The sequence below is a fragment of the Elgaria multicarinata genome, chromosome 6 (genome assembly GCF_023053635.1).
Source record: "Elgaria multicarinata webbii isolate HBS135686 ecotype San Diego chromosome 6, rElgMul1.1.pri, whole genome shotgun sequence".
NCBI classification, from domain to species: Eukaryota; Metazoa; Chordata; class Lepidosauria; order Squamata; family Anguidae; genus Elgaria; species Elgaria multicarinata.
Genome location: NC_086176.1, coordinates 6,911,870 through 7,200,227, shown reverse-complemented (window position 1 = coordinate 7,200,227; position 288,358 = coordinate 6,911,870). Strand labels below are relative to the sequence as shown.

General features: G+C 43.0%; 3 protein-coding genes across 5 annotated transcripts; 2 read left to right on the top strand and 1 right to left on the bottom strand.

The window, feature by feature from the left end:
- The first annotated feature begins 96,126 nt into the window (after positions 1 to 96,126).
- On the top strand, positions 96,127 to 221,756 carry SPAG17 (sperm associated antigen 17). The gene is made up of 48 exons (XM_063128923.1): positions 96,127 to 96,240; positions 101,760 to 101,900; positions 105,353 to 105,418; positions 116,594 to 116,725; positions 118,581 to 118,794; positions 119,589 to 119,783; positions 122,381 to 122,562; positions 124,820 to 124,966; positions 126,171 to 126,249; positions 127,158 to 127,249; positions 128,868 to 129,005; positions 129,088 to 129,198; positions 131,255 to 131,405; positions 132,147 to 132,377; positions 133,785 to 133,837; positions 140,550 to 140,651; positions 144,004 to 144,158; positions 149,594 to 149,784; positions 153,938 to 154,023; positions 155,962 to 156,246; positions 159,555 to 159,666; positions 161,226 to 161,366; positions 163,072 to 163,185; positions 164,194 to 164,417; positions 166,039 to 166,156; positions 166,861 to 167,300; positions 170,953 to 171,079; positions 172,728 to 172,942; positions 174,714 to 174,855; positions 178,220 to 178,374; positions 178,739 to 178,930; positions 181,236 to 181,348; positions 181,493 to 181,623; positions 184,040 to 184,167; positions 185,578 to 185,760; positions 186,611 to 186,724; positions 189,415 to 189,457; positions 192,557 to 192,659; positions 196,181 to 196,234; positions 198,236 to 198,338; positions 201,681 to 201,801; positions 205,085 to 205,192; positions 209,112 to 209,263; positions 210,450 to 210,619; positions 212,983 to 213,043; positions 214,147 to 214,291; positions 217,458 to 217,595; positions 221,676 to 221,756. Exons 1-47 carry the CDS (start codon positions 96,127 to 96,129, stop codon positions 217,592 to 217,594), a joined length of 6,711 nt encoding a protein of 2,236 aa, XP_062984993.1. The 3' UTR covers position 217,595; positions 221,676 to 221,756.
- Positions 221,757 to 222,789: 1,033 nt separating this feature from the next.
- WDR3 (WD repeat domain 3) lies at positions 222,790 to 259,130 on the bottom strand. 2 transcript variants are annotated; one of them, XM_063128921.1, is made up of 27 exons: positions 259,037 to 259,130; positions 257,551 to 257,752; positions 255,095 to 255,304; positions 253,482 to 253,600; positions 251,809 to 251,887; positions 249,478 to 249,573; positions 248,675 to 248,788; positions 246,900 to 247,001; positions 246,619 to 246,716; positions 245,112 to 245,216; positions 244,529 to 244,759; positions 243,221 to 243,314; positions 239,994 to 240,095; positions 238,960 to 239,045; positions 237,092 to 237,227; positions 234,885 to 234,941; positions 234,284 to 234,384; positions 233,192 to 233,303; positions 232,946 to 233,080; positions 231,137 to 231,187; positions 229,903 to 229,968; positions 228,957 to 229,049; positions 227,652 to 227,699; positions 225,997 to 226,040; positions 225,450 to 225,578; positions 224,426 to 224,519; positions 222,790 to 223,503 (listed from the first exon to the last, which is right to left on the bottom strand). In XM_063128921.1, the coding sequence occupies exons 2-27, from the start codon at positions 257,719 to 257,721 to the stop codon at positions 223,348 to 223,350; spliced, it is 2,829 nt and encodes a 942-aa protein (XP_062984991.1). In that variant the 5' UTR covers positions 257,722 to 257,752; positions 259,037 to 259,130; the 3' UTR covers positions 222,790 to 223,347. The 2 variants fall into 2 exon arrangements, with proteins under 2 accessions (XP_062984991.1, XP_062984992.1); XM_063128922.1 differs by having other exon boundaries at positions 248,675 to 248,785.
- Positions 259,131 to 259,264: 134 nt separating this feature from the next.
- On the top strand, positions 259,265 to 284,239 carry GDAP2 (ganglioside induced differentiation associated protein 2). Of its 2 annotated transcripts, none has more exons than XM_063128920.1 (14): positions 259,265 to 259,410; positions 263,570 to 263,807; positions 264,540 to 264,679; positions 265,769 to 265,922; positions 267,845 to 267,933; positions 270,396 to 270,472; positions 272,658 to 272,817; positions 273,824 to 273,974; positions 274,630 to 274,706; positions 275,329 to 275,405; positions 278,448 to 278,587; positions 279,240 to 279,294; positions 280,405 to 280,548; positions 283,606 to 284,239. In XM_063128920.1, exons 2-14 carry the CDS (start codon positions 263,632 to 263,634, stop codon positions 283,648 to 283,650), a joined length of 1,485 nt encoding a protein of 494 aa, XP_062984990.1. In that variant the 5' UTR covers positions 259,265 to 259,410; positions 263,570 to 263,631; the 3' UTR covers positions 283,651 to 284,239. The 2 variants fall into 2 exon arrangements, with proteins under 2 accessions (XP_062984990.1, XP_062984989.1); XM_063128919.1 differs by having other exon boundaries at positions 263,566 to 263,807.
- The last annotated feature ends 4,119 nt before the right edge of the window (positions 284,240 to 288,358 follow it).

The window sequence follows — 288,358 nt, the reverse complement described above, 5'->3', positions numbered from 1 at the left end:
CAATGTTGGCACCAATTGGGCCTCCAAGGGGAGGGCATTCCACAGTCGGGGTGCCACCACAGAGAAAGCTCTCTCCTTTGTCTCATCATAGCGTATATAGTTGCATTGGTGGGATGTGGAGAAGGCAATAGCATTTGTTCCCACATGGATGAGAAGAAAGGGGTATGTGTCACTGGGCTTTATGAGCTTTGGCAACCCTTCGGTAACTTCTCCAATCCTGGCGAGACCATGGGTCTTTGCGGCCTACTTTGCTTTCAATCCCATGCAGCAGGGAGTCTCCCACAAGAACTACTCTTCTCTTCTTGTTGTCATGCCAACTTGAATGTTGCTTGTAGTTCAGTATCTGGTGAGGTGTCTAATACACCATTTGGTTCAACTGCATGGGATCTGCTCCAGTTTTTAAGGCTTGAGGATGTACACAAGATGCTTATAGCTGTTCAGCGTATAACCTGCTCTCTTGACCTTTGCCCATCCTGGCTTCTTCCAGCTAACCAGGAGGGGTTGGCTGAGTAGATCAGATTTCTTAAATCAATCCTAGCACTCTGCAGGAGCATGACTGCAGATGGTGGTTAGCTGCCACTCCAGAACTGCAAGAATCCATTATTACCGACTGAAAAGGATATTAAAAGGATATTGGCCCTTCCAGCCCAGACACTAGTAAGGGTGGCATACATATGCTAGTATGCAGCCAAAGGAAATACGATTGCAAGTGGTTAACCCCCTGAAAGCCCTTTGGAATTGGTGTGTGTGTGAACCAGGGCTGTGTCTTGACAACAGCGCATCAGCACTACAAACCCTCGATCCCTCGCATTTACGTTCCTACCCACTGTCTGCACAGGAAGAAGCACACGTGCGGGGTTTGCTGGAAGGAAACGGTCTCTTTCGCCTGCCTGCTTGCCTGCCCTTCCCAGGGCATTCCTGTGCGAGGGATGCCCTGGGAAGGCTTCGCAATGACAGCTGCATCATATAACTGACCTGCTGCCACTGCAGATCCACCCAGGGGCTACCCCAGGTGAGCAAGGGGAGTATCAGCCAAGGGATATTTGCTTGGGATGCTCTTCCTGATGTTAGAACAGCTCAAATCTTACATACCATGAAATGGCTCCCTCACCTTAGACGGGCCAGTGATAAAGCCAACTATTTAGATAATCTGACTCTCCCAGCACAAAGGCACATCCACTTACTGAATTGCATTTCTATGTGGCGCCTTCAGCTGTGGTGGAAGGACACTATAGTAAAGGTGCTCTGCAAAATGCCCCTATCAAATCGAGGGCTTGGTTGTGCATTACCTTCTGAAAGGTCCCCTGATTAGTGGCATTAGAGTTAAATTTATAGCTGGTATCCTAGGATCTCTTGAATTCACTCCAGATGCAAGTCTATTAATTTCTGTCAGACCTAGGCCACAGCTAGACCTAAGGTTTATCCTGGGATCATCCAGGGTTCGCCCCTGCCTGAGCACTGGATCCCCTGTGTGTCACCTAGAGGAACAGGTTTGACCCCCTAGACAATCCAGGGATAAACCTTAGGTCTAGCTATGGCCCTAGATGCAGCCATTACTTGTAGAGAACCAATGTTTTCACTATCAGCAAAGAAAATAAGAGCGAACTTTGTTGGTATGTTGGAGGAACCTGAAACCTAGGGGTCCAACACTGTACTGTACACATGTTTCTCTTACTCTCTTTTTTAAAAGTTATTGGCATTTTTATGTGAATATCCCTTGTGTCAATAGCCTTTAGCTTGTACAATAGAATCACAGAATCATAAAACCATAGAATAGTAGAGTTGGAAGGTGCCTATAAGGCCATCGAGTCCAATAAATGTAATGATGCGTGGATGTAGTGAATGCGTAATCGAATAAAATCTATTCCAACCTTAAACAGGGCTCATAAAATCTGTATTAATAGTCATGGGCTGTTTTATCTGACCATTCTACTATATCTCTGACATACAGCACAATCTCTTAGAAACATTTCTAGATCTCTATTCAGATCTGACTAATAAACAATAGCTCAGGCCCTGCGTTTACATTTTTCAATGCTTGAGTGTCCCTCATCACTCTAACATGTTACATCTCAAAGAGTGGGGAATTGCTGTTCTAAGGTTCTTCAAAAGTATTCCTTCAATAACAGATAAATCTGGCATAAATCTGTTGCATGGACTTGATACTTTCTCTAAGTTTTGCTCACCTTGCACTGATTTCATAATAATCTGCAAGGGCTTTTGCTGCCTGAACTATTTGCTCCCACAGCTGATCTGAAAGAGGAACTAATTTCCTTAAGCCCTGATAGGAACTTGAGCCAAACCTTCATCTACTTCCAGTTTGTTCCCATTAAATGACTGTGACAGTGCATCAGTTCCAGGCTAATAATGCAGTTGAAATTTATATATTTTTTGCAATTGAAAGAATAGCCCCTGCAAACATGGGAGCTTTTCTGCTAAAGTACTTTTCTTCATACTAACTTTTGATCTGTTTCTGCCACAAATTGCTGCCCACACACATACACATGGCATTTTTTGCAAGCATAAACCAAAGACAATGAGCTCCATCACACCTGGGGGGAAATGCTGGCTACCGTCACTTCTCCACTCCTGATTTCGTCGCTCAGTTACTTCCTGTTTGAAAACAGGAAGTAAACAATGAGCACGAGGCCCATTCAGTTGGGTGTTGTAATCATGCTGCTTCTCCCACACACAGCAGGAGAGAGCAGCAACTTCTGATTTTAAAAATATTTCGTACTTTTTCTGGTTTTTCTTGCAGCGCAAGGGAGACCAGAATGGGCAGAAGGCGTGTGGGAGGCAGATGATGTCATGTGAGGGACCTGCAATAAATCTGTGAGTGCCCAATACCTTCCCAAACTTGAAAAAGTATATTCAAAGTGCACAATAATTGCCTATCCGAATCCAATGGTATTTGCCAAAACCCATTTGAAGCATCAAAAGTTGCGGAAGGGGGGATGCATTTGCTCCTGCCATTCATGCAAAGATTTTTTTTCTTTTGTTAGACTTCTGAAATGTTCTCTTTTTACATATTTATCTTTTGGAACTAAGCACAGCTGCAACTATCCATTTTTCTTCTCCATTATGAGCAGTGAATTCACCTAATCTGTTGCATTAATCCACTTTAGCTATAATATTGGATTTTACCAACCTCTCTAGTCCATTCTTCAGTCTCAGACATAAGGCAAATGGCACTCTTCTACAGGCATGGACCACAGGGAAATTTGGTATTTGCAACAACTTTCCAATACCTTGAGAAAGTTTTGAAAATCCCTCATCTATGTTTTCCCCCTGAACAGTACTTACAGCATAAACTCTTTGAATCAAATTTAACTCTATGCATGGGGGAAAATATGCACTAAAAGGACTTTCGGAAACGGTGCCTTTTCCAGGGGGAAGCAGTGGTGCGGCTGTGGGTTCGTGGTGACGACATGTGTTGCAAGCAACATGCTCAACCTAGGTGTGATCTGCACTAATGGTTTATCACATTAAGGAAGGGTTGCCATAACTTATTGGGGCACATGACACTATGTTTCTTACATTTTATCGTCGTCGTATTCTCCTTCCTTCTTTTGTTGTATTTCTTCTGTTGCAATGTTTAAATAGTGTTGCAAGTGTTCATATTTTCCCCCTTACGTCGTAATTGTTGTATCTGACTGACTTTTGAATCGTCGAATGTCAGCCAATCGCTTTCAAGGGGGCGTGGACACAGTGTGTCCTGGCTTAATGAATTAATAACGGGAAGGAGAAAGGTAAGTAGCGTTATAATGTCTGAGTGTGCCCCGTGACGTTTTAAACCGGCAGAATATATAACATTATCAGAGGAACTAAAAAACATGATAAACACTGGTGTAGACCTTCCCCCAGGCAGTTCCATAGCATAGACCATGTTTCCAAAGGGAGGGAAACCCCAGATGTGCCACCTTGAGCTCCTTGGGATACAAATATAACATAATATTATGTCAAGGTGCTATCTGTTTATCTCCTTCTTCTACACTACTGTATTGAGTTAAGAGGAGAACTATTCTCAGAAAGATAAGATGGTGAAGGAACCTGTAGCATTTCACATGGGAGGAGGAGACTCACACACATACACAAATTCCTTAGTGGGAACTACATAGGGGAATAGAACTGCTTTATGGAGCCACCAGCAGCAACTCTTAGACCAATACCCACCCTCATCACACACCCTAGCAATCAACACACCTTACACTATCGAAGGAGTTTTTCTTGGGCCTTGCAATTTTACTGAATATTTGCAAGGGAAGTTATTAGGGCTTGTTAGCATAGTACAGGGAAAGAAGCTTTGTGGGGCATGGAAGGAGTTTGAGGGATGTACAAGTAGTGGGGTAACACTTTAAGATTAAGGGGGCAAGTAGGGATACAAGCAAAACTTTGTATCAGGTTAGATGCTTTGTGGTATAAGTACAGGTAAGGCATGATATGATTTGATATCACTTGATGTATTAGGTCTAATTGTTCTGCACTTGTTCCAACTGTCTTGTTCCTTATAAGGGAACTGGGTGACTGGTCAGGGGTTATAGAAACTTAGAATTGTGGTTTAGAAATCCCCATGTCTGGAAGAAAAGAGAAGTAAACCAAACAGTTGCCCGTGTGAAAAGCAGAAGTGATGTCCATTTTAGGAATAAACAATACATATCACAATGATGAGACATTCTGGGAAGAGGATGCTATAAACTGATGAAGTGGACCAGCAGACTTAAATATTTTAAAATAAATTAATATGTATTAGGAGGGAGGTCACTGACTTTGAGAAGGTTTTTTAAGTCTGAACACAGAGGAGGAAGATGTCTGTCTTTTTCCTCAGGCATGAGATCCAAGATGTTGCTCTGAGCCTAGCATTTAGGCATCAGTAGGGTGACCATATTTTGGAAAACAAAAAGCAGGACAACATGGCCACCCTCAAGGGGTGTGCGCACCCAAACATGGCCTTGGTCACAGGTCTGATTTCACAGCACACAATTAAGACAAACCTGTTCTACATAACATCTTAATGTTAAAATCACTGGAATAAAGAACAAGTGAGACATTCAATGTATCTGGAATTATCTTCACTCATTCCTACTTTTGTAGCTTTTGCTGTACTTTGACGCTTCTGCTATACTCTGTGTGATACAGGCCTTAGCTAGACCTAAGGTTTATCCTGGGATCATCCTGGGGTTGTCCCTGCCTGCTCCCGGGATCCCCTGTGTGTCATTTAGATGCACAGGGATGACCCCGGGACGATCCCGGGATAAATCTTAGGTCTAGCTAAGGCCACAGTCTCCCCTTCCCTCAAATATCTTTTCTGACTACAAATCCTTCACTGGATGACCATAGTCTCACCTTTCCTAACATTTCACAGTCTTTCCACATCACCTTTCTCATATCCATACTCACAAATTCAGTATACAAGTACAGAAAAATCTAGTACAACAAACAAGCAAACAAGCATTCAGAAAGAGTATAAAATACTATTACCCTGCAAACATTAGCTATGGAACAAAATGGACTAAAGGCCCTTAGCTTGTTTCAGCTTCAACCAGACATAACAGTCAAAAACAACCAAGAAAAACACACCTTCCTCATTGACATAGCAATACCTAATGACAAAAATGTTGCAGAAAAGGAAGAGGACAAGAGAGAAAAATATGCACCACTGGCTATGGAAGTTTAAGAATTATAGCAACAGGAAAAGTTACAATTATTCCGTTACTCACATCAGTCACCAATATCACATCAATTTAATTTTTTTTTACAGAAAACCTTCAGAAATTAGGCCTACCAAAATACATGCAAGCCAACATCCAGAAAGCAGTCATACTTAAAACATGTTCAATAATCAGGAAATTTCTGAATCAGTAAGACGGCATGACTTGGCAAAGCCCATCATGTTCATCTAGAAAAACCACCATTAGCAAGAAAAGAGAGATAAATAATGATGGTGGTGGTGGTGGTGGTGGTGGTGGAAACCCTGATGATTTTTTAAAAAGATTTTTAAGAAGGATGAACAATTATCAGCAATTGTTACAAAATATATGTCATGCCAATTATATCAAACAAATTGGCGAGGAAGGTCTATGGGTCAAAATGCATTATTTAATAGGTATATCACCTCCAAATAAGAATATCACCCCCAAATCATCCCCCTAACTCACACACAGAAAACTACAGCCCTCTCCGCCAACACACTGCAAACACGCACATGCATCCATCCATAGTCAAACAACCAGGATCCCCATTCAGACCTCATCACATCAATACACGCAGCCACTGCCAGTACGCACACACACACACAATTACCCACTCCAAAACACACAAACACAGACACATCCATTTAGTCAAACAACCAGGCACCCCATTTAGACATCATCACTTCAATACACTCACACTCTGCCAGCACACACACACACACAGGATCACCCTCTCCAAAACACACACACACACATCCATTCACTCAAACAACCAGACACCCCATGCACCCATTCTCTCTCTCTCTCTCTCTCTCTCTCTCACACACACACACACACACACCCCTCTTACTCACTTCTTCTTCTCTGGGAGAAGCGATGGGAGGGGAGGCTTGGGAACACATCCTTCTAGGCCCTCTTCTCCCCGACAATCCGGGCCTTCTTGGCTGGTGCAATCCCGGCAGCCAAGGAGAAGGCCAGATTGGCGCTGGGCGGGGCTGGAGGACACATTCCCGGAAGTCCGGGAACACATTGTTCTAGGGCCTCCCAGCGCCGATCTGGGCCTTCTCCTTGGCTGGTGCAATCATGGCAGCCAAGGAGGAGGCCAGATTGGCACAGAAGGGACTGGGGGATTTGTTCCCAGAAGTACGGGAATGCATCCTTTCTGGGCCTTTTCCCCTGAAAATGGGGTCCCAGCCTCGGTTGCCCTGGAGAAGCCCTATTTTTCCAGAGGTCTCCAGTGTTTTCCTGGTCATCTGGTCACCCTAGGCCTCAGTGACTGCTTGTTTTTGCCTGAGAGAAATTGAAGTTCTTCTGCAGAGAAGGAGTCCCTTTGCAGAGTCAGGCCAGATTTACACCTTGTGTCAAATCATTGAGAATGTGGAATAAAAAGCTGAATATAACACTATGGAAGTGGTATGTGGTATGTGGATTGTACCCCAACAGTTATCAGTGCACTTCAACAATGCTATAAAGCAGTAGTGTAAATCTAGCCTCAGTATGAGTGGTGCAGCATTTGTGAGCATACAGCTGCAAGATTCAGGAGTATATCACTTTGCTTTGCTTTGGGTAGAAGTTTTGTGATTGTGTTAAATTTTCTCTTTTCTTTAATAAAACGCATTTAACTTTATAGTTTGAGTAGATTTTTTAAATTCTAAGTGTAATCTAGATGAATGCATACATTCTGTCTTGAATCTTCCAGCACACCTCTCCCTACAACACTTGGGCCAAACCAAGGCTATTTGAGATGGGTGTGCTTGAGTATCTAATACCAGAGACCCTGGAATTTTAGCCTTTTAGTTTTCCCCCTACACTGTGGAAAGAAACCAAGACTTTGATGCTTTACTGGTCTGGAAACACAATATCAAGAATGAATATGAGTATATTGGCGAGCAACAACCAGTAGTTCTGCATTCACTCAGCTATAGCCATATTTCCATACACATTCCCACCATTGGTTCATCGTCATCATCATCATCATCGTCATCATCATCATCATCATCATCAAAAACAACAATACACACAACAACAACAACAACCACAACACTGTATATATCAGAAATACGCTGTAATAGTACTGCCTGCCAGTGCCGACAGGTTATGGTCTTCCAGTCATGCACCACAGAACTTTAGAGTAAACTACTGGGTGGACATTAGTGATCAGTGATGTTACCTCAGTGGAGGATAACTAATATTGTTATGCTCAGCACTGGCAGCTGCTAAAAGGGAAACTGCCTCAGACACCATGGGTTTATATTTGAAGTGTTCCATGTAGTCTGACAGCACTGCCATTTTCCAATAGCCACCTTTCCAGCTAAGCTGTTATTGGATAGAATGACTATACTGTATGAATGAAAGAGATCTCAAAGGTTATCTGCTTCACCCTCCTATAATGAGACAAAATGTTCTGGCCTTCTAAGTCCATAGAATTTAAAAGCTTTTTCTTCATGTTTCTCAGTAGCTATCCAGAGAAGTCTGCACTGAATTTGTATACTAGAGCAGCAGTTAGTCAGTATTATCAATGACAATTTTTTGATAATGACTGAGATACTGCTTGAGAAACTTTCGTACGTAAGCTGTACACAGGAAGCACCATCTTGAGGGGGCGGCTGTATCATCTGACAGGTCCCACCTGTCCTCCATAGTCAGCACAAATGTTAATGACTTTTCATATTCTTTTCCTAATATTGCTCACACTTCAGCACCTAATGCCAGGACTTCTGTTGCCAATTAGATGAGATTAGGTACCGGGAATGGCCTTGCACATACTGTACATGACATAAATCTATTCCTAGAGCTGTTGATCCCCCACCCTTAATTGGGCAATGCTGAACTCGGGGTGGAAATGAAAAGTAGTTCATGGGAGCCCTCTCCAGAGTTCTCAGTAGGGAGTGAGAAAGAGCCTGGCTGCACACTGTAGTCATCACATAAAAGGAAACCATGTATAAGCCAGACTCTGGTGTTGAGCATTTTGAGGGCTGGACGGGATCTTGTGGGGAGGCAGGAGCTTGCAATGACTGCCTGATCCTCTTCAATAAGCTAAAGAAGGTCTGCTGTATTAACACTAAGAGTTAATTGTTTGATATAAAAATCATAATTTCAGCTGGAACTTGTTCTTCACCTCATGGCTGTGGTGCCCTTGTGAAAATGATCACCCCTGTCCATCCGTAGCCAGTAACAGAATATTGTGTATATGTCAGCTGCTAATATTTTACTTTTGCTTTTGAGTGAGGCAGGCATTGGATACTCCTCTATGACCCAACTTGCACATTTACATTAAAGCCAAATTTGGCTCCATGGCAACATCTGTGTTGTGCTGAGTCCAGTATCTCTCTGTGTTTTCAGAACTAGACTCATCTATCATCGTAGACAGAAGGTTGGAACACAGAGACCACTGCTGTTGCTTTGGGTCCCAACTGAAGGGGGTGTGGAGCTCAAAACTTGACTGAGGGCCAAAAATATCCAAGAGATGTGGTTACCTTGCCCAGATGTAGCAGTTCTGCTCCCTGAACTCTGTGGTTGTTGCCGTGTAGGGTGGCAAGTCTCTGTGAAGGCAGCCTGGAACAAATGACACTCAATCATTCTACTTCCAGCCACTGAGTGAATGGTGGATTTACCCATAATGAGGGCCAATTCATACGTAACATTTTACTCCCTGGGAGAACTTTTTAAATTATTCCTCTGGACCAATATAAATAGAAAATATGAGTAGGAGCCAGCAGGAATCTAATATCCTGCTTACAAATCCTTCCTGGAAAATCAATGTGGATTTTCAGTACTGATGTAATGTTTCCCAAATGCAAACCTCTATAGGAATATTTCCAAAAACATTTCTGCAGAGAAAAACCTTATGTTGGAATCTGCTCATCTCCTGTGCATTTTTACCTTGGGGTAGGTTCAGTGCAGTTTAATGAGACTTACTCCCATTTAAATGTGCACAGAATTTCAGTCTTAGAGCCAGCGTGCTACCTGGCTTCTACTCTAACCCTGGTTGCAGAGGCATTTATCTCATAACTTCAAAACTAAAATAGCCATGGGTGTAATACAACCAGCATGCTGTTGTCAAAAACAAGAACTAGTATTGTAGCTAAGGTTTGGCAGTACTCCTGGAAGTCAAAGGTCACAAGACGGGCCCTGCAGGGAATTCTGGGATATACTCTTCAAGTACATACACCATGCTGCACACTGACTCACAATAGATCATATGTACAACCAGTCACAAGCCAGAAATAACACACTAAGCTGGATTTCTATATCAATCAACACAGTGCACACAACAGGCATATATATATATATATATATATATATATATATATATATATATATATATTCATTCTGGGCCAGAGACAGGAGTAAATTAAAGATGAAAAACAAGCAAGTATTCCATCCCTGAAAAAATGTGAATGTCCTGAGGATCAAAAACCAAGAAAAAACACTCTAAACTTACAAACAATGTAAAAGCTTAACACATGGTAGTCAAAGTAATAAATAACGGAACAATCAAACATATGCAATACATATGCTACATAAAACACACTGAATATTGAAATACAAAAGTAGGTAAATGTGATGCCAGGACGCTAAAAAGTCCTTGGTTGCATGTAATATTTCCCAATCCTACAATTAAATCCTGACAGGAAACCAGTCTTTTGGTCCATTTTGGATTGCTTTCATTCATAGCAAAAACATCAAAATATGGAAACAACATCCAAATTGTCCAGTTTTGATGGATGACAATTGCCCTATACAGGTGTTTGCCTACAACATGTGAAGGGTTACATTGGGGAGGGGCCATGGGCACACATGCAACCCCTATTAGCATTTACATGCAACCAATGAGATGAGGCCATCTGGATTGGGGATTTGGAGTGTAATGCCATCAATGTGCAGATGACTCTCAGCTCTGATTCTCCATTTCATCATATTCAAGTGACACTGCAAATGTGGTGAATCAGTGTGTGAGCTTAGTAAGGCACTGAATGAGGGCCAATGAACCAAAGACCCTGCGCAGCTCAGATAATATTTATTTATTTATTTATTTATTTATTTATTTATTTATTTATTTATTTATTACACTTATATACTGCTCCCATAGCCAGGGCTCTCTGGGCAGTTTGCCTGATCTGAAAGGTGATATTCAGCCTGTTCTGGAGGGTGTAGGGAATACCGTCAGATCCACTATTTCTCTCGGTACTTAAGTTGCCTCTTTAGCATAAAATGCTTTGCCAGCTGTAACCCCATCTGGACAGATATAGGCTAGCTACTGTTATCCATGCTCTGCTAACATCCAGATTAGACTACTGCAATATTAGGGTGACCATATGGAAAGGAGGACAGGGTGACCAGATCCAAAAAAGGACAGGGCTCTTGTAGCTTTAACTGTTGTGACGAAGAGGGAATTTCATCAGGTGCTGCATGCATACAAATGACACCTGCTGAAATTCCCTTTTCAATACAACTGTTAAAGATACAGGAGCCCTGTCCTCCTTGTAATATGGTCACCCTATATGTGGGTATGCCTTTGAGGACAGTTTAGAAACTACAATTGGTTCAAAATGCAGTTTCCAGACCAGGGGTGAGCAACCTCTTTTGGTCTGGGAGCTGATTAGATCCCCCTAGATCAAGCTGGTGGACCATACGATGTCATGGGGTGGGGGGCCAACCCTGAAAGCCCACCTTCAAAGGCAGCCCCACGTAGAGCACATTGCAGTAATCTAATTTGGTGGTTACCAGAGCATAGACAACTGAAGCTACGAGGAGGGCTTTCTCTGCTGTGGCACCCCGGCTGTGAGCTCCCCAGAGAGGTTCACTTGGCGCCTATAGTGTACTCCTTTCGTCACCAGCTGAAGACTTTTTTATTTTCTCAGCATTTTAACACTTAATTTAACTTAAATTTAAACTTTGCTGTTTTAATTCTATATTTTGACCTGTATCAATTTTTGCTGTGTGGTTTTAATCCTGGTTGTGCTTTTTATATTGTATTTTGTATTCAAGTTTTTAAATTGTTGGTTGTTTTTATGCTTTTCATGGTTTTAATTTTTGTGAACCGTCCAGACAGCTTCGGCTTTTGGGTGGTATAAAAATGTAATAAATAAATAAATAAATAAATAAGTTATCCCTGTCCAGATAGGCGTGTAGCTGGGCCACCAGCCGAAGCTGGTAGAAGGCACTCGGAGCCACTGAGTAGAACCCCCAAGCTACGAACCTGCTCCTTCAGGGGGAGTGCAACCCCATCCAGAACAGGTTGAACACCCACTATCTGGTCAGAAGAGCCACCCACTAGCAGCATCTCAGTCTTGTCTGGATTGAGTTTAAGTTTGTTAGCCCTCATCCAGTCCATTGTCGCAGCCAATGGACTACACATCCACAGCCTCACCTGATGAAGATGAGAAGGAGAAGTAGAGCTGCATGTCATCAGCGTACTAATGACAACACACTCCTAAACTCCGAATGACCGCACCCAACAGTTTCATGTAAATGTTAAACAGAATGGGGAACAAAACTGAGCCCTGCGAAACCCCATACTGGAGAATACACAGGGCCACCTTCTGGAGCCAACCAGCCAGTAGGAGCAGAACCACTATAATACAGTACCTCCCACTCCTAATTCAGTCAGTTGCTCCAGAAGGATACCATGGTCGGTGGTATCGAAAGGGGAATCAACAGAGTCACACTCCCCCTGTCTTTCTCCCAACATAGGTCATCATACCTATGGAAACCAAGGCTGTTTCCATGCCAGAACCAGGCCTGAAAACCGACTGAAATGGATCCAGATAATCAGTCTCATCCAAGAGTGTCTGGAGCTGGCCCACAACCACCCGCTCATGGACCTTGCCCAGGAATGGAACATTTGTCACCAGCCTGTAGTTATTAAGATTTTCCGGGTCCAGGGAAGATTTCTTCAGGAGTGGTCTCACTACCACCTCTTTCAGATGGCCTGGGACCACTCCCTCTCGCAGAAAGTCATTAATCACTTCCTTGGCCCAGCTGGCTGTTCCATCCCTGCTAGCTTTAACTAGCCAAGAGGGGCAAAGATCCAACACAGAGGTGGTTGCACGAACCTGTTCAAGCACCTTGTCAACATCTTCGAGCTGTACCAACTGAAACTCATCCAAGAAAACTGGACAATGCTGTGCTCTGGATACCTCACTACATTCACCAGTTACAACACTGGAGTCTAAGTCCTGGCAGATGCCAAAGATTTTTTCTGGAAGTGCCTAGCAAATTCATTACAGTGGGCCTCAGATGGTTCTACGATCTCCTTGGGGTTGGCATATAATAGCCCCTGGACAACTCTGAAAAGCTCTGCTGGGCAGCAGATAGATGATTTGATAGTGGCAGCAAGGTAATTTTTTTTTGCTGCCCTCACTGCCCCTGAGTATTTAAGTGTAGAACCATAAAGCAGGTGGACCTAACCTCTATTTATTTTATTTATTTATTACATTTTTATACCGCCCAATAGCCGAAGCTCTCTGGGCGGTTCACAAAAATTAAAACCACTAAATAATGTTCAGATTGCCTAGGTATACCACTGACATCAGAAATGGATCCCATCACCCCACTGGGTAAAACAACAGTCCATTTCCAGTAAGGCGATGGCTTTTACTGATCTCAGATTCCCATACTATGTGAGACTTTGCTCTCCATTTGAATCTTTCTGGCACCATCTAATCAGGAGGTCAAAGATGCTCTCTTGTGGATCATCGTCTCTGCAAGAAACTCTGAATATGCTCTGAAACCTAAGACTCAAGTAGGTAACATATAACTAGTGATCTTAGATGAATTTATTGATTATATATGAAATTGTATGTGTGACTTTTGCTTTCCCTTATTACTCCCTCATCATCCTCTTTTCCCCAAATAAACTTTCTAAATATAATTAGAACATCTGGCTGCATTATTTTAAAAAGATAATTTCTCAGTAACACCTTCCCCATATGCAAGACTGCATGGTTTCTATACTACTCTTTCTGTGTTCAGGATATTCACAAGGCTTTGTTAAGTGTGTTTTCTGGACTTTGGGCCAAAACATCCAAAGCACCTGCCATGTTACTATATTTATTTTTATAGAGATAAGCTGAAGTGAGAGGTAAGGCTTAGAATCTCCTTACACAGGTGAGCAGCCTAGTGTGTTCAGGCAATGATTAGTCTATGTTGGCAACCTAGCAGTGATTTTTGGGAACACATACTATTAAGGTGTCCCCCAACAGGGAAAGGCACCCCCTGTACCAGATCAGTAACATCAATGACATTCTATTGCCAATTTTGCATTGTGTGGAACGGGTAGTGAAGTTGGGAGAGGCTCTTCAGGGCCTCTTCACACATAACAGCAGCAAATCATGGGTTAATTAATTAACCCACAATTTGCTAGTTTATGTTTCCAGTTTGTGCCACCACTATTTTGAATATGTAACCTCTGATCGACCCAATTAGAGGTTATTTCATGATGTGTGAAACCAGATGCCATGGGTTAAACAACCCACAGTTAACCTAATCATAAGTTAAATGTGGGTTGTTTAGCCCAGAATTAACCCATAGTGTCCAGGTTTGCACATCACAAAGTAACCTCAGATCAGGTCAATTAGAGATTGCATATTTAAAATGGTGGGGACATGTGATCCTGGCAAACCCATGATTTGCTGCCATTACATCCAAACTGGGTCTGAGAGGAGTAAAACAAAATGGGGAAAGTTGGATGAAGAGGTTTAATTTATAGATGGCTGATTAAAAACAAACAGGGATGGGGCGGGGCAGGGGAACGAATATGCCTTACTGCGGCTGATAATGTTTTCTGAATTCTAAACAGCAGCATGAATGCAAGTCAATTTGCCTCATTTATAAACTAATTTCACCACCGTAGTGATTGATCATTCTCCGCATAGGTAGATTGTGTGCTTTGGCCAGTGTGGTTTATTTGCTGCCCCTTGCTCTAATCACATAAACCCAGGGGCCTTCGGACAAACATAGAAAGCAATGATGCACTTATACATCAGGCAGCGTTCCAGAATATTGGACTGATGGATACTTAAAACCGAATGAAGGAATACTCAGGGTCTAAATGATCATTTCTCAACTCTATTTTATTACGCGGGACACCTGGAGCTTAATTAGCAGAAACTGAGCAAAGACCGAGCTGACATAATTGCATGTTATGAATATTTACATGCAAATACAACGATGTGTGTATGGCCTTAGCTAGACCTATCTTTTACCAAGCAATGGAGGAGTGAAGATCTTGCGTTGTGATTAACGTGAGATCCCTCCTCCATTTACACGTAAGGCGCAATGACCTCAGGAAGAGAGGTGTCGTGCCCGCCATTTTTAAAATTTTCTTAAAACAATGGCAGTGCACGAATGCTCATACGCTGAAGGCAAGTTTTTTTAAAATTTAACTTGGTTTCCTCACTCTCCCCACCCTAAACCCGATGGGCACAGCTCCCGGCTCCGCGCGAATAATCGCGCAGAACAGGATCAAGCCGCGGAAATGGGCCACACATTCCGTGGTCTCAGGCTCAGCCCGGGCTGTGGAAAAAGTGGGGCCAAAGGGTAGGGCTGTATCCCGGGAGCAAGGGAGGGATGATCCCGGGATCCCCTGTGCCTCATGTGGACGCACAGGGACGATCCCGGGGTTCACTCCAGTATATAGCCTTGTCTAGCTAAGGCCTGTGTGTGTGTTTAAATATAATTTCTTGAGAACACTGAGTTTTAGGTTTAGGTAAGCTGTCAGTATTTATTACTTATTATTTTAAGAAGAAATCTATTTCTCAGTCAGCAGCTAATAATTTGCACTTCAGATGATGTGCATACCTATAAAAATATAACACAGCAATTAAAATGTATAGAGTATATAGAGTAGAATGATATATATTATACACATTTTGTGAATAGTTATTACAGAAAACCATGGGCCTGATGGATTAATAGAGTGCAATGTACTGCATAATATGGGCTGCAGTTGACCTTAAAGGGGGGAAAGAGTGTGGGGTGGTGGTGGTGGTGGTGGGTTCTGGGCCAATCCCATTAAGCCTGAGGCAGCAAGCCTTGACCCTCCTTGTAGGAGAGGATGTGGGGAGGGAGCGTGAACAGGGAAGTGGATTATGGAGTATCTGCACAGATCAGCCAGCTGCAGCCTAACGCCAAAGCCAATGACAATTTTCTCAGTTCTTGAGGCCTTTTGTTAAGGGTTAGTTCCACTTCCCTGCAGCTCACTGAGCAATACAATATCCCACGCAGAGCTTGAGATGTACTTGAATCAAGGCAATGACATACAAGTCTCCAATTCATATTGGGCCACACTATTAAGTCATTATAGGTTTTCCTCTGTCTGTGAAATCCATTTAACACCACAGTGTGTCAACTCTATTAAAACCTCAAGTTGTAAAAAAGATATTCACATTTAGAACCTTTGGTATGTTTGCAACAACGCCCCCTTATTACATTTATCTATGCTAGTGTGTGTGTGTGTGTGTGTGCGTGTGCGTGTGTGTGTGTGTAAAGAATTTCCTCCTGAGTTCTGGTGCTCTCTTGAAATTGGCCATTTAAAATACAGTGTACCGATGGGTGCATGACCTCCCGTGCTATGGGTTCACAAGCAACCAATATTGGGGAGGTAGATAGTGCAATAAGTGAGATTTTTACAAGGTCATTATAAACAACACTGTCAGAGCCAAGCTGGAGCGGTGGGTGGCTGCGCTTGTATTTGGCAAGTCAGATATTGCCAATGAAGATGGCGTCTTTGTATCACTTCCACCCTTCATCTCCACAGTTTCTAGGGCTGGCATGTCAGCAGTCAACGTTCTTAGGCTTTTTATTTATGTATTTATTTATTTATTTATTTATTTATTTATTTATATCCCACCTTTTTATATCCCCCCAAAATGGTGTTCAAGGCCACTGCTGTGCTAGCTGCACACACAAATGAGCTTACTTTTATCTGTACGCAGCCCTGAGATCCTAACGATATAGGGCGGGATACAAATGTCATAAATCAATCAATCAATCAATAATACTCCCATGAAGGGCTTACAAAGGCAAAGCACTTCACCTGCAGCCACCATCAAATGTGTCTTAGTCCCCAGAGACCATCTGCCTGTATCAGACCCTGCTTTCTTTCTTCATGCATTTAATACACAAATTGAAAACGTTATTATCAAGGGAGGACCACTGCTTTGACAACAATGCCCCCAAAGCTTTGGAGAAACCTCCTGGCTGAGACTAGGGGTTACTTCTCTCTCAGCTTTCTGCAAACATTTTAAGCCCATTTTTTTTTCCTGGGGGCTGTCTGCATTTTTTTTTTTCCCCTGCAGCTTGGGTGCACTGTGAGGTCATTTGTGGCACATGATGTCATGGCTAGCATTCTCCCAACCAACCACTTCTGCCTGGAAAAACCACAGCATTGGAGAGTACTTTTACTCTGTTTTTTTTTTTTTTAGTTAAAGTGGCTCCCAGGCACTTGCTCTGCAGTGTGCCCCCCGTGCCTCTATATTAAATCCTGTGCGTGCCTGTGACATGGACCCACTTCCCCCATTCACTCCTTTTCCTTACATTCCCTAGCATTGAGAGACATCTATGTGCTTCTGTTTATTACGGCATTAATTTGCTTCTCTGATGTATAGTTAACTCCAGAGCTGCGCAGCTCCAGAGTTGGGAGCTGCGTTAATTCACTTCTCTGATGTAGTCTTAGGGCTGGTGTGATACTTTTTGGAGTGGGGCTTATTTGTATCGGTGGGGTACTCTCATGGGGAGCTATGAGAGTACCCCACCGATACAAAAACCCCCACTCCAAATTATGTGTTAATTAATTGTGTGTTAATTACTCCTCATTCACATTCATAATATTGTAGTGGCAGCTGAGCCTGTGGATGGGCAGGTAACAAGCCTCCCTTCTTGATGATGTTGATTCTACTCAACATCCCACCCCACCCCACCCCACCCTGCCCTGCCCCCACTGGAAGTATATATTTTCTGGAACTGAAAAGCTTGGTTTTAGGGACAACTGGCTCTGCTGCGTAACACTGATGGAACAGAGCCACTTTCAGCATTCTTCAGAGAACAACCACAATAACAGCCACAATGTGCGCCCCCCCCCATGTCCGTGAAGATGGGGGACTGTGTTAGAAACACCATTTGAAATGAAAATGCTTGGACAAAGTGGTGAAAGCTTAAACACTCTGTTTTATTGAGCAAACTTGCAAGTTTGGGTGTCTAGGCAGGTAGGCACACCTACCAGTTGGAGCAAAACCATTTTATCCTTTAGCTCGGCCGAAGCGGTCCCTCCCCTATCACTCCATTGGTTAGAGACTCAAGGGGTTACAGCCTATCCCAACACGCCTTGTAACTCCGCCTCTGTTTACTTCTAGGCTTCTCTCATTTGATATTCCACCCACTCTTATTTACTTATGTCCATATTTGGTTTTGATTCCTCTGAACATACCTTCTTAATCACTCTTTATTATCTCCCCCTCCCATCATGTAACCACAAGGTCATGAGTTTCGAACGTTAACAGATGTGTTCAAGTTCCTCTCTCTTTCTTCCAACCACAAAGCCATAAGTTCTGAAAATTGACAAGTATGTTTCAGCCTGTGCCTAGTTTATCTAACTCTTCTGACCACAAGCCTGACCACAACTTCTTACTATTTCAACTGAAGCCCTACACCTGCTATGTTTCCTGTTTTTCTTATAATGCTTCAGTTATAACATTGCTTTTAGCTGACCCTTTTCAGAAGCACTTATAATAATATTTTAATAATGCATTAGCCATTATATTTTCTCCTTATGTTAAACATTGTAATATGAAAAAGTAACATATCTATTCATTTCTAACAACTGGAAAATATGCTAGAAGCCTTTTCTGCTGTCATGATTGGTGTTGTTTTAGTTTTTATTGATTAAATGTTGATTTTTTTAAAAAAATGGCAGTAAATTGTCTTTTGTGGGAAGGGAGGAAACAGTAGATACTTGATTTAAATAAATAATTAAATAAGAATCCTTATTGCAACCCTAGGGATAAATCAGCCACTTGAGTTCTGCTTGTAATAGCCACTTCTGTTACTACACATTTTCCTCCCAAAAGACACACACACACACACACACACACACACACACGTTGAAAACAGTCCTGTGATGAAAATAGTAATACTGAAAGGAATTACATGAGGTTTTGCACAACCTGTAACTCTCCATGCCAAATACAACCCACTAGGTGCTTGGGAATTCCTCTCCCTTGTTTTTACAGCCCCAGGCAAGAACCAAAAAGGCCTGGTGGGCTGCCATACATTCCTGTTTCACAAACTGTGTCCTGGTTGCTGGGTCCCAAGTTGTCCACAACTGGCTTACATCTATAGCTGCTCAGAAGACACCTACAAAATACAATAAATATGTGCTGAGTAGGGTTACACTATCAGCTTTGGCTGATACGCCAGCTGCACCCCTTCCTAGAGTTGGTAGACCTAATGATGGTAGTCCATGTGCTGGTAACTTCAAGGCTTGACTTCTGCAATGTGCTGTACATAGGGCTACCTTTGTACCTAGTCCAGAAACTTCAACTAGTACAAAATATGGCAGCCAAGTTGGTCACCAGTATGTCTAGGGGTGACCATATTACCAGCTTTAAAATCACTACACTGGCTGCCAATTAGTTTCCAGGCAAACTATAAAGTGTTGGTTATTACTTTAAAGCCCTACATGGGTCCAAGTTACCTGTGGAATTGGCTTCTCCTGTACAATCCGCCCCGCACACTCCGAATTTACTCCAGTCAGCAAAAACTAGGCTGACAACCATCACCCAGAGGACCTTCTCTTCTGTGGCTCCCAGACTGTGGAATGGCCTGCCAGGAGAGATTCATCAACTTAATAGTCTTCCGATATTTAAAAAAGCTATAAAGATTGATCTCTTCTGGCAGACCTACCCAGTTGAATTTTAAGATGCCTTTTAATAATGTGCTGCCTTTTCATAATGTATTAGTTTTATATGTCTTTAATCAATTATATGTATTTTATGGTGTTTTGTATTTGTGTTGTACCCAGCCTCGACCCAGAGAGAGAGGTGGGTAAGAAATAAATAAATATATTATTATTATTATCATCATCATCATCATCATCATCATCATCATCATCATGTCTTTTGCTTTTCAGATAAAAAACTGCATATTTGTGACTATTGGAAAGGAAAAGGAAAGGAACCTCTCGTGCAAGCACTGAGTCTTTAAAGTGCCCCTAAATAGCAACAGATTTCCAAGGAGTTATCATATAAGTAAGGGGGAAATGGAGGAGCAAAGAAGGCAGGATCTACACCACTGCTTTAAAACAGTTTATAATGGTAGCGACAACTATTGGGGCCCAAGACACACTCCATAGACAGTTTTCAAACCATTTTCAAAGTGTTATATCCTGCTTGGTGTAGATCTGGCCCAAGTGATTTACTGTGCTACATCTTGCACAATCAGGTAAATTTAAACGTTTAGACAACTTTTTCCAATAGCAAGTTAGTGAGCAGAAATACCTTAAACAGGGAATTAGTGATCTACATCAAGCAGGATATTACACTTTGAAAACAGTTTGAAAACTGTTATATGGAGCATGTCCTGGGCCCCAACAGTTGTCCCTACTGTTATAAACTGTTTGAAAGCTGTAGTGTAGGTCCTTCCCTAGTGAAAAGAAAAAAAACCCAAGTGGGTTTTAAGAGAGACCAAAACAACTGGGCATGTTTAGCCTGGAGAAGAAAGATTGAGGGGAGACATAATAGCACTCTTCAAACACTCAAAAGGTTGTCACACAGAGGAGGGCCAGGATCTCTTCTCAATCATCCCAGAGTGCAGGAATAACGGGCGGAAGTTACAGGAAGCCAGATTCTGGCTGGACACCAGGAAAAACTTCCTGACTGTTAGAGCAGTACGACAACAGAACTAGTTACCTAGGGAGGTTGTGGGATCTCCCACACTAGAGGCCTTCAAGAGGCAGCTGGACAACCATCTGTCAGGGATGCTGTAGGGTGGATTCCTGCATTGAGCAGGGGGTTGGATTCCAACTCTACTATTCTATGATTCTATGAAACAGAAAGTAGCAGGATCTCCCTTCAATTCCAGGCCTTCTCCCAGGCAATTAATTCCTTCCCCCAGAGGAAACTGAAACCCCGAGATTGCAAGACAATTCTGAGAATTCTGGCAATGCTGTCGAGGCATCGAATCATTATAAGTATGGTGGACGCTTATTATATCTTTTACCACTGCAGTGATCTTACTTCACTGCAGGTTTTAAAGCACTCGTTAAGTGAAGCAAAAACAACTTTCCTTAAATAAATAGTTTCTTTCCCAGTCGCCAAGGCTGCATCTCCCCATGACCCAAAGGAGGGGCTACCTGTCCCCCTCCATCTGCCCCTAAGAAGGCTCCCTGTCTTTGCACCTCTCATCCCTACAAACCACCCAGAGTGTTTTTGGCTGATCACAAACTGAGTAAAAGTATTTCTGCATTTAAAAGTACACCGGACTACAGTCATTTTTATAAAAGAAAATGGCAGCATTTCTTTGTGGCATGGCAAAGGCAGAAGAAAAAGAGGTGTGATAGCAAAAAAAAAGTATTTTGTTGCCTTGAGGACTCAGAAAATGCTGGACTTTGGACAAGTGAGAAAAATACGAGTCTCCCCACCTAACAAGAAAAGACTATGCAAACATTTTTTCTTTTAGCGTTAAACACCTTGTTAATTTTTTTTAGCTATTAACAGTCATTTAGCACATGGAGGTGCAGTCAGTGTATTGCAGATAAAAAATAAATTACAACTTGGCATTTGTTCCAACATAAAAATTCAAAGCTGTCCATTTTCTTGGAAGGGCATCTATAAAGTAGGAGAGAGGAAATTGGTATCTCGTTAAAAATGGGAAAGAGTGGGGGAGCAAAAGAGGGGGAGAGGAAACCAAACCCTCGTTAAAACAGCTCTGAATTATACCATCCCTGTAGCTGAAAACTAATGAGCTCAGGATGCTTTTCATACATCAAAATAGCATGTTAATGGCATTAGGTGCAATGCACGATTACGTTCTTGCACCAGACCACCAGACCTGTTCATCTCAACAAGGCTTGTCCAGGACTTCTTCTTCTTTTGGGGATTCTGCCCATTACAGATATATTCCTTTGACCTGGTTGCAGTGACCACATTACTTTTCAAAATTAACAGTTTAATACTGAAGTTATTGAAGGCACATAAAGCAATGTTGGAGCATGCAGAAAAATCATGATCTATTATTATTGTTATTGTTATTGTTATTGTTATTATTTTATTTATTGCATTTTTATACCACCCAATAGCCGGAGCTCCCTGGGCAGTTCACAAAAACTAAAACAATTCAAAGTGTAAAACATGACATTTAATGACATTTATGTCCTGATCTGATTACCTGATTTCAGGGTTTGACTGATATTTTTGGCACTGAAGACCACATGAAGTGTCTCGTGGAGCTACACAGAAACACACATACACATCGTATACGTTCTGATATTTAACAATCTGGAAACAAAGCTTTATGAGGATAGATAGAAAGAACTGGGCATGTTTAGCCTGGAGAAGAGACGATTGAGGGGAGACATGATAGCACTCTTCAAATACTTAAAAGGTTGTCACACAGCGGATGGCCAGGATCTCTTCTCGATCCTCCCAGAGTGCAGGACACGGAATAACGGGCTCAAGTTAAAGGAAGCCAATTCCAGCTGGACTTCAGGAAAAACTTCCTGACTGTTAGAGCAGTACGACAATGGAACCAGTTACCTAGGGAGGGTGTGGGCTCTCCCACACTAGAGGACTTCAAGAAGCAGCTGGACAACCATCTGTCAGGGATGCTTTAAGGTGGATTCCTGCATTGAGCAGGGGGTTGGACTCGATGGCCTTGTAAGCCCCTTCCAACTCTACTATTCTACTGTGTTGCTGAAATGAGTATGTGGGAAATGCACCATGGCCAGGACTAGTGTAAAATCCATGGGACTATGGCATTGGATAGAAGGCAAACACACTGCAGCTTCAGTGTGCTCCTTCCTTGTGCCACCCACATTTCACCCATGACTCCACCCCATTTATTTATTTATTTTAAAAATGCCCTCCAATAGACAAAGCTCCCTGGGTGGTTCATAAAACCATAAAACACAATAACACAGTAAAACATAATATAAAAACCTTAAGTTCAAAACAGAATAAAATCAAAGTAAAAATAAATAAATACAAAAACCAAACCTTGGAGAAATTGTTTGCTTTAAATGGAATAAGTAAATACAGAGAGGTCTTGACCAAAATAAGTGTGTTACCAAAATAGCTACCATTTGATTCCTTTGCATGCCCTTCTGTAAATATATATGGTGCAGAGAATTGCACGGATAAAAAGAACTACAGACTTAGGCCTTAGCTAGACCTAAGATTTATCCCAGGATCATCCTGGGGTCGTTCCTGTGCATCTAAATGACACACAGGGGATCCCAGGAGCAGGCAGGGACGACCCCGGGACAATCCCGGGATAAACCTTAGGTCTAGCTAAGGCCTAAGATTCAGGAAGTGGAAGTACATGTTCCTCACGTAGGCTGCCACGTCTTCAAGGGATCAGTGCCAAACAATAAGGTATCTCCCTCAATCTTTTGGCTTGTTAACAATATCCCAGATACCTCTTAGCACATGAAATACATTGGCAGTTACTCCTCCATGTCTTCTCCAAAGGAGCAGCTCCACCAGTAGCTCCATCTGTAGTGCTACATCAGTACTGAGGGTGGAAAGTGTATCTCAGTCTCATCAATCTGACAGGAAGAGGAGGGGCACCGCCCTGTCCACACAGGGTGATGGGCCACCCCACAGAGTTTCAGCTATTGGGCTGAATAATTTGGTCATTAATTAATTAAACATAATTTGGTCAGCGTTAGAAAACAATGGAACAAAGAATCCTGGGCAAATGAATGTAAAAGTAAATGGAGCAAAGAAGAGAGATTTGTTCACGCGCTTAGCGAGGATTTCATAAAGGGGAATGTGCACCTGTAACCAGATCTGGCCTTCTAAGATCTCTGTCATCAAGACACTGTGTCTGTCACTGGCACAGGGTTTCAGCAGATAGCTCCTGATCTATAACCATTTGGTTTTTCTCATCTTTTAGATCCTCCGTACACACATATTTCACCAAGGGATTGGTGAAAAATTCATTGGTTACACATTCCAATATGAAAACATCCATTTTGCACCTCCCAAGATTGCCAGTAACATGGCACATATCTTGCCTTGGAAGTTCAGACATTTTTGGGAGTTGTGATGAACTTCAGAGACAAAAATTGTGCAGGAAACCATGTGTACATTTGGAAAATATACACAATTAAAAATGCATACATTTTTAAAAAATGCGCACAAAGGCGCTTTCATCAATGGAAAAAAGTGTGCTACAATGTGATCATGACCTGGTTCACACATAATGATGACCCATCAGTTTAAAAAACAATGGGCTGTCATGCATGAACGGGAGGAAGTGGACATGCTACCTGTAGAGCACCCACCTCTTCCACTTTTACTCCACAGCTCCTGAGCATGACATTCAAGAGGCCTTCAAGAGGCATCTGGACAACCATCTGTCGGGGATGCTTTAGGGTGGATTCCTGCATTGAGCAGGGGGTTGGACTCGATGGCCTTGTAGGCCCCTTCCATCTCTGCAATTCTGTGATTCTATGATCTGAACCCAGAGCACTGGGCTGTTTAGGGATTAAATAACACAACAGTTAACCCATGGTTTGTTGTTGGGGATTCTTGCTAGGGGATTCAAAAGGTCATAGAAAGAGGAACTTATGGGGGTGGAAGCTAGTTACTATGGGAACTAGAAATGTTACAAAAATGTATTGCTCTTCTGATTGGCTAAGAAGTTGGGAGAGGAAGTTGGAATAAGATACATAATAGTGGAACTGGCTGTAATTCAAAAGTTAAAGAAGCCAGTAAGGATTGCAGTGGTGGACCCTGCGGGGGGGATCTACACTACTGCTTTTAAAGCGCTTTAAAGCACTTTGAAAACGTTTTGAAAACTGTATATGCAGTGTGTCCTGGGCCCCAACAGTTGTCAAAACTGTTATAAAGCACTTTAAAGTGCTTTAAAGCAGTAGTGTAGATCCCCCTCCCCCCAGACTCCGGGGACAAAAGAAGCAGAGTTGAAGGCAGGAACGCTGGAAGCTACACTGCCAGAAGGACTAGCATAATAAGCTGGAAGAAAATGCTTTATTACTAGAACTTGGCTTAAGTAGGGAAACAGCCTAGATTAGATTAGATGGATGTATTTTTCCATGTTATTTTCATAGCCTAATTACTCTTGTGCTTAACTGCTAAAACTGTTTTACAATGTTTTCCCCCTGGAAAAATATTTCCAATAACTAATGGTAGCTTTTTAAAATGTTTAGTAAAAACTAAATTTCTTGGTGGTTTAACCTCACTCTGATGCTTTGGTTTTCACCCCTTGCCTAATCGCCTTCCCACTCCACCAAAGTTACAAAGGAGAAAGGGCTGTTTTAGAGAAGGCAGCCAGGAAAAATAAAGCTGTTCACTTGGGCTGGATCTACACTACTGCTTTAAAGCACTTTATTACAGTTTTGACAACTATATAATATAAGCAGTGTGTCCTGGGCCCCAACAGTTGTCAAAACTGTTATAAAGCGCTTTAAAGCAGTAGGGTAGATCCTGCCTTGGTAGCAGCAGTGAGGACCACGGGAGAAGGAAAGACAACAAAGGTGCTCAATATATGTTGGTTGCTCCCCTCCCTCATACGATGTAAGCTCCAGCCCGTGTTATAACACAGAGTAACAATGCCATCTTCTCCATGACTACCTGGAAGTAAGTCCCACTGAATTCAGTGGGGCTTACTCTCAGTGAAGTGGGTTTAAGAGTGCAGCCTATACCTTTCGCTTTCCCCTTCTGTACAAAATCCATGGAAATGGAAATTGCTCCTGAACTTGGAGGGGGCTTTTCTGCCTGTGTAATTTCCTGCATTTTATCGTCAGGTTCTGTGTTCCTTTCTGCTTTCAGATTCATGGCTTCCTCCATCTAGGCAACTTCACCTTTCATGAAAAAGCAAAGGTGTTGGTCAACGTGACTACCTTTGCTTTTTCATGAGACCCAGAGAAAAACATATCTAGTTGTTGTACAGCAGGACCCTACAATGGGGGACGAGGATTTTACACCACCAACAGCAGGGATTTTATTCTGTGGAGGTTCACCCCCTCAAACCATTAAGTAACACTACCCAAATTTGCTTCAATTGACTTTTATTACCTATAAAAGCGTCTAAAATTACCTCCTGCTTTGTTAATGTAAAGACTGCTTAATTTGTCTCTGTGATCCATCAGCAAGGTGTGCTTTGACCAGGATGAAAAACACTGGACTTTACATTCCACAAATTGAAAATCCCAACATCACCACCAACTTCTTCCCAGCATGGCCAATAGCAGCAGAGCCCTCCTGTAACCATCACATGACTTGCTGACGACTCCTCCTCCCACAGTACACCTGGGACTAACTAGTCTGGCTTTGCAGACAATGTGACTTCAACATCTCATCACCTTTTCCCCTCCCAGCCTTTTATAACATCTTTTCTGAAGAAGAAACAGGGCTGGTACCAGACTTCTGGGTGCCCCTGGGCATGTGCAACTGCAGGCCCCAGCCCACTTCCCCTCCCTGTTTTTACTGCCACTGTTCACCCTTTGCCCATCACAGCAAGTGGGTTTCCAATTGTAAAACCATACAACCACCCAAAAAAGAGCAAAAATTCAACAATGAATGTATCAAAACAATATTTAAGCATTAAAACTGTAAAATGTTAAAAATCATTGAAGAGTTGGCAGTAAAATCAATAAAGCAACAGATTAAAGATTAGATGGCTGCTTGAAAAGGAAGAGCTTAACCTGGTATCTAAATGTATACAGTGAATATGTCAGGAAGATCTCCCTGGGAAGAACATTCCATAGATGGGGCCCACTCCAGAGAAGGCCCTGGTAGCCACCCATTGCACTATTGTTGGTGGTGGCACCCCAAGAAGAGCCTCGAAAGGAGATCTTAGCAATCGGGCAGGAAAATATGGGAGAAGTCATGGCTTCAGGTAGACTAGTCCTGAGCCATTTCAAGCCCAAACCAAACATTTCCGGTACAGCTAAGTAAAAACTGCCATCCATTCACAGGATGCTTCCCTCTGGGAGCAGGAGAAAATCTAAACAGTTTGGGGACTGACACTATATACCAAGCTCTGTCTGCTCTAGAACGTAGCAAGGCCCTTTGGCTATTCCACTCTTTCAGAGAGTAGAATGTTTTATAATCAATCTTTAGTTCTTGCAACCACAGCCTTCATTATTTTGAAGGTATGTGTTCAGCAGTCTACATGTTTGCATAATTGATTCTAGATAATACTATATAACTAAACTCTGCATAATTCACATTTGCAACTCCATTTCTGGGATTTTAGTGCTGAAATTATTGCCTCTTAAAATAGATTCTGATACAGATGCAAAGTCTCTTAATGCAGCATTGGTCCTTTGGTCAAATATTTTGCAACCTTTTTCATCCAAGTCATCACATCCGAACTTCTCCAATTTTATGCAAGTTTTAAAATCTTTTTAAAAGCATAGGTTATTGCTTCCACTTAATTTCTACTTAAGATTGTTTTACAGTTTTATTTGCATGTATGTATTTCCCAATCCAGCAGAGAGTTCTTTTCAAGATTTTCACACCCATATGCATTCACGTGCACACTTGTCATTTTAAAAATTTGCACACTATAGAAAATATATTTGTTCCTTGCTAGAATATAAATCTGGCTAGACTTATATTTGGCATTATGACATTGGCTCCCAAACTGTAAAGAACAAAATTGCTATCAGGAGAGTAGAAAGCACATTTGTACTATAAACATGTTTGGATACATGAAGCTCACAACAGTATAATGTTCATGGGCAACACAGTAAGATGCAAGACATTGAGCATGGCAAGAACAAAACGTTGGTGCAACAGAAACACTATCTCCACTCTAGAGCGGAAACATGAAAAAGGGTTTAGGCCTGCTAGCAATGATGTTTAAGAAATCAATGAATGCTGGAACGGAGAGGAAGATGGCATAGAACAGTATGTGATCACTGGGGGATAGTCAATCTTACTTATACTCAAAAATATGACTGAGGTACATGACATGTGTAATTACAGTTATAGGTTAGTACTAAGCCTCTTGTATGGCCAGAAGTCAAGGAGGAAAGTGACCTCCACCAGTTATGTAGAAATGGGGATTTCAGTAGGTTCAGCTTTTTCTCACTCCTGAAGTTTCCTTCTGTACATTCCTCTTCTATACCTAAGTATTCACCTTATACTTAGAATACTTATTCTAAGTATTCACCTTATGCAGAAACCAGTGTTTCTGCATAAGGTGAAAATGGCAGGTTACAGGCATTATTTCCCATGAAATTTACACAAAAGTTTCTTTTGTCCCACTAACATCTTTGGTCAAACGGGTTTTATTTTATTTATTTGTTCACAAATATTTTAGGCTGCTTTTAAGGCTGGAACCCTTCTAATGTGGTGTACAAGTTAAAAACAATATGTGATTTTTAAAAAATACAAAACAATAACATTCAATAAAAACAGTATTTATATATAAAACCAGCAGCCCAGATATTAATAAAGACCCAGTGAAAATAGGTAGGTCTTCAGAGTTTTCCTGAATACTTGTAGAGAAAGAGCCTGATGAACCCATGATGAAAGCCAATTCCAGATATTGTGGGGGGGGGGGGCACCATTGAAAAGGGCCTTTTCCTTGTACTCACCAATCTAACTGGTCAAATGAGAAGGGTCTCCTCCATTGAAGACCTCAGAGAGCAGGAAAGCTGTTAGAGGAGAGGTTATTAACTTGGGCCAAAACCATTCTTAGCTTTAAAGGTTAAAACAAGCACTTTAAATTGGGCTCAGAAATGCACTGGCAACCGGTGCAGCTGGTGCAGTATCAGTGTTACACGAACCACCCAGCTTCCATCAATATCTGGTGCCAAACCAACTGAAGGGTTTTGGGAAATAAAACATTTAAAGAGACAAAAGTGCATGCCCATCACAGACAACAAAGCCACTATCAAGCCAGTTTTAACAGTCAATGGTGAAGGGGGTGGGGGACAGTCTCCAGTCTAGCCAGAAATTGAAGAGCCTTAAAATAAGGTTCAGGGTTGACTTTGGTTTCAAGAAGCTGGAAACCAGAGTCAGTTTCAGATATCTTTATCTGCTGCAGTGCCCATCATAGTCCTCAGTTCAGCATGATCAGGAGAAGTGGAGACAATAGCTCAAAGGACAATATGGAAGGCAAAACCTCAGAGAACTCATTCAGCAGGTCATTTCAGACCATTATTATTCATTGTCATTTCTCACTGTTTGGGAAGGCATTCCTTCCCTGATAATCCAGTGTGCTGGTAATACTAGCAATTCAAAAGTGTGTCTAAAACCTTGACGACAGTAATTAATGTACTCTATCAGCAGTTGTGTCTCATAGCCAGCTGTTTTGTTGTGAAAGCTTCCAAGTCCTACCATTGGAAAACTCTACTCTTATTTGCCCTCCCCCACTTCTTACACACACACACACACACACCATTGAGCAATGTCTGGTATAACTTTCACTTAACGATTAGTGGCTTTATTCAATCCATCAACATAGGGCAGAGGTTACGTTCGTCTCTTGGGGCATCCAGCAAAATCTGGTCTGATAGACAAGCCTCTTTTGGCAGACTGTTTGCTATCAGAACAGAAGAGAGTGGCTGCAGGTGGGAAAATGAGAGAGGAAAGTTGGAAAGCTCTGAAGGGAGAGAATTTCCCCCGCTTTTTATATTCTCCGCTCTCCTAGATTCCAACAGAAAATGATGGTCCTAGGACAGGTCAACAAGACACAAAGCATACATGTTGGGGCTATTCCTAGTCTCTTTTTCTATTTTACTGCAAAGGCCACTCCATACAATTGAATATTAATACCCATAGGTGAGAAAATCATGAACATGCCATGAAAAATAAATAAATAAATAAATAAAATAATGAAAGGCTCCTTTGAATCTGAAGAACCATACTGCTGCACTGCCTGTACCCAACCAGTTTTTACTGTGTGTGTGGGGGGGGGGTATTCTGTTTTGCATCTGCATCAGGTATGTCTGGATTATTTCATCTCTTCCAATGCAGCTCTCCCAACCCCACACCATCACCAAGATGGCCACCTATCCTAGTTTGGGAAGGATTAAAAAAAAAGCCCAGCAACTTCAAGCTCAGTTGCTGACAAATTTGGGCCTACTCAGTTAGATCGCCAAGCACTCCAGTTCCAGAAGGTACCCTTCCGTTCTAAACCTACCATATCTAGGGAAGTACCTTATTCCAAGACCTAGCCATGGTATTAAGACAACATACAGGACTCCCAAGTATCTGCTTCCCTGATATCCACATCCTAGGATGCTTCATAAATGAGATCCCAGTGGTTGTCAGCAAAATTCTGGAACAATGAAGAGGTGAGGGACTTCATCAATCTTTGAGTGAGTCTGAAGGCTCATCAATAGCTCCAGAGCGTTTCCAGATATCCTCATCTGGATGTCAAAGGAGATCGCTTGCAGGACTTCCATTGTACAACTGCCAAATGACTTAATTAATGCCTCGAAGGAAAAATCAAGGAGGTCACCAGTCACAACAAAAATCCAGGAATAAAACTCCGTATCATGCTCTTACATGACAGCCTGGCAGCCATCCTCCTAGAGAGGAGAGATATTCGACCTGGATGAAGATTCACTTGGCTGAGCAATGGAGATAATGGCAGCAACCCAAGCAGATGGCCAATTTGACACCCAGGAAGACATCTTCACCTCCTCCAAGCCACCAGTTTCCAGTACACTGACTAAAAGGTCCACACCAACAGCTACCCTATCCAAGCAGCAAACTTGGCAGATGTTTCCCCTATCTGATGGAGGACAGGGTTTATCCTGGAATATTTGTGGCAGGGAGATCCAGCACTTCACAGAAGTCCCTGCCATGCATCAGTACCCCCATGAATGTCCTAGCCATTGTAACACATGTAGCAGTGAAGAAGGACAGTCTGGGGAAGAGCAGCTGAGCACCACCAAGATCTCCACAGCATTCTTGAGATGTAGTCTAAAACATCTGGAGGGCACACAGCTGGGGAAATCTGTACTACATGGTACTGTCAAACATGAGAGAATGCATTCTGAGTACTCTCAAGCAAGCATGATTCCCCCAGCTTATGTGTTATAAAGTAGGGTAGATCATTTAAATAGGTCTTTAAAATTGGATGAGATCCTGAAAACAGACTACAAAGGTGGCACTTTTAGGAAAGGTGTAACAACCTGAAAGTTTACATGGAGTGCTGTGGGCAATCTTTAAATCTGAGGATTGGAACGGCATTCTTTAAAAAAAAGAAAAAAAGAGGTGTTTTTTCCAAAGTTGCCATCCATTACTAAATCTTTTTACAAAGCCATTTACAGGGCGGACCCATTAAAAGATGAGCTCAAAAACTTCAAAGTAAAATTTGGGGGACTGAGGTTCAGAAGGTATCCAGTAAAATATGTTTAAAATTAATGTTGTGGTTTTAAATGTAGGGGGGAAATCTGTTTTTAAAAATAGAGCATTGGTTTGAAATGTTAGATGGATCCCCCCCCCCCAAAAAAATAGGGTAATGGCATAACATTTATAGTATGGTATGGGTGTTCTAAAAAAAAAAAAAAAAAGGTTGTGAGTTAAAATGTGGGGGAAGATGCTTAAAATGTAAGGGAAATTCCTAGCCAAAAAATCTGTGTATTAGGCAAAATTCTGAACAAGACTGAAATGCGGGTATGAATATAAATGTTCATGTGGTTTGTTTTCAAAAATCTCAAATTTTGGGATGAACTAAATTTAAAATTGCGGGCAGGAGGGGGAGAGAGGAACTGAATAGAAAACAAAATTGACTGATTTGTCCATCCCAAGTGGATAGAGATAACTTTTTCTTCTTCTCCCATTATATTAAAACGTGGGTCATCCAAATGGGATTGATTGGCCATATAGTCATGACAGACAAAATAAAGTAGTCCTGCACACAATGCAGATTCAGACTAGCAAAATATTTCTTACATTCTTATCCCTTTTCTTTGTTTGTTTAACATGCCAATTCCTGAACAAAGGGATTCCAAAGACCAATGTCAAATTGCTTAAAGAACAATTTATCAAGAGATCCAACTTTATGGGCAGAATCCAATTCTGCCCTGCCAGTAGGGGAGCTGGCCGCCACTTCCAGTCCGCAAGCGGCCCCTCCTGCCTGTGGAACTGCCATGTAGCACTTCAAGAGGCAAGGCCCCAAATATTTCCACTCATTTTGGGGCTTCCTTCAGAACCACTGAATCACAGTTCCACAAGTGGTACAGAGAAGGGTGACCCCATGAAAAGGAGGGCAGGGCTCCTGTATCTTTAACAGTTGCATATAAAAGGGAATTTCAGCAGGTGTTATTTGCATGCATGTTGCACCTGGTGAAATTTCCTCTTCATCACAACGGTTAAAGCTGCAGGAGCTATACTGCAGCTATACTGTGACCAGATTTAAAAGAGGGCAGGGCACCTGCAGCTTTAACTGTTGTGATGAAGGAGGAATTTCATCAGGTTCCCCATATATACAAATGACACCTGCTGAAATTCCCTTTTCTATGCAACTGTTAAAGATACAGGAGCCCTGTCCTCCTTTTCACATGGTCACCCTAGTATTTATTTATTTATTTATTTATTTATTTATTATATATCTATACCACCCAATAGCCAGAGCTCTCTGGGCGATTCACAAAAATTAAAACCAAAGTATAAAACAACAGTATAAAACCATAATATAAAATACAATATAAAAGCTCAACCAGATAAAAAGAGCAGCAATGCAAAATTACACATTTAAAACACCACGTTAAAATTTATTTGTAGACCAGAAGTGGTGGAGCTAGCCCTGCACAGACCAGAATTGGTGGCCGGCTCCGTCAGTGATTGAGCAGCATGTATTCTGCCCTATTCCCCACAGTTTGACAAAATAAGGCCAAAAGTGGTTTGTTTGTTTTTTATCACACTAAACATGTTAATCATCTAACCATTACAATGCTAACAACAGTTTGGGAATGGCAACTGCGGCGTTACTCCACAATTGAGTATCTTGTGTACATCTAAATTAGTATGTCTGGTGAGTATGGGATGTTAGAACTGAGTGGGTGTGGTTTAGGGTGACCCTAGGAAAAGGAGGACAGGGCTCCTGTATCTTTCACAGTTGTATTGAAAGGGGAATTTCAGCAGGTGTCATTTGTATATATGGGGAACCTGGTGAAATTCCCTCTTCATCACACCAGTTAAAGCTGCAGGTGCCCTGCTCTCTTTTAAATCTGGTAATGAAGAGGGGAATTTCACCAGGCTCTCCATATATACCTACTGAAATTCCCTTTGCTATGCAACTGTTAAAGATACAGTAGCCCTGACCTCCTTTTCATATGGTCACCCTAGTGTGGTTTGTAATGTAATAGGTAGGGTGGAGGAAGGAGTATATAAAGAGTGACTGAGGGGAGGCGCGATGGTGGTTGTTAAGAGTGGAGATTGGAATTGTTTGTGGAGTGAGAGGAGATTAATTGCTAGGGATTTAGGATTGGTGTGTGGAGAGAGAGAGAGAGAGAGAGAAGTGGTTGGTTGGTGTATGGGGAGTTTGGATTAGGCAGGATTGGAAGCATTATATTTTCATTTAAAGCTTTTAACATGACAATAAACTTAATATTATTTTGTTAGCTACTAAATACCATGTGTCAGCTTGGCATTATTCACCTGCCTCACAGTTATCAAACACCCACACCAGAATATGCCCACAGTACATTTAAAAATAGATCCTATATTTAACCTGTTTCCCTCATAGCTAGGGGAAAGGTTTTATTTAACCCTCCCTCAGGTTTTCAGGTGGTGGAGCTTGGCCTGAGAAGAGTTTATTATGTGACGGGCCTAGTGTAAGGGTCGGTGACGTTGCAGCAACCATTAAGATAATCCTCATTGTCTGTACCTTTGCATTTCAATTCCACAGTTCACTTGCCAATTTGAGGTTAACACTTCATTCATCTGATGAAGTGGACAGTGTCCATGAAAGCTTATGCCAGAATATTTTTTTTAGTCTCTAACGATGCCATAGACATATATGCTCCTGTGCATTGATGATACACTACAGAAAAGGATTCAAGGTAATGAAAAATGCAATCATGTCAGCATTGGTTTTTTTGAGGTATTTTATAAATACAGAGAAGTACACATGCATACCAGAAGACCACTGCACAAAAAGTATCTTGACGCAATCTTACGTACAATCCTGAGGCTCCTTTCTGTAGCATTTCATCCATGTCAGTGAGTATAGTAGAGAGTGGAGAAAGATATGAAAGAGCTGAAGGAACTAGAAGGTGTGGAACCAATTTTGCATGTCCAATACTATGCACAAGTTCAAAAATAAAATGCAGAATAATGGAGAATTCTTAATAAATCAATTCCCAATTCAGTTGAGAAATAAGACCAAGTAATCTGAAACTTCAGAATTAGAGGAGACATTCCGATGAAGATATTTTGGGGAGGGAGCATCCCTGATCTCTGGTGCAGAATTGTCTCTTCCCACCTGTCTTCAAGATAGTTCTGTAAAACCTATCAGCAGAAAACAAGGACAACGAAAGGCCTTCTCATTTGGCAAAAGCCTCACTTACTGTACAAAGCTCAAACTACTGTGCTGGCCACTAAGGGCAAGAATGGTTCAGGTTTTTATTTCATTTTTTCTCAACATTTGAATTGTCTGGAAGTGTTCCTTTGTCCCTCCTTTTCAGCGTGTGTGTTTGTGTGTGTGTGCCTCCAATGAATTTCATTATTTATTGTTAGGTTCAAGGCAGACAATAGTGAAAATTCAATCCAAAGCATGCTATTAAATTAGTAGTCTTATCCTGCATGCACCCCATTTAAACATTCCTGTTTGTCAAACCCTTCCACAACTTTCTACCTCTAACATCATATACCTGATCCACTCGTTCTTCACCCCTGAGCTCCTTGGACACCTCCATTCATTTCAATGTGAACCGCCCAGAGAGCTCCGGCTATTGAGCGGTATAGAAATGTAATAAATAAATAAATAATGTTGTTTGTGCCCAAGAATTTCCAACTGAATTGTGCCCCTTGTTGCAAACTTGCCTTCTCCCATTACATTCTACTTATATCTCACATTTTTCTTTCTTTCATGTTTTATTCCTCTTTTCCTGACTGCTTCTAAGACTAGACTGGAATTTTCTGTAAAACCTTTCTCCAGTTTTTTAATCAGAAAAAAGAGAAACAAGTTCTCAGGATGCAAAGATTTTTATTACAAAGCCCAACGCGTTTCGGCCTGTGCTCTCTCAAAGGCCTTCTTCAGGGGGTTGTTAGAAGATGACTGTAGAATTGTCTCTAGCAAGATCATTGTCTTAATGCTCAATGGCGACAATGATCTTGCTAGAGAGAATTCTGCAGTCATCTTCCAACAACCCCCTGAAGAAGGCCTTTGAGAGAGCACAGGCTGAAACGCATTGGGCTTTGTAATAAAAATCTTTGCATCCTGAGAATTTGTTTCTCCTTTTTTCTGACCTGACTTGGATGCCTTCGTCCTTTTGGTTTCAATTTGTAATGACATGGATTCAGATGGAGAGACAGAGAGAAAAACTCCAATTTTAATCATATCCTTATCAAAACCATGGACTTAATAAGCCTGATTCCATTTTAACTAGGGCTGAGCGCGGAACCCCCAATCTGCTCCGGATCCCGATCCCCAATTTCCGGATCAGCTCCGCTCCGCCCCGCGTCGATCCGCCTATGGTCTGCTCCGCTGCGGAGTTCCAGATCCAAATTGGAGCTCTGTGGCGGCAGCACCAGGTAAGGCCCCCCTCCCACCTTACCTGGCTCCGTCATGGTCCGGCTGCGGCTTCAACTGAGGCCGAGGACTCAAACAGCAGCCTGGTCTTCCGGTTTGAATCCTCGGCCTCAGTTGAAGCTACCGCCGGACCGCGACGGAGCCAGGTAAGCCGCCCTCTACCCTGCCCCTTGCCTGGTTCTGCAGCCATCACCGCACGGACTGCGGCAGCGCTAGGTAAGCCCCCACTTACCTTTTTTCAGAGCTCCGGATCTAGGCGAAGGATCCACTTGGTCTCGATCTGCTTCATCTCAATCCACAGCTCCCCAGACCCGATCCGTCTCCGCCTTTGTCGGAGGCAAATCAGGCCACCTCGCTATTGCTTCTCCGATCCAAAGTGAAGCAGAGCACAGCCCTAATTTTAACCCAAAGCCTTTGTTTTGGACCAGCTATGAGCTTTGCTTTACCCTCATTCTCTAACAGCACAATCCTATGCATATTTACTCAGCCTAAGTCCCAATGAGTTCCATAGAACTTTATCCCCCTTGTGTGTATAAGATTTCAGCCTAAATAGCGGAAATGGAAGACTCATCTGCCGCAATTCTGTTCATTTTTACAGACACATAATTAAAATATAGGTAAAAGCTCCCTCTTGTGGAGCCCACATATTTATCAAGGACATCAAGTTTCAGTAGAAAATTGGAAATGACACTTCTACTTAAATTAATTATGAAGCCCCCAGTGAAATCTCACCTCAGCCATGAACACATTGGGAGACCTTAGAAAACACATAATTTTCTCTGTTCAATTTATAACATGGGGTAATATTCCTAGCCTACCTTACAGAGTTGTTGTAAATATCACTGACATTTTATGCTCCTTTGAGCATTCCCCCTAAGCATGCTTTTTTATTTAGTCAAAGGCTGACATTTTATCTGAATCACAACTAACAGTTGTCACCACAGTAAAACAAGGCTCCAAAATAGGGGGGAGCCCATATAAGTCCCTTGTATTAGTCTCCAGGAACATTTTAAGGACATTTTGTAGAGAGAATGTAATCCATAAAACTGAAATTCTCCATTTTATTCCAAAGCTTTTAACTCCAGGTTAGATATGCTCTTTGTTTCTTGATCTGTAGCTCAGGATGGAATAACGTCAGTTCTTGAACAAATAGTTTGGTCATACAATCTCCCCTGCTGGATCCAGCTGAAGGTTCATCTAGTCAAGCATCTTGGTCTGGATCCAAATGTGACCAGCTGGATGCTTCCAGGAAGCTTGCAAACAAAGCATGAAGGCAGCACACACACACACACACACACACACTGTTGTGGCCCTGTAACTGTTGTTCAGTGATGTGTTATCTGTTAAAACATAATGATGGGATTCATGTTCTGCCCTTATACTGGTATCTTAATTGGTTTACTAGCAGCACTCTTCTATACTTCTCTTTCACAATGCATTTAACGCAGGTCAAGGGGAAAGAGGGAAGCAGGAGGGTAGAGCCTGGGACCTCGCTGTACCTGAAAACAGTGGCCTAATCCACGCCAGCCGTTTATTCCAGAATAGTATCGAGGTTGTCGCTACTATGCCACGTGACGCACAGCTGATCCTGCAGTGATCTAGAGATGACCCCTTAGTTTCCCCAGGATATCGATGGCAGCTATTGTCCCGGTTTCTCCCCCGCTCTTGCAAAAATCCCAAGATGTGCGGCTGGTGTGCCCTCCCTTCGTGAAGTGGGGCTCAGCGAACAGGCAACCAGCTGTGTGGGGTGAGCCCATGGGTATTGGTGTGAGGGGAAGAACAGTGTTGACACATTCTGGATGGGTCTTAGGGTCTTCCAGTGCCGAGTGTGTGTGTGTGTGTGTGTGTGTGTTAAAACAACTCATCTTTCTACAGGGTCGCAATTCTGCTCTTCTGCCAAAGTCAGGTGTCATAAAAAAATGAAAATGCCCCGGAACAGGTCTCCTTAAATTGCGGGCAAACTCGCTGGCATGTGCCCCGTGAGGGACGACCGCTGAACCTGAAAACTTTGCAATCATCTCTCCCCCCTCTTATTTATTTATTTATTTATTTATTATTACATTTTTATACCGCCCAATACCCAAAGCTCTCTGGGCGGTTCACAAAAATTAAAACCATAATAAAACAACCGACAGGTTAAAAGCACAACCAGGATAAAACTAGGCATGTGCTCTGCTCCTATTAGAAGCGCAGAAGCAGGAGCGAATTGGCCTGCTCCGCCTTGCCCAGAGGCGGAGTAGAAGCGGACCGCGGACCCCTAGAAGCAAGGCGAAGAGAAGCGACCATTTTCTGAGCGCTTCTCTTTCCGCGGAGCGCTCCGATCGCCATCTTGAAACATTTCGCCCATAGATAACTGGGTTGTTTTTGAAGCTATCGTTCTGAAAATTCTTGTGCTTACACAGTCGTGGATGGGGGTCATTTTGAGACTACTCTCACCTCTCTGCGTCGTGCGGGTCGCGTGCTATATTTTTTAAAAAATTGGGTCAACAAACGGACAGCGGGTCAAAAGGCGGTTTTCGCCCATAGGATTGCATTGCGGAAAAGAATCAGGGATAACTGGGTTGTGTGTTTGGTTGGTTGGTTGTCCCCCCCCCTCTCTTAAAGCCTGACTGTGTTTTATCTTCCTTCCTTCTATATACCAAAAAAATACAAAAAAATACCAAAAAAAATATTCTCTATTTCTTCTCTCTGTTACTTGGACTCTGTGTGTGACTGTGTGATTGTGTGAGCGTGCTGTGTGTGCAGTGCACTGTTTGTGAAGTGCAACAGCCACTGATTGAGCATTTCAAATCCTGTTTGGGCAAAGCATACACACACTTCTTGTCCCATTTCCCTACATACATTAATTTTCTTATACATATTCTTATACATATATTCTTATACATACTATTATTAGTATTAATATTTTATTCTTATACATATTAGTAGTAGTATATTAGTATATTCTTATAGATATTATTATTAGTAATATCATCATGAGAAGAGGGAGCAGGCACATGTCTGTGGCGGGGCGTGCTGAAAGCAGTGGTCAAGGCAAGGGTCAGGCTGGCACCAGTAAGCAGGCTGCCTCTCCTGCTGTGAAAATAAACGGGCAACTCCTTGGCTGGCTGCTCCGCAACAGAAGCAGGAGAAGGAGCAGGCAGAGGCACTCTCTTCTGCAACTTGTGCCCGGCATTCTCTTTTTGAGGGTGGGAATGGGAAAAGTGCCCCTTTACAAGAGGCAGGTGGCATTAGAGGAGGAGGAGGAGTATCCCCAAGTCCTTCATTATCGTTTGAGCCCACGAGCCTGCTGCTGGACCTGTCCTCCTCCTCGGTGACCGACTCGCTGGGATGCTTTGCAATGCGTGACTAACTGTAGTGCTGGCTTAGAAACCAGCCATCACTTCCTTGTGCCCCCAGAAATGCCCGCAGCCTGCCTGCCTGCCCGCCTCCCCTGGGGTGCTGCTGTGGTGGGGCATCTGCCAGGACTGACTCCACGCCTGCTCTGCCTGCCTCTCTGCCCGCCTGGTGCCTGGGAGATGGGCTTTGCGGTTCGTGCCCAGCACCCTCCGGCACGCTTGCTCCCAGTCGTCCTCCTCTGTGCCCCTCAATGCGTAACTGCTGGCTTAGAAAGAAACAACCAGCCATCTTTGCCTCACTTGCTCCTTGCGCCCGCTTACGGGTTGGTTTGCTATGCGTTAGTGCTCAAGCCATCCTTGCGGCACTACAATGCATGCTGCCTGCCTGCCTGCCTGCCTTCCCTCCCTTCTCCCCTTCCCGCCTTGCAGGGATGGTGTATGTGTCTTGCTTTGACTCAGGGGAGACGTCCTTCCTGCGCTCACTTAGACTTTATCAAGTTCAATAATCCATTTTTCAAATGTGCAAGAAGATTTAGGGTTATCTCGTGGCATGTTGGGATTTCCTTGGAACTGGCCCCATTGAGCTGTCTGCATTGCAACTTTAAATCCCTGACATACTGGAGTGCCCGATTTTCAAAACTTCCCCTAACACCAGGGGATGATGGGATTGCCTTGAAACTTGGCGTCCATGTGGACACATGGGTAAGCTGTCATGGGACCAAAGGATAGGTTTCTGACATGCAAATTGACGTAGTTGTAGAATGGGACTTGATTTGGGGTGAGTTAAAAAGTTTAAGCCGCGCCAAAAATCAGGGGATGATGGGATTGCCTTGAGTCTGGGCGTCCATGTGGACACATGGATAAGCTTTCATGGTGCTGAGTTTGAGGTTTCTAACGTGCAAATTGACTTAGCTATGGAAAGGGATGTGAATGGGGTGCCCAATTTTCATAAATTCCCCAAAAATCAGGTGATGATGGGATTGCCTTGAAACTTGGCGTCCATGTGGACACGTGGATAAGCTATCATGGTGCCGAGTTTGAGGTTTCTAACATGCAAATTGACGTAGTTGTAGAATGGGACAATTTGGGGGAGTTAAGCCGCGCCAAAAATCAGGGGATGATGGGATTGCCTTGAGTCTGGGCGTCCATGTGGACACATGGATAAGCTATCATGGTGCCGAGTTTGTGGTTTCTAACGTGCAAATTGACGGAGCTATCCCAAGGGGTCTGAATGGGGTGCCTGATTTTCAAAAATTCCCCAAAAGTCAGGGGATGATGGGATTGCCTTGAAACTTGGCGTCCATGTGGACACGTGGATAAGCTATCATGGTGCCGAGTTTGAGGTTTCTAACGTGCAAATTGCCGGAGCTATCGAAAGGGGTGTGAATTAGGGTTATGGGTGGTGTGTTAGAAGTTAGAGCCGCACCAAAAATCAGGGGATGATGGGACTGCCTTGAGTCTGGGCGTGCGTGTGTGTCCCTGGATAAACTCTCATGGTGGCGAGTTTGAGATTTTTAGCGTGCAAATTGACGGAGCTATGGAAAGGGGTGTGAATGGGGTGCCCGATTTTCATAAATTCCCCAAAAATCAGGGGATGATGGGATTCCCTTGAAACTTGGCATGCATGTGTATACCCCCATGAGGTGTCATGGTGCCAAACATGAGGTTTCTAACTTGAACAGAAAAAAAGTTGTTTACTTTTTTAGCTTTCAATGCAAGCCTATGGGGGGGGAAACGGAGCTCCGATCCGGATCCGGAGCTCCAAGCGGAGCGGAGCGGACATGGGCGGAGCAGGGGCGGGGTGAAGTGGCCCGATCCAAAAATCACGGATCTGGAAGTGAAGCGGAGCGGGGGGTCTGTGCACACCCCTAGATAAAACCACGCAGCAAAATTAATGTAAGATTAAAATACAGAGTTAGAACAGTAAAATTTAAATTTAAGTTAAAATTAAGTGTTAAAATACTGAGAATAAAAAGGTCTTCAGCTGGCGACGAAAGGAGTACAGTGTAGGCACCAGGCGGACCTCTCTGGGGAGCTCATTCCACAGCCGGGGTGCCACAGCAGATAAGGCCCTGCTCCTGGTAGCCACCTGCCTCACTTTCTTTGGCAGGGGCTCACGGAGAAGGGCCCCTGTAGATGATCTTAAGGTCCGGGCAGGTACATATGGGAGGAGGTGTTCCTTCAAATAACCTGGCCCCAAACCGTTTAGGGTTTTAAATGTCAATACCAGCACTTGAATGAGCTCTAGGTGAAGATAAGCCCAATGTCTCTGATCTGCAAACAGAAAAGAGGTAGCATGTTGCTGGTGATGCCTGTGCTCACCCAGGCATCAGGACACATCTTCCAGCCGTCTTTAATCTGATGCCCGCTGTATGCTATGGACTACAACTCCCTTCACCTACAGCAACTATAAGCATTAGTCAGTGATAATGGCAGTTCTAGTCCAAAACATCAGGAGGGCACCAGGTTGGGGAAGGCTGCTTTAGCCCTATGCAGAAGAAACACTCACATATTACAGCAAGTCTGTGCCAACTAACACAGGCTGGCTGGCCTCAGCTCTGATGCGTACAGTGAGATGAGAGTGGGGAGCTGAATCGCTAGCTAAGGTGAGGCATCAAGAGAAGGGGCATTTAAGTGTAGCATTAAGGGTTACAGGGCATCACCTCTCAAAACTTCCTAACAAAAAAGCCATGAATCCAAAACGCCCTGAGCAAGTACGAAAATAATACAAAAGGAATGAAGAAAGAAACACAATCCCTCCCTCCCCTTCACAAGTGCAAATTGGCAACTAAACGTAAATACAAAGAATGGTTATGTAGAGATGGTGTAGAAATGGCCACTAGTTCAGCATCAAACCAGACCATTTGATGGCAAAAGGTTTTGTCTCCAGAACTGACTTGGGGAAAAAGCAGGAACACATTCAGGTACAGTGAGATGAACTTTTATATGCTTCTTTTCCTCTGTGACTATTGCTATTTTGTAACACTATGCTATGTCTTTTTAAAAGAACCATAATCAATTAGGATAGGAGTTTTAGTATTAAAGATGTTCAGTTTCCTCCACTTTAGTTTAGTTTTGATTAATTACATTTATGTATCGCTTCACACAACCCGAAGGTGTCCCGAAGTGATTTAAAAGAAACACTAACAACAAAAACGTTGTTGCCACTGCTGGGGTGTTGAGGAAGGGGCATCCAGTAGGCTGCTTCAAACAAGGGGAATATCAAGAAGCCCATAGAGGGAAGGTGGGTGGAAGATCCACTCTTGGGGTAGAATGAGGCTCTCCATAAATAGAGTTAACAATAGCAGAATTATAGGTGGTGGAAGGACACTTGAGGCTAGAAAACTTGGTTTCCAAACTCTGAAGGATGAAATTAAATACTTGCTTTCATAATAAATGTAGAGGCAGATCACTATTCCAGACTGTTTGAGAGAAACCTATGGATGTGATTGAGAGAGTTCAGATTTACACCTTGAGCATCATTTTTGTCTGTCTCTTCTGCCAAGACTCTTGTTCATGCATTGGTTATTTCTCGGTTGGACTACTGCAACCTTCTTCTCACTGGCCTTCCTCCTTCTCACATCAGTTCGTTGGTTTCTGTTCACCACTCTGCTGCTAAGATCATCTTCTTGGCTCGCCGCTCTGACCATGTTACTCCACTTCTGAAATCTCTTCATTGGCTTCCAATTCACCTCAGAATCCAATATAAACTTCTCCTGTTGACCTACAAAGCTTTTCACTGTCTAGCTCCTTCCTCTCTTTCCTCTCTCATCTCACACTATTGCCCCGCTCGTGCTCTTCGCTCCTCTGATGCCATGTTTCTCACCTGCCCAAGGGTCTCTGCTTCCCTTGCTCGGCTTCGTCCATTTTCTTCCGCTTCCCCTTACGCCTGGAACGCTCTTCCAGAACATTTTCGAACTACAAGTTCAATTGCAGTTTTTAAAGATCAGCTAAAAACTTTTCTTTTTTCTAAACTTTTAAAACTTGATTTTGATCTTACTTTTATATTGTTAGTTTTACTCTACCCTGTGCCTGTTTGGTGCATTTTCTTCCCCTTCTTATTGTTTTATTATGATTCTATTAGAATGTAAGCCTATGCGGCAGGGTTTTGCTATTTTATTGTTTTACTCTGTACAGCACCATGTACACTGATGGTGCTATAAAAATAAATAAATAAATAAATAAATAATGAGATGAGCATTTTATGGCACACTCACGACTGGCCACTCACGGATCTTTGCGGGACATTTTGATGACACTGCGATCCTCCCAGGTGTCTCCCACTCCTTCTGTCATTTTCCACGCTTCGAAGTACCACCAGGAAAATCCGATCCTTCTTGCTGTAACGCTAATTGGCACTATTTCTGACATGTTCAGGCGAGGTTGCACCTTAAAAACGTCGCATGCTCATTGCTTGCTTCCTCTTTCTTCCCTGTGTGGAGAAAGGGGAAGCTGCTCGTTCCTATTGTGGGATGGAAGCAGGAGGCAAGGCGACAGGAGGCATCCATCAGTGACCATTTGCACAGCAGGATTCCGCTTTTCATTGTAGGTGGAGGTGTCCCTGAACCTGCCCTGAGGACTTTCTACATTTTGCATAAGATGTACTGAAAGGAATACAATAATGGGAATCTCAAAAGCAAGAACTGATTTAAGAGTGTATGTGCCATCATACATTTATAAATATAAATAAGTTTACAACTGAGACTGACTGGAAACTATCATTTCCATACTCTGAAATTATGATATGTCCATGGTGCTATGTGAGACGGTGTCATGAATTTGGAATAATATTCAGAACAGCGGTTTTCAACGACCCACTAAGGAAGTTAATAACAATAAAATTCAGAACAGTAACAATTAATTGAATATTTATTCAAAATCCAATTACATTTTTTTAGTTTATTCAATTAAACTTGATCCAGTGATATCATCTTTTCAAAGTCTGATAGTCATTTAGCAAGAATATTAGATATCACATTTAGTAACTAGGGTAGAGTACCTCACTATTCTGTAAATTCCTAATGTGATGGATGGGCTTGATGAAGTGATACCAGCTTCCCAATGTCTGATTTAAAGTCACTTAACATGAGTCTTGAATCACCACAATTAGTAATCGGGAGTCGATTTCTTTGCTTGGAGAGAAGTAGGCAGGCCACACTAAAACTACATTCCACCAAATATATTGGAAATGCAACCAGGAGCTTCTGAACCACCCTCCATAGTACAGGATAGCGGGGTACACCAAGCAGGGTATGTCTCTTCATTAGCGTTTTGGTGCTTTTGAAACATTTCAATTCACTGTTAAAAGGACTCTTAAACGGTATTAATACATGTGTGGATTCTTCCCTTATATGTCTTGGGACCAAACTACCTTCTCCCATAAAAATGTCCCTGGGTTTTAAGACTTTCTGGAGAGGCGCTTCTTGGAAAAGACCACCTCGAGCGCCCCCCTGCTGCCCCTTTGCCTCTTAGTGCCCCCTATGCAATCCCACCGCCCCCAAGGGGGCAGTACCACCCACTTTGGTAACCACTGTTCTAGAAGAACAGCTGCAAGGGAAGCAGCGCTCCTGATTTTGAGTCTTTCTCTGTTTCTCTATTTCTGTTAATATCATAGGAGACTAAGGGCATATCTACACCTCCCAGCGTTCCAGAAGGGAGGGGGGAGGATCTCACAATATGCTGATCACGAGATTCTCCCCCTGCGTTCACATGCAGTGTGCGACATCCAGGAAGGAAGGAGGACGTCACGCCCACCATGGTGTTTTTTTTTAAAAAAGACAGGACCTGGAGTCCAACTGTGCTCCAGCACAAAAGTAAGTTTTTTGGGTTTTTTAAAGGCCCGAACCCGCTCCCCTCCCCACCCCCAATGGGCACGGAGTGCTTGAAGAGCTCCATGCCCTGTGCCTGATTCCTGGCTCCTCACTTTTATTCTCAAGGAGCTGGGATGAAACTGGGACGGCCGCCCACACCTCCCATGGTCTCAGGACAATCCTGAGACCACGGGAAAAGCTGGGGTAAAGGGGTATGGCAATATCCCAGGGAAATGCAGGGATCTTCCCTCCCTGCTCCCAGGATCCACTGTGCATCATGTGGACGCACAGGGACGATCCCGCGACGATCCCCGGGATATCGCCTGGTGTAGACATGCCCTAAGGCTGCCCACATCATATTTAGTTCCCAAATACCACAGGGAGGTCCAATGGCTTGAAAATGACCAGAAACCTCAGCATTAGGAAGACAGCATTTGTAACCTTACTCATTATTCACTTCAGATGGATAAGCACAATAAAGTGTGCATATAGTAGAAATAGGAGGAGCAGAGGGAAACTGATACCTTGCTGGACCTTGTGTGTGCTCACTGAGAAAATCTTTGGATGCTTTGCTAATTAACTCATTTCATCCCTAATTAAGTTGTAGTGTGTTCCTGCTTTCGATAATCGTATTTTCGATTGGTCTGTAATTAGATCTCTATCATGCATCTCAAAAATACAGGGAACATGTCAAAGCAAGAGCAGATGATCATCGCTCAGAGCTAAACTTGTCACCCTGTACTAGGAGGTGGACTGAATGTTGGAAAAGGTTTACCGCAGTTAAGCTGTCATGACCTGTGCCAATCTATATTGGGCATTGGGCAGAGTAATAAATCAAATGACATGGCTATTTTAAATAGAAAAGCTATGTACAGATGGCATTGGTGGGTTAAAAGTAGCCTCCCTCTTCAGATATCAAAACTCGTAAAATGATGCCTCAAGTAAACTGAGGTGGAGACAGTTTTAGTAAGACTTACAGCACCAAGCAGATTTTCTAATCATAGTGAGAATAGCAGAAGCATCCTAGAACTGGAGGTGGGAAACACACACAGGAGATGGACCATTGACATGGTGAAATACAACTATGGCTTTAAATTTAGAGCAGGGAATTATTAGGATATATTAGAAAAGGGGCAATAATTCTGATTGCCATTTCAGTTTGAAGAATTTTGGTAACAATCCTATTTTTCTAGGACTGTGTCAAATATTTTCCAGTTGTTATTTTTGGATAGTAACTTGTAGTTTTGATGGATTTCCCCAGAAAAACACATACATTGTATGTATAATAATTAAATTTTGCTCCTGTTTGACACCGCTATTTTTCAAGGATGCTGCTGCTTCACTGACCGGGTTTGGACCAGATGATAGTCAACTCAACTGTTGTTTAAATAGTCAACCATTGACTATTGTGTCATCTGCTGAGACTTTTCCCCAAAATAATAGAATCATAGAATCATACAATAGCAGAGTTGGAAGGGGCCTACAAGGCCATCGAGTCCAACCCCCTGCTCAATGCAGGAATCCACCCTAAATAATACAAACAGTCAGAGTTGACTATCTGCACAACTATTGGTTAGCATGTCATGTGGCGGGCACCATTGACATAGTGTTGAGTTAGCTATTTTTGCTGGCTACAGAGTCCCCTTGCAAGAGCGGCCCAAACAGCCCCTGCTGCTCTAGTACAGCTACAACAAAAGCTGGGGTGAACACCTTCCAACCACAAAAAAGAAAACCAAATTCACAAAAACTGTTGAAATAGATGTATGTATATCTCTTATTCTCAGTATATATATATATATATATATATATATATATATATATATTAGTATTGGGGGATTCCTGTTCCACCCCATGGCAATTAAGCTGTGGGGTGCCACAGGGTTCTATTCTATCCCCCATGCTGTTCAACATCTATGTGAAGCTGTTGGGTGAGGTCGTTACTCGTTAGGGGTTTTGGGGTTGGGCGTCAAAAGTATGCTGATGATACTCAGCTCTACTTCTCCTTGTCGTCGGAGTCAGCTGGGGCTGTGAAGGTGCTGGACCAGTGCCTGGAGCCTGTAATGGGCTGGATGAAAGCCAGTAAACTGAAGCTGAATCCTGATAAGACGGAAACTCTATGGATTGGTGGTTCCCGAGTCCAGAAATTGGGTAAATGAACTGTTCTGGATGAGGTGGCGCTCCCTCCGAAGGAGCAGGTACGTAGCTTGGGAGTACTCCTAGAGCCATCATTGTCACTGGAAGCTCAGGTGAACTCTGTGGCACGGAGTACTTGGGGATAGTTTTGGCTGATCCGCCAGCTACGGCTTTTCCTGGACAGGGACAACCTAGACACAGTAGTGCATGCACTAGTAACTTCCCGATTAGACTACTGCAATGCACTCTATGTGGGGCTGCCCTTGAAGACGACGCGGAAGTTGCAGCTAGTGCAAAATGCGGCAGCTAGACTGCTGGCGGATACATCTTACAGAGACCACATAACTCCGGTCTTAAAGGAACTGCACTGACTGCCTATACACTTCCGGTCGGAATTCAAGGTGTTGGTAATGACGTTTAAAGCCCTAAACGGCTTGGGACCTCGATACTTGAGAGAGCGCCTCTCCTTATATATGCCTGCCCGAGAACTTAGATCTGTTGGAGGAGCCCTTCTCCGCATCCCACCAATGCAACATATGCGCTATGTTGGGACAAGGGAGCGGGCTTTCTCTGTGGTGGCACCCCCACTGTGGAATGCCCTCCCCTTGGAGGCCCGATTGGCACCAACATTGATTGCATTTTGATGCCAAGTAAAAACATGGCTTTTTAACAAAGCTTTTGATGGTTAAACTCACTGGCACATTGTTTTAACTGTTTTAACTGCTTTTATTGCTTTTAAATTATATATTGTTTTAACTTGGATCATGGTTTAATTTGTTTTTAACTGTGCATATTTATTGTTTTATACTGTTTGTTTTTAATTGTACACCGCTCTGAGATCTTAATGATATAGGGCGGGATATAAATGTTGTAAATAAATAAATAAATATTAGTAGCATGTAACAGTACATCAATAGTGCTCATAGTAAAGTACATTAGAAACAATTATACAACATATGATAGCAATATTTGTAAAATAAAAACAATTTTACAGTGTGTAATAATTCAATAGCGAAAACAATATTGTAGCGTGAAATAATTCAACAACAACAGGAATTACATTCAACCTGTTTCATCAGGGACTGTCTCCTCAGAACCACGCTATATAGAACATGAAAACATACTATATAAGTAATGGTTATTCCATATGTTTTTATGTTCTATATAGTGTTGTCTTGAGGAAGCAGTCCCTGGCGAAACAGGTTGAATGTACTGGACTCCTGTTGTTGTTGAATTATTTCACGCTACAATATTGTTTTCGCTGTTGAATTATTAGACACTGTAAAATTGTTTTTATTATATGAATATTGCTATCATATGTTGTATAATTGTATAATCTTGCGAGAATCGCCTGCAAGATATGTGTGTGCAGCCGCTCCGTTGTGTCTCAGGGGAAAGCCACTTTTTACAAACAGATTGAGCAGGACGTCGGCACCGCCTACAGAATAGCCTCCCGGGTCATGGTGGACAACCTTGCCCTCAAGGATGGTCAGGAAGGGATCGAGGCCTTCATCTCTAAACGCAAGCCTGCCTGGTCTCATACCTGAAATGGAGTTTCCCGAAGGACACCCTTGACCTTTGAAGAACCATATTATGGAGGAAGCAGCAGCCAGACACCTCTCCATCGTGCCTGGGTCCAGCTCCAGCTGAGAGCCCCCTCCCTCCTGATGCCAACTGTCAACTTTGACTGCTGAACTTTGCAACTAAGATTGTAGTGCCTGAATTTGCTTTCCTTCCTCCCCACCTCCTCCCTCCCAATCCCCTTTCCTTTTATGTCATGTCTTTTAGATTGTAAGCCTGTGGGCAGGGACTGGCAAGAAATACTTTTGTAAGCCGCCATGGGAGCCTTTTTTGGCTGAATGGCGGCATAAAAATGCTTAAATAAATAAATAAATAAATATAATTGTTTCCAATGTACAATTATACGATTGATGTACATGTTACACGCTACTAATATATATATATATATATATATAGAGAGAGAGAGAGAGAGAGAGAGAGAGAGAGAGAGAGAGAGAATAAGAGATATACATATATTTATTTAAACAGTTTTTGTGAATTTGGTTTTCTTTTTTTGTGGTTGGAGGGTGTTCACCCCAGCTTTTGTTGTAGTATTTCCAACCACCGCCTCCTTTTATTTAGGTAGCTCTAGTACAGCTGCCACTGCTTGCTTCCAAAATCAACCTAGCAACAGATTGTGAACACAACCCTGTTGCACCCTGACCCCACCCATGAAATGCTGTGTGACGGTCAGATGCCCGTGCCTTTCCATGCCGTGGGCAGTGCGGCCTTGTCCAGTGCAGTTCTGAGGGGCGCTGGGAGGGATTCAACTTCTCCTAATGTTTCACCATAAATGGGGGGATACATGGTCCTTGAAATTCCATGCCCAAGATGCACCCTGACTACTGCTGCTTTTCCCTTTCTGAACTAGTCACATGTGATCCTACACATAGCACCCAGGAATAATGCAGAGAACTAGATAACAACATAACACTATGTAGCCAATAATATTTGTTAAGTGGTGATGTCACTGAGGGAAAGTGTGAGTGATGTGTTTGGAGCAGGGGGGATGAACAACATACCCCCAAATGGAATACTTTTATGGCACTGTGGAAAATATTATCAATACCTATGGTACATACCCTGGTTTCAACTCGTACCCAAGTTGACACTTTGGAAAATGGCCTGCTTCTGCTCGGACCAATTTGGAGCCAGTCTGCTTTGACTCAGTACAGAGCTGGAGTCAAGACTTGGAAAACTGAGGTTTTGCACTACCATGGGAATTTAAAAAAAACAACAACAACACTATGACATTTTTCTCTTGGGGCTTTTAGTCCGGTTCTACTCCACCCACAAGTCAATCATTTTGCCCTAAATCAGTGCGTGTGCGTGCGTGTTTTAAAAAAACAAAACCCCATTTTTGTGAACCGCCCAGAGAGCTCCAGCTATTGGGTGGTATAGAAATGTAATAAATAAATAAATAAATAAATAAATAAATAAATAAATTTGTAATGGGGTTTCCAGTCACAATGGCTTCAATGCAGTTTGGGAGTCCAGATGACCTCAGCTGGTGGAAGTGATGCTGACTTGTGGAAGGGAAGAGTTGCATGGGGTGGGGGAAAGGTTGTGTCTACCTGGAAGTAACTCCTTGCCTTGGGTATGGGAGTCCGCTCTGCTGCTCTGAAAGGATGCTGTTTTCAACCTGCGCTCAATTGCTGCCTGCCCCTTTAAATATTCACTGAGCGCAGGAGTGGGGAGGGGAGCGCAAGGAGCCTCTTACCTGTGGAAGTGCAAAGATACGCAGAGCCTTGCTGGTTTTAAAAGCTTCACTGAGCGTGGGAGGGAGGAGAAGGGGGAGCAGCCCCTCCTCGCTTCCCTGAACCTACCCATGTGATAAAGTTCAGTTCTACTCATTTGCCCCATGCAAACCATTTTTAATATATACGCCGCATTACCAGCTAGTGTTTGTCCCAGGAGGAGCTAAACCAATTACATGAAAATCCATATTTAAATGGAGCCACTCAAAAAACATTTCCTTGTAGATTGGCTCCAAGTCAGAATTGGATGAGAGTTGCAGACCCAGTAGCCCCTTCAGAAGGAAGTAGGCCTACCCAATATCAGAAAAATAAGTGCAGTAAATTTTGTACTATGTGTATGTATGTATATATATATATATATATATATATATATATATGGGAACTGCCATTAACTTTTATATTTCTTGGTAGAATTATATCAATGTTGCAGGATAGTTGCACCTTCTGAGAGGATCAAGTCTGCCAAATTTCAGAATGACACCCATAGGGTCATTATGCAAGAGCAGCCTTGAAATTTTGAAGGTCTCCAAATGAAGACGAGCTCATCTTCCTATGTTTCTTGTGGAAAATTTGAAAATTACAGGCAGCCCAGAGACGTCCCTAAGTAAGAAACCTGCAAAGTTCAGACAGATAGGTGCAACCTTTCATGTGGAAGGGGAGTTATCCAATTTGGAGTGGGTGGGTTGAGTTACACTTCCCCTTCCCTCTCCCTGCTGGGGTTTTTTTGTTTTTGTTTTTGTGTGGGGGAGTCAGTTTGGGTAAAAATGGCACTTATCATAGAGTATCCCCAGGCAAGGAACCTGCAAAGTTTCAGAAGGAAAGGTGTATGGGCTAGAGAGTTATGAGGCTCGAAAAATAGTTTAAGGCTTTTTACTAGTGACTTGTGCTGGCATTGGAAGAATGCTCATCTCACGGTCCCATCTGTGCCCTCACACAAAGTTCAGTGATTGGAGCCCATGGTAAAATGTGCCCTAGGATTAGAAGGTGGTCCTGCCAGTCGCTCAACCACACTCACTCACTCCCACTCCCCCTGCAGCATTTAGAGAAATACATGCAAAAGACACTATTTGGAGACTCAAAATCTGCAGTCACATCTCTTATCCAAAACATTAGTCCGTAACAAACCATTGTTCTGGAGTAGTTTGGAGTCTCTTGACTTTGGAGGGACACCTGCTTTATTTTGGGTCCCAACGGAACCTGACCAAAGTAATGTGGTTCTGCTTGGGCTTCAGGCTTTGTCCCAATCATCTTTCCATATGGGTGTCCTTTGGAAAATCACGAAAGAGGCTAGGAATCTGATCATAAATTTGATGGAGATTTTTTTCTCCTGTCCTCAGCAGTGGAAACTGCAGCAGCAAAAAAACTGAAACATGTGCAGCAGTGAGCTCTTTTATCTACCTTAATGGGTTTGTTTCTAAAGTTGCTCTTGATCTGATCTGGCGACCTATGCAATGGTAGAAATTGCTCAGAGGATCTGGAATCTGGCCCCGGCACAATCAGTAACCATGCTGCCCCTTTCCAGCATGTAACTCCTCTGCTGAGGGAACTGCACTGGCTGCCTATTCGCTACCGGGCCAGGTTGAAGGTTCTTGTACTTGTGTACAAAGCCCTAAACAACTTGGGACCAGGATACCTGAGAGAGCGCCTTCTCCCTTACCAACCTGCCCGGTCACTGAGGTCATCCGAGGGCCTGCTCCTGGTGGTTCCACATAGATCCATCCTCCGATTGGAATCCACCAGGGGAAGAGCCTTCAGCGTGGTGGCGCCCCTCCTGTGGAATTCCCTGCCTCTGGAGGTCAGGCAGGCTCCAACCTTGTACTCCTTTCGGCGCCTCCTGAAAACATATTTATTCCAAGAAGCCTTTCTTTAACATGCAGCCTTGGATTTCTGTTTTTGCTTCTTTTTAAATTTTGTTTTAATTGTTTTATTCTGTTTTTATTTTCATTTTACCTTGTACACTGCTCTGAAATTTTTCAATGGGGAGCGGTATATAAATATTCTAAATAAATAAATAAATAAATAAATAATAACCATGCCTCCCTCTATTCCTACCCATGCTTCTCCCTATTCCTACACAGACCAGCTGAGGACTTCCTCAGCGTATATTAGGACAGGTGTGACTGTGTATGGCTGCTACATGTAGTGTTTCAGACAGAGCCCTAAAAGAATTCCGAAAGAAAGGCCCCGCTCTCTAGACTTTGTGTTGGGGACAGTTAGCAAATGGGTGTGCTTAAGCTAAGGGGCAGAGCTGTAGCAGGCTGAACGGAGTAAGCACTGGCTGATCTGGAGTATGAGCCAACTCATCTTCTGTCTGCTCCCGCCTCTTCACACATATGCTTCTGGCGGATTGTTGGAGATATGTAGCTATGATAACAGTCTTCTGGAAGGAGGAATGGAAAGAGCCCTGGGTTCTGGGTGTGAGTCTCACACTTCGTTTTTTGTGCTACTACTCAACTCTTTAATGGATGGAGGATTGAACTTTCACAACACGCTAACACATCAGGTTTGTGGTTAAACCCCAGGTAGTATTAGACCACTAAGAAAAGTACAAAGTGCAAAGAAGCTTCTACAGTACCAAAACTCAAGTGAAAACTGAGAACACTCCTATTCCACTGTCCTATCCAAAGGGAAGAACTGTTTACGATGCATCACCTCTGAAGACTACAAACTCAGGTACCATTTCAGACAGGGATACTACTTTTGCTTTTAAAGCTCAGGCTATATTTGACTGCTTTTAGATCAGTTTAATAGATCAGTTTAATGGAACTGCTGCACTAGGCAAGGCAACAACATTGCAGCAGTGGAAGGCAATGTTTGGTTGAAATTGTGCCAAATGTATGCATGGGCCATTCATCTGAGCCTAGAGTGAGACAGAGTTTACTTGCTCACAACCTTTTATAGCCATCTGAAGCTCAAATTACCTCCTGGGGTGATAATCAAGGCTCAGCTTTATTGGAAAAGCAGAAGGGGAAAAGGCTAGAGATGAAACGTAATTTCAAGCTGACTCCATAAAAGTGATTCTTGTGGACGTGTGGGATGAATTAGACCCTTACCGACAGTGTGATACTGCCTTGTGCTTAGTGATAATTAGAACAATTCCAGAATAATCGTTTTAGGAAAGAACCCAGTTGCTATATGGATTATTTGCCCCAAATATATGATAAATTTATGGATAGTTTTAAGCATCCTATTCACTAGATTGTCTCTTTAATTAATTAGGGTTCTAAGTATTTGTCAATTTAATTCAGACTAATCAATTAAAGCTTTTTAAATTATTGGTGGGGGCAGTATTAATAGGTACAAGAGCTTCGGTTATTGGGCGGTATAAACATGTAATAAATAAATAAATACTTGGTAGAGCTGAGGGGTAATGGCATACTTGCTTACGTTTTGGGACTGTTTTGGTTCTGTTACTGTACTAGGGAAAGAAAAAAGTACTATTAAAGACTAAATTGTTGGTTGGTTGGTTAGTTTTCCTTCTAAAAATGTCTTGTTTATCTATACTGAAGTTTTTGTAATATGCAGATATATTTAAATTTGCTCAATTAATTGGTTAATAGTTAAATGGCAATTTAACTTGAGATTTTACATAGCACTCTAGCACACTGTGAATTACTTTTCCCCTTATCTTAAACTGTAAAGTTGTTATTTTCCCCCCCGGCAAACAAACAACCTTCTACATCAGTGAACCTACTTTTCTGATAGATGCCTAGATCATCCTAGTAAAAAGGAAAAGGGGGACAGGGCTCAAAATACCCAAACTCTCAGCCTATTTTAGCTTGAAGCTCTTAATGCCAGCAACTAAAGGAGAGGAATTTTAACCCTTTAGAATGAGAAAACACACACACACACCATGAAACCACAAATTGATCCATGGATGAGGAAACTTTCGTTGAAGGAGCTTGTCCCATCCAGAAGCTACAAGATTTGTCAGCACAGTTCTGTATTCCTTGAATGGGCCTTATTTCTCCACAGCTCTAGAGGTGCTTCCACGGCTGATTGCTTAGAGAGAAGGCTCTTTGCCATGTGGGGTTATAATATGAGTGCCAGCTCTTGCAACACGTTTATCTAAAGTGGAAGGTGCTGGCCCTCTTTGAATTGTACTTTGATTTTATGTGCACCCCCATAACACTTCTAAAGCTTGCTAAATCTAGTCCTTCCCTTCTCGTTGTAAATAGCAATAAATTCCTTTAATGGCAATTGGGACTGAAGAACACTTTTCATCCCTAAAAAATAATCTGATAGGTCAACTGTGTGTGTGTGTGTGTGTGTGTGCACTGAACCGGGGGGAGGGATTACAAATCAGACATGGAGCCAGAACAGAGATTGCCAAATTATGGGAGGTACCTGGTAGAATAACAAGAGCTAAAGTAGGAGAACAGGGAATAATAGAAGGTGGAATCAAGTCAGGCAGCATGTTGCAATGGTGTAGGAGAGAAGGAAGATTTGCTAAGCTTGTAGCCATGCTGGTTGAGACCCAGAAGGATGTGGAACAATATTTAAAGAGCAGCATGTCTTATGTTTCAGAAACTTAGAGATAATGGGGACAAAAGGAGCAAATGTATACAGCAGGAAGGGCGTGGAGGAGGAAGGAGTGAGAATAATAATAAACACATCTCTCTTTACCTTAAACATGATAATTGAACCTAGAAGTATTTTCTAAAGTGAAAAGGCCATCGTCTGCTTCGTGGACACATAAAATTGCTGGCAAGGTAACCAGCAAGCAAAAGAAGAGTTAACTCTGAGCCTAATCCCACATAGCTTGCTGTACAGCTGGTGAAATAGATCTGTCAACACAACTATTACTGTCAGCTCATGATCAGTGCAATGTCCTTGACCCTGAAGGTCAATTAGGAGACATTGGCTGTTCTATCATGTCAACTTTCTTCATAAGGAAGGAAAGAAAACTCAGAGAATTAGACCTTAAAATATCTGCTAATAAAGAACCAATCAGAAGTTTATAGAAATTAAGGATGAAATGGGAATACGCAGTTGTATCAGCACAGAACAAACAATGAAGTAAGACTTGCCTTGCCTTCATGACAATTCCAGCTATAGTTTGGCATACTTCATAGCTGCAGATCTTTAAATGGAGTGTCAGAAAGAAAGGAAATTCAAGGTGATGTGGGGCTCAGAAAAGCACAGGCAGTGGCTGTTCTTCCCCTGTTGTCAGCCACCAGTGTCTGAAAAGGACACCTTCTCCAAAGTCCCCTTAAACCTAGAGCCAGCTCTGGCACAGGAGCCACAAGTAAGGCATGAAGAGCCAGATGTTGGCTGTGGCTGTAACATGGAGTCAGGTCAATATGCCCACTTACTGCTCCAGCATTGTACCAGTGCCTGCTCCCCTCATAGCTTCCTAGTAAAAGCACTCAAGGCCCCAAGCTATAGAGTGCACCAAAATGCAGACTACATTTGCCAAAAAGATTGTCCATCATTAATCCACAGTTAAACCATACCAGTAGCCTCTCGCACATACCCAAAGGCATTTACTTTCTAAAATAAGGCTAAAAGCCTTTGGCTCTTAGCTGGAGAGAGAGAGTGTGACCAGCCTGGGGCCACACTGAGTCCCCACCTTATAGCTTTTATCTGGAGGGTTGAATTGTTCAAGGCCAGTCACAGCAAAGCTGGAAAGTTTCCATCTGTGCTGGTTTTTCAGAATGATAGAACCTTCATTGCCAATGGTTACATATTCATTTTCCTTAGCTCACTCTGGCTAAACAAACTTCAGTAACATTACGAACAGGGGCCCGGTACATCCAGAACAATTATGGGTCTGCCCTACCTGTTTAAACTCTTTGCTGGCAAGGGGACAGGAGCAATCTCTGGGGATGACAGTAAAACTTTCAACTTTCCTCTGAGTCTAGAAAGATTCAAGTCCCTTCCCTATAGGAGTACCACACCCCAGAGCTCTTATTCCCTTCCAAGATGTTCCCTGACTCAGTGTTTATCACAAACTGCAAAACCCTTCAGCCTATGCAAAAGTCTCTGCATTTCATGGTAATAAAATATCTGAGAAATGTCACAAATGCAAAGAAAACAATCTGAACAATTTTTGTATTCAGGTTGCAAAATTCCTGTTGTAGAATATGCAGTCCAATGCACAATTCAGTGGACACTATTTATATCTAACCTCAACCTTGGCTGACTGTGAAATCCTATGCTTGTTTTCTCCAAAGTAAGTCTCTCCGAATTCAAAGGGTCTTACTCCCTAGAAAATGCACGTCGTGTTGCAGCCTGAATCTATCATGGGCATTTTACTGAACTGATTGTGTTAACAAGTCTTAATTTTACAAGATATGTTTGTAATTTAGATGAATTATGTAAGTGAAATTGTAAATGTTACAAGAGAAAAGAAGAGCAAGTAATAGGACCACCAAGTCAGGTGTGTGAAAGGTGAAGCTGAGCAGCAAGTATCAGGTTATGTGCATCAGAAATTCACTCTAGTAATGTTACAGATCACTTTTCGATATAGTCTTCAGGTGCCATGAACAGTCTGACCATAATCCCCTTTCTGTGACTGCTCTTACTCCTTGATCCATGCATATTACTAACTTTCTTTTGAGCTCATTTCACTAAAGAGTGTTTTTGGATTCTTTAATTACTTTTGGTGCTGGCAGCTTTTACAGGATAAAAAGAGTTCCTGAATGACATTGCTGCTTATTTTTCACAAAATTTTGCAGTAGAATTCACTCTATTATTGATATTTCCCGGATATGACCCTGTCATGTAGCAAGGGAGACAGCAACCTCTGATAATCGATTTGGGGTGTTATTAAGTGAATGACTGGGTTCAAACAATATGATAACCAACAGTGGTTTAAATAGTCAATGGTTGGTTATTTAACCCACCGTGGGTTATTGTGCTGTGTGGTGGGAGTTTTTTAAACCAATGTTTAATAACCCACGCAAAGAACCAACGCTGTGCAGAGTTGGCTAGTTGAACCACCATTGGTTATCGTTTTATGTGGTGGGTACCCTTGGTTATTTCATTGGCAACCACTGGCTACATTGTCAGCACTGAGTTGTAAGGCAAGAGCAGTCAAAGCAGCGGCTGTTGTTCTAGCCCAGCCAGCAGGCTAGTTTTTTGGCAGCAGTGGTTGATGGGATACTAGCAGGAGGACTGAGGAGCAGAGAGAGAGTGGGGGATTAAGTGAATCAACTCAGCTTGGAGTGATAGTCAACTTAACGCTGATCGTAGTCCACCCCATGGTTGATTATTATTATTATTATTATTATTATTATTATTATTATTATTATTATTATTATATTGTATGGGGAGTACCCTCCCCCAGCAGACAGCATTGTGAGGCTCACAAATAGACTCTCCTTATGCTCTAGACCTAGCCCGCATGGACTTCTGAGAACCAGAATACTGGTGGTGCAGGAAGTAAGGCGTTGGCACTCGCTTGAGATCCTGCTTTAAGACCCATACCCCAATACCTTACAGTGAGGAAGGCTGGGCCACTTGGATTTACATAGTCTTTTCAGATTTGTATCATGTAATATTTTCCATTAGCCAAGTAAGCAACCATTCCTTCTACGGAAGCCACTTACGCATCCCCCCAAAAGAGGACATGAACCACCCAAAAAAGAGTCAAGATATTATACTAATTCACAGAGAATTTGCAAATGCTAATTTTTATGTGTGTGTGTGTGTGTATGTATACATGTTTAGAAGTAAATAATTACTAGAATTTAAATTTCAGAGAAGGCAAGCCATTACTTTCCCAATCAAATCACCCCAAGAAATTTGCACTCTACACCAGATAGCTGAAGGCTGTCCTTCTTGAATTAATTTACTCCCAGATTTATTTAATTTCACACCCAGATGATCCTGCTCCTGTTCCAAGGACCCTCCTAGACAACTGCTGTGAGACTGTCTAATTGATATCCATATTAATAGGAACATGCTCCAATGAAGTTCCCACCTATCACCAAACAGAAAAATGGTGAGAATTGACCAAATCTGCTTTCAGCATCAGTGACACAAATTGATACAAAATGTGGCATGGGGAAGGACAGGCTCCTCAAACCACTTTCCGTTAGGAGGAATTTGTGCACGGACTCATGAACTGATCCCCTGGGATCCAGACGTAATTCCCACTCCACCCCCGACAACAAAGCACCCTTGTTTCCCCTATATGTTTATTTCTATGGTGGGGTGGAGAAATTTGTTCAGCCCTGGCTTGGTGTTCCTACTAGGTGCTTTTCTTTTTTCTTGTATCATTTACAATTTTAATTTATCTAAATTACAAATGTATCTTAGAGGAGGCATTTCAAGCTTTTAGAATGGGGAAAAAACTGCACAAAAGCCAGGACACCACCAAACGATCAGGGGATGGCGGAAAGGGGGTGCCCCTCCCCGGGAACCCTGGAAAGCCAGATTGGGGCTACCTCAAGTTCCCCACCCATGTTCCATGAAGAACCACTTTGTGACTGAACTGTAACCCACCCACCCCTGATGCCGGGGTAAATGCATTACTAGATCTTTGTAGACTCTATCTAAGAACACATGGAGAACCGTGCTGAGACACACCAAATGCCTATCTAGTCCAGCATACTATTTATACCAGATGCAGTATTCCAAGTGTGGTCACTCCATAGATTTGGATAAGGGCAGTATTACATTGGCAGTTTTATTTTTTATTCCTTTTCTAATGTTCCCCAATATATAATTTATCTTTCACAGCAACTGCTCACTGTGGCTGTATCTACATTAAGGAAAAAACCCTGCATCCTTACCAGGTTCTTGTTCTGGAGTCTTTCCATGTTTACAACAGGCTCTTTTAGACAGTGACCATGTGATTTTGAATTGAAAACTTCCCCCCTTGGCAATGCTATTAACTTTAAGGAAACACTGCCATCTAGTGTAAAGCTACACCAGCTTTACACACCAAGGACATCCTGCAATTATTTTAAATACTGCATTATTAGGAGAAGTGTGAGAGACACCCTGGAGGTTGACAACAATGTGTAGAGGACCCACAAACGTCCTTGAGTGGCCAATCATGAGTGTGCAATAAATCGCTCAATCAATTTTTCTTTTGAGCTATCTACCAAAATACCAAGAACTCCTTCTTAGTCAGTGACTATCAACTCAGATTCCATTAATGTATATGAGAAGTTAGTATTTTACGGCCACAATGTGCATCTCTTTACCGCTGCTCACACTGAACCCCATTTGTCCTTTTAATGTGCACTTCCCTACTTGGGAGGGGTTCTTTAGGGACTCTTCACATTCTCTTTCTATTTTAACTACCCTAAATAATTTGATGTCATCAGCAAACTTGACCCCCTCACTGTTCTCCACTAACTCCAGTTAAAAAGCACCAGTCCCAATACAGATCCTTGTGGAAGCCATTCCTTACATTCCTCTATTTTGAGAGTTAACCATCATGGTGATGCGTATAACCCTCTTGAGCATTTATACCTTGTAGCGCACACACAATGACGTCTGTTGCAGTATTTTAGATAGCATAGAATAAAAAGTGGGAAATAATGCTAGAAAAGTGATATGTGTGATGTGTAATATGCCCCAACAGTTATCAGAGCACTTTAATACCAATTAAAAGCACTAGTGTAGATCTAGCCCTGCTCTCTGCTTTCTGTTCTTTAACCAGTTACTGATCCATAAGAGGACCTCTCCACTTACTCCATGCCCGCTAAGTTTGCTCAGAAGAGTTTGGTGAGGGACTTTATCAAAAACCTTTTGAAGTCCAGTAAACAATGTCATTGTTTACTGACTATATGATCACCCCTGACTATATGTTGACGTTCTCAAGTAAAGGTAACTCTGAAAGACTTACCTTTACAGAACCCATACTGATTCTTTTTCAGCAGGACCGGTCTTTCTATATGCTTGATAATTGTATTACTTCATCCCCTAGCTTGATGATTCTACCCAAACCAGAAGCTCCCCCCAGGGTTCAATGTAATAGCTGCTCTGCCACGTTTTTAATGTTAAACACCAGCAGTCTAGTTTAATTCTACATCCATTTATTCCTGCTCTTTTCTTCCTGTGCTTTCACCAGTTATCAGTCCATAAGACGACTTCTCCTCCTATGTCATGACTGCTAAATTTGCTCAGAAGTCTGGTGAGGGACTCTATCCATAACATTTTAGAAGTCCAAGTGAACAATATCTACCAGATCAGTCCAATCTACATGCATGTTAATCCTCTCAAAGAACTCCAAAAGGTTAAGGAGAAGTACTTATCTTTGAAGAAGGTGTGCTGACTCTTCTTCAGCAAGACTTGTTCTTCATGCTTGATAATTTTATCCTTAATAATACTTTCCTCCAATTTATATATTTTATATAGTACAGTTAGGAAAAAACTGTTTTCTAATTTAGAGTTTCTTATGCTGGAAGTGTTGCATGTTGAAGCAGGGCCTGTACTGACATCATTTCTGTGAGCACTGCCATCTCCCCCTTCTTCAATGCCAAGTAACTTACCTTAGTGGGACACAGGAAGGTAGATAGCAAGAGGAGGGCACTGCCCAGGCTCAAACAGAGCACATTTTCCTACCAGTGATAGGATAGTTCCAAAACCCTTGGCAGGGAACTGATACTCTTGGGGAACCTTGCCTCTGGCATAAATGACGTGCATAGCATTAGTTTCCCATTAGGGGTTCTTGGATTAGTAAAGGTCCATCCCACGAGCATTTTATTGCACTCTTGTTACTGGGCACTCACAGAGTTTGCTCAGGTCCCTCACATGACGTAGTCTGCCTCCGCGCCCCTTCTGCCCCTTCTGGCCTTTCTTGCATGACAAAAAAAAAAAAAAACCCTCTTTAAGTCCGATTTTTTTAAAACTCGGAATTGCTGCTCTCTCCTGCTGTGTGCAGGAGAAGCAGCGCCATTAGAGCAGCGGACTCAATGGGCCTCGTGCTCCTTGGGTACTTCCTCTTCTTGAAAAGAGGAAGTAACTGAGGAATGAAAACACGAAGCGAAGGTAGGGAGCGTATTAACCCCCGGTGTGATGGAGCTCGTAGTCTCTGTCCCATTCCTCCTGGGAAAAGATGCTCTGCTTAGGCCAGGACAGCATCTGTGCTACCTTCCCCTGCCCTGTCCCAATTTAGGGACCTTGAAGGGGGAGATAGTAACAGCAGGTGCTTTGCTAGGATGCCTCCCTAAGCCCTTTCAAGGAAACACTCACAAAATGCTCCACCTTTGAGTGTTCAGTCTCAGAAAGGCTCCAGCCCTTTTGGGGCAGCAGTCTTCTATAGTGTATCAAAATCTAATTACAACTGAGCTACAAATTGGAAACCAGTGAACCTGCTTATCTTGTTGCTGGTACCAAATAGCATTTAGGAAACAAACTTGACAAGTGTCTGCTCTAGAGTTAAAACATAACAAGAGAGAGATGAATAAGACAATACCAAAGGCAACATATCAGAAATAATAATAATAATAATAATAATGTAGGCCAAAGTCCTGTCTAAAGAGGAACGTTTTCACACAGCACCAAGAAGCCATCCATCAGAGGGTGAGACAAGCCTCTCAAGGAAGAGAATTTTACAGATGGTGTAATTTACATTGATGGTGCTATATAAATAATAATAATAATAATAATAATAATAATAATAATACAGAGAACTGATACATTAATAAAACAAATACTAAATAAATATATAAGTTGATGCACCCATTCTGGGTTGCTATAGTTGTTGGAGGTGTTTTTTTTGGTAATCTGTATCTGAAGATGTTACGTATTTTATGTGATGGGGTTTTTTATGTCTCATTGTCACTATGGGTGAATTTAGATCTGAATGAAGTGTGTGTGTTTTAACATCACATCTTGTTTTTGTCCTGCCAGACATTATACAATATGAGAAGGATAGAAACCTGCCTGAATTTGTAGTGATTGTCAGCTTTTTCTTTGCTGTCTCTGTTCAGCAAATTCTGGAATACACTGAAGAATTCACAGGTGGAAAGATATGTGCTTCGGAGAAAATCACACTAACTATTACCAGCAGTCTGCGGTAGAATATCTGATCAGCAAATCCAGTTTTGCGAGCCACGTGGGACATTTATGTCCTTCCTCCCCTTTGAGCCTTGCAACCATATATGTAAGCCATCACAGCCCGGCCCTTGACACATAGTGCGGCACCCGCTTGTTTTTCCAGTGCCAGAGCAGCTTGCTTAGCACTCACAGCGGGCGGCATCTCCCAAGACAATTCTGTGTCACCCCCTGATCGTCAGATCTCCATGTTTCGCCCACCAGCCTTTCTAGCCTCACTCTTTTTATGCTGAAAACTCTAACCTTGCAATGTGACCTACTTCTTCCTCTGTCCCACACACACCCTCACCCACTATCAGGTTCTACTTTCGGAATTCAGGATATGAGCGCTTCATGGTGTAAATGGGCCTGTAGCTCTCTGTCTTAGGAAACCCTCCACTACAGCAGGGATGATATTTTTGAATTGTGTTTATTTGTTGGCACCCTGGTGTGAAAGTGCTTCCCATCAACTGCATATTAATCTTGTTGGCAGTTTGTAGATGTTTTCATCTCTCTCTGCCCGGGTAATTTATGGCTTTTGTATCTTTTGCTTTCATCCATTGCTATCTCCCTTTGTGATTGAGGGAGGGGAAAAGCTGAGGGTGGGGTGGGGGACCATTGCTGTTTTCAAAGACAGGTTCTCAGTCCTGTGGAAATATAAATATATGACACTTTCAAAAACAGTGCTGTCCAAGTCCTTTGGCAACAAGGTCAATGTGGTGTCGAACTGTCCCAGATCTCTTCCATCTTCAGAAAACTGTGAAAACAAAATAAACACACCTCTTAGGGTTCCTTAATGTTTCTTATCGCTGACATGCAGTATAAGACCCACTTCCCAAGATGCAACTACATTAAGTGTCCATAGATTTTAGTGTAAGTCCAGCAATTGGCACACAATGTATTACCTCTTTGTTCCACACTACAGAAATGTTCACACGTTGCACCACCCCAACAATATCTGTGCGCTATAATGAATGATGCTGAGCTTAAGCACGTGGGGGCCCTGTTACTGTGATCTATCTCCCACCAGCAAGGGAAAAGATGAATCACTTGGCATAAGAAGCTGCCATACTGAATCAGACCTTTAGTCTATCCAGCCAAGTATTCTCTACTCTGACTACCAGAATTGCTATCTATTTCCCTATTTCTTCGATTCTAAGACACACTCTTCCCCCCATATAAACATCTCTAAAAACGGGGTGCATCTTAGAATCACGGGTGTGTCTTAGGGGTGTTTTTTTGTGTGTTGGTGGTACTGAAATTAGTGTGCGTCTTACTATCGATGGCGTCTCACAATTGAAGAAATACGGTAGTTCCTTTTTAAACAGAGAAGCCAGGGGGAAATGGGACTTTCTGCAGGAAAAGTGCCTCCTCTACCACTGAGCTATCAGCCCTCCCTTCATTTGCATCCCACAAAGTATAATTTTTTTGTATATTGTACATGTTTTAATTTGTAAAGCCACCTTGAGTCCCAGTGTTGGATATAAATAAATATAATAATATAGACCATATATTCAGTGGCCATATTTGAAGCAGGCTAGCTCAAAACTGCAGTAATGGCCTTCAGACATGTCTTCATGTAATAAGTATCACTGAAATAATTACAGCCACTAACCCTTAAGGAGATAAGCCAAAGGATCACAGCTAAATTGCATATTTTACAGAAGTAACATCATTTGAATCACTGTACCATATTGAATCACAATACCGTGTGTGTGTGTGTGTGTGTGTGTGTGTGTGTGTGTGTGTGTGTGTGAAATCTATAAATGGGATTAATATCACTCCACAGCTACTGGATATTTCCATCCAGTACATTATTAAGTCATCTGTGCAATTTTCAGTGAGCTTCACAATGCAATGCTCTACATGTCTACTCAGAAGTAATCCCTATTAGGTTCAATGGGACTTCTTTCCAGGTTACAAGTATACCGGACCACATCCTTAGGGAGAGGGGAGGGATTCTATGCTTAATGTACACCAACTGGAACACTTTAGGGCAACTTTCCCTAACCTGGTGCCCTCTATATGTTTTAGACTATAGCTGCCAGCATTCCAAGCCATTGGTCATGCTGACTGAAGCTGATGGGAGTTGAAGTCCAAGACATTTGGAGGGCATCAGGTTGGGAAGGCTGCCTTAGGTTTTGGCATAAACCTCTAACCCAGATTTTTGTTGCGAGTGTCAGGCAAAGAAAGGGAGCGACTTGGACAGGCAACAAAATAAAGCACAATGCTGCTCTCGCAGCAAGAGCCCCCAGGAGCTCAGGCACAGAACAAGGGGTTGGGAAACTGGAGATGTGAGTTCTCTCCATCATGGTGTGTGTGTACTAATAATGACTCCCTCCCTCACTCCCTCAGTGTTTGTTTGTCTGGTCATGTTAGAGGCTGAAGAGAAGGAACTCCCAGGACTTGAACCCACACTGCAAACTCCATAGGGAAACTCTCTACTCAGTCACCCAAAGCAGCAGACAGGAGTCAGAGACATCACGGGGCATTTGTCATCTGCCAGCCTGAAGTCCCATTCACATATGCCCAAACCACACTCCTTGCAGAAGGAGCATTGGCCCGGCATAACAGCTCAGGCTTCACATGCAACAGATCTCAGATTCCATCTCTGCGGACAAGGCTGGGAAGTCCCTCCACTCAGAGGCGTAGCTGTGAAAGTGGTGCCTGCATCAGTCAGAGGGAATGCTGAAGGGGTAAACAGCTCAGCCTCTGCATGGGCCCGCTAGCCCTTTCGCTCCATCCCTTCCCCTTGGCAACCCATGTGACCATTCCATACCTCCTTGCTATTATGAGCTTCATCCCACCAGCCTTATATTGTGCTGTTGCAGTGAAATCTACGCAAAAGACTCAAATGACGCTGACATTATAGTCTGTGTTAAGTGCGAAGGACTCGGATGACGTCGACTATGTCCTGCTGTGATTGTGGTTCTTCCCCTCTTTAAAGTGAAATATTGTGCTGTGGAGAAAATCTGGTTCTTTTAGTAATGCGCACAAACTTCAAAGTGTATTTTCAATCCGAGGTTTTGTGGGCATGTTTTCAAGGGGCAGTATTGATGAAGAAAGAGAGGGGCATTCCTTATCTCCAGTGGGAGTTTTAAAATTCCAATCGAAATCCTTTCCTCCTGCTTCCTGGTTGCAGGATTGAATGAAAGAAGGGTCTCTCTCGCACGTGCACATGCACATGTACACAATTGTCTCACTGGTGAACGGGGGCATTTGGAAACTTTAATTTCCAAGCACGGCTTGGATGTGGGCACAGCTACCCTCTGCCTTTCTCTTCTATGCTGCGCCTGATCTGCACAAGCAGAGTATGCAGGCGAGGAGAAGGTTTGTAGGAGCGCCCTTCCATTGCTCTGAGCGGGTTCTAGTCCCAGTCTCCGCAGGACAGCCCGCATACGTCCAGAAGCACCATCTCTGCCACCGCCGCTTCTTCCTTCTCTTCCTCCTTGGGTTCAGCAAAAGCGAAAGTAGCGGATGCGTTGCTGCGCCCGCCCACTGCCCCCTCCTCCCCTCTCTCTGTGCACCACTTCGGGGGCTTTGGAGAGGGGAGTGCACGGTTGGCTGGAGAGAGGCACAGCAGCCCAGGGCATGTGGAAGGGAGTCCCTCCGAGGAATCCCTTTTCTCTTGGAGGGGGCGGGGGGTATTCACACTCACCTTCTGGGGGGACGGGGCTGCCCTATTCCCCACTAGGAAGCAGGAAAGGAGTCAGGTGGCAAGAAGGGGGGCAAGAGGTATCCAAAGGAAGTATCTCTTCTGTATCCCACATGGATAGAGCATGGATAGAGCAGTGCCTGGAGGTCCTTCCTGCAGGCAACCCCCCTCCCCCAATTGGGTCACGACTACTCAGCATCGGAACAGCTATTCCTCAATCTGGATTAACCAAAGTAATTGCAGTAGACTGTAAATGATGATGATGATGGCGATTTCCCCCATTCCCTTCTCTCCTCCTCTGTTGGGGTCAGACAACCAATAAATTGTAGGGGGAGGTACAAAGGAGATCAGTGGGCGGAGACGATGGGGGAAACAACACCGGGGAAACAGGAGACACGTAAAGAGGCTTGAGACTTACAAGCGCACAGGTGTAAGTTTTCAAGTTTTCATAATCCTATATAAATGCTACTAAATAAACCAATTACACATAGCTCAACATAATCATGCATAGCTGGGTATAATTACAAAAACATTTAATCTAGCCCTGATGTGTGTGTGTGTGTGTGTGTGTGTGTGTGTGTGTGTGTGTGTGTGTGGCCTATTTACCCCATCGTGGCTGTACAGTGGTGCTGGGTTGTTTATATGCTGCAGCTGCTAACTCACAGCCACGTCGGGCTTTTACCCCTGAAACTGCGCTTTTCACGGTGTGGTTTTAGCACAATTGTCTTGGTTCCTCCAAGGTCACCATGTTGTTTCTCCATACAAGGGTGGTGGCCTCCATTTGTTAACCCCAGTGGGTGCTGCTGGGGGCAGATCCAAGCCCAAGTGTGGGTTTTTTTTTGTCTCCCTTCCAGGGTAAGTGTGGGAACGCAGGGCAGCGGCAGGCTTGATGAGCCAAATGGCTGCTGGCACAGCAGTTTCCCAGCTGGATCGCCAGCACTCCCTCCTGCCATCTATATTTATTGGTCCTGTCTCACAGCAGCCATGCTGCGGCATTTTGAGCAGGGCCAGCGCTGCCATAGAGGCAGCTCAGGTGACGGCTTAGAGCACCAAGCCACTTCCGGGTGCACCGCTTTGAAGCCTCCGCCCCGCCCCCCAACCCCAGCATCCTGGCTTTAAAGCCAAAAGTGGGCGCAGGGGGTGGAGTTTGGCTTCAGAACGGCGTGCCCAGAAGCCACTTTTGGGTGCGCCGCTTCGAAGCCACCACCCCAACCCCCAACCCCAGCATCAGAGCGGGTGCAGGGCGGCTTCAGTATGGCGCGCCTGCCTAGGGCGCAAAATAGTCTGGCACCAGCCCTGATTTTGAGGGAATCTGCTAAAAAGTTGGGTCATATAGACACCCCTTGGTCAATTCCAATGCACATCACCACTGGGGACTTCTGAGCCCTAGTTTTGATTTGGACATTTGATAAGTTGACAACCAGTTGATCAGAACATAGTGCCAACCTGGAGAGGAGGAATGTGATATGTATACGTGGGTATCTCTTCAAGAAGACTTAAAGTTCTAGTTTCTCTTTTCTGGAGGCCTGGGAGGGACATCTCTTTTTCCCTCTTAGTGCAGGCCTTAGAGTTGAAACTGTCTGCTGTGTGGCTCCTCAAGTGTTAGGCTTTTCTGAAATATATATATTAATAAAAGAACGCTGTTGCCTGAGTTCCTGGGTCTGTTGCCTAAAGAGCAGGGCCTATGGGTGGACTGCAAATTGAGAAAGTAAGCTCACCCCCCCACGTTAACCCTGCCCAAGGGCCATGATATAAGATCAGCCCTCCCTAACGAGGTGCCTTCCAGATGTTTTGGACTTCAGATCTCAGCTGACCCAGCCAGCAAGGTCAATGGTCAGGAATGCTGGGAGTTGTGGTCGAAAGGAAGAGAACCAGATTGGGGCAGGCTGCACTAGGTGTGCGTGAGGAAGTGAGTGGGACATAGGAAGCTGCCTTATCCTGAGTGAGACCACGGGTCCATCTAGCCCAGTATCGTCGCCACTGACTGGCAGCAGCTCTCCAGGGCTTCAGGCAGGATTCTTTCCTCGCCCTACCTGAAGAAGCCGGGAGTTGAACCTGGGACCTTCTGCGTGCAAAGTAGGTGCTCTATTACATTGAGTAAAGCCACCGAGGAGCTCTTGGCTCAGCCTCCTCCACTGCTGGGAAGAGATTGCAGTGACTTTTTAAAACCACCTGTCAACTGTGCAAGGCTGTCAAAACCGCCTCGCTCCAGTGTAGCCTTGACAATTGCAGCATACAAGGGAGCAGCCAAGGCAAGCCCCTATATTTGGATACCTGCAGTTGTACAAGTGTGCAACTGTGAATAACCAAAATTTTAAAATGAATAAAGGGGCCATTTACACACATAAAATGGGGTTTGGGAAATAACTGGAAACATTCCTGGGATTTGTGCAAAAAAAAATTAAAATGTAATTTTTTAAGAAAGCTCCAATCACAGTCAGGATCACAGACAAAGTAGGAATAGAGAGTCTGTTGGGTACTTTAAAGGGGCTGCAGCTGCCAGTGGAAAAGGGGGCACTGGCAGCCGCTTAGCCAGGATCGAGAAGAGCAGCAGCGTTTCTGCCACTCTTGCCAAGTGGCTTACTGCCCAAGACCCTTCACCCATAGTTGCCATGTCTGGGTTCAAATGACATACCATCTCATCATGAGTAAAACAACCCCTAGAACAGACCATGGGTTATCAGTGTGGCTTGTTTGGTAAAACTGGTCCAGCTTCGCACAACACGCTAACCCACCATAAATTTGTTCTTGCTAACAACCCATCATGGCCTAGCGTGTCATGACACAACAGTAACGTAATAGCAAAGCTACCCCTCTGGAAATTAATAGGAGTGGCTGTAACTCTCTTTCAAAATCAAGCAAAGACCACGTTTGCTCCCTTCTACACCAGATACCACCTTTAAAGCTCCCAAATTCCACCCCACCCCAATCGCCCAAGCCTCAGGATTCGACCTTCAAGAAACCTGACAATCCTAGTTAAAGATTCCTCCTCCCCCACCCACTCACAGAACTGCAGTTTCCAGGGCTCTTTGGGGAGAGAGAAAGAATAATATATCAATTTAACTTGGTGGGTAGGTTGGAGACTGTCTTGATAGCCTCGGGTCTGCACCCCGAGGCCCTGGGCTCCCGAATTGGTGATCCTTCCCAGCATCTGCTTTGGAAGGTGTGCCAATTCAGAGTTGCTGCTGCCTCCGCTGGCAGAACCAAAAAGAGGGGAGGAATGGGGCAGATGGCTCCCCTCCCTCTGAGCTCGTTCTGGCTGCCCCGTTCCTCTCCTCCCCCACATTTTTAAATTTTTTAATCTTTAGATGCAAAGGTTTGCATCTCTTGCCAAGTGGCTTACTGCCCAAGACCCTTCACCCATAGTTGGCATGTCTGGGTTCGAATGACATACCATTGCATTATGAATGAAACAACCCTGGGTTATCAGGGTGGCTTGTTTGGTAAAAGCAAGACACCCTAATAAAACCGGTCCAGCTTCGCACAACACGCTAACCCACCATAAACTAGTTCTTGCAAACAACCCATCGTGGCCTAGCGTGTCATGACACAACAGTTTATGCTTCACCCTCTCTCCATATTAGTACATTTTCCCTGTTCCTCCACCCAACTACAAAAGAAAGTTAGGAGATCAAGAAGGGATAAAGAAAGATGGGTTACATCTACCTATTTTTAACAAGATGATGGTAATATATAGCTGGGCTGCTGTTTTTGAACCTCTCCACTCAAAATGTTCCCTGTGAACAACAACAACAACAACAATTTTAAATTAAATGTTTCGGGGAGAAAATATACATCATCCCTCCCTGCTCCTGGGATCCCCTGTGCATCATGTGGACACACAGGGATGATCCTGGGACAATCCCCAGGATAAGGCATGGTGTAGACATGTCCTGAGTAGCCAATAGTAGCGATGGAGTGGAGTGCCTACCATTTGCCAACAGAGAGCTTACCTGCATGATTAGCTGTGTGCAATCTTTGTGGAGTACTGCCTTCATGCCCCCTGAACATTTATTCAGCCCGGAGGGGGGGGGGGCGCTCATCACATCCCCACCCCACCCCTCCCCTAAGAGCTGGGCCCATGGAAATCAGCAAAGGCAGTGAAAAGCTCAACTGTCAGCCTCCCACAAACTCAGTTGAAAGTATCATGAAAAGCGGTCTTAATTCTCTGAGACATGCCAATGACCAAACTGAACATGGTTCATCCAACTATGAAAAAAACATTTAAAGAAAGTGCTTAATACTGAGGTAGTATATTGAGATAGATGGTGAATGTGGGAGCCATTTGGATCAAAGCTAGCTCTGAACATCTAATCATGTTCACTATAATCACATAATTCTAATCTACCCTTATTTTTAAATTACCTCTGAAATTATGTCTTTCTGCATTAATTTGGTTCCTTCAAACCCCACATTCTGCTAACAAAGAAATATCTATCTCTTATTCCATTCAGCTCAGATTTTATCTTTATTATTTGCACACAGCGTCTCTCTTTCCAGAAAGAAAGGAAAAGGCTTGCGGGGGCTGCAGCTTCATGTGTTTCCTTACATTCTTGTTAATCAGTGATCTCTATGGCTATTTTTCTTTCAAGAGGACCTGAAAGTGTGATATCAGTGACATAATTATGATCAAACCTGTAGGGATAGTGCAAGGGAATGAGTGTATTATCAACAAATCAGGTTTTAAATATAGAACTGTTGAACTAGGAATGTTTTCAATTAATTTCTAATTAAATAAGGGAAGCAATTTAGTGAACTCTGAGAGATCTTCCCACACAAAGTTTATCTCATCAGTCTCAGTCTTGCATTCCTCCAGAACAGGATCATTGTTTAGATCTTAGACATGTTATGTGATCTGAAATTGAGGAGTAATTTAATAAAACATCAATATTTTCCTTCTATTAGTCCACAGCATTACAATGAATGGCAAAAGTTCTCTCTTACTTCCCATATGAAGTTGTCTGCTCCAATTCCTCTCACTTTCCATCAAGAACAGGGCAGATGTCTGTACTAAGGAGCCTGTGGCTCTTGGACAGAGAAAAAACATTGGCCTTTATACAGCTGATTTTGACAATTCATGAAGATGGAAGGGAAGAAACTGTGAGACAATCTATACTATACAAACTTATATTGATTTCTGTAACGATATAGCTTCCAAAGACCTCCTCCAAAGAATTGCAATTTTGTTGAATCAGTTGACAATTGTCTATTAGAGACTAGGGCCTCATCTACACTCAAGCAGGATATTGCGCTATGAAAGTGGTATATAAAAGGCAGGAGCCACACTACTGCTTTATAGTGGTATTGAAGTGCACTGACCACTGTTGGGGCCCATTGACACAAACCATAGACCGCTTTCATGCCACTATATCCTGCTTGGTGTGGTTCCTGCCTTTTATATACTGCTTTCATAGCGGAATATCCTGCTTGGTGTAGATGAGCCCTAGGCCTAGGTTTGACCCAAAGTTTCAGTGTCTGACCTTCCTATCAGGATGTTCAAGGCAGGAGTTAAATCTTAAGGTGGGGAGCCAGAACAAAGGAACTCCAAAGGACTTGATTCTCTTTTTCCATCATGTTCTTCAATGTCCTTTATCTCTGTGTATGAGAGAATGTGAGAGGCAGACAGAAACAAGGCATAAAAATATATGTTTTGGAAATACATAGGAAAGAAGGTAATAATCCTGCACTGCACATACATTAAAAGGAAAAGAAAAGGAGAGAGAGAGAGAGAGAGAGGGAATGAGAATCCTGCATTGAGCAGGAAGTTGGACTCAATGGCCTTGTAGGCCCCTTCTATTCTATGTAGGCCCCATACTATTCTATGATTCTATGGCATCTATGGTTGCAATCCTGTACCTATTTACTTGGAACTAAGACCCACTGAATTAAATGGGACGTACTTCTGAGAAGACATGGGTAGCATTGTGTTGTTAGTCATTTGTTACTATTGCTTTTGTTGAAACGTAATAGCAAAGCTACCCCTCTGGAAATTAATAGGAGTAGCTGTAACTCTCTTTCAAAATCAAGCAAAGACCATGTTTGCTCCCTTCTACACCAGATACCACCTTTAAAGCTCCCAAATTCCACCCCACCCCAATCGCCCAAGCCTCAGGATTCGACCTTCAAGAAACGTGACAATCCTAGTTAAAGATTCCTCCTCCCCCACCCCCTCACAGAACTGCAGTTTCCAGGGCTCTTTGGGGAGAGAGAATTTAACTTGGTGGGTAGGTTGGAGACTGTCTTGATGGCCTCGGGTCTACATTTTCCCTGTTCCTCCACCCAACTACAAAAGAAAGTTAGGAGATCAAGAAGGGATAAAGAAAGATGGTTTACATCTACCTACTTTAACAAGATGATGATAATATATAGCCAGGCTGCTGTTTTTGAACTTCTCCACTCAAAATGTTCAATAATAACAATAACAATAATAATAATAATTTAAATGGGTAACTACTGTTTGGGGGAGAAAATACACATCCTAAGGGGTTGAAATATTCTGCCTCTCCCAAAGTCACCTTGTTCACTATACTGTAACCTTGCTGCTTTAGTGCTGGGGGGTGGGGCTTCTTCCTCCAAATTGGGAATGATCACATCAGTAAATGTGATGTCACCAAGCCAAGCATATTAAGCTACATTATAACGTTATAAAGCTAAGTGAGAGGGAAAGTAATGATTCCTGTGCCCATTCTTAATGGACAATAACTTTGGTTCCATTTTGGGACGATTCCTGAAAAAATCATCAAGGAGGGGGGGCGTTGCTCCTGATGAAAGCTTCTGCAAAGAGAAACAGCCCCTTTTTCTCAGGGATGCTTCCACTGAATTTAGTTATGCAGGACAGATCTGTTCATTTTATTTGACAGATGATAAAAGATGAGAACATCATAAATGTGATACCATTGACCATCCTGTAACATTTTTTTCAAAGCTTTGTTTTTTCTGTTTAATTAGTACTTACCATGTTGACTTCTATTCAGTTAACTGAAGGATAGGCAGATGATAAAAGAATGCGATGAAAAATAACACTTTTAAGAGGTAAAGAAGCAACGCAAATAGCAACTTAGAAGCTTGATAAGTTACTTTCTCAGAATGGCACCTTAATTAAGAAGTGCAGGGTATATGTGATCAAATGGTTCATAGAAAAATCCGGAGATTTGTCCTAAGATGTATGTCCTGATGCAACAGATGGGAACTGTGACTGTTTATGCAAGGAGGAGTTTCCTAAGATGTTTGCTATAATTATTGATAATGCCAGTGAAGGCCGCTTTACAACGAGAGGACTAGAAATGTGAAACTTGATCATCAGAGATTTGCAGCAAAAATTGATTGATAGGTGACATCAAACAGCTGACAAGGAACGGAGGGCAGCCAGATGGACAACAGCTGCTCAGAGAGGATTGGGGAGGGTGGACCTGTGTGTGTGAGAGAGAGGGGGGGAGAAGGGGGCCCAGCTGTCTACAAGAAGGCTTGTGGGAGGAGTAAAACCAAGGAGATTAGCCATTTGAATGGCTTTGGTTTCCTCCCCACCTCCTTCCAAACATTCCATATCTGAATGCTACCAATCATTCAGGGCTTGTGGCTGCATCCTCTAGCAGTTGGTCAGTAAAACACTGGTGGGCAGCTGCTGATGGGTCCAAGCAGAAGGGATCATCCACAAGGCAAAGGAGCTGCATGCAGTCATGGGCCTGATCTACACCTGCCATTTATCCTGGGATAGTATCGAGGTCATCGCGATGGAGCCCCGCTGATCCTGGGGTGATGCAGGGATGATCATCACTCCGTTTTCCTGAGAGATCAGTGACTGGATTTGTCATGTCCCCCCCCCCCCATTTTGGGACAATCCCAAGGTCCGTGGGCAGTGTGGCCCCCCTCCTGAGGTCATCACTGGTTTTTGCGAGTACCGGGGCTCATTGAACAGGCAAGCAACTGTGCAGGGCAAGGAGCCCATAGGTATCGGGGGTGAGGGGGAATCATAGAATCATAGAATAGCAGAGTTGGAAGGGGCCTACAAGGCCATCGAGTCCAACCCCCTGCTCAATGCAGGAATCCACTCTACAGCATACTTGACAGATGGTTGTCCAGCTGAGAGCATTTTCACCATATTTTGGATGGGTCTCGGCATCTCCCAGTGCTGAGTGTGTTTGGTTTTTTTAAAAAAAATCACTGCTTTGCGTATGATCGCAAGTCTGCTCTTGCGCAAGCATCAGGAGTACTATAAAAGAAAAGAAGACACCTCACCCAAGAGGCTCTCCATTAATCTCGGGACAACTCACTGACGTGTGGCCTGTGAGGGACCATCGCAGATAGAGAAAACTCCGTGATCATCCCTACCCTCTCCCCAAAGGGCTGCAGGTGTAGATTAGGCCCAAATGGTTTTTCAAAAAAAGAATGATGAAGGTGGTTATCCACAGAAGCCACAGGATTATCTTAATGAAATGTGTGATAGTTTACACTTAATCTCTATTGTGGGATTGATCAGGTCCAGGGAGTGGGTACCTCCCTGTTTGTTTCTGTGCCAAACAACAGAAGTTTTGTTAGTGAGGAGTTGTACTGTCTTCCCAAGCAGTTCAAGCTCGAACGCTTTTAGTGCTCTTTGCATATCTAAGAGTTCGAGGACATTTATTTGTAGTTTTCTCTCTACTTTGGACCATTGCAAATCTTTGCAATGCCCCCCCCCCATCCTATGAGGGACATATCCATTGTGAGCACACAGCTTGGTAAATCTACACAAAATGGGATGCGTTAATAAAAAAATCTTTTTTATTATTATGATTTGGGAGAGACAAATATTACTGTCGTTTTTTTATATTTATATACAACATGATTCAGTCTCTTGTTCAACTTCAGTGGGATGTTGTTGAACAGTGTTCTTCTCTGGTAACATAGCAGTAGACTTAGCCTGTTGGCAGGTAAGTGAATGATACCATAAGTCATACTTTGGAGGCCATACTGGTATCGAAGGGTGCGCAGGCATCTGCATTGACATCGAAGTAGAAAGTAAGTTTCTATAATATGCCATGTTTGGTTGGTATCTAGTTCTCTCCAGGCATACTTCTGGACCTCGCTGCCAGCCACCGCAACATAGGGGCGATGCGAAGAAGGCATGTAGTCTGTGGATCTTTCTCGCCTTCTTAAAGGAGAGTGCAGCCTATCCTGATTTGATCAACCCCAGTATAGAGATCTCTTCAATTCTGGGGATCGGTAACGAGGGCTCCGCTCTCGATATCAAGAAGTTGGTTCTCTGTGCTCAATATGTTGTTTTCCTTGCTGCAGGTTTGGTTCCTTCGAAGGATGCCAAGGAGATGGCTCCCTAAATTGGTGTTGAGGCATTGGTTCTCTAGATCACTGTCGAGGCATTGGTTCCCTGGATCAGTGTAGAGACATGGGGTCGCAGAAGCAGTGCCAAGGAGTTGGTTCTCGGGACTGATACCTGGGACTGCAATCAAGCGACTGTACACATATAGCCCCCTGCCCAGCTGGTAAACAGGTTGGGGAAAACTGTCTGGATTGCCGATCCAATGATGGAGTATCATGGATTTCTGACATCGAGGAGGGTCCAACTCCTTCAAGGCCTAGAGAGAGCCTGATCAGTCATCCTAACTGGGGAATCCAACATAGGAGGAGGCGGTGGCAATTTTAATGAGGGAGGCAATTGTTTTCTCTTTCTCTCCTCCTCATTCTTTTTCTTCTTACTGTGAAGGTCGGTAGTAGTTTTTTTTTCTCCCTGGCCTTCTTTGACAATCTTTTTGCTACGTTAACTGTCAATGAGCAACCTGGCATAGTAAAAGTTGTTCCGGGGAGCTCACAGATGAAGAAGTCTGGGTGGTATTGTCTTCTTTGTCAGATCAGTCGGTCTCAGTGTGTGAGTCTGTTCAACCACCTCCAATGCTCTTTTCCGCAGGACGGTCTTAAGCCTGTCTGAGCAGTGTCGGGGGGGGGGTTGTTTCGAGAAACCCTGACAATGATGGCAGGATTCAACTCTGTGTGCCTTCCCTGGGGGGGGGGGGAAGGCAGAGGGAATTCCGTCAGCCGACGGGAGCTTGTCTCCGCACGTGACACACTTTTGAAAGGGTGCATTCAGTGCCATACACGCTCCCCTTCATGGACAGGGTCTGGTTTGTAAAAAAAAATACTGTCAATAACAAGAACGGTTTTCGGGTTTTTTTAGAACAAACTAATAAGAATAACTAACAGGGAAATACTAAGAACAACTTCAGCCGAAACGACTTCAGCTTTGGAAGGTTCCCAAATTGAGGCTCCACACAGGCCCATATGTGTGATGCACAGAGACCACGATGAAGAATCTTGTGTTCTCTCATAGTAACGGGTAAGGCCAACTGAGGAATGGGGTGGGGAAAGCTGTGGCTTCATCCCCTTTTCATTCGTAGGCCTATTACAGGATTGTTGACTGGGGCAGGATCTACACTACTGCTTTATTACAGTTTATAACGGTATTGAGATCTGTTGGGCCCCATGACAGATTCCATATACCATTTCCAAACTGCTTTCAAAGTGTTAAATCCTGCTTGGTGAAGATCTGGCCTCGGAAGCAGCATGGCTATGAAATTGCTCTGTCCCAGAAGCTTAGCAGCCTAATTTAAAAACAACAACAATAACAACTCCAAAAAGCCTGTAATACTGGAGTAGCTAGGACAGATTGGCTTAAATCAAAGTAGTTATTTGTTGACTGCAGACCTTTCAGCCTTCAGGTTTCTTTCATGTGGCTTCAGTCACTTTTCAGCCTCTCTCACACTGTTGCCTTATCCCACATGAACCTGCCCAAGATCTGCCTCAGAGGCCACATAGTCAGAGACTTCTAACTGAAGAAGTGAGGCAGATGGTGAGGCCTTTTCAATGGTGGCTCCTGCATTCTGGAAGAATCTCCTCCAGCAGGTTCACCTAACCTCAAACCTGATGAAAAACATTTTGTTTTGCCCAAGCCTAATGTATGTAAACAATTCTGAAAGACTACTGCCTGAGAGCAGCATTCCTATTCCCTAAATACATACATACAATCAGAGTGTCTGGTTGTAGAAGTAGAAGAGACAGCGGAGAGGCAGATATAATGTAAATGAGCATTCTCACTGATGTATTTGTAATTAATTTATATTTGCATTTAAAAATGACTGACGCAAGATCTGCTTTAAGCCTCACAGATTAAATTGTCCTTGGCCTCTAGCCTTTTCCTAGGGCCAGTGCAAGGAAGAGCCCCACAACCTCCCCCACCAGCAGACAGCTACTACTCACTTGGTGCTGCTAGCACCACAGTAAAGCTACCCTAAGCCTCACAAAACTTCCCAAGCCTGTGATGTAGAAGTCATTGTATCTTCAGAGACTTGGGGGAGGCACACACAGAGCTCTCCACACAAGGCCCAGCCTCAGACTGAGCAGTCAGGTACGCCAGCTCCCGGCCAGCTTAGCTGTATGCTGGTGGCCATGGAGTGCCTGGTCAAATGCAGCAGTGCAGCAATGGATGTTGCCCTCCAATCAGAAGAGAAAACAACCCACCAGTGGCCCTTCCCAGCCTGACAGGCAGGATGTCAGCAGCAGCAGGAGCTTGAGCAGTGAAGGAGTGGTGTTCCACAGGCCAGCAGAGAGCACCAGCCCTGGGGCACAAGCACCTGTGGCACCTAGTACAAGATCTTCTTCTCCCGGTTGCATCTTATCCAATTCTTTTTAATTTTTTTCTAAAAAATCTCTCGCTTTTTGAACTAAATTAAACTTAAATCTCTGATCTTTAAAGGTAAAAGTCATGCCATCCTGGATATCCCATCGAAAAACAATCTTTTCCTGTTTTAGAATTGCCGTCAGAAAAGTATGACCTTTCCTCTTACGTAAAATTCTGTTAGGTATTTCTTAAAGAACAATTATCTCCTTAACATCCACCTTCATTTTTGTAAAATAGTGTTGTTGGAGAACCTGATCTCTTATCTTCTTTCTAACAAAATGAACTACTACATCTCTGGAACACCTTTTGTTCAAACATATATGGAGTTTATTCTGTAAACCCTGTCAATTTCAGTCTCTATATCATCCTCTTCACATTCCAAAAACCTTGCCAAAATTTTGATAATTTCTTCTCTGATATCCCCATCAGATTCTGGAATAGCTCTAAGTCTCAAGCAATATTCTTTTTCTCTCAGTTCCAATAACACCGGATTATCTAATTCTCTCTCAAGCTCTGTATTCAAAACTACAGTTTTACTCTCTAAAATTTCTATCTTATCAGTGATACATTTGACCTCTCCAGCTATTTGTTTTATGGCATTGTCAATTTTTTTTATTTCTTGGCTCATCTCCTGCTTTATTTCAAAAAAAAATGCATCCATTCTTTTTCCAAAAGATTCCATCTTACTTCCAAGAACATCCATTTTATTACTCAAGTGGTCAAAAACTTACTGCAATTGATCAGATGCAGCCATTTTTTTCAGTGGAAAGAACCTTTCCTAAAGTCTTTTATATTTTCCTGGTATTTGTCATTATTCCAAATCATTCATATCCCCATAGTATCCACGTCTACTGTCCAATTCTTTGCTTAACAGTTGTTTTAATTCATCCTTCAAACCGAGACCCTCTGTTAACTTCAAGAAAAAGAAAAAGAAATCCCACAACTGACTGCGCTCTTTATCTGGCAGTTTTTGAGGCTTCATGGCACCTCACCAAACACACTTTAGTCAAAATTGACTAGACCAGAACTGTACACAGTATTCTAAGTGTGGTTGCAGCACAGATTTGTATAAAGGCAGTATGATACTGGCCATTTTATTCTCAAATTCCTTTTCTTATAATGTCTAACATGGAGTTTACCTTCTTTACAGCTGCTGCACATTGGATTGACATTTTCATTGAGCTGTCCATCACAACCCCAAGATCTCTTTCTTGTTCGGTCACCACTAGCTCAGATCCCACCAGGTTCTGCCCCAACGTGCATCACCTTACACTTGCTTACATTGAACCACTTCTGCCATTTGGATGCCCACTCTCCCAGCTTGGAGATATCCTGTTGGAGCTCTTCACAATCTCTTTGTGTTTTAACAACCTTAGATAATTTGGTGTCATTGGCAAACTTGGCCACTTCACAGCTCACTCCTAATTCCAGATCATTTATGAACAAGTTGAAAAGAATTAGTCCCAATACTGTTCCCTATTGGACCCCACTATTTACTTCCCTCTCTCAGGTGAATGGACCATTTATTCCTACTCTCTGCTTTCTGTTCTTTAACCAGTTAATGATCCAGAAGAGGACCTCTCCTCTTATTCTATGACTGCTTTGTTCAGGAGTCTTTGGTGAGGGAGTTTAGCAAAAGCCTTTTGGAAGTCCAAGTAAACAATGTCCACTGGATCACCCCTGTCTACATGTTTGTTGACACTCACAAAAAATTCTAGAAGATTAGTGTGACAGGACTTGCCTTTGGGGAAGCCGTGTTGATCCTTCTTCAGCAGGACATGCCCTTTTGTATGCTTACTAATTTTGTCTTTAATAATGCTTTCAACCAATTTACAGTACCTGGAACAGATGGTCAAGCTAACTGGCCTGTAATTTCCCGGATCCCCCCTGGATCCCTTTTTAAAAATTGATGTTACATTGGCCATCTTCCAGTCCTCTGATACAGAGGCTGAGCTTAGGGACACGTTACATATTTTTGTGAGAAGGTCCATAATTTCATATTTGAGTTCTTTGAGAACTCTAGGATGGATACCATCTGGACCTGGTGATTTATTTGCTTTCAATTTGTCAATAAGGTTGAGAACTTCATCTTTTGTCATCACTATTTGCCTCAGTTCCTCAGACTCCCTTCCAGAAAACATCAGTTCAGGTACAGGCTAAAGTGTCAGACTGAGAGTTGGGAGATCTAGGTTCTAGTCCCCACTCGGCCATGTAAGCTCACTGGATGACTGAGAGTCACAGACTCTCAGCCCAACCTACCTCACAGGGCTGTTGTTGTGAGGATAAAATAGAGAGGAGGAGGATTATGTGCACTGCATTTGGTTCCTTGGAAGAAAAACGGTGAGATATAAATGCAATAATAAATAAATAAATATTTTCTGCAGTGAGCACCAATGCAAAGAATTCATTCAGCTTCTCTGCAATCTCCTGTCCTCCCTTAACTCCATTGTCCAACTGCTTCCCTAGCTGGTTTCCTGCTTCTGATATATTTAAAGAATTCTTTGTTGTTGCTATTGATATTATTAGTGGTGTGCTCTTCAAAATGCTTTTTTGCATCTCTTATTGTTTGCTTGCATTGCCTTTGTGCAAACTTGTGCTCCCTTTTATTTTCCTCACTTGGGCAAGAGTTCCGTTTTTTGAAGGAAGCCCTCTTTTACAATAGCTTCCTTGACGCTGCTTGTTAACCATGATGGTGACCTCTTGGACTTGGTGCTACCTCACCTAACTTGTGGGATATATTTTAGTTGAGCTTCTATTGTTCTTTTGAGTAAGCTCCATGCATTTTGCAAGGATTTAACCATCTTGATTCCCCCTTTCAACTTTCTTTTCATCAGTTTTCTCATTTTAGAGAAGTTTCCTCTTTTGAAGTCAAATGTGACTGTGTTGGACTTCCTGGGCAATTTCCCACTTAAGTATATATTTAATCTGATAGCACTGTGGTCACTGTTACCAATTGGTTCAACAATATTTACATCTTGTATTAGGTCCTGGGCAACAACACTTAGGATTAAGTCCAGGGTCACCTCCCCTCTGGTCGGTTCCATGACCAACTGTTCTAGGGCACATTCATTTAGGACATCAAGAAATTTAACCTCTTTGTCATGACTGGAATATGCATTTATCCAGTCAATGTGAGGATAATTGAAGTCACCCATTATTACAAAATTTCCTTGTTTGGAGGCCTCCCTGATTTCCTTTTCCATCTCAAGGTCTCCCTGACCCTTTTGGTCTGGGGGATGATACCACGTTCCTAAAACTGCATTAGTTTTGGGACTCTGTATTGTCACCCATAGCACTTCTGTGGAAGAGTCTTCCCCGTTTAGGTGCTCTAGTCTACTTGACACAATGCCACCTTTTTTATGTTTAGCACCAGCAGTCGGGTTCCATTTCTCTTCCTCTTTCTTCACACTCTTTATCCTCTTTCACCATCACTGAGCTTTTGGCCCCACATCCTATGTCCTCCTTCTCCAATGACAATTAGCAGCACTAGTCATGCCAGGCCATCTGCCGTGTCCCTGTGCTCTGTTTCAATTGTCATGAACAATTTACAGGCAGGTGTTCATCCGGTATCAGCTCCCCACTATGTGAAGAATTCATTCCCAAACTGGATTGGCTAGTTATGGAAATAGCTCTCAGATGGGGGTCCACATTTGTAAACTAAGAAAATAGAGCAGGTTTTAGGAGTCTAACGGAACTATAAAATAACTCTCAGGAAATCTAGGGTTTCTATTGTGGAAATCTGGAATTTAAAAGTTCAGCCTCCCATAATCTTCCTAGGCATTCATGTGCCACCTCCTCTAATGCACAGAATTTCAGAGTGTTGCCAGGAACCACAGGACAGCTGCAGCCTAGTGGATATCTTTTTAAGTGTGTTTTTGTTCGTTGTTTCTAAAAAAAATACTCTTACTGGTTTTTCAGCATAAAATCAACAAACAGCATAACATCTTGGGGAGACAATGAGATCAGCCACTCATTGTTACTACATACAAGTTTAAATACATTCTGTTGTTTATTGCTTACATATGGATCTCTTCACAAGGTATTATTTTGACCCAATAAATCTTTCCATAAGAGTCTATGAGTTTGAGGTGATTAAATTATTTCTTTATGTTGTAATGTATCATTTATATATGCTTGCCATGTTGCATATAAATCATCATTGTAGAGAACATTTCTGGATGCCCTTTTTAATTTGATCAGTTTTTTCATTAGGGCAATTGACCACTGAGTCGCCACTGATGAATAGTTTGTTGTTGATTTTTCTTCCATTTGGTTGCTATTTACACCTTGGCTGCTACCCAGAAGAATGTCAAAAATTCTTTAATTTTTAGTTGAGCATTTCCTTTGTCATAAATTGACAGCAACCCCATAATCAGAGAGAGGTGAATGGGTTGTTTTGTGATCATGCTGGCTTCCTGAAATACCTCCTGCCAGAATTGTTTAATTACCACACGACCACCACATATGAAAGAAGGAACTTGCTTCATTACAATTCCTCTAACGCATGTTTTGTATATGCGACTTAAATTTTGAGGTATTAAATGCCACCTGTGAAGAATCTTACGTGTGTTTTCTTTAATTTGGGGTTTTCTTTCTTTCTCCTTCCCACTGCGCTGCCGCCACCTCTAATTTCCACCCGTCTCACACAGCCAGGGACCTCTCATGATATTTGGGCGAAGTCTGCCAGTAGGCCCCCAAAGCTGGCGAGTATGGAGGAAGAAAAGAAGGGAGGGGCAAGAGCTACTGCTGCTGCCTCCAGCACCTGCCCGCTCGCCCACCTCCATGCTGCTCCTCCTCCTCCTCCTCACTTGCCTGTCAGCTAGCTGATCACTTCTACCTTCTTCCCCAGCTGCACACAACTCCTTGGAAAGTCGACCAAAATATCACAAGGGGATCAGCTGGGACCTCTTGTAATATTTCAACTGACTCTGCCAGGAGGCCCCCATGACCAGTGAGTCAGGAGGGGAGTGCAGGAGCCGCTACCACCACCACCACTGCCCTCCACCAGAAGAAGCAGTGCAGTGGCACCAGGACCAGGCATGGCACTGCCTCCTTGCTTGAGGCGGCAGGATAACTTGTTCCAGGCCCGATTGCCTCAAGTGTCGATTCAGGGTTAGCCCTGCCAAGCCTCAGGGTGAAGCGACCTGCTTCAGGTAGCATCATGAGGAGGATGGATGGCAGGAAGTGATATTTGAATGAGCTAACACTTTTTTAAAAAATATAGGCCCAAGCAAGGAGGAGGCATTTTGCTTCAACTTTAGGCAGCAAAATGTTTAGGCCAAGCATTGTTCTGTATCCAGCCCTGGATGTCCGCGAGCAGAAGAGAAAACGTTGTCAGTACAGTTCTCCCCTCCTGCTGCAGCCCCTCCACACCCCTTCAAACCTGCTCCAGAGGGGATGCTCCAAAGCAGATGTGGAAGATGCACAGGAAGATGCAGTGGGGAGGGGAGCAAGGGAAAATTTCATTGTGTGAATGGAAGTCTGCTTGCGTGAAGTGGGATTTAGCCCAGGGCATCTATATCATAAGGAAGTGACACACAATTCAGCAAGAGAACAAGTCTTGGATTTACTTTTGCAACAGGCTGGCTCCATTTAAAATGAGCTAAAGCGTTAGAACTTGCAAGGAGAGCTCAGCTAGTCTGCAAGTCTGATGTTGATAAGTTTGAATATTTACATTACTGGTGTGTGTGTGTGTGTTTAGCCAAACGTACATCAGTTCAAAGATGCAAAGTTCAATGTTTTCCCCAACATGCCTGTATTGAGCAAATCCCAGTTAACTAATATTTTTTTCTGCCAATAATAGTGCAATTAATGCAAGGTATTAACAGCTGATCCTAGGCAGATGCTGCTGAAACTCAAAATTAGGTGGTTCGTTGGTAAAACCTATTATGTTTGTAATGCCTGTATGTCACTCAGCGAGTCAATTGCTTTTATTGCACATAAATTTTTCTAGAAAGAGACAACAGTCAAAGGAGAAAGAGAAAGTAAGAAACATAACCAATCAATCAAATCAATTCATCATGCTCACAGCTAACAATAACAGTTTTTAAGACCTTGGCTCTAATCTTTTAAGCAGCCACAATGAATAATGATTGCTTACATAAGGATCCATATCTACAAGTTTACACATTTTCTCAACCAAATTTTTGTCAAACACCCCAGCTCATATTTGTACCCAGCCTGGATGGCTATCTTCAGTATTTTCATCATTCAAACTGAGATTGATTGTGAGCACCTGTACGGTCTGCATGACAAAAGCATCTGCCATTTCATCCTTCACTTTCCTATGAAAATGAAAACATTTCATTTGCAAAGTTCATGCTTGTGCAATAATGTCACTTAACCCTATAGTTACTGTTTTCCAAATCAATATATAAGATTGGATTTCAAATCCTTCAACAAACCAATCACATTTGAAGAAACGGCTATATACGTTAGTACCAATCTCTTGTTCAATGTTTCTTTTTCATTTGTAGCTTGGTTCCCTTCCTGTATCCAGCTAGTCAACTAAAGGCCTTTCCTTTCTAGTATCAGGCAATTCTTTTCTCTTTAGACCTGGGTGACGGGATACCGGAAAAAGAATCCAAAGAGGAGAAGGTTGCAGGAAGCAATGCAGCCCAGGGTGACTGGCGGTTAAGGAGGAGATTTGGGCCTGGGCAGATGGCGATACCTCTCCGGCAGCTCCAGCAGCTCACACCTCAGCCGCTCCAGCAGCTCCATACTGACAGTAGGGTAAATGTTGACACAGCTAATCATGTCATGATGCATAGCATGATGCCATACTACCATTGCCCAGATGCACTTTGTTGATATGCACGCACAACACTTTTTATATACACAACATCTATATCTATATCTATATCTATATCTATATCTATATATGAAGAACTTCTTTTGAAGATTGGACAAAGAAACCTGTAACTTAACAAGCACATTATACACAAACATTAACACTATAGAAACATACATAAGCAATGACATTCCAGAAGAAGGTAAATCCTAATGTTGTTTCACAGTTGTCCCTTTAGCTAAAGGAATTTGGCTTTTCTAAATGTAACATATTTATTAATATAACTCAGTTAAAAAAGTGCAAGAGAGGCATTCTCCTCAACAGATCTGACCAAGGGAGGGTATACCTTATTCTAATATTGCAATAGGTATTACATTCAAGGACGAAATGAACGTCTTCAGTACATAAGGGCTTGCAAATACAGTATCTGCCCTCTTTAGGGATTCCTTTAAAATACCCTTCCCTATCTGCTAAGGGGAAGAGATTGATCTATGCCCGACAGAAGGCTGTTTTCATTATAGTATTAGATAAATCAACCAAGTGCTTTGGAAGTATTAGAAAAGAAAGAGTTGGGTGAACATGCAACTTATGAACTGCCATCTCAGCCATTTGAGACTTCATCTCAATATCCCTGAGCTGTTGCAACAAGGCGGACTTTGCTCTATCAGTATTCAGGGTAATTAGAATGTAGAAAATTCTATGTTCAGAATAATGAAGACAAACTTTTGCCTTCAAGAAACTGGGCCCATCTCCTCAACTATTTCAAGCATAAAATCAGATGCCTGATTAAGCTAGGCTAATTTCAGGCTATCAGCCTGACATACCTAATTCAGCACAAACTATCTGTTGTTTAATAGAAATTGGAACTGAGAGGTGTCTACTTAAAATTTTGTTCTGTGTCCTTTCTAGAGGGTCTAAGTTAGCCACTGCCCATAAGGAGGCTCCATAGAGTAATTGTATGTGTGACGACACACACCCCTTTATATGATAGAAGCACAACAGTCTTTTATGCCTTCATTCAGCTACTGAAGTACTCATTTTCACTTGGAAAGAACATGCACATGGAAAACAACCCTGAGATACTTAAATTGAGATATTCCAAAGCACTTTATAGATGTACCAGCAAGGGAAAATTTGTATAAGATCATATATTTGTGGTATTTAACATGTATAAGTTGATTTCAGGTTTGGGCTCTGAAATCTCAGGGCCTGGGGCCCTGGGATGTTCCAGATCTGGCTACCCTAACCATGGCCCCTTGAGAGGAAGGGCAGGATATAAATCAAATAAATAAAACATTTCAGTCAATTGCAAATGAGTAAGTTCAATAAATCCAATATAACAAGCTCAGCTTTATTTTATTTTTTAACTTTTCTTAGGACAGCCTTCTTCAACTTTGTGCCCTTCAGATGTTTTTGACTATAACTCCCAGCAGTCCCAGCTGTCACAGGGACTGGGAGTTATACTCCAAAGTATCTGGATGACACCAGGTTGGAGAAGGCTGTCTTAGGCTTTCCAGACTTACATCTAAGGGCAATCTCTGGTATGGACTTCCTGTAGTCTCTTCTAGCACTTCCCTGTCAGACCTCGCCAATTCAACAGGACAAGATCTGAACCCAGTTGGGGGAGGGGGGCTGGTGCATCTGGAGACGTTAGGGGTAGGGCCATCGTGCAGGGCCTGGACTTCCTACACACTCTAAGCCCTCACAAGTTCACCTGAACAGGGCTTAATACTGGTACTAAATGTTCGCCTGAACAGGGCTCAATACTGGTACAAATGCTAGTATTTACTAAATGCTATTGCATGGCAGCTGCTAAAAATCTGCTGACTGTTCTCACATTTCAGCTATCCTATATTGCCAAATGTATTTGCTACTGCATATCATCTGTCAAAAGCAATCAGATGTAGATTACTCCTAGTGTGTTGTATTTCAAATACTGTCAAATACCAACTGTCAATTAATTTCAAAAATTAAATATTCTTCATTCTGTCTTGGGTTTCTAATTTTTGCAAACCACCTTGAACTTCAATTTCATAGAAAGAGTAAAAGTCTTTTGAATAAGATAAATCAATGATTAAAATAAATACATAAAATATGGAATTCAAATATCATTCAGTGGCAAATACTGATAACTCCTATGAAATGGCCACTGAATATATATATATATATATATATATATATATATATATATATATCCCTGCCTATGCCCAGAAGGAAGAGGTATACATAGTGCTAGTTCATCTATATAAATTTCAAATCTGTAAGACTAGAAACACAATCCTATGTTCCAGATGCACTGGGTGGAAGCACTCTGCACTGGCATATCTTGAGATACACCTCCACTAGTGGCCCTATGCCTATGTAATGTCAGGGATATGCCAGAAGAATACAACTCTGAAAAATCCCTATTTCTGATGGAAGACCAAAACAGGGCATCATGGGGAGAGATTTCATGGGATAAAAGTTTCAGGCCTTTGGCGATTAATCTGGGCCTCCGTCTGTAAGGACCTTTCAAATTGTCATGTATTTTAAATGCTTAAATGTATTAATATTCGAATATATTTTAAACTTTTTTATGTTTCTATTCAGAGGTTTTAAAATGTATATGTTTTAACTTTTGTAAGGCCACCTTGAGGCCCAGGATTGGCAAAAGGCGGGATACAAATAAATATAACAGCAGCAGCAGCAACAATAACAACAAATGGATTTGTACCAAATCCTGTGGTCCCTCAGACCTGTCCTGGCCCTTATGCTGCTGTAACATTATGCCAACCAAAGAGATGGCATCAGTTATGTCTTCCATTAAACTCAATGGAGAGCAAAACAGAAACCAAAACCAAAAATAGTAACAAATAGGGTTGACCTCCCAATTCACACAGGCCAGCTATGAGCCTTTTCCAAGAAAGAATATAGTGATCTAAGCTTCCTTCCATTGTGTTAATTTATTTCTTTTGCAGTAGTCACAGGAAAATATTTTGTTCTTTGTTATCTCCAAACCAGGCCACCATACTGCGTGCTTGGCCCTCTCACAGATAAAGGCCTTGGTTAATAAGGTCTAAGATTTATTTCCTCATAGTCGATGGTACACTGTTTCCTTTCAAGTTGTGTGATTACTTGTCCTAAGAACTCTATTTCACCTTGATGAAAATATGTTTCTCTCCTTGTTTATCTTGTGTTCAGATTCATGGATTCTATTCAAGACAATAGCCAGTGTTTGGTTCTGGTCTTTCATAGGTGTAGCATGTATTAGTACATTGTCCATGAAGATAATGGCTTCACTTATGTCTCTGAGGAGTTCTGTCATCTTCCTTTGAAAAATCTCAGAATCACTTGTGCTTCCAAATGGCAAGTGTTGAAAACAGAATCCCTCAAAGTCTGCAATAAATATAGTCAATTTGGTATTCTGGTTTTTCAAAAGTATTTTCCAGAAACTGCTTGAGACATCTGATTTGGAAAAGACTGCCTGTCACTTTGGTAAAAGGTCTTAAGTGTTGGAAATATATAAATATGACTACAGCTTCATTAAGCCTTTTAACTTCTAAATATATTTTTCTTGATGAATGAGGCCACTGGTGCAAACCAGAATTTCAGATTGATTATTGCCTTAGTTATGCCATGTTTTCAGCTTCATTTCCATTCCCACCTTGTAGAATAAGGGGATGGAGTGTATATATACTGTATGGTTTGGCATCAGGTCTTAAAATAATGCCTACAAAATATTCTTTTCATAGACTATTTCTGCCACTGCTTTCAGTAGTCCCATTCTGGCAGCTACCTAACGACTAACGAGATGTTACTCTTTATTTATAGATATGAAAAATTTTATTGCACCCTTCTAATGCATATGCGTTATCCAGGTTATGACCTTCATTGCATATACCAGGGGTGCACAGCATGTGGTCCACATGTGGCCTTTGGCCACCCCCACCCCCCTCAATGCAGCCCATGGAGCCTTGGAGACCACATTCACTTCCCCACGCAAGCCTAGCTGATCACAAACTATGGAGCCTAAGAAAAACTGGCAACGTTTCTAATTGTTGTTACGTAAGCAAAATTCAGAGTGCTAGTAGTTAGCTTCAAAGCCCTGTGAGGTTTCTGCCTCTGGTATTTAAAGGGTCACCTGCCTTCTCACTAAACAGATCTTTGCCTTTCTCCAGGTGACCCTGCTTCCAGGTGACCCTACCAAGGAGAGGGCCTTCTCAGTTGTGGCTAGGATTTGACCTGCGGAGTCCACAGTGGAAAAAAAACCCCTTACCTGTGTGTCGTTCTGATTTCACATGGGTCAGCTCTCCGGTTTATAAATGGCGAGATAGAGTAATGGTAGTTGCCATTAGCCTATCGTGGAAAAATTACCACCATAACTGCCTTATTTTATGCCATTTGTGTCCATAAAGCACTTGTTTCTACGTAATCCTCACTTTTTATAAAGTCAGAGAGCCTGCCATGCAAAATCTGGCATCCCACCAGAACTCGGGGGGAATCTGCAAGGCCTCAAATGTCCTGGATTTCTCTGTAGCAGACACCCACCCATGCCAGACCAGCTGTTAGGGGATTCACCCATTCCTAGTTGTGGCACACTGCATCTAGAATGCTCTTTCCAAGGAAATTAACTGGTGCCTATACTCATGTATTTCTGCACTTTTTATTTTCTCAGGGCTTTTAAAATTCTGGCTGAATTGTTTTTACTTTGCATTTGTAATCTTATGTGTTTTAGCTTCATCCCACGTACCTGTTCCCCTCGAATTATCCTCTACAGCGCTAAGCTGTTGGCGTTGTTGTTGTTGTTGCTAAATCACACCCCAGGCAGCAGCGCTCCTAAGATCCTTTGCAAAGGGTTTACGGGGGGAAATGTTAAAACATCATAAAAAATTAACGGACGACCCAATCCGATTCAAATTTGGTATGCTTAAAGCTCTCCTTAATATCTATTTTGCTAGAAAACTTCGGAGTCCTTTGCACACAATTCACAGTGATTGCACAGTATAACGCTGGTGTGATAAAGCTCTTTAATGTACTTCTGTTTTAATTGTTTATGCATGATTATATATTTTGTTTTGTTTTACATGATTTGTTAGCTATCTTGGAACAGCAGTACTGATGAGAAGAATATGCCTTTTTAAAAATAAAATTTAAATTCACTTTTGGCCCTTTTGCAATGTTTATTTGTGGCAATTGTTTGTTAGTTATTTTTATTTGCCCTCTGCACTTCTTGAGTAGGGTGACAGTAGGGCAGAATTCCATTTCCTTTGGAAACTTATGGCATCTTTCTAGTATTTGATTTATTCATCCGTCTACATGTAGAGAGGCAAATGCAAATAGCACAACCTTTAATCTGGCATCAGGTTCCCAGAACACCACATATGAACCCACCCACACAACAGCACCCAGTTTCTCTTAACTGCAACTAGAAACTCAGCTCTGCTCTTTTTACACACAGGCTGACATAGGTGCTGAACCCTGTTGGTCAACTGCCCATTCAAGAAAGACATCTCCTAAGCAATAGCTACCATTTAGGGAATTTCAAACAATCATCTCTGGGCTCTTAGCAAGAAAAGTGTGTTATAAAGGATGGTGCCCAGCCTCCATGCCACCACTGTATTTTTCTTCACGTTTATTACAAAATGCTATTCTTTTCTTTATGTTCCCAGGAAGAGAGAGGATATCAACTTTGCATTCTACGTCATGAACAAGGAGTCTCTCATATATACATATTTGGCCACACTTTCCCATCCTACTGCTTATTTAGTAAGAATAATTGTCCTAGCTATTTTCCCTTTTTGTTTGCTCTGCACATATAAACCCCTCGCTCCTAATTTCTACCTGACTAAAACAATCTTGTGAATGATTTCTCATAAAAACACAAAATAGTATCCTCCCAGCATAAATTTCAGACTAAATCAATAATTCAGGAAAAAGCAACATTTGAAGTTTTACTTGAAATTTAAATAAAGATTCCTGGCTCTGAGCAGCCAGATGGGTATAATAGAGATGGGGTGGAGGTGGGGGTAAGCATGTGTTTTGGGATATTTTCACAGAATGTTAAATCACACAAAATATTTCACTTGTCTCCAGTGTAAGATCACAACATGACTCCCCTGTAATGAATTCTTTATCTTGGCAGCTCTCCTATTCTCTCCCAAGCAGCAACCCTCTCTCTTCCTTTCGTCCCAGTGTGGGAACATATGGTAGTATTTGGAATGTGATTTAGGCCAGAGGAGTGAGCCTAGCTGCCCACACCTGTGCAGACCTCCAAGTCATTGCGCAGTATGCATCCAGGCTGAGGTCATGCTCCAACACCATTGTGTGAGTTCAGTTTGCTCACACTTCTTCCAAGACATGCCAAGAGCTCCAGAATACTGGTTTCATGTAAATCCCATTTGGATTTGTAATTTGTTAGATACATTATAAGGCAAAACCTCCCAGCATTCTTCTCTGTAGACACTACAGCTTTCAAATGTAGACCTAACCTACTATTGATTTTGGAATAATGTCCTGCAGAAACAATCCAAGCATGACCAAGAAAAGATGGTAGACTCTCACTTCATGTGGTAGAAGGCAAGGCTGAAATTCTTCACTATTTCCAGCCTGGAAATGAGGGAACAATACTGAAGTCAAACTAAATGTGCCTATACAATGAAACAGTGAAATGCACAGGCTAAACTAGATGTGAAAGTGACATACACATTTGTTTAATCCTGTGTCTATCCTGTTTAAGAATAAAAGAAAGCCTGATGTTAACCTTACCTCTCCATGGCAAGTCAAGAATCATAGTCACTTGACACAAGTGACTGTGCTAAGTGGAAAGATTGAGCTAACGGTGTAATTAGGCTGCATCATGATTGAAAGCTGGCTAAAAAACTGCAATGGGTGCAACAGAGGATATGCAAGGCAACTGATCTCTTTGGGTATATGTTGGAATGAAAGGCGGGTTAGGTTAATATGTATTAGTATAGCCTAATGCATTAGAATTGTATTAGGAAAAGTCTACTGTGAAACCAGTAATGCTACTTTGTGTGTATACAACATATCAAGTTCCTTCCTTTCTTTCTTGCCTAATTTGATAGTTGCATTATAAAAAATATATAAATATTTTTATACTTTGTATTTTAAACTAGTTATTTTATTAAAGTGTTATTGTATCCTCTGTTACTTATAAGCTTCCTTAAACCTATTTTTCTTTTTCTTGAGTTTGGTTTAAGATAGGACCTTCATTGATAATTTTAATTAGGCTGTACCAAGAAGAAACCTAGGTACCCGAATTTAAAGAGTTATAGATCCCCACATTGGGAACACAAAGAGCTAATGACTTTTGGGTAGATCCAGGATGAGGTAGAACAAAGGGATCAATAGCTTGACACTGGGGAATGAAAGGTAACCCCAAGGGAATTTCCTGGGTACTTCAATGAATTAAACTGAACTGATTAAGCATTACAAAAGCCAGGCTTCTCTGAGACAGATAACAGGTGTACAGAACAAAAGAGATAGCATGAGAGCCTCCCAGATAATGTTAGCCTCTGATCTCTTTTGAACTAAGGACATGTCAGGATTGGACCATGTTTCTAACCAAGATGGGGCAATTTAAAGGTACTGGCTGAGGTGGCAACTTGCAGTCAGCATGGCATTTGTGTTTATCCAAAGTTTCCAAGCTTTGCATATTGCAGCAGGGCAACACATTACAGTGGAGGACACACTGTAACCTAGTATAATAATGTCAGAATTTTCTTGCTCCTAGCTGTCATGAGCCTCTTTCCCGGTCAGCCTTAACCAGAATCAAAAAAATATTAGAGAAGGTGTTAGGGTGATGCCAATCAAGATGTGTATTACTTACAGTCATAGGACATTGCAATACAAAAGTGGTTAAATTGTCTGAAACAAAGAAATAAAAACATGAAACATGAGCAGCTGAGCTTTCCAATTCTCATTGGACTTAAAAAAGCTTAACTAAAATAAAGCCTTCATAAAACCTCCCAGTAATTACCTTTTACTTAGCTTACTCAGATTAGAGAGTCAACCTTGCAACCCACTGGCACTTTCTTCAGGAAACTTGCTCGGATTTACTTAGCTATTACAAATTATGCAGCTTGATCAGATATACATTCATACACATCTGAAGGTAGTCTGCCCTTTTATCATTTATTCTAATACTATATTGAGACAAGAAATAAGATAGAAATTTTGTTCTGGGAGAGACCTATAATGGAGAAAACAATAAATAATGGGCAACTGCCTCCATAGATATATAATCTTCCCATTATAGCAGGGGCAAGCAACTTGTGACTTTCCAGGTGATTTGGCCCAAAGCATTGACTATGCTGACTAGATCTGGGGAGCTGGCCAAAACATCTGGAGGGGCATAAGTTGTCCACTCCTACCTCATAGGAATATGATGACATATGCCCACCAAATAAGCAACGGGCATCTGCTGGAACCTAAGTTCTGTGAAGGCTTTTCTCAATTGTGCAGAAGTGACACTCTGTAAATACTTTGAAATGTGATCTATTTTTATAATGGCAAACCACTGAAAAGAATGGCTATTATTAATAACTTTCCTCTCCATATGTATGTAGGAATAAGAAATCTGTTCACCAAGTCCAGATTGGAAGTGCCGAATATTGCTGTATTATATTGTGACAGATCTCAAACCCTGGTTTCATTTGCTCGTACCAACATCTTGTTGGGAAGAATGAATCAGCCATTTCATTTAGTTTGTACCGCTACTAATCATACTCTTATTAACTCTTTATTCAACAGAGGATAGGTCTGTCTCTGCTCTCAGCACAGCACCTTTTTAGAAACTTGGTTTGAACTTAATTGAAACCTGGAATATTTTGTGAACAATAGAAATTAAAACATTGAGTTGAACACTACATTTTTATTTTATTTTGCCTTCTGTTGTTTAGTTTATGATATATGTTGTAAAAGGTGTTTGTTGAGGAAATATGTAAATAGAAAGATATATACTGTTATATACAAAATTCAATTAAAAATGCAATACTTTCCCATTTGTACAGCCTGGGGTGAACAGGATATGGTGTAGCAAATTCTCTTTCCTTGGAGACAATGGGAAAGAAGGAAAAAAGGGGGGAACAACCCACTCCCACCCCCTGCCTTGAACAGGAGAGCTTAGGAAATGGTACTACAGATCTCCTCACCACCACTGGATGATGGGAGTTGTAGGCCAAAATATCTGGATGGCCACAAGTTGCCCATGCATGATTTAATGAAAATGGAAAGGATATAGCCAAATTAAAGACTAACTGCGAAATGAAAATAGGAAATATAATTTAAAATTCAGAGACCTCCAAGTTTCAACAGAATCATAAAAATTAATACTTTACAACAAGCATTAAGCACTTCTTTGGAATTAAACTGTGAACTAGCAGTTGGAACTGGTACAGCAAACACAGCAAAGCAAACAAAAAACGCTGAATAAGCCCAGATACTTTTGCCATATTTATCAGCCAGCATGAGATCTTGATATTGAAAGATATCCATCTAGATACTTTGTATAGGTGACATGGATTCAGTTCTTCGAACACCAGTTATCCTATGCAGGGTGGAAGGAATGGCAGAAGCATCCTAGTCGTGCCCTGTATTTTCACTAGACGGGCTTTTGTGCCCATCTATCTGGGGCGTCTCAGAGGGAGGGACCCTGGCAGATGCTCCATATAGCTTCTATCCTAGCCTCTCCAGTCTCCTCCCCTCAATGCCCATTCAAACATGCCATTCCCCCCCCCCCCCACGTCAGAGAGGCAGCCAGCCAGAGCAGGGTTTTTTGTGCTAGGGAGTGGGGTGTCAGAGTTCCAATTCCCAGCTCTGAGGTTTGAGTGCTGCCTCCGACCTCAAATCTGAGAATCCGAACTATCCCATGTAATGGACCTTCAGATGCTGTCTTGGGGCCATAGGATTATATTCCTTAAATTAAAATAGAGAAATATTTGATATAATTGCACTTCATTTAGACAGTGGCAATATTAATTCAGAATGAATTATTGTTTGGACACTGCAACAATAAAAACAATTGTTTGGTTTTGGAAGAAGCATATGATGTTTCATAACATTAACGTGTGTACTATGTCTCAAAGTAAATTGAAGTTCTTACTTCAATTATGTTGACATTTTATTTATTTATTAGGTTTTTATACCGCCCAAAAGCCGAAGCTCTCTGGACTGTTCACAAAAATTAAAACCATAATAAAACAACCAACAGGTTAAAAACACAAATACAAAATACAGTATAAAAAGCACAACCAGGATAAAACCACGCAGCAAAAATTGATATAAGATTAAAATACAGAGTTAGAACAATAAAATTTAAATTTAAATTAAAATTGTTAAAATACTGAGAGAATAAAAAGGTCTTCAGCTGGCGACCAAAGGAGTAGTGTAGGTGCCAGGCGATGCTTATTTGTATTTGTAGTATTGTGCTATGGTTCTTTTTAAATTTTTAACATGTTTTTAATTTTACTGTAGGTTTAATTCTATTTTTTAAAATTAAATTAAATTTTAACTTTTGTAATATGTTTTAATCTTGTAAACCGCCTTGAGTCCCAGTACTGGGGAAAGGGTGGTGTATAAATAAATATAATAATAATGTTTTAAAATGGATATTGTCTGTTTTTGTTTGTATTTTATGTTTTTTATGCTTTTAAATTTTGTATATTTGTTTTTAATGTTCACTGTTTTTAACTTTTCTAAACCGTCCAGAGAGCCTCGGCTATGGGTGGTATATAAATGTAATTAATAATAATAATAATAATAATAATAATAATAATAATAATAATAGGTTTTCTTCTGTTATACCGTATTTCTTTGATTCTCAGACACACTTTTTTCCCATATAAACATCTCTAAAAACAGGGTGCGTCTTAGAATCGCGGGTGCGTTTATTATTTCTTAGAATCAAAGCTTTTTTTTCTGTTGGTGGTTCTGAAATTAGTGTGCATCTTACAATCGATGGTGTCTTAGAATCGAAGAAATACGGTATTATGATTTCTGTGTTTGTGTATGTAAGTTGCTTTGAGGTTGCTTTTCACAGCGGGAAGCAACATATAAATTTAATAAACTATAATTCACTCTTAAATTGTATTGTTTAAACTTAGCAATACAAAGAAAACAAGTTTCATGGGTGCAACCAGCAGGGGCTACAGGATCTGTCCACAATAAAAAAAAGTTTTTTAAAAAATAATAATCACCACATACAAGTCTGGACACGCAAAATACTGAAATGCAACAGTTTGGCAGTAATATTCTTTGAAACCTCCTTTTAACTGATTGGACAAATTACATCAATTTCAGAGAAAATTACAAGTGTGGGAGAAGCCAAGATTGGGGGGCGGGGGGGAGAGAGATGTCTACACCAACAATCTGACTGTTCCGTTTAGCATCCTCAAAATGTTTCATTGAACGAAACGCCATATAAATATGTTGCATTCAGACGGCGTAATTTTGGACACCCGTGTTGTGAACGTCTGTCTGTCTCCCTCCCTCACGGCGCTCAGTACGTGATTGCCTCTCCCAACCCCCGGGCGGGCAGACAGGCAAACCCCTTCTTCTTCTTCTTATCCTTCTCCTCCTCCTCCTCCACCCCAAACCCTCTCCCAGCTTCTCCTTCAATAAGCGCGGGGAGGGCGGCTCCTTCCTGCCGGGCTGCAATAACTAGCAACGGGCAGCCGTCGGAGGAGGCGCTCGGGGCCTGGGCTAGGCCGCTCCGTTGCCCGGCAACAGCGCGCATGCGCAGAAAGCCGCGCGGGACCTCGGTTGCTAGGGCGACCGCTTGGCTTGCCTCTCCCACGCACAAGCGGGCCGCTCTCCTGCCAGGGCCCCAATGGCTCCGAAGCGGCCCAAGAGCGGCGGCGGCGGCGGAGGGTCGACCCCTGCGCCACCGGGGACGGGCTCCAAGAACTGGGATGTCGGGCTGGGGACTGCCCGCCTGGAAGAGGTGCGGTGGCGGTGGGCGGGCAGGGCGGTGGGCGCGCGTGTTTGCTACGTGGGAACGGGCGTGCGCCTCTTTTAGACGAAAAGCGAAGTCTCTTCTCCTCCTCCTCCTCCTCCTCCTCCTCCTCCTCCTCTCGAGGGGAAACCAAGGCCACGGCTAGACCTAAGGTTTGTCCTGGGATGGCACTTAGATGAACAGGTTTGACCCCAGGACAATCCTGGGATAAACCTTAGGTCTAGCTACGGCCCTAGAAGAGCAGGTTTGACCCCAGGACGATCCAGGGATAAAACTTAGGTTTAGCTATGGCCCCAGTGTTCCTCTGCTTCAGACTCAGCAGGTGCAGGCAAGCTTAAAATAATAATAATAATAATAATAATAATAATAATAATAATAATAATTTTATTTGTTACATATTTGTTGGATCGAGGCAGAGTACAACACAAATGCCATAAAATACATATAGATTAAAACATTTAAAACTAATACATTATTAAAAGCAGCACAGTATTAAAATTTGAGCTCAGGAAGGCTATTATGCCTAGAAGCAAGTTTCCCTCTTTGTACAATGGGTTTACTTTTGGGAAAACATGAGTAGGATTGGAGCCCAAGGCACCACTTACCCTGCGAGTTGTTGTTGTTGTTGTTATTATTATTATTATTATTATTATTATTATATTTATTTGTATCCCGCCTTTTGCCCAATGCTGGGCCTCAAGGCGGCCTTACAAAGTTTAAAACATACATGGGGGAGGGGGAGAAATGTATGTTTTAAAATGTTGAGCATAGTGGATCTTACTCTGCTGCAAATGTGCATCACATTGTGCTTTTAATCGTGGATGTTTCCATGTAACGATTCAGCCCCATGGCTGGCCGGAGCATCACATACCACTGTAAGTGAAAACCCCAGTTCAGAACTTGTCTCAACCATGAATTCATACCTGAGCAGCCTTCTGCTCTGCTGAGTTGAGCACATCCAGACTCAACTGTAGTCAATGTACTTAGATATGCCCAATTTTTGTGAACCGCCCAGAGACCTTCCGCTATTGGGTGGTATAAAAATGAAATAAATAAATCAATAAAATTCTTCTAATCAATGGGGTCTTTTGGCAAGTCACCATTCTTACAGCCTCACTCCCCATTGGTAAAATGGAGGTAATACAACTAGCCTATGTTATTGGGCCTTTGTAAAGGCTATTGCTCCAGCAAAGGAGATCGTTACCTTGTCAGAAGACGTTTACTTCTTGGGAGGAGAGCAATGACAAATCTTGATAAAATAGTTAAGAGCAGAGACACCACACTGACAACAAAGGTCCGCATAGTTAAAGCAATAGTATTCCCCGTAGTAACCTATGGCTGCGAGAGCTGGACCATAAGGAAAGCTGAGCGAAGGAAGATGGATGCTTTTGAACTGTGGTGTTGGAGGAAAATTCTGAGAGTGCCTTGGACTGCAAGAAGATCAAACCAGTCCATACTCCAGGAAATAAAGCCAGACTGCTCACTTGAGGGAATGGTATTAAAGGCAAAACTGAAGTACTTTGGCCACATAATGAGAAGACAGGATACCCTGGAGAAGATGCTGATGCTAGGAAAAGTGGAAGGCAAAACCAAGGGCAAGATGGATGGATGGATGATATTCTGGAGGTGACAGACTTGACCTTGGGTGAGCTAGGTGTGGCAACGGCCGACAGAAAGCTCTGGCGTGGGCTGGTCCATGAAGTCACGAAGAGTTGGAAGCGACTGAACGAATAAACAACAACAAAGGCTATTGACTATATCCAAATCCAAAGGACATTAGTCACAGTGTGACATTCTATTGAAATTAATGGGGCATAATTTAGTTTTAATGAGTTTTAACCAAAGCAAACTTTCCCAGCATTTGGGACAATTGTAAGTGAAGGATTTAGGAAAACTTCTGTATAACTTTTATACAGAAGTTATTATTAATGCTGTTCATGAATAATATAGGAATGTATGGATTATGCGAGCACAGTATGTAAGCAAGGCCTTTTCATTTCTTTTCCTAGGTAAGACCGCCTTGAGGCCCAGTATTAGGCAAAAGGCGTGATACAAATAATAATAATAATAATAATAATAATAATAATAATAACAACAACAGCAACTAGTAATTGTAGGCACATTATAGCAATAAATAAGTAAATGGCATCTAGATTAACATGTATCTAAAAGGTGCAATAGTCTTGGATATTTATGTATGTATTTATTTTATTTTATTATTTAATTGTATATATTGCTTACATTAAATACATTTCTAAGCAATATATAAAAAAAAGTCTTGATAAAGAAGACAAGGGTGCAATCCTGGGGATGCCGATGTTTTCAGCACGTGCTGAAAGCCCAGAAGGATCAGTGCCTGCCTCATTTGTAGAAGTGGGGAGTTCTACAGAGTGGGTGCTACGATGCTAAAGGCCCTGTTCCAAGCCATAATGGACCAGACTGCTAAAATCTTGGGTACCACTAGGAGGGTATCTTCATGTGCGGAGCAACCAAGCAGGCTGGTTGGCGATCAAGCAGTCTCAGCTATCCTGATCCTGAGTGGTTTAGGGCTTTGTAAATACGTACCGAAAGGGTAAACCTGGCCCAGCAGCATATGGACAAGTCAGTGCAGTTCCCTCAGCATAGGTGTATTTGCTGGTGATAAGAAGCTCCTGTTACTCATTTGACTGCAACATTCTGCACCTACTGCAGTCTTAAGCATATATTGTAGTAATCCAATTTTGAGGTTACCAATGCGTGAACCACAGTGGTCAACCTATCCCTTTGCAGGAATGGCCATAATTGCTTTACCTGCTGGAGCTCATAAAAGAAGCTCCTACCCATAGAAGACACCTCTCAAATTCCCAAGTGTGTCCATGATGCGTCCAAAAAGATTAGGACCTCTGAACTAGATGAAGGTCTTGGGGGCAGTTGTTTGGGGATTTGGAGCATGGTGCCTTCAGTACATTGATGACATCCCACTCTATTTCTCTCTAACATCTGAATCAAAGAAACCGTGCAAGCTTTGGGCTGGTGCCTGAATGCAACAGTGGGCTGGATGAGGGCTGATAAATTGAGTCTGAATCCTGGCATGGTGAAGACTCTGGGCATAAGTGGCCCTTATGTCCAGGAACTTGGTCAATTGCCTGATCTGGGTGGCCTCCTTCTGTGCCTTTAAGAGAGGTCTAATATCCAGAAATCAGCCGATAAAGCATGCGGATAAACATGATCACAGTGCTAATTCCTACAGATCAAACAGCAGTTAAAGGGAGAATTAGGAATTGTTCAAAGGTTGTTTAAAAGCTAGTTCAACGTTTGGCAGCACTGTGAAAAAATGAATGGGTGATGGACCTTAACCATATTGTCCCAAGGCCATTGTCTATTTCATTTATTGTTGTGTTTTAAATTGTGTTTTTGTGGATCAGTTCCTAATTAAGACTGGCCCTTATGACAGCCAAAAGACTGGTATGATGATGTTGAAAGGATGTTCATGAATAATATAGGAATGTATGGATTCATCTCCCATAATGCAATGGACTGAGGACCTAACAACACCATCAACATTTGAACGGGTGGTATAGGTGCAGCTCGCAAGTGGAGAAATATATGGATATTTGGTCTTCTGAAACCTATGCATAATCCCCCCCCCTTTTTTAAGAATGTTGTACTTGATGGAACATTAATATCGCTATGCATGTAATTTTTGTTCCTTTTTTCATTTTTCTTTTCATGATTTGTTTTTTGTTTTGTTTTGTTAAATTCACAATAAAAGAAAAATATTAATAACAAGATTTTGTTTTAAAACTGTATTTTATTGTTAGCCACCTTGAGCGCCAATTTTGACACAAAGGTGAGATATAAATTCAATTCAATAAATAAATAAACACATTTTTCTCCAGGTTGGAATGGAAGGGCTAATTAGTAGAAATAACTGTAGAGCAGTTTTCACTACTGATTCCAAGCTGGATATTGCCTAAAGAAAAAGGATTAGGTTTGGCTCCCAAGATGTTAAATTGTACTTCTTTCTGAATAACCGCAATAGTATTTGTGCTAAGCTGCCATTTATTATCTATTTAACGGTAAAGACACAGACGTCTAGGCAATGGAGCGGAGATATTGGACTGACGATCTGAATTTTCAACTGCAGCTGGAGTTTTTAATCAAAACTGATTCAACGTAATTATTATATGTAGGCAGCCCAACCATGCCTGTGAGATTTTAATGGGATTTATGTCTAACTCAGGGGTAGACAACCTTTTGGGGCTGTGGGTGCATTTGTCAGTTTTTGGTCCGGCCTGGGACACGTTTGCCATTTTGGGGGGGCAGGATTCTCTCATTTCTGCACCCCTTCCTCTTCCTCCTCTCTCCCCACGTGGGATTTCCTTCCCACACCACCTCTCTCCTTTCTTTTTCTTTCTCCCTGCTGCTGCTCCCCTTCCCCTCACCCACCCATCCATGTACTCCTTCCCTGCCCACGGTTTCCTTCCCCCTAACTGCTGCAGCTCTCATCTCTTCCTCTCCTGGCCCACCGGTGATTTCCTTTCCTCTCCCTGCCGCCATTTCATGTTGTCTTTCACCAGCTCCTGGTTTCCTTCGCTCTCCTGCCACTGGACTCACCACCGGAGGTAGGTGGCAGAAGCAGCTCTGGGGTTGGGGGAGGAGGAAGTGGGTGGTGGCGGTGGCGGGGGAGGAAATTGGCAGTGGTGGCAGCAGGGACCTGACAGGCATCCTCGGGGGGGGTGCTGGTGCCCCCATTGCACCTCCAGGTGCTGCATTGCTAACCCCTGGCCTAAGTGGATTTACGTTATTATTTTCTCTGTAGAAAAATAGGAAATAACCTAAACAATCCAATAATAATAATAATAATAATAATAATAATAATAATAATAGTTCATTAGTTAACATAGCAAACATTAATTGAAGTGGGTTAATTAAAAGAAGTCCTATTAACAGCATGGGTGATGGTATTCTGCTGTGTTTGGTGTCAGTATTTGGGGTAACCTTGGCAGAAGGGTTACAGAACTCAATTTATGCAAAGACATTTGCATACAAACATAGTTCTCAAGAGCTCAAAAGAAGAAGCTTACTATTTGCAGATTATTAGCATTTAACAGTTTATATTCTCATGGGAAATACATAAGCCTATTTAGTAAACTAATAAAGCATAATTTCTCATTGTCTACCGGATATTAATACAAAAATTTATTTGTTCTACAGGGTCTTGTGGTCTGCAGAATATTTAAATATTTCTTTATAGCCCTTTACTTCATTTTATTATTTTTCCAGGCAGTACAAATATGTCTACATCTTACCCAAATAACAAAACTGTCACTGAATTTTGTTAGTATCAGATATACCATGATGATGATAATTTTTTACTCTGTGGTATTACAGTGCCATCTGGTGGTAGAGAGCAGTTGCATATGAATAAATCTGTATTATGAGCATGAAAAATGTTATTAAAGCAGAGGAAAGGGATAATATACTTCTTGAATATAAATAAAATGTTTTTCTTTGTTTTGCAACAGGAAAATTGGAATCCCAGTATCGCCTTGGTTGTTGGGAACCGAGCCGAGGATGAACTTAACATAAAGGCTCTGTCCCTTGCTGTGCAGGTGCCTCAGCGAAAACTCTTCAGTGTGGTATCTTGGGAAGGAATACTAGCACAGGTATTTAGAATTGAGGGGTGGGTGTTGCTGAAACATAATAAAATGGTGGTGGTGGAGCTGAAACTGAGGGTAATGTCAGAGGAATGTTGGCCCTATTGTCATGCCTTTTCTGGGGGATATGGCTGCCACAAGGGGGTTGGGAAGGAAGCAGGAAATCGGCATTGACTGGGAGGCAGAATCTGAGGCTAGAGCTAACTCGGTTAGTGAGGCTTTTCTGAGTGGCTGGAAACTGAGTCTGGCAGCAGTGGGAGGAAAACTGGATGTGAGGTTAAATATCCTTCCTTCTGCCTGAGTGAAAATCCTGGGGCAAAATACTGTGCTGAGTACTCCTTATTGAGTCCTACCACAATATCTGAACAATAATAGCTTTACAGCTAGGTCATCTTGTTGTTTTAAGTCAATCTAGCTTTCTGTTACACAGATCTTCTGGATTCCATAAACGGCATGCCTGTTCCACAGCCACTTATTTCCTTACAGAAATATCCTTTTACGGCCTCCACATACATAATTCTATCCTTATAAAGTACAAATTCATCAACATGTACCCAACAGGCATGGCCTGTAGTGATGTACTGATAATACCTCTTACAGAATCATTCTTTTCTTGCCCCACTAATCCCCTGTGGAAGAATGCCTCCTGTGGGCGTTCTTTCTTATCTGCCTAGTTAAAAAAGCCAGGACTCTTTTTCTTCATCAGCTGGGACTGAAGCGTATGCATAGTTACAGTTTCTACTACTAGTATATTTCATTTCATTTATTACATTTCTATACTGCCCACTGGCTGAAGATCTCTGGGCAGTTTACAAAGATTAAAAATCATTTAAAAATACATTATAAAACAATTTATATACAAACATATAAACAAACAGCACAGAGACACACATATATCTAAAACAATTTAAAACAGTCAACAAAAAGAAATATCCAGGACCCGTTTAAAACCTCATCATATGCTGCCAAATGCCTGAGAGAAGAATGTCTTATCCCAGTGCTGAAAAGATAAAAGGAAGTATTAGGTAGTAGTTGGTGCCAGATAGGCCTTGTCAGGGAGATCATTCCATTATTGGGGTGGGGGGGCACCACCGAGAAGGTCCTCTCCCTTGTTGCTGCCTTGCACGCCTCCCTCGGAGGAAGCATCCAGAGGAGGGCCTTAGATGATGAGCGCAGAGTACGGGTTGCTCCACGCCGGGAGAGGCACTCCATCAGGTATTGTCGTCCTGAGCTGTGTGAGGCTTTATAGGTCAAAGCTAGCACCTTAAATGAGATTCAGAATCGTACAGGTAGCCCATGCAAGCGGGCCAGAATTGGTGTTATATGTTCTGACCTTCTTGTCCTTGTTATCAATCCGGCCACCGCGTTTTGCATGAGCTGCAACTTCTGAACCGTCTTCAAAGGCAGCCCCACATAGAGTGCATTGCAGTAATCTAACTTGGAGGTTATCAGAGCATAGCCAACTGAATCCAGATTCAGATAGGGGCATAGCTAGGCTACCAACTGAAATTGGTAGAAGGCACTCCGTACCACTAAGGCCACCTGAGCCTCAAGTGACAAACATGGCTCCAGGAGAATTCCCAGGCTATGAACCTGCTCCTTCGGGGGAATGCAATCCTATCCAGAACAGGTTGAGCACCCTCCACCGGGTCAGAAGAACCACCCACTAACAGCATCTCGGACTTGTCTGGATTGAGTTTCAGTTTATTAGACCTCATCCAGTCTATCAGGGCAACCAGGCACCAATCTAGTACATCCACAGTTTCATCTGAAGAAGATGAAAAGGAGAAATAGAGCTGCATGTCATCAGCATACTGATGACAATGCACTCCACAATTCTGGATGAATGCACTCAGTGGTTTCATGTAGATGTTGAATAGCATGGGGGACAAAACTGACGCCATACTGGAGTATCCACAGTGCCAAGCAATATTCCCCAAGCACCGCTTTCAACCATCCAGGTAGGAGCGAAACCAAGTGCAGGATACCAGGGTCAATGGTATTGAAAACCGCTGAGAGATCAAGGAGAATCAACAAGGTCACACTTCTCTTGTCTCTGTCCCAACATAGGTCATTATACAGGATGACCATGCCTAACCCCTGACTGATCTAGATAATCAGTCTCTTCCAAGAGCATCTGGAGCTGGTTGGCACCCACCCTCTCAAGACCTTGCTCAGGAAAGAACATTTGTCATTGGTCTAAAATTATTAAGGTTTTCTGGGTACAAGGAGGATTACTTCTGGAATGGTCTCATCACTACCCCTTTCATGCAGGCCTCCTCTCGCAAGGAGGCATTAATCACCTCTCTGGCCCAGCCAGCTGTTCCTTCCCTGCCACTTTTTATAAGCCATGAGGGGCATGAACCTGTCCAAGCACCTTGTTAATGTCCTTGAGCTCTGCCAGCTGAAACTAATCTAAGATAACCGGACAGATTCACCTGCTGTAACACTGGAGACTGCAAAAGATTTTGACCTGCAAGCGCCTAGCAAATATATTACTGCAGGCCTTGGATGGATCTGTCATTACAGCCAGCATGTAGTAAGCTCCAGACAATCCTGAAAAGCTTTGCTGGGTGGCACATAGAGAATTCAATAGCGGCAGCAAGATGTTGTTTCTTTGATGCCCTCACTGCCCCTGAATATACCTTTTGCACACCAGTGTTCGATTGCATCCACCGGGAGTTTTTCTCTACTTGTATTCAAACCATCTCGTATTTTGCTTCATTGCTCTCAAGTCTGGAGTATACCATGGAGAAATATGAACTCTGCTCTGAAGAGGGCACTCAGGAGCAATCATGACAACTACCTGGGTCATTTCTGCATTCCACAGATGAACCATAGTTTCTACAGGACAGCCAGCCGTATAAGCCAGAAACCTTCCCAGAACCCCCTGAAAAGTGTTTGGATCCAATAGCCTCTAGGTGTGGGCCATCCTAACAGGTTCCCCAGCGTTGCAGAGAGGGAAAAGCTGGCGAGGTGCAGATTAGGGCTTTGTTCAGAGTTGTTTTAAATATCTAACATGTAGTGTGATCCTGTTTATTTGACTGTAAGCCCCCCGGAGTTGAACTGGACTTATTTCTGGGTAAGTGTGCATAGGATTGCAGTCCTAATTTGTTTTTTAGCACTCTTTATAAAAGTTTATGAACGGGAGCCTAGGAATAACTCAGCTAGTTCTGTGTGCCCAACTACTTCTGTTATTAAAATGGTAGCTATTCCTGCCCTCTACCCTGTACATGGTAAACCACTTTTGAAACAGAGAGGTGTTTCAAAATCAGTTTGTAATTGGGAGCCTGCTGTTCAGAGGGAGGGGGTGGGTGGAGGATATATACCTCAGGATTTCCCCAAACCTTGGGGAACCAACATATCTCACATTAAATATATTTATTTAAAACCTAGATGAGTTTGAATAAACCCCAAATTAAATTATATTATATTTGTTCATCATCTTGTATTTCTTATAGATCATGGAAGCTGGAGATGTAAAAGCAAAGAAGATCAAAGAAAAAGAAACACCTCTATATTATGAAGTGAGTGAAAGCATATTTTATTAACATTGCTCAGATTAATTGTAGATCTCTCTAGAATTAGATACTTTTATTAGGACTTCATTTTCAAATGTCCTCTGGTTCCTAATTTATTGGGGCTGTTTTCTTTCCTGATGGTGCTAAAAACCATGGAGATGTTTTTACGATTAGCCCTTAGAGATCTGCATAGCTTGGGAGTGCTCCTGCATCCATCATTGTCATCAGAGGCTCAAGTGGCTTCTGTGACAGAGAGCACTTTTTATCAGTTTCAGTTGATATCGCAGCTACAACTCTATCTGGAGGTGGATAGCCTAACTGCAGCGAACTATGCCCTGGTAAACTTTCCATTTCTGTTAATGTAATGCATTGTATGAGGGCTAGCTTTGAAGGCTGTCTAGAAACTTCAGCTAGTACAAAATATGTTTGCAAGAGTTCTAACCAGGAAGCTGCATTATGATCACATTATGACATTTCCCAATTCAGTTCTAGGTCAAATTCAAGGTACTGTTTTTGACCTGGAAAGCACTATACCTCAGGTTTCTAATGTGGCTTCCATAGGTACCAGTACACCTATAAGGCCAGGCTGTGGCCACCAAGCTATTTTCCTTTGACTAGAGAGGAGAAAAGTACTAGAGAGGAGAAAAGTACTGTTGCCAAAAATTGGCTGGAGGGGGGCAAAGTCCACCCCCACCTCCCACCAAGAATGCTGTTGCCCCAAGAAAGAAGAGATAGAGGGAGGAAATTATAAAGAAAGAAAAGGATAGAGAATTTATGCAGGATGAATGACATGACTGCAAGTACTGGAAAAATAAGAATGGGACACAGTTCATTAGTAAGATGCATCTAGGATTCGCCAGCTTTTAAGCAGAGATTGCTGGGCTGAAAGGAGACTGACAGAAGATGTGATTGCAGTGAACAACTGCCATAGAGGAGAGGGTAGAAGGAGGCACGGGGGAAGCTCTTAAACCTAAGGCTCATAGGTACAACTAATGGCTATAACTGACCATTAACACATTTAGGATATCAGCCAAAAATTTTCTAACTTGCCTGGCTTGTGTAAGTCATCTGTAGGCTTTTATATCTTTAAACAGTTATCCTGCTCCAGTCGTTCTTGGCAGTATAGATCTAAAGTGGCTCTCTCTCCTTCACTGTGTCACTCCTAGCAATTATAGACCAGGAACCGCCCAGATTTTGTGAACCGCCCAGAGAGCTCCGGCTATTGGGCAGTATAAAAATGTAATAAATAAATTTTTAAAAATAAAATATAATAAAAAAACCAATGTGTTGTACAAGTTCTTCGCCCCAGGGACGGGATCCAATCAGCCCCTAAGCACGACTCCACACTTCAGCGACACAGGGTTCAAAAGCGCTTTTATTGATTAATCAAGGTCTAGTCTCTTGAAAGCGAGCAGTCAGACAGAGAAGCAAGGAATTCGGTAAAGCATTTGTAGCCTGCAAAGGGCAGTGCCTAGTAACAGCATGAACCAATCAGAACGTAACACTGGGGCATAACGGTTTTTCTAATCTTAGCTAAACAACCCCGTTGCTCAACTGTAAACTAACCTTCGTGCTGGAGCCAGAGGCTCTTGTTTTTGGTAGATAAGACAGACACAAGGAGACACTCTTGGAGACACCTTTGGGTACATGGCGCATCGCTTGCTACATAATGGCTGCTTCATAGTTTCCTTTTTAAAATGGAGTCACTTATGCTAACATTTCCCCCCTTTAAAGCAATTTAAAACTCAAGCTTGATTTGCCCTAGCTTCTTCTAGGTCATCTATGGCTTAGGTTTCATAATGTAAATACATTTGCTGATGGTTTACAGATTTTGCAAGATTTTTCACAAGAGACAAAATACAGGGAAGACAAAAAGCAAGGATAAGCAAAATCATTACAATAAGACATACTGCAATAAATCCCTCTTTTAACCACCCCATATTAGGTAACCAACTAGTGAGCCATCCAAATAGATCATTAGTGGGTGGTTGTCCTGTTTTATGAAAGACTTGTACTGCTTCTTTTATTTTCTTTACATCTGTTTCGATTTTACTCTGTTCATTTACATAAAAACAACAAGATTGGTTAATTACGGTGCACACACCATTTTGTTGCGCTAATAATAAATCTAAAGCCATTCAATTTTGCACAACAACATTGCTGAGAGAAGAAACTTCAGTTTGCAAGTTCTCTATAGCATCCAGTGTACTATTAAAAGCTTTTTCTAGTTCTAATGAAATGTTCTTAACAGCTTTTTCTATTTCAGCTACTCCTAACCAAGGGAATAACCATTGGATAGTAGAATGAAATCCGGTATTCCATCTAGCTAAAGGGTTATCAGATCTTTGTACAATTCTGTGTGCAAAGCTACCAAAATTAGTCATCTGATCAGAAGTGAGGTTCTTAACAATTTGTAAATGTGGCACAGCAAATGATACAGTGCATCTTCCTCTCCATTTTGGAGGGAGGACTTTGTACAGGTTTTCTCCACATAAAAAGTATACTACTTGCTCAATGAGAGTGAGAGAAAGGATATGTTATCTTTTGATGTAATCTTCATTCTAATATTTACACCGTCAATGTAGTGGTATGTGCATCTTTTGCGATGGTTAGTATTCTTGTGCCATTGTTTAGTCTGCTCTTCCCATCTTATGGTGTGTTTAAATCCACAAAAGATGGAAGTAGCCAAGACTTCTAAAAGGCTGTTTGGAATGAGGTCAGGTGAAACTTGACTGGTTTGGTTTGTTCTTGGGCAGGAATTATTAAGTAAAGCTTTGTCAATGGCTCCATTTTCACTGAAAAAGAACACAGAGTTGTTTAATAAGGCCACTGATTCATTTTTCCAAATGACATCTGTGAAATTTAAACCATAGAGTGTAGGATTGGTAAGACTATAGGAGGGCATATCACTAAAACTATATGTGCCACTGCATGTAGATTTTTCTTTGTTGTTTTTCTTTTCATCAATAACATAGGGCTCTAAAAGTCCTTGGATAGAATCAAACCATAACATGTGTGCACAATTTTGAGCCTTTAACCATCCCACATCTTGGCCAGTTGAATGCATATTGAGTGTTTTATCTCGTTAGGTATTACTTGGTAGGCTACGAGTCCGTTTGAACGTGGATCTCGCACCCATAGGCCTCGGGTAGCATAAGTGTAATTCATTTTTAAAACCCAGTCAGCTGCCCATCCTGTGTTTACTTTTGAGGTCCAATAGGTCAGGGGCACAGGGACTGGAAGTAATTTATTACCTACATCTTTCTTCCCTAGTTGTTCACAAATCCAACAGTTTTTGGCTTGTGTGGTTGTCACAAGCTTTTGCAGGGCAGGAAGATGAGGGTGATTATGAGGGTTTGCAAAGAACGTTTGGCAGTTGTGGAGTGAAGTTAAGTTACTTAAGAGTGGTAAAAGGCCCAAATATAGGCAAAATACTTTTTTAAAGACATTTGCCATGGCAATTAAAGAAGAACTTGGAACCACCAAAGTAAGAAACTTATGAGCAGGATAAGAATTATCAAAATTACAGCTACACAATCTTCACACAATTGTAAGGTCATTGGTTTTGCTTATAAAATTTAACTTTAGTGCCCCCTAAATGTTGGGCTGAGTACCTAGGTTGCTCCATGCTGGTTTCTTCGCCTGTGCTTCTGGCGGCTTCCGGTGTGCCAGAAGGCAGAGGGCTGTTGCTCTCAGCTTCGCCTGGGTCCTCTGAGTTTCTGGTACTCAGGGGAGGCAGAGGCTGATGAAAGGGCTTTATTCTAGAACAATATGTCCATTTATTTGTCCCTAATAACTTCACAGCAGAATGACTTACAAGTACAATGCAGTAAGGACCTTCCCACTTTTCTCCTAATTTCTCAGGATTCCACCTTTTGAGCAGGACTTTATCACCAGGCTGGAACGGGTGGATGGGTCCTTCAAGTAGCAATCTCTGGAAAGGTGCCGCGTAACGATGGAGCTATAAGATAGCAGACTGCAGGGCAATTACATATTCTCGGAGTAAATCATTCCCCAATTCCCACTTAATTTCTTCTCGCTCCCCCACTAAAACCCAAGGGGGAATACCAAACATTAGTTCAAAAGGAGACAATTTAAGACCTTTTCTGGGGGTCTTTCTGACTTTTGATAACACAATTGGAAGTGCATCCACCCATTTCAAGGAGGTTTCTAATTTAATTTTTGCTAGGGTTTCTTTCAGGGTCCTATTCATTCTCTCTACCGGTCCACTAGACTGGGGTCTCCATGGGGTATGGAGGTGCCAGTCTATTTGTAAGGCTTTTGCCATGTTCTGCACTACCTGAGAAGTAAAATGGCCGCCTTGATCTGATTCTATGGTCTTGGGCAGGGAAAAGCGGGGGACCACCTCTTGTAAGAGTTTTTGCACCACAGTTTTTGCTTGACAATTGCGACAGGGGAAAGCCTCCACCCAACCAGTCAACTGGTCAACAAGAACAAGTAGGTATTTAAAGCCTTTACATGGGGGCATTTCAGCAAAGTCAATCTGGATTCTTTGAAAAGGATAACAAGCCCATGGTCTCCCTCCCTTGGCTGCAGGTGCTTTTCTTGATGCATTTACTTTTTGACAAATGAGGCAAGTAGAAGCAATTCGTTGAGCATCCGTCCATATTCCTTGACTGATCATGGTTCTCAAAAGTCCTTCAACCATTGAAGAGACTGATGAATGTCCATCCTGGGAATGTAGGTCTTTAAGCAGGGTAGTCATGATGATTCTTGGCACTACAAACCGACCATCAGGGGTGACAAACCATCCTTCTGCGTTCTTGGAAGCTTTGAGTTCTTGAGCTAATTTCAAGTCTTCTTTTTCATAATGTGGATTCAAATGCTGAGAAATGGGCTGTACTATGTACATTCGACTAGCTCCAATCATGGCAGCTTGTTTAGCCAATTTGTCTACGTAGGCGTTCCCTTGTTGAAGGCGAAGGTCTGATTCTCCTCCATGTGCTCGAACATGGACGACTGCAACTTCTTTTGGCAACATCAGGGCTTCTAACAAATCAACTATTAATTTTCCATGGGCTACTGGCTGCCCACTGGCAGTCACAAATCCTCTTTCTTTCCAAATCTGTCCATGTGCATGAATTACAGAAAATGCATATTTTGAATCAGTAAATAAATTTAGTCTTTTGCCTGGAGCAAGTTTCAGGGCTTCTGTGCATGCTACGAGTTCAGCTGCTTGTGCAGAAAAATTGCTAGGAAGCTTTAATAGTAGCTGGATGCCATTTTCATATCCATCTGTTATTGCCATTCCTGTAGATCTTTTTCCATCTTGTACAAAGCTGGATCCATCTGTAAACAACTCGAGGTCTGCATCTGCTAAAGCTTTATCATACAGGTCTGGGCGAAGTTTGGTGTCAAATTGCAAGGCTTCAAGGCAATCATGCTCTGGAACGTCTTCTTTTTCTTGAGGTTCAGGCATCAATGTGGCAGGATTCAATGAGGCAATGGCTCTGAAGGTGAGCCTGGGGTCCAGGAGGAGGCTGATCTCATATCTGGACTGGTGGGCGGGGTTCAGGTGTCGGCTTCCTCCACCACTTCCTTATATCTGTGGAACTCCATGAGGTACCAGGACTTCCATGTCACCTCCCATCACTAATTTGTCTGTATCAGCGACTAAGAGTGCTGTTGCTGCCACAGCACATAAGCAAGCTGGCCAACCTTTGGCTACAGGGTCCAGGACTTTTGAGTAGTACCCCACTGGTCTCCAGGTGGGACCTGACTTTTGGCACAGCACACCTGAGGCTATTCCTTTCCTCTCATGGACGTACAGTCGGTAAGGTTTTCTTCCTTCAGGTAAGGCTAGTGCTGGTGGTGACTGTAGGGCAAGCTTGAGTTCTTCAAATGCTTTATTCATTTCGCGAGTCCATCTCCATTTTTGGAGCCCTTCATTTGTCAAGGAGTTATACAGGGGTTGAGCTTTTCCTCCATAGTCAGGAATCCAAAGCCTGCAGAAGCCAGTTAGGCCTAGGAAAGCTCGTAGGGCCCGTGGCCTGGATGGGGTAGGAAAGGTCTGGGTGGCAGTTACCCTTTCATTGCCCAGGCACCTTTTCCATTGTGACAGATGGTATCCAAGGAAGGTCACATCTTGCTTGACAATTTGGGCCTTCTTTCTTGATACTTTATATCCACAGGCTCCTAAGTGATGCAGGAGTGAGACAGTTGCTTCACGGCAGGCCTCTGCTGAAGATGCAGAAAGAATCAAGTCATCGCAATATTATAAGACTTTAACTTCAGAGTTACTTTCTTTCCAAGGTAGCAAATCTTGTTGCAGTTGCGCCTGGAAAACACAGGGGGCGCAAGTGAGGCCCTGAGGCATTACGACCCACGTGTACTGGCAGACTTCTTCTGTATGTGGGTTGGTCCAGGTGAAAGCAAACAATGGTTGAGTGTCTTCATGTAGAAGTATGGGGGAAAAGGCATCTTTCAGATCTAATACAGAAAAACATCTATGTGACCCTTCTAGTTGTGTTAGAAGGGTATGGGGGTTAGGAACCACTGGATGTGGAGGAATTATTTGACTGTTGACAGCCCTCAGGTCCTGAACAGCTCTCCACTGAGGATCATGGCCAGGTGGGTAGGTTTTGGTATCGTGATGAGGGGCGTGTTGTAGGGAGAGGTAGTCTTCTTGATCCATCCATTCTTTAAGAAGCGATCTATAAGTAGTTGTAGTCCTCTTCTGGCTTCTAACTTCAAAGGGTACTGACACAAGGACACAGGGGTGCTTCCAGGGTTCAATTGTAGTTGCAGAGGTTTAGCATTGAGGGCTCGGGCTGGCCCAGCATCGTCCCATACATCAGGATCCACTTCTGAGATCAGCATGTCTTCATTGCTTTCTCGCATTGGAGATTCATCTTGGAGCAGGGCAAAAAGGGCCATCTGGTAGTTGCTTCCTTGTTGTTTGGGCAAAAGCACTTCAAGTGTTCCATTAGGGCCAAAGAAAATTTGGGTCTGCAATTTAGTAAGAATGTCTCTACCCAATAAAGCCACAGGACAATTTTCAGAACACACGAAAGAATGTTGCAATTCAGTATTTCCAATTTTCGTCAGCAGAGGGCGCAAGATGTCAAGGTTTTGAACTTGTCCACCCACTCCAATTACTGTCTTCTTCCCTGCTTTGCCGCCAGGTGCTTTAGATGTCAGCAAAAGCGATAACGATGCTCCCGTGTCAATGAGAGCTGAATACACATAATCCCCTGCTTTGATCTTTACTATGGGGTCTGGGTGGGCGTTTTCTGCCTTGAAAGGGGGATACCCTCGCCCCTGACATCTTCAATCTTCTTCTGCATAAAAGGCGCTGCTGAGTTGGGGCACTGGCTATTGGGCTCTCTTTTTCCTGCCTTTGCTTTCTTTTGAGTGTTTCACATTCCGATTTCCAGTGACCTTTCTTCCGACAAAACGCACACTTACCTTGCCCCCCTTTTCCACTCTTCTGATCAAAAACCATGCCAATGAACTTAGCCTGTCTCTTCACCTCTTCTCTTTTTTCAACTTCATCACGTCTTTCAGACACATCCTGGGCTATTAAAACCAACTCGTCTAAACGTTTCCCAGCTGCACCTGGTTGCTTTTGAACTTTTCGCCTGATATCAATCTGAGAATTAGCAATAAACTGAAAAACCAATGCTCCCCGATTCTCAATCGCGTCTGGATCAAGATTCGACCACTTTCTATACGCATCTTTAAGGCGCTGTAGAAAGGCAGCAGGGGATTCATTTCTTTCTTACCTTATTTCCATAATTCTATTCATACTAGGAGGCTTCCGTGCTGCTTTGTGCATGCCTGCAAGCACCAAGCCAAAATAGGCTGCAGCCTTCTCTCTCCCCTCATCCTGCAGGTGATTCCAAGCAGGGGTTCCGGTTGGCAACACTTCTGCTATTTGTGCTTCTGTGACACTTGGATTCTGTATTAAGAAAGCTTGCCTAGCCCCTGCAAGGATTTGAGCTTTAACTTCAGGCAGCAAAGTGTTCAAAAGTATTTGAGTATCACTCCAGGTTGGCAGGTAGGTGTGAGCTAAGGAAGACATTAGACTGGTAAGCTTTGAGGGGTCTTCCATGAAAGTGGGGTTCTGCGTTTTCCAGTTATACAAATCTGAGGTTGTAAAAGGCGCATACACAAAAGTCACTCCATCTCCCTGGATTACTTCCCGCAAAGGCATTTGAAAACTTTTCTCATTCTTTCCCCACACAGACGGAAGGGTTACTCCCTTTTCTCAAGCCGTGGCGCGTGTTAAAGCAGGAGAAGCAGCAAGCACCGGGGAAGAAGGGCTAGGTCATTCAGAGCTCCCTTCTTCAGGTTTCTGATAGGGCGGAGGCAAAGGAATGGGAGGGTAAAGGGATTGCTCGGGAGACAGAACAGGAGGCTGGGACAGAGGGGAGGAAGGAGGGGGAGAAACCGGGCGCAGCAAAGGAAGGGGTGGAGTTGAAAGTGGAGAAGAAGGAGGAGGCGGAGGGGGAAGTCTAGCCACAGGTGGAGAAACAAAAGCATCAATTTCTTCACTTGGGCCGGGTGGAAACACAAACTGAAAATTCTTTTTCTTCCGTTTTTGCAATAACATTATCTTATTTTTCTGCGTCTTACATTTCAACACCCAAGGAGCCGGCAATCCTATGAGAGGTACATTGCTTAACCACGTGTCTATGTATGCAAATTGATTCCAGTGGCCATCCCTTGTAACTACAGCATGTACAGCTGAAATTAACTTTGGATCAAACGATCCACCAGGGGGCCATCCAACACCAAAAGACATCCATTCATACTCACAAAACATCTTTAACTCACTTTTACACAGTTTTACGCCATAATCTCCATTACCAATGAAAGCTTTCCAATTACGAAAACAGCAACCGAATGGGCTTGGGGACTCCTCCAATGCGGACTGTGAACTTCCCATTTCTGGGGCCTATAGAGTTACCACCCACTCCCTCCTTTCCCCGTCACTTGGGGTCCCTGGGTCTGGGGGTTTTACTCACCAAACAGCCGCAAGTCCGTTCGCCCTTTCTGTCACATCTGACTGCAATTTGTTGCTGCCTGGTTCCCTTCCGTCTGTCGGGTGGAGTCGATTTTCCAACCTTGGCTCGAACGGTCCCGTCAATTCGGTCTCCGTGGTCCGCACAGCGCACGATCCAGCCAGGCCAGAGGTGGAAGAAATCTCCTGGCGTACACTTCCTCTCAGTCAAGGCTCCCTACTCGGCAGACATGGGCCGACGCTAGGGCTTTCATCCGAGTCACGGCACCAATTGTTGTACAAGTTCTTCGCCCCAGGGACGGGATCCAATCAGCCCCTAAACACGACTCCACACTTCAGCGACAGAGGGTTCAAAAGCGCTTTTATTGATTAATCAAGGTCTGGTCTCTAGAAAGCGAGCAGTCAGACAGAGAAGCAAGGAATTCGGTAAAGCATTTGTAGCCTGCAAAGGGCAGTGCCTAGTAACAGCATGAACCAATCAGAACGTAACACTGGGGCATAACGGTCTTTCTAATCTTAGCTAAACAACTCCATTGCTCAACTGTAAACTAACCTTAGTGCTGGAGCCAGAGGCTCTTGTTTTTGGTAGATAAGACAGACACAAGGAGACACCCTTGGAGACACCCTTGGGTACATGGCGCATTGCTTGCTACATAATGGCTGCTTCATAGTTTCCTTTTTAAAATAGAGTCACTTATGCTAACAAATGAACATATTTCTGCACACTTGTATTTGTCAAGAGTGAAGACTTGCATGCTTGGCCATAAAGCCTGGAGTGCTTCCAGCTTCAGGCAAGATACAGACATGAAGTGTGAACATCCATTGTTCATGTCTTAGAAAGCAAAACTGATACCATATGCAGTCAAATGTCATTTCTCCAAAGGTGTGAGGGAATGAGAAGTTGTGGAACTGTGGAGCAATATCTCTTTCATCCCATACTATAAGTAGGTCCAGTTTGGTTAAAAACAAAATTAAGGAAATGTTATATAGCGAGTCTTGATGAACATTGTAAGAGAGACAATACAAATGCAAGATCTCTCTCCTCAGAAGAATTCTCGCGAAGGTATTTTTAAAAAAGGTATTAAAAAGAATGTATTCTTTTTAAGTGGTTTTGCAATTTAAGAGAAAGGTCCCAGTTGTTAGTAAGCTGTATGAAATTTGGTGGAAAGAAGCTGTAAACACACACACATAAAACAGCTTGTCAGTGCCACGTATTCATACGGCTGTCATCGCGGAAAGAAAATCCAATAATCTCATTCCACCCCAATTAGGCTACATACCAGAAGAATCACTATGGACAAGAAAGCGGGATATTAGAATGGAAATAGGATGGAAACTCCAGCACCCAAACGTATTTCTGAAACTGCCGTATCTGTGCGCTCTGCAAATATAAAGAATAGCAAGCTCCCCATTGGCTCTGTTGGGGCATTGGGATAAGGGACCACAGCCACAGCACCCCTGTACATGCCATCTCTACTTAGATCTGAAGAGATATTCTAAGTACATTTGGCTAAATACACTTAGAAGCCTCCTCGTGACTAAGGACACTGAGGCTTCTACGTCCATTCCGTGGAATGCACTTAGACTCTCTCTTCAAGCCTTCCTGTAGAACCTGAAAAGGTCAGAATGGAGGCAGTAGGCATAGGGGCATTGTGGATGGAGCTTGCACGTGTCCACCATTTCCTACTTCAAGTCCATATGTATTCTGTCTCAACACCTGAATAAGGCTATTGTTGACTTACTATCTACGCATTGCTACTTTAAATAGCCATGTTATAGCAATGCCACTGTCTGGTACATTCAGTGTGCGTAGCTCCGTCAGTTGTATATGAGCTGATCAATTCCCGTTGGAGTCTATCTAGAGCATCTTACCAATATGCTAATCCCCAACATGATCACAGTGTGTAAGTTTTTGATTCTTGTGTAAGCAATAAATCAACTTTTGGAGGAATAGAATGTGTGGGACAAATCTGCTAAGACACTCTACAGACAGGGTTAAAGAATTCCTTTCACAAGCATTGTCTCAGATCATGCCTATGCACACGTATGCATCTGGAGAGGAAGGTGGTTAACATAGAACACAAGCACCCCTGTTAGGAACTGGGGACACACTGCCAGTGTTGATGTAATGTATTGAAACTTGTCCTGAAACTGATACTTAAACTGTTGTCGTTGTCAACTTTTTATCTTTTAAGGTGATAGAGGTGGCAAAAAACATTATGGATACTGGGGAACCACTTCCTATTACTCTAATTGGAAAATTAATTAAATATGAGATGCTTCGAATCAAACAGAAGGATATACAGAGAAGGGCTGCTGAAAAGAAGGTATTGTAGGCTGCAATCCTATATACTCTTGCCTGAGACTAAGTTTTAAACATTTATGGAATTGTGTTGTTAGTCAAATATAAGACGAAATACCATTTGCATCAGAAGCATATTTCCTGGAATAATTTTTCTGTTGGTCATATAGAAATTTACAGGCTGATTATATTCTTTTTGCCTCAGTAGAAATATCTACATCTGTGTGGTATAGATTTAATACTGTGGCATGATGATGATGATGATGATGATGATGATGATGATATTTAATTATTTAGAGCTGAAGTATTATTCCCCCTCCCAAACACTCTACCGCTGAAGCAGGAAGGGTCATGTAGCCCTTTTAAAAATCAAAGCAAGTGTCAAGTATTAACAAGCCACAGCATTTGGAGAGGAATCATAGTTTAGTGGTAGGATACATGGCTTGTATGTCCCAGGTTCCATCCTCATCATCTCTGATACCAAAGCTGGGGAAAATATCTGTCTGAGACCTTGGACAGCTTCTGCCAGTCAGAACAAGCAATATTGGGCAAGAGGAAGCAGTGGCCTGACTCCGTACATGACAGCTCCATTTACCTCTTCCAGTGCCACAGCAACGTCTGCGCTGATTAAATAAAAATTAAAAATGGGGGTGGGGGTGCACGTACACTACTGTTAAAGGTACCCTTGGACTTGTTTAAAACTTGGCCATTCTTCCTTCAATTTTGTACCAAAATTTCTTAGACTGAAAATTAAAACATGCATCTTATTAGTCAAAATCTGTATTTTGAGGTTTGTACTAGTTTGTAATAGAAAACACTGTTTAATATTTGACCTTATATAAAATATATAATTGTGGGAGTGGGAGGAGAATCCTGAAAGTTTGAAAGGGAAAAAATTGTCAGAAGCTGTGGATGCTGGCTTGTGATGCAGCTGACTACTGTCCGTACAATGCTGTCTCCTCTGATCTTTATACTGTTTCCAACAGCCTCAGTGTTCCTTAGGCTTTGAGCTTCTTCCCAGTACCTGTTTCCCTCGAATTATCCCTACAGCACTAAGCTGTTAGTGTTGTTGTTGTTGTTGTTGCTACCGGGCGGCAAGATCCTTTGCATATCAGGAAATGGGTTTAAGGGGGGAAATGAAAAAAAAATTATAAAAATCAACGGATGACCCAATCTGATTCAAATTTGGTATGCTTAAAGCTCCCCTTAATATCTATTACTGTGCCAATTTTGAAGTCTTTACCTTTAAAGCTTACGCAGATGTAAGCATTTGTTTAATTTTTCTTCAAATCCTGCTCCTGCGCCCCAGTGGCCGCTCTGATGATATGCTCGAAAACTAGTATCAAAATACGACGGGTCTTTTGCTTTTATAGCACAATTAAAGCTGGATGCATGGGAGTACTTCGCAATAAAAGCAGATTATAAGCTGGAAAACTTCGGAGTCCTTTGCACGCAATTCGCAGTGATTGCACAGTATAACGCTGGTGTGATAAAGCTCTTTGTCTACAGATGGAAGGTTCACCTTCCATTACAATCAAGCAGCTGAGCTAATAGCCATGGAGGCTATTGGCTTACTTTGAGCTAGTAATAAGAGAGATTTCAAAAAATGCATTTATTTTAGTTCTATTTTCTTTCATTGTGTGTTCTTGATTTTTGAGCTAAAATTGTCAAGGTCTCATCACCCACCCACCCCGGTAAATCTCCATGTACTTTTAAAGTATTACATCATTAATTTCTCTGTAACTATAGGAAGACCTTGAAAAGATTATCCAAAGATGGCTTTGACTGCAAAAAATACATACATACATGCACCATAGCAACTAATCCCCTCCCCCCATAGCCTACATAAGATATGCAATGACATTTCTCTAATTTGGTAGGTTACTGAGGACCGGGAAAAGGAGAAAGAAGAAAAGGGGAAAGGAAAAGGGAAGCCTGCCAGCAAGAAGGAAAAGCCGGCCAGCGCCAAGTCTGCTGGGAAAGGAGGGAAAGGAAAGAAGACGGCGGATTCACCCAATGTGTCAACAAGCGCCATTAAAAAAGACACCAAACTTAAACGACGTGGAGAAGATGATGATCTTGATAAATACATTGGTGTGTAAAATACAACTTAGTGGTATACTCCTCAAAAATGTTGTCGCTCTTCTACCAGTTCACGATTTCAGATTGAATTATATTGGGCCATTCCACACATTCAGTCAAACCCAAATTTATGGGTTTGCTGCAACCGATGACTCCACGAGGAGTGCAAACATATAAAATCTCCAAATTATATGTGACATGTAATAAATTAAAATGCAGTAAACATAAAATATATCCAGTAGAATTTTAAGATACTTTTAGTATGCTTTTAGGATGGTTTTTTAACAGTGTATACTATGTTTTTAATCAGTATTTTATGCTTGCTGTTGTTTCCTGCCTCGATCCAATCTGAGAGGCGGGTAAGAAATGAATTATGATGATGATGATGACAGTAAATGTTATTAAACCAAGCACTTTTATCTTTGCATATCTGTTTCATATGACTAGAACCCCTATTCTAATATTATATTTGTAGACATAGGTCCTGTTGATCTTCAACATGCAAGAAAACATGTTCAAGATTGCAAGATAGGTTAAATTTTCTATTGAAGCTTTAACTAACTCTACTTCTATTCACTGGGGAGTTGTAGTGATGACCGCTCCAAATTCAATACGCTTCTAGGAGTATAGAGACAAATCCTGTAACAAGGGGTTTTTCTTATGATCTGAGCTAATGAAAGTGTAGAACTAAGGGGAAAAGTATACTCATTCCTCCTAAAATGTATAGGGCAACTAAAATTTCCTATTCAAATGACTTTTCAAATACTTCAATAAAATCAGTGGGCCCTATATGATGTTTTGAACAGATGACGAACCCGATGATGGTGCTCAGTATTATTTCATCATTTGTGGTTTTTACTACCCTCAACTTCTGCCTGTGCTATCCGATCTTGGGATCAATGTTGGATGTGTCATTAAGATTTTATCTGACAACTACGAGCCACTCCAGACTTACCTGGAAGCAGTTGCTCTACAGGAAGAACCACTTCTTCCAGCAGAAGGTGAGTTGATGAATAATAAAATGCATGAACATTTACTAGTATTGCTATTTTTTTCTTTTTATATAAGCTTTTGTTTCAGCATACTTAGAACATTGTATTAGTTTCAAGAAGAAATCCATAGTTCCTACTGATATTTTTATAGACTTGAAACTATGTCTTATTTCTGAGCTCAGTTAGTCCACTTGTAGATGACTGAGAACAGAAATTAGCAGGAGTAGTGAACCCAGGTATGAACCATGCAGAAAAATACTGGGAAGTCAAAATTGTCACTCCTATAACCCCACCACTAAACCACCACCCCAACTCTAATTATTCATAGTTAGCAAGTCTTTAGAGCCTTGTATCTTCCAAACCTGCACACATGCTAATGGGAAAGCTCAAACGTGCACACATGCTATTCAGAGGGCAGGTATTAAAGGATGGAATTGGGTATATTCAAGTAGGGGGAAGCAGGTGACCAGCCATCTACATGGCCTCAGATGTACAATTGCACTGGCATGCTGTGGGATTTCATGGGCTACAGCCGTGATCTGACAGCAGTAGCAACTGTTGTATCTTCCTGCTTAGTAGTTCCAATGAGAAAGATTATTCTAAGTTACTGCTATGGTCCAGGATCTCCCAAGGCACAGTTGCAGCAGCAGTAACAACTACCAAACATCAGGTAAGGAATAAGTGCAAAGGAGGACAATGGAAAATAACGAGAGAGAGAGAGAAGCAGGAGGGGTATCCTTTGTGTTTATGGAGGGGTGGGCCAATATAAGAGAAAGAGAAGAAGAGCATTAGAGATGGTGAGAGAACTGGAGAGCAGGGAAGATCCTTCTTCTACTCATAGGTTGGTAAGACAGAAAAGGGTTTCTTTACTCTCTCTCTCTCTCTCTGTGTGTGTGTGTGTGTGTGTGTGTGTGTGTGTGTTTGAGAGAGTGAGAAGGGGGAAGAGAAGTGGCCAGTGAAGAAGGAGAGCAGAAGTAGAGAATTTCCATTTGCCCAGCCCCCTCACCAATCCTCTGTGTGTGGAGGGGAGAGAGAGAAGGCGGGGTGGGGAGGGATGTTGGTAGAGGGGAATTGTAAAGGGAGGAAGTTGATCTGTCCCATCCACTCCAATAACTCTGGTGCAAGTGTGTGTGTAATCCATATGTTGGGCCAAAGTCACAGGTTGGGGATACTATTGGTGTACCGTCCAACAATACTATTGGATTCCATGGCTGAGGTGGTCTCAGATGTGGTTCTCTTGTTTCTGGGAGATTCAGCATTCAAGCTGAGGCTGCCTTAATAGGACCAGGGGGGCATGATTCTCATTTTCCCACTCAGTGGCAGCATCATTAGCAACTTTCTCCTTGCTCTCATCCTACCAGGTAATGAGCTTTGTGTTATATTATGTTGCCAATAAATAAATAAAAGAAGACTAGCTGTACCCAGTGTAACATACGCCGTTGTAGCATATCTTAAAGTTTATTAATTAAATATCATCGCGGGGGCGCGGGCTGCTTGGAGGCTGCCAATACAGCACCGTCTGGCAACCTGGGGGAGCAGGGAGGTTGTGGGGAGGGGGAGCAGGTTTCCCCCTCTCCCCGGGGTTTCTGTCAGCCTTGGGCCCACCCGCCCAGCTCGCATGAGATTAGGCTGGTGCCTCAGCTCACAGCAGGCGAGCGGCCTCCCATCCGGCCATGCCTCGCTCATGCTCTGGACTGTGGCGCTGCCCCCTTCGTGGGGGGGGGAGCGAAGAGGCAGAAAGGGGGGTAGGATTACCTTGGAAAGCCCGGAGGAGTCGGGCAAGGGGTTTAGCAACCTGTATCAGCTGATGTTACACGTTACTGTTGCTTAGCAACCTGTATCAGCTGATGCCAGACGGAAACATACCTAAGCGTTTTATATATATAGATGATACTTGTTTTAGATGGTTCTCATCCAATTTCCAATTATAGACTTGCTTAGATCTGCCAAATATCATTACTTTTTACTTTAGTCTTACTGTAAATAACAGAAAATTCCCTCAATAATCTTCATATTCTGATATGGGTACATAAAAATCAGAATAGTATCATCCATGTAAAGCAAGATTGTGATATTATGTCGTACCTACATTGTTTAGAAATAAATTAAAAAGAAGAGGTGCAAGTAATCATCTTTGCCTTAAATCTTTTATAACTGGTACAAAGTTAGGTAATTATCCTTCACAGCCTTTTCTAATTCTTTGAGGGCCACATGTAATAGATTAATAGTTCTTTTTTTTGCTGTAAGAAAGTTTTGCTCTTTAAATTTAAGGTTTAAGTTTAAGAAAGTTTTGCTCTTTAAAATATAGTTGTACTGCAAAGGCCACTGGGATATGTGCCAGGCACAGGTGGGAGGACCAAGAGGAAGGCAAACTGAGGAGCGTCTGATCATTTGTTGGCAGCAGCATGCGTTAGCGAGGGATTAAACAAGCCACCATGGTTTGTTTTCAGGGTGGTTGAACATCTTATGTGGACTCACCCAGTGACATGTAATACAGTGATCTGATCTTGGTCTTTACTTTCTGCCATAGTATTATGGGAGTATGGTTCATATTTGCCATGGGCATACAAAGATGCTAAAATGATCTCATGCTGGTGCAATTCTAGTTGTAGAAGCTGAAAACAAGAAGAAGGAAAAAGCAGTTAAAGACCTGGAAAACTTCTGGAAATACTTGGAACCAATTCTGAACAGTGGGAAGCCAGGATCAAAACTTTTTCAGATTGCTAGACTCCTTCACCTAGTCCATGAGTCTACCTTTCCTGCTGACTGGAGTAACAGTGACATGATGGTTAGTAGTCTCTTCTTTTACAAGAAGCACCTGTGTTAGGTAAGGGACAACAGTGCATTGTTTGGTATTTGATTATAATCCTAGAGTGCAGGAGATGCTAATTTGAGGTCTGAGAACCAGTCAGATTTAGCATAGTTCCACTCCACCCCAAGTTTAGTTCGTATCTCTAGGGTCTAGTTTATTAGCTGAAAGGCAATGGAGGGAAGCTTGGTTAAATTTCATCTAATAGTGAAATAGTGATCTACATCACCCAGGTGATGTAGCACTTTAAATGGAGATTTGTCTTGCAAGGTGGCAGTTGGATGGCTGAGAGTCGGGACGGGCGAATCAGCAAAACATGAGTTTTGCCAAAGGTGTCTGAATTCCATTTTGAAGCTCGTTCTGCTTGTGTTAGTTCTTTTCCCCGCATGAAAATCTGTGCATCATTTTGTGTGTCTTTTTCCAAACATATGCATCAATTATGTGCATCTCTGAAATGTACGCATTCTTCTCCCACTGATTAAAGTGAATTTGTGTGCATTTTCCAAAAGTATGCATTTTTGGTGCACATTTTAAATGTATGCATGCTGTCAGACACATTTCTTTTGGTCTGCAAACTATGTTGCAAACTCAGAAATCTATGGACTTCGACTGCAGATTGCATCTGAGTCCATGTTTGGTCTGGAGGGTGCGAACTGAATAAATGTTGATGAAAAATGAACTGAAACAAATTTCTTATACATCCCTAGCTGAGAGGAATAGAATTCCTGAATTCTCCTGCTCCTGATTTGGTTTCCAAAATCCAGTGAGCTTTCTCGAACCATAGAGCTAGGGGCATAATAAAACTGAGTTGCTCACAGCCTGAGCATATGCCTTAATGATGTCAACAGTGGCTTGAACATTGTATGCATCCTGGTCCTAGGTCTCTACCTCTTCTCTCCTTTGTTTTATGCTTACAAGGCAGAACGGGTTTTTGTTCCACATGGTAAATGTGCATTCCTTTTCCCTAGTGGGTTGGACGTTAGAGCATGCCATTGTATTTGTGTAGGGCTGTAATTTAATAGGAAGAGGAGTTTAAATTCTTGTTCCTGGGAAGCTTTTAACTGATTTGGATCAGTGTGGTATATAACTGACACAATACAATATGGTTATATATTGTAATCCTGATTGCAAGAGACCGTGGATATATTTTATTAAAAAGTGTAGTGTAAACCATGATGATAAATAAATTATAACTATAAAACTGTTTCCCATGTCAGCAGCATCTCAGTATGCTTAAATAGCTATTCTGACCAGGGAGTTGGCCATTCTGCCTGCCCCCACCATGGCATGCTGCCAAGTTCCATGATCAAACATCCTAATCATTCACACACACACCCCGTGGAGTTAGGAGGCAGATGATATCTTATGGGTGGGTGGGAGTGGTTTGGCTCAGGGTACACGGGTTGATGGCCCCTAATGCAGATTGTAATCTCTTTAAATCAAATCAATTAAGCTTGGAGATCATATGACATACACTGCACATGATGAACCACTCAATGTGAGCATGACATCAGGGGACATAACAGTGTCATGTAAGGATGGTTGTGGCCTCTGACAAGAGAACACATTGCAGATTTAGATAGCCAGAGTTTGTTATCCAAGTGAAACATTTTTTTAAAAATCCTACAAGGAAAGACTGGGGAAAACTGGATAGACATTTACAGCCAGAGATGTTCCAATAGTGTGGAACAGGGAGGGGATACCAATCACGTACAAAAAATGTGCAATTTTAATTCCCAAAGGTGTGGAATTGCAACACAGGCATGCTTCCTTTGCGAAACAGAAATCTTACATGCAGAAATCCCTACAATGGATGATGGTGCAGGGGGAGGCATTCACTTCAGCTGTCACTGATTTTGGAATTCTGGCCTTTGGTGACAGACACACGCTATTTAATATGGCAGTCTTTTTCAAACTGGTGCCCTAGAGATGTTTGGGCCTCAACTCCCATCAGCCTCAGCTAGCATGGTCCCTAGCCAGGAATGCTAGGAGATGTAGACCAAAACATCTGGAGGGCACCAGGTTGAGGAAGGTAGCAATATGAAGAACAAATGGAAGGGATTTATTAAAGCATAGAAACTTCTTTGTTTCATGCAGCTCTCCCGTTACGAAAATCTTTTGGGGGCTCATAATATTAAAATGCGTTAAAACAGAGTAGGACAAGATCTTGTTCCCTTCGCTTAGAAGCTTACTGAGTTTGTATCTGGTTTTTATACTTCTCTCTTCCTTTGTGTAGCTTGAATTTGGAACTGACCTCTTTGAAAGTGTGGCATGTTTAATGTATGACTGCCTGGATTGGAAAAGGCAGCATCAACACTACTTGAAATCCACCAGATTTATTAATGTTCCTGTAGTGGAAAAGAAGAGCAAGCTAGCAACTGAGGTTAGAGACGATCTTCATGTCAGACAGCAGTAAACATGATTTTGTAAATCTGTATAAGGAAGCACCTCTCTGCCTAAATTTTCAGCATTTTGTAGACAGTTAAGTGGCAATACCGTGACCAGGAACATACATCTTGGGACTTGGTGATGAATGAACTAGTCTTGGGCAAGTTGTTTGTTCTCTGATTGACTAGGCAATCCTATGATCCCACTATACCAGCAGGCCACTTACAGTCAACATAAATTAGTTGGTATCCTATACCTTCCCCAGCCATGAAGGATAGGTGAAAAACCACTCCCAAAAACAAAGAATGGACAAATGCTGCCAGCCTCATCCCTAGCAACACCACTGACTCTCACCACTCATAGCGTGGCATAGAATCATAGAATCACAGAATAGCAGAGTTGGAAGGGGCCTACAAGGCCATCGAGTCCAACCCCCTGCTCAATGCAGGAATCCACCCTAAAGCATCCCTGACAGATGGTTGTCCAGCTGCCTCTTGAAGGCCTCTAGTGTGGGAGAGCCCACCACCTTCCTAGGGAATGGGTTCCATTGTCATACTGCTCTAACAGTCATGCTGAAGGCATCACCACGAGATACATCCACAGATGGAGCCCATCTATTCACAACATTTCCCCATGGCATCTTCCCACCCCACGTATACAGCCCACCAGGCATGACTGTCGTCTTCTATATTTGCAACCATCACACAGTAAGGCCCACTGACAGTGTCCAGGAATCAACACACACAAGAGTTTGAATCGCCTTATCTCTTCCACAAAGCAAAATATTTCTTTGGTAGTTCCTTGTGTGGAACATCTGTGCATTCACACAGCCCACCTGCTCTCCCCTCTTTGGTGTCATACTCAGGTTTGATGCTGGGTTCTGAAGGTAATCATTTGCAACTTTCTTGCAATTACGAGTCTGCAATCTTGGTCTCAAGGAACTGATGGAATAAGTGGTACCCACTAGGGTCATGTGCACTGGGACAGTGGGGGAAGGGTGCCCACCAAAAATTCCTGAGCTATAGAATCAAGGCTCCACGCAGGCGCAGAGCTCATATGTGTGATGCATAGATGACCACTTGAAGAACTACAGTTACAGGTAGCAACCTGTCTTTTCCAATATATCAGCAATTCCTGGGTTGAAGATTAGGATCTAAGACAGTTCTATTGTTGTTTTTTACAGTGTTTTGTTTCATTAGGTACAGCTGACTGCTCCAACTACTCCTTCAAGGAAAAAACAAGTGGCAGAAGAGCCTGTTGCACCAGTTTTAACAACAGGTATGGGTGAAGTATCTTATTTATTTATATATTTAATTTATGCACCGCCCCATAGCCAAAGCTCTCTGGGCGGTTTACAAAAGTTAAAAACAGTGAACGTTAAAAAGTATACAAAATTTAAAACCATAAAAAAATATAAAAACAACAGTATAAAAGTTTTTTTCATAAACATTGCCAGTGGAAAGAGCTATTATTTTTCACTATTCTGGGAAAACAGACAAATACACGTGTAAACTTTCTGCTGATAGCAGCAAGAGGAGTTCTAGATGTGTGTGTGTTTTTTGGCTCAAACCGCCACCCAGAGCCTGAGAATCTAGATAGCACAACTGGATACCGTCTGAGGCAATTCTTTCCTATTTGCACTGCATCAAGACACAGGCTGGATGTCAAAGACTGGCTATTTATTTTGTTATGTGCAACATTGGGGGAAAGAATGTTAGCACTGAGTACATGATAACATGCACATGACACACACATAAGGTTGTGTTCGAATGCACTCCCAAAGTATCAAATAGCCATCCCTGTGGTTTACCCACAGTGCAATATTGGGCCTATTCAGACAATAGGTTAGGCCGCTAATGCTTTTGCAGCAAATGTAACCTGATGCTAAATCCTAACCTTTATGTGAAACTGAAACATCTCCCGTCCACACGTTTTACTTCAAGCAAGTCAGCAAACTGTCCTGTTAGACCGCTCAGCCTGTCTTGCCCAGGTAGGCTTTGCCGAGGCCCAGGTTTTTCCCACACAAAAAACATAAACATGAGGTTTATGTTTTCTGCCCAAATGTAGAAATGCATATGTACTTACTGACATTGCATTTATCAGTATATCTATTTCACCCTATGGTTTGAGCAAGTTATTTATGGTTTTATTTATTTTTTAAGGAATATGTTACTTTTTGATTACAGATGTGGACATGAGGTTTTACAATGATCTCTTAAGCCCAATCCCTGATGAAGTTATTTCTGTTGCCTTAATAATGAATTGCATGCTGCAACAGGTAAGTGCACTTTTCATTTTATTCAAGAATAGTAATGATAAAAAAACCAAAAACATTTCGTTGCAGCTAAAGGTCCTATAATTGTCATGCATGAGGCGGTTACCTTGGGGAGAGGTAACATTGCATTACTGAGATGTGGGTGGATGAGCTGAGAGGAGGGGACCTTTCTCAGCTGTATCTTCCTGAGTTCTTAGAGCACAGGTTTGTGGGGAGGCAGGATTGCTGGGGCCTATAGTGATTTCCTCTCCAGGGCTCCTGTCTTGGAGGACTCCAGTTTCAAGTGTTTGTACCATAATGCAAATGGAGGTCATACTGCGATCGTCCGAATGCACCCATGGTCTCTTAAGAATGTACACATCCCAGAGTTCCTAAGTTCATGCTGGCTTTTTTAATGCACTTGCAGAAATCAGTTGGTTCTAGGAGATGGAACAAACACTCTCTAACAGGTACATTGATTCCAGTAAGAAAGGGAGGGAGCCATTTCTGCTGTTAAATTTATAGGCCCCAGAAAATATGTGAATACATAGGCTGAATTACAAGTTTTTTAATAAAAAAATCTTTGAGAATTCTAGTAAATTACTAGAGTTCTAAAATATTTCTTATCAAAATATTTCCTGAAATAATAACCTCTACTTCATATCACAATTGTTTAATGTTTGAATAAATATATGCTAAAGTGCCTCTGTGTGAATTCCTAACATCTAAATGGTGTGGGATATCTTACTAATTGTGGTATTTCTTCCTTTCTTTTTCCATTGAGTTTCTCACTTTCAATTTTGTGTTTGCATGATCAGAGAGTTGGAGGCATAGCCTTATGAAAACATAATCAAATTCAATTAAGAAAGACTTTCAGTTTAACATGGTGACCCTGATCATATGTAATGGTGGTGCCTGGTGGCAAATCATGGGTTAATTAACCTATGAATTGCAAGGATGCACATTGAGCCCAAGCCACACATGAGCTTTTGCTGTTTCAATTGACACCACTCTAATGCTGCATTCAAGGGTTATTTCTGTGATGTCTGGACAGTGGCACTTGGGTTGTTCATGGTTTAAATTACTCCAAGTTAACAAAGAATAAACCATGGGTTTATTAACCCTCCAATACCTCCAAGTATAAGTGTTCGGACATCACGGAAACAACTGGCAAATGCAGCATTTGGGGATTGTTAATGAAAACAGGAAGTGGCTTGGCTTTGACATGTATCCTTGCAATTCATTACTTGATTAACCCACAATTTGCTGCTGGACACAGTTGTTACATCCAAATAGGGCCATTGAGTTAAGGGTTTTCCATATTCACTCTAGCTCCAAAATGCAGGGAAATTGTGGCTGTTAAGGGCCCATGCTCTTAACAGACACATTATTTAAGCAATCTGGATAAGGTATGGTATGGTATCCTATGCTGTGGCTAGTTCTAGCTTCACTGCTACCTTGGAGCTGGATGATGATGATGATGATGATGATGATGATGATGATGATCTAAAAGCATCCTAAAAGCATCCTGGGTGTCAGTGTCTTAGGTCCTAGATTTATCTGTTCTCGCACATTTCTTCATAAAACGTGCATTTACCCTTGAGCAATGGCAGTGTGAAATCCATGTGCTTTATTGTGGTAGGTTGTTGCATCAGAAGAGAACTTAACACCACCAAGTCTGGTGGTTCCAGAGCCACGTGAAGATGGGCTTGATCATACCATTGCAAGTCACATTGTTTCGATCCTGCCTTCTCTTGCCCTTCCTGAAACTGAAAAAAGGGTTTGTATCGCCTAGTATTATTATATTTCTTCAATAAGCAAATCTTTATTATTTTAAATATATGTTTCTTTTTATTTAACAGAATCTGTTCAATTCCTTTTATCCTGAAAAAGAAGAAAAGATGATGGCTCTCAGATGGCCTCTTATACTGAACTATCACGATACTTTGTCTGAGAAGTTGCACTTCCTAAAGGTATGATGCCATTTGGTTTGGGTTGGTGGTTTTCATCAGCAACATTATATATAGAAATAGTGGATTTTTGAACACTGGGGGAGAAAAGCAAGTAGTATAAAATTGGCAAGAGGCAAGGCATTGCCCAGATTGCACCCAATTTCAGTCTCTCTGAAAAAGTGAAATCCATGCTAATATAAATCTAATAGCGTAATTAACTATATAATCTGGTTGCAGATCAAATTCCCCAGTTCAGGCAAAAAGCCAAATCACGGTAACACCAAGCTGACATACAAACTGATATAAATATCTTAAGATGTTTCTTGTTGCTTATTTTTATATGGAAATGACCAAGTGTATTGACCCAATTTACACATCATGGTGGCAAATCATGAATTATTTAGGCCATGATTCACAGGGATGCATGCAGCCCATGAGCTGCTTTTGGTTTCTGTTAACAACCTCCAATCAGAGGTTGTGTGATGTGCAAATCCAACCCGATGCATTCTTTAGGGGGTTAAAAAACCAGCAGTTTGCCCATGGATTTTTGTTGGGTTAACCACTGGTTAACCACCATCAGCCCATCATTTATTTATTTATTTAAGCATTTTTATCCTGCCCTTCAGCCAAAAAGGCTCTCAAGGCGGCTTACAAAAGTATTTCATTGCGAGCTCACACATCATGCCGCTAACCTCTAATCAGGCTGATTGGAAGTTGTTTACAGAAAATGGAAGAGGCTTGCACGCAGCACATTTCCCACACTTTTTAGCCCTGATGTGCGAACAATTCACTAACTGGCCCTATTAAGAACATAAGTGCCTTGCTGGATCAGACCAAGGTTCATCTAGTCCAGCACTCTGTTCACACAGTGGCCAACCAGCTGCCAACCAGGGACCAACCAAGTTGGACATGGTGCAACAGCACCCTCCCACCCATGTTCCCCAGCAACTGGTGCACACAGCCTTACTGCCTTGAATACTGGAGATAGCGCATAGCTAGTAGCCATGGATAGCCTTCCCCTCCAGGAATTTATCCTTTTAAAGCCATCCAAATTGGTAGCCATCACTACATCTTGTGGTAGTGAGTTCCTATGCGTTGTGTGAAGAAGTCCTTCCTTTTATCTGTCCTGAATCTCCCACCAGTCAGCTTCATGGAATAACCCCAGGTTCTAATATTTTGAGAGAGGGAGAAAAATGTCTCCCGGTCCGCATTCTCCATAACTTGCATAATTTTGTACACCTCTATCATGTCTCCCCTTAGCCTCCTTTTTGCCAAGCTAAACAATCCCAGTTGTTGTAACCTTCCTTCATAGGGGAGATGCTCCAGCCTCTTAATCATTTTAGTTGCCCTTTTTTGCACTTTTTCCAGCTCTATGATATCCTTTTTTAGGGGTGGTGACCAGAACTGCACACAGTATTTTAAGTGTGGTCACACCATAGATTTGTATAAGGGCAGTAGGATAGTGGCCGTTTCATTCTCCATTCCTTTTCTTAAAATGCCTAATATGGAGTTTGCCTTCTTTACAGTGGCCGCACAGTGGGTGGACATTGTTGTTGAGCTGTCCACCGCCAGCTCAGATCCCATTAGGTTATACTTAAAGTTGTGGTTTTTGTCCCACCGTGCATCATGTTGTTTGTACTGAACAAAATGTATGAAAGCTAGTTCACACAAGAGAGAAATGCATCATTTTGAAGAAAGTAGTTACCACAGACGCTGAACTGTTTCTTCAGTATTTTTGTCTAAAAGGAAATACTTATTATGTGAAATCCATGCAAGTTTACAGCCTGCTGTAAAACCTGTGCCACCACATAATCACTTAGTAGAAGATATTACAAACAGTCACAAAACCAGGATTTCAACAGCCCCACAATGATTATTTTCATAACAATACAAGCAGAGAAGCTAGCAAGCATGTATAGGATTGCAGTATGAATCATAGCTATTAAAAATATTGGTGCCCCTGGCCAAAAGTTCAAAGATCTAGTTTTCAGTTAAATGTACGTTTTCCAAAGTATTTTTATATAAGATATTTTAGATAATGCCATTGGTGAAGTTGATATTTTTCTCTTCATTTTAGGTACAAGATTGTTTGGATCCAGCAAAAGTTGAAGATGAAATGATGGACAAGTTGCCTTTGATGGATCTTCTTAAATTTCCTTTTCCACCACCAGGAAACAATACTAAACGCCTTGCCAGGATCCATGAGCTCATGCACTATTGCACCAATGGTAATACTGTTCCCTTAGGCTGCAATCCTATACCCATTCACATCAAAGTAAGTTCCATTGAACTCAGTGGGACTTACTTCGGAGTAGACATTTATTTATTTATTTAAGCATTTTTATGCCGCCATTCAGCCAAAAAAGACTCTAATGGCGGTTTACAAAAGTATTTCTTGACAGTCCCTGCCCACAGGCTTACAATCTAAAAGACATGACACAAAAGGAAAGGGGATCGGGAGGGAGGAGGAGGGGAAAGCAAATTCAGGCACTACAATCTTAGTTGCAAAAATGTATAGGATTAGGCAGTTACTAGCTTCCCTTATAGACAATTTCTGAGGGTACAAAATCATTGTTATAAGAGATTGTTATAGGATCAGAGATGGGGTAGAGTTGTTGTCCTACCTCTTTGTTTGATATATGCAAGATGACCCTTTGATCGAAATATGCACTAACCAAAAATGATAATGAGAGATTTCCTGCCAAACAAGGTTGAATCAGCCTGTGCTGCTGCTGCTCTTTTACCCAATCCATAAGATGTGGGTGTAAGCAATAATTTTTTTAAATAAATAAATATACAAACAAACGTGTAACTAATATATTATTTCTATGAGAAGTGATCAATATCCACAAGAAAGGTCCTCATAACAGAAAACACTTTGCTGATATTTTTTTCCAGAGAAGACAGTATGCCAAAAACAAATTAAATTAGAAGGAGAATTCTCTTCTTATGCCTTCATTTTCCTACAGAACACATGAACTGGGCTGAAGTAGAACGAGCCTTTAAAGTGTTTACTTTTGAAAGTCTGAGGCTGACAAAAGTAGATAACTCTGGACAACTAGAAGGCTCTGGCATTACGCTTGGTGGAGATTATGAGGTGTCTTATATCCCATGGGATAATCCAGCTAGATTTGCTAAACAACTGAGACAAAAATTAAGTGGCAAAAAGATATCGGAAGAAAATAATCTTGACAGATCAGGTAAAGGACTTTTATATGTGGTACTATAAATGAATTAAAACATTGTGTATTGATGGGTGGTGGTGAGACTAGGGGAAGTAGAAAGCAGGAAACGGATCCATGTTGAGCATTTGGGATTTTGCAAAGGGATAGAATCATAGAATAGTAGAGTTGGAAGGGGCCTACAAGGCCATTGAGTCCAGCCCCCTGCTCATTGCAGGAATCCACCCTAAAGCATCCCTGACAGATGGTTGTCCAGCTGCCTCTTGAAGGCCTCTAGTGTGGGAGAGCCCACAACCTCCCTAGGTAACTGATTCCATTGTCGTACTGCTCTAACAGTCAGGAAATTTTTCCTGATGTGTAGCCGGAATCTGGCTTCTTGTAACTTGAGCCCAATGTTCAGCCAGTAATGACATAGGGGGTAGGAATGGTGTCTGGGGAGTTAGGATTCAGACTAAGCCCACTCCTTCCCCAACCTCCAAATATCTCCCATTCTCCAGTGGAGTAGGGTTTCCTTGTTTAGGTTATTCCTCCCACTTGCTCCAGTAAGATGGGCCATTTAAATTAGCTGTGCTCTGGTCCTCTTTAATGGAAAGAATCCCTCATTCTGCCAGCTCCCAGGCACTGGGCCTTTATCAGAGCTCTGCTCCTAGAGTTCTTCTAGTGCATCAGCCCAGTGCTTTGTCCTCTTTTCCTATACTAGATTAGACAGATATGATGAAAGGAATTGGCGTTTATAGCTCAAGGGTAGCCTGCTGTAGGCATTCAAAAAGAACATGAGAAGTGGGCAGTAGGCCGTGCCCCATGCTCACCCTCACTACCCTGTACCCAGTGGGAAGGGGGGCCGGGAAGCTTCAGACCTTTACCTAGAATCCCTTTTCAGACCTTTCCACTGAACTGATGCTCCGAGGGTGGGGGATGTTAGGGTGGGGTTGGCACAGGCAGCCTCTTTTCTCTTTACGGGTTCATTTTGAACTACTACTAGGGCAGTAATGCTGCGCTCCACACTAGGTGAAGAGCTTCCGTTCTTCTCGGACGACGAGCCCGTGAGTCAGGCTACTGTAAGGAGAGGGATCTCCCTTGGGCAACATGATTTTGAAGGGCAAAGTCCTCCTGATGCAGGGACTGAGCTCTCAACCAGGCTGGCAGTGACCTTGGCAGAGAAGGAAGGTCCCGGTCTGCCAAACAACCCTTCTGCTTAACCTACATGCTGGTGTAAAACCTTCATGTAGACCTGGCTAAATACACAGTGCCAAGAGAAAGGGAAAAGGCAATACTCTGAGTATGTGTAGAGACTATTCTAAAAGGTGAGACAGGATGGAGGATGTTCTACCAGCATCCACAACCAAAGCAAGTAATGTAGTCAGATAACAATACTTAAAGTACCTGAATTTTTAAAGCCTTTTAAAAAATGTGTCTATTTTCCAGATTACATTGCTGATAGTCATGAAGGTGGTCTGAGCAGTTCTCTTGAAAATAATGTAAGAAATACTGTGATCAGAAAGAAATATGCATTATAATGTGATGTGAAGCAGTCTATATATCTGAATTACCATTGCTGGTCATTCCCTGTGTGTTTTCAGTTTTAAAAATTACAGTACAATAGATGAACCTCTTAATTAGTTCAAAACCTGCTCTCTTGAGGATTCTTTCCTATATGCTAGGGGAAATAACATAGGATCTCCCCATTCCAAACTATTATACTTTGAAATAAAACGATCTAATTTTTAATGGGAATTGTCGTTTCCCCCCTCTACATTCTCACCCGTTATCATTTGGGATGCTGGAGAAATCCGCAGCAGGCTCCCGTGGCTCCCCCTTACCTGGGTATCCCCCAGATCTTGCACGGGGCGGTCTTCCGGCTTTAAAAAAGGCAAGATGGGCTCATGGCACCTGCCATTAGTTTATTTTGGGGAAATTACAGCTGTAAAGAACTTACTTCTACGTAAATTGCAGCTATAAGAGCTTTAAGTAATTTCCCCTAGATTAGGAAAAAGGGGAGCAACACAGAATTTAGGGATGGGCAAACCCCCCAAGTCTGGTCGGGGGAGGGGGGGCTGATGCAGGGAAATCTGAGTCACGGCTGCCATTAGCATATCTTGCTTCTTTTAAGTTGGAAAAACGTATCATGAAACCCGAAGGGTGCACCAGGGCTGTGGGGAAATCTGGTGAGCACCAAGACGCCTGGATTTTCTACTGGTGGTCCCCACCCCCTCAGATGAGACGTTGGGAGGAGTCGCCCATCCTTAGTTATTATTCTGTGTTGCTACCCTTTTTTCTAAGCTGTGCAGCTCAATACATTGTGACCTTCATTCATAGGGGAGTGGTTTCAGCCCCTTGATCATTGTAGTTGTCCTTTTCTGTACATTTCCCAGCTATACAGTACATAGTATGGTACACAGAATGGTACACAATATTCCAAATGTGGTTGCACCATAGATTTGAATAAAGGCAGAATTATATGATTTTAATTCTTTTCTAATTATTCCCAACATAGAATTTGCATTTTTCACAGCATCTGGACACTAGATCAACATTTTATTAGAATATCCACCACAACCACAAGGTCTCTAACTTGGTCAGTCGCTCTCGGGGTTCAGATGATCGTTGAGGGAAAGAAGCCATCATGGCATGTGCCTGTTGTTTGCATAATTACACGCACTGCAGAGCAGGTTGACATGCCATGTGAACCCTGGCGCATGGCATGGTGGGGGTGGCCACCCTACAACCCACAATGTGCAGTCGGGACTGTAGGATGGCTACAAAGCCCCCTCCCCCCCCCCTGCCATTTGCTGGGTTCGCATGATACGCCAACCTGCACTGCAGCGTGGGTAAATACATAAACAACAAATGCCCGACAGATACAGGGATGGGTGGAGAAGCCTCAATGGCTTCTTTCCCCCCTGTGATTGTCTGAGTATCCCCATTGCTAGAACAGATCCCATCAGTGTATCCTATGACTACTAAGTTTGCTTAGGAGTCTTTGGCAGGGGACTTTGTCAAAATCTTTTTATTTTATTTATTTATTTATTTATTAAATTTATATACCGCCCCATAGCTGAAGCTCTCTGGACAGTTTTAAAGTCCAAGGATTAGATCCTGTCAGGATGAGGCCCGCCCCCCCTGGTTTGGTCTCAGATTCTGAGTTGGACCTGGTGACTGAAGTAAAAGCCAGGGAGTGGGGGATGAAATTCTCCAACACTCTCCAGGAGTCAGGGAGGAAACTTCCCAGGAGCTTAGCGAACAGGAGGTCCAGGCTCAGTGATTGTCTCCCTCTCCCCACCCCCCGACCCCAGGAACTCCATCTTTGTCATGGAGGAAGCATCAGAATTGACAGATCCCAGACTCTGTTACAGGGTGAAGCGGGCAGAGGTGGGAGGCGGTCTGCCATACTAGCTGCACAACGGAGGTTAAATCATGAGAACATTCCCTGAAGGAGGAATCTGTGAAAAAGCCTGCCAGGCACAGTGGGAAACCATCCTTTTAGTTGATCACAGAATCATAGAATAGCAGAGCCTACAAGGCCATCGAGTCCAACGCCCTGCTCAATGCCCTGCTCCACCCTAAAGCATCCCTGACAAATGGTTGTCCAGCTGCCTCTTGAAGGCCTCTAGTGTGGGAGAGCCCACAACCTCCATAGGTAACTGATTCCATTGTCGCACTGCTCTAACAGTCAGGAAGTTTTTTCCTGATGTCCAGCTGGAATCTGGCTTCCTTTAACTTGAGCCTGTTATTCCGTGTCCTGCACTCTGGGAGGATTGAGAAGAGATAGGTAACTAAGCCTTGCTTAGATGAGAGCTCCTAGCATTCACACTTCCTTCAGGTGTGAAGAGATATTTTTTACTGAATAAAGGTTTTGTGGATTGCACAGTGAATCTCTTCATTGTCTCACATTTTGGTAGGAGGGCTTGGAAACACAACAGATCTGATGGGACCCTTGGCATGGGACCCCTTCCAGAAATGAGTTTTTCCACTCGTTTTTGGGTTTGCCCCGAGAAGTGTTATCATGCTCACCAGCAGAAGGGGCTGTGCCCCACCGCCAGCAGGCCTCGGGAGCTTGTGCAAGGGCCCCATTAGATTCAACTCTAAGTTAACAATGTCTACTGGATTACCCCTGCCCACATTTTTATTGACACTTCCAGAGAACTCTAAAAGATTAGTCAGACAGGACTTACCCTTGCAGAAGCCTTATTAATCCTTTTTCAGCAGGTCTTGTCCTTCTCCTTGTGCTTGATCATCTTATCTTTAATAGGCATTAAGTTAACTGGCCCGTAATTTCCCGGCTCCTCCCCTCCGCTCAGTCCTTTTTTATGTATATATTAAAAATGGTATTACATTGGCCACTGTCCAGTCCTGGTATAGAGGCTGATCTTAAGGACATGTTGCATATTTTTGGTACAACGTCAGCATTTTCACATTTGAGTTCATGTAGGAACTCTTGTATGGATACCATCAAGGCCCAGTGATTTATTTGTTTCCAATTTTTCCATTAGGTCATCACTATTTGCCTCAGTTCTTCAGACTCTGCCCAGCACCTTCTGAAGTGAAGACAAATATAAAGAATTCATCCTCTGCAATTTCCTTCTTTAGTACCGTATTTTCCAGCGTATAAGACGACTTTTTAACCCAGGAAAATCTTCTCAAAAGTTGGGGGTCGTCTTATACGCCGGGTGCCATCTTATAGGGCGGGTGCTGTAACTTCCAAACTTACTGTTTGGGTTCTGAGGGTGTCGGGGGTTGAGGCAGGCAAAGGGAGCGCGAGCTCTTGAGTTCTGTGTGTGTGTGTGTGTGTGTGTGTGTGTGTGTGTGTGTGTGCGCACGCGTGTGTGTGTGTGTGAGAGAGAGAGAAAGCGAGCGAGCGAGAGAGCGCAAGGGAGGGAAGGAAGGAGGAGAGCGAGGGGGGCGAGCAACTCCTGACGGAGGTCTATGTTCTGTGTGTGTGTGTGCGCGCGCTTGTGTGTGAGATCTGAGAGGCAGAGAAGGAGGTAATAGGATTGAAATCAAATCTGATGTTTTTTTAATTTTTATTTGCTGTACGTTGGAAGAGGGGTAGTCTTATACGGCGAGTATATCCCTGGAAAAGTTGGGGGTTGTCTTATACGCCCAGTCGTCTTATACGCCGGAAAATACGGTACTTTTTAATTCCACTGTCATCCAACAATCCAGTCAGCCTCCTATCTGGTTTCCTGCTTCTGATATATTTAAATAATGTTTCATTATTGACCTTAATACTATTGGTGTTAGGCTCCTCAGGATCCTTTCTTGCATCCCTTATTGTCTGCTGTCATTTCATTTGTAGATGTTTGTGGGGTTTTCTCTCTCTCTCTCTCTCTCTCTCTCTCTCTCTCTCTCTCTCTTTCTTCATTTGGGCAAAATTTCCATTTTTCATAGGAAACGTTCCCCCTCCCGCCATAATAGCTTCCCTTGACACTGGTGATCTCTTTGACTCTGTGCTACTTTTTTTGACATGAAGTTTACATTCTAGCTGTTGTTGGAACTTTGAGAAATCTCCAAACATTTTTGGAGAAATTTGACCCTCTTAACTATAGAGAGCTTCGGCTATTGGGCGGTATAGAAATGCAATGAATTAATAAAATAAATATAAATACTTTTGTACCAGTTCTCTCATTTTACCAAAGTTTCCTCTTTTAAAGTCAAATGGACTTCCACTTACATATTAATGAAATGTGATCGCACTGTGTTCAGTGTTTCCAATCATATCTCACACAATGTCCTGGGCTTCAGCATTTAGGATTACTTTCATGGTTACCTTTCCTTTGGTTCATTCTGTGACTAACTGTTCTAAGGCGTCATTTAGGGTATCAAGAAATATCACTTCTTTGTCATGACTGAGTAATTGAAGTCACCCTTTCTCCTTTGGATGCCTCCTTGATTTTGTTCTCCATAACAAGATCAGGCTGAGCATTTTGGTTGTGGGGACTCTAGCATGTCTTTGATACTAAATTACTTTGTGGGTTTGGTATTGTCACCCACAATGATTCTGTGGAAGTGTCTTCCCTTTTTAACATTTCCTCCAATATGTCCTTCTCTATCCTTGCACCACAAGCACTCTACCCTAGCACTATCTATCAGGCTATCTAGACTACTTGTGATATCTGTATTGCTTCCCTTTGGGTGCCCAAAGTTCTCATCCACAAACCTCTCTGTCTGTCAGCTTCTTCGGGCCAGCAGCCTTGACTTCAAAGAAACAAACTTGTTCTCAATTAGTCAAGAGCTCATTGAGCATACATCCACAACTTCTGTACATTAGGCAGACAGTCATACACATTACACTAGATGTAACAAACTGGATAGCTCCCAATCCCCTATGGGCTGTCTACATGGAACCGCTTTACTGCTGATCTCCCCCAAACCCCACAGCATCGCAGTTGTGAAGCGACAACCACCACGATACGAGGGCGTGATTAAACATGGAATATTCTGCCCCGAAACTTTGCAGGATTGGTTAGACGGCTGTAATGCACAGCAAATAGTGACTAATGATGGGGCTCTGGAAGTTATTTGTTTCTTCTGCTCATCTCTATAGCACTGAAAAGATGCGTCCACGCACCTACACAAGCACACCCTCTCTCAGCAGTACTCCTTCGTAGCTTCTAAGCTCTGAATCAAGAGGCTCTCCCCTCGCTAATCTGCTCATGAAGTGAAATGGAGGAGTTACTTCTGAGTAGTCATGCAAACATCCCCCTGCATGCCCCTCTCTCTCCCTGCAGTGGGAGGGGCACCCCTAAGCCTGATATTGTGAAAGAGCAGCAGCAGCAGCAATATCATCATCATCATCATCATCATCATCATCATCTCCTCAGACCCACGGCTGCTCTTACATTCTCCTTTCCTCTCCTTGCCCATGTAGATGTGGCTGTCTGAGAAAGGAGGGGCAGGAAAGGAAGAGGAGAGAGAGATATGTTTACAAAACACAGATCCTCCCTAATACTACTACTACTAATAGCAGACACTTACTGAATTGAGATCAGAAAGGGGGCAACTCATGAAAGGGCTAAACTGGTGCTTCACTTCCACAATCTTCAAAGCAACTAAATTGAGCTCTTAACTAGTAAACTTTATTTTAACCCACACATACAAGAGGTGGGCAACCTATGGCCCCCCAGATGTTTTGGCCTAAAACTCTTACGATTTCTCACCATTGGCTATGCTGGCTAGAGCTGATAAGAGTTGTAGGTCAAAACGTCTGTAGGTCCAAAACTTGCCCACCTCCTGCCCTAGATCGTAATTACTGTTCTCATGGGTCATGTCTAGTTTAGTTTTTACCTGCTATGACAATATGAGTTGAAGTTGCAAGTAGCTGCCTGTTGAATGGCTTCATCATTCTGTGTCTGCCTGAAACGTAAAATGTGTTTATTTGAATCATCATTAAAGCTTCCAAAAAGGCAAACGGTTGTGAGCTGTATTTCAAATTAGGAATGATGGTTGTGAGACAGCGTCAACTGGTGACTGCTGCAACATTGATCCGCTCAGCATACATCTCAGGCTGATCATGTGATTTGGGCTTTCATAGCGAATCTTATATTGAAAGGAGAGAGGCTTTATGAAGCAGTTTAATTTATTGCTGAAAACTGTGAAAGTATTAAGCTAATTCATCTTTAGAGGCATGACTTACCATTAGACTAACAAGGGTGTGGGAGGGAGCCTTGTTCCTGAAGCAGGAACAACTCCTTAGCGGCCAAAAATATATTTAATAATATAGTTCTTCTACAAAGGCTAAATGAACGTTGGTATCTAACTATGAGTTCATCCATTGAGATAGTCCTAGAATTCTATATGACTTCATTTTTAGAATTGTCAGCATACCCCCAACCAATTCAGCATATTGGATCCCAAGAGCACCATTTTTCTGGACGGATTCCGTGACATTGCTAGGAAGAGGCAAGTGGTTGCCTTCTCTTTGGAACTACTTTGCATAATTCCCAACCAAGCTGATAGAAGGAAAGGATTATTTGAGAGAGAATGAGAATGTATAGGACAGCATGGGTTGGATGGATATGTCAGTGTGGAAATATGTGTGGATGTCTTTTTAAAGTTGACCAATTTAAAATTAATATGGTGACTCCGAAGCAAAAATCAACACCACCGTATGGTGCCCCCTCGTATGTGACCTCCTATCTCAGACTTTTGTTAGATGTGGCTAATGTTATCTACCCTTTGGTGTTTCGTAAGATAATTTTGGATACAGAATTAGCAGCCATACAGAAGACCCAACAGCGGTGTTTGGAAGACTGGAGTTTTGCAGAACATTTCCAGGCACATCTCCTCTTCCAGGTATTTCTGAGCTTCTTATGCAATAGAGACAAAATAGTGGAAGATATTAAGCATTTCATTTCTCTCTCACTGGTTCAGATGTTCCATTTGTATTTCACTCCTGCTTTCAATCTAAATAATCTGTTTATCACCAAAGCAGGGGTCTGCCTTTTCCGTCCATCTTAGATATCACAAAAGTTACTTTTTGTAGGAAGGAATATAGGTTTCATTGACCTTTTCCCTCTTTAGTTCTTCTACTATCCCTCTTTGTATTTACTGTTGTTCCCCGCCTCAATCCAGAGGGAGAGGCAGGTAGGAATTGTTGTTGTTGTTGTTGTTGTTATTATTGATGCAGAATACATCAATAGGATATACAAGGCTTAGTAGAAAACAAGTTTTTTTAAAAAATAAACAAATCTTTGCATGGGAAAAAGGGGGTGGGGGGTTCACCTCTAATATTCAAGAGCCATTTTCCATTACAGCTCTTTTGTGATAAAATGCATTTTCACACATGATACAGTTAGCGAGTCACTGAGTCCACAAAATGCTTAATTGCACCTGATTTCTTAATTTTGTGACACAGGATAGCATACAGTTAGTTTCTCTCTTAACTTTAGATTGACAATGTAACTCTTCACGCTTTGGTTTCTATAGGCTGGATGCTTAACTGAACTTTTCCTAAACACACTCACATGGTTTCAGATACATTTCATGTCTTGCCAAACACCTAAATTGATCTAAGCACCTTTTAAACAAAGTCATGCTAGCCTTTATATCCTTTACATGAAGCTTGCCTTATAATGACTTGGTATTACTAAGCCAGACCATTGGTTCATTTAGCACAGTATTGTTTACTCTGACTGGCAGTGGTTTTGGGCAGGGTTTCAGACTAACCTTTCCTGGGCATGGATTGGATATTAGGCTTTTTGCATGCAAAGCATGTGCTGTGCTGAGTTATTGTGGTGAGTTGTGAGGAGCACAGTCTTTCCTGTTCCTGCCCATTTCAATGAATGCTTCCTTGTTTGACCAATACCTTGGAAGTGTCACAACATCCTTATCTGGGCAGCTAGAGTATCAGTGCCACCACTAGTAGCATTCGCTATCAACATTCTTGGACCTTGGCTTAGTCTTTTACCACACAGTTATTTATCTGTATCGGTAAGATAACTTAACACCTAAAGGCTGCGTTCGGACAACACAATAGTAAATGGTGGGTTAATATTGAACTCTATGGTTGATTATGGAAGGGGTATTGCCAACATGACATGATTATAACCAACCGTAGACTAAGGCAGCGTCGAGTTGACTATTAGTCAACTGTGTGTTTGATTGACACATCCCTGTCCTCTCTCCCCACCTCAGTCCTCCTGCTGGTATCCCATCAGCTATTGCAAGTTCTGCTGGCTGAACTAGAGCAGCCCCAACCACTTTGGTCACTCTTGCCAGGGGACTCTGTAGTTGGCGAAAATAACCAACTGTGTACGATGAAATAGTCAACGGTGCCCAACAGATGACACAATAACCAATGGTTGTTCAAATAATCAACTCTGCACAGTGTTGGTTATTAGCATTGGTTATTTTGGCTGATTAACCAACCATGGTATGAAAAAGTCCTGACAGATGACACAATAACCGACCATTGACTATTTAACTCACCGTTGACTGTTTAACCTACAGTCGGTTATCATGTTGTCCAAACCCAGTCAAAATATGGTATACTGGAAAATATTTTTTAAACTATAGTGTCCAATATTGCAAGTGAGTCACACCACAATGAATTTCTATTCTCAGGGCGTAGACTTACATAGGATATGCCTATTTTTTTCATTTTGAAGATTGCAAACAAATGGAGAGAAGACTTGCATTTCACGTTCCCACAATGTCTGTACCATTAAACACAACTGCCATCCAGCACAACTGCATAAAAACCTTTTAGAGCTCCATTAAAAAAGTCAATAGCTCATTTGCTCCCAAATTATTTTTTTAAAAGGTTTTGCTATAGTCCGCAATGTAATACTAAATTATTTCTTTTGAGTTAGACAAGTTGGTCAGATATTTTATACAGAATCTCATTTAGTTTAATTAAAGGATATGTTTACACTGTCATATACAGGTGTTATTCTATTGAACGTGCAAACTGAAGAGGTGATAAGGGTCATCTGTGCCTGTTACCCTCTTTGCATATTAACACTCTCTCAAAAACAATGGGACCCGCTGTCCTTTTCCCCATCATCTTTACAGACTGGCTTTTAACAAATGTTGAGTTATATTCATTGTTGTGCCTCTGTTTGGGACAGAGGAGGAAAGCTGAGCCTGAGAGTTTGGGAAGGGGCCCATCATCACAGGAACTAGTTGCAGTCCAACACAGCTGGCCTCACTCAGGCATCAGTAGCGCAATATAAGGAAAGCCTTAGATGCTGGGTGTTTGCTGGAAGCCATTGTCGTTCTGCGTTTTCTGTTCCAGTCACATACCTGCCAGCTTCTTGATCTTGTTTGGACTGTATCTGATCCTGGAAAGACATGGACTATTCCTCTGCACATTGCTGAAGCCAGTATTGTTTACCTTGGTTCCCGACGGATGCTTTTGACATACCGACCTTAGATTGCTTATTGACGATTCTAGCTGCCGCTTGTCGCTCAACTCCTATGATTTATTATTTATTTATTTATTTATTACATTTTTATACCGCCCAATAGCCAAAGTTCTCTGGGCGGTTCACAAAAACAGAAATGGAAGCTGATGAGGCAACGACATTCATGTAACTTGCACAATTTTACATACACAACTAAGCAACCATCTCTCTCTTACACTTAAACACACACATACCCTCCTCCTGGTGAAGCACCAAAGGACAACTGCAGAGTGAAGGAGAAGAGATAGTGGCTGAGTTCAGACGACACACTAATCAACGTGTGTGTGTGTGTGTGTGTAATAGGAACAGAATGGGAAACAACCGCTGATTAACTCAGCCAGTATGTTTTTCCTTATGGAGCATCTTGTTCAAGATAACCTGCTTTTGCAAGGGTGGGTTAACTAACTGCTGACTGCTGTTCAGGCCTTGCAAGCCCAACAGGCAGCTGCAGCCTCCACCCCTGCCCCACTGGTAAAGCAGAAATGCCCCCATAGCCCCACCAGAGAAGTTTGATGGCTCAGCTGATCGGTTGCTGGTATTTCTAGCTCAAAGCCAGCTTTTCGTGAGCGTCAAGGCTGAGGCATTCCCCAATGAAAAGACCAAGGTTGTTTTCCTTACCAGCCTGCTTACAGGCTCTGCGGCTACATGGGCCCCTCCCCAAACTCTCTCAGGCTCAGCTGTTCAGCCTTCCTCCTCTATCCCAAATGGAGGCACAACATTCATTTTCCTTTCATTTTCAGGTTCTCCACAATGCAACCCAGAATTACAGGTGCATTGATTCTTATTATCACACTCAGGACAACTCTTTGCTGATAGTTCTTCACAATCCCATGAACCAGCGTCATCAGTTTCACGAGTCCTGGAAAGTTGCATTGCATTCTGATGTTGGGTTCAGGTAAAAGAATCTTCAGGCAATACAGAAGTATAGATGTGAAGTACCACCACATGAAAATAGGTATTATGTAGGGCTGTGCAAACCCACCCCCTGATACACATTGGAGGCTGATTCAGAACTTCCAAATTGGCCCCAGTTCAACTCGGGGCACCTAGGAACTGCTCCGGCCCACTTTGGATTCGGAGGTTTCAGGTGAGTTCCACTGGCTATCTGGCCAAATCTGTCCTAAGTGCTTTGGCTGCTTTGGGCCAAGGTAGTCCAATCCGGTCCTGAACTTGGACTGCTTTGACTTGGATTCAGCCTGCTTTGACTCAGATTCGGGGTTTGGAACTGAGGCGGTGCACAGCTGTATTATTATGATGACAATGAAAAAATGATTTTCTGGTAGTGCTATTTAATAAGTGGCAATAGAAAAGTACTTGATATAACAATTTCCGCAACAATTTGCAGCATCCAATAGGATTCAACTCTAATAGCTGATTATAACCATTAATTTTTGAATAGTTCAAGTAAAGCAGGGAAATGTGGGTAATATTACCTACTCGCAGTGAATAGGAATATAAATGTCTGGTGGAGAATATCTATATCACATACTGTATTTTAGTTTTATGAATTTGGTTAAAACTCCAAACACATCTACATGTTTGGCTAATACGATTATAATTCTGTTGAATCAGACCAATCTAATCCAGTAGTCTTCAACCTTGCCATATCTTGGACCGACCCTTAGCCCAAAAATGCCTTTGAGGATCCAGTACTGCATATTATAGTGGTAAGGTGGCTGGTACTACCCAGCTTCGGTCAAGCTGTGACCCAGTAGTGCAGGGCATGGGTAACTTGTGCCCCACAGCAATCCTCAGTCTACCTTCAAACCCCTCTTCATGCTATCTGTTGAAATCTTTGGCCAGAGCAGGAGGAGAGATAGAGGGGGGGGGGGAGTGGCATAAAGAATGAAAAAAGGATCTGGCAGAAAGAGAAAAGGAGTGACCCAACTGCTTTTGGCTCTGGACCTGCCCACTACTGGCTTCAGAACTGTACACTGCTGTCATGTAGCTCCTAATAGATTTCCCGCAAGTAGGGTTGTGGCAAGTGCCCTACTGGGTCCAGGAGGCCAACAGACTCTTCTGTGTCCAGTCTCCAAACCCATTCAGGCATGACAGGCACGAGCATGGACCTGCCCTCTTGAGAGCTCATAAGGGCCTACGAGCGCTTGTCCACCCTGGGAGAGAGCGCTATTCCAGAGTCTCTGGGAAGTGTGCCATTCCCCTGGACGTGCTAATGGCAGGCCACCATAAGCGGTTCCAGGGAAATGGCGCACTTTCCTGAGTCTCTGGAAAGCGTGTTTCCCCCTCCTCACTTTCCTCCCACTGCTCCAGTCGGGGCCTTAAAGGCATTCTTAATGCAAGGCTACTTTGTGTTAAGAGGGCCTTTAAGGCCCCCGTTGGCACAGGAGGGAGGGAAACGCACAATTTCCGGAGTGTCCGCAAATTGCACAATTTCCCTTTCTATGCGAATGGCGGGTGTTTACCGAGGGCTCGGTGGGCTCGTGAGCCTCCTGAGCACTTGGCAGGGACTCACAAGCCCCGGCTCGTTGGATAGGTCCATGCAAGCGGGGGGTGGGGAGTGCTCATGGGTGGGCCCCAGCCACACTCACCCATCCCTACCCACAAGGGAATCTACCCAGGAAGGAATGTTATAAATAAATAAATTTACAGGAAAAGTGTTGCCCACTCATGCTGTCCATTTCATTGACACAGCAATGAAAGCTAGTGGTGAGCTAGATGTTCCCAAGGAGCTCAAAAATAACAGATGCTTCCAAGGAGCTCAGAAGTAGGGCACAAAGACCCCATTGTCTCTTGGAATATAGCTCTAGAAAATGTCATTTAGTGATCATGCCTAATAGTTGTTGATATTCTCTTCTATGTATTTTAGTCTAATCCTTACTGTGTGCAGATACACACACAGGATGGGGGGGGATGGGGGGCAGAATAAAGACTGAAGCGCATGAGAAAGGGAATTTTACATTTCCCCCCGCCATGATCTCAACAAATCATAGGATCGTAGTGGGGTGTTTAATATGGTATTTTAATGTGTTTTTAATATTGTATTTTAATATTGTAAACCGCTGAGAGATTTTACTATACTCTGTGGTATATAAATGCCACAAATAAATAAACTAATAAATAAAACAGATCATTTACTATTAGGCCCAGGAGGGAAGCTCTTATTGGCCCATGATGGCAGTGTTTTGCAGCAATGAATTCCATAAATTAATTATGTATTCTGCATAGAAGTATTTCTTAAAATCTATTCAGAATCTATTGGTTATCAATTTCACTGTGTGATTCCAAGCTCTACACATTGGAGAGTGAGGGGAAAAACTCTCTGTCCACCTTATCTACATAGTTTTAGATCATAGATAAATATTTGGGCATGACAGATCAGTGTTTGGCTAAGCATAACCTTTAAAAAGAAATGCGTTATTGAGCTGAAGAATAATCATTTTTAGGGATCTTTGTTGCAAAGTGGCATATTTCCATAGTTTAGGATCCTCAGGCTGGCTAACTCTCAGCCCCCTTGACTGGCAGGCCAGTGGAGTTTTCTGGTGGTCACATAAAGCTTGATTATTTTTTTGTTAAAGAGAGCAACTGTCTGGTTTTGCACCTGCTTATATCTGGTTTTCCAGCTCAGGAGGAGGGCAACTAGCATTGGGATAGGTCCCTTCTGAAAGGAAAGGCAGTGTCTTTTTCTGAGGAGGCAGTCCCCTTGATGGCTAGACTATTCCTTGACTTTTGTTTCAAGCTGGCAGGTTGCAGCAAGAGTCCCTTCATTTGTGGGCCAATGAGAGCAGTCCTTGTAGGGTCAACCACACGGAAGCCTCTTCCCCAGATGACTTAAGAAACAAAGGGGGAGGAACTTCCTCCCTCAGCTGCCCTTCTCCCACCTGGCTGGAGTCAGCAGGACTGGTTGAAGGGGAGTGTTTTAGCCTGACATCACACAGGCCCCTCTCCAATGCAGCTCAGAAGCACAATGATCTCATGGAAGGCGGTAAACGCTGCCTACTCTCCTCCTTAGGCACCTTACAAACCCCAATGGAGTTGTATAGGTCACAGTGGAAGCCATTCAGCCATGCTGACACAAACTGAAGTACCACTCTCAGAGCTGGAGGACACACATGCATGCCCAGAGGGTGCCATTCCTATTCTTTCTCATTTGGATGGGGTAGGAGAATGTGGAATTTAAGAGAATTCCTCCCTATTCCAGAGGGGGAGAGAACCCACCCAGCCTTTGTGGCCTGGATTAAGGTGAACTTCAACTATTACTTCTACACAATTCCTTCAGCCATGTTCTCCCCATTTACTCTAGGAGCCAATAGGAAAGGACTATGATAGGAGCTACTTCCTCCATCAGTAGTTCCTCCAATCCTGAGCAGTCACTCTAGAATTAGGGATAAAAGCCCCCAAAGCTACCACTCTCCCTCTCCCTGCTGAGGTAAATAAAGGGAAGACAATCCATGGGATTGCTGCAGAAACCCCAAGTCTTAGTTGTGCCCTCACAGGAGCAGGCCCCAGTGTAGACTCTCCAGTACTCCAGTACATCTGCTAAAGAGAGGGACAAGACACCACGCACAAGATCCGGGAATAAGCTCATTAGGGTGTCCCAAAAATGGGGGATGCCCCTAAGTCTATGATCAACTGAAGACAGATAAAATTCCAAGACACTTAGGGAATCCTCCCCTGAGCCTCTGTGCCTTTCACTATATGCCCTCAGATGGAAAGAAATCCAGAACAGTATTTACAGGAACAACCACTGTTACGGATTTCTTCCCCATAGTGCTCAAGATCTCAGGTAAATTTAAAACCCTTCCAGGTCTCCAGGTAGAGGAGCAAGCTTCCCAAAGAAAAATACTGGGAAAACCAGGCCCAGGTTAGTTTCTGACATGTCCTGTCTTACTTAGGAATCCCAGGAAAGGCTGGGATGTATCTGTGGCACTGGCAGGGCCAGATCACCTCCAGTGAAGTAAGATCACATCCAATGAGGCCAGCTCCTGCCCAATCGACAAGGCTTGACCTTACCTAAACAGGACCATGGACAGATCACTGTGGCAGATATGGACTGGAACTCATTCAAGAAAAGAAATCAGGTCTGAACCTGCTGTTAGCCCCACCCCTTTTGCGGAGCTGTCTGCTTCTTAAAGGGCAGTGCGGACTGCATCAGAGGGGTTCCCTCTGAGTCCATGGACTTGGGTAAAGCCATCTCCTCTAGCCTGGAAGGTCCTGGAGTAGCATATGATTTGTTAGTGGATGAAGCCTCCTCCTCCTCCTCCTCCTCTCAGTCGTCCTCTGAGCCAGAGGAGGGACTGAGGCTGGGGAATGTGACAACATCCCCACCTCAGATACTCCCACCCCCCACGGTTTATGGGATGGCATTTGTGAAACTGGTGGAGCAGCGGTGGGGAATGGTTGTGGGTATCTGGCTCTCATGAGTGGTCTTCTTAGCCCATAACCCTTCCAGTCAACAAGGTATTGTAGTTTTCCAAGACGTATTCTGGAATTTAGGATGACTTGTACCTCATTTTTTTTTCTTTCCCGTAAATCTGCACTGGACATGATGGAGCCTGATGTCTGTTTTTATCAGTAATGTAAGGAATCAGAAGTGATTGATGGAAGACAGGATGCTCTTTGAATTTGGGAGGTGAATGCAGCATGCCACGGGGCTCACCACATGAATGATGGGAAAAGGGGCTAAGTACAGATAATCCAGATGTGAGATAAACAGCTGGGGTAAGGATACTTGGTGGAAAGCCCCCCCAAGGTCTCCTTCCTCCTATACCAAGCCCTCTTCCAGGGTCTTCGTGCTGTGATGGCAGCAACAGCAGCCTATGTTCAAGCCTTGGGCCATAGCCCAGTGTTGGGGTGGTGAACACAATTTTATTCCACATAAATAATAACTAGCAACCACACTTTTTCCTGCTCCAGGTAAGGTTTGGGGCCCTTGGATGGGCAGGAGAAGGTGGAGGCAACGGTCCAGGCTGCAGTGGGCACTTTGTATGCCCGTGAGTGTTCTGCACATGCAAAACACGGATGATGATGTGTGCGTTTGTCCTTGGAGTGCATGTAAATAAAACATTCCTGCCCCCACTGCTGCCTCCAACTAGTTAAGCCTGAGCGTTCCTCTTTTCCTTCTGTCACTCCATAGCAACCAGCAGTTCTTAGTGTTAAAGCATTTCATCAGCCACTGCTGGTTATTTGGGCAAATTTGATTTGCATCCCTTTTATTTTTAGTATACTTTACAGGGTAAATGATGCAAAGATAATTTGCAATACAAAATGACACAGAGCCTAGTTAAAACATTGAATGTTTTGATATGAGAAAGAAAAGATTCTTTATCAATCTGTGTTCTTGTTGATTAAAGCAGATGTCTTTCCCCCCAGGAATTATCTGGAATTGATAGCCAGTTCCATTGATGAATGGATAATAAGAGAAGAAGCCAAATATCAGGAAGAAAAAATGGCTAAGGAACTCGAAGTACTTAGGTTAGCTAAAGAGATGGCAGAAAAACCACTTCCTGAAGTCAAGTCCCCACCTTCCGGCAAAAAAGGTGCTGCCGCAAAGAAATCTAAAAGTACGTTTCTTACATCCCCTCAAAAAAACAGTGTCTGTATGTGTCTGCTCAGACGTAAGTCCCACTGAGTTCATTGAGTTCCATGGAGCTTACTCCCAGGTAAGTAGTTCTAGGATTGCAGCTTTATTTACTTCTTCAACCCAGAAAACAACTCGTATTTCTCAGGCGTAAAAGTAGAAGTGCACTGAGTTATATAGATCAAGGAATAGTCTGGTCCATTTGTCTGTGTTTGAGTCCTGTGTACTTGTGACCAAGCAAACACTATTTATTTATTTATTTATTTATTTATTACATTTCTATACCGCCCAATAGCCGAAGCTCTCTGGGCGGTTCACAAAAATTAAAACCATGAAAAGCATAAAAACAACCAACAAATTTAGAACACAAATACAAAATACAATATAAAAAGCACAACCAGGATAAAACCACACAGCAAAAATTAATATCGGTTAAAATATGAGATTAAAACAGCAAAGTTTAAATTTAAGTTAAATTAGGTGTTAAAATACTGAGAAAATAAAAAGGTCTTCAGTTGGCAACGGAAAGAAAACAATGTAGGTGCCAAGTGAACCTCTCTGGGGAGCTCGTTCCACAACCGGGGTGCTACAGCAGAGAAGGCCCTCCTCCTGGTAGCCACCTGCCTCACTTCCTTTGGCAGGGGCTTGCGGAGAAGGACCCCTGAGGATGACCTCAGGGTCCGGGCAGGCACATATGGGAGGAGGCGTTCCTTCAGATAACCTGGCCCCAAACCGTTTAGGGCTTTAAATGTCAATACCAGCACTTTGAATCGGGCCCGGACCTGGACTGGCAGCCAATGAAGCTGGAAAAGGACTGGCGTAATGTGGTCTCGCCGGCCAGTCCCTGTTAGTAAACGGGCTGCCCTGTTTTGTACCAGCTGAAGCTTCCGGACCGTCAAAGGCAGCCCCACGTATAACGCATTGCAGTAATCCAAACAAGAGGTTATCAGAGCATGGATAACTGTAGCTAGGCTATCTCTAATACTGTACACTAATACTAATACACTTATGCTGTAACCAACACTTTTTCTTCCTACACAGAATTTTTACTCGTTTAAAGTATCTACATTGTCTTCTGAAATGTGAGATTATCTCATGTAAGAAAACTATCATGTATGATGAATTAGTTCTTGAAGATACTAGATCCCAGAAAACCGACAAAAGAACATCTCCCCCCTGCCCCCCCCCACCTCCCAGCCAACTATGCATGGGAAAGAATTTTTTCCTCAAGACACTCACAGCACTTCTGATTTGATCTAACCTCATGCCCAGCTGATGACAAATTCTGTTTTAACGCTAAAGCTCATCGATTTGAAAAAGTTCATGGTTTTTGTGCCAGATGTAGAAGTTTCTATAAAGCAGAAGCAGGCTGATGAGAGTGTCGTTGTCGTTGCTATTATTTCCCCCAGTACACAAGATACAGGGTGGAGCTCTCATTCTGTCAAAAATTCTGAGGGATTCTTTGATGACTGCAGCTGAGAACAGCTGTGAAGAGAAGCTTCTCTAGTGAGCTTCTGACAGGCATCCTTTTTGGTGTCCCTTTGGTAAGAAGCGGGTGAACTGAAATTCTTACTGTTTGTGTTTGTTTTGTGGTTTGCCTTTCTCAGTATCACTTGGAAAAGGCAACGTAGATCTATGACAAGTAAGTAGGTAATTTACTTTTAAACCACTCTTCTACCCATAAGGCACTCAGAGCAGCTTCACAATGTAGGAAATACAAATACCGTATTTCTTCAATTGTAAGACGCGATCAATTGTAAGACACACATTAATTTCAGTACCACCAACAGAAAAAAAGCTTTGATTCTAAGAATAATAATCGCACCCGCGATTCTAAGACGCACACCGTTTTTAGAGATGTTTATATGGGGGAAAAAGTACGTCTTAGAATCGAAGAAATACGGTACAAAACATACAATGTATAGCTAGAAGCAACCCCTACACCCACTAAAAGATAATATACAATGTAGTACAGCAATGAAACTTTTAGTATTAGAAAGATGTTTTCAAGTTGGAGGGGGAAAGGGCCAGAGAGGGAGCCTGGTGGATCTCCAGAGGGAGAGTCATCGAGAGCCACAGCTGGCTCAAAGGACACCCGCCCTCTCACTGAATCCCCATAACAGTAGAGAACCAGCTAAACTTGCTCAACCAGGTTGACTTGACCCATTCTGGCATCCTCTTTTTCACAACCACAGATTCACAAGTATGGGAGGGATCCTTGGAAGGTCATTTAGACCAGCCCAAAACCCATGACAATATAGTCAGCAACTGTGTGAACATTTTAAAATAAATGAATAACAGTGGGGGTGATCTGAATTGGAACCCTGGTGGAAGAATAGCTTGCAGAGCTTGAGGGTATGGACAGGGTTTTCTGGAGTGATGAGGGCCACTACATGTGTACTCAACTTTTGTGTGTCTTCATTGATTAAATCGGCCAAGAGGAGACTGATGCCATAGTTAAGGGAACTGATTAATGCCTATGAACGTAAGAAGAGCCATGCTGGATCAGAACAGGAGTCCATCTAGTCCAGCATTCTGTTCACTCAGTGGCCAACCAGCTGTTGATCAGGGACCCACAAGCAGGACGCGGTGCAACAGCACCCTCCCACCCATGTTCCCCAGCAACTTGTGCGTCTAGGCTTACTACATTATATTCTTTTAGACGCCAGGTGAAGACCTTTTTATTCTCCCAATATTTTAACAGTCTATAAATTAATTTTTAACTTTGCTGTTTTAAATTTGTATTTTAAATTTGTATTTTTGCATTGCTGCTGTTTTTATCTTGGTTGTGCTTTTATACTGTGTTCTTTATTATGGTTTTATACTGTCGTTTTATACTTTGAATTGTCTTAATTTTGTAAACTGCCCAGAAAGCTTCGGCTATTGGGCAGTATAGAAATGCAATAAATAAATAAATAAATAAATAAATAAATAAATAAATAAAACTGCCTTGGGTACTGGAAGTAGCATATTGCCATCAGGACTAGTAGCCATTGATAGCCTTCTCCTCCAGGAATTTATCCGAACCCCTTTTAAAGCCATCGAAATTGGTGGCCATCACCACATCTTGTGGCAGTGAATTCCATAGTTCAACTATGCACTGTGTGAATAAGTACTGCCTTTTATCTGTCCTGAATCTCCCACCAATTAACTTCTTGGGATGATTCCAGGACTTAGTATTATGAGAGAGGGAGAAAAATGTTTCCCTATTCACATTCTCCACACCATGCACAATTTTGTACACCTCGATCATATCTCTCCTTAGCCTCATTTTTTACGAAGCTAAACGCTCTCCGCTGTTGCAACCTTCCCTCATAGGGGAGGTGCTCCAGCTCCTTGATCATTTTCGTTGCCCTTTTCTGCACTTTTTCCAGCTCTACAATATATATATTTTTAGATGCGATGACCAGAACTGTACACAGTATTCTAAGTGTGGTTGCACCATAGATTTGTGCTGCACCATAGATTTAATACAACCCCTCCCACAAGTGCCTGTTTTGTGGGAGGGGTTCTAATAAGACCTTTATTAAAGAAATCTTCCATTGACTCAGGAAATCTGTCTAATTATAGGCCAGTCTCAAGGGTACGATTCTTGGCTGAAGTGATCAAGACGCTGATGGGATTGCAACTCCAGGTGCATTTTGGATGATATTGATTATGGACCCACTTCAATTGGGCTTTCAGCAAGGATATGGACCTGAGACTGCTTTGATTGTGTTGGTGGATGACTTACACCAGGAACTGGATAGGGGGGGTATATTAGTTCTTCTGAACTTCTCTGCAGTTTTTGATAACATTGACAATGGTATCATTCTGGACCACCTGGCAGGTCCATAGCTCGGGGGTGGTCCCTGATCCTATGCTGTCCCTGGATCCTCAGGTGGCAGTGGTGGCAAGGGATGTGTTTGCTCAAGTATGCTCAGTGCACCAGCTGCTGCCATAGCTCATGCTGAAACTATGGTTTGAAGTGGATTTGCAAATGATGTGATAATTATGAGTTATAGTTAAAGCCAGACTGTTTGCGTTGAATATAGGAACTTCAGCTCTTCATGTTTTTTGAGGTTTGGCAATCCATCCATTCCATGTTTTTGCAATATATTTATTTTTTATTCTTCTTCTTGTCCCAATTCTCAAAGGTCCTCCCAAAAGTAAAGTAGACGTTTCTCCAGAACCTCCGGTTGATAAGGAAAAAAATATGTTTGTCAGGGATGACTCTCTCAAGGTAAATGAACAAACAAAAACTCCAATTCACAGGTGATTGTTGGCAGTGCTCCTAGAGTTCAGAAAGTTTCCCCCTGTCAAGTATACATACTTCATACCTAACGGTATGTCCAGGTTCTCCACCACCACCAAAATGAGGACTCTCCTACCACACAAATGGTTGCACTTCTTGAAACTTCTGTAACTTTCTGAAACTTTGCAGATATTTTACTTAGGGGTACCTCTAGGTTGTCTGCCATTTTCAGAACATGCTACAACTTCCTAGGTCACACAGACTCCGCAAATACCCTTCTTATGTTCCTGGTCCTGGGAGACAGAACAAAGAGTACTCAACAATGAAATGGTCCTGTGATGAGCACTGGGATTGGAGAGTCCTGATAAAACTGTGATTAGAAGCTCAAACTAGCTGTCACAAAACTATGTCCGCTTTTCTTCCACTCTGATATTTTCCTTTTATGGAGAACTTAGAGGAAAATGTATCAATTTTTGCAGACACACTGATTCTCTGGGTCCTCCAAATGAAGCTTCAGGAGGGTTCAGGCTATATAGTCACACTTGCTTCCCAACATTCGGTCTGCTTCGGATTATATCTGCTTTGGAGGGTCAATTCAGACATATCCCAATTCTTTCTGAATCAGTCCAATTTGGTCTGGCAATCGGCTGAATCTGAAGCACACCCCTAATATGTATGCATCTGTGTATATCTATTTATTTAAAAGCATATGTATAGTGTGTGTGTGTGTGTGTGTGTTGCTAATAACTAAAGTCTGTAGTTACTCATGGTGTACCCAAAGCATGTATATGTTACAGTGTATACCCCCAAACATGTATATGTTACAGTGAATACCCCAAAACAGTGTATACCCCCAAACATGTATATGTTACAGTGTATACCCCAAAACAGTTATATCTCCCAACTTTTCAAATATACACCAGCGAATGATAGCAATCTCTGGTAACTAGTGCCGGGGTGGGGCCAACCGCTATTCTGGGATAGTTCCTCTTCTTTTTTGAAAGGTGCGGCATGCTACCTGCCCACAACTAAAAACATAATTGGTAGATGTTCTATATATTTTCTTGGGAAGCCTACACTTACTAATTAATGGCTTAGGGAGTTGAAGTTTAATGGGATTATCTTCTCTTCTATCCTTAATTTTTCTTTGTGTATCATAGGTTAGTTGTTATCATCAATTATGCTGTTAATGTTTCACAAAAAGTGAACATTTTGGTCATAAGAAGAATAAACCACATTTGAACAATATCTTCATTCTTTTACAGTTACTTGCCTATGGCTGCTTTTTGTAAAAGAAAAAATACATTGCAAAATCCAATCATGGGCTCAGTTCAGACAATACATTTCTCAACAGTGGTTTTAGAACTCCATGGTGGAGTTTTTACATCACTATTGAGAAATGTGTTGTCTGGCAGGAAAACGCCACACAACAGTGGAGAGGGTTTTTTGTTTTCCTTTTGGAAAACACACCATGCAGCATATCCACGCTGTGCAGAGGAGAGTTTCTGCACAACTTTTGCTTTGTGTATTGTGTGGTGGACTCCATGGAGTTTTCCATTGCGTTGAGTTTACTTTTCCCACTGGCTACAGAGTTCCCTGGCAAGAGTGATGAAAGGAGCAAGTGCCACTCTAGGAGAGCCACCAGGATTGGAGTGGTGTTTTTTAAAGCAACAATGGCTGATGGGACACCATCAGGAAGACCGTGGAGTAGAGAGGGCGGAAGAATGGTCAATCCAACCGCTCAACTCCACAGTAGCCCACAGTCACACAATGGTGGAGATACAACATGCTGTGTGGGGAGCACCCCCTCAAAACTCAACCGTTGAGTGCAGTTTTCACACTGCATTGACTAATGTGTTATCTGAATTGAGCCGTGGATCTCCCTCATCATGTTAAATTTGATTCTCAGCTTTCATTTTTATACAGGCTTGGAAGGAAGAGCAGGAACGGCTATTAGAGGAAGAGCGATTGAAAGAATTAAAAAAAGCTGAGAAGAAGGAAAAATCGAGTGGCAAAAAAAAAGGCCAGGGTAAGGAGACATCAGCCTCTGATGAAGGAAAAGTATCCAAGAAGAAATCTCCCAAGGATAAATTGAAATCCCCATCTAAATCACCAGAATCAGCTAAATCACCGGATTCTGAAGATCAAACAAAGCTACACAAACAAAGTAAACAGAATGTCCATCCTCTGCCCCCAGAGAAAGACCATGAGGTGAGACAAGTCATTACTGCCTGGATCCTGCTTGGAAGGGATTGTCTTGGTTGAAACCTAAATTTTCCCACAGAATGAAGCTAATTGTGCCCCATTATACAAGTGCTAGGTGGCACTGTGGTGGTATAGCGGAATTGCGCAAATGCAGTAGGTTTTTATGCTACCATTCATGGAAATACCAGATTTTCCTCATTAGAAAAAAACCTCACTAAAATGGCTGCAAAGAACGGGAGAGGCCTTGGAGGATAAGGACATTATATAAAGCACTTGCATACTACTGTGAGGGAGGAATCATGAGTATACACTAAATGCGTCATGTAGAAAGGCACTCTACTGTTACCTTGCGCCTCAGGGAGAGGCCGATGTAAATGGTCATGACGCCTGTTTCCCAGGCTTTGATAACTTGCCCAGTCCTCATTTTTGTCCCAAGAGTCACAGAACTCTGAAAACGTAATGAGTGAAGTGGGTTCCAGGTCTCCTCCTCCTCTGATCCAGGAGAAGAGCCTTTAGTGTAGTGGCAACTAGATGTGCTGTGCTGCAGAAACTGTTAGACATGTTTTTACCTTGAGTGTCTTATAGGAGTTAGTAAGACAGGGCAATTCATTCAAGGTCTTCTCATATCTGGAGTGAACTACAAACACCAGGGAATGTTTCAAAACTACAGGACGTTACAGGACTGGTAAAAATTCCAACTCCTCATTTAGCCTCTGAGGAGACAGGGTATTTAGTTTCAAATCCATTCCAATTCTTTTCTCAGCAGCTGTTTTTCCAGTGTCCAAAACTTAAAATCTGTTAAAATATGTTTCTTTTTGCCATAATGGAGCTCCTGGTCTATTGTTTTTTATATTACTCAGGTGTTCTCCTGTTCATTTCTCAAGGTGTCATGTTTTCCCAACCCCTTTTCTATCTTTTTATTTATTTATTTTTATTTATTTATTTATCATACTTATACTTATTTTGTCATAATAGAAGAAAATCTGTTGAGGAAAAGACAGAGTAATGCCTTTTGCTTTGTAGTGCTAGGAGCTCTCCTTATGGAAGCGCCCCAAACCTAAGCATTTTCTCCTTCTTTTGTAATTTGTGATGGCGCCCTAACATATTCTGTCAGGTAAATGTCTGCTCCTGTGACTTTTGGAGAGAAAGCTGTCTTGAGAGATATTTGTAGAGCGGCAACATGGGCCCATACAAGTCAAAATTAATGCCTTTGCTTCTGTTGAGGCCACTTTCAAGTACAGGGCCCTTTAGAGAGTCCTGAAGTCCTACTGAAGATGTGGGCCCTACCAAGGCATTTGGGTAATGTAGGGTGACCATATGAAAAGGAGGACAGGGCTCCTGTATCTTTAACAGTTGTATTGAAAAGGGAATTTCAGCAGGTGTCATTTGTATGCATGTCGCACCAGGTGAAATTTCCTCTTCATCTCAACAGTGAAAGCTGCAGGTGCTCTGCCCTCTTTTAAATCTGGCCTCAGTATAGCTGCAGTATAGCTCCTGCAGCTTTAACTGTTGTGATGAAGAGGAAATTTCACCAGGTGCGACATGCATACAAATGACACCTGCTGAAATTCCCTTTTCTATGCAACTGTTAAAATACAGGAGCCCGGCCCTCCTTTCCCTGTCACCCTAGGTAATGGAAGATTTGCCTTTCCTAGGATGTATTGCTTTTGAACATCTCCATGTTGACAAACATCCTATTTACAAGGGAAGAAAACTAATTTTTTACCTAATGAATTTCCGTTCTTGTAGATAGGGTGTCATTCTCAAGGCCCTCCATCACACTTTCTATATAGTGTTGCTTTTTGAAATGGTTTGGTTCCATCCCTTTTCTGCTGTTCAGAGGGGGGAAATCCATGGGGAAGGTCTTTCCTGTAAGGAAAATTCTTTATCCCTACCTTCTGTTCCCACCAGTCAGGAGATTAACCAATGTTAAAAACCCACTATAAAAGAAAGACAGAAAATTCATTAAATAAGAACTTTATTTTAATGGTTGCTAAAATTTAAGCCTGGCCCTTAAGGAAAACATCTTCGTTGCTCCACAAAGACAATGTAGGGTCCTAAAATTTTGGACTCTACATTGTGTTTGTGGAACAAAGAAGATATTTCCTTAAAATTTCTTTAATCATGAGAATATTCAGATTTCAATCCTGTTTGTTGCCATTGTTAGCCATTTCTGCTGCTGTTTGGAATCACTATTTTGCTTTTTCTTCCTGGAGCAGTACAAGCTGGTCTAGGATCACATAGTGAATTGAATGACATCACAGTGCTGCAAAGTCAGTGGGGGCAAAACTAAGTCAGCTGAGAGTGAGGGCAATATTTCCCAGATCCCAGCCATTTAGACGACAGGGAGCTGCTTTTGAAGACTTCTCAAGAAATTTTAGTTAGTCCAAAATGCAGCAGCTAGGTTACAAGCTCGTACTAGCTGAATGGAGCGTGCATCACCCCAGTTTGTAAACCACGATCCTCCCTGCTGATTGATTTCCAAATACAATTCTATGTGCTTAACTTTAAAGCCTGAAACACATGAGCTTAGCTAAATACTAAATTCATTGTTCAGGTCTTCCCCACATCTTCTGAAGAGAGGTGGATAATGACTGGGAGAGGGGCTTTTCAGTCATGCCATCCCATTTGTAGAATGTCCTAAGAGGCTTGCCTGACACCAAATTTTATATCTTAACAGCACCAAGCAAAGACACACACCCCTTTTTTTTTACTTAGCCAGATATTTCAGTATACTATCTAAAATGGTATTAACATGTTCAGTGTGCTGTATCGTATTTCTCTTTTAAGGTTTTTCCTTTTGTACTGTGTTAATTTATATGTGTGTTTTTTTAATTATCTATGATTGTTGTGTGCTGCCTTGGAAGTTTTGTTAAATTGAAACGTGCGTAGAACATGCATGAAGGCAAACAAAGTTAACATACAGATACAGGGAAATGTAACGAATAACATTTTCCAAGGCATTACTAAGAAAGAATAAAAAGGTGTGTTTCTAATACACAGTGTGTAGTATTAGCTTTGCCCTGGTTACTTCCTCTTTGCACCATGAAGGGATCAACAATAAAATATGCTGAGTATTCACGAAATGTCCCTTCTGGTTCTGATGATGCGTATAGGGACATGGTGACCTTGTTGTTCTGCCCTACTTTTTTTTGAATAAGGGAAGCTATATGACAGTTGGCACTTTAGCAGTGGGGGGGATGGGTCACAAAATAGTGTGACCATGGAAGTCTTGCTGATTCACTTTTCCAGTTTGATGTAACGGAATCTTTTTCTGTTTGATTATACCTTTTTCAATAACTGTTTCCTCCTAGTTTCTTGGGTACAATATGGGTGAGAATCCCATTCAAGTTGCAGGCACTATCCGATATCTGTTCCCTACTGACGGAGGGCAAATCCAGGCAGAAAAGATAACATTTGAAAAAGGTGATTCTTCTATGTCTTTCCTAACATTCATTTAAAATCAGTATTGATACACATGTCATGTGCTACCTTTTGTGGGTGGGGGGAAATGGTGAGGTGGTATAGCATAGTGGCTAAGAGACTAGTAGTGCGATCCTAAACATGTCTACTCATAGGTAATGGGACTGACTCTGTGCTAGATGTAGATATAGGATTGCAGCCTAAGCTATGAACAAGGAAATCTCAAGGTTAGGGTGACCCTATGAAAAGGAGGACAGGGCTCCTCTATCTTTAACAGTTGTATTGAAAAGAGAATTTCAGCAGGTGTCATTTCACCTGGTGAAATTTCCTCTTCATCACAACAGTTAAAGCTGCAGGTGCCCTGCCCTCTTTTAAATCTGGTCACTCTAGTATAGCTCCTGCACCTTTAACTGCTGTGATGAAGAAGTATATACAAAGGACACTTGCTGAAATTCCCTTTCTATGCAACTGTTAAAGATACAGGAGCCCTGTCCTCCTTTTCATATGGTCCCCCTACCTAGGTTGAATCTTGATACTGCTGTGAATTCACTAGGTCAGGGGTTTTGAACCTCAGGCCTGCTGGCCAGATCCAGTCCTCCGGAGTTCCCAAGACGCCTGTGGTCCCTTCCCCTGACCCAACCTCCTGTGTCCTGACAGCCAAACATTTGCTGTCAGAAAACCCAGCTTTTCTGCGTTTTCTCCCACCCTGAAAGGTCTCTCTTAAAGGCCTAGTTACTCGCAGCCAGAGCTTTAAGCCAAAATAGGCTGGCATTTTGATCCCGTCCCCTTTTGACTGCAGTCCTGTCCACCCTCCCACAACCGTTGGAGTGCAGCCCCCAAGAACTTCTCCAACATTGAATTTGGCCCTCAGACTGAAAGCAGTTCAACAACCCCTTCACTAGGTGTGAACCTTAGGTGAACCATGTTCTCTCAGCCCCAGTCTGTCCCTTCCCCCACCTGATGTGGAGGTAATAATACTGTGGTAAGTCTTATAGCTCAGCAGTAGATGTTTTCCATACAGGAGGCTCCAAGTTTGATCCCCGGCGTCTCCAGGTCGGGCTAGGAAAGAATCTTGCCTGAAACCAGACATGGTGGACAGTGCTGGGTTAGAGGGCCCAAGGCTCTGGCTGCTTCCTAGGTCCACGTCTTCCTATGTGTTTTTGTTTCAAACAGCTAATTATTACTATTTTGCCCATTTTCTGAACTAATATGCTGGACAGATTGGATTACTGTTTTTCAGTATCAGAATTCTAAGCATATGTTTATCTATAAACAAATACATTAAGAGTATTATTTTAAGGAAATTCTCCTTGCCTTTTACTTCTGCAAAAGTATACTGTGGATATTTTGGTATCATATTTTAAAAATTAAATTAAGAAGTTATGGTGGAAATGAAACAGGTAGCAGCATCTATCTCTGTGAGCCAGTGCAGACTTAGTCCCTCCGCCTATGTTCTAGAACCCTGAATTGTTTCATTTCTGTTTTATGCATTCTTTAACAGCAGAAGCATGCATCTTTGGTAGCCATTCTGTTACAGGTTATTTTTCTCTCCTTTTTCCCAGGGGCAACCTTAGTCAAAGTGAAGGTGATAAAGGACAACCACTGTTTCTTCATTCATATCATAGACCCCCTGGAAATTCCAAGGGAAGCTAAAAATAAGCAAGACAGTTTTGGCTCCCTGGAAGAACAAGAGACTGAGCCAGGTCAGTGAGTGATCATCAACTGTGCCAAAAACAAGAACCTAATATATTACGATTGGTCGCCTCGTCTGGTTCAGATGTCATGGCTGATCATGGTTTCGCTCAGGGATGCAGACCCTCTTTCAGCCTGAGGTCTGAATTCCATTTCGGAGAAGGTTTCAGGGACTGCATTCCAGTGGTGGCCAAAGGGGGCAGGGCCAAAAATATCAGCATACTTTGCATTAAAGCTCTACTGTGAGTAAAAGCTCTTACTGAGAGTAACAAAGCTGTTGTCTTTCTCAAAAACCTGCCTTCAGAGGAGACAATGACGAGGCTTGCTAAGTAATCCACAAATCTCTTCCCACCTGAAGAGAATCTAATCTCTTGGAACCTTCCTCCTGGGCAAAACTATGCAAACTAAGTGAAACAATTGTCCTTTCAAGGCGAATGGAAAGCTTTTTCTCAAAACGGGTTAACTTCAGAGAAACTGGTTCTGAGGCGGCTTCTGACGCAATGCTAGCCGGCCCAACTTTCTCTGGCCTTCCTTTCGCTCTGTCCGTTTTAGCCTACGGCGTACCCTAAGGTCAGCTAGCCTGTCGGCACTCTTTCCTTCAGGAGAATATTGGTTTCCCATTGAGTGTGTATGATTTGCCTGTGACGAAATAAGCTCTGGAGAAAAATCACCACCAGCTGGAGAAGAAACCATGAGAGCTGCCTCCCCCACTGGTACAAGCTGGCCTGTGTCTGGTGCCGACTCCTCTACTTCAGAGTCTGATTCTGGTTGATTACCTGAAACACCTTCTTTCAAAACTGGGAAAACAGGGCTAGACATGACAAAAGCATTAGGAGAGGCAACCTTTTATAATGGGAAAAATTGCACAAAACTTGGGAATGACGGAATGATTGATGGTTGGGGAAATGGGGGCATGGACATCTGGAGAACCCCAGGGGCTGGATTGGGACCCCACATCTGCATCCTTGGCTTAACTGTTGGGAATATGCATGTTCTCCTCTCCCTCTTCTCTCTCAGACCCAGCAGAGCAGGAGAAGGCAACCTTTGTGGGCTCCTGGACACATTTGGATTTTTGAGAAAATGTCAAGGGCAGCACCATAAAATGGGCTTCTCGTGTGTGTGTGTGTGTGTGTGTGTGTGTGTGTGTGTGGCATGGCATGCAGCGTGCACACCCACACACAATCACCTCACCACAGCACTTCCAGCACATTGATCTGAAGCGCAAATCCCTATGGATCCTCATGATTTTCACATGGGATCTCCCTGATAGCAGCACTAAATCACTGAATACACCTGTGGACACAGATGTGGGCTATGATTTGAACCTGGTTTAGGGGAAGCCCCTGGAAAAATAGTAAGGATCCACGAGCCATCGTAAGACTGATCTACCATGGGGGGTGTGGGAAGGCAGGCCAACAACAGGGGTCAGAAATTGCACACACGCGCACACGTACACACACACACACACACGTACACAGAAACGGAAGATGAGAAGCGGGTCCTGGACATCCTTGATAAAAGATCTTTTCATCAACTCATTTTGCCCCTCGAAGGGGGAGGGTGGAGAGGCGTCATCTTATCTGGTGTTATCTTTTCTATGGCAAGCCAAGGGTCAATATGCGCATGTGTGAATGAAGGATTGACGGATACAATAGTGATAAGTAAGCAATCCTTTAGAAATACTTAAATATAAAAAACATTCTTCTTTTTCTTTAGAGAAACCAATACATCAAGAGAAAACTGTGAGCAAATTTGGATCATTTTCAGCAACTTTAGAAAATAAAATACATCTTTCCTTCAGTTGCTATGGAGCTTCGGGAAAAGCAGCAGGTAGAACAAGTGAAAGGAAGGAAATATCCTGAGTCAGTTTGTAAGATCTTTGTCATAGCTGTTTAGTTCTATACTGCATTATTCTGAAATTCAGTTTTCACAATATGTGTTACCTCAGGTAGAAATCTTTTAGCAACTTGGATTGTTTTGTTAAATATAACTTAGAATTCAAATTTCAATATGCATATAGGTCTTCCTGAGAGATTTCTTCTCATTTTCCACATCTGGCTGGTCCTATATAACTGTTGCTCCCAGTTTGGCTCTTCAATCTGAGCAGCTCACCCCACTGCATAGCCACATAGATGCTCTGCCATCTTTGTCTGCTTAATCTGGAACCTAACTTCAAGCTTTTTTACATGAGCGATTTATTGCATGCTCATGATTGGCCACTCATGGAAGTTTGTAGGTCATTTAAATGACATTGTGAATGACCACATCTCCTGAGGAATCCTTTAGAAATTCCTGCATGAAAAGATCCACTTTTAAAGTGATAATAGCTAGGAAAAAGTGGGATCTTACACCACTAGATGGCGCTGTCTCAATGGAAGTGAAAGGAGGGGAAGTATTCAATTCAAACCATGTGGTCGCCCCTCTCCATCCATGTAATGCAGCCCATAACAATCATTCCAAAAAGTAGGAAGTACAAATGCCCCAGGTAAGCAACACAATTTCCCTTTCATGCAAAGATGCCCTTCATCTTCTGCCTCTGGCTGTTTGGACCTCTGTCAGCCTGCACCAGAACTGGATCCGCAGCTGCAACCAGCCTTGGAGGCTGGCCAAGGCCTGACACATACATCCAGATTGTAACTGGCAAGCTGGAACGTGAGCACAGCATCACCTTATTTACACAATTGCTGTATTTCAGATCTCCTATTTTGTCTTTGAACAAACAAAAGTAAACTTAGTTCTTGCAAGTTTTCCGAAAGACCCCCAAAATTTACCTGCCATATAACTGTATGTGGTGTTCTTCTCTTTCACCAATGTAAATCATGCCCCGTCCCTCTGCAGAAGAAAAGGATCCTGATTTAGCAACCATTTTGTGCATCCCTGCCATAAACGTGCCCACTTCTACTCTTGTTACCTCGGCTGCTTCTGCTGCTACCGTTTCTACTGCAGGAAAGGCCAAACCTGGCAAAGAAAAAACAGTCAAATCCATAACGTCTGCCAAAGTGAGCTCTCGTCTCACAATGACCGCATCACCAGAAGATTCTTCAAAGCCAGAAGAGAAAAAGGTGTGGGCATGTTTCCTAAGAAGTATGGTATCTCACCCCTAAGGGATTCTGTAGTTGTCATAGTATGTGGAATGATGGTCACTGAAGTGGCTGTACAGCTGCATCTTGTGCAAGGCAAGTGGTCTAATCCCAGAGGGGCTGCCGCAGGCAAGGGGGGCACTGGCAATAAAAAGGGTTCCAACTGCCATCAGGGTTGGGGTCAGAATGGGGAGAGGAGCTTCGTGTCAGACAACACGGGTTCTGCTGTCATGTCCCCTGGGATGCCAGATGGAGCTGGCTGGAGGAGTGAGGGGGAAGTGTGTGTGTGTGTGGGGGGGGAAACAAGCTACACACTGGTGATGGTGTACTTATTCATTAACACTCCCTTGAGACTCCAGCAAGTCCAGAAAGGGGAACTGTTGCCCCCCCCGCCCCGCTTTTGCAGCTCCTTTTCAGTCAACCCTGCCAATGGGTTGGCTCTGCCGGGTTCAGATGACATACCAACCCGTCATTGGTAATACAAGCCCTAAAACAAGCCACTGGTTGTAAGGGTGGCTTGTCAGTGAAACCCATCTGTGATAGAGATTCCCACAAGCAGGTGGAATACCTGACCTCACAAGGGAACTAGACGTAGAGCTCGCACTGTTTGAGGTTAGTCATGAATTATCAGGGGATAGCAAGCCTTTTAAAGGTGTCTCAAAGCACAGTATTGTTGCAGTCCCCGGATCTCAGAAAATAGTTACATATAAGTTAATTCCCGTCTGTTGGAAGGCACTCTTTGTAATAGATGGATTTGGAGGGTGGTGGTCTGGTATGTCAGTGGTGACCTACATCAAAAAGGAAAAAGACTAGGCAAAGCATGCTGCCAAAGACAGTCCGCAGTACCCTCCAGCAATACCAGTTTGGTCCCAGATCCAGGCACCAGTTGCAGTTCCATGAAACAAGCAGTGGGTAGTTCACCAGTACAGGAACCAGAATCATGAACCAAGAACCACAAAGACCAACTGAGGCAGTAGAGGCTCGTGTTGGGGGGTGAAGCCTGAGTTGAACTAGGGACACCCTCTGCTTCCCAGGTTAAGCAGCCATTCAAAACCACAGGGGGGGAGGGCACCATCTGGATGAGAAGAGTAGGATGGGTGTGTGAGCCAAACCTCCTGCTCTGGAGGGGAAGAGTTTTTCCTGGCACTGGGCAGTTGAGAAGGTGGAGTCCCAGGAAAGGAGTGTGGACACAGGTTTTTAATGAAGAAAGAAAATGTAGGATGTTGGCAGACAAAACTTCTGCCTAAGCATTGCCTGGAACAACACAGGAAGAAATTTACCTTTTGGAATTGTATAACATAACCAACTAACACAGGCTTTGTACCTAATTTGACAGGTGTTAAAAGAGGAGTGTCAAAAGGATCAAAACTATGAAAATGTGTTGTCTTTAAAATCGTTCAGTACCTCTGCTGACCACTTTAAAATTAATTTATCATGGGCAAAGGAAGATAGACAAAAAGGTCTTCAAAGAAAAAATTTGTTCAGTAAAATGATATGTGGATGTAGTTGTAACTGTCTGTTAAATAGTAGCTCCATGACTACATATTTTTTATTATAAATGCTTGCAAAGGCATGCAGTTTCTGCATCTCTTCCATTCTCTAGGTAGAAACTGACGAGCCTGTCCAAACCCAAGCTATTCCAGAAGCCCGCGTTTTCAATAGCTTGAATGTGTCCTGTCCCAATGGATTGGTACTGACCTTTCTTGGTCAAATGTTCACAGGTTGGTTCTGTGCATTATTATGTGATTGCAACGTTATTTTGCAGAAGTCATTGTGCTTTTGGAGGGTATAAAATTAGAATCCAGCTAGAACAGAGTTTAAAATTTCCCTTGATACATAATGGGATAAATGGGAATCCTTGATCATTCATATTTATCAGAGGATTTAGGCCAGAGAAAAGAAGAAAATTCACACACGCACCCCTCCATCTCACTTCCATGGTGAATTCTGCTAGTTGCCAATTTACAGAGTGGGAGAGAAGGACTCACTTGACATTTCCACTGCTACTTTCCAAATACTTTTTCTCAGCCAGACTCCATTGCTGGAAGTATACTTGGTTGGGGGCTGTGCAGAGGTAAACTCTGAGTGCAGGGGAGAAGTCTGCACTTCTTACCTGGTTGTCTCTTTTGCTTTTAAGATCAACCCCCCCTGCCCCACCCCACAAAAGACAGACAGACAGATGCGTGCACACACACTCACATCCCTTTTTATGTGATTTGTGCAGTTCCATGGTGTAAGCCAGAGGAACCACTGCCAACCATCAGGTGTGTGACCCTCATTCCAGGAAATTAAGAATAAATTTGGAACCATGTCTAAATTGATGTCGTTGATTTGCCATCACCCGTCTCAACATTTTTATGTACGGCTATTGTTCCAATAATTATAACCTACCTACTAATGGATGTCATGTTTTAATATGTGAAAGGTGAAGAAAAAAGATCTAAGGCCAAGAATTATGATGAAGAAAGTAAAATAGATGAGACTCAGTTGGATGAGGCCAAGGTGAATGAAATCAAAACACAAGAAGCCAAGATAGAACCACTCAAGGCCAATGAGACCTTAGCAAGTAAGGCCAAAGCAAATGGAGACAAAGCAGGTGAAGTTGAAGCCGCTGATGTATCTGCAGCAGACGGTGCCATAAGAAATGAAGCCGATGAAGGCAAGGCTGAGATTGAAACAGAGGAGGAGAACATGGACAAGGCCCAGGCATCTACTTTTGAAATACTTATTAGGCAGAACTATCCACAGAGTGTGAAACATTCACAGCTGCAGAAAACAGTGAAGAAACCAGTAGAACAGGAAGTGTCTAGAGTTATTACCAGACAAGGGACTGTTGTAAAGTACATGTTGGATGGATCCACCCAGGTATATTAGAAGAGTTAATTTGGCATTGACTTAACTAAGGTTTTGTTTTTATTTTATTTTTCCAGAGGTGCTGTTAGCCCTAACCTCAGTTAATGATACTGCTACCTAAACGTTTGAGCTGTGGTTGAGGAGAGGGGGAAATTCGCTACCAGGAGGGAAGAGGCTGATGAGAAGGAGCAAATAATCTGGCAGCCCCCCTCCCGGTCTCAGAACAGAACGACTGTGGTGCTCCTCTAATGTTTAGAGGGCATCATGGAAGGAATGATGCAAGAGGCAGCTGGACAACCATCTGTCAGGGATGCTTTAGGGTGGATTCCTGCATTGAGCAGGGGGTTGGACTCGATGGCCTTGTAGGCCCCTTCCAGCTCTGCTATTCTATGATCCCACCCCTTCCCATGTCCCTGCTGCTCTCCATACTTTGAAGAGGAAAGGTCTGAAGTGAAGAGCCTGCTCTCTGCATGCTAAGAAACCCTGTGAGACACATGTTGAGCAGGTTCATTACTTCAGACCTTTCCTCCCAACATGTGGAGGGTGGTGGGAAAGAGACAAAGGCAGTGGGGCCAGTGGGCACTCCTTCTTCATGTAATGAGGAATTCGTGAGTGTGGCTGGCGGCCCTCTGCCTGGTAACCACTAGCCTCACCTCAGAGGCACCAGCACAAGGCCTTCCAATGAATCTCTTCCAGCATGAGGCCTTCAGTTGAACAATATGTGGCCCATCATATATTCCAGTCCTAAGCCATGAAAGTTTAACTGTGGAAACAAATTAAGATTCAGTGCTGTTGGCAGAGCAGCACTGATAAGACCCTGTAAGTAATGTAGGGACTGTGTTCGGCACTAACTGCAGTTTCCAAAGGGCCTTCAAAGGCAGGCTCATGTCACCAGTTCTGAGGCTAAGTGCTGTCCAGGTATACTTTTTTTCTCTGCCACTATTGCGTCTGCAAAGAGCCTTCCAGCAGAGCTGTTTCGGGTGGTCAGGGGCCTTCTATACTCTGGCCCCCAAAAAGTGATTTCAGACCTTTCAACAGCCTGTTGTGACCAATTTGCCCAGCACTTTGCAGACAAAATCGCTCGGATCCGCTCTGACTTGGATGCTATTGTTGATGCAGATCCAGTGGATGTAACTTTGGCACCTGCTTGTCCAGTATTATTGGATACCTTTCAATTTGCACAGTCCGATGATGTGGACAGGGTCCTTGGATTGGTGAGAGCCACCACGTGTATACTAGATCCTTGCCCTTCCTGGCTTATAAAAGCTGCCAGAGGGGGACTGGCTGAGTGGGTAAGCGGAGTGGTCAATGCCTCCCTTCGCCAAGGAAGGGTCCCAGCCTGTTTGAAGGAGGCAGTGGTAAGACCCACACTGAAAAAGCCCTCCTTGGCCCCCACTGTATTGGATTACTACCGGCCAGTCTCCAACATCCCATTTTTGGGCAAGGTATTGGAGCGTGTGGTGGCCTCCCAACTCCAGGGATTCCTGGATGAGACGGATTATCTAGATCCATTTCAATCTGGCTTCAGGCTTGGTTATGGGACAGAAACAGCTTTGGTCGCCTTGGTGGATGATCTTCGCCGGGAACTGGACAGGGGGAGTGTGTCCCTGCTGGTTCTGCTGGACCTCTCAGCGGCGTTCGATACCATCGACCATGGTATCCTTCTGGGCCGCCTTGCTGGGATGGGTCTTGGAGGCACTGTTTTACAGTGCCTCCATTCCTTCCTGGATGGACGGACCCAGAAGGTGGTACTGGGGGACTCCTGTTCGACTCCTTGGCCGTTGGCCTGTGGAGTCCCTCAGGGCTCTGTTTTGTCCCCCATGCTATTTAACATATACATGAAACCGTTGGGAGAGGTTATCCGGAGTTGTGGGGTGCAGTGCCACCAGTACGCTGATGACACCCAACTCTACTACTCCTTTCCACCCAATTCCAAGGAAGCAGTTTCTGTGCTAAACCGCTGTTTGTTGGCAGTAATGGATTGGATGAGGGCGAACAAATTGAAGCTTAATCCAGATAAGACAGAGGTGCTCCTGGTCAGTCGAAAGGCAGATCAGGGAATAGGGATTCAGCTTGTGTTGGATGGGGTTACACTCCCCCTGAAGACGCAGGTCCGCAGCTTGGGTGTACTTCTGGATTCAGCCCTGAGCCTGGATGCCCAGGTTTCGGCGGTGGCCAGGAGTTCATTTGCACAGTTAAAGCTAGTGCGCCAGCTGCGCCCGTTCCTAGAGATGTCGGACCTGGCCACGGTGACACATGCCTTAGTTATATCCCGTTTGGATTACTGTAACGCGCTCTACGTGGGGCTGCCTTTGAAGAGTGTTCGGAAACTCCAGCTGGTTCAAAGAGCTGCAGCCAGATTGTTGACCGGGGCTGGTTACAGGGAGCACACAACTCCCCTGTTAAAACAGCTCCACTGGCTTCCAGTCTGTTTCTGGGCACAATTCAAAGTGCTGGTTATGACCTATAAAGCTCTATATGGTTCAGGTCCAGGTTATTTGAAAGAACGTATTGTCCCTTATGAGCCTACCCGTGCTTTGAGATCTTCTGGAGAAGCCCTTCTTTCAGTCCCACCATCTTCACAGGCGCGTTTGGTGGGAACATGGGAGAGGGCCTTCTTGGTGGCTGCTCCGATGCTCTGGAACTCTCTTCCTGGGGAAGCTAGGCTGGCTCCCTCCTTGATGGGCTTTCGGAAGCAGGCTAAAACTTTTTTGTTCAAGCAGGCCTTTGGAGAATAATCCAGCCCTCCATCTATATGTTAATGTCTTATAATTTAGTTGTGTATTTTTATAATTGTTTATGGTTTTGTTTCCCTCCCCCCCCATGTATATTTTAAACTTTGTAAGGCCGCCTTGAGGCCCAGCATTGGGCAAAAGGCGGGATACAAATAAATATAATAATAATAATAATAATAATAATAATAATAATAATAATAATAATAATATAGTTGTAGCTATCATACAAAGACAGATCAAGGTACATCTCCAAGTTATGAACCTGTCCCTTCAGGGGGAGTGCAACCCCTTCTAGTACAGGGATGTGGTAGAAATTTGTTCAGTCTCATCAAACTTACCTGATCTCTCACCTTGTGGACTAATGTGTAGATCAGAATATAGTCCACTCACAAAATCCACATTGCAACAAATTGTATGAAGTGGTCCAAAGGCTACATTGTATTTTTTTACTTTTCTTAAACAGTTCATTGTTGCTTTGAGCAATTAGGTCTGCATCCATTGAAAAGTGGAGTGCAAATGTCCCTGTTTTGCTACAGAAGCTGACAGTGGACCTGTTCAGACGACACACGCTAAGCCTTGGTTAGGCCGCTAACCCTTTTGCAATGAATGGTTAGTCACCATATTTAAACTATGGTTATGTAGCAACCACAGTTAGGAATGGATCACCACGGCTTGCTAACCCATAATGTTTAGCTCAAAACGCTTAATCAGCTGTGGTTTAGTGTGTCCTCTGAACAGGGTCAATGTGGTCTTGAAAAAACATGTATGGGGAAAAAATATGGCTGTTGCCATGATCCCATGAAGGCTTTCATGCATGTTTTCCATTTAATGTCCCTGATATCCCAGCATTTTTATATTTGCTGCACTGAATGTAGCTGGTAATTAATTTTGTGCGTTTTAACACAAACAATGTGTTTTGCTCTTCCTAGATACTGTTTTCTGATGGCACAGTGATCAGGAGTCCTGATTCTGGCCCTGTGATACCACCTCCACCTGCACCCAGTACACCTCATACAGAGATCTTGCCTTCTCCTGAAATAAGCACCAAGAAAAGCAGTAGGTAGCTTTCTTCTCCAGGGGCTGGCATAGAAACTGTAAGCAAAAATATTCTAAAGCTGTTCTTTTCTGATTCATTAATTTTGAATCCCACAGGCTTAGGAAAGTGGTGCTGTGATTCAAAATGCCCCTATTCTCAATGGTGCTAAAAATATTTTTTTCGCTCACTCCTGATGCTCATTTCTTGGGAAGTAATGATGATAGATTCTTGAAACAAATACTGAATTAAAGATCATGTCCACGGGAATATTTTAATGGCACAGAAATGGGATACATAGGTGTCATAGGGAAGAACTTCAGTTTTAGCAACATATTATTTTGCTAAATGATTTGAGCAACAGCTTCTTTTTGCAACCTTGTCTCATTTGCTTTCTGCATTAAGTATTTGCTGTCCTTCTGGCACAGGGCACATAAGCTGACATAGAGTGTCATCAGATGAACGTTTTATCGCACGCTCGTTACTGCCCTCTCTCACAGTTTCTTGTGGGTCCTTTTGATGATGACGTCTGCCTCCTGTGCATCTCCCGCTCCTTCTGCTCATTTTTTCCAAAACAAATAAGACTCCGGTAAATCCGTTGTGTTTTTAAAGTGAAACGTGCCGCCGTTTCCTGCTGTTGAAGGAAAAGCAGCATGATAAAAATGGCCACTGGATGGGCCACATGGTCTTTGTTTACTTCCACTTTCTTCCCCAATGTAAAGAAAGAGGAAGTATCATGGGACAGAAGTGGGGGGAAAGTGACAATAAGGAAATGCGATTGGTCTGATGACGCTCACAAAAGGCTTTCTAAAATCTTAATGAAATTGTTACTACACAGAAGCCATATTGTCCTGCTTCAGGGCTGAAATACAGAAGACAATAAGTCATTCAATGAACCACAACTTGGTTTAAAAAAGAAGCAGCTTCTCAAATCCACTCAGATGGTTCAAACAGGATAGCTGCAATGGAAAATGAAACATCTCACTCATCACCAGTCTTATTTATTTATTTATTTATTTATTACATTTTTATACCACCCAATAGCCGAAGCTCTCTGGGCGGTTCACAAAAATTAAAACCATCATAAAACAACCAACAAGTTAAAAAACACAAATACAAAATACAATATAAAAAGCACAACCAGTCTGTCATAATATGAATAAAATGGCTGGGTATTGATGCCTCTGGAAGAGAATGCCTCACACCCTGTGAAGAACCAAAGTGCATTGCTTTGCTACAGTTCATACTGAAAGGGGTAGGCAAAGTGTTAATCCTCTGCAATTGGAAGGTCAGGGAAACTTCCTTGAAGAACTACTTCATGTCCATAGTGTCTCTTGAACCTACAAGTTAAAGACCTCCTGATCAGATCAGCAACTGGAATCAGCGACTACCTGCATCCAGCCTTTTGACCTTAGGAATAGCTGGGGCTATTAGAAACCAGGTCCCTTGTTGGGCAAGACCAGCCCCAGAGTAGCAAGGAAGGAAAAAGGGTTTTCTAACTTCACAGCTCCTTCCTGTCATTGTGTGTGGGCTTCAGGATGGGTGGGGTTAGTGGAAGATGAAACTTCAGCTCTTCAACTGATGCACAGATGGTGAATGATGATAATAGTAGTAGTATTTAGACGGCTATCATTGTATGTGAGTAAATATTTTCTTTTTCTCATTCTCTAGGAAAAAACACCAAGGGTTCTCTTGCACCAAAAATTGAAGCAGCTGAAGCAGTTGCTCAAGATCACTTGTCTGATACAGATCAATCCCCAGATGCCCTGGCAGGCACCTGGATAACCACTACCCCATTAGGCATTCAAGTAGGCACCAAGGGATCAGAGAGGCTTGATCTGAAGCCATTGTTGGCCTACCAAGCCACTGATCCAGTTAATGGAACGGTAATATTGCATCATCTGTCAGATGTTTTCATATATATATATATATATATATGTGTGTGTGTGTGTGTGTGTGTGTGTGTGTGTGTGTGTGTGTGTGATAGAGAATGATGTCATGTTTATTTCCCTGTGGTCATCTTTCACAGTAAAACATGCAAAGACACTAGTTTCTTTTTGATGGGTGTGTGTGGGAACCAAACATGCACTTCCAGAATTAAAGGGGCACAGAAGTACCCCTTTAATTAAGGTGAGTTGCAAAAAAAAAAAAAAAGGTTCCACAATTATAATCCTCAAAATTCTGTAGCTTATAAAATTGACCCCTGTTGAGCTAATAATATGAATCTTGGCATCTGATCTAGCAATTGAGCCTACAGTTCTGCAAAATTTCAAACCAATCCATGAAAAATTTACCACAGGTACAGTTAGCTAAAAAGTGCTGAAAATTGACACGTTTGCCATTTTTACTCCAATTTGCAGAACTTACTAGCAAATATACCCGGGCTTCAAGAAAAAAGACCAGATATCCAAATAAGTATCCCTTTGAAGGTGGCATCTATGTGCCAGCCATTCAAATGTTGAAAGTGTTGTAAGGTCCTCAATTCATTGCATTAAAGGAGGTGAGCGTTTATCAGTCTTTTAGCTGACCAGAGGGTGCAGAGAATCCATTTATGCTGACCATTTGTTAATTTCCATCAAGCAAGTAAATAATTTAAGGAATGTGTTCATCAGCAAATGTTAAAGAGTGTTCCAGTACAAAATTGATCTGCTTAATAATTTCCTACCACCACCCCAAAAAGCAACTACTGGGGATTGCAAAACATCACCAGCAATTAGCTTAATTAGACAATCCCTTATTAAAGAGACATTGCAGTGTACTATAGACACAAAACAATAGTTTTTTTTCTGGATAAGATGCAGCCTAAAATCCATAGAAATGGTAAGTATAGGCAGAATGACACACTTCAATTCATTATTCCATTCCTGCTTCCAAATGGACCAAGGTGGAAGATCCAATGCAGACTGGAAACTCCAAAATTCAGTTCGAGTCAGCAGATCTACTTAAAGCAAGATCTGTAAAAGCAAATCCACCTTCTTTAATTGGAAGTTGCATCCCTTACAGAGATAATCTTTAAGGAAAGGACCCTGCATGACATTTACAAAACAAAGCATTGATTTTTCTGAAAACAATCCAGGGTACAGTATTTATTGTTGTTGTTATTATTATTTATTGCATTTGTATGCCGAAGCTATGTGGGCGGTTCACATAAGATAAAACACTTAAAAACAATATACAAAGATTAAAAACCACAAAAACAAGCAAAATACACATACATTTAAAACCACTATAACAACTTTAAAAACAATGTGCCAGAAAACAGACCCAGGGTCATTACATATTGCTAAATGCCTGGGAGAAGAGAACAGTCATCGTAAGTGTGTTTTCCTTACCCCACAAATTCAGCTTTCAAGATTCTCATCTATCTAAATCCTGAGATATCTCAATTTATTAAAAAAAATAAGGGTAATTTTAAGCAAGCACAATTTGTGAAATTGCACAACTTCATTACTGATGACAGGGCGTGTCTGTTAAGGCATTAGCATCTGCTTCCAATTTTCTGGCTTTGTGGAGCTTCAGCCAACATAAAACAGCCTTAAATCTATTCTTAAACCGATAGGGTTTTTTTTATAATTGGATATATATTAAAACAGTCTGACTTGATGTTCAAAATGAATCCATCCGTAAAACTTCATCAGTAATCTTTTCCTATTCCAGGTAATGATAATGAGAGAAGATAGGGTAGTTGTGGTGGAGAAAAGAGATGGTTCCAGAATTGTAGATCATGCTGATGGCACCAGAATAACCACCTTTTTCCAAGAATGTGTTGAAATTGTGCCTAATGACAATGAAGAGACAGGTATGAATACAATTCCTATGGATGGTGTTGAATTAACCCATCTGGCCAATAGAACAACTTGTGTCAGTGGAACAGGGAAGAGTGATTACGTGCGAACACACACACCTGCGACCCTCTGACATCCTCAAAATCTTCTCTGGAGGGTAGGGGGACCCTCTGGAAACATTTTTAGGCAGGCATAGGGGAAGAGAGAGATTACACCCAATATAACAATGTTTCATCATAAACAATTGCTCGTATGTTAATTACTTTAACATGCTTTCATATGTTAATTGTTCAATTAGTTGTATGTTAATTGTTCATTACTTTATCACGTTTTCTTCTCAAAGACAAGTTCACACCTGTTAAATCTCTTGCATAATTAGATACAGCTAATTTTGGTTATTGAACTTAATCTTGGTGATGGAGTTCTAATTTGCTAAAAATCAAACTTTTTTGTCCATTGATGGTGTAAATTGACAAGGTACATACATACTTTTCTTAGGCTGATTCTAAAAGTACTTGTTCGCACTATTTCACCATCCAAAATGCCCAGCCCAACCATGACATCAGGAAAAGAAAAATGCCTCATAGGAGTTTGTTTCCAGAGCCCTGATCATCCTCGTTGCCCTCCTTTGAACCTCCTTCATCTTGTCTGCATCCTTCTTGAAGTGTGGTGCTCAGAACTGGACGTAATACTCAAGATGAGGCCTAACCAGGGCCGAATAGAGGGGAACCAGTACCTCGCACGATTTGGAAGCTATACTAATATATTAATGCAGCCCCAAATCAATGATATAGAAATGATACTAAGGTTTAGTTTTCCTTTTCATCAAATTTTAGAGAAAAAGTGGAGAACCTTAACTGGTATCTGAGATCAGTGAAGGACTGGATGCAGGCAAACAAACTGACACTTGAGCCAGACAAGCAGAATATGTTTTGTAGTTTGTAGAATTGATAAGAATTTATTGTATCGTGTAGGTGTGACTAGTTCTGTATGTGCGTGTTGTGAGACAACTATGAGTAATGGAATATATTCTTGGAAATGGAGAGAGGTTGCCACGAACAGGTTGGTCAAGTGCTGGAAGAAGCACATAGCTTAACATAGCAGGGAGACCTCCATCTGGGTGTTACTGGTATCAGTGCCTGACCTGGTTACATTGAGAACAATGGGAACGGTGTGGTATGGCCAGGTCCGAAACTAAGGATGAGATCATTGGCATCATGAGGTTATAGAAGACCAGGGTTTGATCAGTTTGGGAGAGAGATCCTGGGAGAACAAGAAGCCCACCATATGTGCTTAGGCTGGCTGTGCCCACCATGCCTTCCATTTAGAAAAATACGAACCTTTGATATTGACTGTTAGTTTGAGAGGAACCTGGATTTTACTGTGTTATCAATATGCTTGCTACTATCTTCGTTGTGCTTTTAATCCTTATAACGTGTGTGTATTTAGGAATGTTTGTGATCTGCTACATCTTAGCTAAAGCTTGTTATTCCCTTAGACTGAGCAATACAAATGTATACTTTAATACCATAATGGTGTTGTCTGGCTTGAGAAAATTTTAAAGGACCACTACCCATATACATTAATTCTTGAAGCCCAAAGCATTCAGTAAAGGTTTGTAAATCTATCACTGAATGGGGTCTATCTTTTAAAGCTGTTGTATTTATTCTCTCTTGATCTGGTGAATCTCAGATGCACTCATCAAGTTTGGGATGGATCAAGAAGCAGTTACTCTTCTCACAACCTGTTTTACTCAGGGTAGGCTATCCCCTTGAAAACCAAGTTTGCAGCATGAGGATGTTTCTAAATCTGCTGTGCTCCTATACGATGTTTATGGACAGGGGTGCTTCTGCTCAGTTGTGCTGTTTCCTGAAAATTGCAAATCTGGTCGCTGTCACACATGTGAAAGCAAAATAAGTTTAAGGACACTGATAAAAACAACATATCAAATTTTGGTATAACTATGCTTATTACAATAAAACCATATTGTTAGTAGAAAATATTTTTAATCTTAAAACGAATACGTACATTTAAGATTTAAACAGAATGGCCCACGTACAACAAACTTCAAACAAGAATCCCAAACGCGTTTCAACCATAAAAGGTCTTCATCTGTGGGGATAAAATGACATGTGGATTTTTAGAACGTATTATACAAATGTTTAAAACAACTTTTTGTGCCCCAGATATAGGGAGTTCCTATTGGACCCAAAGTTGGCTCCTATAAATCTTCAAGAATGTGACAAAAAAGACGGGGGACTAGGCACTCCCTCCTGTCTCCAAGAGGCTTCACTCCCAAGTCATATCTGGTTGCATAAGTAATATCTCAAATTTATGTAGACAGGGATATGCAGGATAAGCTGAAGACCCACAGCAGAAAAGTCGACTTTTCTTGGCCAAGCAAGATCAGCGTGGCTCTTCCCTCTGTCCTCATTGGAGCATTGCACCAGGGGGCATTCCCGGGCAGAAGGTGACCTCTCATTGGTCGCTGGGGGCGGGGGCAGGCCCAGAAAGCCTAATGGCCACTGAAAAGCCTATACTGCCTCCCTCCATGTAAATAACTTGATGTCACCCCATAGCAGTGATACTGTGGGGTTTGGTGCCCAACTTGGTGCTGTGAAGACAGCCCCCTAGTTACATCCAGATCTGAATTTTGAAAAGTGAAAACATGCTCTGTGCCTTTGAAAAGTGTAACTGCAGCTGGTGCACAATGTGAAAGGGACTTTTTTAAGGCCAGTAATAATCACATGACTTCATTGGTTCCCAATTTGCTTCTGAGCCCAGTTCAAAGTTCCAACTATTTCCTTCAAAACCCTAAATGATTTAGGGCCAGGACTGGCTCCTCCAATATTATTCCACCAAAACATTCAGTTCTTCAGTGGAGGCTCTGTTTCATATCCCACCACTGTCAGAATGTCAGATGACGGGCATGGGACATGGCCTTCTCTGTGGTAGTGCCATGACTGTAGAATGATGTGCCTGGAGAAGTCTAACAGGCACTGCTCTTGTTGACATCTTTTGAAAACCATCTTATTCCATTATGCAATTACTCTCAAGACTTGAACCTGTTTGCCCTTACTATCTTGAAATTATTTTTGCTCTGCTGTTTTGTGTTTATTTTTATGGTAAAATGCTTTCATTGAATAGTTTTTATTTTATGTTGTAAGCTACATTGCAGGACCTATGTCTGGGACGCAAAGTGTGGGGTAGAAACATTTTGGGGAATAAGAAGAGGTTGCATCCCGCTTTTCCAGTACAAGACAAGGGCTCAAAAGTCACCCTTATGAGAAATAACCTCGTTCTACTGCTCAATGTAATCTTTCTCACAGCTCCGTATGAGTGCTCTTCTGAAGTCTGTTGGTTTGATTTCGTTTCTAGACGCTAACCCCCAAATCATCACAAGGAAGGTGAAGTGTATGCGTGTAGAAAATCCAGACTTTGCAACTGTCATAACAAACTGTGAGGACAGCACCTGTTGTGCTATTTTTGCTGATGGAACCTCAATTATATCAAAGCCACAAGGGACATACCAAGTAAGTCTAAAATTAATAATACATGCAGAAATATTCGATTTCTTCTGTCTCGGTGTTTTGTTTGTGTCCCATTGCTTCCCAAACCCCAATTTTCCGGTTACCCAAAGTTAATAAATGTCACTATTTCACATACAACTCCTAAAATTGATTCTTGAGGAATGTTATTCTAGAATGTGAAACGATTAATAGATAGTAGGGAGAAAGGGATGCTCAAAAGTAATTGGTTGCATTGAGAGAGCCCAAGTGTAAATAAATGAGTGCCCTGCAATCAGTTTCCATACCAACTCATTCTCCATTTCCATATCACATATCAGGATTAGTATATTTACTGGTACCTGACTCTCCTCCTTTGTCATTATGGTAGATATTGCCCATGAACAAAGGCTGCCTCTTCATCGATGAAAATTGTTCTGCAGTTTACTCCCCTGAGGCATTTGACAAGAATGAATGTGAACTTCTGTCTACTTTGGAGGACCAGCAGACAGGGAAATACATTATGAAACACAACTCTAGCATTGCCTGTGAGATTACAGACCCTGCAGGGAACCTTTTCAAGGTAAAACCGCCTAAGCTTTATTCTTGAGGTAATTGTATGGTTTTGTTTTACATAGATTGGTTTTAAAACTAGTCTGTAATTATTTAAACAATTTTAAACTTTTAAAGCTTTAAATTGATTGAAATACATTTAAATAAATCTGCATATTACAAAAATCTATATAGGGAGTTTTTGAGGATATTGAAGAAGGCCATAGTTTTTCTTCAGAATGTGGTAAGTTACCCCTGAATAATAAAAAAAACCCTAGTTTTAAGAAAGAAAGGCAATTTTTGATATTTCTTTTTATTTTATTTTATTTATTTATTTATTACATTTCTATACCGCCCAATAGCCGAAGCTCTCTGGGCGGTTCACAAAAATTAAAATCATAGCAAGACAATCAACAGGTTAAAACCACAAATACACAATACAATATAAAAAGCACAACCAGAATAAAAACCACGCAGCAAAATTGATATAAAATTAAAATACAGAGTTAAAACAGTAAAATTTAAATTTAAGTTAAAATTAAGTGTTAAAATACTGGGAGAATAAAAAGGTCTTCAGCTGGCAACGAAAGGAGTACAGTGTAGGCACCAGGCGGACCTCTCTGGGGAGCTCATTCCACAACCGGGGTGCCACAGTGGAGAAAGCCCTCCTCCTAGTAGCCACCTGCCTCACTTCCTTCGGCAGGGGCTCATGGAGAAGGGCCCCTGAAGATGATCTTAAGGTCCGGGCAGGTACATATCATTGATTTCAGAATGTGGAATATAAACTCTTAGAACAGCTTTAAAATTAATGAGTACAAATGACCCCATTAATCTTATAGAAGACCTAGATTTCATAAATCTTCAGTTGCCCATTGTTTTTATTGCTCAAAGGAAAAGTATGGTAGTTATACCCTGAAATGTAGATTATGAGCATCATCATATGGGGGGAAATCGCATTTCCTTACCATTGCTTCTCCACCTACGCGTTTATCCCTCATTACTTCCTCTTCCAAAAGAGGAAGTAAACAACTTGCACGTGGCCCATTCAGTGGGCCATTTTGATAGCGCTGCTTCTCCTGCACACAGCAGCAGATAGCGGCAACTTCCATCTTTAAAAATAAGTCAGACTTACTGAGTGTGATTTTGTTGTGCGAAGAAGGGGCGGGAGGTATTCAGGAGGCAGACAACGTCGTGAGAGGGACCCGTGAAAATCTGTGAGTGCTCAGCAATGAGTGTGCAATAAAATGCTCGTCTGATGACGCCCTTTATGTTAGCTTTGAATACACACTGGAAGAAAAGTTGCCCTTAGGATTCTTTTTCTGCAAATATGGGCACCACACTTCAAGAAGAATTTAGACAAGCTGGAGGGAGTTCAGAGGAGGGCAAGGAAGATGATCGGGGGTCTGGAAACAAACTCCTATGAGGAGAGACTGAAAGAACTGGGCATGTTTAGCCTGGAGAAGAGAAGACTGAGGGGAGACATGATAGCACTCTTCAAATACTTGAAAGGTTGTCCCACAGAGGAGGGCCAAGATCTCTTCTTGATCATCCCAGAGTGCAGGACACGGAATAATGGGTTCAAGTTACGGGAAGCCAGATTCCGGCTGGACATCAGGAAAAACTTCCTGACTGTTAGAGCAGTACGACAATGGAATCAGTTACCTAGGGAGGTCGTGGGCTCTCCCACACTGGAGGCATTCAGGAGGTAGCTGGACAGCCTTCTGTCGGGGATGCTCTAAGGTGGATTCCTGCACTGAGTGGGGGTTGGACTCGATGGTCTTGTAGGCCCCTTCAAATTCTGCTATTCTATGATTCTATGTAACACAGAGCGGTAAGTTACTGGTTGTGTTTGCAAGTAACCCTAAACCACAATTCAACATTACATGCATGAGCCTCCAGGACAGCCACGAGGAGATCGGAAGTATGGGCAGAACGCGCCCCCCCCCCCCCGCTTTGGAACTTGTTTCTCCCAGCAGGTTGCTTCCATTTGGTGCTTTAGAACACTACTTCAGTTCTGATCTGAAGCACAGCCTTGCTACATTTTATTTATTATTTATTATTTTGCATGTGAAAAAAATGACACTCCTTCAACTCAGCCTACTTTAAATTAAAAGGTCTTTGCCCTTTTAATCTATAGCTGATTGCAGCAGGTGAGGATTGTGTGGAAACCGTGAGATTGATGCACTAGAAGCTGCCTCCAGTTGAAACTGTAGGGAGAAGCTCCCTACAGTTTCAACTGGAGGCAGCTTCTGCATCAATACTACTAAGAATATGAGTGTCCAGAAGGTACTTGGAGAACAACAGTTATAAATAAGCAACTCTGCTTTTTATTGCAGGTCATGGCTGATGGCAGCACATTTGAATTCATTGATAGTATTGATTCTGATGGAAAGGAATCAGAACCCACAGAAATTCAGACTCCAGTCTTATATGGAGAACATGCACCCAGGTATGCAAACAATTTTTTTTTCCTCTTAAGGGAACTTCATTCCATAGCCCAGTTTTGAAGCTCCAGCAATTCTTCTGGAATTCTACTTTCTCATTTTATGTTTTGCATGCTTGAACTGATCAGATTTGTGGGTTGGTCATTTAGGTTCTTCATTGTCTATGCTGATGGTTCAGGGACTGAACTCCTCCGAACTAGGGACACAGAAGAATACCTGGCTATGGCATATGGTGATCCAGTTACAGCAGTTCTGCAAGAGCCAATAGAAGAATGCCCAGGTAGGAGTGTGGTGTTTCAGTCCTATTCCAGACTCAAAGTTGCATTTCTATCTTTTAGGGTTCAAAGTGTTTCCTATCATATATTACGTGTAATACTGACAACAACCCCGTAAAGTAGTCACTATTATTATCCTCATATTGCAGATGGAGAGATTGAGGCCATTTCTACATGAGGCTTTTATTGCATGTTCGTGACTAGTTTGCAGGTCCTTTACACAACATCGTCAGCCTCCAAGATGTCTCCCATGCTTTCTGACCTTTATCCCAGTTTTAAAAAGATTAGAGATAATGTGTTAATTGATGTTAATCCATTTTAATAGCCATGTGTAATTGCACAGTTCCACTATACCAGAGTACCAACTAGTGGTGGTATAATGAAAAATGTAGAACTTGCAGACAAAGGAAGTCCCCAGATAAAAAGCCCATGTCCGCCTGTGTAGGGAGCTGATCTTAATCCCACAAAGAATCTGGAAGCGTAAATCCCATAAATTGCAGGATTAAAAAAAAGTGGTGTGGAGAATCCCTACGGCTGATAATAACTTGCTTAAGGCAAGTTCATGCCAGAAGCATGGTTCAAACTCGGGACTTCCTGATTCGTAGCTCAGTCACGTTACCATTCTGCTGTAGCTTTTCAAATATTCAAAGAATAATATTCTGTTCTTGGGAAAATACTGTATTTCCCACAGAAGTATCTGCTATTTGCTGTTATAAATGCAATGTGGCACGTGGTTGCATGAGTGTCAACGATATTTCTGAAACATAATTATGGAGAAGTGACGTAACTTTCCTTTCCACAGGCCTTTTTCATTAAATGAACCCTTTTCATTTTAGGTTGGGTTGAAAAATCCAAAAACTTTCTTTGGAGACAGCGTAATATGTACTCTTGCAGTATAGGACGTGCCCTGACTTTATTTTAAAAACCGAAATAGATTAAAATTCCCCATCATGAGGGAAATGAACAACAATAAGTATAAAAGACATAAAACTGAATTAAAAACATAGTATACATTATTAAAACATCCTAAAAACATCCTAAAATTCCACTGGATAGGCCTGTGTTCAGACCACCTAGCCACTAAAAGACAAGTGAAAGAAGCAGCAGGAAAACGTATCGACATCTCTAACACCACAAATGAAGACAATTAAAAGATCAAACCCAATGCAGATTTCGCAGACCGTACAGACATTGGAGGCCAAACCTATGTATCAGAGAACTCAAGGGGAACAATATGATCATATTTCTAATTAGAGTGTTTACAGCGGAGGTGGGCAACTTTGTGAGCACATCTATAACTGCTACGGTGCCCCAAAGGGTCAAAATCAGCTTGCGAGTGAGCCATTTTCTTTGTAAAATAAAAAGTTGTTTTTTAAAATAAATAAATGGAGTCCCCTTGAATTTTGGGGATGGCAGGTATTATTTCCCTCAATTTATCAAGTGGGAACAGCAGTTTAGCTATTTATTTATTTATTACATTTCTATACCGCCCAATAGCCGGAGCTCTCTAGGCGGTTCACAAAAATTAAAACCATTCAAAGTATAAAACAAGAGTATAAAACCATAATATAAAATACAATATAAAAGCTCAACCAGATAAAAACAGCAGCAATGCAAAATTACAAATTTAAAACACCAAGTTAAAATTTATTTATAGACTGTTAAAATGCTGGGAGAATAAAAAGGTCTTCACCTGGTGTCTAAAAGCATATAATGTAGGTACCAAGCGAACCTCCTTAGGGAGCTCATTCCACAGCCGGGGTGCCACAGCAGAGAAGGCCCTCCTCCTGGTAGCCACCTGCCTCGCTTCCTTTGGCAGGGGCTCACGGAGAAGGACCCCTGAGGTCCGGGCAGGTACATACGGGAGGAGGTATTCAGATAGCCTGGCCCCAAGCCGTTTAGGGCTTTAAATGTTAATACCGGCACTTTGAATCGGGCCCGGGCCTGGATTGGCAGCCAGTGAAGCTGGAAAAGGACTGGCATGATGTGATCTCACTGACCAGTACCTGTTAGTAGGTGGGCTGCCCTGTTTTGTACCAGTTGAAGTTTACGGACCGTTTTCAAAGGCAACCCCACGTATAACGCATTGCAGTAATCCAAACGAGAGGTTATCAGAACATGGATAACTGTAGCTAGGCTATCTCTGTCCAGATAAGGGCGCAGCTGGTATATCAGCCATAGCATTAGCTACTCCACATATCTTCTGAGCAAGACCCATTCTGTCCCTATCTATTATTTGCATTTGAATTCTTAGATCTATGTTTTGCATAGGCTTAAATGAACTGAAACATGCCTTGATTGTGCAAAGGCCCTACATTTCCTATCTGGAAGCCTGCAAGGCTCAACGTTTGTAGGCACAGAATGAGTGGTCAGTTCTACATAAGCAGCATTTCCAGGTTTTCTGTCTGTCTGTCAAAGCAGGAGTGCTAAGCATTACTATCCTCCGCCCTCTGACCAAAGCATCTCGATGGGTCATGAAGAGAGACTCTGCCACTATCATTCCTGATAATCTCCAGTCAAGAGCCTGGGAAACCTTTCCTGCAGTTGAGGTACGCAGCTTTCTGAACTAGTTCAGAGGAGGGCAACCAGGATGATCAGGGGTCTGGAAACAAAGCCCTATGAAGAGAGACTGAAAGAACTGGGCATGTTTAGCCTGGAGAAGAGAAGATTGAGGGGAGACATGATAGCACTCTTCAAATACTTAAAAGGTTGTCACACAGAGGAGGGCCAGGATCTCTTCTCAATCCTCCCAGAGTGCAGGACACATAATAACGGGCTCAAGTTAAAGGAAGCCAGATTCCGGCTGGACATCAGGAAAAACTTCCTGACTGTTAGAGCAGTACCACAATGGAATCAGTTACCTAGGGAGGTGGTGGGCTCTCCCACACTAGAGGCCTTCAAGAGGCAGCTGGACAACCATCTGTCGGGGATGCTTTAGGGTGGATTCCTGCATTGAGCAGGGGGTTGGACTCGATGGCTTTGTAGGCCCCTTCCAACTCTGCTATTCTATGATTCTATGATTCTGTTCCTTCAGGGCTTGACTATGATGTGACAGCACAGACCTTGCAGGCTTTAGCAGTTGCTCTGTAGACTGTGTATTTTCAAGTACTACACAGTCTTAAGCCAATGCTGTGTGAAATGTATGGTTTTGACTATCTGTGGGGTTTTTTATAGATGCATTCTGTTTGCAGGAGTAAAAATAAAATCTAAAGAATTAACAGTGATTTGTTGGAAAGCTTGAACTGAGTCCATGCATTACCTCTTCCCCTTTCTTTCCCATCAACTATGCAATTGTGTGTCAGGCCAACTACACAAAAAACAGTGTGCAAAAGCCCCCACTTCTACCAGCGAAGCAGATGATCAGACAATGATGTCACTGTAACGGCTCCCCTCAGTTTTTTCAGTTGCTTCTATTTTGGGTTTTCAGTAGCCTTTTGGTTTTGTTAAATTAAATCATTTCCCCCCAGCAAGTATGGATAGTTTTGCCTTCATCCATTCAGACATCAGTCTGCATTGTGGGGCAGTTGGAGAGGAGAAATAAGATCTAGATTAATCCACATAGTTATGACCCAGAAGACACCTTCATTCTATTGTTTAACATATAGTTGAGCATGTAAAATTCAGCTCCTGCTGAATGTAAATGGCTTTAGGTTTGGAAAAACCAGAACCTGGTTCTTATTTTTTCTTTTAAGAACTTCTCTCTGTATTTCATCAAGCAATAAAACATTAACAGGATTTAATGGGCTCATGATAGATAACAGCATAAACCTTGGGGCAAAAGCGATAACCGTTCAGTCTTCTGAAGTCTACTTATCCCAAGGCATGGTTCCTGTTTCGCAAATGGCAAGCTTCCCTGTGCCTGGCTGAAAGCAGGTTGAATCACGAACCCATATTTGGAAGAAGGTCCCACTGAAATGCATCGCTGACATCCCACCCTTCTCTTCCTTGTTTGGATTCAGAGGAAGACTCCAGGCCCTCCATTTGGGACGCATGCTTGGAAAGGCCTGTCCATAGAATTCAAGGGGTTAGCAGGATCTCCTGCACCTATAGAAAAATGTCCAGATGTTCTCCAAGTTCGTCGGTTGATCCAATATGAATCAGTCACTGAGGAACTGAGACACACATTGCAGCTTTCTGTCAAGGTAAGGCACACCCTGAGAATTAGAGTAAATTCACAGCTAACTACCACGACACAGGCTTTGAACCCCAGGCCTGGCCGCGGACACTCCCTGCTCGAGCTAAGCCTGAGGCGAGGGACAACCACCGCCTTTCTCCAAACTATGTGGAGGAAGGGGTGACATTGGAGGGATTTCCGTAATAAATCAAAACACTGTGAATTAAATGTGCTGATGGTGATTTAATGTCAGAGTGGGTGTTAAATGTATATAACTGCAGATGATAAATGCCAAAGACACGTGGGATTTTTGTGGTAGTTAAAACAAACTGATTAAAATTTTATTTTAAAAGTTCACAAGCTTTGTTTCATAATAAAACAGTTTAAAAAAACCTTTTTAAAACCTCTCATCCAATCCTTTCACTCTTCTCATACACGCTTTCCTTTCTCTCACACCTTCACTCTTGAACTTTCTTTATTATCAGCATTGATTAATATACACCAACTGACTATCAGCACACGGCCCTCAAAAGACACCACTCTCTACACTGAACCTCAAACTCTCCAGAACCCAAGTACTCTGCACAGCAAGAGCTAACACACAGAGAGCGCCCAATCTCCCCAGTCATCCCCTTATATATCCTCCTCCCTCCTCCACCCACTCAGGTCAACATTCTAAACACACCAGACTTACAAATGCTTAGACATGCCTTAGGGAACTGACTTGTGGGGTGTAACACCACACTAACCTTTGTGTGTCTCAGCTATAAATAAAAGTAATAAATGCACTTGAATAAAAAGTGATTTTAGAGTTACATAAACTTTCTTAGGAACCTCGATTGTTTCTTTGTCCTCTTCCTTCTTCATTGCCCTATTAGGAGTACATTGACAAAATCATGAGGCAAGAAGATGAGATGCAAGAGATGATAATTAAAGATCCAAGAATGGAAGAGGAGAGAGAAAATGCTGCAGATCTTCTTAAGCTAGTTATGGTGAGGACTGTGTGTGTTTCATTGTTCTTTATTTCATTATAAGTGGTTTAAATTTACACTTCTGTAACAGAAAAAAAATGGCACTGTCATCACTACTAGGGGCTGTCCATATGTCTTCTAAGCCCGGCTGCAGTGGCTGCAAATCAGCACTGCGTTAGTTAAATGATGCAGCACAGATTCACAGGCACTGCATGGCTTTTCCGCAAAGCTGCACGGTTAAAACGTTGGGGACTTACTCCGACCTTTTCTTTGGGAGCAAGATCCCCCTGGCTCTTCTGCAGTCTGACTTTGCTCCATGGTTGATCTGGGGGTCAGTTTGGGCATACGGCAACCAGTGATTGGTCACCAGAAGCCAGGAAGAGGGCAGGGGCGGCTGCAGTGCCAGAATGACTGCCTGCACTCCCTCCTTGGTGTGGGGATTACCCAGCTCAACCCCGCAGGATCGAAACCACTGGGTTAAGGGGGAATGCAGCACCAATGCTTGCCAACAAGGCAGCACCCTAGAAAGGATAGCTCAATTTACATTCAGCCTGGAACCTCTGGTAAGGGAAATTACCAGTCTATTCCTGAGTTTACTTAGTTTGTTTGGCTGTATTCTCCTCAATCCAAATCACATTTTTATACCTACTGCAGCACCTTGAATCATGCATACAACTCCCCATACATCCTAATAGATCTTTCTTCTTCTTCAGTGATTCAGGGATATCCCAACATTTAATGTTTTGGCCTCCACATTTATTTTGGATTTCTTATATCGTATATTTTAATATTTCTACTTCAACTTCATACTAGAAGACTCCTTCCTTATTCCAAGGATTTCTTTATCTGCCTGTTTTATATGATTCTGTAATTTATCTTAGGCTATTTTCAAGCTGTTTGTTTCTTTTTCCTGATCTCCTAGGTTTGCTTCAACTCTAGACATTTTCTCAAAACTATCAGAAAGCTGAGCATCCAAATATTTATCCTTCTTATTTGAATAGGATTCTAGTTTGTTTACCTGTGTCTTCCAGTTTAAATCCAAGATTTTTTTTTAACTCTTTCCTTTAACTTCTGATCTAATAGTTCTTCTATATTCTGAAGTTCTTTCCTCTAAATTCTGACGTCCCTGTATGGGCTGAGTCCCGCTATCCCACATTCCCTGCTGTTATTTCTGATCTCAGATTGGAGCTTCTGCTGCTGCCACACAGTGGATCAGACAATACAGCAGAGGAGGTGTGGGATAGCTGTAATTTGGCCCACACTGGGAAGAGTGGCTGCTTTTCCCCACCCAGGCAAGCAAGGCCTGCCACACCAGCACCCCTGATGTTACCTCTGTTTGGATACAACAGTAGGGGTCCTGTTGGCGTGTGCCAGCCGGAGAATCCCTGCTGTTATCTCTGATCTGAGATTGGAGATAACAGTGGGGGGATGTCCTCCAGGGGTTTTTTTCCTCTACAGGGCGGGGCTTGGACCCAGGTTAGGGTAGCCCACTTGGAGCCTAACCCCCAACCCTTGGAGGACCCCAAGAGGCTCCATGGGCCAGGTTGGGGCTCCCTGTAGGATACCTGTTTTGCCCTTATTGGGGGGGGGGAGGAATTGCTACTCCCCCTCAGAAGCACCTGGCAGAAAGGTCCCTCTATCTCCCTAACCTCAGTACAAAAGGTCTGTTAACCATTAGGTTCTTTCTTGCCAGGAGTGGTGGAGTAGGGAGCTTCAAAGATTGATAGATGTAGTCCAAAGTGACATGAATTATAACAGCAAGTACATTGAGCAGCAGAGTTTCTGCAGCACAGAGGCACTGCCTCTGATGACCTCACCCTAATATACAACAGAAGTGAGAGAGGTGGATTTTCGAATGGATTGGCAGCAGTGTAAGCAAATGAAATCCTTTCCACGCATATCCAACTCCCAGCTCCAGCCTCATGTCTCCAAATAGCTCCTCTCTAAAATGGGAAGCAGGAGAGGTAGATTTCACAATTGATTGGCAGAAGAATAAATACATGAAATCCTCTTCCTCACACGCATCCACCTGCAGACCCAGATTAACTGAGCAATGCTAACTGGCACTTGATGGGAGAGGAAACGATGGGGCGGATCGTCCACCCAGGCATTTGAACGTGGCTGGTCTTTCGTAATCAGAATTCCCCCACTTGTTTAAAGCTAATTGGAGCTTGAAAGTAGGTATACCCATTGGAGCCGTTGGGTTCTTCTCAGGGGAATAGAGGGATTTTGGATCCACCTCAGAGCACCCTCCTTTAGAGCTTTCTTAAGGTATAATATGGGTTTCTGGGATGGATGCCCCCTCCCCACCAAACGGTGTAGCATTATCCCCACAACACCCTTTGGTGGCATCTGAGGGGTTGGGATTATTCTGCCCACAACTAGGGATGTCACAGGCATCCATTTTGTGCTCAAAGCTTGGCAGTTTCTCACCGGCTTGGCCCCTCGGATTAATGTTACATTGCATTGTCGATAATGTTATGTTGCATAGAAACACTGCTGCAGTACGTTGTTTAAAAAGTATTTAAACCTAAAATCATTGTGTTTAATTGTCAAGTGGGTTGTTTGGTTTGTTGTTGTTATTATTTAAATGTTTTTAACGTCTTGGATCTTCTGTGAAGGTGCTTTGATTGCTATAAGCCCTACAACAGTAGCTGTTAGGGAAACATTTTGGCTAAAATATGTCAGAAAGCTCTTTGTGTCATTTGCAGTCTTTCTCTGCCCTTGAAGAATCTTCAGATCTTTGCACTAGAGGTAAGAAGTTAGTCATCGCTTTAAAAAACAAAACAAAGCCCTGCCTTGATTTGTTTAGTGATCCTTTTGTATAATATTTACCTCCTTCTACCTCACTATTTTGCTAGCTTTTTCCTTTTATAGCACACCGTGCACCAGAAGGACACTTGGTGTAATTAACAATGATTAAAAGTAATAATTCAATAATTTGGGAGTTAATCAAGTTTGAAATATGTAAGTGGGTTCAAGAGATTAAAAGATTGGTTCAAAAACTAACTCACAGTCTGGAGATTTTAAGATTTGAAAGTGGAGTAATAGCACCAGCATTGCCTGTTTATGCTCATTTCTTTTGCCTCCCTATTCACTCTAGTTCTGGGTTTTTTTTGAACCACTACAAAATCCTACTAATCCATTTGATTCCCACACATAGGGGAGCTACTTCATAATGAAATGATCCCACACCCCTGGGGATGTATGGATAAACAACCGTGGGGGCAATCTTTCCCACCTGATCAGCACAAACGAGGACTTCTTCAGGGTCTCACTGCTGCCTCTTTCAGGGGGCTCAGGAGCACCCCCTCTCGCGTGGAAGCATTCATTCCCCCCCCCACGCCCAGCTAGCTGTTGCTTCCCTGTTGGTGTTTATAAAACAAGAGGAGCAAGGCTCCACTATGGAAGGGGTTGCTCAAACTTGTCCAAGCACCTTGTCAGTGTCCTTCGAATTGTATCATCTGCAACTCATCCAACAAAATTGGTCAAAAGTATGCACTGGGTACCTCACCTGCTATAACACCTGCTCTTCCCCTGGCCCCAATGCCCTTCTTTCCTACAAGAACACAAGAACCAATGGTTGGATGGTTCCCCAGCTTTTGTGCACTTTTTCCCATTCCAAAGGTTGAAATGCCTCCCCTCAGGCTGAGATACTGGCAGTTAGAGCTTTAAGCTAAATTAATAAGCTAAAATGTGCTGGTTTTTTGAGGGGGGTGGGTTTGGCCCCATCCCCTTTGCCCACCCGCCCCTGGAATGCAGCCCTCAAGAGCTTCTCTGAAATGGAATGTAGCTCTTGGCATGAAAGAGGTCCCCCACCCCTGTCCGACAGGATATCCTGTTCCATAGTGTCAAGGATGCCACCATCCCTGCAGCTTCCTGGGACAGGGCCCCATTGTTAGAGATGCCCTTGCCATTGGCGCAGACCTTTACTACCTGTTGGGGCTGCTCTTCTTCCGTCTGCCCTGCTTCCCTGTTTGCCCTAATACAGAACAAAGGGTAGTGAGGAAGGTGGAACGTCCCTCCCTTGTGCTCCGCCAAACCCTCCCCTGGCCTCCGATAAGGAGAGGAGGGGCTGATAGCACTCTTCGGTCCATCCCGCCTGCTGGCTGCTCTCCCTAGCAGAGGGGCGGGGAGTGGCGCTGCCTTCTTCTTGGCTGCTCCCCACCCACTTACGGAGTTTGTGTTGCAAACAAGCACAAGTGTTTTGGGGCTCGTGAGAAATCTGGGGCTTGAGCCATGGCTCGATATATGTCTCCATCTCATTGCAGGGGAGCCATGAATTGGGCACAACAGTAGCTGAAGCTTCCCGAGTGGTACAAGGTGCTGTTATCCACCCTAGCTTTACTCAGCCCTCAGAGCTGAGGGAAGTGCTTGTGTGTCTATCCCCCCACCCCTGCTGCCCCCATGGTGCTAAGATGAATTGCACTGCCATGCCCGATGGTGTTAGAACCCGGTCACCATGGATTATAAAATAGACCCCTTTTTCCCTTTGGCCAAGGAATCCTCCAAAGGACCCTGCATGCATCGCATTGAAGGGCTTTTTGAAATTGGAGTCCCACCCTGAGTGGTTTGCTCGCCCCCCCTCCCTCCCACCAGCAACTGGTATTCAGAGGTGGATTGCCTTTCAGAGGTTCCATTTAGCTATCACAACTAATAGCTGTTGGCCTTTCCTTCTCCATGGATTTGCTTAATCCCCTTTTAAAGCCATCTCAGGCTAGTGGCCCTCACCTTGTGGCAGCCAATCCTACCAATTCTGCATTGTGTAAAGAAGCACTTCCACACCGCAGTCGAGGGCTCTCATATATTTCCATGCTTCCATGTGAACAGATCTCTCTGCACATAGAAAACCAGTATGTCAGGCTGAAAGCTAGGGTTGAAATCTTCTCCCTGACATAGTTACTTTTTTTGTACAGGGATATTTTTAGATGGGGAAGTGTTTAATTGTTGCACTTCAAGCGAGAGGGGGGGGGATGGGGGCGGACTTGCCACTTGAGTCTGCTCTATGGACTAGCCCTCAGTTTCTTGGGGGATGTTTGCAGCCTGACCCCTATGCATGTTTACTCAGAGGTAAGTTCTAGTGAGTTGTGACCATAGGACTGCAGACTTACCTTACCCGTCCTATTCCACTCCACTGATTTCACTACCCTGTGACAAGAATTTCAGCCTAATTCAGTGCATGTTTACATAGAAGTAAGTCCTGCTGTCTTTGCTGAGACAATTAGCTGCATTACATGGGAGAATTTCAGCAAGTGTTGTTTCCCCTGTCACACACTTTATTTCCTGCTCAGTTTGATGCATCTTTTCCCAAGGGATAGGATTTCATAGGAGTCTTGTGAGGCTTCACTAACTGTGCTATTTGATCAGAGAGTGAGTGAAATAGTAAATCACTCCATGCATCTTTTGTTGTTGTTATCCACTCTTTCACTGGGTTCACTTGACGTGACAACCCATCTTTGGCTGGGTAGACTATATATTTTTCAGCTGCACTATTGGTGCTTCTAGAAAGAGGGCCCCTTGCACTAGCAGTCAAAAGATATTGTGCAGCTATTTCACCTGGTTCTCTACACTACCTGGTTCTCCCATAAAACTTGGGTCCGGGTGATTCCACGGCACTTGTCTGGAAGTACTCTGTATCTCATGACTGGGTGGGACCCCTCCACACCACAAGGGTCAAAATATCTGCACATGCCCCTGTTTCTAGGAGCAGATGGGAGTAATCAAACCATCCACTGAAAATGGATGCTCACAATAAATGCCTAGGATACATCCTGAAATATATGAAATGAAAATCAGCAGCAGCAGCTGATTTTTGTTCTTTTGAATTTAAGATTCTCTCTCATGATTTTACAGCTCAGGTTGCTGAAATATATGAGCGGGCGCTGACTTCCCAATTGCAAAATCCATCAGGGGAGGCACTCACAAAGAAGACTGAAGAATATTGGCAGAGGTTACGGTAAGGGAGTGCAGGGTGATATGATATTGTCATAAATCATACAAATTATTTTATGTGTGTTTAAAGAAGAGCAAAAATTAACCCAAATTGGTCTGCTTGACCATTAAACTAGCACAGAAGCACTTTACACAGAACGACTCAATGTTTCATGTACTGGCGAGGTGTTCAGAAGTCTTTCTTGCCAGCTGGGCATATTACAGATCCTTTGGAAGCTTCACTTGACTCTTACGGGGTCCAGAAGATGTTGTGAAGACAAAGTTCCACTCACCTGACACTCCCTTGAGCGATTGGCATCTGCAGCAAGCGCAACAAACCAATCAAAATGGAAAGAAAGAGCTCGTTGTGTTTTTATACAAGTTTGCCATTTTTGTATATTTCTGGAGCCCACTTCACTTTTATTATCATGTACGTAACTGGAACCATTGTGCTATCATAGCATCTAATTGTTTTTAGCAACAGAAAAGGAAATACGGCTGCCCATCTCTCAGAGAGACAGGTTTCTTTGGAGCTTTTCTGTTACGTAGGTTGATGATGGGCAACAGCCCCGGGGGAAGCCGGAATACATTACAGCATGGTTTGCTCTGGTTAGTATACGTTTGGGGGGGGGGGCACCATAGCACTTCCTTAGCACTAAGAGTTTGCTGTGTGCTATGCAGAGTACAGAATTATAGGGAGGGGGGGCGAATTCAGACTTCCATGTCCAACATTCAGTAATGCGTCATGCAAGGGGATTTACTGGTGGCCTTTTTAATTTTAAGAGGTACAGAACCTAGGCTGCTTGGAAGCGTAAGTTCCTGCAATACCTTGCAACAGTACTCCTTAAATTCCCCACTATAGGAGGTGTAAGGAAGTTCCAGAGATAGTTACCCAGAATGATTGACTTCACTCAGACTCACAAACTCAATGAAACTGTTATAACTTTAAAACATTTATTAAAACAATTTAAGAAAGTTAATGTCAAACAGACACACAAACCTCCAGTTGGCAAAGCAAATTAAAAGAACAGCCTCACAAGTCTGGCAGATTTCTTGGGAACAAGACAAGCATGGACAAACACAGGGACAGACAGGCAAACACAGACTCTGCGAAGGAGCTCTTCTCCACAGAGGGACTCCCACCTCTCCCAGGCAAGACCAAGTCATGCCTGAGCGAAAGGGAAGACATCTTTTCCCTCTGTGCTCAGACTTAAATGCCCAATTTGACATCATCAATTCTTCATATTGATGTCTTCTAAACTCCAAAACCCATTGGTTTAGACCATCCTCTTCCCAGAATGTTCCACCCCTTTCTCATTTAGTTGTTTATGTCAACGAAAGGTCAACTTCCCTGTTCTTCTGGTTAACCTGTCTGGGTTACTTCTCTTTACTTATGTACATGGGGATTTTCCCAACCACCACGTCACCTGTCCTTCACCTAGTTTCAGTTAGTACATGTCACAAGTTCTTATGACTAATGTCTTTTGAGCAATACCAAGTTGCAAGTCCTCATGAGTAACATCTTTGAGTAATCTCAGATCATATTTTCAAAACATTTTCTATCAGACCTTATCTGAATTATGTGTGTAGGCCTACTTGCCCCTTTAATATTAAAGCGCTATATTAAAGCACTATCACTTGTACAGTCATTTAAACCCATTCTGTGCCCCCAAAAGCTTCCTTCTCTATGCTATGCCAACAAACTTTTATAACCCCAATCTTAGGCCTTAGTTAGTCCTAAGGTTTATCCCGGGGTCGTCCCTGCCTGCTCCCGGGATCCCCTGTGTGTCATTTACATGAACAGGGATGACCCCGGGACGATCCCGGGATAAACCTTAGGTCTAGCTAAGGCCTTACACATATTTAGTAACATTTCAAATGAAGAAACAATCTTACAGTCATTTGATAAGTTACAACTGAAAGTGCTGAAGTGATGTCAGGCGATTGCAGTGATTGCACTTCTGATTGCAGTGTTTGATATGTAATGGAGGTTTCACACCTAGAAATCATCACGTTGCATTCATTGCATTCATAGAAAAAGGCGCAGTTAGATAGACAGGAGAAACTTGAAAGAAAAGGACAAGAATTGGTAAAGAGTGCTTTATGATCGCTGAACATAGGTGGGGTTTGAGGAGGGATTTGCAGGCAGAGGAGAGGATAGATGGGGGACATTGTCCCAGGCATACCAAGATATATAGGTGCCGGGTGCGGGGTGTGGGTGTGGGTGTGGGGAGACACAGATTAATTGATATGGAGTAAGCAGGTGATATGGGTTGGGTTGGGTTGAAAGAGGAGCTGTACACTCAGAGCTGTAGAGCCTTAGGAGCTAACTAGGCATGTTTTAGAACAGAGGTCTGCCACATAGCTCTAAAGCAGTGGGGTGGGGTGTAGAATAGAGGACTGCAGTGGGAGAGGGGCTGTCTTCCCCCCATGTCCCATTTCCCAGCTGCTCTCCAAGCCCAGCTAGGAGATTCCAGGGACAAAAGGAGCAGACAGAGAAAAGACTTGGTACTGCTTTCCTGCCCACCATTCCTCTGCGGCTTTACACCCATCGCCCCTGCTTTAGAGCAATACAGCAAAATACATGTTGTAAGATATGGATTGTGCCAGCTTTGTGTCTAGTTAGCCTCTTAAACATAAGGGCTAGTAACTTGAATTTGGGCTGGGTTGTGCCAGACCCTAGTGCAGAGAACTAAGGCAGTGAAGAACATAGACATGAGTTTATGATATGGACAGGAAAAGAAAATTTTAGTATAGTCTTTTCTTGCACCACCAGCTCTGAATATAATATTATACAAAATATTTGCCTTTTTTGTGTGCCAACTTCCTCACTTATAAAATTACTCTACAGGGGTTTGCCTAAGAGCCAAACTTGACAAAATGAGGGGCAACCAGTATTTGCTTTGCCCTGTATTTCTGATTTGGCAAACAGCAGCTGAGGGAACGACTGGATCAGGATTGCGGCCTTGGAGAGAGAGGTTTACCCTTTACTCTGGCGCTGAAATTGCCCTGTGTACCCATAAGTCTTTGCTGGTCGGGCTAATGCTGTAGCAGCTGTGGGGAGGTCAGATTTCATCAAGAAACCTTGCTGGGAGAGAGGGTTAAGCTTCCCTCCCAAATGCTGCAATCATAATCCAGATCACCTCTTCCCCTGTGGCTGGAAGGAGCCTGGAGAGCCAATATCCACAAGCTCCGATTGCATGTTGTTGTTTGAAAAACGTATAAGAAGCTCAGGTAAAAAAAATGGCCATTCAGCTAAAAAGCCTTGTGGAGTGCACTGACCAATGCATCCTGTTCACAGGGGTTCTGTTGGCCAATTGCCCGTCAAAGAAGATATTACACATGAGAGTAGCGACAACGTTAAATATTTCAAGTACTGTTCATTATTCCGTTCTTAATAGTAATAACAATTTATTTCATTGCAATACATAATTTAACTGTGAAATGTTAACATGGTTTAAACAATTTCATGTCGTATTTCAGGGATAATGCTACATTTTCTAAATGATAACGTGTTATGAACTTTTTTCTTTCCCTTTCATGCAGCCAGGAAGGGGAAGTGCAGGTTTCTCCCTGGCAGATCAAGTTAGCACAGACCAGGTAATTCACCTTAGGGTGTGATTCAGAAGCCAGTGATTGAAAGCTGGGTGGGGGTGGGGCTGGGGGGCAGGGGGAGGATCCTGTTGAGGTGCGTAGTTCTTTAATCACGCTCTTATTTATAGTACCGTGTTTATGGAGCCTTTCTGGTGATATAAATCCTAAAGTAGTGGCTAACAAGAGTTTCATAATTTCACCAGTGATGGGTGCTTGTGGAACAGAAGCTACCTCTCCTTTTCTCATCAGTTCTCCATAAAGAGTAGAAAGAGAAAGGCCTTTCATGCCTGCCCAGTGGGTGGGCTTCTGCAGGTAATGGTGCCCTCAAAAGGGCCTATTCTGCAGATCGTAATATCCAGACAGGTTCATAGCAAGACAGGCAGTCCCTTAGATAGCCAGGTCTTAACCCGTTTAGGACTTTAAAGGTTAAAACCAACGCCTTGAAGTGCGCCCCAAAAGCAATTGGCAACCAGGGCTGCATCTTGAAGATGGCACTTTTGCGGCGCGAGCCCCCAAACCCCCGTGTTTGTGCTCCTTCGCGTTATCCACGCGCAAAGGAGCAAGTGCGGGGTTTTGAATGTGAGGAGGAGCCTCTTCGCATCCCCGGGTTTTTGTTTGCTTGTTTTCTTTTACTTTGGAGGAGGCGCCCCGCCTGTGCCCTTCTCGCATCCCCATTTGTTTATTTTTTTGCTTTCCTTTACTTTGGCCAGGGTGACCCTATGAAAAGGAGGACAGGGCTCCTGTATCTTTAACAGTTGCATAGAAAAGGGGATTTCAGCAGGTGTCCTTTGTATGCATGCAGCACCTGGTGAAATTCCCTCTTCATCACAACAGTTGAAGGTGCAGGAGCTATACTAGAGTGACCAGATTTAAAAGAGGGCAGGGCACCTGCAGCTTTAACTGGTGCAATGAAGAGGAAATTGACACCTGCTGAAATTCCCTCTTCAATACAACTGTTAAAGATACAGGAGCCCTGTCCTCCTTTTCATAGGGTCACCCTACCTTTGGAGGAAGCGGGGCCTGTGCCTTCTTGCATCCCCATTTGTTTATTTTTTTGTTTTCCTTTACTTTGGCGGAGGTGCCGTGCCCGTGCACCGGGGCACCCGCACCTCCTCGCACCCCCATTTTAGCTCCTCTCCCACTCTAGCTTTGGCAGTCCTTGTTCCTTATAGTTTCCCATTTGCCCATAAGACACATAAAACTGGGGTCTAGGGAATAGGACCCATCTGCTCAGGAAGTGCTTGCTACCTTGGTCCTATAAACAGGACCTTCCCTAAGATGAATCCCCTCTTGCCTATGAGAAGAACAGAAATTCGTCAGGTAAGTATTTCCTGTTCTCTTTAGGGATTTATTTATTTATTTATTTATTTATTTGGTCGTTTCAATTTATTTTGGATGGTTTTTCTCTTCACATATGGTTGGTTATCTGTCAATAATGTTTGGCAGGAGAAGAGATTGAAAACTGTGGATTTTGCGTAAGAAAAATAGCTTGAGTGAAAAATAGTACGTTATGGGGCCTGATTCAGAGAAAGGCACAGGAGGGTTAGTGGTAGGCAGCTTCTTTTAACTTCCTTCTTTCCAGAGTGGCACAAGCAACTTTCCAGTATGATAAAAGGTAGCTGGTATTCCAAATGGAAGGCAAAAGTCACATGTGCATTTAGAAGGCCATACAAGTGCCCATGTGTATCAGTTATGCCGATATCAGTTCTCTTTTCTCTTAATCATGTTGGTAAAGTTGATTACATCCAATTTTTTTCATTTTTAAAACATTTGAACCTGACCATGAGCACATAATGGATTGGATTGGGACTCAGTCATGCTTAGAGTAGACCCAATAAAATCAATGGGACAAATAATAACGTAAGTTCCTTTGATTTCAGTGGGTCTAGTCTAAGCATGGCTAAGCCTGGATTTTATTCCTGGATAAATGATTAGAAAATAATGTGAAATAATTGAAATGTTATGGGTTTTCTTTCCCTCCCTCCTTCCCATTTAAAAACCTTTTAGGCAGGAAATCGAGGATGGAAAGAAGTGTCTTATGAGGAGGAGGAGCAAAATCATCCCCCCCTATTTCAAATCAGAATTTGGCATGGAATTTTTGCAAAAGGAGGTAACTGGATTGTGGGAGCTTGTTAAGGTTGAGCTAGCACAAATATCTCATCTTGGGGTCCTATTACTTGGCCCTTTTCAACACTGGAACAAGTGGAATTGGTTGTAAGGGTTGGTGTCCCTGTATTGGAAGTAAAACCATTGGCCACTACCATGCAATGAACTTCCATACACACAAGTCCTTTTATTGGCCTCTTTCTACCATTAAAAACGTCAAGTGCATGAAAGTAGTAACTATGAACTACTCCATGCGTTGTTATAACAATTCTACGCATATCTTCCAAAAGCAGGGAGACTTCATTTCTTTCCAAAAGCCTTTCTTCATGAGTCATTTCTTTGCACACTTACGATTCTTCACTTACAGTAGTTTGCAGGTCATTCACATGACACTGTTATCCTCCAGGGCCTCTCCTGTGCTTTGCAACCATTTTCGTGGGTTATTTCTTAAAGTATGTTATTATTTGTGAATGGTGGGATAAAGCCTAGTGTAATTGCACAATTATGCTATGCCACAGTGCCACCTAGTACTTTTGTAATGGAACAAAAGGAAGGGAGGAGAAATAACCCCACTCCCATCCCCAAAACAAACATGTAAAGAAGCCAATCTTAATCTTGCCAAGAATCCAGAAACAGAGATTTGCTATAGTGGCAGGTTAAGACTGCGGTGTATCTGTGCCCACATGTGCATAATTGTTTATAAATATGGGTCACTTTTGGTCTTTTGGGCCATGGCTGTTGTTAGAGGCTTTTATTCTCTACTGCTTTTAAACACCATTGGATCATTTATAATGAATGTAGTGCTTGTTTGAGCTATATATTTCAATATGGTGGTTTTGGTGGCTTCCTATGCCTCTGGGAAGAACCTTCACACCCACCTGACATATCCATGCTTGAAGCGCTGTTGGAACCTTTATACAGTTTCTTCTCCTAAATGAAGATACCTCAGAGGAGGAAAATGAGGTGTGTGGGGGGGAGAACCGGAAGGAACTGGAAGCACTATAAAAGAAGAGTACAGACAGGTGGCACAGAAGTGCTGAAATGGTGTCAGGAAGGCTAAAGCTGAGAGTGAGCTGAGATTAGCGAGGGATGCTAAAAGCGATAAAAAGGCTTTCTTCAGATATGTGAGTAGTAAAAGTCAGAGGAAAGAAATGGTGGTTCAACTGCTTAATAAGGATGGCAAATTGATAACAGATGACAAAGGAAAGGCTGAAGTGCTCAAGTCCTACTTTGGCTCAGTCTTCTCCCAAAAGCGAGTCCTTGACCGCTCTGGAAAAAGTGAAGCAGAAGTTGAGGGGGCAGGATTGCAGTTTGAGATTGATAAACAAATGGTCAAGGAACACCTAATTTCTTTGAATGAGTTCAAATCTCCAGGGCCCGATGAACTGCATCTTAGAGTAATGAAGGAGCTAGCGGAAGAATTCTCAGAACCACTGTCTAATATCTTTGCAAAATCATGGAAGACAGGTGAGGTGCCGGACGACTGGAGGAGGGCTAACATTGTCCCTATCTTCAAAAAGGGCAAAAAGGATAACCTGGGAACTACAGACCAGTCAGTCTGACATCCATCCCTGGGAAAATTCTGGAGCAGATTATAAAGAAGTCAGTCTGTAAACACCTTGAAAACAATGCAGTGATTACTAGAAGCCAACATGGATTTGTCAGGAACAAATCCTGTCAGTCTAATTTGATCTAATTAGAATGTAAGCCTAAGCGGCAGGGTCTTGCTATTTACTGTTTTACTGTTTTACTCTGTACAGCACCATGTACATTGATGGTGCTATATAAATAAATAAATAATAATAATAATAATAATCTCATTTTTTGATCGGGTAACCTCCCTTGTGGACTGTGGGAATGCTGTGGATGTCATATATCTTGACTTCAGCAAAGCTTTTGACAAAGTGTCCCATGATATTCTGATTAACAAACTAGCTAAAAGTGGGCTAGAGGGAACAACTATTAGGTGGATTCACAGTTGGCTACAGAATCGGACTCAAAGAGTGCTTATCAACAGTACCTTGTCAAACTGGGGGGAGGTAGCGAGTGGGGTACTGCAGGGCTCAGTCCTGGGCCCAGTGCTCTTCAACATTTTTATTAATGATTTGGACGAGGAGATGCAGGGAACGCTTATCAAATTTGCAGTTGGCACAAAATTGGGTGGGATACCTAATACCCCGGAAGACAGAAACAAACTTCGAAGTGATCTTGAGAGGCTGGAGTGCTGGGCTAAAAACAACAGAATGAAATTTAATAGGGATAAATGCCAAGTTCTACATCTAGGAAATAGAAACAAAGGCACAGTTACAAGATGGGGATACTTGGCTCAGCAGTACTACAAATGAGAAGGATCTTGGAATTGTTGTAGATCACAAGCTGAGTATGAGCCAACAGTGTGATGTGGCTGCAAAAAAAAACACAAATGCTATTTTGGGCTGCATTAATAGAAGTATAGCTTCCAAATCACGTGAGGTACTGGTTCCTCTCTATTCGGCCCTTGTTAGGCCTCATCTTGAGTATTGCATACAGTTCTGAGCTCCACACTTCAAGAAGGATGCAGACAAGCTGGAGGAGGGCAACCAGGATGATCAGGGGTCTGGAAACAAAGCCCTGTGAAGAGAGACTGAAAGAACTGGGCATGTTTAGCCTGGAGAAGAGAAGATTGACGGGAGACATGAGAGCACTCTTCAAATACTGAAAAGGTTGTCACACAGAGGAGGGCCAGGATCTCTTCTCGATCATCCCAGAGTGCAGGACACGGAATAATGGGCTCAGGTTACAGAAAGCCAAATTCCAGCTGGTCATCAGGAAAAACTTTCTGTTAGAGCAGTATGACAATGGAATCAGTTCCCTAGGGAGGTCGTGGGCTCTCCCACACTAGAGGCATTGAAGGGGCAGCTGGACAGCTATCTGTCAGGGATGCTTTAGGGTGGATTCCTGCACTGAGCGTGTGTGTGTGTGTGTATGTGGACTCGATGGCCCTACCCTTCCAACTCTACTGTTCTATGATTCTGTGACTTGGAACTGGAAGCTCTTGGGTTATATGAATAGACTGCTTACTTAAGTATCTGAAGCAAGAATAAATCTTATTATGATTGATCTTTAGGCTTGCAATCCCGCAGCCTCCTTCAGACATTTAAGTCCCATTTCTTTTAGGCTTTTTTCCTTTCTTTGTTCTCTCCCTCCCTCCCCCAAATGCAGTATATAGAGTAAATCTATGGCAGATGTCAAGCTAACTATACTAACAAACTCAGGTTGACGTGTATTAGGGATGTTTGTTTCTTTTATTTTGATAGTATTTGTGTTAGAAAGTGTCTTTACTCATTTGTGTTTCCCCCACTTAAAGCTTCCTGATGTTGAACATTTTTCAAAAATGCTCCCCCCATTTCCAAAGAAAGAAAAGAAGGAACCCTTGTTGGACACAATTACAGAATCCAGTGAATCCAGAACTCCTGAATGCGATTCAGGTAACACTACAAATGACTTTCTTCTGAATTTGCAGGGTGCTGCCCCCTCCCCACCCCACCAACCCACCATTTTGCTCTTACCTGCATTGTATTTGAACATGGTGGCACCATTTGCAAGCCCACTGCATTTTCTCATGCTCTTGATGTGCTGCTTGAAAGCACAACTGGGCACATAAGAAGCATCACAGAAGAAGGCCAGCACCTTTCCCCTCCATTCGGACAGCCCCACATATTTAATGGAGGTTGAAATTAACCTGGACTTAAATGAAACACACACAAAAGAAACAGCCTCCCCTTCCGAACAACTTTCTTTTCCCTCCACAATGGTGCCTCTTTCTTTGTTATCGTGATCAGATACCCCTTTTTATCATATGATAATATCATCTCGTGAAGAAGTCTTGTGATTGTTGACCTGGCTCATCACAGTGAAAATGATCCAAATATGTACTGGTAGTTGATTCCCTGAATTCATTCCATATTTATTTATTTATTTATTTATTTAAAAAATATTTCCAGGCCCCTTTCAGGGTAGGAGTCCTTCGAATGTGGCTTACAACGGTAAAATTCGTATAATAAAAACTGATACAATAATAAAAACGATATGGATTCAGAATGAATAAATAAACACCAACAAAATGTACAACACAATTGCAGCTGCAGACCAGAACAGTCCAATAAAACATAGGGGAAGGCCAGAGTAATCAAGTAAGTCTTCATTGCCTTCCTAAAAGCCTGCAATGATGGAGCCTGGTGGATCCCTGGTGGGCAATGGATGTCAGAGGTGTGGGGCCACTGTGGAACAGAAAACCCCCCCCCCATCTTTTGTACTTGCCCACTTAACTGCTCTCAAAGGTGAGCTTGAAAGGTCAAAACCATCACTTTAAATTGCTCTGGGAAACGCACCCATAACCAGTGCAGCTGGCACTCCGGAGGCATTCTGTGAATTGTTCTATATGTTCTATCTGCCTGTCTTCCCAGGGAATTTCTAACATATCCATGCTTCCAGGGTGTTCTAATATGTGGCCTTCCCAAACATCTGACATCTAGGAGGAGGCCTTTTGTTAGTATCAAGTTAACTTTTTTATGACTATAGTTTAGAGCCCGAATCTTTATTAGAGGGAGAGGAAACGTTTGTGCTTGTGCTGCTGGGCTGCACGATCAGGAGACTGCGAAGCCCTTCATGAAAAACACAATGCTGGGAAGAAGCTATTAGCATGGAACACTTTGAAGGGAGAATTAAGAAGGGGGCGGCGCCCTAAAATCCATGACTGGGCTCATACAACGTGCTAATCCATGATGGTTTATTTTCTGGAACAACCCATGATGGGTTAGCGTGTTGTCTGCGGCATGTTGCCCCCACCCCACGTTGGGTTATTTCCCCCAAATAAGCCACCGTGAGAACCCACAGTCTACAGTAATGGTTAGTTTACCTATGATGGGTTAGTGTGTTGTCTGTCACACCATTGTGGGTGAGGCAAACCATCTACACAGTTGCTTGGCAAGAGGGGCCAAAGGCCACCACTTTGCTCCTCTCAAGTGATCTTTATTCCCACTGCAAAGGAAGCTGGGATCCCTGCCAGCCTGGACGGCAGGCCTACAAGGGGGGAGGGGAGGGGAGGGGAGGGGTGTGAAATAGACTCCTTTGTATGGCTTGTTCGCTGATTGTCTGACAGGAGCACAGGCGGTTGTTTGCATAACCACCTACCCAGCATAGGCTGCTACCCACCATGGGTTAGTGTGATGGGTGAATCCAGCCCATGTGTAATCAGGAGGTAGTAGGAATGTGAATGCTGGAATCTTGGCAAAAACAACCCTGAGATCTACAGGAAATAAAGGGAGTGTGCAGCGAAAAAGCAGGCTTGGACCACAGCTGTATGCATGTGGCAATCTGATGGAATGGCAGGAAAAACACACACAGAATGGTCCGTCGGCAGAGCATTGAGCTTCCTCGGTATGTCAGGTTTCATTTCGGAAGTGTGAGTCATCCTTGGTGAAACCTGAGAAGCCAGAGGAATGAGATGGCTAAGACTGGACTTTTGCAAACCACCTCGATTGGTCTAGTTCAGGGTTCCCCAGCCTGTTTGGACATTTGGGAAACTGTCGTGGTCAACCCTCCCACAAAATCGCTCCCACAAAGGATGTGACTACTCATATAATGGCTGCTATTGGGGCCTGGCTAGTTGAAAGACAGTAATTCACCCAAGAAACTGAGTACAAGCAGGGGTCTGAACACCAAAGCCAATTCACATATTTGACCCCATAGAAGCACAACAAAATATCCATTTGCGCTTGTAGTCCTAGGCTTACGTGGGGCTCGGTGGGAATTATTTCTGAGTAGGCATCCATAGGATTGCTTGGCTCATCTTATCCACAGACCCATACACATACATACACACACACACACCCCTCCACTTCGGCCCCTCCTGCTCCTTGAAGGGAGATGGGAGCCCATTGAGAAATGCGAGGGGTGGCTGAAGTCCAGCTGCTGACGGAGCCACCCGTCCGAGACGCTCCTGGCACCTTGAGGTGACAGCTCCGTGGGGCTCCCCTCCCCTCTCGTCTTTCCCAGTGGGTGAGGGGAGGGCCTGCGCTTCCCCACAGCTCCACTCTGTGCTTGCTCAGCAACTCTGCGCGGAACTGCCTCCTCCAGACAAGAGTCTCTCGAAGGGACCCTTCCACTGAGATGAGCAGTGCTCAGGGCTGTCCACTGTGGGAGGGGTTTGTGTCTCAGGCATGTGTGTAGATGTGTGAGAAGAGCATGTGCTTGAGGGGGTGGGGGTGGTCCTGTTCACTTTGGGCTGCTGACATGCATCCCGTTATGTCCTTCCCTAGAGCAAATGTGTCCATCAGACCAAAGGAGGGTCCTCAGTGCTGCTCCTGGGTATGTAGGTGTGAACGTATGAAACAGCCTTACGCAGAGCCAGATCCTTGGGCCATCAAGCTAGAACGCCTCAGGATGTCAGACAAGGATTTTTCCTCATTCTACTTCCTGGACTGAGCCTAGGATCTCCTGCATGCAAAGCACGTGCTCCATCACTGAGCGATCGTATGCAGATCACAGGAAAAGACGCTGTGAATTTTAATAGATATTATGGATGCTTGCTAGCAAGGGGCGAAATCTCCTAGACATCCTCCTGCACACACCCTGCTAAAATGAATGGCTCAAGAGGCGCGCTGTTGTGCATAGCTCCCATTATGGGATGTGCACAGGAGAACTTCTTGGAGGATTTTGCCCTAGAATGTGTGCTGCTGCTTGGTCAAAATAACAATTATATTTTCATAGACGCACAAGACCACTTGGCCAGAAGAAAGCATCCTCGAGATTTCCAGCATAACTCATCAGTTTGTTCTTCAGTCCATGGTGAAATCTATCCAGATCTTTCCACAACAGGTAAAGCATTGGTTTGAATAAATAAAAAGTGTCAGCTGTGAAGAATCTGCTAATGTACATGCTGGTAGAATGACAGACTAGTAGGCTGTATATGGCCAAAGAGGGATGACTTTGGGTCAGTCACAGACTCCCAGCCTAATGTAACTCACAGGGTGGTTGTGATGATAAAATAAAGGAGGAGGAGGAGGAGGATCATCACGTACAGCACCTTGGGCTCTTTGGAGGAAAGGAGGGATATAAATCTAACAAATAAATAATAATGTAGAAAACCATTGCCTAATGTTTTTCTGCACGGAAGGAAATGCTTTCTCTTTTACTTCCTCAAAGCACTTAGAAGATCCAGGAGCATTACTAACACACTTTGTTTCCTTTTAATGAGAGAGCACTGGGGACTGAAGGTGTCTTAAAGCTCATATTACTATTTCCAGAGATACACATACAGCATAAATGGGGGGCAAAGAGGCGCACCTGCAGAACAGCAGACCCACGACCCCTCGTTAGAACAAGAGGTGGAAGGTGGGGGAAGATGTTAAGGTTTAAGGTTTGGGTACTTGTTTACACCACCCTGAACAACTCAGGACCAGAATGCTTAAAAGCTCACCGCATTCTTTGTAATCCTCTTAGAAATGTCTTTTAATGTAAGAAACTCATAAATATCACCAATTAAATCAAGACTGCAGCAGCTTTTCCTATATTTCCACAGCTGTGATAAAACAAACTTGGCAAGGGCAATTTTCAATGGGAACATCTGAGTGAACAGACCAATCTCCCCCTTCATATGACAGCTTCATTGGCTGCATTTTGAAAAACCCAAAATATCCTTTAAAAGAACCATAGAACTATCTTGGAACTAGGCAGAACATGCAGTTTGGCACCACCTTCCTTCTGGGTGAGAGCTTCGCCACACGAGCGATTCATGGCATGCTCGTGATTGGCCATGCACAGAAGTTTGTGGGTCCTTTCCATAACGTTGTCAGCCTCTGGTGCCTCTCTTGCAGGAATCCACCATTTTTATTTAAAAAAATCAAAAGCGGGAATCCACCATTTTATAAAACACCCAAAATGCGGCAATACATAAAAAATGCGCTATAAAGCAGCGCCATTTGCTGGTGGTATAATTGGAACATATGGGAAGCAACTGGCAAAAAGAAGGGGGAAGCGCGTGTATTGTGTTGATGGTTAAACCCGTGGAGAGTCCGGAAATCGAAGCCTGATAAGGCTGCAGGAGTTTTGCTAAAGTGGAGAAGCCCGAAGAGACCCATTCGCACTAATCAAGACAGAACAAATTCAGGACCCCGTACAAACAGATAGATGTTGATACAGAGGAGGGGATGAGGTCTGGAGAAGCCGCTGCATTTGTGTCACTGCCATCCTACTAGCATACAAGTGCTGGCATTCTGTAACAGCGTTCCGTGAGCCTAGGGTTGGACTCACAACATCCCTTCTGGGGATGGAAGAGCTCCACAATCTGGAAAAGGTCGGGTGGGGGGGATTAGATTTTTGCTGATTTCCCCATTCCCCTTGCAAGTCCCTGTGCCATCTCTTACATTGCTTCTAATGCTTTGGAGTAGCTTTTCAAAAGGCAGGAAAGGGACGGAGGAGTTGACAGAAATCGCTTTTCTGCATTACAAAGCCCTTCCGTTCGTGGAAAGGACACTCTGGATCCAACTCCCTAGTAGTGGTAGTCTGGGCACCCTATTCTAAAACACCAACTTGCTGTCATTACAGTTTTTAAGACTGAACCATAAGGCATCCATCCTGTTATCCATTCATACACAATTGCCCCTTTGGTAGAGAATCATTTGGTCCCTCCCCCTCTTGTGCACCTGGGAGAAGTTGCAATGTGTAATGCAACCTTAGCAGGAAGTCTAAGATAAAGGTCTGTTGGGAAAAGCCTTTCAGGGACACCTCTAGTTGCCCACTTGTCTCTTCCTCCCTCAGCGTGCCAGCAGAAGTCACTGGCTTAGCAGGACAAGACTCCCTAACTGGGCTGTCCTAGACCATCACCCTTGAGTGCTGTTTCAGCTTAAGGCAGATCGGAACCCTGACATCTGATCCCATCAGCAGTGAGTGGGCTGCTTCGGTGGCTGCAACCTGTGAGGCTTGTGTGATCTGGAAACTGACCTGGAATTATAAGGGAGTCTGCTGGAGGTGGTGAGATGGTTTCACTTCCTGAGCTACTAGATCTTTCACCTGGCCCAGGAATCCTTTGAGATCAAGAAGAGGCAGAAGCAGCCTGAAGTGGAATCACCACCCCTGACCTCCCCATCGGAAGAATGTGGGCATCTGTAATAACCTCTTCCAAATTATTTATTTAAAACCGTTTTTAGGCTGCCATTAATGGTGAAACCCTCTCAAAGCTGCATATCAGATAAAAACTATGCAAAACAAGTACAATAACATTTAATAAATAATCGGTAAAAATCTATAAAAGCAGCCACCACCAATAAAAGCTGCAGCCCTGGAAGGACAGTGAAAACATGTGGGACTTCAGAGCCTTCCTGAAGACCTGCAAAGGAGGGGCCTGACAAGCCCCTGATGAAAGCTGATTCCAAAGGTTTTGGCCCCACCACTGAAAAGAAAAACCAAAGGGAGGAGAATATCCAGGTCAGGACGGAAAAAAGGAGAGGAACAGGCGCTCAGGGTGCAAGAAAGTTCTTTATTTCAAAGCACGACGTGTTTCTGCCTGTGATCTTTCAAAGGCCTTCCTTGGGGCTGTAATATTAAAAATGCATTAAGTTACATTTGTGGGACAACCCATAACATAGAAATGTATAATATATATTGTAAGGCTAATTAGGCACATTGCCACAAGGACCTATGCCCATCTATAAGTCTTAAAACTTTTAATATTACATGAAGGCACTAGGGCCTGAACACATGTATAATGATAAAAGCATACAAAATCATATAAAAACTGTTTTTAACAAAATATAATGTACAAATTCTTACTGGTTAAAAGATGCAGAAATACTTCTAGCAATCTGTTTGCCTCCTATGATAATCAATGATGACTGAGAAGAATGACATACGAGTCTCGGTAGTCCTGTGCCCACTCCACTCTCAACTGCTTCTAACTGCTAACTGTAACACTTGAATCCAACAGCCAATCAGCATCCACTCCAACATTCCATGCACTCACTACCCCTCCCAACAGTATTATCCACTTACCATCCTTACCATTCAAAGTCCAAACAGCACTTACATAAATACATAAATACATCGCAATAAACGGTAAAACATCATCACAGTCCCCCATACATGTAGATGTTGACCTTGTGCATTCCATAGGCCAGTGGACATGTACTGGAGCAGAAATCCCCCAGCACCACTTTCCAAGACTGTTCATCCAGAAAGGACTGGATCCCCTGTAACAATATGCATCCTATGCCCAGCTCAGGTAGATGATCCAGAAAGATACCATGGTTGATGGTATTGAAGGTCACTGAGTGGTCCAGGAGAACCAACAAGATCATGTTCCCCTCATCCATTCCCTGGTGTAACGCACCTACTAGGGCAACCAATAAATTATTATTGGGAATTATCAGAAACTCGTGGATCTAAACTAGTTTTTTTTCAATAGTGACCTCACCAGTGCTTCCTCTAAGCTAATAGGGACCGCTCCTTCCTTCAAGGAGGCATTAATAACCTCCAAAGTCCAGATACCTAGCCCAGCAATGAATTCACAAGCCAGGATGAGCAAGAGTCGAAAGGCTAAGTGGTGGGCTTCAATCCTGCAAGCAGTTTCTCCACATCCTAGGTAAAAGATATTCATGTCAATTTGACTAGACAGCACCCTGGTCACATCCATATCTCACCATGCTGTAGAATTGAACCTGTGTGAAGCATGCAGTCAGCCTTGGGATTTCTCTCTCTCTCTCTCTCTCTCCCCCGCCCCACACACACCGCTTTTTCATAGAAATAGAAGCAACTCAAAATAGATTAGAGATCTTCTTCCAGCCAAAACTTCAGTCTCTTCTGGTGGATGCTGCAGGATCCCCAAGAAAAGAGAAGGTGAAATTGCCCTCATCCATACAGAGAGCCAAGCCACAATCTGTCCCCAGGAAAAAGGTGAGTAAAATAATCTTCTGCTGTACCATCACTTTTGTTCAGAACTATGAATTCAAACTGCAGGAGCATATCTTCTTTATCATGTTCCTGATAGCTCTGTTTCCTGAAAGCCTTCGTGCTTTTTTAGTTAAGATTGGTCATGGGTAAAAGTGTTACGAAAAATGAATAGCTGCACTATCTACAGTTGAAGTTTTACAAGTTTTTGTAGTTCAGGTTTTACAAGTTTCAAACTTGCACAATCTGTTTCACCAACAAACAATGGGACACAAGAAAGCAGAAATAACACAACATTCAGCGTTCTTAAAAATTATTGTCTGCCTCCGCCTTACATTTTCCAGCCGGAATTAACATCTTCTGCATGTCAACCAAAGCTTCTAAAATTGTCAGTGCCTAGAAGCAGCTGTTTCAGGAGCAGAAACTGTGCTTTGCTGTTGAAGGTTCCAAATTCAGATCTCTCTATATAAAAGATCTCAGATTAAGGCTAGAAAAGAACTATATATGCAAGAGATGTTGGGAAGTTACTGCCATGCAGAGTACGCAGCCCTGACCGGATGAACTAACGGCCTGATTCAATATAAGACAGCTTCACGTTTCATAGATGTTCACTTCTATACAACCACTTGATGTTCATTTGCTGATATTTTTCTGTCTCCATTGACTTCAAAGGTGCAGGGTTGATTTAACGTGACCCTTTCTCTCCCCACCCCACCCCACCCCCCATGCTGAAGTCAACCTGAGTTAACTTTTTCAGTGAATTTATATGTGGGCGAATGAGCTTTGTGATTGGGTTCCATACATGTCCGTTTCATAGGTCAACATTTTTAGGTTTCACCTCACTTTGTGAAGGTGTTTCAGAATGTCATGATTTGATATAAACTTGTTGAACCATTTACAAGACAGTTTTAGCATATGCAGATCCACTTGAGAATTCAACATATTCATTTCTACCCAGCAAAAACCGTCGTATTCCATGGGAGCACAGGTCATGTCTATTATAACGTTAGATACATTAGATGTGGATTCTGAGCACAGAAGTTCACTGTGTCAACTAACTGCTGTGAATGGATGTTTGCTTGATAATAGGGTAGTTTATGTAATGAGTAAGTAAATTTCATTATTGCCAATATGCTTTCTGGTTAGGAGTACAATGTACGTTTACTCTTTCTAATCCATCTTCTGTGTGAAGGATGAAGATCCTGTTTCCGGCAAAGTCCATACATGCTCTGTGGCGGCAGCTTCCCAGCAACTGTCAGGCTTCCTTCTCATCCCACCTAAGGTGACATTTGGGATTCTTAAGGAGGGCTGCAGTTATGCAGCTACAGTGGCCTTGAAGAACGTTGGAATAGATTTCTGCAGGTTGGCATAGCTTATTGTGAAGTTCCCCTACACCACTAGCTTAAGGGCAGTCAGCAAACTCTGTATTCACATAAGGACAACATAACACCAAAATACTTCGTTTGGAGAATTACTTAACTGCAACATAACTGTTTGCAGATTACTGAGTGAATCTCCATTAGCTTTATTAGAGACATCAGGAAACAAAACCTGGGAAGGAGCATTCAATTGTTCAGTGAGGAAGAACAAAGATCGCTTCTATATATGAACAAAGTAACACATCAAGGATTCTAGGATTCATCAACAATAATACAATTCAATTTGATTAAAAAAAAGTAATTTAGCAGTGGCAAAACCAATTAAAGCATACCAAAATTGGAGGTAGCAATGTTGGTCTGTTAAAAACATCCAAAAGCCAACAGTATAGTAATACCTTTATTTGGACCAAATAAATTGCCACAGAATAGTTTGCAAGCTTTTGAGTTCTCCATGACTCTTTATTTGGCTGGGTCTTAAAATGTGGGCAGTTCGGAGGGAGGGAGTGGAAGAAAAAGCTGGGCGTGGTGTCTGTTGATGCAAAGTCTGCAGTCTCCAGGTGGGATGCCGGAGGAGTTCTGCAGATGTCATTAGGTTTGCTTCGCTAGGTGCAAGACAAATCGCACGTTGCACCAAGATGACCCCTGTTTTTTAAAAGATAAAATCTAGTAATTACTTGGTTCAGTCTCCAGCCCAATAGTAATACTTACAGGGATCTTATAAGGGTTACAAGATGTGAAACACTTTGCCATTCAAAGGTGATATATGTTGCTGCTATTAGTACTAAACAACAACAACAGCACTTTGAACAACAGCCACCAAGTGCTCCTGCCTGGAACTTTGGCAGAGGTCATGCTGTTTAAAAATGTAGTTGCACGAGGGAGGGAGAAATCCGGTTCAAGTCTAGCATGAGGAGTAGGCATGGTTGGGCTCTTGCCCAGGGACACCCCCCTGGCAAGGGGCCCCTGGGCGGGCTCCTCCTCTTCACCGCTGCCACCTGCCTGCTCCCCTGCCTCTCACTCTGGCCCAGGCCACAGTGGTGGGGGGAAAGGAGCAGCAGCAACACTTGCTCGCTCTCTGCCTATGAAGCTAGTAAGTGGTGGCAATGATGAGAAAGAGGACAGGGAGCAGTAGCAGCTCGTGACCACGGGGTTGAGAAGAAGGGAGACTCACTGAGAGGTGGGGGCCCAAGGGCCCTCCCAAACCTGGAGACCGCACCGGCTGAAACTTGGATGAATGTATCTCAGTAAACATGTTTTTAGAAACAGGAGCTGGCGTTTGAGAAAGAATAGTGTGAACTGGGGTGGGGGTGGGAGAAAAACCTTGAGGGCCGCATTTAGTACTACTGCTGCTGCCCTCATGCTGGTTCCATTGCACTCACGGGCCCCACCACTTGCGCAACAGGAACTATACTTCCGACAGTAATCCCAAAAATAAGTGGAAATGCTCATTTCCAGAAAGGGACAGGGTCAGTGGAGCTCCCTTCTGCAAACTCCGCTGACCTGACCTGTTCCAGAAATGAGCATTTTGCGTGTTTCCAATTGCTGCAGGATCAGTTAGCTTCCCATTGCACTAGCAGTGGGGTCCCATTAGTGCATGGAAAGCATTTGATACTGCCCTTAGATTAGTACACACCTGATAATATTCCAAAATTTTACAAAAAGCCATGGATCTTGGGCTAGTCTTCTGGTCTTCCTGCTACACCCCTTAGGCCCTCTGACCTCACCATTGTCCCATCCCCAGCTCTGCTTGTGGCCATCCAGATACTATTGTTGTCTTGACCTACAGCTGCACACAGATCAGTCTGCATTTCAGAAGCTGCTTGTGCTGCCAAAATGGCTCTTGACACAACTAGAAGATTATCAGTGCCGGCACATTTGGGCGAATGCACACTGGCACTAATCCACACATACAATTCCGTGGAATCCACATGACTCAGAAAAAGCCAATCTGCTGCAAAATCTGCACTTTGGATTCATAGCAATCCAAAGTAGAGTCCATTGCAGATTTCTCTGACATCCCTGATAGGATTTCCAGTGCTATTTTGCACCTAAAGGAATCTAACCTTTGCCCCGGATTGCTGTAGTGTTTGGGAACTGTGGAGCATGTAAAACTGTAAACATGAATATTCGTGTTTAAGGTATGTGCGCCTCTTGGGTTTACCTGTCTGTTTTTGTTTCCATGCTCCTACCTTGTAGGGGAGAAGCCAGAAAGTGGTACTGTATGATAAAGGGCTGCTGAAAAAATGTGGTAATCATGAGAGTCCAAATATATGACTGATATATCTTCCTACTTCCCTGACTCATTCATTCCCAACCAGTAGGCTAACTCCTCCTATTACTTGGCAGGTTTCGGGTGAAACAACCACCCCCCTGCACTGGACTGCGAGTGAGCTATACCCCAGGGCCTGTAAGTCATGGGGGGTGTGTGTGGGTTGGGCCGTTCAATTGTCTTTCACTGGTCAGGTTTTCAGTGTTCTAAGTTGTCTATGAGGGATTTCCAACATTGAGCTGCAGGCATCTAAGTCTTGGGGCTTTCAGATAAAGGCATTAGAAGCAGTAGTTCATAGAATCAGTTCTCATAACCCCAGGGTCTCAGGGCCAATTTACATCAATTAATTGCCTCAAGCTGAGTTTGGGGTTGCTTCATTCTAACATAATGTCTGGTCTTGTGAATAAGCTGAGAGTGTAGTTCACCAGTTCCTGGGACATAATTCAAGACATTTGTAAGACGGATCACCAGTTGTGATAGTTCACATCAAAATAGTTGGATGAATCAGAAAATCAGCTGCCAGTAGTTCCACTGGGAAAAAAGCTGGGTACTCTGGGTAATATGTCATTTCTCCTCAGCAGAGGTAATAAGAGAAACGTGCAGAACTTCTGATGAAACTCTTTAGTGGGGGTTCCTAGATTTGGGGGACCTACTCTTGCCCCAGATGTGGAAGCTCCACAACAGTATCCTTAATGGTTGCATTAGTTTATCTTACTGCGTTAAATTTCTTTGCTGCTGAACGACTGTACTATCAACTTCTACGAATAGTATCTACAGTAGAATTGCAATAAATTCAAATGTTGAGTTGATGTTGGAAGACCATATTTCCAATTTTGTAAAAAGGGAAGACCTACCCTCCTACTTTCTCGTCTGCAATGGCTAAGTGCTCCAGATTCACCATCTTTATCTAACTCTTGCCATATAGTGTCCCACATAATGGACAGGGCATGTAGACAGATTATGGGTGCCAACATGGTGCCTTCCAGATGTTTTGGATTATGACTCCCATAATCTGTGACCATTGGCCATGCTGTTTGGAGTTGGGGTGTTGTTTTCCAAGATGCCCCTAAGGAAAACTTTATTAAATGAAGAAGTGTCTTTGGTGGAAAATTCAGGTTACTGATAAACACAAGACCCACCAACAGTATTTTTGCTTTACTTTACGGAGAGGATTTAAAAAGTTGGGTGAGGAGGGAGATGTCTAACTTTAATCATGGTATATGACTTCCTGTTGTTTCCAGGTAGCTGCTGGGCTTCAAACTGAGCTGGAAATTGAGATTTATGCCATGGCTATAGGAGTAGGAGGAGATGAGGGCCTGGGCAAAATGTTCCATCAAATTGAAATTTACACGGAAACGGAAACTCTCTTCCTACCTGTGGAAGCAAATATCCTTTATTACTTTTTCTCTCTGGCCCATTCATACAGAACAAAGTGCTGGCCTTCACTCTACTGACATCTATTATAGGAGTTCACCTTCTCTTTAGACCATTTATTTTTATTTATTTCAAAGACTCTTATGCCACCTTTCAGGATAAAATCTTCTTACAACAGTATACGTTAGGGGTGTGCACTCTGCCCTGGAATTACCTGGTAGCCACAAACATCCACAGAGCAATCAATCTTCCAGAGCAGGGATTGGCCGCTTCCAAACCCATTAATTAATACCAGAGCAGAGACGTGCCGAATTGGAGCTTATCCTGCCTAAATTGAATATCTCCATATTTGGAAGATGCTGAATGGGATGAGGGGTAGCTTTGATATTGACTTCTGTGGCTAACCAATTAGGAATTGCCGCAGCGCTGTCCATGACCATATTCTCCTCCAATCACAGTGTTCAGGGGAGTGAAAAACTAATTGGCTGCTGATTCTGGCAGGGGGGGAGGGAGAGAGGGAGTGCATTTCTGCTCAGACTCATAGAAGTCAATCATCCACATTTCCACAGTGTGAAAGTGCTGCTGGGCTGGCTGGCTGGCATGGTGAGTGAGAAAGCTTCTACCCCTGAGTCAGCAAGCTCTTTATTTCAGTGGCTAGGCTTCCAGTGCAGGGGGCAAGGGGCTCAGTCCAATAGGTCTGGAGGGCACCAGGTTGGAGAAGGCTGGAGTCTGGAATTTAAAATATCTAAAAAATTAAGGCATGAATGGATCTGATTCAAATTTGGCATGGCTAAAGTCCTCCTTAAGAGCTATCACTGTGCCAAGTTTTATCTCTTTATCTTTAAAAATAAGGGAACTGTAAGCATTTCGGTTAATACCGGTTACCGAATACTGAACAGTTCTTTGACGGGTAATTTGATGAGGCAGAGAGAGGGGACCCACCTGGGAAATTGAGGCAGAGAACCACCTCTACAGACTCCAGATTGAATTTTGAGGCAGAAAAGACCCACTTTGCACACCACCATCATCTATAATATAAAATCACAATATAAAACTAAAAAAAAATAATCATGCAGGGCACAAATACTAAAAAGCATTTTGAAACAAAATCTAGCAGAGTAGGGACCATAAATGTCTACCACCACTTTGATAGGGAGAGGGAAGGACAATCACTGTCTTTGATGGGCCAGGCTTATTAAAATTAAGCAATTTTTCATTACTGAACAAAGTAGGTATGCTTCACACCTTCTTTCACAATAAAGAAGCAGCTCCTCTCAAGCATTATTTAGCTAGGATAATGAGAAAGAAAGGGGTGGTTTTGGGGAGGTGTCTGATGCGGAGTTGCAGACTTTAATTCTAGGGGTGTAAACTGACAAGATTTGGTTCAGACCACAATTTGGAAAAGAGCTCAATTGGACTTGGATCAATTCAGAGGCCACCCAATTGGACTTGGGTCCAAATCTGAACTAGAAATCTAAATTTTTGTACCTCCCGCTGACTATCATTGGAAATCACCTAAAGGCTATAACTTTCCCGCTCTTTAAAAGGATTTCCTGATTCTCCCCCCGCCCCCTCATATTGTAAGAATAAGATTAAATTGCAGGGATAGATCATAGAATAGCAGAGTTGGAAGGGGCCCACATTGCCATCGAGTCCACCCCCCTGCTCAATGCAGGAATCCACCCTAAAGCATCCCTGACAGATGGTTGTCCAGCTGCCTCTTGAAGGCCTCTAGTGTGGGAGAGCCCACAACCTCCCTAGGTAACTGATTCCATTGTCGTACTGCTCTAACAGTCAGGAAGTTTTTCCTGATGTGCAGCCGGAATCTGGCTTCCTTTAACTTGAGCCTGTTATTCCGTGTTCTGCACTCTGGGAGGATTGAGAAGAGATCCTGGCCCTCCTCTGTGTGACAACCTTTTAAGTATTTGAAGAGTGCTCTCATGTCTCCCCTCATTCTTCTCTTCTCCAAGCTAAACATGCCCAGTTCTTTCAGTCTCTCTTCATAGGGCTTTGTTTCCAGACCCCTGATCATCCTGGTTGCTCTCCTCTGAAGATGGGACCATGACTACCACGTTTCAGATGATTTAACACTTTAAGGTCTTTTTATTTATTTCTGCTAATTTGGCACCAAAGTCTCTAAAAGTGAAATAGAGCAGGGATGGATGATGAGGTGGACCGTACCGGCAGAGGCATTTTCCAAGCAAGAACCCAGTACTACACCCTCATAGATCCAAGAATCTCTTTTAAGGTTCCTGGGAGAGAACACTAGTAAAGAGTAGGGTTGTGCGCTTCGGGTTTTCAGAGTGGAGAGGGGATGGTTTAAACACCATCGAATACCCGCAGAGCAAAGAGTTGCCCCATTGAAGCTCTGCTCCGTTTTTGGATAACTGCTCTATTGTAGTCTATGGAAAGTAAGAAAAATGCTAACATCTCCATCATTTTAAAAGTTAAGAGATGAAACTTGGCACCATGATAGCTCTCAAGTAAGACTTTAGCCATGCGAAGTTGGAAACATCCATTCATGCCTTGATTTTTAGGAATTTTTTAAAGTTCGAATAACTACTCCATTGTAGTCAATGGAAATTAACAAAACCTCTTACATCTCTGTAATTTTTAAAGATAAAACGATGAAACTACTATGATAGCTCTTAAGTCACCATGCAGACGGCAGGGTTGTGTAAATTTACTCCGCTGATGTTGTATTAATTCACTCCAATTTATATCCGAAACTGTGCATTTGTGAGATCTTTTATCCTTTACTTTGCTGATGCACAGCTGTGCACATTCAGCTTATAAAAACAGAGAAACGCCTGGTGGTTTGCTCTAATGGAGCAGGGATACCAGTGAGGAACAGAATGGAAAGTAGGTTGTATCACTCCTAACCACCTCCACCTTCCACAGAAGCAACTTTTCATCATCTGTTGGAAATGGAGTTTGGCAAATTAATCCTGGGAGAATACAACTTCGTATCCCACTGATGAACAGGCCTTTTTCTTCCTTGCTTAACTATACCTTAAACTCTTGCCTTTCCTGTCAGATAAACCACCTGTGTTCTCTAGTCTTTTCTTTCCTGCCTTTTATATCACCTAAATTAAAAGTGTCAGCTAGAATCTAGAGGGCTTTATCGCTTCTTGAAGGTGCTTTGCAAAGCAATGTCCATCCTTAATATGCCTTTCACCAGTCTTAACAGGCAACGTTTATGAACACAGAACCCCAGACTACCCACAAGGGGAAAAGGCTTCCTCCATCCGGCTGGTTTCAACAAGTCCAATCTCTCGTTTTAGGGTTATACTACCTCGTAAGATTCCTAGTTAATGTAAGTTATTACATTTAAACATGGAAATTCTATTCTCCATATCACAATGAAGGCTTGCAAGTAGCAGCTGTACTGTGCATTTAGAAGTGTTCTTCTTGGCTAAATGGTAAATAATGTCATCTTGTGGTGAATTTACTATTAATTATGAACATGACAACTGGGCCTTTAGGGGGGGGGAAGTTGCTCTCTGCCAAAGAGAGACCCCCTCTGTGTCTTGCTGCTGCTCTTTGTGCTGCTAGCAAAGAACTTAAAAGTCCTGCCTCTAAAAGTGGATGGGAGGGGTGTCAAAGGCAGCAGGAGTGTCTTCGGTGTATTCTTGCCATTTGTTAAAATTCTGAATGTTATTTTTTCTTGCATTTACAGCGGTGGCCAAAATTGTGGACACTTTTTGAAATTTTCATGTTTTGCAACTTTGCATGCTTATAGAAAATGTTCTGTTTCACGAAATTCAAATGTTTATATACCAATTGAAAGAGAATTTAATGCTGAATTCAATACAAAAAAAGTTTTGCTTACTTTAGTCTAAAAACAAACACAGGTGTGATCGAGTGAAGAAGCGGATTGGAATTGCAACCCCTACTGGCCAATCACAGTCCTTGTTCTGGGGACCAATCACATGGCAGTAGCTGCGATACATCCTGTTTCAAGTTGGGGAAAGTCAGTTTTGCTGTTTGTTCTGTACCTGAAGTGCAATTGGCGATTGTGTGAATATTTAAAGTATTTCTCAAATTAAAAGTGTATGTACATACAACATAAATAAAGCAAGGGCGCCAAAGAAAAGAGTTGATTGGACACCCAGGAAAAGAAGCAGGGTGGTTGTATTACGTGAATCAGGTCTTTCATTTGAATTTTGTGAAACAGAACATGTTCTATAAGCATGCAAAGTTCCAAAACTTGAAAATTTCAAAAAGTGTCCACAATTTTGGCCACCACTGTATACCCCACTTTATAACTTTTGATGATTTATCCCTTAGGAAGGAACTTTCACTGTTGGTTGATCCCATTTTATCCAAGGATTCCCCAAAAAGAAATTGTGATAAGCTGGCCGCCATTCAGGTTAAACCTTCAGCTATCACCTTAGTCTCTTCAGTCTGCTTGGGGAATTCTAAGTCCTCCTGCTCTTCAGGCCAACCTTAGAAAAATAAATAAAAAGGTTCCTTGGATTTACTTGCCCAAAGTTCAGAAAACACAGACATTAACAAAACTTTGTGAAATATCTTACCATCCCAAGGGCTGGCTTAGTGGCTGTGCAGTCTTGCACATGGGGAAGGTTTTGAGAAATGCCCTTTTAAAACAATGTAGCTAAACGTCCAGACATAAAAAGTTTATGTATGTGTGTTGGGGGCAGCAGAAGGAAAATCGCACACACAGAATTCCAAATGAGATGTAATGAAGCCAATGTTACACAATTAGTTACTTGTTGTGTACTTGAGTAGACTCTTGAGTTTTAGAGCGTATGCCGAGTTCATGGTAGAGTATGGCTGAGAGAGACCATTTTTGGACTTCTGATAGATATTTGCAGGAAGCCCGTCTGAGGGTAAGATTTCACATCTTTATGGGGATCGGAGTCCAGTAAAACCTGGCCCTCCAGCAGAGCGGAATATTGTTTTGTCCAACAATGAGACAAGCTGCATTCCTACTGTCAGTGATGTAGTCAGCTAATCAGAAAATAGTTTAAATACAAGATCCACCTCCCTAACAACTCTGAATTTACATGTCAAAAGAGTTAGTCAGTTCAAACCAGCTGCATGTTAAATTCAGGATCTATGATCATACAGGCTTACTACAAGGGTGAGAAACACCAGAGACTCTAAATTAAATCAGAATATAAGGGTTCATCATAAAATACAGTAAAAATTCCCACAGATTAAAAACACAGACATTCACACAAACAGTAATGCTGGGTGCACAGGTCAGAGTTCCCAATCTTACAAACTCTTTATGCAGCTGGTTCCAGATGTTGAGCAGATAGCAGCTGACAACCACATCTCAAGATTGGTGCATAAACCTGACCCTCTAGATGGGTCATCTGCCCCTAACCACGGCCCTGGAAAAAGTCACCCATCATCACTGCATCCCCGCCTGCTGCTGAATTGCCCCATGTGGAAGGCAGAAGGGCACATAAGCAAGGAGAGGCGAGCCTGCAGGACTCCCAGTCTTTAAGACCTTTGTAGAAGAACCTGCCTGTGGCCTACATAGGACCTTTCTATGTGTGGGACTACAAAGATGATCTGGACGTTCGTAGGGGGGGAACAAAACGTAAGAACTTTCCTTGACATCCCCAACCCCAAGCACTGTATTGAAAAAACTGCTATATCTGAAAACAGTTAAAGGAAGAGATTTATGTTGTTAGAAACTTTTTGAATTTCCAAGTTATGGAAACAATCCAGCCATAGTCCTGCTTATTTTAATGGGAAATATTTAAGCACATCCTTCACATCAATAACACTTGGCTGAAACACAGGCTAACCTCACCTATTTTTGTACGTTCTCTTTTAGTATAACGAACTCTCCTCTCCTTACACATCACCCTCATTCATCAGTTACTTGTACAATCATAGTCTTTCCTCAAGCCATTTCTAAAAAAAAAAAAATCTAATTATGCCAACCTCAAGATGTACCTTCTAAATTCAGGGCACTGGAGTCCATAACTCACTGAATCTTAGGCAGTTTCTATGCTAACTGTATGGTGGCTGCCTACATCAGTCATGGGCTGCAGTGGTTACATGACAGCACCTAGGTAACACTGAGACAAGTGGTTTCCGCTGACAGGATGGGGGATGTTCTACTGGTTCTGGATGGGATTGCACTCACCCTGAAGGAGCAGGTACTTAGCTTGGGGTTCTTTTAGATCCATCATTGTCACTTGAGGCTCAGGTGATCTCGGTGTCATGGAGTGCCTTTTACAAGCTCCGGCTGGTGGCCCAGCTACGCCCCTATCTGGACAGGGATAACCTGGCTTCAGTTGTCCATGCCCTGGTAACCTCCAAGTTAGATTACAGCAATGCACTCTATGTAGGGCTGCCTTTGAAGACGGTTCTGAAGCTGCAGCTCGTGCAAAATGCAGCAGCCAGATTGATTTCCAGAACCAGAAGGTTCAACCATATAACATCTGCTCCGGTCCACTTGCACTGGCTGCCTGTATGTTTCCAAGCCCAATTCAAGGTGCTGGTTTTGACCTATAAAGCCTTACACGGCTTGGGACCACAATACCTGACGGAACGCCTCTCCCAACGTGAATATACCCAGTCACTACATACAACATCTGAGGTTCTCCTACGGGTGCCTACTCCAAGAGAGGCTCGGAGTGTGGCAACGAGGGACAGGGCCTTTTCGGTGGTGGCCCCCAGACTATGGAACGATCTCCCTGAAGAGGCTTGCCTGGCGCCAACGCTATCTTTCCGGCACCAGGTTAAGACTTTCCTCTTTGCCCAGGCATATGGCGGCACATCTAAATCACCCACATGTTTAGTTTTTTAACGGTTTTTAATGCTTTATGTGTGTATGTTCTATGTTTTAGAATTTTAAATTTTGTATACTCATTTTTATCTTAATTTTAGAATTTCTGTAAACTGCCCAGAGAGCCCTGGCTATGGGGGCAGTATATAAGTGTAATAAAATAAATAAATAAATTGGGACTCACGGGGAAGAGAATGCCAACCTGCTGTAGCTCAACTTGAGCTAATGTTGTATCTGTTCTGTAGAGGGTGAAGTAGCCCCCTTTCCTCCTGCCAAAGATACTTTGGGGGCTGAGAAAGGAACTGCTGTCAACAGTATTTTTTTTACTGGGTTTGAATCCTTTTAAAGCACATTCAGCTGATCCAATAGTTGCATTTCCCTCTGCAGATTAGAAATATAAACACAAATAACCACCACAGTGGTCTAGAATGCATAATTTTCCTGGTTTCAGGTTCACACATTCCTTGTCTCACTCCCTTAGCAGAACTTCAGCATCGTCCTTACGGACAAATCCCTCCCTAGACCTGCCCTATGAGAAAGTTTCACTGCTGGAAGAAGAACTACAATGAAAGTTGTATGTATCCTGGTATTTTTTAAGTTTGTGTTTATTTTATTTTGCAGAACGGACCATAGCAGGCCTGGAATAAAAATCCCAGCATCGTGACAGTCCTACAGTGATACGATTTTAGTCTAGCAGGAAAATTATTTTTTTGTTTTTAAAGTTTAACAAAAAAAACCATAAATTTCTTTACTATCATTCATTCGTTGTGTTAATGTAAAGTGACATCACTTCACAGCATATCATCAATCTACTAATATGAATATTTAGCCATAAACCTATAGCAATAAAAAATGACTTCCTTGCTACTGTGGCATGAGTCTGGTGTTGAGTGGTAATCTCAATAATGCTTTTTGTTTCCAAAGTTACACATGTATCTATAGATTACACACTTAAGGGAGGACTGATTTCTTTTCTCTTTTTTTTTTTTGAAATATTACTTAACTTGAGGTATTGGAAATCCTTCTAGCTTCGATATGGAAAATAATACTAGAAAGGAATTTACCTTCATTCTGCTACTGTACATCCAGAGAATGAATGTTTAGCTCACAGAGGTCAGCTTCTAAATAAATAGCCAGTAATGGAGTTTCGTTGGGGTTCCAGATGTAGGACTGAGCCGACAACACAAGCAAGTTCATGGTAAGTGCTAGTTAAAATGCACTTGATGTCAGTATTGAAGATACAGGACTACAGTTGTTAAAGATCGTATGGAAATGCCAGCTACACAGCCCATACAGAGAAGATGTCACTCCCTTCTTTAAAAGAGCAAAAGCCATGGGACAGTTGGGCCTCTCCCACTCTAAAAACATAGGTAAAAATAAATAAATGAGTCAAATGTCATAAGGCTGATATCTCAGAGGAAAAATGTGGTATAAATTCAAATACATCCCTGCAGTTTGTGAAGCAGCAGACAATGAGTACTAGAAGTGGCGACTTACAACATTATTCGGTTGAGAAGGAACGTTTTGAACACACCATGAAGATCCAGGAGAAAGGGAAGGATACTGCTTGTTTCCAAATGGATTTAAGAGCAAAGCTAGAGTTCTGTATTTGGATTGTGTGCTTATTGGAGACTCTTAACAAAGCAAGACGTGCTTTTCCCACACATACAACACACTGCAGTGCCCATAAGAGCTCCCCGTCGCATTCTTAAATGCCTAAGAAGTTGCAACATGATATTTTTGTATCTGCAAGTCTTTACTTCAGTTAATCTCAAATGAAACCAAACCAAGCACTTCAGATTAGATTATCAAAGCATTTCCACGACAATTTTTTTTTTAAAAAAAAAGGCTTTAGAAATAAACAGCAGGTTCTAATTGCAAGCTACTATATTTGCAAACATGTTGAGGATGAGGGGGGAGTGTTGCGGAACAAGGCTAAAATGTTCGCTGATCCAGGATAATTTGGCTTCGTTTTGTCACATACACAAACCCGATTGACTGTGAAGTGAGGTCATCATTTTGCTCATGTGGATCCTGATTCGCTGGGCAGGAAGAGGCCTGGTAGGGTTTTTAAGGTGCCAAATCACAGTTAAGGAAAGGCAGCTGCAAACAGTAGGTGAAAAGATAGCCTGGGGATGGAGTGCAGTCCTTCCCTCTTGAGCTGAACTTCTCTAGGTGAGAACTCCATACAATTCTACTGCATTTCTCTACAGAACCAAGACCTTGCCCCATCCCAAACTCATGAAATCCAACACACCACTGCTGGAACAAGTTCCTCCAGCTGTGGCAGTAGTTAGACCACTGCAAGAATCATCCTCTGTTTCTTCTTTCTCTTCCTCTTTTTCTCCTCAAATCGGTCAGTAGCATCAGCAAAAAAAGTCACTTCATCTTTGGCCTCAATTTCTCTCTTCAGGAACTGCAGACCGGCCATATTAAACCCCAGCACATCCTGGAGACAAAGCATAAGCATGCACAGGTGAGGAAGAACTTGGGAGAGAGTGTACTTAGAAGGCACATCAGAGATATTCTGACATCACTTGCTGTGTTCAGTGGTGCTTTTCCTCCTATTCTAATAAATTCAAGCTACTTTTACCAATAAACCTTACTTTAGACACAATCTCAGTAATCTTTACACTCCTCCTGTAAGGTTTACCAACATTATCCTCTTCCTTGTTGAGAGCCAGTGTGGTGTAGTTGCTAAAGTGTTGGACTGGGAGTCGGGAAATCCGGGTTCTACTCCCCACTCGGCCATGGAAACCCACTGGGTGACTTTGGACCAGTCACAGACACTCAGTCCAACCTAAGTCACAGGGTTGTTGTGAGGATAAAATGGAGAGGAGGAGGAGAATTATGTACGCCGCCTTGGGTTCCTTGGAGGAAAAAGGCGGGATATAAATGCAGTAAGTTTATTGCAGGTGGGAATCAGAGAGTAAAAAATAATGCTTGCGCAAGGCCATCAAGTAAGTTCAAGATTGAAGTGAGATTTCTCAACTTACCCTGCTCTATTATATATTTATTTATTACATTTTTATACCACCCAATAGCCAAAGCTCTCTGGGCAGTTCACAATAATTAAAACTATAAAATACAACATGATTAAATGCAATATAAAAGCTTTAAACTATAGTATAAAATAAAAACGACCAAATAACCAGCAGTGCAACGATTTAAAATACTGTGACATTTTAAACAACAGGAACTGAAAGACTAATTGCCTGGGAAAATAAGGCCTTCAACTGGTGCTGAAAAGAGCACAATGTAGGTGGCCTGGGAAGCTCATTCCACAACTGGGGTGCCACAACAGAAAAGGCTCCTCTTAGTAGCCACCCTTTCTCACCTGTCTCAGCAACATCTCATAGATGCATGCTTACCCTCACTTGACTGACTTGAAAGATGGTGGTTTTCTTCAGATTCTGCATCACCTTAACAAGAAGCTGATTGCTTGTGATCTGTCCAAAGTGGATCCTGAGAGGTGGGTGAAAAAAAAATACCAAACCTTTTAGACTATCAAGGCTTTTGTCAAGTTCTGGTTTCCTGGCTAATCTAGGAGATCTACATTTTCGTTGTCTTTTGACTGAAGGAATAAAAGAGGTGTCCAAAGTTTTAGAGCAGAGGTTGGGGAACGTGCAGCCTTCACCCTAATTTCATGCATGTGGGGAGAGCCCAGAGGGAAAGGAGAAAAAACCTAGGAATGGCCAAAATGGATGTAGTGATGGAAAGGGTGGGGTGAAGCCCTAGTCCAGACATCTGGTAAGGAGGTTGGGGGAATGGGGTCAGGAAACTAAAGTAGACAGAGTGAAGGGTGGGGAAGCCCTCTGTAAGTGCTCTGTCAGATTTCTGGCAAAAGTGATTTGTCATCCGTCGTCCCCGGCAGTTTGCTGGATGGGAAAGGAGAGGGAGAGACTGAAATGAGAGAAGGAAAAGGGGGATGGCCCTGGCCACTTCTGACTCCAGCTCCACTCGCTGCTGGCGTGCAGGCCCTGAGACATTACCCCTAAGGGAAATGTGGTCTTCAACAGAGAAAAGGTCCCCCCTTCCATAAATCTTCAGCCTAAGTGCAATTTTCAATCTCACATGTGTCCCTTCTGAAGACTGTTAAAGCACTAGAGAAAGCAGAAAGCAGCCCCTTTTTAATTGAATGTTCTTGCTAAACAGAAATTATGGGTTCTTCTACCACGAAGGCTGAATAAGCATTAAGGAACTTAGTTTCACAACTCAATTTACACACCTGGGAATTAGTGCTTCACCCAAGTGCTATAGAAAGGCAGCAGTTATCACCAGTTTGATAGCTATCGGACACCTGCGTATTAATAATCCCATCGAGCCTTGGGCTAGCCATGGCCCACCTCAGCACTATGGAGATTCCCCTGCGCTTCCTTTAGCTGTGAGGTTTACCTGAGCAGAAACAGGAGAGCCCGGCAGAGCAGCTCTACCTCTGAACCCAACTGAAGGTACTGGTTGAAGAGCACGAGAAGGTCAGGCACGTATGAGAAGGGCAGCACCAACAGAGATTCTTCCAATTCGCTGTGGGGGAAGAGAGGAATGTAAGATTCCGGCCTCTCTCCCCTCCTTCCCCCAGGCATAACTAACCACAGGCTAAGTGAAATAACTTAAGATTCTAGTGCTTAAGGATTCTGTATCCTGTACCTTCCCACTTTGTATTCTAGACAACATTAAAATTCAAATGATTTTCCCACTTTGTATTCTAGACAACATTAAAATTCAAATGTTTTAGTAGAGAAACTTATGTCAGTGCAGTAACTTCTTGCAAGTTCGATGAACGCATAAAAGTTAATCACACCTCTTGATTTTTTCTTGCAAAATACTGTACACACAATCTTGCTGTAGCCATCTTATTTCCTGTTACAACAGTTCCAATCAGCCAGGCTGATTGGAAGCCATTCACAAATCCTTTGACAGCAAAAACCTTCCAGGCACTCACCTTGACTTCACTTTCTTGAGGATATCTAGCACATAAGCAGAAGGCTGTAAGGAAAGACAAGGGTGGATGCCACTGTCAGCTCATGTTCCTTATGGGAAAATCTGTGACTTGGCTTCAGTAAGCCAGGAAACACAATTCAAGAAGCACAACCCTTTTATGACTTATGGATTCATACCCCTCGAGGCAAAAAACGCTGCTTGTAAAATTTATTTTCCTATTAAGGTTAGTGACAAAAGACAAATCATGCAGAATGCAGTGTTTACAGTAAGTCTGTTAATTCTCCCCAAATATCACAAAAACCTTGGAATGCAAGTGCATACAATCATTTGTAAACTTATTGCTGGTTGACAAACTAGATGGCAATCAAGCCACATAGAATCATAGAATAGCAGAGTTGGAAGGGGCCTACAAGGCCATCGAGTCCAACCCCCTGCTCAATGCAGGAATCCACCCTAAAGCATCCCTAACAGATGCTTGTCCAGCTGCCTCTTGAAGGCCTCTAGTGTGGAAGAGCCCACAACCTCCCTAGGTAACTGATTCCATTGTGGTACTGCTCTAACAGTCAGGAAGTTTTTCCTGATGTCCAGCCGGAATCTGGCTTCCTTTAACTTGAGCCCGTTATTCCGTGTCCTGCACTCTGGGAGGATTGAGAAGAGATCCTGGCCCTCCTCTGTGTGACAACCTTTTAAGTATTTGAAGAGAGCTCTCATGTCTCCCCTCAATCTTCTCTTCTCCAGGCTAACCATGCCCAGTTCTTTCAGTCTCTCTTCATAGGGCTTTGTTTCCAGACCCCTGATCATCCTGGTTGCCCTCCTCTGAACACGCTCCAGCTTGTCTGCGTCCTTCTTGAATTGTGGAGCCCAGAACTGGACGCAGTACTCTAGATGAGGCCTAACCAGGGCAATACTCTAGATGAGGCCTAACCAGGGCAATACCAATTTTACCCCGACTCCGCAACTAACAGAAAATTTTTATTGTGAGACACGATTAAAAATCCTCCTCGCTGCAGAGTCAGGAACTACAAACAGATGACCAGCTCACCACGTAACTGCCCATGGGGAACTCGCCCAAGAGGCTTGCCACATGGCCAACGGCAGTCTGGATACAGCCTCAAAAAAGCATGCAAGGGTTCTGCTTCACCTACATTGACTGTACAGCCTGCACTACTTACAAGCAGTTATGAATTAGGCCTCGTTCCCACCAAGATCAAATCTGTATTTAGGTTCTACCATTTTAGAATACAAATGGGGAGCTGATGTGATTGAGTGCTCTAACAAACACCTTATATCAGAAAGGAAATCGAGGGGGGAAAGAGAAGGAATTTGAGAAGGGGGGAAATGAAGATGGAAGGAAGTCTTCAAAAATAAAAGCATAGTTCACTAGAGAAAAAGAAAACACAAGGGTGACTTTTCAGACACATCTGCCAAGGGACGCTCAAACAAAGAATGAATACAAGTTAACCTCAAGTTAAGCAAAACGTGCTGCTGCAGAATCATAGCCTATCAAAAGGAACAAAACACATATTAACCCACGAGAAGCTCCATCCAATCACTCACCAGCATCACACACAATCCTGAACACAGGATCAGCTTTCACACCAAGAAAAAAACAGAAACAGATTAACATTCCATAAAGTGGCCACACGTTTCACTTACAGAAATATTGCCATATGCCCGAAGAATTGGGTTTACAGGAAGAGGAACCTGCAGACAGAAAATAGGTTACATTATAGGCACATTTCTTCTTCTCTTCTTGACTTTCCCAAAGGCATTTGCTAATGTGAGATTAAATTATTTTTAAAATCTTTTTATCTGCAGCACAACAACAACATTATTTATTTATTTATTTATTTCATTTTTATACCACCCAATAGCCGAAGCTCTCTGGGCGGTTCACAAGCTGTGTGTTATCAATACAGAGTATCCAGCCAACTGACGCTAGTAGGAGAAACACTCAAATGCAGCAGGAGCAGTGGGATCATCAGTCCACTGAGTGAGAGGGTGGTGGGCAGTTTTCCTTTCCTTTGAGCATTTACACGAATTCATACCTGCACAATTGTGCACTTCAGGCTATGTGGGGAAATACACATTTTGGGTAGTTTTCTTTATTTTTGCTTATTTTCCAAAGGTTTATTTGGGCCACCCCCTATTTGGTGCACCTAGGATTTGCCCCCACCCCGGTGAAACTGTGCAGGAGCCTGAAGGTGGATCGGGTGCTCCCCAACTAGGAGGGTTGCCTATGAAGTGTGGACCCAGTCCTGAAAACTTTCAGGATAGGACTTGAGCCAGGGATGAAGGCGATCACCCCTCTCTGCTCCCTTCCAACTGAGATTTCATTAGATACATACAGTTAACCAACCTCAACTTCTGAATACTTTAAGCACAAATTTCTAGAAACTTCCACATACTAAAGCTTATGCACAGAACTTGGATTTCCAGAAACTCATTTTTCAGACAGAGAGAGGCAGATTTTAGCTTTCATGTTTTTTCAAGAAAACCATTCAAGTACCTAGAGAGAGCCTCCTGAAATCACACAAACCAAAAGGAGCATCAGAGGTGATAAAGATGTCAGAAATTGTACTGAATAGTAGGAGGCACCTTAGAAGAGAAATCAAGGAAATGGCACTGTGATCTTCGGAACTCATTGCAATTTTGTTTAGAACCAGCTTTCTACATTCAATCCCTAGCTCAGAATTGAAACTTTCTCAGACACAACTGCATTGTCAAAATCCATTGGTGGCAGTTCTTGTAACAGACACAGAAGTGCCAACCCTGCACAGTTCCAAAGCGTTGTTGAGAGATAACTGACTACGCAGTTTAGGGTGTGGGAAGGGAAGGAAGACTGCGAGGTCAGCTGCACCTTTGGTGTCTGAGCAATTTCTTTGGAAAGGGACTTTTTCTTGAACGTGGGGTCACACTGCACTGCATTGCATTGAACACAGAGCACACTTCCTTCCTCACCTCCTTTCCCGCAGCTCTGCAGATAGCTTTGTGTTCTTCCAGCTTGGCAGTCTCCTCTCTGTAGAGCTCAATGGCTTCCATGATCCGCTCAGCCTACAAACACAAACATAGCAAGCGGCGGAACAGGATGGAGTGTGTCAATGTGATGTACATCACTGCACATTAGAGCGATCACATACAGGATGCTAGAATAATCAAACACGTCTCGCTCTTCAAAGATCTCTGCTGTACCACCTCTGCTCTGTCAGTAGCATTAAATGCCTGCTCTGGCAAAACAAACTGCAATGTGGCCATTTTCCCCTGGGGAATACCACTGCTAGAAAAGTCAAAGCAGATAATCCTCATGCTGGTTTCAGCCAAGGCCAACAATGAACCTCAGCCACAGAATACATGACTCACATACTACGGAGAAATTCCATCTCTTGCTAAAGGCCCACTGAGGCAAGAAGATGTGCCCGCTCATTCAATGTGCAGGTTCACACAATCTGATAAGCCATGGATGGCTACAGCACATGCTGGAGTGTGTGTGTGCATGCAGCCATTGAGCATATCCCCCCCCCTGAGCAGTGGGGGTTGTGTGAGACTCAAACCATCCTTGTACAACCCATGACCTGTTCTAGGAGCGAGCGTTGTTGAACTGTCGCACAACCCCCACTGCCCGGGTTCGGACAACACGACAAGCTGTTTGAATATTCAAAAACCACCTGGCATGCATTGCAGTCCACCATGGCAAGCCAGAGTGATCTGCAGTGATCATGCAAACCGGGCCAATGTATTACAAAGTCTGTGCTTCCATAAGAGAGCATCTTCAGATAGAAAGCTTTAAACAGAGCATGCAAGCAAAGTTTGCTATTATTTGTTTAAAAACGAGGACGTTATCTAAGCACTTTCCCCCTTCTACGAAAGTGAGTGCCCATTAGGAAGCCTTGTAGGAGGTGCCACTTACTGCCTTGACAGTTTCAATGGTCTTTTTCCCGGCTAATCCAACCTCTCCTTGAGTCTCCCCAGCAACCTGAAAAGACACAAAAACAGATTTTTAAACCAAATCCTGTAAAGTGGCTCTCTCCAGCAGTATCACACCATTTAGATCAGCACAACGGCAATTTTATCGCTGGTTTGATTCAAATACCCTTGAAGTTCTGTGTTTGAATTTGAATAGCCGTAAGCGAAGGATTTCCAAGAAACTGCTAATGGACTCTCTGTAACAGTATTCCTTCTTTCTTAAATTTATATCCTTCCTTTCTGCCAAAAATGGCACCCAAGACAACTAACAATAGTAAAATACAGATAAAAACCAATCTCAATTCAACTATAAAAACCAATCAATTATTAACACAATAGAAAGATATAGTATAGCTTAAATACTTACCCCTTTTTATGGGCAAGAAAACTATTATGAACTGAGTGACCCAAAACAGTATAAAACAGAACCCGAAGGTGCAGTGGGCCCGCTGCAGTCGAGGCTGGGCTGGCTCTGAGGATCCATTCTGAGTTTCAGTCAGGATTAGCCAGGACTCTAAAGGACCCGATCCCCAAAATAGCTTCAACACCTTGCACAGCTCCTTTAGAGTTCTGGCTGGTTCTGACTGAAACCCAGAATGGATTCCTGAGAGTTTCTGCATTTAACTCTGATTATAGCCAAAAGCTTTAATGAAAATAACAACAGGAGCCAGAGCTAGAAAAATCTTAACAGGCTTGTCTTAAAAATAAATGTGATGTTCTCTTTTCTCGATGGAATGAAGAGGAAGAAACTCCTGCATTGCATCTTGACCGGAACCAAATAAGTAAACCTTAGAGCAGAATCAGTTTTCTAGCACAAGTCCTGCTTCTTGAGACCTAAAACTACATCACGAAACGACCCTGATATGCTTATATGATGGTGTTAAGCTAGTTAAGCAAACTTTCTTCTAAAAACTAGAACTGGTGATAAACTACTGCATGCGCCTGAGTGATTGCCAGTGTCAATGTAAACCACTCACGCCCAATAGGCCACCCAAACGTGAAGGACGAGCACAACCAAGGAAGTGAGAGGCAGGATGTCTAACGTTTCCCTGGTGCACAGAAGCGTCCTTTCTATTCCGACTAGAGAACGGCTCCTTGAAGCGCCCAAGGAACTCCACGACTCCCCAGGAGCCTAAGAAGCAAGAGAACACTGTGATCTGGAAACAGATGTCACTTACCACAGGCTGGTCCTCCTTAGCTACACTGTCTTCATACTCCATTTCTCTTTGCTGCAGAAGAAAATGATTCATTGTATGAGCATAAGCACATACATTCAAACGACACTTCCAGATTCAGAATACCTGAAGAAACACAATTTGCAGCATGAATCTCCTCCCACTGAGCTTGACTGGAGAGAACAGCAGGGATTCCTCTGCGTGCTGATCTCCCTCCCAACAGGGAAGCAGCGTGCAGGCGGACGGATGTAACAGCAGGGATTCCCCTGCATGCTAGACTGGTCCACCCTACAGCCTCCCTAATGGGGAAGGCAGGGGACAGGTGAAGTTGCCCCAAGTGAAGCACCGTCTGGAGGAGCTCTGTCTAGCCAATGCTGCGGCCAGGGACTGACTGACACCCGGGTGTGTGTGTGTGTGTCATTCAGCTTGCGGAGGGCTGGGTGGGAGGTCATGCAGCCCCCAACCCTTGCTCTTGGATGAATATGACTAGGCAGGTCCATTTCAAATGGTTTTCAAACCTTTCTCCTATGGGTTGTCAGGAGAAAGACAAAGGAAGAGTGTGACCTCGTTGATTGTCCTGGATCAGTGGCTTTTGATACCACTGACCATGGTATGCTTCTAGATGGGCTATCCAGGAAGGGTGTGGGAAGCACGGCTTGGTGGTGATTCTGCCTCACCAATATGCTGGGAGGTTCCTGCTTGAGTCTTGGTAGTGATGGTTTGGGGTTCCACAGGGTTGTATTCTTTCCCCCATGCTGTTTAATGTCTACATGAAACCCCTGGGAGAGTTATTCATCCAGGGATTTGGTTTGAGGTGTTACTAGAATGTGGCTGACACTCATATTTATCTCTTATTTTCACTTGATGCAGGCCAGGCTGTAGCTCTCCTGAACATGTGCTGGCGCATATGGCAACAGACTGGATGAGGACAAACAAGGGGCTCAATGCAAATACTACATTTATTAGAAGGTAGTTCATCAACCCAGATGAAGGGTGTTCGGCCTGTTCTAGGTGGGATCCAATCCCACTAGAGGAGGCATGGAGGAACTTTTTTAGTCCAAGTATGGAATTACAACTTGGGAAAGATCTCGGGCCTGCATTCTATCTGTGGACCAGGCTGAAGGTAAAGTAGTTGTGGTTAATTGCGGAGTGTGCAGGGCCAAAATGAGATCCTTACTGATTTTAAGCCTACTCAAAGTAAGCAAGACAAGGTTTCTGCATGTCTACTTAGAAGTAAACAGGACTCAGTCACTCAGCAGCACTTTGTAATAGCATCCCAAATCTGAAAAATAAGGACATAAGAAGCACCATGCTGGATCAGACCGAGGGTCCATCTAGTCCAGCACTCTGTTCACACAGTGGCCATCCAGCCGTCGGCCAGGGATGAACAAGCAGGGCACAGGTGCAACAGCACTCTTCCACCCCATGTTCCCCAGCAACTGATGTATATGGGATTACTGCCATTGATACTGGAGGTTTTGTTGTTTATTCGTTCAGTCGCTTCCAACTCTTCGTGGCTTCATGGACAAGCCCACGCCAGAGCTTTCTGTCAGCAATCAGGACCAACAGCCATTGATAGCCTTCTCCTCCAAGTTTCTCTAGTTTTTTGGTTGGTTGTTTTTAAGTTGTGCAGAGCCATTGCGTGCTTTAAAAAAATCTTGCATTGCTGCCGCTAGGCAAGGCAAGTCTGGTAGGACAGGAGGCTTCTTCCGAAGCGTTTGGGACGCCCTCCACAGTCAAGGGAGAAACTGGGATCTGAATTCCTAGAATGGATACAGAAGGGGACGTCTTACAAAAGGCCACTTTTCTTACCGTCTCCCTCTCCTCCTCCAGAATAAGCGGCTCCCTTGTCCTTTCCCAGAGACGCAACGATTTGTCATGAGAGGAGGACACAAGATAGTCACCACTGGGGCTGAGTGCCAGGCACCACACTTCCCGGTGATGCCCCTGCAAGTGAGATATGCAAAAGCGGAGAGTGAGGGGAGAGAGAATTCTGCAGCACACGCCATAATCCGTAGGAGAAGCCCCTTCTCCCAAGACACAGCTTTCATATCTTACCTCCAGGGTCTGGATGTGCTCGAATTTATCAGCATCCCATTGTTTAATCCTGCGGTCCTTCCCTGCTGTAAAGAAGAGGTGGGACCTGGGTACAAACTGGAGATACATCACACTAAAGAATAAGAGAAAAGGAACATGAGAAGATACGGAAGATCACTACCTTTTACTAAGCGACCTTCACAGTCAGAATCACTGAGGGTAGTTAATAAAAAAATACAGAACTTCTTGTCCAGCTAAGGTTTCAGATAGCACTTCCTTCAAGCTCTGGGGAAGATGAGTTATACTGTCATCCTAAGCATGAACAGAAAAGTAAATAATTTGGGCAACTCAGGTCTGAGGATGAGAAATTGCTTTTGGTAAGAACACACGAGGGCGTCTGGCCCTTATAAGAAGTCCTAAAGTTTAAGAGTGTGCAGATAATGAGACGTGTTTATCCAATGTGTTTTTATTGAATGAGTTTTAATGTTTGAATTATAAATTTTAAAGTCTGTGTTTTGTTATATAGTGCTGAGTAACATACTATAGAAATGTAATAAATACATCTTTTCCCATTTAGCTGTCACTGGTACCTAGATGTGGCTCGTCGCCTTCTGTCTCTAGATGGGCCTCGTCGCCTTGCATAGGTGGGCTCCCAGAGGCACCTGCCGCTGCTATCTCTGCTTCTCTGGATTCATCCAGTACAAGCAGTGACCGCGTGATTCGCCAGGCTTTCTGAAGGTTCCTTCTAGCGCCACAAATGCAAGTCTACAAAATACAGTACCTCGAGTTGCCCCACTCCCCACAGGGTGACAAATTCCTTTTTTAAAAAAGCATTAACACAGACTGAAGTGAGCCTAGAAGAGGGATCAGTGGATGCTCCTAATTTCATGCCCATGAGGCGCTTTCCCTGCCCTTCAGCTGGGATGCTTGGTGCTAAAAACTGTTAGTTGAAGGGAGGAGGAGGAGGAGGAGGAGGGCCTGATACTCCAGAAGCTGCAGTCTCGAAGATTCAGTAAGTTGGCTTGTACTGATCCCCCAGACGGCATGGCAGAGCCTATAATGGCCGTGGACTTCTTTTAGGAGTTCCAGAGATATTCTTTGATTTCTACCTACCTGTCATCATGGGCAAAAAGAGATCTGTGGCAATCCCCAAAGTCTAAGCCCCAGATCTTCACATTCCTGTCAGCAGAGCCCGTTGCAATTAATGTGCCATCCTACAACAGAGCAGAGAGAGAGAGAGAGAGAGAAAAGAGAACTCAGTCACTAATGTGAGACGATGATTCTCCCCACCTTCCATCTATGGTTGATCAAGTAAAACGCACACACACACTTTTCTGGGTCAGTGCATGGCCCTGCATTCTGCTCTAAGAAAGATGAAGGGAACTCATTGTTTTAGCTCTCATCACCAAGCAGCCAACTCTACATGCCTTGTTTCTGTGCACCCAATATGGGCATTCACAGGCATCACTATCAGTAGGCAAACAAGCACAGTTCCCTCAGGCTCTGAGGAGCTCTATAGCCACTCCCTGTTTCTCTTTACCCCTCCCCCCCCAGCCACCTACGCCACAGTGAGCCTAGGTTGATGGGTGGCCAATGCAAAATACTTAACTAAAAGAAGAAGTTCTGTGCATTTGCCACAGAGCGGAGCAGAATTGCTATGCATCACCCCAACATCGAGCAATGGCAGAATCCCCAACACAGGGCACACACTTACATAGGAGATGTCCATACACAGCACTGGCAACTTGTGTCCGTAGAGAGAGAGGAAAAACTGGAAAGAAGACGACATTTATATCAGTTCCAGTTAAAAAACGTGCCAACAAGTGTGGATGTGCCTTGATCTTTCCAGCATTTTCCCACAATCAAAAGTTGATGCCTTTCCAAAATGTACCCTTCATTAACCAAGAATCTATTCAGCCAACAGGGACTGGCCTCATTTTAGGATTTAGCCATATTTATTAGAGAAAAGAGAAAGCTGTCTCATACCTAGTCAGACTATTTATCCATCAGGCCCAGTATGTGAACTGGCGGCACCTTTCCAGGGTGTTCGGCAGAAGATGCTGGAGCAGGACTGTGGGACCTTCTCCATGCCAAAAGCATGCTCTCTGCCACTGGGCTACACACCTCCCCCACCCCACCTCACTTTACTACTCGGAGGATGGCAACAAGGGAGAGGGCCTTCTCAGTGGTGGCCTCTGTGATGTTCTACTGCATGAGGCTGTGATGTTAAGTTTAATATAAAGGTTTATTAATTAATAAGAATGATTGAAAAGTTTAAAGAAGGTACTCACTGTGTATTTATAGCAGATTGGTAAGTATAAGGCTATGGAGAGGGAGGGAGTGCTGGATGGAAGGAAAGTACTAATTGGATTTTGGTGTGGAGCATCTGCTTTGGCTGTGAGAGAATGGGAGTTGGAGGACTGTGTGAGTATATATGCTTCTCATACAGAAGGTATGAGATTATATGATGATGAGATGAGAGTTATGAGATTGAGACACAAGAGATAGGAAGGGTCTGCGTGCTATGTTGTTTTGAGTGGGGAGTAACCAGGAGAACCTGAAGTTATATTGTGAAACGTATAAGAGGAAGAACTGACTGAAACCATTACTCATTGTGCTTTATAACCATTATGCTTGAGAACTGAAGAAACCGTTAAGCTTTTGTACCTGCACTAACTACTTGTTAATAAATTACATTTAATTACAACAAGTGTGGTCCTTGGAGTACCTGGGAAGGGTACAGGTCTATGGTGGCAGCAGAAGGGAGAATTTGGGGGTGAGGGTGCTGAGCTGTATAGCTGTGGGGCCTAAGAAGGGAACAGTGTGTCACAGGGATGGTTGCTGCATTCCAAACCGCTTGACACCTGCACCGGGTCCTTTAGTTCAGGAAAAGAATAAAGGAGCGGTATAATGTGGGGGTCGTCACAGCCCCCCCCCCCCGCCCCATTATGGAATGATCACCTGGACGAGGCTCGCCTGGCGCCAACATTGCTCTCTTTTTGGCACCAGGTCAAGACTTTTCTCTTCTCCCAAGCAGTTAACAACATGTGCTGAGTGAGTTTGTTTTTAACTGACCCCAGAATAGTTGTTTTAAAAGCATATTGGTGTTTTTATGCTTTTGATGGTTTTAAATTTTGTATATTTGTTTTTAATGTTCACTGTTTTTAACTTTTGTAAACCGCCCAGAGAGCTTCAGCTATGGGGCGGTATATAAATGGAATAAAATAAATAATAAATAAATAAACACAGGCTCATACAGAGGCTCCCTTTTAAGCTCTGCAAGCAGTTATGCAGAACAATACCGAAAAGTGATACACTTGCCAAGATCTCTTGATGGGAACTGCTACAATGAGATATTGGCAGCACTTACCAAAAAGCAAATCCATACATGTGTGTCCATCACCTAATCAAATGGCGGCTTGTGTGCGTGAAATTGCTGTCACACCATCCCCGGCTATACGCACACTTTTCAACAGAGGCGTTTCACACATTTAGCAAAGGATCACCAAGTCACGAGTCACCCAGTAATGAAATAGGTCTATTGAGAAGCATGTATAAATCAGGCCTGAACAACAAATATTGAGGTGGTAAGGACTGACAATCAAAAGTATGGCTATTTTAATATTAGGGTTACCACGTTCTTGGAATTTAGGCAGTTTTCCCACTTTAGATTTTTGCTCTCCCCCAAAAAAGACCCTCCCCCTTCTTTTCAGTATCAAGTCTTACCAAAAAGTAATCTGTGTGTTCACAATTAATCTATGCGCTGATTGTGCTGCCCTCTCACAGAATTCACGTTATCGATCTTCCACCCACATTCCAACTTGCATCCATATAACTTACAACTTTATGACTAAACTGAATACCTTTAACAAGCATTCTACTGAATTTGGTACCTAAGCCACCTAAGGTGGTGTTTACTACCTTGAGGGTATCAGTGTAGAATATTTTTACAGTGCAGTCCAGTAAGGCAACAGCCAGAAGCTTTTGGTTGGGGCTGTACCGGACACAGAGGACATCTTCATCCAGCTGCAAGACACGGGTTTGCTTCATAGAGAGCCTAGCATGGAATAAAGCATAGAACTATTATTATTGCACAGCAAATTCAGACAGCTTTGTGAGATATCCACTGCTCATTCATAGGCAAGGAGTTCCCAAAAGGGGGTGTTTAGGGTCCATTCAGAGGTTCTCCCCACCCCCCAAGTCTCCCTATTTGTGCCTAAGGAGAAGGAGCCCAGTATGAACTTTAGCAGTGAACCTGACCCACAAAGCCTTCAGGTTCTTGAACTTCAGTCAAGAAGTTCACTACTTGCTGTCACTACTCCATCCTAGTTGGGAGGATGCTGTCACTACTCCATCCTAGTTGGGAGGATCTTCAGCCAGGCTTGTGGTGCTACAAGCTGGCAGAATTCCTCCCTCAATCGGCCCACATTCTTCCCAGCTACCCATGAGGTTCCATATACCTCACTAGGTGCTGTTCACTGTGATTCAGGAAAATCTTGTTCTGGGCTACAAAGCATAGTCCAACATTCTCTCAGACTCAAAAGAGAAGACTGGCAATTCCAGATTAAGATTCAACAGATTGATATACAGTAGGGCATACATGCAATTAAATCAAATCATGCATCTGCTTACATATAGATTTTTTAGTGAACCTACCCATCCCAGAGTGCAGGACACGGAATAACGGGCTCAAGTTAAAGGAAGCCCGATTCCAGCTGGACATCAGAAAAAACTTCCTGACTGTTAGAGCGGTACGACAATGGAGCCAGTTACCTAGGGAGGTGGTGGGCTCTCCCACCCTAGAGGCCTTCAAGAGGCAGCTGGACAACCATCTGTCAGGGATGCTTTAGGATGGATTCCTGCATTGATCAGGGGGTTGGACTCGATGGCTTTGTAGGTCCTTTCCAACTCTGCTATTCTATGATTCTATGAGTGAAAAGGAACTACAGGGAACAGTCACAGCTCAGTGGCAGAGATGACACTCGGCACGCAGAAGGTCCCAGGTTCAAGCGCAGCATCTCTAGTTCAGAGGATCTGGGTCTCAGGGCTGGGAAAGACCCCCACCCATGTTTTTAGAGAGCAGCTGCCAATCAGAACAGACAATACTAAGCTAGATGGACCAATAGTCTAATTCAGTATAAAGCAGCTTCAAATGGAACATATTCCTAAATTGGGAATGTTACAAGTGATTATCAGAAGCAACAAACTCTCTAGATCAAGCATAGGAGAAAATTAGCTCCTAGAACGCAACAGCAAGCAGACGAACATGCTTACATCCAATTTATTCATATTAACAAGGCTATTAGTTAATAGAAATTTAAAAAATCTAAAATCCAACTTAAAAAAAAATCAGAATTAAAACACCTTTTTTAATTTAGTGCAAGAAGTAAAAATAAAGAGATAGGAAGAGGGGAGAAGTGCATTTCCCCAAAATAGAAAAAAAAAATAGGATGAAGAGGTACACAATAAATACAACATGTATTTATGTGAGACAGAAATTAAGATGCCCAAGAAACATTTCTCAAAACAGAAGTCTCAAAAAAATAATACTACAATTTTCATTTTAAATTTTTTTAAGAGGGGGAAAGCACTAGAGAGCATTGTTGCCGCCAGCTCCATGATGAAGCCTCACCCACCCACCAGACTCTCCATCACAACAAAAGCCGGTCTCGTGGGGCCCCCGCCTGTTATGTCGTGTTTTCTGGGGAGCCTTGCCTTCCAAGCCCCCGCAAGCAGCGAGAACAAAACATAGAGCCCAAATAGGCCTTCCTTTCAGAAAACATCCTCACCTCTTTTGGATGCTCTTCTCATCCTTCACAAGCTGAAATTCCCAGAACTTGACACATTTGTCTGCACCTCCGGTTACAAACCCACGCTGAAGGAGAACAATATTTCAATTAGAACTAACCATAGTCACTTTCTCTGCAAGGAAAAGACTTCCATCTTACAAAGAAACATGAACATGTAAAATCTTCTGTCAGGGACCAAGATCAATGGGTTTAGGCTTTTGGGGAAAAGGCTTCCCTATCTCAAAGGCTTATATCCAGAAATACTAGTGTGCGAACTGAAGACACTTCCTCTCATGGGGGTGGGAAGGTCACTTTTTCTCAGGTTTTCAGGTGTGCAGGCCTTCTGAAAACTGACTCCAGTGAGAATGCACTTTGGGATATTTGCATCAAAGCCACAGTTCTACGTACGTTGGGGGTGGGGGTCTTGCTAGATTAGTTCCACAATACTGGAATGAAAGCTAAAAAAAACCCCACATTCTATGTTCTGTATGGCACTGTAAATCTAGCATGAGTGCCGTCCCCCATGTCCATTTATTATGAAAGTCAGATTTTATTACTACCACCTCACATGGATAATTCACATTAATATGCAAACCCATTCTACTTTTGACGTTACACCTGGAAATTCAATTGAAATTTTCAATAAGTATTACCCTCCTTATCAAACACAACGTCTGCAAAGCATCATAGGAAAAAGACAGAATAATTTTATCAAGGCTGTTTTATAAATTGGCATAATGTACCAATAGCCCAAATATACCAGGAGACAACGAGCAAAATGTATTTGCATGTCAGTACTCCGTGATAATAGTTATCCATAATATGGCCACGATCATGCGTAAATGGGGGCGTCCATATTGCTGACTCCTGCCCATTCACTGGCCGGGGTGGTGGTGCAATGAGCATTAGGCTGTGCGCTTGTCTACATAGATGCACTGTAAGCCGCCCTGAGGATCAGTCCAAAGGCAGGGTATACATTTTCTAACTCATTACTCAAAATCAAATCAAATGGATAGAAAGTGGGCTTGAACTACCTGATCTGACGAAAGACACATGGACCAGAGGGCCCCATCGTGAGCATCAAGGGTCTCCAATAAACTTCCAGAAGCCAGATCAAATAGCTGCAGCTTCCCTGACTAAAGCAAATGAAAAAAATAAGGTCATTAGGTACAAAGATCATTAAAAATTCTACAGAAAGGTAACCCAAAGTGGGAGAAAAAGGAAAATGGGATAGTTATGCCAGATTCAGCTATATTATTATTTATTGCATTTTTATACCACCCAACAGCCGAAGCTCCCTGGGCGGTTCACAAAAACTAAAACCATTCAAAGTATAGAACAAACAGTATAAAAACATGATATAAAACACACATTAAAAACTGATTAAAACATCTGTAAAACATCAAAACATGTTGAGTGCCGTCTCCTCAACATGGCTAGTGAACCACACAGAAGCCACCCGGAGAACCCAAGATTTGTGGTTGGGTTGTTCAGGGTGGCTTGCTTCCAGCGTAGCTTGCATTATGTGTGAATCAAGCACAATGCTTGTTGGAAAGGGCTACAGGCCCACCTGGAAAGAAAGGCAAAAGATCTGGTCACCCCTCATGAACCGGCTAACGAGATCCCCTCTATTACATCTTGAAATGACAGCAATCAATTTATTCCTCCACTTCGTCACTTTGCTAGACAGCAAACAGTTCCCCCCACTTTGGGAAGATAAATATATTTCTGCAAATCTCACTGGAAGTTTAAATAAATAAATAACTTTAAATATGCACAAATCTACCCAAAGGTGAAAAAAGTTACAAAATGAGCTCTACACCACCAATGAGCACATTTGTGCTTGTTAGTGGAGTAAGCTGCTGAGGTTACGCCGCAAAGGCCCATGGGATACATGCCAAGAGCAGACAGAAAGACTCAGAGGAGAAACAAGCTACAGCAAGCGGCAGAGCACTGAATCATCTGCCGAGGGCAACATGGGTTAGCAAGCGGACAACCAACCCACTGTAGCTTATTTTCAGGGTGGTTTATCATGACGTGAGCCTCATGTGGCGCAGAGCAGTAAAGCAGCAGTTTCTGAAGCTGAAACTCTCCCCACGGCCTGAGTTCGATCCCAGTGGAAGCTGGTTTCAGGCAGCCAGCGCGGGTCGACTCAGCCTTCCATCCTCCCGAGGTCGGTAAAATGAGTACCCAGCTAGCTGGGGGAAAGGTAATCACGGCCGGGGAAGGCAACGGCAAACCACCCCGCTATAAGGCCTGCCAAGAAAACGTCAGCGAAAGCTGGCGTCCCTCGAAGAGTCAGTAATGACTCAGTGCTTGCACGAGAGGTTCCTTTCCTTTCCTCTTATCATGACGTACAATTGAGTTTACAGCTGAGGCAAAATTCTAACCTGAGACTTACTGACAGCCACGGCGCTGCACCAGCTCTTAGTACTTGCAATTTTTCAATGACCGAACAAAAGGGAGATAATACAGAAAACAGTGAAATGACAACCGGGCCAAAACAAAGGCTGCTCATATTAAATCCCAGATGCTGGGTAGAGGCAGCAATACTAAGGCAGTTGATTGTATTTTTCATTCACAGCAATGCTCCCACCAGACTCATGAGGGTAAAAGAAGAGTTTAAAGATTCAGAACACATTTCATTCCAAAGATAAGGAACACTGGGAGCCTAGGAGCCGCTCAGCATGTCTACTGTCTAACTCCTGAGTAGGCACAGACATACACGTCTTTCCTTAAAACTTGCAATGTGATACATGTGAGTCACCTGCAGCGTAACTCTCCTGGTTTGAAACAAATGATGCCATGGCAGCAAGGTTGAAGGAAGCAGAAAACTTTCTGGACTCCAAACAAGTTCACAAATGTATTTGTATTTAAACAGATGAGCTTCCTTTCTTCCTTGCCCTCAAGGCGATTTGCAACATACATAAAAATGTACTGTAATGTCCCCAAGGCTTGCTTCAGCCAAAGCAACGTATCCAAACATGTGCACTGCATGTGTAACGAGGACTTTGCTCTCTAACCATGTATCTTCTGTAACCTGGTGCCCTTCAGACATTTTAGACTACAAATCCAAGTATTCCTGACCACTGGCCATTCTGGCAGGGGGTGGTGGGAATTGTAGTCCAGAACGTCCAGACAGCACCAGGTCGGGGATGGCTGATAAACCACCATTGCCTGTTTAACTCAATGGAGGTTCACTGTGAATAACAAAGAATGCTAAAATGTAGTGAAACCACACTCAAAACTTCATGAAATCTCAAAGAGAACCAATCACACTGCGTCAAGGGACTTTCCAAACAAGGGAGAGAGAGCACCACACAAAATGCAGTAGTTCAAGCCATGTAGGTCCAAGGGCATGATTTGGAAGTATAGGATGTAGCAGCCATGCTGAAGCTAAGCTGGTCTGGGTCTCATAAGTCCCTTGGGAATCCTACATACGAGTTCCACCATAAAAGAAAGGTAAGGGAGAGATAGAATGGACACTAGGTTGCATCTCCTTCTAGCAGTCCATTTGGAAAATTCATTAAACCAAGCAGATGCAGTGGTTCTATGTAGGACCTATGTTCTACAGTGGTGGCCAAAATTGTGGACACTTTTTGAAATTTTCATGTCTTGCAACTTTGCATGCTTATAGAAAATGTTCTGTTTCATGAAATTCAAATGTTTATATATCAATTGAAAGAGAATTTAATGCTGACTTCAATACAAAAAACAGAATGCAAATATCTGCAGTACAAAAAAAGGTATGCTTACTTTAGTCTAAAAACAAACACAGGTGTGATTGAGTGAAGAAGCGAATTGGAATTGCAAATCCTACTGGCCAATCACAGTCCATGTTCTGGGGACCAATCACATGGCAGTAGCTGCAATACATCATGTTTCAAGTTGGGGAAAGTCAGTTTTGCTGTTTGTTCTGTAACTGCACCACAATTGGAGATTGTGTGAATATGTGAAGTATTTCTCAAATCAGAAGTGTACGTACGAGCAATGGCGCCAAAGAAAAGAGTTGATTGGACACCCAGGAAAAGAAGCAGGATTGTTGTATTACGTGAATCAGGTCTTTCAATTGGTATATAAACATTTGAGTTTTGTGAAACAGAACATTTTCTATAAGCATGCAAAGTTGCAAAACATGAAAATTTCAAAAAGTGTCCACAATTTTGGCCACCGCTGTATGTTTCCCCTAAAGGTAACAGCTAAAACATTTGGGGATTGTTCAGCAGTGCCCCTTAGGGCTTTAGAAGGGATGGGAACTTACCTTGGTGCCTATGATGACTTGTCGATCTCCTGGGACAAAGACTGAGCAAAGTGCATACTCACACACCATGGTGCGGATACACTGCAACGTAGACCTGGAAGTAAAAACAACATACAAAGGTAGCCAACTTGCACACAGGGAGAGAGCCTCATGAAGGTACCTTTTGGAACAAGGTAACTTCTCTTACAATATCACATAAATCAGTGATGCCCAGTCCGGCCTGTGCAAGGTTGGGCACCCTCCATAGGCCCTGCCCCTACCTCCCCAAGCCCTTCCCCCTGATCCGGAGAGAGGAATCCCCTTGTTATCTCCCATCTCTGATCGAAGATAACAAGGGAATGCCCCCACACTTGGCCAGGGCTTACAGGGTCTGATCCTGCAACCCCAGCCAAGTCCCTTCCTGCCTCACTCACACGAAAGTTGGGACGCAAGTGAGGCAGGAAGGAGGTGTTTGACTCAGTCCTGCAAGCACTTCCTTCAAGTCCTGCAAGTCCATTCCTGCTCTTCTTGCAGCCCAATCGGGACACTGAGTGCATGGAACGGAGGTGCCCAACTTAGCTGGCACTTGCAGGAGCTGGCTTGTGCAACCCTTGGTTGAGTCGCTTTCCCTAAAGCGTGAAGAAAAAAAGTGGGTGGGCTGATGCCAAGGACATTACGCAAGGGTGAGGGGCTTCAGAGCAGGGCTGCGCCCCCTTGACATCATCTGACCACCATGCTTGGTACAGTGAGCAATCCAGTCCACTGACCAAAAGAGGTTTCCCACCCTGAATATAAATAATACAAATGCCAGGAAAGATATAACAATGAAGAGTCCATGATGAGAGCCATCCCCACTTCTAACTAAGTCAAAGAGTAAAAGCAGTTCACAGAGATTTCAAGGAAATGTCAACACTACAGCAAGAACAACTTCTGAAAACAAACAGGAACTCGCCCGAACGTGGCTTATCATATTGTCTGAACCCAGCCGTGACAACAAACCATCCTTTGTTAACCATGAACAACCTGCAGTTCACAACCCAACAGCAAATCATGGTTTATCTTCATGGGTTGTTCGTGTATAACAAGCTATGGTTTGTTAGCGCAGCTGGGTTCAGCCAACATAACCCAGGTTTCAACAACAACCTACATTTCAAACGTTATTGTGTTGTGTGAACTTAAGTCATCGAGGAATCAAAGGCAGAAAAAGAAAGGTTTCTTCCCAGGCTCAATAGTAAGCATCTGAATTTACACCAAAACGTTTTCAAGGAATGTGAAATGCTTTACATCTACTGCAATTTTAATTTTCCTCCAGTTTCAGAGATTTCATACCTGTTCCAAATCTTAACTGATTCAGCAGCAGCCGAGAGAATAGCAATGTTGTCAGAGCTAAACGATACTGTTCTGACATCACTGCGGTGGCCCCCAATAGTTATCTTAGACATCTGCACAGCTTGGGATGACTGTGCGGATGGGTTCAAGGTGTAAGATTCGATTATGTTGTTCTGCAGCATTACAGTAGCTTTCAGCTCCCCTCTTGGACTGAGTATCATGTCAAAAGACCTGTTTCAAAAAATAATTATCACTATTAGAAAAAAAAACATTAATTAGCATAAGAAAGAGGTAAGTGGGTAAAGAACAAAGCCCCCAAGACAAAGATAACCTATATCTGAAGGGGTGGGTGGGGAATAAATGCAAGCAGCTTTTACATTAATCATTTACAACAGATTGTCTGCGCTTAAAAGAACTGAAATATTACCCCATTTTGCTTGAAACACTGAGATGATGTGGCATTTAGATTGTAAAGTCCTAGGGTACTAGTTGTTTTGCTTACATAACTCTGCAAAGCACCATGTACATTGATGGCACAATATTAACAGCAGTAGTGTCTAAATTGTGGCTCCTCTGAACTCACTTGATTTTAGCAGAAGCTTTGATGCTAATGAGACGTTGAATCTTTTCCTGCAGGCTGCACTCCACATTGTGATCAAGCTCTTCCTCCTCTGCATTTGACTTTTGCCTAGGACAGACAGGAAAATAATTAAACATTTAAATCCAGCCTCAGTTGGGAGTCCAAAAGAAGAACATAAATATACATCTACAAGATAACATCATACAAGAAGACAAGTGGCAGCCCTTGGGCCAAATTCAGCCCCCTGCAGGGTGCTACCTACTCCAAGCTGCCTTTCCACCTAGAGAGGGGAATGAACAAGAGAGAGAGAGAGAGAGAGAGAGAGAGAGAGAGAGAGAGACCCCTTTCTCGCTTGCTCCTCTCTGTCTCTCCTATCTTCTAACAACCAATTTGTTTCAGCAGATATGGAAGCTTCTCTGCCATGGCCCCCTTCTACTCCTAGACAATTCACTGCTTGGTCTTGAATGTACCCTATCTCTTCGATTCTAAGATGCACTTTTCCCCCCATATAAACATCTCTAAAAATGGGGTGCGTCTTAGAATCACGGGTGTATCTTAGGGGTTTTTTTTTCTGTTGGTGGTACTGAAATTAGTGTGCGTCTTACAATCGAAGAAATACGGTATGTTGCTTTAAGAGGCCAGGAGACTAAACAGATTTTAAACAGATACTGTCTGGTTTAGTTTGTATTCTACGCTTTTAAATTTTGTAAATTTGTTTTTAAGGTTCACTGTTTTTAACTTTTGTAAACCGCCCTGAGAGCTTTGGCTATGGGGCAGTATGAATAATAATAATAATAATAATAATAATAATAATAATAATAATAATAATAATAATAATGTGCTGAGAGTTTACACATCAAGGCAGCTAGGCAAGATGCTGGAATATGTTCTGATCCAACCTTCCCTAACCTGATGCTGTCCAGAAGTTTTGCACCACAACTCACAGCATTTATTTATTTATTTATTTATTACATTTCTATACCGCCCAATAGCCGGAGCTCTCTGGGCGGTTCACAAAAATTAAAACCGTTCAAAGTATAAAACAACAGTATAAAACCATAGTATAAAATACAATCTAAAAGCTCAACCAGATACATAAAAGCTCAACCACTACTGACCACTGGCTATGCCAGGTGGGACTGCTAGGAATTGGTCTAAAACATCTGGAGGACACCAAGCTGGGCAGGGCTAAGGTTAATCAGTTATGTAACGCATTAATATACGAGGCCTCTCATATAGAAGTTTCTACTGAAAGGATTAGAGAGAACATTTTAGGGGCAATAACTTGGAACTTTCTTATTGTCATCCTATAAAATGAACACACAGTAAATTTGACTGTTATATGTACATAATTGATTCCAGTTGCAAAAGCTGTGGATTTAAAAGTCAGAGATTGTGAGCCTGAATTCAAAGCCTTCTGCTCGTGGTGGTTTGCCTGCACGCGACATGGGTTAAGTCTTTACCAATTGTCAGTATATAAAAATGGAATGCATCGCAAGTAAGCACTCACTTGGCCTTTTTCCTGGCTTTCTTCCTTTTCTTCTCTATTTTTTTGCGAACCTCTTCCTTGCTAAGAACATAGAACATTTCCAGGACAGAATCTGTTCCCTTGGAAAGGGATAGAGAAGAGTTAAATTGCACAGTTTACAGCACCATGTACATTGATAGTGCTATATAAATAAATAATAATAATAATAATAATAACAGTTCTCTGAACCAGGAATATTTATGCACAAAATGCTCAAAGGAAAGCAATGGTTCCCCCATGAGATCCAAAAGCGAGTCACTTACATGGCAAGCGAGAACTCTCCCCGTCCGGTCAGTGGCAAGACTAACAACTCGGTCCCTTCCTTCCCGCATGACAGAACCAGCTTTCTGGCACCTCAGAATGTGCTAGAGAACAGCAAAGGGAAGGGTAAACAATGGTGGTCTTAACATTTCAACAAACCCACCAAGACCATAGCAATTCTAAGCTCTATCCCAGGGGTAACTGTGGCTTGGGAGCCCTTTGTGGCTCTGACAGTTCAACTCTGGCTCGAGCCAATGAAGGTGCCCACACACTTTGCAGCTCACGGCATTCTCCCAAAGAGGGGGCGGGGGCAGCACCATTTGGGAAAAAGTGGAAGCATCTGGCACAAAGGAGAGAGAGAGAGAGAGAGAAGAGGGGGGAAGCTACAGAAGTAGTACGGAGGGGAAAGAGACAGAAGCAGCTGCCAACGAGGCAAGGAGGGCCCGGTAGACAGAAGAGACACGGCTGGCTGTTGAAGATGACTGAAGCAGTGTGAACAGCATGGGGAGGAGAGAGAGGAGACTCAGCCGAAAAGACACAAACACAAGTGCAGGACAGAGAGAAAAGAGAGGAAACATTTATTTATTTATTTATTACATTTCTATACCCCAATAGCCGGAGCTCTCTGGGCGGTTCACAAACATGAGAAGGGCCAGGCCGTACGGGGATCCCCTCGCATTTACACATGTCACAAAGCAGGCTCCTCCAAACTGTGTGTGCAGGAGCAGTCAAGGTGGTTTGGAGCAAGCAAGGCACAGAAGCACACACAGAATTATACAGCAACATATGGCTCGGGTTCAAGTTATTTGAAAGATCGTATTCTCCCTTATGAGCCTGCCCGTGCTTTGAGATCTTCTGGAGAAGCCCTTCTTTCAGTCCCACCATCTTCACAGACGCACTTGGTGGGAACATGGGAGAGGGCCTTCTCGGTGGCTGCTCCAGTGCTCTGGAACTCTCTTCCTAGGGAAGCTAGGCTGGCTCCCTCCTTGACGGGCTTTCGGAAGCAGGCTAAAACTTTTTTGTTCCAGCAGGCCTTTGGAGAATAATCTGGGCCTCCATCTATGTTAATGTCTTATAATTTTGTTGTGTGTTTTAAACATTTATGGTTCCCCCCCACCCCCAATGTATGTTTTAAACTTTGTAAGGCCGCCTTGAGGCCCAGCATTGGGCAAAAGGCAGGATACAAACAACAACAACAATAATAATAATACCCTATTTCTTCGATTCTAAGACACACTTTTTTCCCCATATAAACATCTCTAAAAATGGGGTGCGTCTTAGAATCGCGGGTGTGTCTTAGGGTTTTTTTTTCTGTTGGTGGTACTGGAATTAGTGTGCATCTTACACTCGATGGTGTCTTACAATCGAAGAAATACGGTAATAACAACAACAACATACGGATAAAAATGGCATAAACTTGCCAATGCATTAAAGGTGGGACTTTTCTGGAACAGAGGCAAAGGGCAAACAAAAGAGCTGGCCAACTTGTTTGGGAACAAGACCAGAGGAGATTGTATTATGCCCACCCCCCCACCCCCACCAGAGACCCCCCACAGCATCAAATGAATGTGCTCTGTGAACTCAACCCAGCTGTACAAGACATCATGGATGAGTTCTTCCTTTGAAACTGTTCTCAATTGTTTTTCTATGGACCCAGGTGAGGTAGTAATATGGAAATGTACCTGAAGTTAACTTTGTTTTAGATGGGAATATTTTAATACATATGTTAAAGAACACTCATGAATGCTGTATTATGAAGATTGCACACAGGAAATACCTCATCCTGGGTCTCATCTTGATCTTTTGTCCCATCCTCTTCTGGAGACCCTTCCATGCTCTGCGCAGGTCTTCTGCTTCTCTTGTACTCCGGCTCACTCGGGTCTTGGTCCTGCTAACCATAGCAGAACTAGTAAATAAACCTAAAGTAAAGGTAGGAGCTGGCATCCTAACTTCCATCTTTCGCCATGCAAATCATTTCCTCATTCATTTAACATTTTAATTGTGTAGAATGGAACCATTCGTACAAGATAAGCTCACATTTAGAATAAAAGTTATGGGCGAGCATTTGGCAACTACATTAGTGGAAAAGCCAAAGCTGGTTAATGGGGCAACTGGGCACAAAGAGTGCTGAACAGATATTTTTTGCTCCCAAGCTGTACCAGGGAGTGATAAGGGAAAGAGAGACGGCTGCTCTATTGAACCCAAGCGATTCTATAGAGTGCGCAAACACATTCTAGGACTAGATCTCATTCCTGCAGTTATGAGTCTACAAGTGTGAACCTTACAGAGAGCCATTAATTCAGGGCAAGCAAATGGATGTTTCCCTCAGTAGGCTAGTGGTAGCCCTCCTTGGGCCAGGGTTCGTACACACACACACACACACACACACACACACACACACACTTCTGAACAAAGGGCCAGTGTAACAAGGCAAAGGAATATTTGCTATATCCTACCATTTTTCATCAGGTACTTAAGGTGGGTAGCAACAATATATGCTAAAATACCAACAAATAATCATAAACACAAAACAGTATATAAAAACAAGCAGAGAAAACAACATCAGTGCTCAGCTCTCACTTCATGGATATAGTTGATGTTCCAGACCCTCAGTTCACTGTCAGCAGAACCAGTTATAAGAACTTTCTCTTCAGAAACCAAAGCTAATCCCCACACCTAAAGGAAAACATGTGAAAGGGCTTAATTAGCTTTATTTAATATCAGACTCCTCCATCAAGAGCAATACCTAATCAACTCAAAAGCAGCGTGCTTTTCTCATTTCTGTAGGATGCAGACATTTTACAGACAAAACACTAAGTTTAAGGATTCCCAAACTTCAAGATAAGGACATTTGTGGGTGACTCTTCCCATCTACTCCAATAGGCAGGGCCAATTCAAATTAACAGTCCACAGAAATCCTACCCACCCTGGGGTGAAGGAGTTCCTAATCAGTTTCAAGACCTTGAAACAGGGAGGACGTTCCGAACCAAACGCTAACTGTATAACCACTGAAAATGGGTGAGCTATCACCGTAGTAATCAGGAAAAAGTAGGACTATGACAAACATGCAGAGACAAAGGACAGAAAGGAGAAGAAAAACCCCTTGACTCAATAAGGAAAGGTAAGACAATCTTTCCTTTCCACAGGGGAATGCCAGGAGTAAGGCTTTCCAGGAGCGTGTCCTGGTAGACCACCCTATTTGAAAGCCATAGGTGGGCATATTGGCTCATTGCCAGAGGGGGGCGGGGGGGTCCCTCTCACTGCTAGTAAGTGTGACAGGGCAGATGCCCCTTAACCTTGCAACTGCACAGAGCAGCCTAATGAAAAGAAGCAGAAGATGAGGAACAGAACAACAGGAGTAGAGGTGGGGCCAGATCAGGTCCCTCACATTGGGGTAGGGGGGCTTTAACCCTTTGTACCCTGCTGCTGCAGTCCTGATCTGGATCAGGCCCCCTGTGACAGCCATTTAGATTGCCCCTCACCTGCCTTTTAGATTGCCAAAAAGTGACCTATTAAAACAAATGGGTCACTTTTTGGCAATCCAGGTAAGAACCTCAGCAAGGACAAAGGATTATAGCCCCTGAACCCAACTGCCCCCACATTAGGGTCCCAATCTGGATCAGTTCTCCTGAATTTAATTTAACGCGAGGCGGGAGGGGAGACACAATTAGCAGCTACGTCTTTAAAGCCATGTAGTCTCTGTGTTTCTTTTGGTTTGTATGCTGGAATCACCAAGGACCAAACGACCCCTCTGCCTGGCCTCCTGCTCTGTGCACTCTTCCTGACTGGCTTCAGCTGCTGGGTCTGGCAGGACCACGGCACTGCTAAAGGTCTCCTTGCTATTGCTGTACCCTCCATGCAAGCGTCCCCCTTTGAGGCTCTCTTCCTCCACCCCAGCCACGCATGCTGTTCTATCGTGTTTCCCCTCCCGTGCCTTTTCTCTAAGCTAAGCGTTCCTTGGCGCTGTAAACTTTCCTCTGACCCAGAGGGGATCTGGAAACAACCAGCCTGGGCTTCCAGATCACAGAAAAGGCCTCGCTCTGCAATACCCTATGCCTTGAAGAAGGCAGGACCGGACCTTAGCATGGCCTCCTTCCAATATGCACAGTGAAGTTGAATTGGCCTTGGGTAGAGGAGCAAGATGCTTTCCATTGCTGAAAGAGTACTGATTAATTTGTAGTGCCTTAGCTAACCGATACAATCTTAAAGCAAATTCCCTAAAACACACACACACACTTGCAGTCAGGAAGCAAGAGTAGTGTAAAAGACACACACTTGAATGTTCTGAAAATTGCCAGGACTAGACTAATGTACATATTCTAGGATGCAGACTGTTGCAACAACGTACTTCCATATACCTGAGAGAAGCCAAAATATTATTCCCAGTAAAATCTATGCACAGCAGAATTTGCAGAATAGATCACTTAAGTTGCATCTTGTCCAAGTGAGCTACAGACAAGTTACAAGAAGTAGGCAAAACTGTTTTAACTGAGATGTGCCACAACTCCCTTTCGGATCATATCACTCACACACACACACACGACACAAGCTCAAAATTCACCCTGTCTAAAAGGTGCAATATTTACTTAAAGGTAAATTAGCTTCAGAACCAAATTATGACCTGACACTAAGGGGAACAAGCTTATCAAACACACGCATCCACTTCAAGTTGGCATTCTTCTTACTGACTGTGTAGAAGTCTGACGCAACACACTTAGACAAATTCGGGTTGTGCCTACTTCTTAATGAAAATGCATAGAATTGGGCAGCTTGTTTTCTGAACCTGACAGTAAGCAAACACACAACTTCCCAGCCTGCCTTGCCTAGAAATCAAGCACAGAAAAGAGGAGCGTATAACTAGCATTATCTTCCTGTCTATTCTTATCACTTGCCTCTCTCAATTCTATTTACCTCAGTACGGTGCCCAACCAAAGTTTTGAAGCAGTGCTGAGTATCCAAGTCCCACCATTTCACAAGGGTGTCTTTTCCACTGCAAAAGGAAAGGAAGAAAGTTACCCAATGAATGGCAATAATTTCACCCTAGATAGCCAGGTTAATATTAGTCCCACCATTCTATGGTGGCTACAGTGTGTGTACAGTAACAGGCACACTATGTGAAATGAAACCTATAGGTTCTGAGTTCCGCAGGGCAGCGTATAGCCTCATCTGGCAGTGGTACAGCTAGAAAACAGGTCGTGCTTAGCTTAACTTCCATGAAGCAATTCATAGCTACCCCTTTATAGTCATATATGCGAGATCATAAGTGAACAACTGCAGCTGTATCTTCTTGGTGCTCTTGATGAGGGCACAGGTCAACAGATTAGGCTTGAACTCAAAAGAAGGCAAGAAAGAAAAGAGGAGCAGGTCAGCAAAGAACCGCTTAGCCCAGAAGTACAATAGATGCCATGTAAGCCTAAATTCAAACTGATTTATTCCCATCCCTCTGGGCAACTGAACAAGCATCACCGTCATGTCCCCCCCCCCCCCCGCCACACACCTTTCTGAAGAGAAAGAAACAGGCACCAACAACACACTCTTGTCATACCAAAGAATGTCAAATTTGCTAATAGACTCAATGTTACATTCCATGATGACAGTGACTCCAATATAAGGCTAAATGTGCGATTATCAATCATCCTGGTAAACTAAAATATTGACCAGCTACTTTCTGAATATGATATAACCCTTGTTCAAGTTCTAACTAATGCACATTGGGCATCTCTTGGCCCCACCAGCATTTGACTTTAGAAAGGGCTGCTTAATTGTATGAATAATTCAGTGTAATAAGCTACCATAGTGAGTCAGTGGACAAAAGGTGGGCAGGCAAGATGGACAACCACCTGTCAGGGATGCTTTAGGGTGGATTCCTGTATTGAGCAGGGGGTTGGACTTGATGGCCTTGTAGGCCCCTTCCAACTCTACTAGCTTGGTTTCAAGTTTTTAGAACATTCTTTATATTTCGTATAGAAAAATAAAGAAACCTTTTTGACATTTCATAGCACCAGAGATAGTTGCCTCTTTTTCCTATGACACCTGATGTGGCCTTTGATGAAAAGAGGATGCTGAAGCAGCCGGACAACCATCTGTCAGGGATGCTTTAGGGTGGATTCCTGCATTGAGCAGGGGGTTGGACTCGATGGCCTTGTAGGCCCCTTCCAACTCTGCTATTCTATGATTTCTGGGTATGATCCAACAGGGCTGCTCTAACGTTCTGTTAGAAAAGGTGACCCATTGAGTCTATTCCACCCGTGCAAATTCTTGTGAACCTCCCGAAGAACTTCGGCTATTGGGCAGTACAGAAATGTAATAAATAAAATAAAAACATCAGAAGGGCCACAAATTGCCCACCCCTTCTTTAAGGATTCAGTCAATCTGATTTTCATGCCTGCCTAGGAATTGAAAAAAACCCAAGGCTTGTTATGAACCTGGCAGACCAAAATATATAACTGGTGGGCTGTATTCAGCATTGTATAGGCCTACATTAACTCATTACAGTAAGATTAATGAGGTACTTAAAATCAACTCATGTGCTAGATCAGGACACTAGGTGGTTTGCCTGTAGTATCCTACTTGAACACCTTTACCTGGAAACCAGTATATTCTTCTCCTTCAAGAAGAGCACCTGCGTAACAGCATCCTTGTGGCCCTTCAGTCGGTACAAACCACTCTCATTGATCACATCCCAAATGATGACATCTGTATCCTAGAAGAAAAAGAACATTCTGAGGCTCAACACATACCATTTCCATAGTCGTGTACATTGTAAACTAATTTTAGCAGGGCACCCAATCAATTCCCTGTCTTTAAACCACCTCAGACAAACATGCAAATACCAACCTGCAATTTACCTCACTGTATAAAGTTAAACTTATCCTCATCTTTTAAACATAAACATATTAAAAGGCCAAGCGCTTAATATGTTTGTGACCTACTTCTTTCACTGCATTGATTTACATTTAAATGTATACCCAGAATTCCATAAAAAAAATGGCTCTCAAGGCTGTTTACAATAAAACAATAAAAATCATCAAACAAATGCTAAAAGTTGACAGCAAGAGATCTTCCATGTGAGTTCAGAAGAGGAGGCTTCCTACTACTTCCTCAAAAGCAGCCCCTCCCTTCAAGTTGTGGCCTACTTAGATTCTAAGCTCACAAAGTAAACACTTCAGCATTCAGTGCTAGGGATGCCCTTTTGAAGCAGTTTCCAACTTATTTGTTCATGTACTAGAAACTGAGTTATATATCCAGAAGAGATACAGGGAATTGTTTAGGGTTTTTAAAGAATGATTGTTGTTTTAAAACACTATTCATACTAGCTTAGCTAAGTTGTAAGCTGCTTTGTGGAGGACTTTTTTTTAGTATCCCATCTTTTCTCCTATACTGTGACTCAAGGTGGCTTTACAAAATTAAAAAATGTACCATTAAAACATAAACAGAAATATGCAAAAGTTAAAAATATACTTAAACCTGCTGCAATATTAAAACATTTAAAACACAAATAATTTTATGCTTTTCACGGTTTTAATTTTTGTGAACTGCCCAGAGAGCTTTGGCTTATTGGGCGGTATAAAAAATGAAATAAATAAATAAATTTAAAAATCCAACATATAAATAGAGGTCCAGACTATTCCCCAAAGGCCTGCCAGAACAAAAAACTTTTGCCTGCCTCCAGAAGCATAGCAAAGAGAGAGCCAGTCCAGCTTCCCTGGGAAGGGCGTTCCAGAGCCTTAGAGCAGCCACCAAGAAGGCCCCCTCCCACGTTCCTACCAGGCGTGCCTATGATGGTGGTGGGACTGAGAGAAATGCCTCCCCTGAAGATCTCAGAGGACAGGCAGGCTTGTAAGGGAGAATACAGTCTTTCAGATAACCTGGACCTGAGACGGATAGGGCTTGATAGGTCCAGCATTGGTCAAAAGGTGGGATACAAATAATAATAATAATAATAATAATAACAACAACAACAACAACAACCACCAGCACTTTGAATTGTGCCTGGAAACAGACCAGAAGCGAAAATAGGATGCTGGACTACTGATCTAATCCATGAGGGATATTCTGCTCAATGGATACACCAGATCTCATCTACAGCATGCTTCTTACTTTGCATTGAGCCCCATCATTGACATATGTCTGACACTCTTCAGTTACATCTGAAGAGTTCAAAGAACTCTTCACCAGTTCTCCAAAGATTTCTCACCTTTGATCCTGAAGCCAGCTTCCCGCCGAGATCATCATATTTTAAGGCAGTGACAGCAGCTTTATGACCATTGAAAGTGACATTTCCTTCACCACTTAGGAGACTGAATACACAAATTGATCCATCCTCGTATCCAACAGCCAAATACAGACCATCTGGGGATGGGCAGAGAGCAGTAGCTTCCTGTTTCTTCCCCTGGAGGATGAGAACCTGCAGCGCAAAATGCAGCCGAGAAGTTTTCGTAATGTGGTATGGCATGGAAAAGTTTGGAAGAAGAAAGCTTTTAATTAAACACACACTACATGCCTTAATACATTTGAACCATCCTTATAAAGTGTGGTAAGTCAAACAAAACAAAAGTTAGGGTTGTATAATGAGGAAAATGTGCAAGCATTTTTAAATACCTTTTATCATTTGATGTATCACAATCTAATATATTTAAAGTGTTTTTCTGATTATTCAGAGAGCTCTCTTTCAATCCCCAGTCACGAAGCACACAACCATTTAGAATACATTAGATATTTACATTCTGCAGAAAGAATCAGCTTTCAAGAACTTCATATAATCGTGTGTGTGTGTGTGTGTGTTGGAGGTGGAGACAGAATCCCAACCTAAACAGTCTAATAGGTTTAATATTCGCACCTTTACCTTTGCGCATATGGGGACTTTACAGCCACCATTAACGCAGTGGGGGCGGGGGAGTATGCAGTTTTGGTGAAGGGGCGGCTGCTGCTGAGCCCTTGCTGGGGGGGCAAGCCAAACCTCAGAAGAGGCTCGTGCAGCCCGGTGAGCAGGCCTGGACACAGTCCTGATTTGGATTGGAGGGCACGTGTCCAGTTTATACTACAAAATGATACATTTACTTTAAGGAAACACTATTTCAATAGAAATTGCAGGTGGGAGGGGAACAATCAGGATTGTAACAAGGTTGAAAGGTTAAAGTCCCCCAAACCCTTCACTATAGGGTTGAAATTTGCATCCAGCCTCCTGCACTTACTCTAGAGTGAAAATGGAGGAAAATAAGATCTTTATAAGACAACTTTAAATCATGTCTGCTTTGGCCCTAGTTGCTACCCTTGTTGGTGGAAATATTGGGGTAGCCCGGAGTAACGGAAAAAGGATTAAAGAATAACTTGGCAGTGGGGGAGGGGCAGAATCAAATATAACACTGAGGGGGAAATACAATAGAAAAGAAGAGGGTCCTGCCCAGGCATTCACAGGAAAATAAAAATGGTTGCTAAAAGCTGGGGCTTCCCTTTTCCATGCACCTGGACTAGCCAACAGGTTAAAAAAGAAAAGTGGCCCCTGTATTGGGGGGGGAGGGGGTGTTGGGTGGCCACAGGCTGATTGGAGCAACGCTGAAGGAGGGGGCTGGCTTGGCAGTGTGTGTGCGGTTTTGGTGGGTGGATCCTACTTGCAGTGTGTACAGGTATAGAGCGGGGGGGGGGGGGGCATGAGAGGGAATTCCTGCCTGTGTGCATGTGTGAGAAAGCGACAGTACAATCTTATACATGTCTTTTCAGAAGTATGTCCCACTCATTTCAATGAGGTTAACTCACAAGTAAATGGAATCAAGGTTGCAGCCTGAGTGTGAGAGTGCATGAATCAATTTTTTCCTAGTACCCCCCACCCCCCGCAATTTTATTTTCTAGACTGTTTTTTTCTGGCCAATAGAGATTGCTGCTGGAGCACCAAAATGTGGCTCCAAAAGAATGATTTTGTGTTGCTATGTGGTTTTCCTGCCTTTCTTGGCATCCATGATGTTAAAGTAACTTTCCTCAATTTCCCCTTGTTGGTGGGGCAGAAAAATATGGGTTCAAAGTATATAAAGGCAAGGAATAACCATCTGTACTAACAGGAAGGACCTGCAACAAGATGTTACAGCGTGGAGTGTTCCTGTTCAGGACTTCAACTATCCACCCCCTTTTTCAGGATTCTCCATTTTACTTTCCCCTTCCTCTCAGTCTTCCATCCCAACAGTCAGTACTCTGTGGGCACTGACTGTGCTTAGCTCTCCTAGGGGGAGCTTAAGATCCCCCTGAGCCTGCTAATACTTCTCTCTCATAGCTACATAAGGAGCCACATTTGGAGAATGAGATCACGGTTAGCATATAAATTAAAGGGCAGAGATTGATACAAAGAGGTACAGTCAAGACCACTCTATAAGATCATCAATAAAACTTCAACTCCAGAAGAGTGACTCAAATTTCCATGCAGCATGCATAAGCCTAGTTCTCTCCAGTACCAGGGGGAAAAGGTATATGCTAACAAGGCCCTCATATAGTCGTTCTCACCATAGCTCAATGTGATGACAGCAATGTTTTTTTAACAGTCCACCATCCCTGCAGCCACTTACAGCCACCAAACAAGGAAATGTCATCGTACACACGTGGAATAAAGCACATGGCATCTTGGACTGCTGTGTATTCCTCTTGAAGGCTAAAATAATTGCCTACCTTCTCTCCTTTCCGTGTGTCCCAGATGAAAACATGTTCACAGGCTGGCACGGCGACATAACGACCTTTTTCGCCCCGCAGAGTCACATAGACAATATTGCCTTTCTGGCTGGTGACCACTCCAAAGAGGGCAGTGCCCACGTAGCGCAGGTATTGCTTGGTGAGACCCATGGAAAGGCCTCCAGGTCCTTGCTAAATCCAGCTTAAACAAGGAGAGAGAATGTTATTTCTGAAGTACTATTAGAAACATAAAGGCAGTAGTTGCTGCCGTTCTACCTGAAAGAATCGGCACAAGAACTACGGCCTTCCGCTCTCTCGTGCTCACAATACACCTTCCATGGGGTCATTCTCCCAACATTGCTTTGAGGGCATTTCTGCCGCGTAACTACCCACACGTTTACTTCCATTAAAAGCCACAGGGAGGGACCGCCTTCCCTCTAGAATAACTTCACGCTGACAGGCAGAGTCTAGCCGTGAGTCGCACCATCTACACTAGTCCCACTACGACCCCAAGGACGGACAGATCACCCCCGGGGCCTCCGCACACCTGGGTTTGGATAGGTAGACGGGGGTGGGCGGGCGCTTGCTTTAAGCAAGGAGAACCACAGTGAGGAAACTCACTCTCATGGAAAGCCCCTTCCCTTGCCAACTAGGCAGCCGCAGACGTCAGAGGGGTGCAGGCTGCCCCTCTCCCTACTCCTGGGGTCGGAAGTTTTTGGGGGTGGGGGCTTGGATGCCTATGCACGGCCAGCCTTTTCCTGCAGCTGCAATCAGAGGCCCCGGAGAGGCGCGACTCATTTCTGCTGTCCACACGGTGAGTGGGTGCTGGTTGTTGCAAAACCCTCGGAGACGACACGGAGGAGATGGAAGAGGAGCAGGTCGGGGGACAGCCGAAGGCTCTGTGGGCCGGGAGGCGAGCGAGGAGGGCGCAGAGACAGGCAGCCCCCGTGTGCCGCCTTCCCCGTTGGGGGCTGCAGCTGCTGGAGACTGAGCGGGGGCTGCCAGGCAGACACACGCGCGCAGAGGCGCAGGAGCGGCTGCACGGTCGGTGGGGCAGGTGCAGCGTGCCCGGTGCAGCGTGCCCAGCCTTGCTGCTGTGCCCCAAAGGAGGCTTGGACGGGCGGCCCTTCCGGAGCTGGGGGGGGGCGGCCCTTGGGGAGGGGTGGAAGAAGTGGCGCCCACGGGCTGCCTCTCTGGATAAGGGGCAGGGCTGCGCCCCCAATAAGCTCTGGGGCACAGCGGAAATGACAGCCCGTCACACACACCATGGTGAGGCAGCTCCCCTCCTCGCCCAGAGCTCGCTTTGCCTAGGGCGCGGAAGAGTCCGGCACCGGCCCTGCCCGCGCCCGCCCCGATCTATGGAGGAGCTCTCAGGAGTCGCCCCTTCCCTTCCTCCCGGGCGCCACTGAAGAGCTGCTGGGTTAAGAGCGAGGCAGCTTCCCCCGGTCCCGTGATGGGGCGCCGGGCGGCCATCCGCTCCACCTACCGGCCCGCCGTCCTTCTGCCGCACGTGCTCGCCGCGAGGCGGAAGAAGAGCCGAGGGGAAAGAGAGAGACACGCACCCCCCTCCCACGCACGCGCGCAGGCGCCCTGGCTTCCCTGAGGCGAGGAACCGGAAGAGGCGGGGCGAGGGGAGCGGAAGGAGGCTGCGGAGGAGCCCCCTGGAGGCGGAGCTCCCGGGTTCGCGCCGGAAGCTGCCTCGCGACTCCGCGGGACGGAAGCGGGAGCCCCCGGGCCCAGCCACGGGGAAAGGGCGGTGGCGTCGTGGTGGCGATTGCGCAGGAGCATGTCCCGCCCCGCCCCCAGCAACAGGTAGCAGCCCAGGAGCCCGCGCTCCGCCTGACGTGTGTTTCGGAAGAGGTAAGTCCATCCGCGGTGTGCGGCGGGGGCTGTTCGTCATGGCCGTTCCCCCCCCAACTCCCCCCCCCGGACATAAAACACCCCTTCGGTTGTGTGGCAGCGCTGGGCGCGTGGCTCCCTCCGGCCTCCTCTCAGACTGGCTCCAGCCAGCCCCGATGCAACGCTCAATTGCACACGGAGGCCCTGGAGCTCCATGGACGCCCGTGCAGGTAGGCTGCGCTTCTGTGCATGGTCAGACGTTCCCCCCGACGGTGGAAGGAAGGGCCTCTTCTGCCGGAGGAGACCCGGCGGCTGAAAGCTTAAGGCAGCCCCGAAGACTAGCCGCTCCCGGCGGGCCTGCCCAGCTGAAAAGGGCTCGAAGATGCTGCGGTGGTGATTTTAATGTTGTATTGGCCTTATATGCACTTTTAACTAATTGTATATCCAGAGCGAGAGGCGGGTAATAAACATCATCATCATCATTATTATTATTTCAACTCCCAGCATCCCCCAACCAGGCATGCTTTCTGAGGGATGCTGGGAGTTGTAGGGTTTGTTTATTTGTCTGAACAGGCGTGGGATTGCGCCCTTGCTTTGTATGGGGGACGGGGGTGGGGGGAGGTTCCTTTGAGTCTCTGAACCTACATAGAAGTGCAGCCTACCTGCATAGAAGTCCACGGAGCTCCAGGGCGTCCGTGTGCAATTGAGCGTTGGGTCGGGGCTGGGCTGGGCTGGGCTGGGCTGGGGCCAGTCTGCGAGAGGGCCACGAGAGGCCACGCGTCGAGCGCTGCCACACAAACCGAAGGGATGTTTTGTGGGGGTGGGCTGGAAATGACCGGCCACGTGGCTCGCATGGCAGGGCTCTTGCGAGCCCCTTCCCCCAACTGGTGGGGCGGAGGTGGGGCACAGAACGGCAAAGACATGGAAGGTTTTAAAGCCCTTCCAAAAGCCCCGAAACGACTCAGACATGACATCAGGGTTAGGAAGAGCATGAAAGCCGGTTTTGGCGGCTGCCTTTTCTTCGGGAGGGGAAGTAGTTGTTGTTGCCGTTTCCTTTCCGGCCCTGGGGAGAAGCCGTCGGGCAGTATTTAACAATAATTGTTCAATATTTTAAAATATTGTTAAATATTGTTGTAGTTTTAGTTTTTGTAAACCGCCCAGAGAGCTTCGGCTATTGGGCGGTATAAAAATGCAATCACTGAAACAACTGCAAGTGAAATGTCTGCAACCGAGCTCCCGGAAAGACTCTGCTCCTCGCGCACCTCTACGTCCTTTTCTTCTGCGTATCTCTGTGGCCACTGGGCCTGCTGGCCTTGGAGGCTGCGGCGGGGAGCGGCGCCTCGCCGGAAGAGCCGAGAGGGGCTCGCGGGTTGGTGGCCCGTGGCTCTGGGGCTGGCCGGCAGGGGGCCCCAGCCCAGGGGATGGCTCTGAGGAGCGCTGCCGGGGCCGAGAGGGGGGAGCGGCAATGGAGGCCCTGGGGGCACGGCGGGGCAGGCCCGGGCGGGGGGCGGGGCTTGTGGCCGTGCGCGCGCACCCCCATGTCCGGGTTGGCTTTTGCGCCTCTCCGCCTCGCCCCGCGTTGCCCTGGCAGCTGCTCCCCCCCCCGCCCTCTCGCTCCTGCCCTCCCTTCCCGCGCGGGCCTTGCGCGAGCCCCGCTTTGCCTCAGTTTCCCGCTATTCGTTCGCATGTGGGTTGAGGGAAGAACACCAGGAGAGCCCTGAGGCTGGATCAGACCAAGGGTCTGGCAGAGAGCCAGGATGGTCAAGGCCACTGCTGACTTGGGCCTTTTACCTTACATACCTGTGCTCTGAAGACGCACCATGGCACTTTTTAATTTAATTTTTTTTAGTTAAATGGTCAACCCACCACCTTATAGTGCTGGTGGCATTATTATGCCACTGCTACGGAGCCACATAGCGGATAAAGCCATTTTCAACATCTCCTGCTGCAGAAATTTTATTCATGGAATGTCCTGAAGGAATAATAGTAATTTGTACTGGTCATAACCATGAGTCAGTTTGGTGGCAAGAGAAGACTAAGAACATGAGAAGTGCCCTGATGCTGGATCAGACCAAGGGTCCATCTAGTCCAGCACTCTGTTCACGCAGTGGACAACCAGCCATTGGCCAGGGACCCACAAAGCAGGACGTGGTACAAGAGCACACTTCCACCCATGTTCCCCAGCAACTGGTGCGCCCAGGCTTACAGCCTCGGATACTGGAGACAGCACAGGGGTGGGTGGGAGTAAACTTCCAAGAGGAAGGGGAGCTTCTCAACGGAAAGGGCAAGCAGAGACCAGCTGCCTCTGGTTCCCCGGTTTCAAGACAGCTGAGCTTCTGACCCCTTCTCTGTTTTGTGCCGCCTGTTATTGTAGTAAAAGCTATTGTTTTATACTTTGAATAGTTTTAGTTTTTGTGAACCACCCAGGGAGCTTCGGCTATTGGGCGGTATAGAAATGCAATAAATACCGTATTTCTTCAATTCTAAGACACGCTTCCCCCCCCCCCCCCCCATATAAACATCTCTAAAAACAGGGTGCGTCTTAGAATCACGGGGTTGTTTTTTTCTGTTGGTGGTACTGAGATTAGTGTGCATTTTACAATCGGTGGTGTCTTACAATCGAAGAAATTCGGTAATAATAATAATTGTTGCCAGAGTCCCACTTCATCAGATGCATGAGGTTCTGTTATCCTTAGTTGGTGCGAGCGAGCTGGAAAATAGTGTTATTAGATTGTAAGCCTATGCGGCAGGGTCTTGCTATTTACTGTGTTATCTGTACAGCACCATGTACATTGATGGTGCTATATAAATAAATAAATAAATAATAATAATAGTCATGGTGTATTATTTTTAGCTTTCCATAGAAATGTCCTATTCATATTGTCTCTTGCATTTCATGGTCTCTGACATTGCTATTTATTATTTCTTGCATATACACTCGCTGTAACTTTCATATATAAAAATATGCACATACATACATACAGATGAGGAATCTTTTGATCCAACTTAAAGTCCTGCTTTTTAACAGCATATTACTGCACAGCAAAGTCTTTTAAAAAAGGACCTGTTATCTGTCAAAGGGCAGATGAAGTGAATATGTAGCGAAGCATTCCATCGTGCTAGTTCTTGCCTGCAGCATTGTCCAGGTTTATCACTTCTGCTGTTTTAAGAGCTAGGTCTAAGAACCTTCTCAGACTTTTAAGAATGAAATGAAATTAACCAAATGGCTTCATTTGTTTTGCGGGGGCGTGGGGGGGAGCCATACATCCTTGAATACTTTAGGATGCTTCTATAAGAAAATGCTTTCAGATTTACTCTTGTGAAGAAATGTTATGCCAGAATTGGGGAGGGAAATACTTTTTCAGCTCAAATACAATAGAATTGATCATCCGTCATAGTAAACAAAGACAGCACCATAGTTACCATTGCATGCACAAGTTGGAATGGGCTGAAGCAAGCCTTGGGCTCATATGTGCTCCCCATAACTGTATGGCGAAGAGAAGGAGGAGTTCTAAAAATTTTGCTTTTAGTGTGACATTCAGACCTGGAGTTGTGGTTAATGTTGTTGTTGCATTCAACAACCCAGCTTTAAAAACCATGATTTGAAGTTGGCTTGCTTGAAAATATTAATAATTACTCTTGACCACAGTTTGTTTCTCTAGTCGGCATCACACACTGCAGTTGACCAAAAGGAAAATTTTCCACACGGGAGAGGGAAATGTATTAACCTGAAGCTTGTTCGGGGCTTGTGCATGTTGCAAAAATCCGTTCCCCGCCCCCCTCCCAATCTGGTGCCGTTTAGATGTTTTGGACAAACTCACAGTATTCCAGACCATTGGCCATGCTGGGTGGGGCTGATGGCAAATGAAGTCCAAAACTTCTGAAGGGCACCATGTTGTGGAAGGGTGTGTTAAACCATGGTTGAGTACGGGTAGGCAACTGGTGGCCATCCAAAAGTTTTGACCTACAGCTTCCACTAGGCCTAGCTAGCATAGCCAGTGGTGAGTGGTGATGAGAGTTGTGACCCTTCAGATATTTTTGCCTACAAGTTCTCCATGATGTACAAATGCAGCTAGTGATTTACAAATGTATGTTTTCACAGGAATATACTGGTTCTGTTTTCAGTAAAGAGAAAACAGCCTTTTGACTCAATGTGTCTTTTTCCTATTGTACTAGCAAGACCTCATTAAGAAGTGGAGTGCTTATAAAGTGAACTGAAAGAGGCGTTGATCTGACCGTTCCATGGATCCTTTGGGAGCTCCTTCCCATTTTGTGGATATTGATACTTTGCCAGGATGGGCTGATCTTTTTGAGGCAGACCGATTGAACACCTCTCCAATTCCATTTGAAAAAAAGCAAGTTGACATTCGATCGCCCTTCCTGTATAGGAAAGACATCAATGCAAAAGTAATATTGTGGTAAGTTTGCCCTTCATCATTTTTAAATATTGTATTCAGCAACACAAAACTGAGGTCAACATCAGCCTTACCCTACCTAGGTCCATCCAGATATTTTGGATTACAGCTTCCATCTTCCCGGACCTTTGGCCATGCTGACTGGGGCTGATGGAAGTTGTAGTACACAATGTCTGGAAGAACTCAGGTTAGTGAAGGCAAAGCACTGGACATTGGGTAGGGGATATGATATCTCAAAGCTGATTTAAAAGAATTTGGCAAGAGGCCTTCGCAGGAAAAAATGAACTTATCAAGACAGGATAGTGAGAAGAATGATAAAAAAAATTACAACTTTGTTGAACTCTGGTAACCTTTAATTACATATATAAACAAGCACTCGAAATGTGACTAGCCTACTTTAACCCATACTTTGTTTTGTAAGAGCACTTCTACTTAAGGGCAATCACAATCAGTTTACAACATTTATCTGGAAAATGAAGTCCATATCTGCACCTGGAAATCTCATTTGTTCTTAGTTTTGCATTCTGTTCATGCAGAATTGTATTGTGTGGTCAGTGACTGTAACTATCCATTATTGTCCTGTTAATCCATACATGTCAAAACAGCTCTTTGGAGGGGAACCTATGCAGCAATATCCACACAGCAGTTGTAAAGAGGTTCCTTTTCTGTTTCAGTTTTTTGGAGGTACTTGTTTTCTTCTGTGCTGCTCAATTAATGGTAGTGATATTTCCTCAGGAAGGGTGATGTAGCATTGCTGAACAGCACAGCCATAGTGAATACCAGCAATGAGTCTCTTACGGATAAGAATCCAGTGTCTGAAAGCATTTACATTCATGCAGGACCTGACCTGAGGGCTGAACTACAGAAACTCAAAGGTAAGTGTAATATAAATTTGGTTGCTTTCCAAACATTGAACTGAACTAAAAAGGGATAGCCATACAAAATCTACAGTAGAAGTCAATCATATAAATAAGCAATGTCCTTAAAATAATTATTAGTGATGCATATAAAACTCAGTCACCAAAATGGATTGACAGTGAAACATATTCACAGCAGAAGTTCTTCCAAAAATGACATACAATAGCTTACTAAAACAAGTCAGTTTCAAACTATTTTAACTTATATTTAAGACTAGTTTCAGCTGCGATGAGTCAAAAATGGGAGCAAAAGCTTCCAAAATCCCTTCTTAAGGCTGTACCAGAAGATGGGGCAGGGTTTGAGCCAAAGGTTCTCAGTGGCTGATTCTCACAGTGCTAAACTGGAGATTGGAGTTTAGACTGGAGCAGGCAGGCACCATCGGAGCCTGCTTCAGTTGGACACCCCCCCCCCCCCACAGGGCCAACTGACATCTTCACCCTGTGGGGAAGAAGATGCGAGGGAGACTGGAGCAGGCAGGCACCATCGGGGCCTGCTTCAGTTGGAAACCCCCCCCCCCCAGGGCTAACATCTTCACCTTGTGGGGAAGAAGGAGCTGTTGGTTTGCCCCTCCATTGGGAGATGAGAGGACGGAGCAGGGCCTTCCCACCAGCCTAAGCAGTCTCCTTAATTTCTTTTTATTTTCTCCCTCTTCCCTCCATACACTTTTCCTTGTGTGTCACGTCTTTTTTTTAGAATGTAAGCCTGAGGGTAGGGACTGTCTTCTTTATTGATACATTGTAAGCCGCTCCGAGAGCCTTTTGGCTGAAGGGCGGGATAAAAATACTCTAAATAAATTAAAAAATAAAATAAATAAACAATGGTTTAGTGTTACATCTAAGCTTATTGTTTTTCCTGAACAGCTGTGCTCCTCTCCACTCAACTACACTGTTCTGCAAGCTGCTTTTTAAACTCTCAGGTTAACGAGTACTGTGGATGTAACATAGGAACCTCCAAGCATATCCAGGAGTATAAAGGGGGATCTAAGCCTCAAAGGCTCATTATTTCATTTGCTATGACAATGCTTTTATCATCCTGGATTTTTTTAGGCTGTCGGACAGGGGAAGCAAAGCTGACAAAGGGTTTTAATCTTGCCGCCCGTTTCATCATTCATACTGTGGGACCCAAATACAAAAGTCGATACCGAACAGCAGCAGAGAGTTCCTTATATAGCTGTTATCGCAACATCCTTCAGCTTGCAAAGTAAGCATGTGTCTGCTTGTAACAGGCAAGTCCTCTCTCTGTGTGTGTGGTCACTCACTCACACACAATGTAAAACTTCAAGATGCATAACCAGTGTCAATTGTATCTGGTAAGGCAATTCAGAGAAGATAAGCTGACTAAAAGGCAAATAATTTGCCCAAGACCTAATGTAAGAACATAAGAAGTGCCATGCTGAACCAGACCAAGGGTTCATCTAGTCCAGCACACTGTTCAGACGGTAGCCAACCAGCTGTCGACTAGGAACGCACAAGCAGGACATGGGTGCAACAGCATCCTCCCATCCCTGTTCCTAAGCAACTAATGTATATACAGGCTTACTGCTGCTGATACTGGAGGTTGCACTTCGCCATCAGGACTAGTAGTCATTGATAGCCTTCTCCTCCAGGAATTTATCCAGCCCCCTTTTAAAGCCATCCAAATTGGTGGCCGATACTAGATCTTGTGATAGTGAATTCCAGAGTTCAACTTCACACTGTGTGAAGAAGAGAAGGTTGAGGAGAGACATGATAGCACTCTTCAAATACTTAAAAAGTTGTCACACAGAGGAGGGCCAGGATCTCTTCTCTATCATCCCAGAGTGCAGGACACGGAATAACGGGCTCAAGTTACAGGAAGTCAGATTCTGGCTGGACATCAGGAAAAACTTCCTGAGTGTTAGAGCAGTACGACAATGGAACCAGTTATCTAGGGAGGTTGTGGGCTCTCCCACACTAGAGGCATTCAAGAGGCAGACAGACAACCATCTGTCAAGTATGCTGTAGGGTGGATTCCTGCATTGAACAGGGGGTTGGACTCTATGACCTTTTAAGCCCCTTCCAACTCTACTATTCTATGATTCTATGAAGAAGTCCTTCCTTTTACCTGTCCTAAATCTCCCACCAATCAGCTTCATGGGATGACCCTGGGTTCTAGTATTATGGGAGAGGGAGAAAAATGTCTCCCTATCCACATTCTCCAAATCATGCATAATTTTGTCCACCTCTATCAGGTGTTCCCTTTTTACAAGCTGAGCAATTCCAGCTATTGTAACTTTCTCTCATAGGGGAGATGATCCAGTCCTTTGATCATTTTAGTTGCCCTTTTCTGCACTTTGCAGTTTTTCCAGTTCTACAATACCTTTTTTTTGGTGTGGTGACAAAAACAGTATGAAGTATTCTAGGTGTGGTCGCACCATAGATTTGTATAAAGGCAGTATGATACTGGCAGTTTTATTCTCAATACCTTTTCTAACAATGCCTACCATGGAGTTTGCCTTCTTTACAGCGGCTGCACAGTGGGTGGACATTTTCATCAATTTGTCCTCCACAACCCCAAGATGTTTGGTCACCACCAGCTCAGATCCCGCTAGGTTATACTTGAAGTTGGGTTTTTTTTGCATACTTATAAATTAAACAACATAGTTTGTTGTAATAACTTTTTCTGTTGGACACAACGTTGTTTGTGGAAATATTTTTGTCTGTTAGTCGCAATGACCTGAATATAACTGTTTATGAAGGACAATGATATTACTTTGACCTGATTTGGAGCTTTAGACTTGTTTAAAATTTAAAACGGTTGATAAACTATACTCAGTTATCTTACATTCTTGATAAGCAAATCATTACACTCAGTTGTATGCCCCTTGACATTCTTTCCCCCCTGTTATTATCAACTGCAGCCTTTTGTTTATATTCAGAGACAGACAGCCCACCACCTCCCTAGGCAGTTGGTTCTAAGGTGATGCCACAGGACCCTACAGAAAACAGACTAACGTACTACCTTTGATCTTAATCATTTGTGTTGTGCTACTATAATAAATGCATCCTTTTTAGATTGGAAAACTGGCATGAACCTACTTTGACTTCAGTAGCGTTGGTGTGTTCATAACTTGTTTACATCTTTCTTTACACTTCTGGATTTAGGGAGCAAGCAATGTCCTCTGTGGGGTTCTGTGTGATAAACACTGTGAAACGAGGTTACCCTTTAGTAGATGCCACCCACATAGCTCTGCGTAAGTACCCTGGAAAAGTTGTTGTTGTTATAGCCTAATTTTTATGTATATATGGAAGTGTTTGTCTGTGTGTCCTTGATGGATTTGAGAACCACACACATCCAATTGTTATGAAACTTTCAGGAATTGTTCTACCTTCTATCTGGGATGGTTTTGGCCACTATGTTGGAGACGACATAGTGAAAATGTCGTCTTCAATCTTGAAACAAAATGCTGGCCCAACTAATATATTTTTTTTAAAGGTGCTTCAATGCAACTGTTGTTTGTACATCCTCTAAGACCATGAATCCTAAACACCTGAAAATTCCCATGTAGACTAAGTGGATGTTGTATAGAAAGCACTAAATGGAATGACTCAATCAAGAAAGCAAAGGAGAGTGAGGGAAGAGGATTGAACGTTCCGGTGGCAGTGGACAGAATGGAATAATGGGCAGAGTTAGGGTCAGTTAGGAAAATCATTTAGTGAGTAGGGACTGAGGCAGTTAGAAGAGAGAGAATTGGTTGAGTTAGAGGTGGAAGCTGATGGGGATAGCAGTTAGTGAGATATGACTTGGTCGCTGGCCTATGGTTGGTTCCAGATTAGGCTTTTTCAGGAGTGGCCTAATTACCTCCACCTTTAAAGAGGCCCCCTCTCTCAAGGAGAAATTTACAACCTCCTGGACTCAGTCAATCATCCACTCTATTAGATGTAATACATCATGAAGGGCAAGTGTCAAACGCACAGGTGGTCACCTTGTCTGCATCTTAAGTCCTCAGCAATTGAAATTCATCCAATAAAACAACCAGGTGCTGCCTTGGACACCTCTACTAATGGAACTGCATTACCTGTGGTGTCCAAGTTGTAGCAGGTTTGAAAAACCTTATCTTCAAAATGTCACACAAACTTGTCACAGCATGGTACCATGGATTCCACCCAGATTGCAGCAGGCCGCGAACCACTTGGAAAAGCTTTGCTAGATGACACTGAGAAGGTGCAGCACTATTGGGAAAGAATTCTTTTTGCCACAATCACTGCCACAGGGCAGCCTCGACAATGAGCTCTAACCTGTGTTCAGTTGGACTCGGTATGAGTCTTCCTCCACTTGCATTCCAGCCTCCTTCTCTCTTGCTTCATTGCCCTCAGTTCAGGTATATACCAAGGAGCTCCCCAGGCTATGCTCAGAAAGAGAGACCACTTGGGCATGAGCTTGTCAACTGAAGAGTCATCTCTGTATTCCACATGGTCACCAGAGCTTTGACAGGAGTATCAGCAGGGGAAAAAACCCAGAGCCCTCTAGCATTAATTGCAATCTATTAGCCTCTGTAGGCCGACCATTTTAATAAGTTGCCCACTCATGCAGAAGCCATGACAATGGGATAGATGCTAAGATCACCATCTTCCTACCCCAGTTGAGAAAACCAAATCAAGTGTACATGTGTTGTGCTGATGACATGTTGAGATAGCCCCATAGTTCCCATGGCAGCCATAAAGTCCTTAGCTGCCTTGGATCCAGCAGCCTCAGCTTGGAAGTTGAAATTCCCCAGAACCATCATTCTAAAGGTACTCAGCGCCAAATCTGACCACCTCTGTCAGCTCAGGCAAGGAGACTGAGGGGCAGTGGGGTGGGCAATACACCAGTAGAGTCCCTAATTTGTCTAAGGTACCGACACAAGGTACAATCACTCAAGATTGGCACTCAAATAGCAAAACAGGCTGTGGAAAGACAGTAACTAAGAGTGAGAAGAAGAAATCCTTAACCAAAAATTGTATGATTGCCAGGTAAACCCAATCACCAACACTGTACAGCAAGGATGGAGGAGAGTTATCAGCACTGAGTCATTAAGAAAACACTGAACATGCTAAGGGCATCATGCTGAAAAGTTAGACCGGGAGTGCATAGGCAGGCTAGAGGTTCTATACTGAAATGCATTGACAAAAACTCCTCATGCATTGTCTCTACAGTTTACATTGAGTACTGACTTCATCCTATGGCTAAAAAAAAAAACCCTTTGCCTCCAGAGCAGGCTTCCAGATGGGGAAAATAATGAAATGGAGGGCAGTCCTGTACTTTCCTCCTAAATGGTAACCTTGAATGTCCCTTCTGTTTTTGCTGGCTATGTTTGTTGATTCCCACCCACGGCAGAGATATCTGGAAAAGATCTTATTAAATTGTCAAGGATCCGTGGGGGTCTGACACTCTACGGACCCTATTATCTGCGGGGGTGGGGTGGGGGGAATGCTTGAAAATGTTGCATTATTTGCCCATTATGTAATGACGTATCAAAGCTACAACCAGAGGCATGGTGGAATAGTCAGCAGGGAGATTTAGTACTGTCTACTATACTAGCAGGCTGAATTGCACAATGTAAGAGTACTAGTTTGTCTGGAGGATGTCATGATGTTTTGTATGGTTTGTGTTGTTTTATGTCAATAAAGTTACATTGATTGATTGGTTGATTCCTATCCTTCATCTCACCCACAGGAACAATCAGGCGATTTTTAGAGGTTCACGGGGAAACTCTTGAAAAAGTGGTATTTGCAGTGTCTGAGCTTGAAGAGGTATGTTGATTATCCTATGTAGATTATTCTATATATGCTTGAAAACAATTGGACTGCTAATTCGTTGTTGTTTAAAAAATTGGATGATATATTAGCTATTGTACTGAAATTTGCAATATGTTATATTTTTGTTCTTAAAATTCTCCTTACACCTATTTTGTTTTTCTGTTTTGATCGTGATTAAGGACAGGACCATTATAGTGATTATGTTCCTGTATATAGGCATTTGGTCTGCAATTGTGAGCCCTTCTCTGTTGATCTTAACTTCTTCAGAAGGTGCACAATAAACTTAATTTCAAGACTTTCTCGTTCTTGTTTCGTAAGTCGAATATACTTTCAAATAGCTACTCAGTAGGCATTTGTTTCTAACCAACAAATGGTTATGCTATTGGATTGTAAATTTCTTCTAATTGTAAGATGTTCAGAGGCCAGCTTCGTTTGATCTTATGAAAAGGGAAGCAGTAAATCTGCATTGCGGTGGCTGAATAATTCTAAAGGCTGTCAAAATAAGCAAATCGAATTAATATTGGTTTAGGTATTGCTTGCTTGGTATCTTACAAAATGAGGTATAACGCAGAGCAAAGAGGGAGGAGGGAAGAAACTACCTACCCCCACACCACTTCTCCTGGGATCCACGTGGTCTCTTCAGTGACCCTTCCTTTCCTAAATGCAGACCAGTTCTTCCTTGAAATGAGCAGGGGAATGTGTGGACAGAGGAATTTCCATGTGTGGTCCAGAGCTCCTGCAAGTGAGCTCATCAGCAACTGACACCCTAAACGTCTCACAGACTTCTTCAGTAAGATGCAGTAACTAGAGAATAGAGGAGCTCTCTAGAGGAATCATCTGGCAAAACTGTCCCTGGGCGATGCCACTTCAAATGGGAAGGGGAAGAGTGTGACTGCTTCCCCATCAAAAAATACTAGTAATTAAAAGAAACGTTGAACGGAATTACTAGTTTTCTATGTGCAGGGATTTTTTTTAAAAAAAAAAAACCACCAAAAAACAAACCGAAGAATCATTATAACATGCAAATGTCATCCGCAGTCTGTGCTGAAAGTTTCTGTTGATGTTGGGTTCCTGGTCAACAGCTGGTGTTGGTCACTGTGTGAACAGAATACTGGACTAGATGGACCCTTGATCTGATCCAGCATGGCGCTTCTTATGAAGTAGTTGCAGGCCAGGAAAAGTTTTACCAAGTAATAAAGTGTTTGTATAAAAATTGCCCATGGGACAGGGTTTGCCACTACCCTTCCACTGCAGCACACAGTTGAGGGCAATCCTCTGCTCCCTCCGCCCCCACAGCCCCAAAGCTGGAGCTGGAAAGGAGGACTGGGGTTTTGCCTTGGCCCTGTGCTTTGAGGCATTCCAAGCGCATGTCCCTCTCCATCGCAAAGGTGGAGGCGCTGTGGTGCTCACGTCCTGCTTGTGGGCCACTGTGAGATGAGAATGCTGGACAAGGTGATCCGCTCTGACATTCTTGTGAGGTGGCAGTGGGGGCTTGCCCACCCAACATGCCCCAGAAGCAGAGAGTCAAACCAACCATCTGCTCCCCACTCTCCAGCTGGAGGAGGGAAGTGGGGCTTGCCATCTTGGCCGTGCGCTTTCAAGGCACTTGGAGCGCCTTGAAGCACAGCACCGAAACACATCCTATGCTTCCTCCCCACTTTGGGGCTGGGGAGAGGGAGGTGGGGGAGGTTATCACCATGGTTATGCTGAGCACCTGCAAAGCACAACCACTGAAGGCTGGGAGGAAGCCGGGGGCTTACTGTGTTTGCAGCAGAAGGTTAGCTATGGTGAGTACCATTTGGCTCCTGCCTTGCGTAATATGCTAATTTCTGATGGCATGGGAACGTGGCATGGGTTTCTTACTGCTTTAGGCTTTAAACTTGGATCAAAATTTATTATTTATTGATCTTTCTGTGTTTGTCAAAAGCTGAAAAAGAGGTGCTGAGGGCAGCTAAAAAAAATTGCAACTGAGCTCCACATATAGGAAACCTGGTTAGCCAATATTTGCAATCTATGGTGTTGGCATGAACAACATGCTATACAAAAGAATGTCTGGGGCAACACCATGTATTGCCTTTTTGTCAGTATTTACTTGTCTTCTTGGCCCATCATGTTTCTAACCTGCCCTGAAAAGAGGTGATGCAAGACAAAACATTCCCAAACTCTCTCCCCTTTACAGGCTACTTATCAGAAGATGCTGCCGCTGTACTTCCCACGATCACTAGAAGAAGAGAATCGGTCCCTGCCTTTCCTTCCAGCTGACATTGGCAATGCAGAAGGGGAGCCAGTAGTGCCAGAACGTCAGATCAGAATTAGTGAAAAGCCAGGGGTCTCAGAGGGTGAGTCTGTCATTCAAGTCAAGAGTCTACAGAGGAGTTAGGATGGAGATCATTTATAAATGAAATACATTTGTCTTCAGGGCATTAGCAGGGATCTCCAAACTTTTGGGGGCCATGGGCACATTTGGCAGTTGAAAAACTGTTCTGTACATCAACACAAAATGTCTGCTATAGGAGGAATGGCTAGTCAAAAAGCACAAGTGACCTGTCCAAAGGTCACCCGTGCCCACTTCCTGGATAATTGCCCCCTGCCATTTCAAGTTGATGTTAAATAAGGTGGGCAAAAAATTGAACCTCTTATTGCACTGCAGTTCTTTCTTGCTGCTGTGCACAAATCCCATAGTTTTCCCATACTGGATTTATATTGTGGCTCTATTATGAGATAATTGCCATGGAACAGAGCAATAACCCTCCAAAGCCACCATCTTGAAAATGGGTATTGATGTAGGAGTCACTGTAAAATGGTCAACTCCAACTCCCAACTTAGGCAGCAAATTCTGAAGGGTGCCATAGTCAATGGTATCAAAAGCCCCTGAGAGGTCCAAGAGTACTAATAGGGTCCTCAGTGAAGGACCAAATTCAAAGTGTTGATATGAACTTCTAAAGCTGCAAACGACATTGAGTCCATTTACTTGAAGGATGGTCTCCTCCGTCTCTCTGCCCAGACCTAAGATCCTCTGGTGAGGCCCTTCTCCATGTGTCCTCATGAGGTGGTCAGTAGCGGGGGGTGGGGAGCGGGAACGGGACGATCTTTTCAGCGGTGGTGCCCTTATTTTGGCAAACCCTCCCCAGAAGCTTGCCTTATGTAAAAACATAACTTCACTTATCCTGCTTGTTTCACAGAAAGAGACACTGCTAAACTCTGATGCACTGCATAACTTAACCTCTTATTGCACTGTGGGTCTTTCCAGCTGCTATGCACAAATCCCATAGTTTTCCTGTATTGGATTTGTATTGTGGCTTTATGATGAGTAGTTTCTTTGTCATTCTCACTTACCTTTTGCAGATAATTCTGATGAGGAAGGACTAGAAGCAGACCTCTCGTTTATTGGTTCCCATGCTTTTGCCCGAATGGAGGGAGATGTTGATAAACAGAGGCGTCTCATCCTTCAAGGACAACTCTCGGAGGCAGCACTGCAGAAACAACATCAGAGGAAGTAAGAGGCTATTTCAGACTGAGCACCCCCTACTTTCGATACACTGTTTTTCAGTCTTCACTGCTACATGCTTGAGAGCATTTGCCCAATGTATATTATTATTATTATTATTATTATTATTATTATTTCTTACCCGCCTCTCCCTTTGGATCGAGGCGGGGAACAACATTAGAACAGGAATCAATACATCTTAAAAAAATTCTTGATTTAACATTGATCTGGATAGGCCTGCCGGAAAAGGCTAGTCTTTAAAGCTGTCTTAAAATCACACAGAGAGTTAATTTTACAAATCTCCTCCGGCAGGCCATTCTACAATCAATGATATTGATCATTGGTGTTGTGTTGTAGCGGAATTTTAAAGACAAAGAGGGGCACATTTCTTTAGCCTGTTTAGGTCTTTAGGCAAACATTCTGTGCGTTGCATGAGGCAATGGCAGGCCTACGCTATGTTAGTTCTACTCAACATAATCACCTTCTAAGAACGATTGTTTTCCTTTAGCTTTATGTGAATGTTGAGGCATAATGTTACATGAGAAAGAGAGCCGGTTATTTGGGTGTATTTAATAATATGCCTCTGCTGCTACTGGGTTTGGTTGCTAACCTTGATACTGGATCATTTAGACAGTTCTGAAACTATTATGTGAATGCCTTCTAGTTACAACCGCTGGCTTTGTCGGGCAAGAGCTGAAGACCTGTCTGATATCGCTTCCCTTAAAGCTTTATACCAAACAGGTAAGTTCAAGACCCCAAATCCTAATTGCTCCATAAGTCTTCCTTGTTGAGGAATATATTGTAATGAAGTCTGCAAATGAAATGTGTCATCCATGTTATAATGCTACACTGTATAGGGAAATCGAGCCTGTGAATGCATCCTTATAGTTTAGTTTCCCCTGAGAGTTGCTAGACTGAAACAACTTAAAATTTAATAATTTAAACTTTGTATACGTTGGAAGGGCAGGATGTAAATTTACTTATTCAAAGAAAATTGCCAAAGTATCTCAAGAGCTTCAACGCTGTGTGTAAGAAATATGGTTGAAGAAATGGTTCTTAGTTGTAGCTAAGGGATGGCCGTTACCCTGAAAAGGGCTAAACAGCGTACTGTTAGTGTACATGAGAGAGAACTTGCTGTCTCTTTGACTCCTGTGCAATCCCAGACCAATCTTGCTCTGAAGCAGTGTAGTGAAAGCTAGTGTTTCATTGAATAGTATTGCGTCCTAGTTGTAATGGCTGAAACCATGTCTTAATGAACTATGAGTTTTTTGGCTAAATTTGCTGCACATAGAGATGTGCAGCAATTTTTTTTGATTTTTTTTTAATCGAAAATGAGTTTCTAATGCTCATTCTTTTTATATAGGTGTTGATAACTGTGGTCGTACAGTAATGACAGTGGTTGGGAGGAATATTCCTGTAACACTCATAGACATGGAGAAGGTGAGATCTTGGCATGTAACCTAAAAATTATAGTAGTGCTTCTTTAGTATTGTAACAGTGTCTCTTTAAATCCAGATTTGTTAAAGGTAGTAGCAACTCTCACCCATCCTTGTGAAGCTGGTTTTATCCATAGATGTCAGGAGGTTGATAACCTTCAGCTGTTGGTAAATTTAGTGACCCTAAACCACTGAAACATGAACCTGCTGCCATAGTGTAATTACATGTTGGAAAGACCTTTGACAAAGTCTATTGGCAGTTTATCACAACTACTCTTACTGCATTTGGCCTCCCAAATGAATGTTCAAAATCAGTTAAAATCCTGTCTCAGGTGATAACCAACAGGATTATGTTCCCCATTTAATTTAGAGAGGAGTACTAAACAGGTGTGTCCCCTTTCCCCCTTGATATTTGACCTTTGTCTGGAACCCCTTGCATGTGCTATGTGGCAGAACAATGGCATTCATGGACTGACTGATGGAGGCACTGAATATAAAACAATATTATATTTATATACAGCCATCAATGCACATGTCACTGTACAGAATAAAACATCAAATCCCTGCCACAAAGGCTTACATTCCAGATATATTACTGTTTGTTGACAAACCTGAGGCGTCCATTCTAGAGCTTTTTACACTCATCACTACCTTTGGACTCCTTTCTGGATACACCATTAACTGGCCAAAATCTGAATTGATGCCTCTGGGCATAAATGTAACATGTAATAGATGGCATTTTTGTTGGTGCCCTGAGACTATAACAGACTTTAGTATTCAAATCCCCAGGGATATTTCTCAAATAGTCAAACTACATTTGAACTTGTTAACATCACAGATAACCTTAGATTACGATTCTCTCTATAAGTACATGGGGTAAAGTCAATATGCTTAGATTGAATGTTCTGTCTCATATGCTTTTATATTGTATATTATATTATGGTTTTATACTGTTGTTTTATACTTTGAATGGTTTTAATTTTGTATAAGAAAAATAGCTGAAATTTACTGATGTTCATGTGCTTTCGAATTATATTCCTATTTTCTGGGATGTATCAGATAGTCAACAAAAGCATATTTTGAGAGCACTCGTGGTAGCAAAAAGTCTTAAACTTCAAAGCTGGAAGTCCAACTCCACACTATCTACTTTTTCATGGATAGAGGACCTTACTGCCCTTTTTATATTTAAACATGCAGCTTACTACAGAAATCAGTCTCTAGACACATATTTGGATATTTGGTCATCATATACCCTTATATTTGCTTGTGTATCAGGGAGAGCTTATATATGTTTTCAAATATGTTCCAAACCCCTCCCCCCATCCCCTCTTCCTGTTTTATTTGTATTGCATAAAAAAAATCTAACAAAAGTATTAATATATTTTTAAAAATCCAGTTTAGTTTGTTTCACATATATTTGCATCATGCTTTTCCCAGATTGTGGAATGGCCTGCCGGAGGAGATTTGTTAACTTGACAGTCTTTTAGAGTTTAAAAAAGCTATAAAGACTGATCTATTCCGGCAGGCCTATCCAGTGAAATTTTAGAATGTTTTTAAGATGTTTTAATTATGTGTGGTATGTTTTTAATCACTTTTTAACATGTATTTTTTATGCTGTTTGTTTTATACTTTGAATGGTTTTAGTTTTTGTGAACCGCCCAGGGAGCTTCAGCTATTGGGCGGTATAAAAATGCAAATAATAATAATATAATCCTAAAAGGGTTTTGAGAGCAGGTAATAGTTAAATCATCAGTTTAGAATACATCAACACCTTAAAACAGCAGAACAGCAACACCATTAAAACCTCTTAAAACCCATCCCAGCTGTTCATTTAGTACTGAAAAGATACCTCAGAAGGCAGAGGACCTACAGAACAAGCACAGAAGATGATTTCAATGTCCAGGCAGGTTTGTCTATGAGTCAAGTGGTTCTTTGAGATCCACTGGTCTTGAGACATATAGGGCTTTAAAGGTGAGAAGAAGACTTTGAACAACAACTAAAGTGGACTGGAAACCAGTGAAGTTGCTTCAAGACGAGCAAGATATGATCTGAATACCTCGCACTAGTCAGGAATTTAATTGTTGTACTTTGCACCAACTGAAGCTTCTGAAGAGCTTAAAAAAAAGTCCTGCATATAGAACATCATAGTAATCCAAACAGGATGTTAACAGGCTGTGTGTGACACAGTTTCATCCTTCAGTGGCCATGGAAAGAAGTCTTGCTTGAAGTAAACAAGCCAAACTTCTCAGTAGTATTGAACAAGAGAAATGTTACTCAGATACCAAGAGATTCATGTGCCACATATATAGTATCCTAGATGTCGCAAACATTCATCATGCCTGGCTACAATTACTTATCAAGGGCATGTGGAATATACAGATGCTCTTGGGCTCAGACGTTGTACATGCTAGTCATTAGGCAACGTTCTGGCTGCAAGTAGATCAGATACTTATAGATGATGTTACTCCTGGAAGAAAGGGTCTGATATTTTATCAGTCATGACAAAGTTACTTCCTGTGTCCACTGCCTGTTTGGAAATGGTGGTATTTGGGTGCAAAATAAAATGCAACAGAACAAGATACACCTGTTTCAAACCCATTTGAAAGGTACCTGCTGCTGCGATGCTGCTTAACAGCTTCCTTATGCTCTTTATACAAGTGAAACTGATGATGACTTATTCTGTTAGCCTTTTACCTTCATATTGTTAAACATGATTGTTTGTACGTAACCCTTATTTCTGTTTGTACATTTGTATTTACGTGCTCTTTACAGAACGTGTTTTTCATTGGGGTATGGCTGCATCTCCCATTTTCAGGCATAACTTTGTAGATAATCCAATTTGGATATTCCATGTAACAAATTATAGGATATGCACTCCCAGAAACCCCTGCCAGCATGGAAATGGTCAGAAATGCTGGGAGTTATAGTCCAAAACATCTGCAGGGCACCAGGCTGGGAAAGGCTGTCCCAGAGTAATACAAGGATGGATGCTGCAATTTGCTGCTAAAACAATAAATACGACATTTGTGACTTTTCTCTATCTCAGGCTCTCTTGTACTTTATCCACGTGATGGACCACATTGTAGTGAAGGAATATGTCATTGTATATTTCCATACACTCACTAATGTCTACAATCACTTAGACTCGGATTTCCTGAAGAAACTTTCTGACATTGTCGATGTCAAGTAAGTATCCCTCAGCATGTTTTCAAGTGTTCTCTCCTTGTTTCCCTTCTGGACCAAAAAGCACTACAAATATATTTTTTTACTTTAGGAAAAAAACAACAGTGGAGGGAGACATGATGTTTAATGAGTATCTAACCAGGACGTTTTGTAACTCACTATGAAAGTCCATGTAGACTTCTTTCGCTACTGGAACTCTAGTTTCAGAAGATGTCATTTTATTCATGTGATACTTTCACATAGCACCTTTGGTTGCTCGAATAAGCCACCTGGGTTCATAAAGAGGATGTGCTGGATGACATTAACACTCTTGAGACTTAACTTTTCACTGTCTGTGTTGAGCAACTTGTGGCCTTCCAGATTTTTTGGCTTAAAACTCATTGGCTCTAGCCAGCATAGCCAATGGTAAAGGATGATGGGAGTTGTAGGCTAAAATATCTGGAGGGCTGCAAGTTGCCCACCTCTGGTGTAAAGCTTTATCAAAGAGAAATAATTCAGGACAATGTGATACCTGCTTTAATAAATGAGGTCTTGGAACATGTGTCCTTGTTGATCTGGAGCACAATTCTCTGTCTAAGATTGCTAAAAACGTGTGTAATTCTGCAAATGTTTGTCTAAAACCCAAGAAGCTTACTGCTCTTTGTCATTAACCCAGGTACAAAAGAAATCTGAAGGCCTTGTACTTCGTCCATCCAACATTTCGCTCAAAGGTGAAGTGTGCCATTTCAAAGTGGAAAATGTGTATTTTCGATGCAGTAATGAATGTGAGGGATTCCAAAATATTGGGCAGTATTTCTTAGGTTATGAGTTTGTTCAAATCCTGGTGCATGTTTATTTAATAGCATGCGTTGACTAATTCCATTCCAAAATAAGAAACAATGCCCAGACATTTGGGTTAGTTACCTAGTTGACTCTCTGAAACAGCTCCTTGGTAAGTAGCTTCTCATCTAAGCCTTTTGGATATCCTGTCTTAGGACGCTTTCACCTGGCTAACCTGACTGCCATTGTTTGGAGGCTGGGTGTAAAGGTTGTTGAACAAAATACTCATTCAAATCTCTCTTCAAAGCCCATCTTTCCTGGGAGGCCTTTGGCTTAACTGCTTAAATCCTCATTCCCAACTATAACCTAAGTAAAAATAGCTACATTTCCTGACATTCATCTCTTGCCAATTTTCTGTTTTTCTACTGCCCATTCTTCCAATGGTTTATTTTAGATTGCCATTCCGTTGCAGAAAAAGACTTGTCTAGTTTTGCCTAGAAAAGTCTTAAGACACAATGTCGATGGTGCTGTATAAATAATAAAGTTTGCTGCATGAATCATAACCTAAGTACTAACCTGAGTTGGGATGACAGAACCAGCACAGTGTTGACCCAGAATGTGCTATGGCCAAGGGAAAAATACATACATACATACACACACAGTATCAATTAAATGAAGTGTGCCTCGTATGAGACCACACTAGAGGCATTCAAGAGGCAGCTGGACAACCATCTGTCAGGGATGCTTTAGGGTGGATTCCTGCATTGAGCAGGGGGTCGGACTCGATGGCCTTGTAGGCCCCTTCCAACTCTGCTATTCTATGATTCTATATAAATATTGCATAATTCATGGAATAATGAGACTACAAAACAGTAATAGCTTTAGCCATAGAGGTAGTAGCCTGAGAGAAAGCTATATAATATTGCTAAACTTGCAATCTACATTTACCTTTGTCAGCTTTAAATGCTGAATAAATTACTGAATTGTTGGACTGTCATCTAGACAAATGTTTGCAAACAAAAGTTCTGTAATAGTATTACTTTTCCATTCTTGTCCATTAGGTTTCAACATGGTTTTTCACAACCTTTACTGTTTCCGGTCTGAAGGACAAAGTCCACCACGTGGAAAGCCTCCAGCAGCTCTTCACAGCCATTCCTCCTGAACAAATTGACTTCCCCCCGTTTGTTCTTGAATATGATACCAGGGTAGGTGGCTTGCAGAGCTGAATGTGTGTTTCCGTTTCTAGTCTGTATATAAGCCACTTTATATAAAGCAGACTGAATTAAAACTTCCCTCTGCTTGGAAAGATGCCTGAGGGGGTTGCTTCAGAAACAGCCAAGACGTTGAAGCTACTTTAGACAAGTTGCTTTCAAAGGAGTTAGATATAGAAATGCTTTATCTTTTTAAGAAAAGAAAAAAGAGAGAGAAAGAGACCTTGCCCATATAGTTTCAGTAAAACTACACTACCTAAAGTGCACATTGTCATGGTTCAATATAATGCAGTTTTCCAAGGAGTCATGCTTAAGCAGCTGATGTGTAGCATTTGGAACAGAGAGGGGGATATATATTATAATGCCAATATTATTATCTGGAGAAAAAAAAAGTCTGTAGTTCTTCAGTCATCTTGAGTTAACTCCTCATGCTCAATGTTCTGGAACTAGGAACTGCCTACCCACAGGACTTCGATATTACCATTCTCTGTTCATTGGTCCCCATCCAGCCCACCATTGCATTGCCCCTGCATCTGACACTGGTTCAGGATCTGCACAACCTCAGCTGTTTCAGATGTAACATAGAAATAGAGCTGGGTGTCATCAGCATAACATGTTCCAAATCTCATGACCACTCCCAACAGCTTCGTACAGATGTTGAAGAGCTCTGGGGACAAGATAGTACTTTGTTACAAATGTCAGAGGGCAAAAAATAATCACTTAGTGTTACTCACTGTGATTGTTCCTCCAATTAAGAGCAGAATCACTTTTAAGCAGTGCCTCCTACATCCAATGCATGGGAGACAGTTCAATAGGATATCATAGTCAATGGTATCAAAAGCTTCTGAGAGATCAAGCAAGATAATAGGGTTGCAGTCTCCCTCTCCTGACAAAGGTCATCCATCAGGGCAACCAAGGCCAATTCAGTTCTAAAACCAGATCTGAACACAGATTAAAATGGATCTTAAAAAATCAGTTTTCTCCAAGAGTGCATGGAACTGGGCCACCAGCACTCTCTCAAGTCCTACCCCAAGAAGGAATATTAGCATCCAGGCAATAGTTTCCCAATATTTCTGGGTCCTGGGATTCTTCAAGTGGCTGGGATTCTTCAAGAGCAGCTACATAATTGCTTCTTTAAGGGTAATTGGCACTTCCCCACCTGCAACACTTTCACCAGACTCTAGACCCACAGCAACTGAAAATAGTATAGATGGTGCACTGGTCACCCCGCTTGAGTCTGTGAAGTCAGCACGAAGGAGAGCGATTCCATCCTTAAAATGGTCAGCAAACTAAACTCAGTGGACTGCTGAGGGTTTCAGTACCCTAGTCACTGGGACAGATGTTAACAACTCCCAAACCACACTAAATAACTTCACTGGGCAGCTGCTTGAAGATGCAGTAAAAGCAGCAAAGTAAGGATATTTTCACTGCCATGCAATAGGCATGGTTATATTCCCTGCTGCATGTTCAGATTTTATGGAAGGACCAGAAATAGGGACAGACTACAGACATCTGTCTGCCCCTCCCTCCCTCCCCCCCCCCCCCGCACCCACCCTCCTGCCAGTGCCATATTTCCCTTGGCCCAGGATCACTGCTATAGGTTAACACGAAACACATCTTTACATTCAGTCCAATCACACAACCCCCCCCCAAAATCCATCCGCATACAATCACTTCTTTTTCCTTGTGCCACTAAATTCAGTACATCAACTCAACTCATGTAACTGCTCACACTTACTAACGCACTCAATTTGTTCCTTCAATACCAACAACCTGCCAATAATCATCCAAGACCAGTGTTAATAAAACACTGGCCAAGCCAGTGTGATCTGGTGGCTAAAGTGTTGGACTGGGAGTTGGGAGATCCTGGTTCTAGTCCCCACTTGGCCATGGAAACTCACTGGGTGACTTTGGGCCAGTCACAGACTCTCAGCCCAACCTACCTCACAGGGTTGTTGTTGTGAGGATAACATGGAGAGGAGGAAGAGGAGGAGGAGGAAAAAAGGTGGGATTTAAATGCAATACTAAATAAAATAAGTCAACAAGATACTGAAAAGGGATTTTTTCAAAGGAAGAGTGGGTCACAGAACTAGAACCCCTCAGAGCACAGCCTCACTCCTACCTCATGCCTTCTGATATAAAGCATATCTCTTCCAAAGGCCTTGTTTTGTCATCAGTTCTATAAAAGATGCACACCTAGAAAAAATCTTCCTAACTAAGTTCTAGGACACCCTTTGCTTTGCAGCACAGTTATTGGGCGCCTCATGATTTTCTGCACTCCCACCATATACTTTGTGCTCTATGCGTATGTTTATAAATATAGTTAGCTATTTGCTATGAAAAGCACGTGTGTATTCAGAGCCTCTCTTACTTAATTGTATTGGTGTAATTAAAGGCAGGCAAGCAGAAGTCCCTGACCAGCATTCCCTTCAGCAGGTGGAGTTCTTACAAAAAGGAGGGAGGTGCTGTGTCTCAAGCAAGGGAAGGTCAATAGCTGGCGTCTGTCTGCGAGCCAACTGCCCTGGGTGTCTTCCCAGTGTCCTCTGGCTGCATTCCCTCTCTCCAGCCAGGGCCATGTTCTGTAACACCCAGTGGCAAAAGGCCCCAGTCAGCAGCAGCAGCCCTTTTTCTCACAGGTGTGTCTAGCCAGCACAGGTGCGCTGTGAGACGGCCCTTTTTCCTACTGGTTTTCCTAGGGGTAGCAAGGAAAACTCTGATAGCAGCTGTAGGCTTCCTGTAGTGGAATGAGACTGTCTCAAGCCTGAGTGCAGAAGACGTAGTAGTAGTTGTTGTGGTAGCCAAGGTGATTTTTGCAAGATGCCAGCTGAAGGAACAGCACCAGCAGGCCTTTTCCAGAGTGATTTAGCTGTCCAGGTTTTCCAATGAACATTGGGGCAAGGGCCCAGCAGCCCAAGGGACGGGTATCCTTTCCCACCTTTGGAGGCTGAAGTCGTTGGGGAGAAGCTCTGCATGCAGCAAGATTTAGGAAGTGACTTTGTAGTCTTATTGTACACATGTTCACTGCATCAATTATTCTTTTTCTCTTTGCAGGAAAACGGAACATACTATTCTTATCCCTCTTCTCCTGACCTCTGACTCTGCAGCTCGGCGTTTTCCGGTTTTCAAACACCTTATGACATGCTGCTTGCCAATACCCTGCGTACCGAGCTAACCCAATTTATTTATAGAAATCAGAGAAAGGGTTTTCCTCCCCACCTCTGTTATTTTTTTACAATGAGATAATTGCAAAGACACAATCGGAAAACTAAATCACAGTGAGCTGTTTCAGATCGATCTATCCAGTGAAAAGGTTGATTCATGGACATGGGAGTAGATTTTTTCTCTGAATAGCCTGATTCTCTCTCTACCCCCATTAATACCATGTTCCCAAGAGATCCGTGGCCCAGGGTTTTTTTTAATTTGTTTTGAAAAAAGACACAGTCTCCGTTTAACAGTGTTCTATGGTCTTTGCTTATTGAATCCTCTGCTGGTGCAGATACATTCACAGAGTTCCTGTAGAAATATCTGCAGGCTGGGCAAAGCACTGTCACAAGTCCTGAAGCTACCACGGAGTTCAGCATCATAAATGCTCGATGGCTGGGAATCTGGTCACCTGTCTCTTTCGCTGGTTGATGTAAAGGTGCTGCTCCTGCTTTCTCACAAAATAAAACTGAAGGACATATCAGTGGTGTCTCCTGTACTTTTGCACTAATCTTTGAAAGAACAAGATATGTGGATACTGTCGATTGCCAGCTGGACTACATGCCAATGCTCCAATTATTAAAATCTGTATCATTGTATGGAGGAAATCAATAATGCAACTTCATTTTGAAAAGAGTAGATCTGCATCCTAAAATGAGCTTGTAACTTCTCTTGCAGAGCATTAGAGCTTTCACAGTTGCTTAATCTGTTTTTCCTAAGTGGTGAATCCAGTAGTGCTCTTAAGATTGTCCTGGGAGGGTGATTTGCATGGCTGAAAAATGCAGTGTGTGGGTGCGGTGGGGTGGGGTGGGGTGTAAATGTTCACACAAGAGAACATTTCATACAGCCTTGGTAGAAAGGATAGTAGTGAGGTGCCCATGGTTGAATTTCACATTTAAATAGTCGCACTTGTAGCTCCTGGTCTCTCTTCCCTTCAATTTGAAAAGAATAGGATAATCAAATAAGATACTCAAAAACATGATCTGATGTGTAGTGATACTGTAATGGATGAAACTGCAGTAGGAGCTGTTACTGCATAGTCCTGTTTAGATAGAAGGGAACCAAGTAAAATAATTGTTATTCAAATTTGTACACAACTATATTATACTCAGTTAAATGTATTCAATGTGATGATAATTCAAATTAGAAAACAATTTCCTGCCACATCAGTGTAGAAGTATAACATTCAATAATGATTACCAATCATTTACACGTATATTAAACCAGTTAATACATTGAACTAGGACCCCATTTGTAATTTTTGTGAACCGCCCAGAGAGCTCTGTCTATTGGGCGGTATAGAAATATAATAAATAAATAAATGAGACTAATATGCAATCAAACAATACACAATTCACATACATAAACAGTATAGACCAAATCAGTCAGTAATTAAACATTGTTTTAAAGACCACATTAACGAAGTTCATGATATTCCTTGTTTCGAAGATGAGAGCACAGGAAACGATGTGACGGAGCAAAATATGCTCCGTTGGACTTGATATAAATACCAGAAGGTAGTTTCATCTCTGAAAACTAAATAAAATGAGATTGTGAGAGCATTTAACTCCCGGCTGGCAATTACTAAGACCAACGTGTTTGGATTTATTAAGACCAACGTTTTGAGAAAGAGATCTTCGAAACAAGGAATATCATGAACTTTGTTAATGTGGTCTTTAAAACAATGTTTAATTACTTTGACTGATTTGGTCTAGATATACGGTTTATGTATGTGAATTGTGTATTGTTAAATTGCATATTACTCTCATTACAAACGGGGTCCTAGTTCAATTATTAACTGGTTTAATATACGTGTGAATGATTGTTAATCATTATTGAATGTTATACTGCTACACTGATGTGGCAGGAAATTGTTTTCTGATTTGTATTATCACATTGAATACATTTAACTGAGTATAATATAGTTGTGTACAAATTTGAATAACAATTATTTTACTGGTTTAACTTGATTCCTATGGTGGTTGCCTCTTGGGGTTCTTTTTGCACCACTGCCTTGCGTTTATTTGTAGGTAGAAGAGAAGACAGCAAGGGCAGAGGCAACTTTTGGTCCTCCAGCTATTTTAGCCTACAACTCCCATCAGCCCTAGCCCATCATAGCCAGTGATGTGGAATAATGGAAGCTGTAAGCCAAAACATCTGGAGGGCCACCAGTTCCCCACCACAGTTAAGGTAACAGGTGTATGCCACAGTCTTGTGCATTATTGAAGGCGTGAACAGTAGCTGATTCCATCTCTATGCAAACATGTTCAGAGAAGCTGCTATTGCTATTCACACTGCTGGCAAGATGAAAATCCATTAAATATATATGTTACCTGTTAAACCGGAAGACAAATGCAGCTAGTTTCTTTTGTGTTTTTTAAGCTGTAAGATTGCTTAGGTGTGAGAAGTTCAAATTTTTCATTGCTGCTTTGGAACCAGATCTATAGACACTAGGGCAGGCCGGACTGCAAAGCTTCTTTCTAACTTATGTATGATTGTTGCCACCACCACACTCCAACCCAAAAAGTAGAGCAAGGGGACTCCCTACAATCTCTGGGTTTTAACTGGGATGGGGCAACTGCCATCTAAAACATCACTGAGCAAATTCACCAATTTTCCTCTTGTCTCCCTCTTCATAAAAGTGCGTACCATGAATGAGTGATCTGACACAGGGAAACAATCCTTGGGCTATTGAAGTATGCAGTCAAGTGTCAGGTTCCAATATAGAAGCTTTATTAAGATTAAGGAAGGAGGAAGAACAAAATTAATGTTATCTTCTAAATGACATACTCAATACAGTCTTAGAGTTTTCATACCTTACTTGCAAGTTGCAGGAGTCACCCAGATGGTCTAATGGAGAATAGCAAAACTCTTAGGGGAACAGACTCATCTTTATTCCTGGAATGGAGGTGGTAGGAAAAGTGTGCCCTGTTTTCATGGGGATTTCATGTCACGTTTTTAGTATGTACAAGGTGCAAGGAGGGGAGAGAAAGCAGGCCTGAAAAGGTGTTACGAATTTTTTTTTTCCATTTCTACTACTGGTTGACAAAATCCATCAAGAACAATTCTCATCCTGTGTATCTGAGAGATGCATGAAATACATGACAGCTTCCTCCCAATAGATGTTCTATTCCAAAGCTCTTTCGGCCTGAGGGCCAAATTCAATTTTGGAGAAGCTGTCTGAACTATGGCCTGTCACTGATATTTTGTGTTGCGTCAATGCCAGGCATTATTGTTTTTCCATACATGTCTAGTGCTGTCTCACTCATACTTCAGGGTGCTGTTGATTTCCTGGTCACTGCTTAAGTAGACCATTTCACCTGCAGGCCTTCTGTTATGTCACCTCTTTCCTCTGCTCTCCAATTCAAAATGTTTCTCCTAAAATTATCCTGGTCTTAGAGCTCTACATTGGCTATCACTCTCTACTTACTTGCTCTCTATCGCTCCTCCACTGGGACTTCCTATTTGAGGTGGTTGAGAATTATCTCAATGACTACAGTGTCTGCCCCAACAAGTGCATCTCCAAAAGTGGACAGCAGACACACTATGGGAGAGAGAGGCAAAGACAACAGCACTGGAAGAGACCCTAAATAGAAGAAAGCTGGCGACAAGGGAAGCTGGAGAAATTTGACAGACTTGAATAATGTCCTCTCCTAAGGGGTTCAACTAACCTAGATATCCACTCACTTTTATAGTTCTTTCTTTATGGTTACTAGTAGAAGGCGAGGGGTAGCTGAATGTCATACATTTGTGTGCAAGATTTTGAGTTCTCCAGAACTCTTCCCCAGGTAAAATGGTCCTCCCATGGTACATCTTAAGACTCTGACTAAATGCAGACTCCATGACTTGAATATTAGTCAGTTTTTTCTTCTCAACCCTATTTTGTTTTGTTGGCCAAACTGACAAAGCAAAACTACTACTGTACTGGTTTGAAATAAGGGGTGCTTTCAGATGAAGCTTTTATTATGCAAACACTTTGCCTTATTAATGTAAATTTATGGAGGATCCAGATAACATTGTCTTCAATTATTAACTCCCATATTTCCCCATAGTTTCTTCTGCATTTTTCCCTACCAGAAAAAACTCACTAAGAAAAAATATATAGACAAAATAGGTGCCTGGTGCTGCTGCGTTGGTGGTACTGGGAGCCCTGTGTGAAAGCAACCAAGATATACATTTGTGCTTTAAATTTTCACTACTGTAATATATGGAGTGTGTAGCCTGAAACTAGCAGGTGTTTGAGACCAAAAACAGCTGTTTAAACGAATTGTTCCAAAAGCCATCAACTTATTGAGATACCCTACCCTGTGCCTGTTTGCATTCTCTTCCCCTCCTTGTTGTTTTATTATGATTTTATTAGAATGTAAGCCTATGCAGCAGGGTCTTGCTATTTACTGTTTTACTCTGTATAGCACCATGTACATTGATGGTGCTATATAAATAAATAAATAATAATAATACCAATACAGTAAAAAACAAAACCAAACAGAAATATGGTCAGCATACTAAAAGGGCAACAATCTGACCTTACTAGAGGCTAGGAGGGAATCTATACGTCGTACTGTAGGCGCCTGCGTGCGCCTCCAGTCCGCCCTCAAAACGA

Coding starts and splice junctions, on each gene's coding strand:
- WDR3 (XM_063128921.1), bottom strand. CDS start 257,721: ATGGGTCTCACCAAGCAATACCTGCGCTACGTGGGCACTGCCCTCTTT. Junction 251,888..253,481: donor AAGAATATACTGGTTTCCAG/GTAAAGGTGTTC, acceptor TTCCTTTTGCAG/TGGAAAAGACACCCTTGTGA. Junction 231,188..232,945: donor TGGAGGAGGAGAGGGAGACG/GTAAGAAAAGTG, acceptor TTTCTTCTGCAG/CAAAGAGAAATGGAGTATGA.
- SPAG17 (XM_063128923.1), top strand. CDS start 96,127: ATGGCTCCGAAGCGGCCCAAGAGCGGCGGCGGCGGCGGAGGGTCGACC. Junction 161,367..163,071: donor AGAACAAGAGACTGAGCCAG/GTCAGTGAGTGA, acceptor CTTTTTCTTTAG/AGAAACCAATACATCAAGAG. Junction 164,418..166,038: donor CAAAGCCAGAAGAGAAAAAG/GTGTGGGCATGT, acceptor TCCATTCTCTAG/GTAGAAACTGACGAGCCTGT.
- GDAP2 (XM_063128920.1), top strand. CDS start 263,632: ATGGATCCTTTGGGAGCTCCTTCCCATTTTGTGGATATTGATACTTTG. Junction 270,473..272,657: donor CAGTGTCTGAGCTTGAAGAG/GTATGTTGATTA, acceptor TCCCCTTTACAG/GCTACTTATCAGAAGATGCT. Junction 279,295..280,404: donor ATCCAACATTTCGCTCAAAG/GTGAAGTGTGCC, acceptor CTTGTCCATTAG/GTTTCAACATGGTTTTTCAC.